General features: G+C 40.1%; 2 protein-coding genes and 1 non-coding gene across 6 annotated transcripts; 1 reads left to right on the top strand and 2 right to left on the bottom strand.

Annotated features, from left to right (window-relative positions):
* Positions 1-24,523: 24,523 nt before the first annotated feature.
* On the bottom strand, positions 24,524-45,148 carry ppl (periplakin). The gene is made up of 22 exons (XM_038308446.1): positions 44,925-45,148; positions 40,152-40,248; positions 39,093-39,247; positions 38,843-38,963; positions 36,961-37,086; positions 36,049-36,090; positions 35,800-35,961; positions 35,612-35,719; positions 34,301-34,396; positions 34,075-34,197; positions 33,842-33,988; positions 33,496-33,647; positions 33,289-33,398; positions 31,214-31,371; positions 30,933-31,111; positions 30,662-30,800; positions 30,131-30,324; positions 29,867-30,017; positions 29,697-29,780; positions 29,498-29,614; positions 27,668-27,760; positions 24,524-27,579 (listed from the first exon to the last, which is right to left on the bottom strand). Exons 1-22 carry the CDS (start codon positions 44,987-44,989, stop codon positions 24,907-24,909), a joined length of 5,292 nt encoding a protein of 1,763 aa, XP_038164374.1. The 5' UTR covers positions 44,990-45,148; the 3' UTR covers positions 24,524-24,906.
* Positions 45,149-94,199: 49,051 nt separating this feature from the next.
* Positions 94,200-250,452, top strand: si:dkeyp-72e1.9 (syntaxin-binding protein 4). Of its 4 annotated transcripts, none has more exons than XM_038308415.1 (21): positions 94,200-94,536; positions 156,050-156,123; positions 165,975-166,070; positions 175,536-175,605; positions 175,694-175,768; positions 183,235-183,314; positions 184,212-184,332; positions 186,337-186,478; positions 203,079-203,185; positions 205,412-205,553; positions 212,315-212,387; positions 221,538-221,626; positions 228,578-228,674; positions 233,516-233,643; positions 233,736-233,828; positions 235,090-235,155; positions 239,895-240,089; positions 243,692-243,808; positions 244,287-244,336; positions 245,242-245,369; positions 249,541-250,452. In XM_038308415.1, the coding sequence occupies exons 1-21, from the start codon at positions 94,472-94,474 to the stop codon at positions 249,579-249,581; spliced, it is 2,049 nt and encodes a 682-aa protein (XP_038164343.1). In that variant the 5' UTR covers positions 94,200-94,471; the 3' UTR covers positions 249,582-250,452. The 4 variants fall into 4 exon arrangements, with proteins under 4 accessions (XP_038164343.1, XP_038164342.1, XP_038164345.1 ...); XM_038308414.1 differs by lacking the exon at positions 94,200-94,536 and adding an exon at positions 95,429-95,586; XM_038308417.1 differs by lacking the exon at positions 94,200-94,536 and adding an exon at positions 129,057-129,237.
* Positions 153,326-153,397, bottom strand: trnae-uuc. The gene has a single exon. It is a non-coding gene; the product is annotated as a tRNA-Glu (tRNA).
* Positions 250,453-258,211: the final 7,759 nt, after the last annotated feature.

Genomic DNA, 258,211 nt, shown 5'->3' with positions numbered 1-258,211 from the left:
AAGACAAAAGTGCACAAAGTTGTACAATTATTATCTTTTCAAAATATTTGTTTCACTGTCAGTGTGATTGACCGACTTTGCCGCTAGATTTCGTGTCTTTTGGCCATACCTGGCTAGCGACTAAAAACATCATTTAGCGACTTTTTGGTTGTGAAGATAAGTGGTAAAAGCAGATCTGCCTGTAGGTCTTCCCACATTTTGCCATTTGGTACTTTGCACTCTTGTTGGTCACTCCAAGGCATTTGTCCCTGCCTTCAGCTAGTCACTTGGCTCTTTTGGAATATATTTCACTGTAATTGGCTCTCTCTCTCTTTCTCCTCAGTACAAATCAGTCTGTTCCCTTGCCATTTAGACATTTTCTTGATTCGATCATCACTGACCACTCTGCTCTCCTGCTGTCTATCAGACGAATCAGTTGATTCTCTGCTCTCAATTGTCTATGCTAGTAAGCTGTTATTCTCTGCTTTGGAGTGTTGATGCTGGGTTGCTAGTTTTCTAAATCACCTCACACACTTGAAGGAAGCAGCACCGATCATAAACACACAAACAAACTCACACACACACACACACACACACACATAGTTGGTTTATCTGTTGTGATAGGCAAAGAGCCAATGTGCAAAGAAAGAAGGGAAATATGGATCATAAACGTTTAAGTGGAGGAGCTAGAAAAAAAAATTAGCAAGAAAAGAAAAAAAGGAATCAGTTTTACTTGAGAGTGTTCCAAATATCTCCAGCTTCTTCGGTACAAAGACATCTGCTGAAAGCAATTCTATAAATGCTACTGCAAATTCAGCTAAGGTTAGCAATGCACCTGAGCTAGCATGTAGCTCCCAAGATCCTGAGACCACTACAAGTGTAGACACTGAACCAAATGCTTCTGATGCTTATGATTCAACCAATTCAGCAGTAGCCAGTTGCTCGGATGAATGTGAGGTCACTGCACCTCTGGACAGCATAGAAAATGAGCTGAATCTTTCTTCAACACCATCTACAGTGACAACTCTACCTAGTGATCCCGCTAAATGGGCTGAGACCCTCACTGAGTCAATGAAGGAAGTTCTTATTCAAAGAGGTGCAAAATCATTTCACAACCGTCACAGCCATTATCCAGCTTCTGTGAGGAACAGTGGGCTAGGAGGCAAAACCCGATGCCTAAACAATGAACATTTTACTTCACACTTGCCCAATGGACAACGAGTACAAAGAGAGTGGCTGATGTACTCTCCCTCTACTGGTAATGTTTACTGCTTTGCATGCAAACTGTTTTCCCCAAAAACGCATTCTTTTGTGACAGGCTATTGTGATTGGAAACACTCAGAAAGATTTGGTGAACATGAGCGAAGTGCTGAGCACATAACCTGCATGCAAGCAGTCTTGAACCGCGCCAAAGGTGCCACAGTTGATGCAGACCTGTTCAAACAGTTTCAGGCAGAGAGCAGCTATTGTAGGCAAGTGTTACAAAGAGTTGTTGCAGTCATTAAATTCCTTGCAGAAAGGGGCCTTGCATTTAGGGGTAAAAATGAATCGTTAGGGTCTCCTCTCAATGGGAACTACCTTGGTATTCTGGAGGTCCTGGCTGAATTTGATCCCTTTCTAAAGGATCACATCAGAAAGTTTGGGCAGATGGGTCGAGGTAATACCTCATATCTGTCCTCCACCATTTGTGAGGAATTCATTGAATTGATGGGTGCAAAAACCAAACAGGCTATAGCAGATGAACTGCAAGCAAGCAAATACTACTCTATCATTGTGGATTCAACCCCAGATTTATCTCATGTGGACCAATTGACATTCATATTCCGTTTTGTTAGCAAAGAGGGCAGTGTTGTTGAACGCTTTGTGGGTTTTGAGCCCATTACTAGCCATACAGGTGAAAGTTTGGCTAACTGTGTCATGTCTGTGTTGGAAAATCTGGGGTTAGAGCTGTCAAATTGCAGGGGGCAGGCTTATGATAATGCCAGCAACATGTCAGGGAGGTATAATGGGTTGCAGGCTCACTTAAAGAAAAGCAACCCATTAATACACTATATTCCATGTGCAGCTCACTCTTTGAATTTGGTGGGAGTCAACAGCATTGACAGATGTGGAAATGAAGTCTCTAAGTATTTTGACTTGATTCAGTCTATTTACAACTTCACAACTGCATCCACACACCGATGGGACAGGGTATTTGACAATTCCAACATAGATCTCACACTTAAAGCTTTATCCAACACGCGTTGGAGTTGCCGAGCAGAATCTACCAAAGCACTGTGGCAGAACTACAGTAAAATAAAAGCAGCACTACAGGTTATTTCCACTGATGACACAGAGAAACGAGACACACGAACTGAAGCTGACAGTCTAGTGCGGAAGCTGGATTCACTTGAGATGGCCTTCATGGCAGGCTTTTGGGACACTGTTCTGTCCAGATTTCAGGCCACAAGTCTGCAACTTCAAAAAGCAGACATGGACCTTGGTACAGCAGTTAGATTGCTGGAATCTCTGCGCACCTTTGTTCTCTCCCAAAGAGATCTATTTGATCATTTTGAGCAGAAAGCCTTAAACATGTTGGGTGGCACCCCATCTTACAGGGCTGAACAGAAAAGGAAACGTAAAAAGTTTGCTGATGAATCAGCATCAGATGATGTTGTGCTTGAGGGAAGGCAACTGTTTCAAATAGAGACATTTATTGCCTCTATTGATCAACTGAGTTCAAGCCTTAATCACCGTCTGGAGGCCTACAAACATCTGAACAATTTGTTCAATGTCCTTTTCTCTTTGGATACAGAGTCCAATGCTTCAGTCCTTCACAAGGCCAAGATTCTCATTGAATCATACCCATCTGACCTCAATGAAAGTCTTGGACAGGAGCTTATACAGTTCAAATCTTTTATACAGCTCAACAACACTGATGAGGAGAGGACCCCTTCAGGACTGCTCAAAACAATAATACATTTTGGACTACAGCCTACGTTTCCTAATACATACATTGCGCTACAGATTTTTCTCACTCTACCGGTCAGTAACTGTGAGGGAGAACGCTCATTCTCTCTTTTGTCAAGAGTAAAAAATGAGCTGCGCACAAGAATGACTCAGAAAAGATTAAATGTGTTATCTCTAATGGCAATTGAGAGTGAGCTGACAAGAGAGTTGGACTTCAATGATGTGGTGGATGATTTTGCAAAATTGAAAGCACGAAAGAAACCCCTTGCTTAAAGGTGCACTGTGTAAGATTTTTAGGTTATTTCCAGAATTCACCCATTCACTAATGTTAGGCTACCTGTTTTCATGAATACTTACCACCACCATAAAATTCTAAGTATCCATTATGACTTGGAGAATTGCACTTTCGCCATTTCTGGGAAGTGTCACCTGGATTGTGAAGATAGGATTGACTTTAGGCAGAAGCTTGGTGCTTTCTCTGGCAAACTGAACCTCAAGCTTCATTCTCTGCAGCTTTGCATTCTTGTGCAGACTTTCATCCACAAGGAACTTTTCAACTTCCCCACTATCGTGAAGGGGCCATCAAAAGATTTCAGTGTGTCCAGCATGTCTAGTCTCTTACTCTCCTTTCTTTGAGCCATCTCTTGTTTCTCATCTGCCCTACTCTCAAATTTTGCCTTCATGAATTTACTCCAGTTGAGTTCAACCTCCCTTTTTGCTTGTGCTGCTGCCTTGAAACCTCTGAAGCTCCTGGCACTTCTGTAAAATTATTGACCTATTGACTGCGTTCAGTGTGCCCAACTTCTTCAGTTTGTAGTCCACCTTGCCACATTGTCTCTCCATCCCAATGTTGTGCACAGGGGTGCCATCAATGTTACTAGCCTGTTCACTGACAGGGTCCATTGGGAAGGTCTCCTCATCCATCCTCTGCCTGGCCAGGACAGTCTTCAGATGGGGCAGCATGAGATCTGTCAGCTGCTTCACTTCATCCAAGTATTCGGCAGCCACGTCTGACACTGAGTTCAGGACATGTCCAGTGCCTGTCCAGCCACTATAGCATTCTTGGAAATGGGCTATCTTGACCTGCATGCAGCCCTTGTACCATGAACTGGCCTACACCTTTCTTTGTGGTGCTCTCCGATGCATGTTATCATTTTACCTTTCTCCTTCTCCTCAAGCTTAACCACAAATAGATACAGACTTTGAGCCTCAATTTGCTGCACAGCTGCTGTTATGCCAAAGTGTTTTCCTAAGATATTATTTTATTTTTAATGATAGAAGCGAGGAAAAGGGGGCAAAAATCATGTTCGATTTAGTTTTTTGGGTGGGGTGGGGGGTTTATTTCATGATAGCTACCAATTTCCAATACATAATATCTCTCAAATGACCCAATGCACCATCACTGAAGTGGGCATAATGATTTTCCAAAATGTTTATTTTTAGGCCATTTATCCCCTCCCCCTGTGTCTGTGTGAAACCTGTGCTTGTCAGTGTCTGTGTGGTATACCTAATAGTGTGTGTGCAGTATGTGCACTCTTCTGTACAGGACAGTGTGCATGTCTGTTCACAGTATACAGTACTTCTTGCGCGCGGGGGGTTGAGGGGCCAAGACCATGTCAGGCCCAGGGGGCCAAAATTTCTTAATCCGCCCCTGGGAGGACCTGTTCGAATTTACAGCCAAAACTCTTCCGGCCTCCTTATTTTCAAGGACTTCGAAGGATCCAGTCTACGTAGACCGTGTCCTTGGAGGATGCGTCCTAGGTTTTCGAACAGAGCCTCTGATTAAGAGCAGGGCTGCCTGCACTGACGCGGCTCAGGGATTACGTCACACGGAGCGTTGTGCGCAGTGAAATCAGGACATTTCCTTACTTTCTAAAAAAAACCCGGGACGCCCGGGACAGGACGTGAAATACGGATATGTCCCGGGAAATACGGACGTTTGGTCACCCTAGTTGAATGATTCTGATATGCAGTTGCCTAGGGCCGCATAAAACTATGTTTACATGTAATAAAAACATGAGTAATACAACTATTCCATATTTGTGCACATTATGTATTTGATTCGCAACGCCTCCACTTATCACCAAATCAAACATACTAAGAAAATGATACAAAGAACAATAGTTGCAAAAAAGACTTAGCACTGGTTATGTTGGGGCTTTAAAACTGATTTGTTTTGTTCCCTTCTAAAACAAAGTTTGTGAATTCAGTTAAATGTTTGTTAAAATATATCTGTAATTTGTGTGTTTTTAGCTTTTTTCCTGTATGGGAAGCTTTTCAAAATTTGAAACATTAGTGCAGTGGTTTATGTTAAAATAAACCTTTGGGTTAAGTTGTTGCAAGCAGGTCTTTCTTGTGTTTCTTGTGAATTTGGTCTTAAATTTTTATTTTAAGTGGCATTGACAAGTCTTAAGTCTTAAATTTAACTTGCCTTATGCTGTAGGAACCCTGTCTAAAAGCAGCGAACTCTGCTCTCCAGAGCAAGAAGATTGGTAACCCCGCCTCCTGCTCTCCTCTATCTTGTCTGCTGTCATGATTCATGCAGCTATTATTTCATCCAAATGAAAAATGGAGAACAGATAAGCAGATCATGGCTTGTCTACAGTGAAAAGAAGGACTGGGTTATTTACTTTGGCCTTTTTGGAAACACAGGAAGGAGCAATCAGCTAAGTGAGCTTAGTGCTTGGAAAAAATCTTTCATTCCTTTAGAGACAGCATGAAAAGTCAGCTGAGTACAAAACATAGAGAGGAAACCAAGAAGAAAAGGGACAAGAAGAGAGGGACACAACCTAGAGCAGATAATGTATGTCTATTCTATTAACATTTCTCTATCTGTAGAATGGGTCTGTTTTATGTGTTGCCTTCTCAATTCAGAGGGCCTCCTGCCTGTCTTTGCCTAGGGCCCCAAAATTCCTAAATTCGCCCCTGCTGACATGATAGAGTGATATGTAATAAAAATCCTTTTATTTTGTTACCTTTAGCAACAGGGAACTGGATGCAAGTATTTGCATAACATTTCTCTTCCAAGAGGAAAGAGAGATGGTGACCAGAGAGCGTGAGGAAAAAATAATCTTGCCAAAACACGATTATACGGATCGATGATTTGTCTTCTGGACAGCTCTTCTCTCCCACAGAGCACACAAGCCTTCCTGTAGGGATACAATAATATTTAAGCAAACCATAAACAATGGTATGTAAAACATTTTTGTCCTTGACAGATATTTATTTTAAGCAAAACAGAAAGGGACATGTTAACAAGCTCTCATGAAGTTACATGATGTTGATGTTGAGCCTTTAATAAGGAGGTTGACTTTGCTTAACAATACAGTTTATTCTTCCTCGACTGTGATTAAAAAAGTGTTGCCCAGTACTAGTATTTGTGTACTACTTGTATATTTTCTCACCATGACAAAGTGTTAAATTTGTTTTAAAAAACGGGGGGTTAGAAATGTGTTAAAACTTAACAACACAGTTTGGGGTAATGTTATTATCCAACGAATTCAAATTACAGGTTCACAAAAGCACAGGGTCTACAGACTGAGTTCATTAAAATTATTAATGATTTCACAAAAACAGATAATCTGTTTAAAAACCACAGGCTTCAGACACTTTTCTCTGTCTCTAAGGAAAAAAAGAGGAGTAGAGTTTAATTGGTCCACAAAACCAAAATATACAATGATACAAATATTGGGCAAATTAATAATCAAACCAAAAAGAAAAACTAGATTTGTGAATAAAATAAAAGCAAAAAAAAAAAAAAAGAATCGATCTGAATGAAAGCAACTAAGTCATATGCAAAAAAGAAACAATTAATCAAACACTAAATACAAACAGTGGGGGAAAAAACTGCAAATGCACATTCATGCACCCGGGTAGAGCACGAGAGGAGACAGACACAAGTTCATTTTGAACATGGTGGAACAATAAGAGTAGTATACAAATATATAATAACTGCAGTAATAATAAACTAAGCCTATACACTCTTTACACCCCCTAACAGCTTCATGTCATGTTCATTCATCTATCCACTTAAAAAGATAAGGGGAATTCTATTTGTGGAAAAGAATGAATAGAACATGTTTAAAATTCGACACTAATCTCATGATTGAGATATGTGGTTGCAACTTGTCCTGCATGTGACTTGAGATGCTGAGGTGTTTAGACTAAAAAATATGCAACCACCTTCTGCTTATTCCGTCAGGGTCATGGTGGGTCTGGCAGTCTATGGGCGAGAGGCGGGGTCCACCATGGACAGGTCGGCAGTTTATCGCAGGGCAGCACAGTGACACACGAAGACATACAACCATGCACACACACACAATCACACTTGAAGACAATTTAAAGATGCCAAATAACCTAACAGTCATGTTTTTGGACTGTGGGAGGTAGCTAGAGTACCCAGAGAGAACTTATGCAGAAAGACCCCATGTAAAATCCAACCTGGAACCTTCCAGCTGCAAGGCAGCAGTACCTCAAACCGTGCCACGATGCTGCCCTTAGAATAACTTATTTGGCATCATTTAATCTTTTTTACAGTTCTGTAGGCAAACTGCAGTCTTTCTAGTGTGCCACCAATTATTGTGATGATCTTTAGTATTTTTTTAAACCCCTTTGTCACTGGAGAGGAAAGTGGAAAGGTTCTAAAGTAGAGCTACTCAATTCAATTTATCAAGGGGTCGCAGTTACCAGAGATGGGAAGTAAAGAAGTACAAATACTTCGTTACTGTACTCAAGTAGATTTTTCTGATATTTTTACTTTACTTTACTACTTATTTTTATGGCGACTTTTTACTTCTACTTCTTACATTTTTACACAAATATCTGTACTTTCTACTCCTTACATTTTAAAAAATTGGCTCGTTACTTTAGTTTTGAATAATTTCCATAGAGTTACCGTTATTATTTTTCATGTCATCAATACCAAATTCAATCTAATTGCATGGGAATCTACGTTGAATTTGACGCACCAATACAAGATGAATCGACAGATTCGGCAGTATTCATTCGCGGCAAATCATTGCAGCTTGGTGGTGGTGGTGTTAGCATAGTAGCATGGACGACGAGATGATTGAAAATGAACACAACGGAGATCTAGTCCTATTGGCAGACATCCATTTAAAATGTAGGCAACAGCATGAAAAAAGTGGTTTCTACTTTTACTTTTATACTTTGAGTAAATTTACAAGCCTGTACTTTGTTACTTTTATACGAGTAAAGAAGTTTAATCAGTACTTAACACAAGTATCTGTACTTTTACTCAAGTACGGAAAGTGAGTACTTTTGCCATCTCTGGCAGTTACTGAAGGCCAACAGCGCAGGGGCCAGACATGTAGAAATTAAGGTTGTAATATAAGAAACATAAAAATAAAAATCAACTATACTAATTATCTGTTGCATTTTACATTTGTGTTCATTTCAGTTATTTGACATGAAGGAAACGACAGTAACAAAACTCAATTACTTTTCTAAATGTATTTATATTTTATTGTATTACGATATTAACGAAACAAAAAAATAAACGTTTTGCTTCCTGATTGAACAAAACAACTAGTTTGCCAAATCTTTAAAATATGATATATTCTCTTATCTTGTTTGGATGCTAATGTTTAATCTGTCAATTCTTTTAATGATAAAGGTGTTTAACATGAGCTCAATTTTAAGAGCATAATATTTCACAAATTAACTAAAGTAATCCAAGGGGCACTTCTAGCCCAAGTACAACCAGTTAAATAGCTCCCCCCTGATGTTACATGTTATTAACCCCGTGATGACCACTGTAGTAAATATGCAACAAACCCTTTGTATTGCATACACAGCCAAGATGGCATGGGTATTCCCCCAGTGCCAGTTATTACACATTCAGTGTGGACCTAGGAACCTTTGGCAAGCTCTTGTTTCTGTTAAAACTTATCCCTAATGGAGTATGGCTGGTTCTCAATGCCAGTTTCTCAATATGTGTACTTGTGCATTCTCATGTGCTCATGAAAAGTCATCAGCCTAAGCCCTAGAACTGTTCCAATTCACAAGAACAAAGTTTCAGGAAGTTGTTCTCGTCCCTTCCTCTTTACCCAGCATGCATCAGGGTAAACTTGTCCGTTCTTGAGATTGACAGCTGCCCCAGCATGCATTGCGGCAACAGCAGCTTTCAAGTTGGCGCTCACAGAGCTCAGTATTAAGTTAAAAGTTCTCTTTTCTGTTGCTGTTTTTCAATAAAAGTACGTTTTAAGATCATTTGAGGCGAGAACATTTTGCTTCAAAGCATCACTATATGGCCCATTTACTGATTTAGTGCATAATTTAAAAAGAAGTTCAGATGTTGAGAGGACCGCGGACACCAGCAGACCACCGAGGTTAACTGCAGCAAGGGATAATGATGTCCGTCTGCAGCAGCTCTCTCTCTGCATAGCTGTTTGTGAAGGACCGCTGGCTGTGATGGCGAGTTTTTTGTCTTATTTGGCAAAATCTTCATTTAATTTGTGTTTATTTGACTGTGTTAATTATTATTCCCCCCCTAAATTAAAAAAAGTAAGAATTTATAATTATCTAGACACTATTAATTACAGCAGGTCAAATGTAGCTCCAGACGAGCCGAGCGTGTGGTGACGTCAAGAGTACGCTTCTGTTCCAGCTGACCCACATTTATGCTGCGTGCTCCCGTTCTCCAGTCCACACTTTCCTGTGTTCTTGGCAAGGACAAGTTTTGAATCACCATGGAGAAACCATAAGTTTTTGGAAAAGCCCCAAAAAGCTCTAAAAACATGAGTCCACTTTTGTGCATCTAGACATAGCTCTGATTCGGTTGGGTTCAGTGGGACCTCCTTGTTCCCCCTCAGAAAACACAGATAATGGGCAGTTGGCAGCAACAGACCGGGCTTTGTGCTGTAGGTGAGTGAGGAGGATTAACAATCCTTCTAGGACTAAATTAAAACAGCTTTCTTTGGAGTAAAGACCTCTTGAGAGCATTCCTTATGTCTACCTTTGTGAACATTATTTTATCTGGATTTCATTTTAACTGAAAAAAGCTTTGCCTATAGCCAGTCTCTGATTGGCTGCCATGTCGAAAGCCAAACAGCCCAGGTGGTCCTAACCAACAACAGCAGGGCTCTAATAATTAGATACAACAACAAAGAGTGTCACGACACATATGATTATTATTTACACAATTTGGATAAAGCAATTAAAGCAACTATTTATTGTTTCATGGTTGATAAAGATTTTTAAAATGATTATTGTGATAAAATTGACAAGAAATCCTACAATGTTAGGAAAGCATAATAGACTCTTTTTTTTCGAATACATGTTTGAAATCCAAGGATTTATTTTAATATTCTATAGAATCTCTGAGTCATTTCAGCTGGAACTTCTTGGTTTTATTTGCTCAGAGATTTTTTTGGTTTTAAAGTGCTAGAAAAGTCTCAAAATGTTTCGTTGGAGTAAGAATGTTGATCTCTCTCAACTAAAACAAATGTGTGAAAAGAATACAACAAATATTCAAGAACTCTTGGGATTGAACGAACAACTTGAAAAGAGTTTCTCTGAAATGATCTCATACCCTGATGTGGAAAAACAAATGAAGGCTGAAACAACGTTAAGCAAAAAATATGAAAAAAGGATGAAGGAGCTTCAACTGGAAAAAGATACCCAGAAGGTTTTCATGGGGAAAATAAGTGCAGATACCGAAAAAGTAAAAGCTTTATCCTTGAAGAACGAAGAACTTCAGCATCAGTTGGAAAGTATGATAGAACAGATAATAGAACCAACAATACTGAAAAGTCAGTCCAAGCTTGCAAAAAGCAGGAGAAATGTTAAGAATAAACAAGAATTTGGAAGAACAGGTTAAAAAGTTGACAAAAGATCTTTCATATCAAACTAAAGTGGCTGATAGTTACAAAGAGGCTGAAGAGTTCGATGACAGAGTTGGAGAATACTCAAAAAGGTTTAGTACAAACGATTAAGGATTTTGGACCTCAGACCTCTAGGTTTGCCGCTTTCAAACGCATGCCAACAGAAAAAGATGGCAAGACTCCGACTCTAACTGCAAACAAGGTTAAACGGGACCGTGAGCTTGTCGCTTTGGAACAGGAAAAAGAGTCACTAGAGCACACCCTCAATAAGTCAGTGTGAAACCTCCTCTTCCTGGTAGATGAACTGACCAAAAAGGACGAAGAAATGGCAAATCTGGTGGAAATACATCAGCAAGAACTGCAAAAGCAGGCAGGAACTAAAGAAACTACAATTACCCAATTTGAGGTAATCCTCGCCTATTTTGCATACCCAAATCGAAATCATCCTAAGCACAGGCTCCCTCAGGGCTGCGTCCTGAGCCCCCTGCTGTTCACCCTGATGGCTGCGTCCCCAGGTTCACCACCAATCACGTCGTGAAGTTTGCAGACCACACCATGGTGGTGGGTCTCATCAGAGACGACAACGACCAGAACTACAGAGAGGAGGTGGAGCAGCTGGTGGACTGGTGCAAAGATAACAGCCTGATCCTGAACATGGAGAATATCAAGGAGATAATCTTGGACTTCAAGAAGAACCAGCCTAACCACGCTTCACTGGTCATCAATAGCTCAGCCGTAGAGGGTCGTTGTAATGATCCTAAATTCCTGGGGGTGCACATCACAGACACTCTCACCTGGAATGATACCCAGCTATATCTGTCTATAAATCCAGATGAAGCTAACCCATTACATAAATTACAGACATGTCTTAAAGACATAAAAACCTGGATGACTCTTAACTTTCTCCTTCTGAATGCAGACAAAACAGAAGTTATAGTCTTTGGACCAGAGTCTCTGAAAAAGAAGCTGATTAGTCAGTCACTTCATTTGGATGGGATTAAACTGATTTCAGATAATAAAGTAAAAAATCTTGGTGTTGTTTTTGATCAGGACCTGTCATTTAAATCCCATATCAAAGAGGTTTCTAGAATTTCCTTCTTTCATCTGAGGAATATTGCTAAAATGAGAAATCTCCTGTCCAGGGGTGTTGCTGAGAAACTAGTTCATGCATTTGTTACTTCAAGGCTGGACTATTGTAATTCTTTACTATCAGGAAGTCCACAAACTGTAGTTAAAAGCCTTCAGCTGATCCAAAATGCTGCAGCCAGAGTTCTGATGAAAATGAAAAAGAGAAATCATATCTCTCCTATCCTGGCTTCTCTTCATTGGCTTCCTGTTAAATCCAGAAGAGAAAAAAATTGTAAGCATACTGAACTGTAATGTGTTAAAGGTTCATAATGTATTTCCTGAGAAAATAAATGCCTTAAAATCCTTTCTATTTCGTCTTTGGCCAATCTGTACAGGATATGGGATCCTACGTTACTCACAGGAGCTAACATTTTAGGCTTTGGATTTAAACATAAATCTAGTTTTTTTTTTCAGTTTCGTGCTTTCTTTCTTGTTAACCGTATGGTATATAATGGGTAATCTAAAGAAAGAAACAACTAACACGCAGACAAACATGGTTTCAATCATATTTTGCTGGACTGCTCCGATCATGTCCGATGATGAGGTCACACATGCAGTTTAACAGAGACTATGTAAAAAGCATCAAAATTTTCTCAGAAACTCAAATGTTTTTAAAGCTGTGTATTGGCATTCTCTGGTGAGTTAAGGATAGAAATAAGTACATTTTAATGAATTATGGAAATGTGTACCTGGTTGCACCTGTGCAAATGAGCTGATTGTACGGATCGTGCTTCCAGGACGAATCAGGTAGTGACAATGCCCCCTTTAATGTGCAGGGGTACTAGAAAACAGATATAAGCCTAGATTTTAACAGGTAGCTGCATTATGTAAACTATTAAAGGGGAGGAGCCAAATACCTGGAATACATAGTGATATGTGCAGGATTGTACATAACACCCTCACTTTAACCAATGACAAAATTGTACATATTCTGTTTTGCCTAAAGCAAAATAAACGATGACAATAAACAGGTCACTGGTTGGACGCTGACAATTGTATCAGATATTTGTGTGAAATCATTATCTAAAGAGGATACAGCAGATTTTCCAGCCTGTAGACCACATGTTTTACACTACTTCATTCACTGATGTACAGTAAGAAGATATTTCTTGTCAGATTATAATTGTGTTTTATGTGTTTATGGGAGGAATTTAAAAGGTGAAGAAACTGCAATCCAATCCAATCTTAGGAGTAACTTTAAAATCATCAAAAACCAAACAACTTTTGTCCACACCAACATAACTCTGGCTGGAGTACTTAGCTTTTCTTTTTTCAGAATTGATGGAGTTGATATAAAATGTTTGATTTCCTGAGACTGACCTGAATTTTCAAGTACAGTCCATCATTTTTAAAAATAAATAATCATCACTCAGTCCCGCTACAGTACAACCACAATCCTGTCTTACCTTGAATACTGCTGTTCTTTCTTTTTCGGTTTTCACCCATAAGTTTCATCCAGATAACTGTAACCCATGTCCCCTCCAGTTCACGTCCAACCAGTCACATTTAACCTGTACTTAAAAAGCTCATCAAGTTCCCTATCAGATTCTGCATGGAATTCCTAATCATTGTCTATACATATCTGCCCATCTGTTACATCTCTTTTTCGTATATCTGTCCAATTTCTCCTCCACATTTACACTCCATCTTGGTCTCTTTGGTGAATCTACAATCTCTTATATTAGCAGCAGCCCCATTGTGCCCCCTGCCCATCCGGCCCCTCTGGCAGTGGCCCTCAGGACCTACTGTCCTCCTGTATGTTTTAGGTGTTTTCCTGTCTCCATGCTCCTGACTTAAATGAACTGGAGATTGTGGCCTTTGCAGCCATTGGTAGCTGCTGAGGAGGGAATGCAATCATTTTATTTAGGTGTGCTGGGGCAGAGACATATTTAAGACATGCAGGATGGGGGGTATAGGGTTTATTAGGGTCTAGCTAATCTGCCCCTTGCCTCTGGAATGTTCCTTCTACTAACATCAGAGAGACCGACACTGCGACTCATCCTGGCTGAAAAACCAAGCATTTTCACTCTGATTATTCAACCCTATTTTACCATCTAATTTTCTACTTATGTTTTTTGATTTTCAATATAAATGACTTAATTTAGGTAAGATAGCACTATATTCAATAAAAGTCACTTTTTAAGTTAAATGTATTATCACAATTATTATAACTATCAAATTTACTCTACCAGTTGTGTGAATACAACAGCTATGTTTCTTACAGAGGTTTGTTGATAGCTACACAAATTGTGTGGTATTTCAGTAGCCTGCCAGGGGTCTTAACTCTTTATGACTGTATTACCTATTTGGACTCTTTGGATTAATTACCAGTACACAACCAAAACATATATACTTCTGAACGGAACTGTATCTGTAATATGCAGAAATGTATTTGTGCTGACCTATCTGAGCCCTCTGGCATTTTTTTATACCAATATGGCATTCTGTGACACTATTATTCCGACCTTGTTCCAGAAATGCTGCTTTATTTGTAAGTTAATGTAGCTCTTGGTCATACTGAGACCTTTTCGTGTGCAGAACAGTTTACCCATGTAGATTAAAATGTGAATCTTTCCTTTTAACAAGTAAGCACGTAAGGATTGCTGCTCGGTAAATCACTATGTGAAAATAAAATGCTAAAAACGCAGCTGCAAATATGCATCAATGGTAGGAATTGCATTGATCTATATTACACATCAGTCTGAAAAAGAATCAGTCAACAGTACAAACGCAATATATGTATACACGCTCCCACAATTGCATCATGCATGTTAGTGTGCTGCTTTTTTGTAGTCATTTTCCCAGTCAGGTGTGAACTGTAACCATATAATCGTCTGTGAAGCCTGAATTAATGCATGCAACTACTCCTCCATCCTCTCTCTCTTGCTCTCTTTCTTTCAGGTGCTTCTTTTATATTCCGTGCTCCTCTCTCTGTTAGACAGGGATCTGAAAACTAATATTGAGAGCAGGAAGAAAAAACTCTTGAATGCTGACTTTGCTAAAATGCAAAATGAGACAGATAGGCAGATAGATAGTTGAAGTGTTCAACCCCCAACCAAGAAAGAAAATAAGCTTTAATTTAACTGCATTTGTTGAGTTAATCATATGATATCATATCAAATGACAATCCCACAAAGTAGTGTACCACAATATCCCTGAAAAAAACCCTTCTGTGCTCATATTCATTTTGTCACATGTTTGAATCATAATCTGACAGACAGAGCAATCATCTGCATCTAATTTATGACACAGCAACACTTACTTCCATGCTAAAAGTCCTGGTGCCTTAAAAAGTTACATTTCTATGACCTTTGGAAGAGATATTGGCCCACAGCATCACTTCACTCAACTATATTTAACAGTGGGAACAGCGATCTTTTACATTCTTTTTTTTTCAAAATGATGTAAAGTGTTCTCATAAGTGTTTGTTGACCCTAATACCCTATTACATATTGAGGTCTAGCAGAGACTATGTTCGAATGCAAAGTTTTTTATTGCCTCTTTGAAACAGCCATGAAAGCAATTTTAATTGTGAAAATGCTGGTTTTCATCCATTAACAAATTAGAAAAGCACTCTGAGAGCACAGAAAAATAGCATGAGGCACACCTCAGGTAAGAAGTTCTTTAAAATCCTTTCAGTTTATAAATAAGGCACAGTTTGTGCCTGCATCCTCTGCCGTTTGCTCTGCTCTCACCTTCTTCATTCTCTCTGCTTTCTTATCTGTTCAGCAAATAGAGACTACGAGCGAAGCATGGCTCACCTTTCCTGTGTTTTTGTCTTCAGTTACATACCATTTAACTTTTCTTAGTCTGGAGAGTGATGGCCTAGTGGTTAGAGCAGTGCCCTTGTGCTCTGAGAAGGTTGCAAGTACCTGGTTCGATCCCTGCAGCCTGCATTCTGGGTCTATGAGCAACACCCTTAACCCAGCACTGATCCCCGGGCGCAGCACAATGGTAGCCCACATCTCCCCAAGGAGATGGGTTAAATGCAATAAAGTTCCATTATGATGCTGAAGCTGTCAGTCACTGCTGCCCCCCTCTGGTTTTAGGGGGAACTACTTGTTCAGTCAAATAATGTTAAAGAATCCTTTAATTTAAGAGATTCCTATGTCTGGATTAGGATGCGGATATCATCAAAATGTAATAGATTATTCCTTGGACTGAGGTGCAACTTTGGTATTTTTTTTTATGAAAATCCGTTCATAATTTTTCAAGTTATCCTTACACAGTTAGATAGACAGACAGACAAACACACACACACACACACACACACAAGCTGGACTGAAAACATAACCTTATTGGTGGAGGTAATAAAAATGCTTAGAAAGCCCAGAATCACTTTGATCAGATAACAGATATAAAACTGCATTATGTATTTTTTTGACAGGAGCTTAATTTGTTCAGCAGTATAACTTGCATTTCATTATTCTCATAGCTGTGAAAGTACTGAGCTCATACTACTGGATCCACAACAACATGCAAAACCTTTTGCAATTACAAAATGCAAAACGATTTTCCTTACAGCTCATAGTTGAACATGCTGTATGATAAACAGACACCTGAAGGCATGGAATAGCTATAAGCCCCTTTTATCTAATTCTGTTATTTCTCTTTTGCTTAAATAATGTATAGGAAGGTAATAGGGTCATGGCCTAAAAGCACTTTTATACGTAGTGATTTGAAAGGTTACCATCATTGTCCATCTTCCAAAGCATACCCTCATTCATCACAAAGATGCTTTCTGTAGAAGCTGTTTGGTATTTGCACACTAGAGTAAACTGCTGTTTGCCTTAAAAAAATTTAGGTAAAGTGGTCTAAATTATATAAAAATAAAAAAAAGGAATTGCAATGTAGCTCACAAAAACCCAAATTCAGCAGACTAAACAGCTGTTTTGTTCTAAGAACACCACATATGATGTTAAAGGGGCTCAAACTTGCAGTAATATATTCAAACTCTCCATGTTTATCTTTCACATAATGAAAATGTGTGAGGACATTTTAACCCAAATTGCTAAATTCTTTCTTATATAGCACCCTATTGCTCAGTTCATTGTTAAGTGACAGATTGATTCACCTAAATTAATATGAATTAAAGACAGAATATGACCAACAACAATAAAGACAACTTTAAAGAACCTTGTGGAATATATGCTGACCTCTTAAACATTTTTTTGTCAATTTTCATGTTGTTCTGACTACAAACTTTATAATTTAGGTGACCAACCACCACACAATTAGCCTCGTGAGACCATCCTGATCTCGCAAGCTTTCAAGATTTCACTCGCTAATCAGTCTGGAGACTCTCCGTTAAAGAAAAATTGGAGCCGTTCACCAAACGAACGTCCAATCAGCGTTGGCTTTGAGGCGGGTTGAGGTGTGACGCAACGAGAAGCGCGACAGTTCAGTTTAAAGAACATGGCGGCTTCAGCCGATGAAACTAGCATTAGCGTGGCTATCGAGCAAGTTTTATCGGAATTGCACTGTATTTCTTTACTGAAAGAAGAGCAAAACACTGCTCTGGAGGCTTTTCTCAGAGGAAAAGATGTTTTTGCTCTTCTCCCGACTGGTTTCGACAAGAGTTTGATCTATCAATTGGCTCCTCTTCGTCGTCGCTCTGTTACGTCATATGCTTCGTTGATCTGATTGGTTTATTTGGCCCGTCTATCACCAACATAGGCCAATCAGCTAACCAGTATTTTCGCCCCTTCCCAAAATTACTTCAACGGAAGGTTTCCAGATGGATGGATATGCGGAGCAAATCCATCTGGCGGAGTCAGGTTACCACACAATAGGACACAATTGTGTGGCTAAAGAGAAAGAATACATATTAGTTTAACACACATCTCTGCAGCTTCTCTACTGTTACCCACTCTTTACTCCATCCAGACAGTGTCTTGCCCACGACCAAAATCTAATAAATTAGCAAAGATTCCCAAAGGAGTAAATCATGATAATCTAATTAAAATCAAAATAACTCCAATTGGGGAAAAAGTTAAAACGATTAAATGCGGTCTGTTTAACATAAGATCGCTTTCCTCTAAAAGTCTACTAGTTAATGACTTGATTTGTGATAATCACATTGACTTGTTTTGCCTTACAGAAACCTGGCTGCAGCAAGAGGATTATGTGAGAATAAATGAGGCAACTCCTTCAAGCTATTAAAATTTTCACATCCCCAGAAGTTCTGGGCGAGGAGGAGTAGCAACAATCTTCCAGTCTGACTTACTGATTACTCCCAAAACAATTAATACCTACAACTCTTTTGAACATTTAACCCTTAATTTCCCTGATCCAAATTTCAAGGCAAGAAAACCTCTTCTTTTTGTAACTTTGTATCGTCCACCAGGTCCTTACTCTGAATTTTTAGATGAGTTTTCAGAGTTCCTTTCTGATTTGGTATTAAATACTGACAGGGTCATCATAGTGGGAGATTTTAACATCCATGCTGACATTGAAGGCGATAGCTTAAGAGCAGCCTTTAATGCTATCTTAGACACTATTGGCTTTGTTCAAAATGTGAATAGTCCCACGCATTCTCATCTTCATACTTTGGATCTTGTGCTGACATACGGCATAGAATGTGAAGAAATAACAGTATTTCCTCACAACCCTGTCCTCTCTGACCACTTTCCAATAACCTTCAGGATTACTTTAACAGAGTTCTCCTCCCCCAAAAGAAGGTTCAATTTTAGTAGATCTTTATCAGATAGTGCAGTTATAAATTTTAAAGAATCTGCTTCACTTTCTCTCTCCTCTGTGTCACTGAGCAGTGCTGCAGAGTGCAAAAGCTTAGCTTATTCCCCTTCACAGGTTGATGATTTTGTTGATGGGGTTGCTAGTTCTCTGCGTATTGCCTTAGACAACGCAGCTCCTTTGAAAATGAAAACCGTTAAAAATAGAAAGCTTGCTCCTTGGTTTAATGCAGAGCTGCGTACTTTGAAGCAAAATGCTAGGAAACTGGAGAGAAAATATCGCTCCACAGGCCTGCGAGAGTCCTTCCTAGTCTGGAAAAATGGTTTACTGCTGTATAAGAGGACCCTTTGTAAAGCAAGAGCAGCATACTTCTCCTCATTAATAGAGGAGAATAAGAATAATCCTAGATTTCTTTTTAATACAGTTGCCAAACTCACCCAGAGCCATAGCTCTGTTGAACCGTCCATTCCACCTGCTCTTAGCAGCAATGATTTTATGGGATTCTTTATAAATAAGATTGATCTTATTAAAAATAAGATCATAAGCACTCCTCTATCCGCGATTGTACCTGAGGTAGTCATGGAATCTGAACCGGGTTTAGACTGCTTTGATCCAGTTGAACTCTCTGAATTAGCAAAATTATTGTCTTCATCTAAGCCTTCAACTTGTATGTTAGATCCAGTTCCAACCAGGTTATTTAAGGAGGTATTCCCTTTGATCTCCTCCTCCATTTTAGATGTGATTAATCTATCTCTGTTACAGGGATATGTACCTAAAGCTTTTAAGGTTGCTGTAATTAAACCTCTGCTTAAGAAACCGTCTCTTGACCCAGATGACTTGGTCAATTATAGACCTATATCCAATCTTCCTTTCTTATCCAAAATTCTTGAGAAAGTAGTTGCCAAACAAGTTTGCGATCACTTCCACCATAATGAACTTTTTGAAGAGTTTCAGTCTGGCTTTAGAGCTCATCATAGCACTGAAACAGCTCTGGTGAAAGTCACTAATGATATTCTCATGGCCTCAGATAATGGACTTGTATCTGTGCTCGTCCTGTTGGATCTTAGTGCTGCATTTGATACAGTTGACCATAATATTCTTTTAGAAAGACTTGAATATTTTGTTGGAATTAAAGGAGCAGCACTAGACTGGTTTAAATCTTATCTATCTGATCGAATTCAGTTTGTTCATGTTAATGATAGATCTTCAACACGCTCAAAGGTTACCTGTGGAGTACCACAGGGATCAGTGCTAGGACCAATTCTCTTTACTTTATACATGCTCCCAATTGGTAGAATTATTAGACAGCATGGGATTAATTTCCACTGTTACGCTGATGATACCCAGCTATATCTGTCTATAAATCCAGATGAAGCTAACCCATTACATAGATTACAGGCATGTCTTGAAGACATAAAAACCTGGATGACTCTTAACTTTCTGCTCCTGAATGCAGACAAAACAGAAGTTATAGTCTTTGGACCAGAGTCTCTGAAAAAGAAGCTGATTAGCCAGTCACTTCATTTGGATGGGATTAAACTGATTTCAGATAATAAAGTAAAAAATCTTGGTGTTATTTTTGATCAGGACCTGTCATTTAAATCCCATATCAAAGAGGTTTCTAGAATTTCCTTCTTTCATCTGAGGAACATTACAAAAATTAGAAATATCCTGTCCAGGGGTGATGCTGAGAAACTAGTCCATGCATTTGTTACTTCAAGGCTGGACTATTGTAATTCTTTACTATCAGGAAGTCCACAAACTGTAGTTAAAAGCCTTCAGCTGATCCAAAATGCTGCAGCCAGAGTTCTAATGAAAATTAAAAAGAGAGATCATATCTCGCCTATCCTGGCTTCTCTTCATTGGCTTCCTGTTAAATCAAGAATAGAATTTAAAATCCTCCTTCTCACATAAAAAGCCTTAAATGGCCAAGCTCCATCTTATATCACAGATCTGATTGTTCCTTATGTTCCTAACAGAGCACTTCGCTCTCAATCTGCAGGTTTACTAATGGTTCCTAGAATTTCTAAAAGTAGAATGGGAGGCAGATCTTTTAGTTATCAGGCTCCTCTCCTGTGGAACCAACTACCAGTTTTAGTCCGTGAGGCAGACACCCTGTCTACTTTTAAGGCTAGGCTTAAAACTTTCCTTTTTGATAAAGCTTATAGTGGCTCAGGTTATCCTGAGCTATCTCTATAGTTATGCTGCTATAGGCTTAGACTTTTGGAGGACATAGGGACCCCCATTTCATCATTCTGCTTCATTCTCTCTCTGTTCTCCTATTCTGCAGAATCTGTTAGTTCAATCTCTAACCTTCTGCTCTCTCTGCTTTTCCTCAGAGTAGCTTTGCCTCGTCTGTTCCTGTTTGGCTGTGACGTCATCCTGGAAAGAAACATCAGCTGTGCTGCTTCTATCAACACCCTTGTTTATAGATGTTGAAAATCGGCCTGTTTTCCAGTGTGGTCCTGTTTCTCTGATCTCGGATTCTCTTCCGTGACTGAGTGGATGTGCTCTCTTCGTCCTCTGGCATGGGAGCTGCCTTGGAGCTCGTCTGCCTGGCTGTGTGTTTCCTGGACGGGGCCGCCTTTTACAGCTGCTTTTTGTATCTCTGCTTCTGTCTCCTTGAACCCCAGTCGGCCTCGGCAGATGGCCGCTCACACTGAGCCTGGTTCTGCTGGAGGTTTCTTCCTGTTAAAAGGGAGTTTTTCCTCTCCACTGTCGCTACAAGCATGCTTAGTGTGAGGGATTGTATTTGAGTCAATGAGTCAATGCAATCAACTGGTTTTCCTTAGATAGAAAACTTTGTATCAATTTGACTGTATGATCTGGTTGAACTGTAAAGTGCCTTGAGATGACATGTGTTGTGAATTTGGCGCTATATAAATAAACTGAATTGAATTGAATATATTGATTGACAACAACAAAAAAAGAAAAGCAAGCAACATTTTTACTATTTATTTAAAAAAATTGCAGTCAGATTAAAAGTCAGCTCTATGTTAACTTTTTTTCAATATGCCTATAGTTGTTTTTATCTTATCTATTTTAACTGTTACTAGACCACTTTCCTTTAAAAAAAATAAAGTGATATAAACCATTTCATGGCAGATCAGGCTATATACTGTATTGCCACAATATAAACTTCTGCTTCAGTCTTTAGTGGCAGCACTCAGAAAGTTTTAAAAACTTTGCAGTTTGCTGTTACCTTTCATCAACTTCTCCGTTCTGGGAGAAACAGAACAGAGAAAGAGAAACATCCCCACAGCATGGCGCTACCACCATTATGTCTCACTTTGGAACAGCCACACAAGGGTTTGCAAAGTAAATCTTCAGTTTGGGTCGCATCTGACCAGAACACCTTGAGCATTGTTGCTCTTTCACCCGTATGGCTTAACCTTAGGCCTCTCTGCTGCTTCTGTGAATATTTATCCCATCACTTGGTCTATCAGTGCAGGTTTATAAGGTATATGAGAATTTGGGCAAAACTTTCTGTGTTTTTGGATGATGGATTAAACAGTGTTTGGTACCATTTTTTAAGCCCAGAATATTGTTTTATAATCCAATTCAGCAGTAAGTTTTCTTACAATGTTATCCTCCACAATTCTGCAGTTAGCTCACTAACTGCCTCTAACAAAAAGCGTCACAAAACCGCTGGATTTAAGGTACAATTAATCTAATCACAAAACGTATAGGGTCCTCTAAAATCAGGGATTTTCTATAAGTGTAAAACAGAATTTTCATATCTTTTATTTATGTATTTTCACTTTTTGGAGGTGGGGGGCATCATGTTCTTTCCAGTGTGCAATTCTGTACTGCTTTCATGTATCCACCAGTAAATACTCTACATAAAAATGTTTTGTAAGATGGGGGGAGTACATAGGAAGGCCTTACGTGAACATATCACCTGAATGATTGAAAATTAGGGGGACCACTTATTTAGATTATCCACCTGGAAATAAAAGATCATCCTCTGTACCTTTAAGAATGGCATCTTTCGAGTGAAGATGACGTCGCTGGGAACACCAGACTGTGTTTCACCTCCATCTACATTTCTCCTTTGATATCTGCAGCATTTTTTCCTGAGCCGTTTAGTGTAAAAACCGTTTCAGGGTGGTTTGTTCATATCTGTTCTGGGTTCTAATGATTGATGGGCCCACTCCACTCACTAAACCAGGCATCCCCAAACTCAGTCCTCAAGGCCCCCTGTCCTGCAGGTTTTAGAGGTTTCTCTGCTTTAGCACAGCTGATTATAATGATTGCAGTAGACCAAAAGCCTTTTAATCAGCTTTCAAATAAATTCAGCTGTGCTGGAGCAAGGAAACCTCTAAAACCTGCAGGACAGGGGGCCTTGAGGACCGAGTTTGGGAATGCCTGCCCTAAACAATTACCTTCTCCACATATTGACGCATCTTCCCTCTTTCTTCTTTGCCTTCTTTCGGCACATTTTCCCTCCGACTCCGGGTCCTCCACCCATTCCCAGAGTGTCGCTAATTTCTTGTTAAACTTTTCTCTAAATTACTCCATTCAGCACTTGCATCTTCAATATAGGACACTCTGTGTTCCACCTTGTTTAGTCATGCTTGCACGTATTTCTTAGCCTTGCCATCAGCATGTTAATTTTCAGTACAGCTTTGTTGTTATTTAACGTCTTTGAGAAATGACTTATATCTGGCTCCTTAGGATTATTTTACAGTATGACATATCACAGATATTCAGACCTTGAGAAATTAAGAGATGTACACTGCCTGGCCAAAAAAAAAGTTGCCACCTGGATTCAACTATGCAAATAGGTGCGAGCCTCCTATTGGATAATTACTGCATGGGCGATTATCTTTCAGCTGGCAACAATTTATTTAACCCCAACTAGTGCAATGGCTTGCTTCTCATTTTCTAAACAACCATGTGGAAAGACACATCCCATGGTCGTGGAAAAGATGTTAGTCTGTTTGAGAAGGGTCAAATCATTGGCATGCATCACGCAGAGAAAACATCTAAAGAGATGCAGAAACTACTAAAATTGGGTTAAGAACCGTCCAACGCATTATTAAAAACTGGAAGGATAGTGGAGCCCATCATCTTCAAGGAAGAAATGTGGCCGGAAAAAAATCCTGAATGATGGTGATCGGCGATCATTTAAACGTGTGGTGAGATCAAATGGAAAAAAAACAACAGTAGAACTCAGGGCTATGTTTAATACTGAAAGTAAGAGCATTTCCACACGCACAATGCGAAGGGAACTCAAGGGATTGGGACTGAACAGCTGGTGTAGCCGTAAGAAAACAACTAATCTGTGAGGCTAACCGGGAAAAAAGGCTTCAATTTACTAGGGAGCATAAAATTAGACTGTTGAGCAATGGAAGAAGGTCATGTGGTCTGATGAGTCCAGCTTTACCCTGTTCCAGAGTGATGGGCCAATCAGGGTAAGAAGAGAGGCAGGTGAAGTGATGCACCCACCATGCCTAGTGCCTACTGTACAAGCCTGTAGGGGCGGTGTTATGATCTGGGGTTGCTGCAGTTGCTCAGGTCTAGGTTCAGCAACAGTATGTGCTCAAAGAATGAGGTCAACTGACTACTTTTTTTGGTGGCGACTTTCTTTTTGGCCAGGCAGTGTATATTCCAAATATATGTGAATAAAAAGGTTGTTGGCTCCAGGGGCTTTCATAATGTGCTGCCTTCTTCCTCGATGGCCCTGCGTGATTCTCCCTGTGTTGTTATTTTCTTTTATCATTCTTGATGTAAAATGGATTTATAGGCCATGCACATTACCTAAAGATGCCATTTGTGGTGCTTGGTGCTATATGCATAAAAAGCTAAATAACCCAAACTTGAACAGCATTAATAATATCAATCACAGTTGCTCTATACAATAGATGCATTATGATATGATGTATATAATATAAATGTCAAAATAAATGTCAACAAATCCACAGCTGTCTGGTTATAATGATTTTATTAAGGCTTAATGAATACATAGCTTCATGAATAAACAGCATATAACCATAAGAAATCCCTCTGGATACATTTCAAACCCACCGCAAAGACCAAATCAGAGATAAACCATCAACCCTGGCTGAAATAAATAATCAGCCCTTCCCAAAACTTGCAAGTTGCTGTGATGGCACTTCCAAAAAACATAGATGTAGTGCAAGAAAACTGCATAGGCATAAGAAAATAAATACAGAATGTAGTTTGGAACTTTAAGTACAGAAGAAGCCCTGGTTGGTAAAGTTTTAATCTCAAGAGGAGATTAAGCACAGCATGTAGACCATTAAAGTAATGAGTACAGATTGTGTTTAGGGCAGTAATTTAGGAATGTTTACTGCTGCATTCTTGAAACCATTACACCAAACTCCTGAATGGATATTTCTTTATTTATGTACTGCTGATACTGGCGTTGTGTTATGTGCCCAGAATGCAGTGCGTCATCAATGGAGAACTTCTTTCCTGATTTTCTGTCATGAAGAACACACGATCCGCCACCCGGGCCTTTAACTGTAATCTCTTCCCAATCACACTCTTGACTCTGGAGGTTAACAAACATCTTCCAGTCGATCAACCCTAGACGGTATGCCTCTTCAGGTCGCATCTCTCTTCCTGTATCAGGGTCAATAACAACAATGGATCTCTGGAGGTGACTCTCCCTTTGCTCCCTTTTCATTCTCACTGCTGCTAGGTTCTTCTTCAGTTTTTCAATTTCTTCATCTTTCTGGGTTGTTATGCTTTTTAGATCTGCTAGCTCTCTTTGTAGCGAGTCAAGCCTCAACTCAAAGTTCCTGCCATCCTCTGTTGGTGCAGACTCGGTGATAAGTCGAGTCTCTTTGCAGGTGATATCAATCTCTGACCGAAGTTTACGAATCTCGTTCTGCAGCCTTTGGTTTTCTTGCTGGAGGCGGTGACTTTCATCACGGATGTAGTCCAGCTCTTTAGTAGACTTTGTGTTAGTAAATTCCATATCAGAGAGCTTGGAAGTGAGGATAGACAGCTCCTGGTCAAGATCACGCCTTCTCCTTTTCTCCTCTTCCAAAGTTCTCCTAAGGTTCTCAATCTCCAGCTCAGCTTCGGGGTCTCGCTCCACTTGGACTTTCTCGGTGCGGACAACTTTTTCCTTGACATCCATCTTCTCCAGGGTGAGTTGCTGCTGAATGAGGATATTCAATTCTTTCTCGAGCAGGGTGCGCTTGTGGCGCTCTTCATCAAGCTGCAGTTTAAGAATGGAATGCTCCTTCTCCTGCTGTGGATCCTGCTGCAGTACAACCTTCTGTTTGACTGTCACCTTTTCACGGTTCTCTTTGTCCCGGATCTCCAGCTCATTAAGTCTGACACGAAGTCTTTGGATCTCAAGCTCTGCTTCACGCCTTGCCCTGCGCTCACGCTCCAGTTCCTCCAGTTGCAGGTCCAGGTCAGCAATCTGTCTCTGCAGCTGAAACAGCTCTGATTTAAGGTTTTCCTTTTGCTTTTGCTCGCTGTTAATGCTTTGGAGGAAAGTGTCACATTCTGACTTAAGTACAGGATCTTCTTCCATCTTCACAACTTCTTGATGAACAATCTTCTCTCGTACCTGAGACAGATCAATCTTCTTCAGTCTAATCTTCTCTTCCTGAGCTGATCGTTCTCTCTCAAGATCAAGACGTTTCTTCTGCTCATCAGCCAACTTTCTTTTCAAAGTTTCAATCTCTTCTTTAGTCTTGGGATCTTCTTGATACTGCAACACTTCATTGACCACCTCTTTAGTCTGTATTTGTGGTTTAGTTGCCTTCCACCTTTCAATCTCATCCCGGAGTTGACGGATTTCCATTTCAGATTTCTCTGTCAGGTGAGTTTTATCGACTATTTCATTGCGAAGTCTCTCCAGCTCTCTTTCTGTCTGTGGATCTGTCTTGTATTTGATTACTTCCTTGATGATCTCTTTGACTTCCACTTGAGGCCCTCTGTTCTTTAGCATAGTAAGTTCATCTTGTAGGGATTTCAGTTGGAGCTCAGCATCTCTGTAGCGCCTCTGTTGTTCTACAACTTCAAGACGGAGGTTGGCCACCTCGTTTTCTGCCTTAGGGTCTGGGCGGACAATCTCACGCATCTTTTCCTGGACCACAACCTTAGACTTCTCTTCTTCCAGGCTCTGAATTTTTCTTTGAAGGTCTGTCTTCTCCCGCTGCGATGACCTCCGTTTTGCCTTCTCATCTTCATACTGTCTTCTGAGGTTTTCTACCTCTCTTTCAAAGACAACATCTTTTTCCACTTTTAGCACCTCCTTGATGGAAATCGTCTCCTCAGCAACTGCTTTCTCCTTTTCTAATCTTCTGAGCTTCTCTTGGAGGAACTGTAATTCATCCTCCAGCTGCTTTCTGTTTTCTATTTCTTTCTGTTTTCTGTCACGGAGGAGTCGGTACTCTGACTCAAGTTGGGGGTCATTCTGGACCTTGACTATTTCCTCCTCCGTGATCACTTCCTGTTCCTTGTTTTTCTCCTGTGCAAGTAGGGTAACCTGCTTTTTGATCTGAATCAGCTCATTGTCTTTCAACATCTTTTGCCTTCTTAACTCATCTAGCTCATCACGCAGGTTGCGAACCTCCTCCTCTTGACCGCGGTCTCTTTCAATACGCAACACCTCTTTGACTGTGTACTGCTGTGCTCCTTCTTTGACCTCCGTTTCCAAGCCACGTAGTTTTAGCTGGAGTACCTCTAGGTCATTCTCCAGCACATGGGTGGAACGGCGCTCCTCTGAGAGCTTCTGTTGGACCTTATGTACTTCCTCATCTAATTGGGGGTCTGGGACCTTTTTAATGAGCTCCTTCTTAACTATTGTATCTTGGGGCTTTTGTCCTTCCAGGAGGTAAATATCAGTTTGAATGGTCTCAATTTCTTTTTCTAGCTGTTCTCTCCTGTGGATCTCATCTTCCAGCTGCTTTTTGATACGCCATGGCTCCTCTCCTGGTGCGGCAGCATTTACCGACCGTACACTGGTAGACTGGATGAGAGGAATATCTGGTTGCTGCACAGAGAGATCGATATTCATTATTTCAGTTATTGTTTATTGTTGTTTAAGACGTACCATCAATATTATTGTACAATTGTTTCACCTGGCTCAGAAGGCTTTGTGCAAACTCGAGATTCTGCAGCCTTTGCTTGTTGACAGCATTAACCTCTGTGAACTTTGCTTCAATAGCAGCTTCCTACAAACAGAGACATACAAATTCAAACAAAGTACTCAAAGGATTTAAAGTAATACAAAACGTTTATTTTTTATTTATGACTAACTGTAAAACTGTTGCAACAGTACTGATTCAGTACTATCCCCTTAAGCCCGACCATACCGGCACCAGGCCGCTAGAGGCGGGGCTTCGTCCTTTTTTCAAGGTTATTTTAAAACATTTTCGTCTTTTTTTTCCTTTCTTAATCCTTCTAAATAAATGGGACTTTAACGTTTCTAAAATTTTGTTTTTTGATGGCTTTTTTTTTGTTTTGGTTTTACAGAACTTTTAACAAAGGATATGCCGTTTACCTGTCTATTAGAAATGTACTTTCTTAGAGAAATGTTTCCTCCGCCAAATCTGCTAAGGCTATTTTCACTGGAAACCAGAGACTCTAGCCTTTCCAACAAGTTTTTTTCCAAGGTCTCCAGACGACTACATTTCCACACATATCAGATAATATAAAAGACCCTATCACAACATCTTCACAAAACTGTTGCTTTCATAATATCTCTATGGTTATGCTGCTATAGGCTTAGACTTCTGGAGGACATAGGGACCCCTTTTTCATCATTCTGCTTCATTCTATCTCTATTCTCCCACTCTGCAGAATCTGTTAGTTCAATCTCTAACGTTCTGCTCTCTCTGCTTTTTCTCATAGTAGCTTCATCTGGTCTGTTCCTGTTTGGCTGTGACTCCATCCTGGAGAGAAATATCAGCTGTGCTGCTGCCATCAACACCTTTGTTTATAGATGTTGGAGATCAACCTGTTTGTCAGTGTAGTCCTGTTTCTCTGACTGTGACTAACTTGATGTGCTCTCTTAATCATCTGACATGGGAGCTGTGTGTTTCCTGGAAGGGGCCTTTTACAGTTGCCTTTTGTATCTCTGCTTCTGTCTCCTTGAACCCCCAGTCGGCCTCAGCAGATGGCTGCTCACACTAAGCCTGGTTCTGCTGGAGATTTCTTTCTGTTCAAAGGGAGGTTTTCCTCTCCACTGTCGCTAAAAGCATACTTAGTGTTAGGGATTGCCTTTGAGCCAACTAGTTGATGCAATCAACTGGGTTTTTTCTATATAAAAAACTTTAAATCAATTTGACTGGATGATCTGGTGAGCTGTAAAGTGCCTTGATGTAACATATGTTTTGAATTGGTGCTATTTAAATAAACTGAATTGAATTTCTGAAACATTCATTTGAGATGCTGATGCCTTTTGAGCAGGATGGTTGTTGTGTGAGTTTCTGACTGTCAACACGCCGACCATACAGAGACATCCATAGTGTTCCGTTAGGCTGCTCTGCTACTTTCACTCTGGTTCCTGAACTACTGCGTATGTCAGGTTTATTTGAAACAATATTTAGCTTGTTTTGACACATTCTCTCTATGGAACTGAAGTTCAGTGTTTATCTTAATAGACTTAGTTGCCTGTTGTTCATTGAAACATGTTTTGGATTATACAGACTACCTTTTTAACTCCAGGGCATCTAGTTTTCTGTCTTCCTAATGTTTTTGCGTGTTTTCTGTATAAGTAATATACCTAGTTGGTTTCTTGTGTTAAATTCCTTTATAATGGACATTCTTTGGTGCATTGGTTTAAATATAATTCAGAGAACATCTCATTATATTCCATAGAAGATGGTTTTGATTCCCATTTCAGTCTTAGTGAAATATCTCATTTACAGCTGTAATTCTGTAGGTAGTGTGGGTGTTTTCAACATCACCTCTGCCTTTACTGCCAGAGCAGGTGACTCCAGTCTGCTCCTCTTATAGGACTGAGGTACAAGTCCATCCTCAACATCAAGAATGGATTTAAACTTTTCAGTTTCAGTCTCATAGTCCTGTAGAGAGAAATCAGTTAGCCATAAGTTTAACATTTTCTTTGTCTTTACTGGTATTTATAACTGGTTAGAAATGTGTCACCTTCACGGCCTGCTGGTAGAGCTGGGCATTTTTGGAGACATTGTTCAAGTCCGATTCCTTTCTTGCTATGTCAGACAGAAGGTTCTTTGGAAAAGAAGTGCTGTTTAGTATCAGAATAACGTATTTCATAGAACTATGAAGGGTTGAAATCCGGCTGCAGCTGATCTTACCCTCTGGTTCTTCAGTTTGGCATCCAGTTGTTTCTGGTCATCCGTTTCCCGGGGCTCGTAATTGGGGACACGGGACAGCCAGGTATTCAGGTTGTCATAATCATTGCGGTAATTCTTATAAGCCATCTTGGCTCTCTGCAGGCTTTGAGACCTTTAGCATGTAGGAACATATTTCATTAGTTCAACTCTGCTAGCATAGGGGTGTTGGGTTTTATTGCTTTCAGGAACCTTTGATGCATGAATTGTTAAAAGCGTCCTCCTTACCTGGTGTCAATCTGCCTGCTGAGGTTGTTGTAGCGCTTGTTGATTTTCTGAACCTCAGCCTCTTGTATTTCAATGTCCGGACAATGCTCCTGGAAGTTCTTGGCCATGGTATCACAGCTGCTTTTGGCCAAGCGCAGGTTCTGCTCTGCCTCGGAGATCACTGGTCTCTGAGACTTCAGGTCTGATCCCACATCCTGCAGAATTAAAAAATAAAAGATTTACTAAATATGTAGTAATGTTTTTTTTTTTTTTTGCAGGTGGTGATAAGTGGTGCCGTCATTAGAGTTAATATAGTATAACATGGGAAATGAAAAGCTTCCAAATGCAAACCTTTTTTGAATCTCATTATCATTTTTTATTAATATTATAAACTATTTGCAGCAGGTGGTGTTATTTTGGAGCGTTGGGTAAGTTTTAGAGGGTCTGGGGGAAGTTTGATTTAATTTCATTTTATTTATAAACTGTTTTCACATATAAATCTTAAGGATACAAAGTGCCTGTATGAAAAAAATATTGTAAAAGTCATCTCACAGCAAGTTCTCGCTGCATTTTCTCCACTGAGACAACATCTGCCGGAGCGACCTCCTCTCTTGCCAGCTTGTTCTCATAGGTCGACAGTAAAGTCTTTGCATTCTGAATAGATGTCTCCAGCTGGTTGGAGTTCTTCAGCCTAAGAAATAAACAGCATTTATATTGTGTTCATTTTAATAAAGAGTTGTATTTGAAGACTAGGTGGAGATGAACTCATGAGCTTAGAAATGAAGGGAAAAAAACAGACAGAGGAACTCATCAGGCCACATACTTCTCCTGAGAGCACTGCAGAAGCTGATCTATCTTGGTGTACTTCTTATTGGCCTCATCCACTTTGCTGTTGAGCTGAGGAGCACTGGCACATTTTGGGTTTGAAGTCAAGAAGCTCTTTGCCTCTGCAACCTTTGATGTCTTCTCTGGTTCGATCCGACTGACGGCTGCAGCGATATCCTGTAGAGAAATCACAACAGTGCATTAGCTCTCTTTGGACCCTCTAAGAAACCTGAATCCAAGTGGGACACAAGAAGAAAGAATGGAGCGAAGGGTTATTACCCTCATTTCGTGCAGGCGGTCAGCACTGTCCTGCAGTGGTCTGTTCTGCTCCAGCGGTGGGCGAACTTGAGTATAAATAGCTTTTTCTTGTTTGTCCAGATCGCTGACAATCTTGTCCAGACCGGCCATTTGCTGGCGACACTGCTGTTCCTCCTTGTCTGCAGCCAGACAATCACATCACAAAGCATGACTTTTCTGAGAGCTTATCAGGCAGAAATAAAACCAAAGCATGATCTGTAACTTACACAACCTGGCCTATTATGTTTTCTTTGTTAAAGATGAAAGTTAAAGTTTTATCTCAAATACCGAAAGCCTGCTTTAAAAAAAGCCTAGTTAAAGCACCTGCAAAGTCATCACAGCCAAACAACGTCATTTAAGCCTCTGCGCAATCCATAATATCCACTGCGATCACTCGGGGAGATTGGTATCTACCTGGATAGTTTTGTGTAAAAAAAAGGATCTTACGATTTAGCCCCAAAAAACGACTAAATCAGCTGATCTTCACAGCATCACTCTTAGTTGATGAGGAGAGGCTTTAACAATGTTGGGGAAAGTTATTTCTACTTCTACATGTTGTGAGGTGTAAAGCCTGCGTGCTATCCTGTACACACCCACCTAGCTTTGGCCAGAGTATTATGTACATATTAGGTATTTTTGTTTCCTAAACTAGCTTCAATATATCAGTTTCATCTAACATAGGAGAAAAGCATAGTGTAAAGGTCTACTGATTAGATTCTAGTTTCCATTGCAATTGAATTGGTGCATAACCTATCTTGCATCCATAGAGAGGGCGATTGTGGGATTATTCAAAATGTTTCATAACCTTTTCCCATGTAACCATGCCAGTCATGTTTGGTATCACCTCTTAGGAAATCCAGAGATTCCACAGCTGAAGAGGTGCCTTGAAAGGTCAGAGGACATTTTCACTGCCAATGAGATCCTGAAAGAAGTGCCAGCTATGTACTACTGCACTACGCAGAGACCTTAACAAGATTGGCCACTTCTACTTTTTATATCATTATGATGCTTCCTTGGGGGGCTATTATTTTCCCTACGATACTCGAAAAGGTGCTAATGGGCGAGCTAAATAATGCTGCTATCGAGAGGGATACAATGCTAGCCATCCTTTATGTTAGCAGCAACAATCTTTGCTGTGCATAATTTTACTGTTCTTATAATTTAAATATGCAGTCACAAATAAAATTCTAGCTGTACATCAATAGTGAACCCTTTAAAAAGGAGATGTTCAAAATATTGCAGTTATATTTGCTAATTAAAGATGTTTTCCTTACTCTCCTGTACCGTTTTAAGACAGATATCTGCTTTTAGACATACAGGCTTGGAGCAAGGAGGCCATGTGATCAATACACCACTTGTACTGAGTAAAGAAGTGCTTCTTTCTGTATCTCTGCTTCTGTCTCTTTGAACCCCAGTCGGCCTCAGCAGATGGCCGCTCACACTGAGCCTGGTTCTTCTGGAGGTTTCTTCCTATTAAAAAGGGATTTTTTCCTCTCCACTGTCGCTACAAGCTTGCTTAGTGTGAGGGATTGCCTTCGAGTCAATGAGTCGATGCAATTAACTGGTTGTCCCTGATAGAAAACTTTGAATCAATCTGACTGGATGATCTGGTTGAACTGTAAAGTGCCTTGAGATGACATGTGTTGTGAATTGGCGCTATAGAAATAAACTGAATTGAATTGAATTAAAGAAAAGAAAATACTTAATTCCGAAGGCTAAAAGAAAAAAATTTATAGCTTCCAGAGGACTGGTGGGATTAAATGGGTTCCCTTCAGATTACCCCTTCGTGTTTCTTTCTTTACTTAAACAATCACAGAGATAAATTAGCGTACCTATTAAAAAGATAATTGTTTATTATTTAGTGGGTGGATCCATTAGTTATTGCATATCAATTTGAGGTTGAATTGTTTGCTTCTAAAAGTGAATTTATGAACTTGACATCCCTATATTGGTTACCAAACCAATATAGCTAAATAACTTATAACGTGCTACAGTTCACTGAGAAACTGATTTAGGTATTGACTCTGAACAGGAACATAAAGTTAGGATGACCGTACCTGTAGGTGCTCCTGCTCCACTCTCCGTCTTCAGCACATCATGACGTTTCTGTAAAGTCGCTTTGCTGGACGCCAACTTCTGCTTGAGAGCCTTTTGCTGACTAGCCAGGCTGCAGGTATAAAATAGCAAATGCAGTTAAAGCTACAGTGGAATAAAACAAGCCGTGTTGTCCGACGGCTGAGCATAAAAGTCAGATGAACACTTACTTGTCGGAAATGGCCACAGCCTCTGGGTCAGTGGGAGGGATCATGAAGCAAACCCCTGGGGCAGTGATTTTACGTCCAGCTGCATCCTTAACATCCCATCTAGCTCCGTTGTTCCGCAGCAGGGTGTACCTTTCACCTCGCAAGATTTGCCCCTGGAATATGGAAAGAGGTTAACTTTTCTGGACTACATCCGCCATGTTCAGAGCTGGCCTCAGCAGGAGTTCTGGTTAAATCCGTAACTAGATGACAGCTTTAAGGTGGGTTTTTAGAACCCACCGATCATGGGGAGAATTCATCAACCCTAAGACTGGAAGTGAAGTTAAAAAGGAATTTTTAATATACATACATCTTCGGAGTCAAACTCGCATAGAGCTTCGACGGGCAGCAACTTCTGGGGAGTTTCTCTCCTGTACTTCAGAGGCAAAACCTGCAGGCTCCGCTTCTGCAAAGCCTTGACCCGTTCATCAAAGTGATCCACAGCCTTAGATTGGTCCTGCTCAATAACAGGCAGATGAAAAATAACCATCTTATTATAGCAGAAATATTTGGTAATACAGGTTCTTTTGCAGTGATGCTCACATCAAGATCTGAGATCAGACTCTCCATCTGATAAACGTCTTTGAACTCCGGGTTGTACTTCTGGTTGACTTCTGTATCCAGCCGCTTCAGCAGATCTTGAGTGTCACGGGCATCCTTGTGGAACTGTACATGAACAAACGTCAACTCAGACATGATGATGTTTAATTTCATTGTGTTCTTTTCCTTTGGGAATCTTTAGAGTGTCAGTTCTGTTCTTCTCTCTGACCTTGTGATATTCAGCCATTTGCTTGAGATGGTTTTCCTCACATATGAGCAGGTTCAGGTACTCTTTCCAGTCGGCATGTACGGCGTCCATATGAGCCTGACAACATCAAATCAAGCAATTTAAGAAACCAAGCTTTCTGACGAAAGGGGTAAAAAAGATCAAATACAGCCTTTCCTTTTTTTCTTCAGTAGTTCTGGTTTATGATGGGGTTATAAAATAAGACTATACTAGTAAAATCTAAGTATATCCTAACAAGGTGTCATATCAACCTTTCCCCTAATATGCACAGGCACCAGATGTTGTTGCAGGATCAAACCACAATCAGATGGGCCTGCCACCTAACCGTGCTGGAAGGGTTTGAGTGTTCCAATGATCCTAGGATCTATGCTGTCCGGGGATTTCATGCCAATAAAATGGTCACCCAAAGTAGACCGGTCCTAAGTGAGGGGCCAGAGAAAGTGCAGCCTAAAGACCCCATCTGATGAAAAACATTCATAGAAACAGTGTTCCCTCGCCTGGACGTGGGTCACTGGGGCCTTGCTCTGGAGCAACGCCCCTGGAGATGGGAGAGGCTGGTGAGTGCCTGGTGGACGGGCTTATACACATGAGCCTGGCCAGGCACGGCCCGAAGAGGAAACATGAGTCTTGGGACTGGGTGTTGGGCTTCTAGATTGGCAGACCGGATGGTTGTCCCCCTATTCAAAAAGGGGGAAGAGGTGGTGTGCTCCAACGACACAGGAATCAAACTCCTAAGCTTATCCGATAAGATCTATTCAAGTGGATAGGAGGGATTCAGGTAGAGTATGATTTTTGTCCTGCACTGGACAAGCTCTACACCCTCAGCAAGATGCTAGAGTGTTCATGGGAGTGCATTTTGGACTTGGAGAAGTCATTCAAGGGTATCTCTCAGGGGGTCCTGTTGGGATTACTTAGAAAGCATGGGGTATCGGTCTGTTGGATTCCCATATGATCAGTGTCAGAGCTTGGTTCACAGTAAGTAAGTCAAAGTCATTTCGAATTTGAGTCGGACTCTGACAAGGTTGTCCTTTGGCGCAGATTCTGTTCATCACATTATGGACGGAATTTCTGGATCAATGCCTCTAAATCAATGGCCATCGTTTTGAGCCAGAAAAGGATAGAGCGTGTTCTCTAGGTTGGGGAAGATGTCCTGCCCCAGGTGAAGGAGTCCAAGTATCTTGGGGTCTTATTCAAAAATGGGGGAAGAATAGAGCAGGAAATTGATAGACAGATTGTCTTATTTCATTGTAGACATTAATATCAGATCAGTGCATAACTGTTTTTATTATCTACCTCGATAACATTCTTCCCGGGGTGTTGTGCATCAATCAGACTCTGTCCGTCATCATTCACTTTGGTGATGGTGGCCTCCTTGCTCTCCAGACATTTACTGATGAAGTTCTGTTGGGGGAGACAAACCGGATTCATGTACAGCTCTAATGGTTATAAATAGGGTGTGGCTCCATCCCCCCCCCAGGTACCTCATACTGCCTCTGTCGAGCTGGGTAATCCAGGTTGGTGTCACTCCAGTCGTAGTTGAACCGCTCCTCTGCTTGCTGGTCCATCCAGAAAAGTTCATTTGTGCACCGCTGCATGTAGTCCCGAAGGGTCAGAAGGTGGCGCTGACGAGCACTAGAGCTGGCCTTGTATAAAAAAGGGAAAATGCCTAAGTTGCTGAAAAACATGTCATTTTCTGTATAATTAAGGAATATTTTGAGTGGATTTATTACCAGCAGTTTGTTGTATTTCGTCTGGAGGTCACTGAGGTATTCCTGCATCAATAAGACAAGAATATTAGAATAAAAAGGTAAAAAAGGTACAACTTTACTGACCACACAATATATGATCAAAGATTTGTCACATTTGTTAATAAAAAGAACATTTATTTTCACTTAAATTAATGTTGGATGCTTTCTAAAAATCTATTCAACTTTATTCCTACAGTAGAGCTACTGAAGGCTCAATGTTGCTGTGATTTGCTCATCATGTGGAGAAATAAAAATAGTATAAATGTTAGTTAGAAGCTGTAATTTAAAGAACCTCTGAACATCATCTTAACACCAACAGACAACTGCTGCTTTTGATCAACACATTCTTTACTTTCTCATTGCTATAATGATTTTCCTTGTGTGGTTTAATTTTACGTACTGGTACAGTCCTGGTTGGGGTTTTCTTCTGGAAAGTTTAAACCCTGTTTGATTCTTTAGCAAAGTATATTTCATTTTTATTTAATTGCTTGAAAAGCATTATTTTTCTGCTTCATGCCTATTTTGTAGTGAATTTAAGGCTATAAATAGGCTATAACTTTTGGCTTACATCTACAGTAACTGATTTGCTAACTCAGATACTGCTCAGTGAAAGTAACTATAACTAGTTATTTATTAAAGTAACATACTCAACACTTTACAGCCCTCCCACCCCCCCCCAAAAAAAATAACTAATAACTAAATAAAAAAATAAAGAACATTAATTAATATAAGTGAAGCTTTTCTGTCGTGTGTGTGTTAGTGGTCCTATTTTATTTATTTTTTCCTTCTTGCTTTGATTCTGTTTTATTTTCCTATATTTTAATCATGTAAAGCACTTTGCATTGTCTTTGTACTTTTGTCATTACAAATAAATTTGCCTTGCCCCTGCCTTACCTTGTCTCCACCAGTAGAGATGTGAGGAGCCAGAGCTTCTACCTCACTGTGGAAGATGTTGTGTTCCTCCACCTCATTCTCCACAGTATTCAGGTCATTGCCATAGCCCTTGTTGTTCAGGTTGTCCTAGATAGAGAGACAGAAAGAAGACTCAGTAGGCTTAATATCCACCGGTCAGGTGGGAAGGTTGTTGGTTTAACTACAACTGAAATGCAGGTCCTCCATACCTTCCAGGAATAACCAATGCTTGTATAGTCGGTAACGCTTTTCTTTATAATACTTCAATAACCATGTAATAATATGGTAATAGATTAGCAAGTTACACTAAATTACTAGGTAACAACAATAACTTTTCTTGGTTATTACCCCAAAATTAAGGCATATAATTTCAAAGTAATTACAAGAGAGCAAATATTGTTATTGCATATTACTACGTAACAATGGAGAATTTTTTGTGGGTAATTAGCATCAGGTTAACGCACCACAGTTTTTAATATTGCCCACTACCTACCAGCGGATTACAAAGTGAATTGTAACTTATGATCAGGTAAGTACTGTGGTTCAAAATTCAGATAGACAAGGTAAAGTCCGACTTCTTAAACTGATATTACCAAGTAATTCATTTTCAGTTCACCTACAGCAATAAATGAATGTGTTAATTATCCAGTAAAATGCAGTTAATTACTTGGCATATAACAGAAAACCAAACCTAGAAGGCAGCAAGCCAATCCTCTTAAGTAAACTCTTATTTATATGTAACTTGAGATGAAATTTAGTAAAGTGCTGGTTAAATTTGATGAAATGTACTCATACGGCGGCAGGGAGAGAGGGATGGATGGAGGGATTAAACTGGCCAAAGTTATATTAAACCAAAACTCCAAAACCTAATGCTGCGTTAACACTGGACGCAGCAGGCGCGGCAGAAGCAGCGAGTTTACATGCAAAGTCAATGGTTGACGCGCGTCAAGGTGCAGCAAAAGGTCCCGCGGTGCGTTTTGAGCAGCAGGCGCAGCGCGTCTGAGCAGCTGAAGCAGCGCGTCGGGCGCGTTTAAGCATCTGACGTGCGTGGCGCGCCGCAAACGCGCTGCTGCTCGAGATGGAAAAATTTTACTTTTGCTGCTCGACGCGCCGCGTCAACCAATCAGAGGAGCTGATCTGGGAGCTGGCTGGGAGAGAGACACAGCGCTGATGATACAGAGCGCTGTGATCACTCCTCTGAAACAGTTTATTGACGCATAAATTAACTTAAAATGCAGAAATCTGCCGGCAGAATATGTTTGCTTTTATTATCCTGGTGCCTGCAGATCGGATTATTTAGATGAAAAACACCTACCAGCTACCACGGTGAACCGCAAGGAGGCGACCCGGCCAGAGGCTGCTGTGGAATGGGATCCTACTGTCGGCGCACCGCTGGTATGTGGGGGTCTGAGTGGCTCCGACAGAAATAACATTGAGGGGCAGGATTGTAATCTGGATGAACTAACTGCACTGATGAAGTTTTCAGGTGTATTTTCCCACTTAAAAACATATTAAAACTACTTTATTCCCACTGATAACAGCAAATATAGCTGCAAGGCAAATAAAGGATATTGTAGCTCTGCACAACGCGCGTCAGAGCCAGAGCAGCAAAGCTGCTTCAGCCGCGCGTCAGAACTAAACTGGTACAAGCAGCAAAAATGAAGCAGCAGATGCGATTTTGCTGCTCTTGCTGCATCCGGTGTGAACGTAGCATAAGAAATGTTAAGGGAACTAACACTAGTAGTGAGGATAAACCTTTTGCTGCATCTTTTCTGCGCCACTGTGTTTGTATCTGTTTGCTGCTTTATACTGAGAGTGAATCCTAAAGGTGTGAACAATTTATTCTCCCTTATCAATGTCTTACCATTTTCTCTTCCATGATGTTGCCCCAGTTAACGCTGGGCATCCCTTCCGTGCGGCTCAGGTGGTAGATTCGGTCGTGGTCCTCTTTCAGCTTATTCACTCTCTCTCGCAGCTGAATCATACTGAACACACAATAAACAGGTAACATAGGAAAATGAAAAGTCTGGCACAGAAAAGGCCGTAATGCCCTGCAACACTAGGAGGAGTGTTTTGCTTCAGGAGGATGGTCAATTTTAGTAAGAAGGACTCACTCTTGCTCTATCATCTCAGCCTGAGGATGCTGGAGGCGCTTGGCGTTGCGGGCATATCCATCCAGGTCATCAAGCAGCTTCAGAGAATCGAGGATTCTCCCGTTGGTGTCACCCTGGTACAGCGTCTGCTTCCCTTCATTGATCTTACTCACATCCTGTGAAAAAAGTGTTTAATATGGCTATGAGCTTCTACTCACCCTGTGTGGGTGTTCTTGTACCTCTCTTCTTGCATACAAGAATTTCCTGAGTGCATTGTTACAAAGAGTGTACAAAGAGTTGCTCAGGGGACCACAGGGCTTTCATAGAGATGTTACACCTCCATAAAATGCTAGTCATGCTGAATAGTTCTGGGCCTTTAGTGCCCACTCTGATTGTATGTCTGATTGTCTGGAAATATGAATTCACTATGGCTGCTAACTTTCTGCACAATCCTACTCCTTCCAACATCTACTGCCTCTGAGCTTAAACTGTGTTTTCACATCCCTCTATTTTCTGCTGTAATATCTGTCCACATTGTCTAGAGGTAGGCATAAATGCTTGCTAATTCTAGCAAGAACTCTTTATTATCTAGAGAGACATATCAGACCTAATCATACCTGTCTTTCAGATCAGAACGATTGTGTAAGGCCACTACGATCTCTGTGTAAGGATGGGACTTCCCATGCTAATGGCTTGGATTGGTTAGCAAACATTGCCCCCCTGGGGTACTTGTATGTTACTATCACAAGCTGTTGAGGACTGCTCAGGAACATCGTTGGTTCTAATTATAGTCCCGGCCTGTATAAAAGTCCGGCCAGTATTTACCTCCGCCGACAGCAAGACCGGCCATTGTTAGAGTCCCAATGGAATACAGGCCAATATTAGAGGATTTACGGTACTTCAGTTACGTTTCTTTTTCAGTTTTTACACTCAGCTTAGGAATTCAATCATAATAATAACAACCCCTAGAACTTTGGCTCCTGTCATGCGAATGCATGAAATACATGGATGATTTAAACAAATAAATAAAGTGAGCAATGTATTTACCTTAAATTTAGATATAAATTCATAAAACTTTACCTTGTTGAGATTCTGCTCAATATCATAGATGTTTTTCTCCACTTTATCAGCATCTTTCTGTAGCCTGTCAATGATTCCAGCCAGTTCTGTAGAGGTACTGGTGGGAAAACAGAGAAATAAATTCAGCACAAGTTAGTTAATGATAGTAAACATTTGGATGCCTTGGTACAATTTTTAGACAAAAATTTGGCCTTATTCTTTTTCTGAGAATAAGAATGAATAGGAATAGGAATGAAATAGTTTCTTTCAGACACAGGTTTCTCTGGTAACGATACACCAAGATGATCAAGCCAACTGAACCAGAAATAAGCTACGCTGCTTGATAGGTCCTCATGGTGAGTAAATGGCTCTAATTCCCCACCCGTTTCACTACTGGCCAATGTTTTGTTATTTTTAAACATATTGGCATCGATCCAAAGGGAAAATTGGGCTATTATTATTATGTATGGATGGATGGATGGATGGATGGATGGATGGATGGATGGATGGATGGATGGATGGATGGATGGATGGATGGATGGATGGATGGATGGATGGATGGATGGATGGATGGATGGATGGATGGATGGATGGATGGAAGGATGGATGATGGATGGGTGGATGGGTGGATGGATGGATGGATGGATGGATAGATGGATGGGTTTGATTGATGGATGATGGATGGATGGATGGATTGATGGATGATGGATGGATGGATGGATGGATAGATGGATGGGTTTGATTGATGGATGATGGATGGATGGATGGATTGATGGATGATGGATGGATGGATGATGGATGGATTGATGGATGGATGGATGATGGATGGAAGGATGGATGGATGGATGCATGGATGGATGGAAGGATGGATGGATGATGGATGGATGGGTTTGATTGATGGATGATGGATGATGGATTGATGGATGGATGGATGGATGGATGGATGGATGGATGGATGGATGGATAGATGGATGGGTTTGATTGATGGATGATGGATGGATGGATGATGGATGGATGGATTGATGGATGATGGATGGATGGATGGGTTTGATTGATGGATGATGGATGGATGGATTGATGGGTGATGGATGGATGGATGGATGGATGGATGATGGATGGATGGATGGATGGATGCATGGATGGATGGATGGATGGATGCATGGATGGATGGATGGAAGGATGGATGGATGGATGGAAGGATGGATGGATGGGTTTGATTGATGGATGGATGGATTAATGGATGATGATGGATGGATGGATGATGGATGGATAGATTGATGGATGATGGATGGATGGATGGATGGATGGATGGATGGATGGATGGATGGATGGAAGGATGGATGGATGGATGGATGGATGGATGGATGGATGATGGATGCATGGATGGATGGAAGGATGGATGGATGAATGGATGGATGATGGATGGATGGATAGAGGATGGATGGATGGATGGATGGATGGATGGATGGATGGATGGATGGATGGATGGATGATGGATGGATGGATGGATGATGGATGGATGGATGGATGGATGATGGATGGATGGATGGATGGATGGAAGGATGGATGGATGAATGGATGGATGATGGATGGATGGATAGAGGATGGATGGATGGATGGATGGATGGATGGATGGATGATGGATGGATGGATGGATGATGGATGGATGGATGGATGGATGGAAGGATGGATGGATGAATGGATGGATGATGGATGGATGGATAGAGGATGGATGGATGGATGGATGGATGGATGGATGGATGATGGATGGATGGATGGATGATGGATGGATGGATGGATGGATGATGGATGGATGGATGGATGGATGGATGGATGGATGGATGGATGGATGATGGATGGATGGATGGGTTTGATTGATGGATGGATTCAGGCAGTTACACTGTTTGTCCACCAGGGCGCTGTCTCACATTTATTTTGACTGCTCTGGTCTTCTGTTTTCATCCAGTGTTTGATTTAGACAATAATTGTTGCTTGTTGTCCTTTTGAAACAGCAGTAAAGAACCTCCTCACACAGTCTGGCACTCAGTGAACACTGACAATGTTAGTTTGTTCTAAACGTTATTTGATTAGTGTTATAATATCTGCTGACCGCAGTATGTACAGAAGTAATCTCCTTTAATAACCGCAGAGCGAGACACAGATGCAGGTCCTGTGGGGTTTGTGACACTCAGCCCAGTTTAAATACAGCAGATATGCTAAGGCAGGTTTGCTGTCATTTCTGCCTGTGCTGCTGATGCTCTCTCCTCAGGGGGAGCTTTAGTGCAAGCAGTGCTCAACATGTCTAATCTGTAAATTCTGCAGACTAGATTTATATAAATATCTTCTTCTTTCTGGGATAAGCTCGGAACAGCTTTGGCTCCATTTTGAATTTTCCTTTTAATTCAGCTTCTACTTTCTTTATGTAGCATTTGCATCATATCATTGTATTGAGATGGAGCAAATGAAATATCTAACTGATTAAACAAACATGCAACAACAGGTTTGGGCTGTGAGATGAACCTGAAAGTGCCTGTGATAGTTTCAGAGAGAGCCCACCAGCTCCTCATTCACCAACATCTAATGAATCTTTTGCAAACAGGTTACATAACACCTGCAGGATCAACAGTGCACAGCGGGGCTTCACAGTTGGTGGCTGAAACTATAAGAGCAAGTTTGAACTGGCGTCCAATGCAGTTCAGCAGAAGCACTTGGCAGAGCTCATGTTCAGACCAGTCAGAATTAAAATCCCCAAGGGGGGAATTAAAGACTCATTAAAACACGGCTACATAACAAGTGTTTTCTGATCTACAGACACCATCAAACAGCACAACACTTTCAAAGACCCCATAAATCCTTACTGATCGGATCCTTATCCATAACTCTGTGTTTAAATGAGCTAAAGAAAGTCATTCAACTGTAAAATGCACACACAGCAGCTGCCATTGCTTTGTTCTGGCATGATATGAATATTTCTACAGAACTGCTGTTGGAGAAGCAGATCTTAATAGCAGAGATTATTTGTTTGGAACATGTGGTAATGAGCCCACCCTGGTCAGAAACAGGCCACACCTGCTCTAACTAAAACTCTTCTCTGTCTCTCTCACTATTTAACTTCAAGCAGGATTTATTCACAGCTTGGTCACCTATGGCGTGCTTTAAATCGACTCCACCATCTATGCAGGTTTTCTGGCTATGATGTGCTGCTCTTACCGCCACATCGCCAGCATTAGACAGGAAAAGACCAGTTATGAGTGTAAACAGCAGAAAGTTTCAGATTAGAACCAGAACACTCCAGGATTGAGTCATAGAGGGTGTGCCGCACTGATGCTGTCACTTAGCATCCCAGGCCAGCAGGAAGAATGCTGCGCCTCAGAGGCCAGCTCTGAAACTGACAAGTTTAGAGACTAAAACTGAAGAAGCTGAATAGGGAATTTAATTCTTTGCATTGCTTTTTGTTTCTTTTAATTTTTTTTTACTTGGTAACTTTTCTGAATCGCTTGCAGATTGTTTTGCTGTTGCACCATCATCTTACATTAAGTAGTTTTCCAAACTGCATAATCATAAAAAAAATTTATTTTACTGGTAATGAACATGAACAAGTGAGAAAAAAAACAACTAGGGTGGAGCTGCATTATAATCATTCCTTCACTGACTGCGGGGGGGTTCTCATTTGGCTGCCACAGTAGAAACAATGGTGGCCAACCAAAAGCAAGATAAAAATCCTTAATTTCTGGAGAGGTTCAAAGAAATCAGAAATCTCATCTGAGCATGCCATGGGGGCCAGCAAGAAACTCCAGAACTTACTGACAGCTTATTACACGTACACTTCAAAAATATATTTTTGATTTTGTGTTCTTTTTTTTATCTACCAGACACACTTTAATAAATGTTTCTTTAAATATTTCAGCTTCCTGTTTTAGGTTTGTATTGACCAAATCAGTGACTTCTCTGCACAATTTAATCGTCAAATTCAGAAAATAATGTGAAGTGACTGCCCTCAGTATCGCAAGAATAAATCTCTCCTGGTTCAACAGTTGCAATCCATGCCCACAATGCAATAAATCAAGTTTAGTAAACTTTAAAGTCTAAGAAGCCATAGAAGCAGGTGTGGTTTGAAAATGACCTCCAGATGATTCCTCTGCTCTGGGCTCCTCTCAAACTAAAGCTCTGCGTAATGTTTAAGTTTCACTGAGATATCAAGCAGCAGAGGAGATGGGCTCTGGGCTACAGGTTTAACTGAGTTATGGGAGGGGCAGCAAGAATTTCTTATCCGACAATCTTTCTAGGCAGGACAGCTGAATACTGATCAAACCTGTTGGTACAACTTTATGACCCAGCTTATCAGCCACACCCGCGCTGGAGTTACAGGGCAAAATGGGGGTTAAATGTCTCCAAGTTCTTTGTAAACACAAAATAATTGCGACCAGATGTGGTTTAAAAACACCTCACCTGCTCAGCTGCACAGGTGAGCAGATCTATAGATCTACTGGACCAGCCTGACAGCAGTCAGTGCCTGAGCGGGTGCGCCTGGTTCAGGAAACCCAGCCCAACCAGTCGATACCACTGAATAACTGCGTCATTCTTTCAGTTTTACTCCGCTTCTATGTTATCATTCTAGTGAGAGCTTACCCGAGTAAAATGAAGAACACAACACTTAGAAAAGGCGACGAGTTAAAGGATCAGACGCTCAGACCAAGGTCAACCCATTTTCCACTATCAGGTTTTCCTGTAAAACACCCGGCTGCTGCTGAAACACACAGGAAACATTTCCCTGCTCCAAATTCAAGCTTTTACCTGGACTTTGGCTGCACCGTGGGCGCGGGGGTTATAGAAGCGGTCTTCTTGCTCTTCTTAAACATGATGACAGGTCACCTGTCCGCGCGTTCCTCTGAGAAGTAGGACAGGTAGAGCTCAGCTGGCTGTGAGTCCGCTGCTGCTTTATCTGTAGGAGAGAAAAATGTCCTCAGAGTGTAAGGCTGGCCCCTCCCGCTGTCAATGCGCACACAGTTAATGAACTCATCACCTTTAGCAGTCAGTTTTACTCCACCTGCCTGCCACCAAGGGAGGCTCCGCCCCCTTTTTCCGTCAGCCTCCAATGCTGCACCAACAAATAGAGGAATGCAGTGGTGGAGCTAGACTTTTACTGGTTGGAGGACGGAGGGGTGGGGGGCGAGGGGAGAGGGGGGTGTGAACTTAAAAAAAAAAAAAAGAAATATATATATATATATATATATATATATATATATATATATGAAAACCTAATTTTTTTTTACATTGGGCCCTTGATTTTACGTTATTCCATGATGTTCTACTCACCCATATGAGTTTTGTGTCATTTGGAGCCGTTCTGAAGATATTCCGTTAGGTTATATCCCAGTAACGTCTTCCTGTGGGCAACGACTTGAAGGCACAAACTAAATTGTTCATAATTTATTCTTTATGGTACGCCAGCATTCATAACACGTAGGCAAATCACTGTCCCCTAGACATCCGCGGTTATATTTTTCATATTTTTATCTTTTTAAAACGAAGCGGCGCATGTATGACATCATCCGCGAGCGCTGGCTACCATTCATTCATCCTGTCCGCTGAACTGCTGCTAGTTTTCCTCACATGCCTGGAAGATGTCTAGTGCTGCTACCACAGATGATCTCGCTCTCCAAATGGAATTGAATGATTCAGATTAGCTAGAATGAACAGAAGGAGTAGAGCGTAGCCGCCTGTGGCCCAGGCTGCCTGTCACAACTCCAGTCCGGCGCTGGGGGACAGTGATTGGCCTACATGTTCTGAATGCTGGCGTACCATAAAGAACAAATTATGAACAGTTTAGTTTGTGTCTTCAAGTCGTTGCCCATAGTAAGACATTACTTGGATATAACCTAACTGAATATCTTCAGTACAGCTCCAAATGACACAAAACTCATATGGGTGGGTAGAACATGATGTAATAACGTAAAATCAAGGGTCCAATGTAAAAAAAAAACGGCATTCCCCTTTAATTTACTGGAACTAATAAATGCTGAAGAGTTGGAGAATATATATAGTATGACGGATAATAATGGAAACTCGTCTCTATGTTCTCCAGCAGACTAAGCCTATAGCAGCTTAAATGTAGAGGATGTACTGCTGTCATCAGCCAGTATCTCATATGCTCAGCATATAGGTGTACCAAACAACATGAAAAAATGATGGCATCTCATTTTATTGCTTTCCTAAAGACCCAGAAAGGCAGGAGGAATGGGAGGCTGCTGGAAGGAGACAGAGCTGGCAACCAGGAGAATGTGTGGCGAACACTTCTTATAATGGTTAGATGTTATGCTTAAATTATTGCAGTAGAGATTTTATTCCTTTAGACCGGAGATCTTCAACAGCGGGTCCGTGACCTCCAGGGGGTCCACGAAGGTACTGCATGGGGGTCAGAAATGTTTTCATTGATTAGTCTTTTTTTTATATTTTCCCCTCCATTTTTTCCCCACTAATTGAAATGTCTTTAAATCCACATTAACATGAATTCAACACACTTTAGTAAACAGATAAATGGAGGAAGAAGATGTCTTTCAGTCATCGACTCACACATTCAGAAACACACAGGAGCTCTTTCAAGCTGGGCACCGTTTCATTCACAACACCTGTCCCATCAACCAGGAATCAAAATCAGAAATACTTTAATAATCCCAGGGCGAAATTACTTTTATTACATTACTTCATATGTAATAGATTGACTATAGGACCAGTTTGATAGAACACAATTTCATACAATATATATAATTAAGGGATCACCGCTCCATCTCCCCATCAGTTTGGGGGTCCTTGGCCTGGAAAACTTTGAAGATCCCTGCTTTAGACAAATGTGGAAATTGCCTCAAAATTTCATCTTTTAACAGGAATGCAGGGTTTCCTCCAATGTGTTTTAAGCCTTTGGGTAGCCAGCTTTACTCGCCACCCAACCAGGATAGACAACATCTTGTATTTTAAATGCGGCAGTATTTAAGAACTACATAAATCGGAGAGTAGTTTCCACCTCCGGAAGAAAACCTCCAAGTCTGAGAAGCTAACACAGAAGCTGTTATTAAAACCCTTACACATAGTTATGTCCACCAAACTGCCCTCCTTCCAGCAGCATGACACAGCGCATAGAGACAGTTGACCTATAGTGACCACACCAGGGTAAATTCTCAGCCTGCATTAACAGTTATGCATAACTGTATGTTGATCTACCTCATACAGTCCCAGTCAATTAGAACCAGTTCAAGCGGTGTAATGACTCTCTTTTATTGAACACTCTGATAAAACCTGCCTTCTAATAGTGAGAGTTTCACCATATGCACCCACACTTATCCACATTAGTGCATTGGTGGAACTGATGGGTACCAGCAGAAATCATGATGATATTTCTTGTGACATAAACACATGAAGAGCAGCGGGTTGGAACTATGTGTTGCTGTGTGTTTGTCAGCAGCAGGTAAGTGCTGTTGCTGGGGGTGTGCCAACCAAGACTGCACAGGCTCAACCAGTATGACTTGAAACAGGGTGTATTTACATTTTACTGAAAGATGTCACTGAAAGACGTGTACATATCACAGTGATACAACTGTGGTACAACTGGGTGGTACAATTCTAGATACAGGTGAAAATATTTTAGAAATATGGAAGAAATTGTGAGTCTTTTGGATTTTGTATGCAACTTTCACAATTGTCATGATTGGCTGGCCTAATTGCTCATTTCATTCACCTGTCTAGCACATAACTGCTCATTTGATCCACCTGCTCCTGCTTCCATTTAAACTTCTTGGTCCCAGCCATCTGTGCCAGATTACTTTTGATCCTTTGCAGTTTTAGAGCGTTACTTAAGTGTTCTGTTTGCCTAATCCTGAACTGTTTCTGTATTCTGACTTTTGACCTACCTGCCCCTGTCTGCTCTGAATGCTGACCTGTCTTCGGACTCCTGTTGGATTATTCTGTGAAATGAACTGACTACTGTCAGTTCTGTAGCCTTCTAGGCTTCTGCGTCTCGAACTCTATGTCAGCGTCCTATGCGTCTTGTCATCCTACCCACTGGAACCACTCTCGTTGTCTGGGCACAGACTGAAATGTCTAACTCAAGCGTTCATAATCATCCTCCGTCAGATTATCGTGGTCACTAACCTGTGTTTCTCTCCAGCAGAGATTCCTGCCTTAGACAACCTAGCCGCTGCTACTGCAGAACTACAGATCTGTGTTTTAAATAAAAGTTTTTGAGTAATCCCACTGTCTATCTTGCCTTGAATACTGGGTCGTGTGTTCTGAGTCATAATATAAATAATTTTTCCATTTGAATATTCTCGTCATTTTTAAGAGTTTAAAAGTTTAAGAGTGTTTATCTTTTTGAGGGAACCTTGAGCTGAAACTGAATTCCTTCTCCGTGCTAATGGTCTCCACACTGATTAACTGTGTCTTCAACAATAACTTTTGGATTCTATCTTCATGACAAACATAAGGCTCCCCAAATTTCATCTCATTCCATGTTACCTGCCCCGCCCACTTGTACTTATGGTTCAAGAAGAGTAATATAGACATAACCGCAGGACTCAAATAATTCCAGCTGGCGTTTGTACTATCAACTACAAGTAACATCTCTCCTTCATATGTCAAGACTGGAGGAGGGAGAAGCCGTTCTAAGCAAAACAATACAAATCAGATCAAATCTATCTAGATAGCACTTTTAAGAACAGCTGCAAGTTGGACAAAGTGCTGCAATTACACACAAAAAATATTACTCCATGGTTTTAGAGCTCCAATTCCATTCCCAAATATTTGTTATATGCATTGTGAAGATGACTTTTTAATCCTCACAGAGATGGGAAATGTGGAGTCAACAAGTCATCTCCATGTCATGTGTTTAATCTACCCAGCCAATTAACCAGGTCAGTCCAATCTGCACAGGTTAATTCACGGTGAATATTGGACTCACCTGCTTCAGTGGCTGGGTAGAGCAAATACGTGACATGAAGATGACTTGTTGACTCCACATTTCCCATGTCTGCGTTCTCAACTAGAAAAACTACTTGGGAAAACGTTAATTCTGACACACAACAGGCAGATATAGCTTATAATATTATGGTTATTCACACATCATCAATATGAATAATTCTAACAAACAAAATACAAACAAATGTTTTAAGAAGAGTTGTGTTTATTTATTTGAGGGAATGTGTACCTCGAATGATCCTCCTACTTCACACCCACCCATACGAGGTAAACCAATATTTAGGTAAAACCAATGTCTTCATTTGTAAACAATTAATTAGTAAACTGTCTAGAATATGGATCAAAAAGGATTTATTAGAATTTCTACCCATCGAGAAAAAAATTATTAAAAAGACAATGAAAAGATATGATTTACATCAAAACAACATCTACATTTGGTTAAAAACTAAAAGGTGAATAGCTGTAACTTTCAGCTTGTCGATTAAAAGATGTTACAGGCTGATTTCAAGTGGGACAAAGTCAAATCGAGCAAACAGCCCAATTTTCAACAACTATTTCTTGTAAATCCAGACTATGGCGGACCGACCAGATTTAGCCTAAAAACCACTTCTAAATGAAGTCTGGTGTTTGGGGGGGGGGGGGGGGGGGGGGGGGGGGGGGGTAAGCCTATGCTAAAAAAGCAGATGGATGGGATTTTGTCATGATAGACCCCAGAAGGAGAGACAAACATGTCCATAAAATCAATCAGTTTTAAGCAGTTGGGATCAAATTGGATTCTAAAAAAATTCCTTGGTACTGCGATTCAGTTCCTGTCATAAGAAGACATGCTGGAACATGCCGGATTGTCATTCTGCCAATGACACAAACCATTGCATAGCCGGCTTCCTCTGCACAATAGAAATCACTTACATATCCTCACTAATCTATAAAGAGACTTTGCCTCCCAGTTTGCCTTCTTAATTCTTATGTCAACCTTAACAACTGACCTGGGCGTTTCCTTTTCAAACATACTGTTTTAGTAAATTAATTCATTCTTTTATGTTTAAATATTTTCATTGCAACAGCTCATGTATTTTTGCAGTAAAACATGGCATGTCTGATCATCACACAACAACAGTACCAGTATTTTTCTTTTTAAATTGAAATAACAAAATAGCTCTGGCTCTTGTCATGTTTACTTCTTTCCTGGTTCAGAATCATTGGAAAGTTCCCACAGAGAAGGCCGTATTTATTCAGCAGTTAATGTTTCCACCCCACAGCAGAGATCCTGCAGTGCCTTTCAGCTGCTGGCTCCTCAATGAGGGAAATAAAGGCAGGTATCAGCTGGAAGTAGTCTGTCATTGAGGATTCCAGGAACATTCCAAGAGCATTGAAAACACCTTTTTTTCTTCTTATACCCATGAACCTCATAGTTTGGGAATTTTAGGAGAAAAAATCAAGCCTCTAAGTTTACTGAAGATTAGTCAACTGTAAAGAAGATCAAATTATTCATGGCTTTAAATGTTTTAACCCTTTTAAAGGTTTTCTTTAAAGGCTGTCCTGTGTTTAGCTCCATGCATCTTTCTATTCACTCTGTCCAGATTTTCTGTCTTTGCTGGAGAAAAAGAATTCCATCGACATTTAGAGTGGTTTGTATAATTTCTAAAAGTAGAATGGGAGTCAGATCTTTTAGTTATCAGGCTCCTCTCCTGTGGAACCAAATACCAGTTTTAGTCCGTGAGGCAGACACCCTGTCTACTTTTAAGGCTAGGCTTAAAACTTTCCTTTTCGATAACGCTTCTAGTTAGAGTGGCTCAGGTTATCCTGAGCTATCTCTATAGTTATGCTGCTATAGGCTTAGACTGCTGGAGGACATAGGGACTCCCATTTCATCATTCTGCTTCATTCTATCTCTATTCTCCCATTGTGCAGTATTTGTTAATTCAGTCTCTAACGTTATGCTCTCTATGCTTTCTGTCATCATAATAACTTCAACTGCATCTTCTCAACAATAACATATGTACTGTCCTCACACACACATCCATGGATCCAACACCACTTACACATACTTCTCATCCACAGCTGTATATGATCTGTAAATTTTTTTATCTGCTATTATCTGTCATTAATTATCCTGTACTATAACCAACTAATATGTATATACTCCATATCCTAACTTTCCTTTATAATCTGTAAATAACTTCCATGTTTATTAATCTAAAAGCCTCATACAATTACCCTCTTTTTTATATACCATTTATAGTCCATGCATACATAGTCTCTGTGCACATGTAAATAAATATTTATATCCTATATAGCACTTCTGGATAGATGCAAACTACATTTTGTTGCTTTGTTCTTGTGACAATGTGTTTAAGTTGAATACTATTCTATTCTATCTGGCCTGTTCCTGTTTGGCTGTGACTCCATCCTGGAGAGAAATATCAGCTGTGCTGCTGCCATCAACACCTTTGTTTATAGATGTTAGAGCTTGGCCTGTTTTTCAGTGTAGTCCTGTTTCTCTGACTGTGACTAACTGTATATGCCATCTTTGATCCTCTGGCATGGGAGCTGCTTGGCGACCGTCTGCCTGGCTCTCTGTTTCCCGGATGGGGCTGCCTGTGGAGTTGATTGACAGCTATCTTTTGTATCTTTTTCTTTATGTCTGTTTCCCTCTCCTTGAACCGCAGTCGGCCTCAGCAGATGGCCGCTCACACTGAGCCTGGATGTGCTGGAGGTTTCTTCCTGTTAAAATGGAGTTTTCCTCCCTACTGTCGCTATAAGCATGCTTGGTGTAAGGGATTGCTTTCGAGTCAATGAGACAATGCAATCAGCTGGTTTCCCTTAAATAGTAAACAGTGTTGTTTTTGTTAACGATGATGATGACAAAGTCATTTCGTTGATGCTCCTTTTTTGTCATGATGATAACGAAAACTGACAAGCTAAACACGGACCTTTGATCATAGAAACATGGCAACTCATGGGTGTGAGATTTCATTGATAAGACGGGACAAAGTTAACAATTTAGCGGGTGGTCTGTCAGACGTTGAAAATGCATAATTAATAATTGAGAATAATTGAACTTTTGTTTAATTTTGACTTTTTTATAAATTAGGGCATCAATCAATTCATAAAAGATTTTATTTGAATTCTATAAATCAAAGTTTTTTGCCCAACAGCAATGATGAACTGCACGGCAGCATTCTATACCCAGCTATTGTAGTATCTAGATAAGAGCTGTCAGTCTGGTAAAGAGTCTGGTTGTTTTGTGAAATTGTAAGGGTTAGCTGCTTTTTGAAGTGCAACATAAAACTATTACATATCGTAATGACTAAAATGTGGCTAAAACTAATTATAGTTTTTGTCCTTAAGACGAAAACTAACTCTAAATCTAATATGGTTGTCAAAGAACACTGATAGTAAGCCTTTGAACCAATCTGACTGTATGATCTAGTTGAACTGTCTCTGTAAAGGGCCTTGAGAAGACATGAGTTGGTGTAAATAAAGTAAATTGAAATGAACTGAATTGAATATATCACAGACAGCTCTTTGCATGTTGGCCAAAAAACTTTAATCTCATCCAACAAACCATAGCATGTTCCTCCACATATTTGCTGCATTTCCTACATGATTTTAGGAAGCTTCCAACAGAGCTTGTTGTGGTCCTTTCAGGACTGGACTAAGATCAAAAATATTGTCCTGGTTTCTTTAGCCATGACAGCCCACTGTGATCAGTTATATGACATCCGGAGACACAGAATATCAGATGTTATTTGCTGATTGTGTTGCTTAAAAAAATTAAATAGAGTCTCATAAATATTAATTTCGTAAAAGAAAACCTGCTTGGTAAAAAGGTTACTTAACCATTGAGTAAAACTGAGCATAAGATCTGATTTGTTAATTAAAAAGATTTCATAATCAAGTATAATAAAATATTAATTTACATTCAAATCAAAACCGGAAGTTGGCCTAATTATCTGCTTTTCATTCAACTTTAAAAACGTCAAGTAGCCAATAGTAAACCTGTAGTAAATCTGGGTGCAAAGTTCACTTGAAAAATTTCCTTTGTTGTTAATAAATGGCCCCATAAGTTAGAAACTTTCCTAGACTGATTGAAAGCAACATTATTGCTGTTCTTTTTCCTACTTCATATTTTTTTCAGACCAAAATCACCTGAAATCGTTTCCTTTATTTCATTTGTTATTGCAAAGTGGCATAAAAACAGCTAAAAATGCTGTTTCATTCATCGAAAAAAATAGAGCATTTAAATGACCTGCAGGTAGAACACCTTCTAAGGCAGAACTTAAAGAAAATAGAGGTGATTGATCTGTTTGTTCCCCTGTGAAAGGTATTATCTACCCCTGCCTTTATCATCTGACACTGTGCTACACATGTAATGTTGATAATGTGTCTGTCCACCCTCCCACTCTCATCAGCGTTACATTCTTCCTCTCATCTACTGATAGGAGAGCTAGACTCCATGTATGTGTCAGATCAATGAAGGGAACAGTTCACTCCATTCAAAAATTAACAACATATCTAACCCTTCTTGCTAAAAACTGTGAAGGTTAAAACACCACAGGGACGTCTGTTTGTAGATGAATGGAAATAAGAAAATTCTGTTATGTGCAGTTTAAAAGAATCAAAGTCTCATCTGTTAAACAGTTTTAGTTGTTGTGGGTTGCTAAAGGAACGTTAGGTGCTGAAATAGGATGTGAGTTATTGCAAATAAATGAAACTTGTGAAAAGGCAAGTTGTACTCTGATCCAGGCTCTCCACAATGGCTGGAATGTCTTTCTCAGCGGCTAAACTGGTTCGACAGGATTCTGACTGTAAACACAGGCACGAATGAGAGGCTGATCATACTGTCTGGGAAGACAGAAGTACAGTAAGAGATAGAAGAGAGGGTCACTGCAAACTGTCCAATGTGTACACATTACAGAGAACTGAGGGTTTTAAAACTAACTTTAGACCCCGATCACACATAGTGCCTTTCAGATATATTTTCCATATATTTTATTTTCCAATTTCCAATTCAAGCCTTTCTAAAAGAATATTTTAAGTGACCGTACCAAGTACAGACACACATCCATTATCCAGGGGTTGAAAATATCATTAGTGACTTTCACCGGTGCTGCTTGATTGCTAGGAGAAGCTTTAAAACCTGATTAAAACTTTGTTCCTTATGTTCCTAACAGAGCACTTCGCTCTCAATCTGCAGGTTTACTAGTGGTTCCTACAATTTCTAAAAGTAGAATGGGAGGCAGATCTTTTAGTTATCAGGCTCCTCTCCTGTGGAACCAACTACCAGTTTTAGTCCGTGAGGCAGACCCCCTGTCTACTTTTAAGGCTAGGCTTAAAACTTTCCTTTTTGATAAAGCTTCTAGTTAGAGTGGCTCAGGTTATCCTGAGCTATCTCTATAGTTATGCTGCTATAGGCTTAGACTGCTGGAAGACATAAGGACCCCATTTCATCATTCTGCTTCATTCTATCTCTATCCCTCCCACTCTGCAGAATCTGTTAGTTCAATCTCTAATGTTCTGCTCTCTCTGCTTTTTCTCATAGTAGTTTCGCCTCATCTATTCTTGTTTGGCTGTTGATCCATTCTGGAGAGAAATATCAGCTGCCAATCAGCCTCAGCAGATGGCCGCTCACACTGAGCCTGGTTCTACTGGAGGTTTCTTCCTGTTAAAAGGGAGTTTTTCCTCTCCACTGTCGCTACAAGCATGCTTAGTGTGAGGGATTGCCTTTGAGGCAAAGAGTCAATACAACCGACTGGTTTTCCTTAGATAGAACATTTTAAATCAATTTGACTGTATGATCTGGTGAACTGTAAAGTGCCTTGAGATGACGTGTTGTAAATTGGCGCTATACTGTAGAAATACAATTGAATTAAAATTAAATTAATTTATTGATTATTTTCCTGAGTACTGAGATTTAAACCACATTGGTGCTGTTTCCTTAATTCCTACAACATGTTCAAGCCTTTCTAAAAGAATATTGTAAGTGACCTTATCAAGTACAGACACAAGTCCATTATCTTTGGGGTTGAAAATATCTTTAGTGACTTTCACCGGTGCTGCTTGATTGCCAGGATAAACTTTAAAACCTCATTAAAGCATAAAATAAAGTATTGCTTTCCGTAAAAGTAGGTCCAGCATACAGTTTTTTTTCTTTTCCTGAATCCCTTTACGGAGAAAGCTCCAATATTTCTGATATTTTGTTCTCTTTAACAACACTAAACAAAGTGGATGCAGTTCAAAGTTTCACAAACAGAAAAAATATCTCAGAACACAGATATGTTCTTGCTCCAGATATAGTGGACTAGCCTACATGTAGTCGTTATCTTCCGCTTATCAATGACTCAGTCATGGGGGCAACAGTTTCTGCAGAGACTCCCAGACCTACCTATTCCAAACACCTCCACCAGCTCATTTAGGGAAGCCCGTAGTGTTCCAGGGCCAACCGAGAGACATAGTCCCTCCAGCCATTCCTGCACTGTCCCCTGAGTCTCCTTACAGTGGGACGTGTCTGGAGAACCTTCTCAAGGGAGGGGTCCATGGGGCATCCAAAACAGATGTCTAAGCAACCTCAGCGGACTTCTGATGTGAAGGAGAAGCAGCTTTACTTCAAGCCTCTGCCATATTGCTGAGATATTTTCCATATTCCAAAGGAGCGTGTTGCCATCCTGAGGAGAAAGCTAAATTCAGCTGTTTGTGCTGAGTTGATGTTAATACAGCGTAAAAGTCATGACCAAAGGCTTTTCCAAAATTATTCCTATGTGTAAAATCAGCACTTTACTTTAAACAAGTTACCTTTTATGAATATTATAATAATAAACATTTGGCACAGTTTTGGCATATTTAGCTAAACTGTGCAAAATCCCAGCTCTAGGTATGATAACCCACTAAAACATCATGGATCAAAATAGCTTTAACTGATTCTTTCTGATTGAACCTATTTTCATAATTACAGTGTGAGGTGTCCCCTAAGTTTTCAAGTTTCGGGTTTTATGCTGTTTTATTTGTTTGTTTATTTATAAACTTTGGGTTTTTGCAGCTGTTTTAAATTTGGTGTTGTTTTTGCCACATACAGCACTTTTCCCTTGCAAAGGTTTTTGTGCGTTTGTTAGAGATCATTTGTGTGTTTAAAGCAAGTTTTGTGTTTGCAGGGCATCTGTGTATTTGCAGCACATTTGCACTATGACTTTATACTTTGACAAATTTTATTGTCATTTGTACACACAGAGTATATACAAAACTAAATTTTATTCAGTAGAGCTATCAAGACATTTCCATTATTGAAGTGCAGCAGTGATAAAATGTAAACATGATGATTAAATGTAAACATAAGACCGGTATATGATTTACAGTTTTTCCAAGAATCACCGTTCTTTTCCCCCTCATTTTATTCAACATTCAGCAGTGCTACTTTGTACTCCCTGTGGTTGTGGCATTTCTTTTTTTGAATTGTTTTTTGTTTGTGTCTCTTGTGTGTATGTGTGTTAATTGAACTTTTGTTTTTGCTGGTCTAATTTCTGTATTTGTTGCACGTTTTTGGTTTGCTGCACATCTTCACCCTTTGGTTACTTTAAACATTGTTGTCTCGCAGCAACCAGGTTTCTGTGAGACTAAATAAATCCATCTGATTATCAAGAATCGGGAGATTTTATTAAATAAATCAAATTCAATAGTTTTAGCTATCTGTTCACACAAAATTCAAAATTTGTTGCTTTTAGGTCACTATGCAATCTAATCATGGCCAGAATGTATTTAAGCAAATTGTTCTGAATCTAATAAAGTGTATAGCAAACCCATAAACTGAAGCAATGCTAATTTTAGTTTCCTTGGATTGACATAACATGGGCATGAACAGCAATTGTATTTAACTTAATGCTTATCTAACAGTTGCCTTTTTTGGCCCCTAACAAACATCTGACTAATATAACAATCATGTCTGTTACTGAACAAAAAGAAAACTGTTTCTATGATGTTCACAAAAAAAAACCATAAAACTTGAGCGGTCCAATGTGTTCCTGGGAGGAGGGGAACTTGAGCTTCTAGAAGAGTTCAAGTACCTCTGGGTCACACTGAACACTTTCATTTAAAAAACACATCAAAATCACTGCAAACACAATAAAATTTAATATACGTAACTTTAAGCAAATCAGATCATCGATGACAATCAGTTCTGCTAAAATGTTCCTTCACTCGATGATATTTTCACACATATGGCCGGATCTATCAAAGGTTTGCGTGTATAAAAACGTGAGCTATTTCACTGGGCACGCTAAAAAATGTACAAACTGATCTATCAACAGCGTGCTAAAAGGATTTGGTCTTTAAAACGTGCTAAATAGCGCCTCTTATCCTTTTAGTACTTTTTCTGCAATGAATATGCAATATGGAGCGTTTCCACGCAAAAGTGCGTCTTGTGGGAGGAGAACATGTAAATATATTAATTTAGCACTCGCAAAGTGATTTATTAAACCTGAAAGCAATTTTGCTAACGGTATCTGACTCTATATTTAACACGTTTCAAAAGAAGGTGCAAATGGTCTGTATGCGTAATTGCGCACACATGGCTGCGGTTATTGTCGCAAGAAGGAGACATTGAAATGAAGCAAGGAGACGCAGAGAACGCATTTTTCCACTCTGTGTGAATATTTTTGGAATGAACGAGGAAACGATCATCAAAACATATCGTTTATCCAGCATTGCCATTTTGGAGCTGTTGGGGGAACTCCGAATGGATTTGGAGCCAGCCACAAGGAGGACCCACGCAATACCAGATATCACAAAACTCCTTCCAACATTGGATCTCCCAATCTAGTTTTTCAGAAGTGCTGTCCGACGTTCTAAATGCCATGTCGCCCTGACGCCCTAACGGAGAAACCAGACCTCCCCCCTGCGCCTGTGGAGCAACATGCCAATGCTGCGGGGATGCGTACGCGCAGTAATCTCATCCACAGTCACTTCTTGTGAGCCATTTGGTATGTGCATTTTTCTACAGGCCAATACAAAACACCTGTTTTTTGTTTTTTTTTTACTGCAGTGAAGTAGAAATTCAGCCACATACCACCTTAGGGAATAAAGGTTGCCAAAGTTTTTTCTTTATATATATATATATATATATATATATATATATATATATATATATATATATAGAAAGATAGATAGATAGATAGATAGATAGATAGATAGATAGATAGATAGATAGATAGATAGATAGATAGATAGATAGATAGATAGATAGATAGATAGATAGATAGATAGATAGATAGTGTTTTGCAATCAAGATCACTCTTTTTAAATCACCCGCAAACCATGGTTCAGCCCCTCGCGCAAAATTCCAGTTTGCGAGCGCAAATTACTGCACGCAAAATTGGATCTTGATAAATCCGGCCCATAGACTACTGCATCACAACCCACTCACTCACTGGAGACAATTTTAAAACCAATAGAAAAATGATTCAAATTTTTTTTTTAAATCTTTGATCAAAAGCCCCTGTCATTCCATCAGAGTAATATTTTGGAAAAATATAATATGCTCAATCTAGAATCTAGAATCTGTTATTCATTTTAAAAATAGTTGTTTAATTTACAAGGTTCTGAATGGATTAGCCCCACCACCACTTCCTACCTACATTAGACCTGGCAGACGTATTTGCACCAGAGCCTCCTCCAGAGGAGACCTAGAGATCCACCACAGAAGAACAACCTTTGGACAAACCGTTCATCAGTCAGAGGGGGTCACTTCTGGAACAGCCTCCCAACAAACATCAGGGAATGTCCCACTTATTGCACATTTAAAAAGCACCTTAAACAGTTTCTTAAAAGTTCCCTGTCATGCACTCACTAATTTTAATGTTGTAATGTCGTCGTCTGAACGTGTGTCTATGTGTTTTGACTGATATTGCATTATGTGATCTTGTGTTGTTTTGTCTTCCTGCCTCAAGACGACAGACGTAAATTAGCAACTATGCTATAATCTGGCTCATTTAAAATCTGTACAGAAGTATAAGATTGTTCATTAATGTGCTCTGTCCTGATTAAATAAATAAATAAATAAAATAAATATAAAAAACCATTTACAGCAATGGAGAAAAATTACCAAAGTCATCTTCCCAGTGGGTGTTTTGCTGAGCTGAGACAATATATTGAAACTGTTGTGAATGATTATCACTTGGCTGGGATCTAGGACTAGGCTTCCTACATTTCAGAGCCCATGTCTCTATTCCTTAAGTGCATAACATTTATCACTTGTTTCATGATTACTATTGAAAGAAGAGTAGTCAGTACATTTCCGACACTCCCAAAAGCATGGAGGTACCTAGCCTGACGTAGTCCGACTCAATTCTTGGCAGAATATGAGTCTGATACTGCTCCATAGAGCTGTGATTATGGGGCGTGTTTCGAACGAACCAGGAAAAAAAAAAATGCCTCTGCACTCAATTGGATAGACCTACAACCAATAAGAGCAACGGAGTGCGTGACATATGTTAAGCGAGGCATAGTTGTTGTCCACAAAAATCAAAGCGTTCAGTTGCACGCCTAGAATAAGAAGATGAGCCTTGATCGCGTTTCTCTGTTCCTCTTTTAAAATTAATTTGCTGTCGATATCTTCTAGAACAGACCTAATAGCAGAATCTACTCACCTCAACTCTCCAGCGGCAGCCATTATTGTTGTCACCCAAGCGCGCATTGGTCACGTGGTTGATTATGTTACTGTTGATCATCTGTCCATCACCGTATAAAGCCCGCCCTGACAATTTGATTGGATCGCCTGACAGTGGGCTTTAATACTCGCGCTACTATGGAGCAGAGCCAGACCGAACTTCCCCGACCTCAAACTTTGTGGGCGGGACTAAGTTCGGAATGGCACCCAGGCTAGGAGGTACCAGCTTCATGCTTTGGGTATCTTTCTTTTTTGTTTTAATACTAACAAAAGAGGTGCTCACAATTTACAGAAAGAGGTTGGTATGAAATCCTAAAATAAAACATTTCAAAGTTGAAATTGTGTTTGTGAATATTCTAGCAAAATGTTGTCTTTAAACATACAGATCTGGCTACAATAGACTCACATCAACAAATGTTGTTAGGTGTTCCAAATTTCTGAATCACTGATGACTCTAACCTGCTGCTTTGCTCTAACCTGGGTGAGGACAGATAGTTTCTTTACATGCATATTTCTCATTTTTTTACAGTGATAGGGACTGTGAAAACAAACATAGAAAAAACAACTATATTAAAAGGGTAAGGCTAACCTGTACTCATCTCCCACCAACAACTGTATAAGACAGCGGTAGGGGGACTCATTTAGACTTATTTTTGTTCTGTACTATACATGTTATTTTTTCCAATCTTAACTCCAATACAAAAAAATGATACAACAAAATGGGACTGTTTTCTTTAAGATCTCTACTCACCTACAGGTTGAGACCTTTCAGAACATTCAGTCTAATGCAGATTGTTCTCTTCATTTTGCAAAGTGTTAGTTGTAGTTGAAATACTGTGATAGTAATAAACTAGGAATTCCACCCCCTGACACCGTCTCCCCAGTTGCAGATATATTTCAAATGTAAGATGAGTAAAATATGTAAATAAAATTTTGAGTAAAAGTTTAGATATTGTAAATTAATTGAATAATAAAATAATAAATTAACTACTTAGCACCAATGTAGCACAAAGGTTTGCCATCACGCCAATTAGAAGAAGAACTTAAGCTCATTCAATTCATTTCCATTCTATTCAATTTAATTTAATTCACTTAATGAATTTATTCCTATAGCACCAATTTACGTAAAATATGTCATCTCAAACCACTGAAAAGATTCTACCAGATCATCCAGTCAGACTGGTCCAAACTTTTCTAAGGAAAACCAGCTCATTGCATCGACTTTTGACTCAACAGCAATCCCTCACACTAAGCATGCTTGTAGCGACAGTGGAGAGGAAAACTCCTTTTTAACAGGAAGAAACCTCCAGCAGAACCAGGCTCAGTGTGAGCGGCCATCTGCTGAGGCCAACTGGGGTTCAAGGAGACAGAAGCAGAGATAGAAAAACAACAAAGAAGCACTTTTTGTTTTGTTTTAGAAAAGGTAACATTAAACTTGATCAGGCTCTGTCTGGAAAAGAAACAGTTAAAGTCAGTTTTATGACAAAGGAATGAAAGCGAGCACATCCAGTTATACCTCTTTCCCACTGGCCAAAAACCCGATAATAATCGACTTTTAACAGCTCAACGACTTGGCAAGTGACCCGTGGTAAAGTACGTGACACCGCTGAAGGTAACGTACTGACATCAACACACTGGGCATGTCGCATCTGATAACAAGCCGAAACAGCTATGTTTACATTTGATAACATGGAGCAGCGCTGGTAAGACGGATTTGAACAAATAAAGGGATTGGGGGGGGGGGGGGGGGGGGGGGAAGATATTTTCATAGAATAATTAAGATAGCAGGAGAAATGTTAACTGGAGGAAGGAGCAGAATGGATGAATTGAAGATGAATTGAAGGCTAAAGGATGGATAAAAAGGACTCTATTCTACTCTTTAAAATACAAAAGCATATCCCAGGGGAATGTAACCACAGTGGGGAGGATGAAACAACTGAATATGGTATAAACACCTCTAAACAAAGTGTCGATGGCAGCAGCACAGCTGATATTTCTCCCCAGGATGGAGTCACAGCCAAACAGGAACAGACCAGATGAAGCTACTAACAGATTCTGCCTATAGCAGCATAACTATAGAGATAGCTCAGGATAACCTGAGCCCCTCTAACTATAAGCTTTATCAAAAAGGAAAGTTTTAAGCCTAGCCTTAAAAGTAGACAGGGTGTCTGCCTCACGGACTAAAACTGGTAGTTGGTTCCACAGGAGAGGAGCCTGATAACTAAAAGATCTGCCTCCCATTCTACTTTTAGAAATTCTAGGAACCACTAGTAAACCTGCAGATTGAGAGCGAAGTGCTCTGTTAGGAACATAAGGAACAATCAGATCTCTGATATAAGATGGAGCTTGGCCATTTAAGGCTTTATAAATTAAATTCTATTCTGGATTTAACAGGAAGCCAATGAAGAGAAGCCAGGATAGGAGAGATATGATCTCTCTTTTTCATTTTCATCAGAACTCTGGCTGCAGCATTTTGGATCAGCTGAAGGCTTTTAACTACAGTTTGTGGACTTCCTGATAGTAAAGAATTACAATAGTCCAGCCTTGAAGTAACAAATGCATGGACTAGTTTCTCAGCATCAGCCCTGGACAGGAGATTTCGCATTTTTGCAATATTTTACATATTAAAGAGGGAAATTCGAGAAACACCAAGAGTTTTTACTTTGTTATCTGAGATCAATTTAATCCCATCCAAATGAAGTTACTTACTAATCTGCTTCTTTTTGAAAGACTCTGGTCCAAATACTATAGCTTCTGCTTTGTCTGCATTCAGGAGCAGAAAGTCATCCAGGTTTTATATCTTCAAGACGTCCATATACTATATGTAATGGGTATTGTTCATCTGGATTTATAGACAGTTAGACGATCAACTTCAGCTTTTTACTCAAATAAAATGGTAAAAGTATTATTTTAAAACAATTTAATGTATAAAAGTAGAAGTAATGATAAAACAATGATAAGGGCAGATAGTTAAAACATACTGGTTAGTGCATTATCCTATTAAAGAAACATTTTATGGATGATAACTTCCTTAGAGTTAATTTTCTTAGTTTTATAACTAATTTCAACAGTGTCAAATTTAACTTTGCATCAGCTTGAAAAAACGATTTATTTTGGTATGTGGTGAACAACAAGTTGGGGCAGCCATGAGTCCATCCACAAAGAAATTAATTGTCTCGGTAAAACAAATTATTTTGATGAATTTTAATTTTTTAAATACCAACAGGAAAGTAAGCTTAAATGAAACAAAACTAAGGAGTCTATTTTTAAAATGTAAGGAGTAGAAAGTGAAGATAATCGCAAAAAATGTAGAAGTAAAACGTTTTCTAAAAATAATTACTCCTGTAAAGTATAGATAGCCACAATTTCTACCTGAGGAAAGAAAGTATTTGTACTTTGTTACTTGACAGCTCTGCACTGTAAGAGGTAAAAACATTTTCAAAGTAGCTTTAAAAGATCAGTTTAGATAACTGGGTGTGAGGTTTCCCAGTTACTACAGCTGGCTGGACGTCTAAATGTGCAGGAAATTACTTGCTTTTAAAAAGCAACGTGTATCCATGGCTACGGACAGATGTTTATATTTGCTGGTGTGTAAAGGCGAGTGTTGGGTGGTAGACATTTCTGGCCTTGCTCAGGCCCATGTTCTGCATTCCATCTAAAGGTGTGACTCTGACAGGTGTGTCTGGCTGCCACCCGAGTTTTTCTACCTGCAGAAGACACATCTGATGCTGGAATGACAGGTTTGTCACACTTTGAGCTTTTCACACATTGTTTTACAGGGTGGTGCCATCAATAAACAAAGGAGTGACTGAGCTGGAGTTTTGTGTTTTAAAGTTTCATGACGGGTTCTGAAAGCTTATTTTTTCTTTAAAAAAATCAAATGTAACTCTAGTTTCATTCGATTTTTTTGGACTCTGGCACCCCTTCTGGACTGTTCCCCCTGCTGCCCTCTGGAAAGAGACTTGGAAGCATCCGATGCAGGTCCAGCAGATTACATGTCATGATGGGTTCTCTAATGGAGACCCAATTATGCAGAACACCACTTGACGGACACAAGGATGAAAGTTTAACAAGTTTATTAAGCACAACACACAGAATGTACTGACGACTGGTTCGGGCCTGGGTTCTGGTTTCACCGGAGTCTGCGTGAGAGACAGAGCAGTTATGGACTGTTGACAGGATTTGATTTCCAAGTGAGTTCTGATTGTACCTTGAGGGTTCTTGAGGTTCTCTTTGGGAGAGTCACTGTTGGTTCTGGAGAAGAGTTTATCAGCAGAGTCCGTTAGCTGCTTCAGCGTCTCACGTCTAGCTTGAACAGACCTTGGCTTTGGTTTCCCAGCTCTGGTCCTGAGCTGCTTGGGGGTTCTCAGAGAATCTTCAGGGTTTGGCTCAGAGGGTCGGCTCGGCAGGTTAGCTCTTCCAGAGCTTTCACAGAGAAGAAACGGGTTTCCTGGAAACACAGGGAGAGAGGTTAGAATCCGACCTGGATTCAAAGTCATGGAGATGACCAACTGGAACAACACTGCGGCGTTGAGGCAAGGTCTGAAGACAGCTTATATAGTGGATCCTCTGATGATCTAGATGAGCTGCAGCTGTGCAGGAGGCTCCCTCAGAGGATCCACGGCGGACTCTGCTGGAGAAAGATGGGATTTTCTCCAGCTCCCAACAGTACCCCCCCCTCAACGACCGCCCCTTGGCGGTGCGGAAGAGGTAGATGGGCAGGAACGCTCGTACTCCTCGATAAGTCTAGGGTCGAGGATGTACGAGCCTGGGACCCACTGACGATCCTCCGGTCCGTAGCCCTCCCAGTCGACGAGGTACTGCCATCCGCGACCTCGTCGACGGGAGTCTACAATGCGGCGCACTGTGAAGGCCGGATGGCCATCGACCTCCAGGGCGGGTGGTGGGGAGTCGGACGGTGGGCACAGAGGGCTCGAAGAAACAGGCTTGATCTGGGAGACGTGGAATGTAGGGTGGATTCGGAGGGACTGAGGTAATTGGAGACGAACAGCTGAGGGGTTGATGACTCGTGAGATCTTGAAGGGTCCAATGAATCTCGGGGAGAGTTTTCGAGACATCCCCTTGAGGGGGATGTCTCGAGTGGAGAGCCACACTTCCTGGCCTTCAGAATACTCGGGGGCGGGATGTCTCTTGGCGTCGGCGAAACGTTTAACTGACTCGGATGACTGGTTGAGTGTGGCGATGGTCTCCCTCCAAATCCTCTGACAGCGACGGATGTGTTGGTTGACGGACAGCACCGATATCTCTCTCTCATCTGCAGGGAAAAGAGGTGGTTGGTATCCGAGACTGACCTGGAATGGGGACTGTCCAGTGGATGCAGAACGGAGAGAGTTGTGGGCGTATTCTATCCACGGGAGGTATTGACTCCAATCCACGGGGTTATTGGAGGTGAGACAGCGGAGGGTGGATTCCAGCTGCTGGTTCATTCGTTCTGTCTGGCCGTTTGATTGAGGGTGGTAACCTGAAGTGAGAGATGGTTTGCAACCGAGAGCAGAACAGAAAGCCTTCCATACCTGTGAGATGAATTGTGGACCTCTGTCCGAGAGGATTTCCTGGGGAATGCCATGACGCCGGAAAACATGTTTAATAAGTAGCTGGGCTGTCTGGAAGGCCGTGGGAAGTTTCCTGAGGGGTACTAGATGGCAGGACTTCGAGAAACGATCAACAATGGTTAGTATGGTGGACATACCTCGGGAGACAGGGAGACCGGTGACAAAATCAATGGCTATGTGGGACCAAGGACGCAAGGGGACAGGAAGTCATTGAAGCAGGCCTGAAGGTGGTTGGTGTGAGGCTTTGTTGCGGGCACATGTAGGGCAAGCCAACACATACTCCTTTACGTCTTTGTGGAGTGTGGGCCACCAGAAGCGCCTGGAGATCAGAGCAACTGTCCTACTCACTCCTGGATGAGCGGTGAATTTGGCGGCATGCATCCACTGGATCAGACGGGACCTGACAGAAGATGGGACATATGTACGATTAGGCGGACCGGTACCTGGATCTGGTTCTGAGGCTAGGGCAGAGTTGATTAGGTCCGTTATCTCCCAATTGACCACTCCAATGGTACATGAAGCTGGAAGGACAGGTTCAGGTGTCTCTGGATGATCGACGGAGTAGAGACGAGAGAGAAAATCGGGCTTCACGTTCTTGGATCCGGGTCTGTAGGAAATGATAAGGTTGAAACGTGAGAAGAAGATTGACCACCTGGATTGGCGAGGATTTGCCTGCTTTGTTGACTGGATGTAAGCCAGGTTCTTGTGGTCTGTCCACACAAGAACCGGATGCTCAGCTCCCTCCAGCCAATGTCTCCATTCTTCCAACGCCAACTTAATAGCCAGGAGCTCTCGGTCACCCACGTCATAGTTCTGTTCAGCGTAAGAGAGTCTACGAGAGAAGAAAGCACATGGGTGTATTTTCTGATCAGAGTCGAGCCTCTGGGAGAGAACCGCTCCAACCCCAGAATCTGAAGCATCCACCTCTAGGATGAACTGTTTTGTTGGGTCAGGTTGAATTAGAACGGGAGCTCTGGAAAACAAGGATTTGAGTTTCTCAAAAGCAGCTTGAGCCTCGGGAGTCCACTGGAAAGTTCGTTTAATGGAAGTCAGAGAGGTTAATGGAAGGGCGGTTTGACTGTAGTTTCTTATGAATCGACGATAGAAGTTAGCGAACCCTAAAAACCTCTGTAGCTGTTTTCGGTTTTCAGGAACTGGCCAGTCTAAAACTGCTTTGATCTTGTCTTCTGAAGGTTTTACCTGGCCGCCCTCGAGCACAAACCCCAAAAAGGTGACTGAAGGTCGATGGAATTCGCACTTCTCGGCTTTCACGAACAGCTTATTTTCCAGTAGTCTCTCTCTCATCAGCTCCCAACATTACAGAACAGTTTCTAACCCACTGCCATTAGACTGCTAAATGATATGTACAATGGATTATAAAAAAAAAAACCCCAAAACAAACAAAAAAACTGAATGTTGGAACTGTAACTTTACAGTCATAATTTTACATAACTTTTTTATCACAATGTTTTTATCACTGCTATTTACCTTTATCAAAGCTGCACTTTAAAAAATGAAATAGTCTAGAGAGCTGTACTTAACCAAATTTCTTTTTGTCTACACTTGTGAGTACAAAATGACAAAATAAAATCTGTCTTAAGTTTAGGTCTTCTGTCCTGGTTAGGGTGAAACTGCAGCTGCCAAAAAAGAACTCAGAATTCACAAACTTCATCATGTTTTATTAGATTTAAGCACAGATGGACAAAGATTAGAGCAGAAGTAAAATGAAAATGGCCATTATTGATGTGTTGTTTTTTTTAAAGTTTTAATCTACCTCTAAATTAGTATAAACGGAGTTTAGAGATGGTTCCTGTGAAAGTAGCATCAGACTCTTAGCTGTATTTAATGAACTAAACTGGTATCTCTGGCTATCTGTTTAAAATGGTTCTCCTGTTGGAAGGTGACCCCCCAGCCCAACCCTTTTTTTCTTAAGCTTCTAACAGGTTTTTATGAAGGACTGCCCTGAATCTAGCTCTATCCATCTTCACACTGACTCTAACCAACTTCTATCTTACTGCTGAAGTAAAGCGACCATTGGTCTAATACATCCACTGATATGCATCTTAGAAGATATCTAGCTATCTCTATAGTTATGCTGCCATAGGCTCAGACTAGTGGAGGACATAGGGACCCCTTTTTCATTATTCTGCTTCTTTCTATCTCTATTCTCCCACTCTGCAGAATCTGTTACTTCAATCTCTAACGTTCTGCTATCTATGCTTTTTCTTGTAGTAGCTTCACTTCATCTGTTCCTGTTTGGCTGTGACTCCACCCTGGAGAGAAATATCAGCTGTGAGGCTGCCATCAACACCTTTGTTCATAGAAGTTGGAGATCGGCCTGTTTTTCAGTGTATAGTCCTCTCTCTTCAGGGCTCGTCTGCCTGGTTGTGTGTTTCCTGGATGTGGTCAACTTTTACAGTTGCTTTTTGTATCTATGCTTCTTTTTCTATGTCTGCTTCTGTCTTCTTGAACCCCAGTCGGCCTCAGCAGATGGCCGCTCACACTGAGCCTGGTTCTGCTGGAGGTTTCTTCCTGTTAAAAGGGAGTTTTTCCTCTCCACTGTCACTTCAAGCGTGCTTGGTGTGAGGGATTGCCTTTAAGTCAAAGAGTCGATGCAATCAACTGGTTTTCCTTGGATTGAAAACTGAATCAATCTGACTGGATGATCTGGTTTAACTGTAAAGCGCCTTGAGATGACGTGTTTTGAATGGGATAGAAATAAACTGAATTTAATAGAACTGAGTAGATATCTGTAGAGCAGGGCTTCCAGAGTGATGTGTAGTGTTAATTCTCTGATAGACATTTCCATGTCAACAGATTTTCCCAGCCAGGCTATAAATCTGCAACTCTGTCAACCTCCAGGTTGTTATAATTGTTGAATATCTTAACTAAGACTAAATCCTACATGTAAGAAAATAAAAAATATGACATTGTCTGATCAAAATGACTTTATCTTGGACTTTCTTACGTGTATTTATAAAGAGTACCAGTTTAGATGAGGTAGAGCTCCCTCAGCCACTTTTTCCTCTAGAGTTATGTCCGGGTGGAGGGCGTATGCAGATACAACCTTTAAACAGTGGGAGTGGCCCGCCATTCAGGTTTTAAACACTTTAGTATTATGAGATATGCATTTGGCATTTTCACACTGACACACACACATCCGTGCAGACATTCCTGAGAGAAAATTCTGAAAAACTACGCCCTGCCTTTTGCTGCTCAGCATTTTTGAAATTCTATGCAAGTAACCAGGTAACCCCACCTTGAATCTTTCCAAACCAGAGTAACCCATGAAGGAATGTTACTCCCATGGAGGTCAGGGGGGAAAAATGTACTTATGTACTTATTAACTTATCTGTGTGAATCTAAACTCTGCTAGAGGAAGAGTCTGCATATCAAGTTGCAGCTGAGGAACCAACTAACTAGAAAAAAATGATCAGATCTGCATTCAAGTCAAACTCCACCCTTAGAAATATTCCTCTGAACACCACAACAAGCCCTTGAAAAAAAAGAGCCATTGTACGAACTTTGCCTTTGGTATCTTATCTAGAAACGGTCAAACTCTTTTTCTATATGATACAAATTACGGTTTTATTTGTAATGATGATGTTGCTGAAATTAAAGTTTTTTTTTTGTATATTTCAAGCTTTTCTTAAGAATCTAGGAGGTGTCTTGCTGCTACCACCTTTTTTTTTAAAGTGATAATATTTATATGTGTAAAGGTTAATCTGGATGAAAATGTTGTTGAATTCTATATATGATCAAATCAACCTGTTCTGCTTTCCTTGTTGGATGGATTTCTGCATGCAGCTGTGGACACTGGTAGTTGTCATGGTTTTTGTTCTGTTTAAGTTTTATCTTTGAGCTTTCATAGATTTTTTTTTTCTTTCCATTTTGTGGTTCTAGTTATAATTGATTGTATTTGAGTTCTTTGGTATTTCTTGTGCCCTGCGATGGACTGGCGACCTGTCCAGGGTGGACAGGTCCCCAGGACTTGACAGGACTTGTTTGCCCTCTTGTGTCAGTCTCTTTTCCCTCTCGCCCTTCTAGACTCCTCTGTTCACACCTGCTCCCAGTCTGCTGATTGGCCTGGTCTTTGTTTCTCTCTCCCATATATGCTCCAACTGATCAGTCACTGTGGCTGGTTTGTTATCATTTCTTTGCACTCTTGTTGTGAGTGTTCCCAGTTTTCAGTATTTTTGGATTTTGTCGATTGTCTTTTTGTTATTAAAGAAGAAAACAACTTCAGCTTCAGTCTCTGCATTTGGGTGTTCTTCAACCCTCCACCCAACCTGACAGTAGTGTCTTATTTATGATGCCATATGGGGTTTAATTTCCCCTTATGTCTTTTTCGTTATTGTTAGGAAATTTAAATAGGTTAATTTCTGCGTTCAAATGAATCTATTTTATTGACGTTGTTACTGATTATGGCATAAAATCCTTCCTGAATGACTGAAATTTAGTTCAGGGGTACCTGTTGTCTGTGTATTGAAGGCCATTCTAAATTAGCTTATTAAGAAGCTTTTAGTTTGTAAATATTTTGACAAATTTTATTTTATTTTTGTGCTGCATGTCTCTCCCCCTCTCTCATACCCTTTTTCCTGTCTGCCTACTGTCAAATAAATGAGCCACTAGTGCCGGGAAAAAAAAAAATCTCTGTGCTGCTGCTGTTCTTGCTTATTATTCTAAGTTATATTTACCCTGCTAAAAATAAAGGTTGTATAGATTCATATCGATAAAGACAATATATCTCACTTTCTATTCAGACGTGCTATTACTAGCGGTTCAATTGTAACCGAGGAGCACGTTCTCATCCAAAGCAATTAACTTTGTTGTACATTTTGTCAGTTCAAACTAAAAGCTTCTTGTGAACCTCTTTAAATTTCATTACAGAATAATAATAATATGTGAACCATGTTGGTATGACATAAGAAAATAAAATCCTGACACTATACACAGAAGTCTAGGTCTGCAACAGGAAACAATAAGAAGATTGAGAATCACAATTCTTTTTTTGTACAGGACCTGGTAACCTATTAAATGGTGACATTATACGTCAGCTTCTAATTAATTCAGTAGCCTTTAGGTTAAAACTGTTTTACAAACAAAACAAATGTTCTTTTTATTATATCCACAGTGAGAAGTTAATACTTGGATGCTGTATCTTTACTTTGCAGGGATGTTATCAGAAGAATTGTGGTAAAGGTTCCCTCTACAGTTAGGCATTGAAGACGAAAAATGTTCTTGCAACAGCACACACATATAAAGTCTGCTCTACTGCTGTAAGACTTGAATCCCATCAGTGTGTAGTTGGTGTAAGAGTTTGCATGTGTGCAACAGCAAAGCTCCCAAACTCCAGCAAAGCCCCTCTTGACAGGAAACTGCTGCTCTGTCTGTCGGGACAGCTAAGCTCTGCAGAGCTGTCTCCGGTCCCATTGATGGGCAAACACACATTCAGCAGTGAAGGAATTATAAAGCTGATCTTTGTCAACATTTTACGTCAACTTGATCAATCCCTCTTGCAAAGTGTGCAGGCAAGGCTCTCATGTAAAGAGAGAGGCAGTGACCAAACCTTAACGGCTTTATCTGAGCAGATGGACACTGACTCTCTTTGCTGTGATGCAGTTGTGTTGGATTTACTGCAAAGTGACAGGCACAATCCGTTCCAGTCAAGCTCAAAATTTGAAGCGGCTCCAAGGCCCATTGCTTGACTAAAGCCTGAAGTTTTAAAATGTAAAATGAAACGAGAATACAAGAAAACAACAATATGATATTTGTGATATTTAATTTCTCTTCCTTACAGTAGCAGCCATTCAAAATGGCCCTTCCCAGTCAAGCGCCGGCCGAATGTCAGCCCACTTCAGGGGCGGAGCTAGATGGGGGGCCAGGGGGGGCCATGGCCACCCTTACCCAATCACCCCACACCTGTGGCCACCCCTACCATATGTATTAGAAATTACTTGACAACAAAAACACTGTGGTTAATTACGCACATCAACATAACAACATTAGAGATGGTTAGTACAGAATTTATGCTCTTTCAGAACTAGATTTTGTGTTATATGCCATAAATAGAAAATGATGTGACTCTGCAAGTCATCTAAGAGTCTTCAGTGAAATCACAAACACTGTAAATAATTTTCTTTAATAAAAAACGATGAAATTATCAATTGATGTAGATATTAGTACTTGTAAATATCAATTTTATGTAGAATGATATTGATAAAAGTAGGTAAGTAATGACAATGGAAAAGGTGTTCGGTCCAGAACTCAAACCTGAAAGAATTTTATCCAATATACCGTTTATCTAGACGGATGTTTAAATTTATGCATCTGTTTGTTCGCAAAAAGGCTATAGTTTGTCTTTATTTAGAAATATGGACGTTGTGCTTGTTCCTGTTGGAATAGCTTAGATTGATCCAGAGGTTCTGTTGCATATCCACTTTTGGCCCCCCCTTAGTATACATTGGTTATTGCCTGGCCACCCTTATAAAAATATTCTGGCTACGCCTCTGGCCCACTTCCCTCCAACTCCCAGCGAAATCCCCTCCAACTTCCACCCACTGCATTGACCCCCCTCTTGCATATTTGTTTTACTCTGACTCCAGCCTGTCACTGAATTACAGGGTCAGACCAGGAGATGACGCTTCTCTTTAGATCTTAATGTCTACTATTGTAAGTTAGTGTGTTGTGCAACCACAATTAAAGCGGCAATCTTTTGGATACGACTCTGTTCGCTCTGGCCCGATACTGATGGTTGTTGTCCTATAACCGAAGGCCCTAAGATGTCAGCCCTGTTTGAAACTTAACTGGAACTTTTTTCCTGACCTGGCTGCTGGGTTCGTTGGTTTTGATGATGCTATTTGTTCTCTAATGTTCTCTAAAAACTTCTGAGGACTGAAAAAGAACAGCAGCAGCAGCAATACTTCGATTCGATCCCAGCTGCTTGCTTTGTAATATATTAAGGGTTGTTACAGTAAAGGGGGAAGATAAGACACATACTTTTTAGATTTTAATTCTTGATATATTTTCTCTCCCCTTCAGGATTATTTGTTTCTGTTTGTGGGCTTTGTAAAGATTCACTTCATGAATTTCTTTTCAATAAAATGAATTATCTTGAAAATATTGAAAATGTTTTAAGGGCTTGAACTGCTGCAATTTAAAACCAGGCTTTGATTATTAAAAAAAAATCCTGTGCCTCTTTCACATGTTTTGTTTTTTGTTTTTTTTTGTGTTCAATTCCCAGCACTGAAAAATACCCCAGACTGCTCCCTGGGTTAAATGCTGAGATTAATTTCTCCAGTGTGAGATCAATAAGGTTAAATAAAATAAAATATTTTCAATACATTCAAACAAATCCCATAGATTATTAGAGATTGGCATGAGCCCCAAAAGGACCCTGATAAGTGGGAGAAAATTGATGAATGGATAGATATACAAATGAAGATGTTTCTTTGAAACAACAAAAAAATATTTTCCAAGTTTAACTTCTTAACTTTTTTACCCCTGTATTTAACAAGTGTAAGATTAGAAGGGCTGTTTCTGAAGCTGTCCACAGGAGGGTGCCATGGTATCACCGACTGCTATATTAAGGTGCACTTCAACAGGACTGAAGTTCATGGATTTACAAGCATATATCAATCATATTGTAATATGCTTATAAATGCATAAATAGATTTATTGAATAATGCCAATAAGATCATGTACGAATATATTGGCCAACCATGTCTAACCCGGAAGCCAAAATATTAGTTTGTTGTTTGTCCTGTTGTCTTTCTCTAGTGTTAACTGGTCACTCATTTAAAATCTATTTTGCCTGAAGTTTTCTAAAATATTTTACACCATTATAAAACTTTCTTTTCCAGTTAGTCATCTAGATGTTACAAAAAGAGAAGAAAAGTTGGTCTTCATTTTTGCTGTTATTAGCAGTGAAAGTGCCATGGATTCAAATTAAAATAAAAGTGCTGTCTAACTAAGAGTTTTTAGAGAGATTGAAAGATGGATCATTGCTCCTCCATGTTGAAAGGAGCCAGCTGAGGAGGCTCGGGCATCTGTTCCTGATGCCTCCTGATCGTCTCCCTCAGGAGGTGCTCCAGGCATATCCTATTGGGAGGAGGCCTTGTGGAAGGCCCAGGACACGCTGGAGGGACTATGTCTCTGTGCTGGCCTGGTGTCGCCTCAGGGTCCCCCCAGAGCAGCTGGAGGAAGTGTGTTTGGATCGGGAAGGACTGCTGCCTCCGTGACGCGGCCCATATAAAGCGGAAGAGAATGGATAAAAGGGGCTGTCGCTCCTCCTCCCTTGGTTGGGGTCAGATTTCCTGGGCACATTTGCTCCTGGAATCCCTTTGGGCATCTGGGGTTTTTGGTTCCCTGGTGCCTGCCTTGGTGCTCTGGAGGGGCGTGTCTTCGGCTCTTGACAACCACTATTAAGCATTTTTCCTTTGGATAAACTTTACATTCAGAAGTGCACTTTCACAAACAATTACAGGTGCTTGGCTCCAAGTACTTAGAGATTCACTTCCATACAGAAAGCCGATATTCTTATCTTCAGTTACCATACATGTCAGATTAAATAATACTACTTATACTTTGGTGAAAGTATCAAGGTGTTACTTTACTGTATCTCTTATACTATATCCATTGGTTGTGCTGTTCTTTTTACATCTCTTTGCAGGTGATGAAGCAGACTGAAGATGTTTTATCAAGATCTCCCTTTAATCTTTTATTTTTTTCTTTTCCTGTTCTACTTACACTGCAGGGCCCATAAAATCTGTAATACTCCCTGCATGAATTATAATAAAGCAAGCAGAACACTATGGTGATAGCCCTGCTCCACTTGTGAAACCAAAATCTGTTGGGCTCTTTTTGGCATCAAGATAATTATTCTTATCGCCACATCGCCACACAGGACACTGTTAAAGAAAAAAATAAATAAAAGGGCTGTCTATGCCTCTAACCCCGCTTAAGATAAGTGTAATGGATGGATGGATGGATGGATGGATGGATGGATGGATGAAAGAGTTTAAACTGATATAAATGCGGGTAAAAATTCATGTTAATGCAACCAAAATACTTTTGACTGTTGGAGAGAGACTGATGGGATCCAGAGAGTAAAAAGGAATTATGTCACATTTTTTGTTAAGAGAATTAAAATAGTCTCTTAAGAATATATTTGTTACAATTTCAGAAGAGGCCAGAACCCAACACACAGAAAAACACAAGATTGAGTAAAAACATTTATTTGAAAATAACAAAACAATGGTTCTGACAGAGGTACAGACATCCACAATCCAGTTTGAAATATTTTTCCCAGTCCAGGGTCATCTACAAATGATCACTCAGGCAGAGGATTTTCAAAAACCCAATGGGCTTAATCAGTGTCAGAGTTTTCCAAGGTTCAGCATCAATCAGAAAGAATACAACTAACTCAATGGTAAGGTCAGGACTTTGGCAGTGGTCAAAGACAGGTTGGGTAATACTTGGCTCATGAAGCAGGGCTTGAAAGCTGTGAAAGGCAGACGATCTCAGAGCAGGGGAAGAGCAGGAGCTTAAGTAGAGAGCCGCCCGGGTGGGAACAATCAGTGGTGATCAGGAGAGGTAGAGTGAACACAAACAGGGCAGGACTAAAATCATGACTTTATTAGCTATTCACAGTACAGAAACATCCATCCATCATCCATTTATCATCCATCCATCATCCATCCATGGAAGGTGGTACATCCTAGACTTGCTGCCATTTTGTCACAGAGTACAGAAACAAGTCATCAGTATTTCAAAATAACTGCCAACTTGCCATGGTTTGGCAAGCAGAAGAATTCTCCAAAGACTCAAATCTCGATATAATACCACAATCTATGAAACACAATTATTAAAATGTGTTTGATAACTGAGTTGATTCCACCAGATGAAAAGGAGTCGCTGTAAAAGAAAGATGACATTCTAAGTCATACATTTGTATGTTATAATTCATGTGGTTTTAATAACCTCACTTTACATATGTACACACATGGACAAAATTGTTGGTTCCACTCATTTAATAATAGAAAAACTGGCAAGGGTCCCAAAAATAACTTGAATCTGACAAAAGTAATAAATAAAGTTTCTATGAAAATGAACAAATGAAATTCAAACAGGCCTGGATAAAAATTATGGTATCCTTAAGTTTATATTATGTTGTCCAACATTTAGAGGCAATAACTTTAATATAACAATTCCTGTAGCTGTCAGTAAGAGTTTTGCTCCTCTCAGCAGGTATTCTGCTCCACTCTTCAAACTGCTCCACGTCTCTTAGGCTTGAAGGCTGTCTTTTCCAGAAGGCCTGTTTTCTTCCAAAGATGCTCAGAAGGATTTAGGTTGGCGGAAGTACGGCTGAAAGGGTGTTGGTGGTATTCGCCATACTCATTCATTCTCTGGGAATCTGGTGAACCTAGGAACGCCAACAGCTTTGGTTGGCTTGCTAACGTGGAAAAAAAAAATCTGCCATGATGAAACCATGGTTTCCATGGTGAAACCAATGATCAGCAGACTCAATGGCTGTGCTCAAACATCGGCCCTAACTTCTAAAGCCCTCAATCACTATATAGAGCAGGGACTATATAGAGGGCTTTATAGTGATCATCGTTAACTTACCGTTCTGACAAATCATCACTACTTATCACTCTTGTCACATAATTCCACTTCCCCACATGGTGCCTGAACCATCTTTGTTCTTTCTTGCCACCACAACAAATCCAATCCCATGATACTTTGTAAGGATAACTCTTGCTAAGCATTCTGGGATATATCTGTTAGAGGTGGGCGGATCGATCCCAGGATCGATACTATCGATACCAACGCTGGTATTTATATTGAACAATATTCGTTTAACAAGATCGATACTTTTTATCCTCTCTCGCGCGCGCTGACTGCTGCGGAGTCACCAGTTTCCCCATATGTGTAACAGCACTTTGCTCCCCCTCCCCTCTCCTACAGTCACATGGCTCAGCGGCGCCAGCCAATCAGCGCGCAGGCTTAGCTTGGCCTGCCCACTCAGCACTACGTCACACAGACAACCGCGCTGCCGGTTGCTGGGTGAGTGCTCACTCAGACTTGGATGGAGAGAGAGACCAAAGACCCGCCTCCAGCCTCAGACAGACATCTTTGACCCAAGTGTTTCAGTCCTCCAGAGAATATCCAGGTAGATAACAGTGGTCATCGTCTGCAGCACTTCATTATACATCATATATTACTCAGAAAGTGTAGTTAAGACCTTGAAAAAACCCAGTACATTTATCCCATTAAAAATTGTTAGCTAAAATAAGCTAACATTAGATAATCTCTTATTTATTCCACGATTGAGAACTTTATAGAAAAAAAGCAACAGGCAAGTGCAGCTTAAATGTAAAAAGTATCGGTATCGATATCGGCGATACTGACCCAGTATTTACTTGGTATCGGATCGATTAAAAAATCCCGGTATCGCCCACCTCTAATATCTGTTAATATAGTGACCACTGATGATCATTACTTTTCAAGGTGCATTGTGGGAAATTTGTGGGGAGTCTACTATTTTTTCATCGACTAGACATTGAGAGACTCATCTTAAATGGCCTAATATAGTGATTAGGGCGGACGTTTGGACACAGCCCAAGACGTAGGAGGCTTCAACGCCAACTAGGCAAATTCAACTGCGGTTGAAAATGCTTTTGCTGGCTAGACAAATATTAAACAAAAGCAGACATATCTGGTGAAATTTTCACAAGCTTTGCATTTGCTGTAAATTCACCCTTAGAATTGCATCCATTTTATGACTTCAATACAGGTCCCGAATTTTGCTGTCTTTGGAGAAAGGAAAAATAAAATTTTTTTTGCAGTTTTCACTACTCTCCTCACTTTCTTCCAGTCTGAGGAGTTGCAGCCTCCACACCACACAGTGAGACAGCTGGTCAGAACGCTCTCTATTGGGCTTCTATAGAAGGTTGTGAGGATGGGTGGGGGCAGGTGGGCTCTACTCATCCTCAGGAGGAAGTACAAGCGCTTCTGGGCCCTTTTGACCAGTGAGGTGGTGTTTACAGTCCAGATGAGGGTGTCTGTGATGTGCACCCTCAGGAATTTGGTGCAATTGACCACCTCTACAGCTGAGCTGTTGATGAGCAGTGGAGCGTGGTTAGGCCGGTTCTTCCTGAAGTCGACGATGATCTCCTTGGTCTTCTCCACATTCAGGATCAGGTGTTTATCACAACACCAGAAAACCAGCTGCTCCACCTCCTCTCTGTAGTCCAGGTCGTTGTCGTCTCCTATGAGGCCCACCACCGTGGTGTCATCTGCAAACTTCACAATCTGATTGGTGGTGAACATGACGCAGTCATGTGTCTGTGCTTAGGCTGATGGCATAAGAGGTGTTCTGTCTGTCCCTGACTGACTGAGGTCTGTTTGTGAGGAAGTCTAGCAGCCAATTGCAGATGTGTGTATTGAAGCCCAGCTGTTCCAGTTTGCCTATCAGATCCCGTGGGATGATGGTGTTGAAAGCTGAAATGAAGTCCAGGAACAGCATCAGCAGCCACCTATTAGGCTTAGGTGAAGAGCAGAGTAGAAGGCTCTGAATGCTTCTTTAATGTTAGAGTAGGCTAAATCCAGATTGTTCTGTCCCCGAGTTGCAAAGTCCACATGTTGGTAAAAATAAGGGAGTACAGTCTTCACGTTAGCCTAGCTAAGATCCCCAGCAATGATGAAAATGTCCTCTGTGTGTACAGATTGAAGCTCAGAAATAGCCTAATATAGAATCTTCATGGCCTCTTTGATGTATTAGTGCAGGGGGGCACATAAACAGCAGTGATGCTAACCACAGTGAACACTGTGGGGTGATACTGTAGAATGGTCTGCAGTTAACAGTCAGAAACTCAATGTCGGGAGAACAGAGGTTGGCAGCATTTTTACACCAGTTGTTGTTTATCTAAACACAGAGCCTCCTCTAGTCTTGAGTTTGCTGTTTCTATTGGTATGGTATAATGTTAGCCCCTGCAGGCTAACAGCTTTGTCCGGTATCGATGAATGAAGCCAAGACTCAGTCAGGTTGATGGCACAGCAGTTACTAATCCTTCTTTGCTTCGCCATTAGCCGCCTCTGCATGAGCCTCTCCATGAGCCCGCTGCTCTGTTCTCATCTGTCCAAAGCACTCCTGAGCTTTTTAAATGGTCAGGCTGTTTTTCTGAGTCCAGAAACAATACTTTGTGACCGTAGCTCTAAACAGGCACTGACGGTCGTAGAAGCGGGATCTATGCCTGGTTTGTAGCGCTCTATGCATTATATTTTGTGGAATTGACGAGGACCTGCAGGTATGCATGAACAAATGTACATAAAGGTCATGTATTGTAAGTTTCATCATGTAATCAATTCGTGTTAGAAGGGAAATTAATTCATTTTTGTTTAGGATTGTTTTTTTTAAATAATCTTTTACAGGTTAGGTAGTCATTAAATAGTAACTTTGACCTAGCTTAATGCTTATTTGCTGTGTATTTTTAAGGCTGTAAAACTAAATATCACTGCATGAAAAAAGAGATTTTCGTCCCCGTAAACCCCCGTAAACTCCCGCAGATCTGCCTGATTTTCATCAGTTTCCGACAATTTGCAACCCGTGCTTGTCTGCGTTTGTCGTGCCACAAATTGTCGGAAACGGACTCTGACGTATGTGGAGAGCGATCAGCTGTACTAATGGCCCTAATTAGCATATGAATGCAGCAAACCCGCGCGGCTGGCCAGGTCTGGCTTGAATAACCTACTCAGTATTGGCTGAAACCACTATTCTCAAACAAATGAAATCGCTCGTGATTGGCAGCAAAACCACACGTGGCCACGCCAGGCTTTAATTTTCTTACTGAGTATTGGACGGAACCACTTCTTTTTAAACAAGTAAAGTCGCTCGTGATTGGTTGGCATATATATATATATTTACATACAAATTTACATATATATATTTATTCATATATATATATATATATATATATATATATATATATATATATATATATATATATATATATATATATATATATATATATATATATATATATATATATATATATATATATATATATATATATATATATATATATATATATATATATATATATATATATTTATTCATTCATATATTTATTCATTCATATATTTATTCATTCATATGGTGTGTATTTATGTTATCCTACACTACTACACAATTATTATGCTACCATCAAGGACATGAATGAATTTATACAGGAAATGAACATTTGCCAGGAAGCTGTTTATGCAAAGAAAGAGCTTTATTGAAACACACACAACTATATACAACGCGTATCCAAACACATGCGTTTCTAAAAATTAAAACTCCGTGAACGGTCCGTTTGCTTCCTCGGGGTTGGAGGTAACTGGCAGCATTCCCTCCGAGGCAGGTCCGATGTGCAGACGCCTACTGTGTGCGGCCCTGTACTTCGGCATCGTTTCTAACCGGGACTGCAGCTTAACACAGAGTTCAGTGAGATCCGGCCTACGAAATGGCGGCGACCGTACAATCCATCCACAGACACCGCCGACGACGGTGGACTTCCAGAGTTCCACTTCCTCATCTGCTAGCACACTCTGCCTCGCTTTCAGCAGCTGAAAAAAAAAACAATGAATCAGCGCACTGCGTATGGACACAACACATCTATTAATGCACCTGAAAAATAATCACCAAATAAAGTCTTACCCTCTTTCTTCTGGCCCGACTCCGAGCAGATTGCCTCCGCACGCAGCGTGTTGGCTGGCTGCGTATATCTGAGGCTCCTGCGTACCGTCTGAAAATACGTCTTACAGGCAGCTGGAAAACAATTAAATGAGAGTGGTATAAATAAAAAATCAAACGCAAGTCACAGTAACAAGGAAGGAGAAAACATTAAAACAAGTCACTTACACACAATGTCGTCTTTATCAACATCATGCAAATCTGGACTTGCTGATATGGCTCCGAGCAAATAGGAGGTCACCGCCTCATTGTGAGGCGACAGTAGTCTGTAAAAAGAAAATGTACAGCTATGATCATCGGTATCCATCCGTATCCATTGCCTTTTACCGCAGAATGAAAGCATATTCTTTAAATCTTACCCTTGCTCCGGTTCATAGCGCCTGCAATTAGTCTCCGAGTTGTGAAGACGGCGTACTGCTTCCTGTGAATCACAAAAAATACACTTTAATAAAGCTTGTTCTTGCAGGGCTACTATTAGCGGTAGCTTAGGCTAGGCTGCTATTAGCCGTAGCTAAGCCTAGGCTGCTTTTAGCCTAGCAGGCAGTAATTGAACATATATTTACCGCTAGCATCTCTTCTTTGAGTTCGTCTTGTCGATGCAGAGTCGCCATCGCGTCCAAGAGGAGTTTTACCCCGAAATCCAGACGCTCCAGACCGCCTGCACAAAGCAAAGCATACATCCTCCACTGTGGCTGCACACCGCACCGCTGAAGTTTCTTGGAGATCGTAAAGAGCATGCGCGAGATGAACCAGGGTTTCCGCGGATCAATAAAAATAATTAAAAAATCATTCATTTTTTTAAAATCAAGGCCTTAATTGGCACTACAATTATTTAAATATGTTTATCAAAATGCTAGGAAACTGGAGAGAAAATATCGCTCCACAGGCCTGCGAGAGTCCTTCCTAGTCTGGAAAAATGGTTTACTGCTGTATAAGAGGACCCTTTGTAAAGCAAGAGCAGCATACTTCTCCTCATTAATAGAGGAGAATAAGAATAATCCAAGATTTCTTTTTAATACAGTTGCCAAACTCACCCAGAGCCATAGCTCTGTTGAACCGTCCATTCCACCTGCTCTTAGCAGCAATGATTTTATGGGATTCTTTATAAATAAGATTGATCTTATTAAAAATAAGATCATAAGCACTCCTCTATCCGCGATTGTACCTGAGGTAGTCATGGAATCTGAACCGGGTTTAGACTGCTTTGATCCAGTTGAACTCTCTGAATTAGCAAAATTATTGTCTTCATCTAAGCCTTCAACTTGTATGTTAGATCCAGTTCCAACCAGGTTATTTAAGGAGGTATTCCCTTTGATCTCCTCCTCCATTTTAGATGTGATTAATCTATCTCTGTTACAGGGATATGTACCTAAAGCTTTTAAGATTGCTGTAATTAAACCTCTGCTTAAGAAACCGTCTCTTGACCCAGATGACTTGGTCAATTATAGACCTATATCCAATCTTCCTTTCTTATCCAAAATTCTTGAGAAAGTAGTTGCCAAACAAGTTTGCGATCACTTCCACCATAATGAACTTTTTGAAGAGTTTCAGTCTGGCTTTAGAGCTCATCATAGCACTGAAACAGCTCTGGTGAAAGTCACTAATGATATTCTCATGGCCTCAGATAATGGACTTGTATCTGTGCTCGTCCTGTTGGATCTTAGTGCTGCATTTGATACAGTTGACCATAATATTCTTTTAGAAAGACTTGAATATTTTGTTGGAAATAAAGGAACAGCACTAGACTGGTTTAAATCTTATCTATCTGATCGAATTCAGTTTGTTCATGTTAATGATAGATCTTCAACACGCTCAAAGGTTACCTGTGGAGTACCACAGGGATCAGTGCTAGGACCAATTCTCTTTACTTTATACATGCTCCCAATTGGTAGAATTATTAGACAGCATGGGATTAATTTCCACTGTTATGCTGATGATACCCAGCTATATCTGTCTATAAATCCAGATGAAGCTAACCCATTACATAGATTACAGGCATGTCTTGAAGACATAAAAACCTGGATGACTCTTAACTTTCTGCTTCTGAATGCAGACAAAACAGAAGTTATAGTCTTTGGACCAGAGTCTCTGAAAAAGAAACTGATTAGCCAGTCACTTCATTTGGATGGGATTAAACTGATTTCAGATAATAAAGTAAAAAATCTTGGTGTTATTTTTGATCAGGACCTGTCATTTAAATCCCATATCAAAGAGGTTTCTAGAATTTCCTTCTTTCATCTGAGGAACATTGCAAAAATTAGAAATATCCTGTCCAGGGGTGATGCTGAGAAACTAGTCCATGCATTTGTTACTTCAAGGCTGGACTATTGTAATTCTTTACTATCAGGAAGTCCACAAACTGTAGTTAAAAGCCTTCAGCTGATCCAAAATGCTGCAGCCAGAGTTCTAATGAAAATGAAAAAGAGAGATCATATCTCTCCTATCCTGGCTACTCTTCATTGGCTTCCTGTTAAATCAAGAATAGAATTTAAAATCCTCCTTCTCACATATAAAGCCTTAAATGGCCAAGCTCCATCTTATATCAGAGATCTGATTGTTCCTTATGTTCCTAACAGAGCACTTCGCTCTCAATCTGCAGGTTTACTAGTGGTTCCTGGAATTTCTAAAAGTAGAATGGGAGGCAGATCTTTTAGTTATCAGGCTCCTCTCCTGTGGAACCAACTACCAGTTTTAGTCCGTGAGGCAGACACCCTGTCTACCTTTAAGGCTAGGCTTAAAACTTTCCTTTTTGATAAAGCTTATAGTTAGGGTGGCTCAGGTTATCCTGAGCTATCTCTATAGTTATGCTGCTATAGGCTTAGACTTTTGGAGGACATAGGGACCCCCATTTCATCATTCTGCTTCATTCTCTCTCTGTTCTCCTATTCTGCAGAATCTGTTAGTTCAATCTCTAACCTTCTGCTCTCTCTGCTTTTCCTCAGAGTAGCTTTGCCTCGTCTGTTCCTGTTTGGCTGTGACGTCATCCTGGAAAAAAACATCAGCTGTGCTGCTTCTATCAACACCCTTGTTAATAGATGTTGGAGATCGGCCTGTTTTCCAGTGTGGTCCTGTTTCTCTGACCGTGACTGAGTGGATGTGCTCTCTTCGTCCTCTGGCATGGGAGCTGCCTTGGAGCTCGTCTGCCTGGCTGTGTGTTTCCTGGACGGGGCCGCCTTTTACAGCTGCTTTTTGTATCTCTGCTTCTGTCTCCTTGAACCCCAGTCGGCCTCGGCAGATGGCCGCTCACACTGAGCCTGGTTCTGCTGGAGGTTTCTTCCTGTTAAAAGGGAGTTTTTCCTCTCCACTGTCGCTACAAGCATGCTTAGTGTGGGGGATTGTATTTGAGTCAATGAGTCAATGCAATCAACTGGTTTTCCTTAGATAGAAAACTTTGTATCAATTTGACTGTATGATCTGGTTGAACTGTAAAGTGCCTTGAGATGACATGTGTTGTGAATTTGGCGCTATATAAATAAACTGAATTGAATTGAATTTATCGAAGTATTTATAATTCTTTCATAAAAAATGCTTATAAAAACAATTTCGTCAGATATATTATATCGCTCCAGGCGGAGAAAAAGCTAGAGGATATATACGTATATATGTGTGTGTGTTTACATACATACAGGAGTCATGGAACTGTGCTTACAGCTCCTTCATATTTCATGTACACTAATAACTTGTGTACATGGTTCTTGTTGATGGCATTAAAATCATTTCAAATAGCATTAAATTAGAGTCACTCATTCCTGTATGAACCCTGTGAGCGCTTAATTTAATATGACATATTAAAAAAATCCCACCATCATCCAGCATATGTTCAGTTTCTGCCCAAATATATATTTATATTTTTGTAGATTTTTGTAACGGGGATAAGGATAATTCAAAACTGCTTTTTTTGAATGAACTTGTTCTCTTCTCCCAAACATCTCTTTTCATTCCTGTAATAAGAAGTTTCTTTTGAATGGATTTGATTAAAGTTTAAGTCCCTCGGTATAAAATAAATATTTTGATGGAGATGAGAAATCTGCTTCCTCGTTGGTGAATAACCAATAGTTTGGATCCAATCATTTAAATAAACGGTGTTAGTTTTTTTTTTTTATATATATATAAGAATTGTGCTATAATTTCTAGTCACCGATCTGTTGCTGCTATATTTTAATTTGACGAACCGGAATTTGTCGATGTTCTTTTTCCTGTTTGGTGCGATTGCAATTGCGGATCTTGACCTGGCCGGACCTTATGACCACAGTGTACCAATCTTCTGATGGCTACTTCCAACAGGATAATGCGCCATGTTATAAAGTGAATCATCTCAGACTCATTTCTTGAAACTTTTCCACTTAAGTTATTGTGAATTGAGCATATTGACAGACAACATTTTATTTTTTATCTTAAATGCAATTTTTTTTTTTTTTATAATTACTGCTCTAAATGTATTGCTCTGTCAGCTAAAGATCTGTTTTGGTCTCTATACTTTAATTAAATAAATCAATTCAAGCTAAAATGTAAGAGGCTATACTGAGCCTGATCTCTTTGTATCAGAGATTTCTTACCTTTTAGAAAAATGTCACTTGGAGTAAAAAACCCCCTGCAACCCTGATTTGCATTTGTATAGCTCACAGCATGTTCATTTACATGTTAAAGCCTCCCCTAGAATTCCATGGGGGGGAGGCATGGGGGGAACACTGCCTAACAAAGTCCACGTCAATTTCTGACAATTTACGGGAGTTTTCGGCGAAGCCTGCAAATTGTCGTAAACTGCCGCTAACCTGAAGTTCCACGACAATCTACAGTGCCGCATATTGACGAAAATCCCACTTTTCATGCAGTGTATGTTTCTTTCTTTCTTGTAACTCAAAAAGTAAGGACCGGGTAGACAACAAAGTTACAAAAAGAGCTTGAGGGTTCTGTGCAGTATCTTGGCTAGTCCTAGAACTTCACTTTTCTGGACCGAGATGTCTACTGTATTTCTATGGACCTGCTGTAAAGACCCCTTAGGTTTGGAGGTCACTGTCCTGAGTGCCCCAATGACCACGGGTTCCACTGATGCCTTGATCTTCCATGTTTTCTCCAGCTCTTTTCTGAGCCCCTGGTATTTCTGTTGTTTCTCATGTTCCTTTTTCTTGATGTTGCAGTCACTTGCTATTGCTATGGTCTTGCTCTGCTTTTTGTCCACAGCCACAATGTCTGGTTGGTTCGCCATTACCATTCAGTCCATCTGTACCTGGAAGTCCCACAGGATCTTGGTTTGTTCATTCTCTACCATCTTTGGAGGTGTTTCCCACTTTGACCTTGGGGTTTACAGCCCATACTCTGCACAGATGTTCCTGTGAACCATTCCAGCCTCTTGGTTATGGCGCTCCATGTAAGCTTTCCTGACCAGCATCTTACACCCTGCAGTTATTTGCTGGATTTTGTCAAGGGCCTCTTTGCACAGTCTTCATGTGGAGTCTTGTCTGGTGTGGTAAATCTGGGCCTCTATTGCTCTGGTGTTCAGGGCCTGCTCCCATGCAGCCATGATGTGTGCCTCTGTGCTGTCTTTCAGTCCGGCTTTCTCAAGCTATTGGTAGATTACCTGATATCCGCCACTTTGTTTATGTTTTGGTCATACATCGCGCATAGGGGCTTATGCACCCATGACAGAACCTCCAGCACCTCATCTTTTGTTTCCCGTTGTCTGAGACATTCACTGAGCACCTCGTCTGTTGGAGCCTTGTCATTGGTGTACTTATAGATCTTGGATGTTTCATCCTGGATTGTGGCTCTCACGTTCACTGGTCTTCTGCCTCCTTCCTTACAGCTAGCATAGTCTCAAGGTGCTGGATTTGGAGTGGTACCATCCGTGCATGATTATGTGTTTTCATGTCTTAAAATCTGTGGCCTGTATCTCATCCTTTGGCCAGCCTATTATTTCTGCAGGGTATCTGATTACTAGTAGAACGTAGCTATTTTTTGCCTGAGACCTATTCTTGCCATTGAGCTGGCTTCTTAGGACCTGCCTAACTTGTTGGAAGTATTTTGCCATAGCCGCTTTCCTTGTCAACTCTTCGAATAGTTGCAATTTGCTTGTGAGATTTTGAAGTACTTGTAACTGTCCTAAATGTCTACTATTGTTCCTTTTGGGAGTGAGACCCCCTCTGTGTGGGTTACCTTCCCTCTCTTAGTCACCATCCAACCACACTTCTCTAAACTGAATGACATCCCATTGTCTCTGCGGCAGATCCGGGTGGTATGGTGGTAAGGCATGTAGGAATCTGTTAGCTCAATCTCTAACGCTATGATCTCTGCTTTTTTTCATAGTAGTTTTGCCTCGTTCTGTTCCTGTTTGGCTGTGACACCACGCTGGAGAGAAATATCAGCTGTGCTGCTGCCATCAACACCCTTGTTTATAGATGTTGGAGATCGGCCTGTTTTTCAGTGTAGTCCTGTTTTTCTGACTGTGACTGGCTGGATTCCCTTTCTTCATCCTCTGACATGGGAGCTGGCTCGGAGCTCATCTGCCTAGCTGTGTTTCCTGGACGGGGCCGCCTTTTATAGCTGCTTTTTGTATCTCTGCTTCTGTCTCCTTGAACCCCAGTCAGCCTCGGCAGATGGTCACTCCCACTGAGCCTGGTTCTGCTGGAGGTTTCTTCCTGTTAAAAGGGAGTTTTCCTCTCCACTGTTGCTACAAGCATGCTTAGTGTGAGGGATTGCATTCGAGTCAATGAGTTGATGCAATCAACTGGTTTTCCTTAGATTGAAAACTTTGAATCAATTTGACTGGATGATCTGATTGAACTGTAAAATGCCTTGAGATTACATGTGTTGTGAATTGGGACTATATAAATAAACTAAATTGAATAGAATTGAATTGTATGGATCAGTGACTCCATGTCTCTCTCATTCTTAACGTACAGCTCGATGTCATCCATGTGGAGGAGTTGAGGAGGTGACCGATGGTGGCCCTGTTCCTACGTCTGTATCCTTAGCCAGTCTTGTTAATTATTTGGCTTAGGGGGTTCAGACCTATGCAGAACAGCAGTGGGGATAGTGCATCTCCTTGTTATATGCCACATTCGATGGAGACTTGTGCAGATGTCTTCTCATTGCCCTTAAGGGTGGTTTTCCACAGCCTCACTGAGTTTGCAATGAAGGCTCTTAGAGTCCTTTTGATGTTGTATACCTCCAAGCATTCGATAATCCAATATGTGGCATATAAGTCACAGGCTTTCTTTCTAATCAATCCAGGCAGTGTTCAGGTTAGTGTTTCGGGTTCTGCAGAGATGTTTAGCATCTCTGGTATTTTTACCTATTACCTTCTGAGCCTTGCAATTGTATTGATACAATTGCACGCTTATCTTGATTGAAAATGAACATGAGCTTCAATGTGATGGTGATTGGATTCTGTACAGGGAGGTTGCTGAGGTCCTCTGTCTGAACCACCAACCACTGTGCATCACTGTTGTGTGCTGTCTACTTCTCCCATACTCCTTTCCAGTACTGTTTAGTTTCCAGCATTGGTGGTGCTATTCTACTATTGCTCCCCTGCCACTGAGTGTACACTTTGGCTGGTTGAGTTGCGAACAGCCGGTTTACCTGTCTGGCTTCATTGTCTCTTGTGTACCTCTTTAGGCAGCTGGCCAAGGCTTGGAGTCTTTGTTTGGCAGCTTCCAGTGCTCTTGGCTTTTTCATGGCACCTTTTAGGGCCTCCGTCGTTTGACTCACTTCTCTCCATGTTGCCTTGATATTAGCCTCCAGCCTTCATTTCCATGGTGGGTATTTCATGACATGGTTGTTCTTGGAGCCAAGCATCTCTAGGATCATTGCTGTTGTGCAGTATTTCAGGTCAGTCGCTGCCTTGTTCAGCATGGTTGTGCTTATTGGGCCATTGTACCTAATCTCTAGTAGGGTCGTTGGTTTAATTCCCATCTGACCTGGAGGCCTGGTTCCCCCTTGCCAGTACAATGGTTTTGTACCTTGCCAACCGCAAGTTGTGAGAGCAGTTGCCATTTATGGATCTTGGAACATTAAGTTACTAGTTGTTTTCCCGTGATTTTGGACTGTGGGTTTCAAGTGATGCATGTAGCCCCTCAGACTAGGGTTGCTGGAATAGTAGGATTCTAACAGTAGGATTCTACCAATTTAATTCACTTCAATTCAAAAAATTAACAGAGCCCTGATTTGTGTCTTTATTATTCAATCAAAAAAGAAGTTGCTTCAAACAAACAAAAGAATTAATAAAAAAGTAACTTCAATGAAAAGATGGTCGTTTTCAATCATAGAAAATGGTTTTTGAATGCAAATAAAATATTTGAAACTCCAAAAATTGCATTTGAACACTTTTTTTTACTGTTGAATATGTGCTCTTTGGTTAAGCCAGCATGGAGAAAGACAGCTAGGTCTGATTTAAAGCACTTTTTAGAAAAGGCAAATATGAATGAACAATCTGGGATTCACATGGAAAATAATAGAATATAGTCACATTTTTCTAGATGTTTGTTCTGAATTGTTGCTCATAAGTAAACACAGTCTCAGAAAATAGTTATATATTACGAAAATATAATGCTGACCAAGAGATTCTCCATTATTAAACTGGTACATTAGTTCTTTAGGTTTGTGAAATAATATTGGACCATGCAAAATACAGATTTACCTTCACAAAGCCTCAGAAGGAAGATTTATGTACAAAAAGTAAAGCTGTTCATGAAATCATGTTTTGTTTTTTGTTGTTGTTGGCATTAATATAAATATACTGGTGTGATAACTTAGTATACGTTTGACTGGTTTTTCAGCCGCCAAACCCCCCCCCCCCCCCCCCCCCCCCCCCCCACCCCACCCCCCCACCCCCACCCCCCCACCCGGCTGACTACTGTTCTACTGTACTACCCACCCGACTACTGTTAACTGTTAAAGAAATGAACATCCAGCTCTCCCGTCTTTCTGGCCATGATATACACACCATCATAGGATCATCACCATCAAACCATCATAGGATAAACACAGACATGTATGTATGTAGTTTTTTTTTTCCTTTTACAGATGCACATGTCAAGTTTTCAGTTTTTTAAGTATTCGATGAATTAGAACTACTGCGATACAATCGCAGTAGTTCTAATCCACACATGGTGCACGAATTACTCTACTGCCTGCACGCTCTCATTCACATTAAAAAAACACCACCTCGCAAAGTCTAAAATCTGGGATAATTTATCCGACTCGCGAGCATCCGTGAACCACGATCTATATCAGGGAGACTTGGGATGTCTGAGTATATGATCACACATCACACCCTTACACTCTGTGTTACCCATAATTCCAAGTCGTAGTGTGAAAAATAAAAAACTCAAATACATTGTTCTTTTAAGATCTTTATTGCGGTTTGAAACATATGAGTTTATTTTTTACCAACCGTCTAATAAACTTTACACAGTTATTAGCAAAAATGAAAAGTACCACTGTCTGCTTTGCTATTGGTGTCGTGTTTAAACGGCTCACCATCATGTTGAAATCTGGCATGTGTTGCGGTATAAATACGGTCCGGTGTGATTGGTCACTTCAGTATCAGGTGGGCTTAAGAGAAATTTTTTCACACCATCACATCTGCAAAGAGAAATCCTAGTCTACAGTTGCATAAGGGACCCACAAGGTGTCAGTAATGGGGCCCCTAAGAGGTTGTGGGCCTGGAAGCAAATGCTGTCTCTGCTTACTGATATTTACACCATTGCTCCAACGTAAAGTTGGCCTAATGATTTGTTTTAAAAGAGTATACTTTCATGTAAAATGCCACTCTCTTCGACAACTTGTATGACAGATACTTGGTTTATTTAGAGGTCCAGTGCATTATTTATAATTCTTAAGGTGTTGCTTTGTATTTTATGTAACCAGAACATGTATTTTTAGAATAATTTATTTATTTGAGCATATATTAGTTTAATTTTCTTGATATAAAAAATGCACATGCTGTCAGGCACCATGCTGTTACTTACCGTTGGAAATCCCTTAATCACCTCTTGGCCACCCCAGTAAAAATGTTGCAGAACCATCAATGACAGGATGTAATCAACTGGCTTTACTTGACAGTAACTTTTAACCAATCTGACTGTATTGTCTCTGTAAAGTGCCTTGAGATAGATCATGCTGCTATAGGCTTAGACTGCTGGAGGATATAGGGACCCCTTTTTCATCATTCTGCTTCATTCTATCTCTTTTCTCCCATTCTGCAGCATTTGTTAGTTCAATCTCTAACACTATGCTAACACTATGATTCCATCCTGGAGAGAAATATAAGCTGTGCCAATCAACACCTTTGTTTATAGATGTTGGATATTGGAAATCGGCCTGTTTTTCAGTGTAGTCCTGTTTCTATGACTGTGACTGGCTGGATGTGCTCTCTTCATCCTCTGACATGGGAGCTGGCCCGGAGCTCGTCTGCCTGGCTGTATGTTTCCTGGACGTAGACGCCTGTGGAGCTGTTTTACAGTTTCCTTTTTTATCTCTGCTTCTTTTTCTGTCTCTGCTTCTGTCTTTTTGAATCCCAGTCGGCTTCTGCAGATGGTCGCTCACACTGAGCCTGGTTCTGCTGGAGGTTTCTATCGTTTAAAAAGGAGTTTGTTCTCTCCACTGTCGCTACAAGCTGTTAGGGTTTGGTTGAGGTTTGAGGACCCAAAGGCAGAGAGGCAGAGGTGAGTTTTTGTAGATTTAATGAGATGTTCACAAACAACTGAGGCAGAAATCCAAAAATCCAACATGAAAAATGTCAAACAACCAAAACCATGGAGAGATTAAGGGAAAACAATCATGAGGAGCCAGGGTAAGATGAAGTAAGATGAGGAACCAGCACTGAGGAACTGCACAAGGAGAGTATTTATGGGAGACTGAACAAAGAGGAGTAATGAGCTGATTGGGAGCAGGTGTGAACAGAGCAGACTGCAAAGGAGATAGGGAAAAGGAGACCAACACAAGAGGGCAACAGAGGGCAACAAATAAAAACCTCAAAACTGAAATATAACCAGAAAAAAACAACAAAATAGGAATCAAACCAATAAAACTAGAAAACATGGAGCAAAGTAAAACTGAATACTCAAAAGAAAACATAACAGAACCAACACTGTGACACAAGCTTGCTTAGCGTGAGGGATTGCCTTGAGTCAATGAGTCGATGCAATCAACTGGTTTTCCTAAGATAGAAAACTTTGAATAAATTTCACTGGAGGATCAGGTTGAATTGAAAAGTGCCTTGAGATGACGTGTTGTGAATTAGCACTATATAAATAAATTGAATTGAAATAGTTGCACTATATGAATAAACTGCATTCAATTAAATACACAATAAGAACATGAAATATGACTGTATGGCAGGGGTTTCCAACCCTGGTCCTGCATGTTTTATATGCATCCCTGCTTCAACACATCTGAATTAAATGGTTAGATGATTAGTTGTACCGTGGAGAACATGACTCAGATAATTCATTCATTTCTTTTAGGTGTGTTGATCAGGGACTTATCTAAATATTGCAGGATGCTGACTATCAGATCACACTTTTCCTATCTAGATAAAGGAGCATGGTTTATGGTTGTAGGCTCACCTGTTAAAGCTACAGTGTGTAATTTTCAGCGACATCTAACGTCCAGACTGCAGACCGCAGCAACATGAACATCTCCCGCCCACCGCTTCTCCCCCCCAACAGTACGGCGAGCGTTACGGGACATAATGTCTTCCACGACGTCCACATCACCTACCTTCTCAAGTGATGAGGTTTGTTTACATAGATAATTTTACAGATAGTATTTCATTAGTCTGTGTAGGGTATAAATTTCATGTAGACTTAAGATAATAAATATACCCGTTATTTTTTCTACATCATTGTGACGTTTTGGTGAGCTGCTTTGCATGGTGATATAAACAGACGAAGTAATTGTAGTCTTTAGTTTAACAGCGAGATTGTGTTCGCTGGAAGAATATATATTCCAGTGGCGGCTGGTGAAAAATATTTTTGGTGGGGCTGATATAGCCTAGTGTATGTCTCCAACTAATCCAGAATATGAATTCAAATAAACAATTGGACAATACATACAATTTAACAGTAATGATTTAATTTACTATATAATAACAGTAACAGTGATGATTTTGGTCACTGTGACGGGGTTCTTTGGCCTCCAAGAATCCAGGCTCAGTCGGGTTACCGGTGTTGGTGATTTATTGAGCTCAAAAACTCAAAACAGGGTGCAAAAGAAACTAAACATATACAAGATACTCTGGGCCTCAGCCTCCCTCCAGTTACCAGCAATGTAACAAAGAAACAGAAAACAAAAATTGCCGCTTTTCTTCCCACAGCCCTCATTAAATAGTTTAAGCCCCTCACCTCAGGCTCTCTTATTTCTGATTTCTTCTCATTAATCAGTTTTGTCCATATATTACCTCCACAAACAATTGATGTACAAAAACAAATAATTTTTACAACTTAATTCTTTTACACAGATTCATTGACTTATTCAATTACACCAAACTGGGTTTGAACCCAGCAATGACGCCGCCAGACTGAAGATGACAAGTCCCCGTAGCATAAACACGTACACACCCACACCCCCACATACCCACACACACGGCTAACCCCACTGAAATATTAAGTGTGCACCCTCAATACATCAGCAGGTAACCAGGAACAGCTTGTGTGTTTTAAGTTCATGGAGCTACTGGTCTCAGCGCGAGTGTATTGGTTCTCACAAACACAGTATAACAGGAATGTGTGTGTGGCGCGCAAAGTTAGAGAGGTTGTTTTAAGCGACGAGGTGGATTCGTCACAGTCACAATAATCATGACATGAAATGTTCATATCCTATAACAGGGATGTTCTTCTGGCAAACGGGTAGATAAATAAGGATCTCATTGAATTTGGTGGAAGCTGCATCTCGTTCGTTACATTCGCCATATTCTCTCTAATTGTCTGCACCTGCGCATTGGGGGCAGAAGCCTGTTAAAGCGCAGTATTTTCAGCGCCCCAAGACCATAAAGTTCTGAGACGCTGATTGGCCATTAAATTCACCTAGCAATAGTACATGATTGACAGATTCTCTGCAAATGTGGGGCTGTCTGATCAGCGCCCCCAGAACAGAGACGGTAGGAGTCTGTCAGTGGAAATCCACAAATTAATGACAGTAGATAGGGAAATGTAGTTTATATAATTTGTTTTGCTTATAGGTACACAGTCTAGAGAGTAAAACTGACATTTATGAGTTAATTTCTAAAAATATATTTTACGTTTCTCTCTTCTTATCAGGGAGGGCGGTGCCCCAGCGCCCCCTATGGACCGGCCGCCACTGATATATTCCCTGATTACAGAGTCCAAGTCTTGTTTGTAGCACGGGGGTTACAAGGCGAGGAAGAGGGAGAGGAAGAGGACGAGGAAGAGGGCAGAGAGGCCGGGGTGGGCGTGCAGCCAGGGCCAGGTGAGGGAGAGGTGCCAGCGGGGTGACTAGAGCAGAGGAGGAAAGGCTTGAAGATCTCCAAAGGAGCCGGAGAGAAGTAACCGAGGTATATATCCAAAAAATTATTTTACAGAAAATTACTGAATCAATACCTGTGAAACGTCAGGGACGTTGCTGAATAAGTATACTGGAGAGTAACAGCATCGTCACGCAGCATGTTATTGTAATGGTCGATCTCTCAATCGCTAGTTTGTTGGCTCTGCGCTGCCGTAGCGCAAAGATGTCTGCCTCCATGGCTGCGAGACCCGCTCCTATGTAATTAAAAATAACGAATTCTAAGGCAACGCAAATATTAAGGTTAAGAGGCTGAGCTCGTAGATGATGATAAATAACATAGTTATGTATAATATATTACATTTCTGACTGTATATCCCTGTAATTATTACACACTGTAGCTTTAATAAAGTTGGAATAGTTTCCATTTCAGCTGAAACATGTCTGTTTATTGGCATGCTTTATTTAATTAATGTATTATATTCTATATGTTCAATGTACAGAGCAATACTTTATTTGTTTTGGTCGTTCAAGAGAAGAGACTCACAGAGAAGACAGCATTTGGTCTCTTTTTGTAGTCTGTTTCCCAGTGTGACAGCAGCATGGGGCGCGTGTCTCCAAGGAGCGAGTCAGGCTCAGCTTGCTGTGCGCACATTGCTGAGAGCTGTCAGAGCTGTCGGGTTGCGGTCAGTCAGCAGCGAGAAGCCCCATGTGTGGCCCCTGTCCCCGTTACCGAGCAGAGCAGTGTCCGTCGCATTGATTTGGAGGGGAATGAGTGCTGACACATCCTGTCCGCGCAAACAGGCACGCGGCTGCTACTCCGCCTCACAGCGCGGGGCCAGCTGAGGAGCGCGCGGACTGATGCGTCTCTGGGGCAAGAGCGCATGACTTTCGCTCCGAGACCTGCTCGGCAGCAGCAGCCACAGCAACTGGACCACAGCTGGATATGTCGCTGCTGAAACAGCGGGGGAGAGAGCTCGAGCGCTTCGATGGACTGTCGCTCATTTACTGGTAGGTTCACTGAAGGATGGAAAGCTTTATTGGGAGTTCCCAGTTGGGGGGTTACTTCTGTTGGGGATGTACAACAGCAAGCCTGGGTGCAGTATTATTATTCTGCTGTCACCTAGAGGATGGTGAACAGGCAGGCATTTAAAACTGAATAAATAAAAAGAAAGAAAATCACAAATACCTATAATCCAATAAACATTTTGACTGTGATAGTAGTTTAAAATAAATCTCTACTGAATTCAAACAGTATTCAAGACCTTCAATCAATTATTATACTCAAAAAAGTATACCTAAGCAGTTAAATGCATCTATTTGGAAAACAGAACTAGATTTTTTTCAGTATTTGACCTGCCACCTCTCCTTTCTGGCTGACTGATTAATGCATCTCTAATTTAAAGTAAATATTATCAGGAAAAGTAATTGGACTGAGGTTACCACTAATAAACATTAGGCTCAAAGTTTTTCATTTCAGTTACATTGGAAAAAACTTGGAATTTAATTTAATTTCATTATTTACAAGACTGAAATACTGTAGGGGACATTTGGATATGTTAACAGAGGGCTGGAAGCCAAGCTGAAGCTTGCTGCATCTCAAGGCCACATCACAATTCATACAATCATTAGAAAGATCCCCAAATAACGTCAGTTAAATTGAGTCAAACTTGATTGATGGTGGAGGTAGGGCAGATTGGAGAGTTCAATTTGTGCTTGTGTTTTGTCCCTTGGGGAGGAGACTGTCAGCTAAATGTAGGTGCTGAGTGGACAGTTGAAGCTAGGTCGGCCAGGAGTGCTTAAAGGCAAGCTGGAGGGACGGAAAACCATTGCTGGGTGACCCCTTCTCTGTAGAACTCCCGTCTGCTTTCAGCATTATCTCTGCTCGCTAACAGAACCCTACAATAAAGCCACCCTAATGATTCTCTCCTCCAAGAAGTTACCCGAGCTTTGGGACTACTTTCTAATTTATGTCACGGGAGCCCTTGAGTTTAATCCTGATTGCAAAGACATAGACCTGGGTCTGTTTCCTCTACGGATGAATCCAACCATAAAGCCAAGGTAGGCGCCATCAAAAGAAAAGTCATGTTTAAAGACAGAGGAGTGAATTTCTGGCATGGCTGAAGTTTATTCAGTCAAGCAAGAAAATCAAACTGGCATTAAGAGGTTTAAAGCGTGGTGTGATATCAACAATAATGTCATGAAGAAGAGTTGTGTGCATTACGTTCTTTAATACATTGTTTTCCGAATTAAAAAGTGACTATGTTTGTGAGGCTGGGCATGCAAGAGACTATTTAAGCGCTTACAGGGATGGTTTGGTGACGTTATTCATTCTATGCTGTTAAATTACTATCTGTCTGTATCTATAATATTCATCCAGAGGTGATTTCTATTCCATTTTGTTTTATCCTCTCAGCCATGAAGACCTATAGGTTTTTGGCAAAGAGGTGTTTGTAAGTGTGAGTCTGATCTCAGGTTTCTTGCTGGCAATATAAGTTTAGGTAGGACTTTAGCTCCAATTAAGATAAACAATTAGGGCTGCAGCTAACGATTATTTTGCAAATCGATTAATCTTGTGTTCATTTTTGATTAATCGATTAATAATCGGATAGACAAAGGTTCCTTAAGGAAGATTTTTTACAAAATTAAACAAGGTGAAACTAAAACTTTTCCACTTGATGAGCTCTTGATAAAGCATACGGACAGACAAAAAAGATTTTTTTATCTTAAATGCAAAATACTATATATATATATATATATATATATATATATATATATATATATATATATATATATATATATATATATTTTTTTTTTTTTTTTTTTTTTACAGTTTTGATATAATCATGAAGTAGGTTGCTTTGTCAGCTAAAGGCATGTTTTGTAGTGTACACCAGTTAACTATTAACTAATTAAAAAATGAGTGGACGTTTATAATCGATTAATCATGATTAATCCGACTGTTTCAGCCCTACAAACAATAAAACTGAATCATACATAGTTTACATATCATCCGTCTCATAAACTGTGATGAACATACAGGTTACTATATTTGGTTTAAATTAATTACAACTAGGTTTTATGTGTTCTTATTAAGGAACACCCAGACACATCCCCCCCAACACACAGAAACTTCTCTCACTATCGTTGTGGGGCCTTTCCTTTAACTTCCGTTAAATTCTACATCCTAACCGTGACCCCCACTCTAACCCTAAGTTCAGAGGAACCAAATTAAATATACAAGATACTTAATAACTTACCTAAGCTGAGTAGGGTGGGCGACAGTGGCGTCGGATGAAGGAGTTTGCCCTACAACCGGAGGGTTGTCGATTCAAGCCCTAGAGTCAGTGCTGTTGTGTCCTTGGGCAAGACACCTCATCTTCATTACCTTCTGGTGGTGGTCGGAGGACTGCCAGTGTACGGCAGTGTACGGCAGTCTTGCTTCTGTCAGTGAGCCCCAGTGCAGCTGTGGCTACAATGGCTACCGTCAGTGTGTGAGTGTGTGTGTGAATGACTGATTGTAGTGTAAAGAGCTTTGATCAAGTCCTGTGACTTGAAAAAATGCTATATAGGTACAGGCCATTTTACCATTTAGATTGTTTATTCCTAACCATAATGTCAGTGCACTTCTTAACACACTTAATCAGCCTTAATATGGCCTATATCAATAACTTAATCCAACGTAGGAGATTTCCCTACTATCGAAGCCCTGAGATGACTCAAAGATCTTACTTATTTAAATGCATTTAAACTTCATCTATACTTGCCACCAGGTGTGCTTCTCCCTGCACCTGAAAAGATCCATTGATACACCTCCATTTAAGCAGTAAACAGTTTTCCCCTTTGATATTTCGGTTACAACAAACAATGGAAGGCTGTATTGACATTTATTAGTTTGAATGAATATGTATTTCAATCTTTAACAACATTTTTCCAATCTAAAGTGGAAATTTCAGATTTCTTGAATATATTTCCTTACAGTAGAAATCATGTCAGTTTTCCCTTTAGGATTTTACTTTTAGATATCAAAAATGACATTCCATTTCTACTTTTCATATAATCAGTAGTGGATATATGTAAAGATATTTCTACTGATAGAAATATATTGTTGATGAATAGACATTGGGATTTCTAGAATTATTTATTTTCGATGTCTAAAGCAAGTCAGTATGACTAGTATTAACTGGATTATCGGGATCGGAATTTAGATTTCATCCTCGCCACAAATCATGAATGCTTTGTTTAGATTGGAAGAAAGTCATTTAAGAAGTCAATTCGGTTTATTTATATAGCGCCAATTCACAACACATGTATAAACAAAGGTGTTGATGGCAGCAGCACAGCTGATATTTCTCTCCAGGATGGAGTCACAGCCAAACAGGAACAGACCAGATGAAGCTACTATGAGAAAAAGCAGAGAGAGCAGAACGTTAGAGATTGAACTAACAGATTCTGCAGAGTGGGAGAATAGAGATAGAATGAAGCAGAATGATGAAAAAGGGGTCCCTATGTCCTCCAGCAGTCTAAGCCTATAGCAGCATAACTATAGAGATAGCTCAGGATAACCTGAGCCACTCTAACTAGAAGCTTTATCAAAAAGGAAAGTTTTAAGTCTAGCCTTAAAAGTAGACAGGGTGTCTGCCTCACGGACTAAAACTGGTAGTTGGTTCCACAGGAGAGGAGCCTGATAATTAAAAGATCTTCCTCCCATTCTACTTTTAGAAATTCTAGGAACCACTAGTAAACCTGCAGATTGAGAGCGAAGTGCTCTGTTAGGAACATAAGGAACAATCAGATCTCTGATATCAGATGGAGCTTGGCCATTTAAGGCTTTATATGTGAGAAGGAGGATTTTAAATTCTATTCTGGATTTAACAGGAAGCCAATGAAGAGAAGCCAGGATAGGCGAGATATGATCTCTCTTTTTCATTTTCATCAGAACTCTGGCTGCAGCATTTTGGATCAGCTAAAAACTTTTAACCACAATTTGTGGACTTCCTGATAGTAAAGAATTACTCTCAGGAAATAAAAGCCCAATACACATAAATGGGGGAAGGGTTGCCATTTGTACTACTAAGGATTATGTTCCTTTACTACTAAGGAAGTTTATTTTAGATAGAAAGAAAATTTATGCTGGAAAGGGTAATTTTGACCTGGAAGATATGTGTTTCACATATAAGAAAACATAAAGTCAAATTGATAAATGTCAAAATGGCCAATTGAAATGTGTAAAAAATTCTACGAATCTGAATCTTAAAGGTATACAGGTGCTGGTCATAAAATTAGAATATCATGAAAAAGTAGATTGATTTCAGTAATTCCATTTAAAAAGTGAAACTTGTATATTATATTAATACATTACATACAAACTCATATATTTCAGATGTTTATTTTGTTTAATTTTGATGATTACAAATGACAACAAATGAAAATCTCAAATTCATCATATCAGAAAATTAGAATATTACTGAAGACCAATAAAAACAAAGGATTTATAGAAATGTTGGCCAACTGAAAAGTATGAACATGAAAAGTATGAGCATGTACAGCACTCAGTATTTAGTTGGGCCTCCTTTGGCCTGTATTACTGCAGCAATGCGGCGTGGCATGGAGTCGATCAGTCTGTGGCACTGCTCAGGTGTTATGATAGCCCAGGTTGCTCTAATAGTGGCTTTTAGCTCTTCTGAATTGTTGGGTCTGGTGTATTGCATCTTCTTCTTCACAATACCCCATAGATTTTCTATGGGGTTAAGGTCAGGAGAGTTTGCTGGCCAATTAAGAACAGGGATACCATGGTCCTTCAACCAGGTACTGGTAGCTTTGGCACTGTGTGCAGGTGCCAAGTCGTGTTGGAAAATGAAATCTGCATCTCCAAAAAGTTGGTCAGCTGCAGGAAGCATGAAGTGCTCTAAAACTTCCTGGTATGTGGCTGCGTTGACCCTGGACCTCAGAAAACACAATGGACCAACACCAGCAGATGACATGGCACCCCAAACCATCACTGACTGTGGAAACTTTACACTGGACTTCAAGCAACGTGGATGAAGTGCCTCTCTTCTTTTCCTCCAGACTCTGGGACCTTGATTTCCAAAGGAAATGCAAAATTTACTTTCATCAGAGAACATGACTTTGGACCACTCACCAGCAGTCCAGTCCTGTTTCTCTTTAGACGCTTCTGACGCTGTCTGTGGTTCAAGAGTGGCTTGACACAAGGAATGCGACAGCAGAAACCCATGTCTTTCATACGTCTGTGTGTGGTGGTTCTTGAAGCACTCACTCCAGCTGCAGTCCACTCTTTGTGAATCTCCCCCACATTTTTGAAGGGGTTTTGTTTCACAATCCTCTCCAGGGTGCGGTTATCTCTCTTGCTTGTACACTTTTTTCGACCACATCTTTTCCTTCCCTTCGCCTCTCTATTAATGTGCTTGGACACTGAGCTCTGTGAACAGCCAGCCTCTTTAGCGATGACCTTTTGTGTCTTGCCCTCCTTGTGCAAGGTGTCGATGGTCGTCTTTTGGACAACTGTCAAGTCAGCAGTCTTCCCCATGATTGTGTAGCCTATAGAACTAGACTGAAAGACCATTTAAAGGCTTTTGCAGGTGGTTTGAGTTAATTAGCTGATTAGAGTGTGGCACCAGGGGCCATCAATTTTGAACCTTTTCACAATATTCTAATTTTCTGATATGATGAATTTGAGATTTTCATTTGTTGTCATTTGTAATCATCAAAATTAAACAAAATAAACATCTGAAATATATGAGTTTGTATGTAATGTATGAATATAATATACAAGTTTCACTTTTTAAATGGAATTATTGAAATCAATCTACTTTTTCATGATATTCTAATTTTATGACCAGCACCTGTAGTGCTTGGAAAAATCTTTGATTCATTTTGAGACAGCATGAAAAGCCAGCTGAGTACAAAACATAGAGAGGAAAACAGAAGAGAGGGACAAAACTTAGAACAAATGTATGTCTATAACTTTTATCTATCTGTAGAATGGGTCTGTTTTATGTGTTGTCTTCTCAGTTCAGAGGGCCCCCTGCCTGTCTTTGCCTAGGGCCCCAAATTTCCTAAATCCGCCCCTGATCAGAGCTACAATCACTGCAAACAAGGCAGTTCAATGATTGAAAATATCGTACAGTGTATCCCTGGATTAAGGAGAGTAGTGGGTCAAGCCAGGCACCCGACTGCCTTAAATTATCCTTAGGGGGTCCTGATAGCTGCTTGGTTTTTCCTTGAGGTGAACCAACAGAAGTCTCTCGCATCTTTGTGATTTGAGATATCTTGTCAACAGGTCTAGTCACTGAGGACTGTTGGTTGAGTCTTCTTTGGTACTTAAACAAGGCAGGAGGTCTTCCACATCACTGGAACTGTCTCCAGGGTCAGAATAAGGGTGAAGAGTTGCTGTAGACCTTCAGAACTCTGGGGCTGACACCATCAGGCCCTGACTTATTACGATTCAGTCTCTCTAGTTGCTTCTTCACTTGACTTCAAGAGACAGATTGGTAAAAGATGAAAGGAGGAGCACCATCTTCTGATCTGGCTAACAACAAACACATAGAAGCAGGAGAGTCAATGGGAGAGGAGGGCAGGAGGTCATATCTGAAACAGATTTAAGAGCTTCCTTATTTGACTGCTCTTGATGTGGAGAAGAAACTGCTCTAATGTACCAATAAATAATTACGTTTAATGTGTAAAATAAAGTTGATTATTCAGTCTGTACTTATGTATTTCATGGAGTCTGCACAGCCGAGCAATCATGGAATTATTTTCATGGTCAACTTCACCATTTGAACCCAGTGGGCCGGATAAGGCAGCTTCCATAGAAACGTCTAAGGCTACATTCACACTTCAGGACTTAATGCTCAATTCCGACTTTTTGTGTGTGTGTGAAATCCGATTCTTTTGTGTTGTCGTTCACATTTTCAAATATATGCGACTAATGTGTAATCCCCTGTTTGAACTGCATTCATACAACTTAATGAATAGGGACCTTTGTTGAGGATTAATGACGTACAGGTCAGATGAATGCAACCTGGCCATTGAAAAGATCAGATGTGCATCAGATTCTTTTTAACTGAACAAGATGAGAACTGGTTTTTGTTTTTCTTCATATCTATGTCAATATCTTTGCTGGAAAAGGCAGAAGTAACTTCAAAATCATGTTGCTATTTATCTACCAAAAATGGGGTGAGCAAGTCCAGCCTCTATATCCCCACTTTGGTTTCTAAAAAGTTAATTAGAGAGCATTTAATCGATGTTAGTCAGTGCTGATGTTGAATCTGTATGTGGTATTTCCCATCACGCTGGACCACAGAAAGCTTTTTCATAATTTTATTAAAGATATTTTAGACTTAACTTGGGATATGGTGGTGATCACACTGGCTATCTCCAGCAGTCTATGAGCGAGAGGTGGAGTACAACCTGTACAAGTCGCCAGTCTGTTGCAGGGCAACACAGAGGCACACAAAGACACAGGTCTGATGCCTACACAGAAGCAAAAGCTTACCACATGTCATGTTCTTTTTAAGGGATCTGACCCACATGCAGGAAACCACTCAGAGAACCAGAGTAAAAGTTCAACAGGTTTATTGAAAACACACAATGCGTTGGATCCAGGGTTACTCAGAGAGCTGGTGAACCGGAACTGGAAGTGAGAAGGGAAGCTCAGAGTTTAGTTCAGGTTCCGTGGGAAACTTGAACGACGACTTGCAAAAACATAGATTGAAACGGGACTCAGGTTTCCCAAAAGGTGTTCTCCCCAGCATCCAGTCGGTGTGCGTTATTCCAGAACTTGGTTGACTCGTTGGAGGGCGGACAGCTTTTACTTTGGTTAGGTTGGTTCCTTGAGGAGAAATGGAGCGGACTGCCTCTGAGATTTCCAGGAGAACTTGAACGGTACGTGTGGAGATTTATCCCTTGCTCAGTGTGAAGCTCAAACAATCCTTTCAGGGGGAGAAGGCCCAAACATCCAGTTTGCATGCCCTGCTCAATGTGAAGCTCAAACGATCCTTCCAGGGGGAGAAGGCCAAACATCCTGTTTGCAGGATGACTTCCCGTCGAGAGGCAAAGACAAAAACCAAGGTTAGAACTCAGAGAGACAAAGACTCAGCTAAACTCAGCTTGGCTAGAGTACCCAAAACTGGCAAACACTCTGGCGTCAAGGTAGTGGCAGTCCACTGCTTAAGAGTCCTCAGATAATGAGCCAACCAGCCGCAGGTGTGTGGAAGGGCCAACGAGAACAGGGCGCAACCTGGTGGTGGAGGGGGAAAACACAAACAAAAACACAACCCACACAGAACTGGATTCCTAACACCACAGCACATAAAATTATGCACATCAGGATAGGATTGTAACAGGCGTCTTCCCTACAGCTCTGCCTTTCTTTTAAGTAGTTATTTTTTTATGTAAACTGTCAACTAACCCAATTCTTCTCAACTAGTTTTATAATGTTTGGGCCCTTCAGGGGTCTCTTATTGAAGCAAAGGAGAGACTGGAGTAATTAAGTAAAATCAGCAATAAAGAGACGTAAGCCTTCAATAAAAAGGTTTTTATGTTCTTGGGAGAAACATCTCCTGCATTGATGGGCAAACATTATTTTTTTAATCTGATGGCTCCTTGCATTCATACCAACTAAGCCCCTTTGAAGCTGTTTTTCAACCTTGCTCGAAGAAAAAATATAATCACTGAAATTCTTACAATAAAATATACCAGATCTGGCTTAATGTTTGAATTTAGTTTTAGAGAAAATAAAAACAAATCTTTACGTTTTTTCAAATTAAGGGAATTATTATTTTAGCAAAAAAAAATTGTTTTCTTGCTGAACCCTGTACACAAATGAATACTTATTGATAGTAAAAAAATAAAAGAATATCATGTATTCTGAGGAATTTATTTTTATTTACTGAAAGGTAATCATAAAAGTACACAAGTTTGGTTTGTTTTTCAGTTCTGTCCTTGACTTGATCTTGACAGTGAATCTGACCCTAAACTGTGACAGTGGTGGCAGGTGGGAGTTGATGCATGTTGGCAGATTATTTATGTGACTCCTGTCCTCACTTATTCAGGCCTTTGGTGGCAGCAAGCATCAATTTATTCCTGCTGTGACAGAGAACAACAGCATGCTCTAATTAAGTCACCTGGGCTTAGCATCTTTAACCTCTACAGCAGGATTCCACTATTTGTGTTTTAACAATAAATCATCATCTTCATTATTTTCATTCTGTTCAGATTATCAGTTAATTTTGTTCTCCAAATAAATAATTGAAAAACAAATTTATTGAATATGAAAACAAATGCTTTACCCCTGGAAATAAGCCCAAAACAAAATAATAAAAACAAACAAATGAAAAAGATGAGTTAAGTGGACATTTATTTGTAAACTGAACCACGACCCATTTGAAAATCCTGTATTATTCAGTTTTGATGTTGGCGCTTATGGCTGACTTGATTACATTCACCAGTGTAGTTCCGCCCAGTTTTCATGCACTGCTCATCTTATCCACCTGCTTCTGCTTCTATTTAAAAACCTTGGTCCCAGCCATCAGTGCCAGATTATTCTTGAGCCTTTGGTGTTTAGAGTTCTCTTGCATTTCTATAGTGTTCTAATTGCCTGATCCTCAGCTGTTTCTGTATATAGACCTGTCTGCCCCAGTCTGATCTGTTTTCCTGGCCTGTCTTTGGATTCCTGTTGGATTCTTCTGTGGACTGAACCTGGATCTGCCTCTTTACTTCGCCCTGTGGATTTTCCTGCCTTTCTTCGTCTGCCCAGATCCGATCTCCTGTCAGCTCTGCAGCCTTCTAGGCTTCTGGGTCTGTAACTCTCTGACAGCGTCAGCCAACCAGCTGGAATCATCCTTGTTCTCTGGGCATAGACTGAACTGTCAAACCAGGTTAGTGACTTACACCCTAGCCGCTGCAGCTGCCGCCACTGCAGATCCAACTCGTCATTGTTTGAATAAACGCTTCTTAAGTATTCCACTGTCTGTCATGACTGAATTCTGGGTCCTACTTTCTGAGCCATTACACTACAGGAACATTTAATGAAATGTGCCTTCCAATATGACAATGACACCAAATATTTTGTTATGTAACATAACTCTTTTTCGTACTAACCAAAAGAAGGACACTTAGACTTAGACAAACTTTATTGTCATTTTGTACTCACAGGGTGTATACAAAACGGAATTTCGTTCAGTACAGCTCTCAAGACATTTCCATTTCTTAAAGTGCAGCATTGATACAATTTAAACATCGTGATAAAATGTAAACATGAGACTGAGATGTGATGTACAGTTTTTCCAACATTGAGCTTTTTTATTTATTATTATTTTTATTTTATTTTTTCGTTTTAATTAACATTCAGCAGCCTAATAGCATTGAGGAAGAAGCTGTTTTGGAATCTGCTGGTCCTGCATTGAATGCTGCAAAGTCTCTTCCCAGAGGGCAGCAGTGAGAACAGCCCATGGTGGGGGTGTGAGGGGTCATTGATGATGTTTAGGCATGGTATACGCAGCGCTGGGATGAAATATGTTTGTAGGGATGAACCTTTCTGCAGTTTTCACTACTCTCCTCACCTTCTTCCAGTCTGGGGTGCTGCAGCCTCCACACCACACAGTGAGACAGCTGGTCAGAACGCTCTCTGTGGTGCTTCTGTAGAAGGTGGTAAGGATGGGTGGGGACATGTGAGCTCTCCTCATCCCCCTACATGCGCTTTTGTGCCAGTAAGGTGGTGTTTAGAGTCCAGGTGAGGTTGTCTGTGATGTGTACCCCCAATAATTTGGTGTTGCTTACCACCTCTACTGCTGAGCTGTGGATGAGCAATGGAACATGGATTGGCCAGTTCTTCCTGAAGTCGACGATGATCTCCTTATTCTTCTTCACATGCAGGATCAGGTTGTTATCCCTGCCCCAGTCCACCAGCTGCTCCATCTGCTCTCTGTAGCCCTGCTCGTTGTTGTCTCTGATGAGGCCCACCACTGTAGTGTCATCTGTGAACTTCCCGATGTGATTGGTGGTGAACCTGGGAATGCAGTTGTGTGTCATCCGGGTGAACAACCGGGGGATCAGGATGCAGTCCTGAGGGGAGCCTGTGCTTAGGATGATGGCATCAGAGGTTTTTCTTGCGACCCGGAAAGGAGGTCTGTTGGTGAGGAAGTCTAGCAGCCAATAGCAGAGGGGTGTATTTAAGCCCAGCTGTTCCAGTTTTTCTATCAGATGTTGTGGGATGATGGTGTTGAAAGCTGAACTGAAGTCCAGCAACAGCATCCACACGTGGGTGTTCTTCTCCTCCAGGTGTGCCAGGCTCAGGTAAAAAGCAAAGGAGATGGCTTCCTCAGTGGAGCGGTTCCATCTTGGCTTAACTACAACAAATCCATAAAATCCATTTTATGATATCGTCCATACCATTCCACTTCTGGCAATTAGTGTCCTCTTTAGGAGGGCTGAACAAATTTCAAGACCTCGCCAAACTTTAACAAACATTTGATACAGTTAATCATAATATTCTTTAAAAAAGACTTGAGTATTTTGTAAGAATTAAAGGAACAGCACTAGACTGTTTTAAATCTTATCTATCTGATCGATTTCAGTTTGTTCACGTTAATGACAAATCTTCCTAATTCTCCAGGGTTAACTGTGGAGCACCACAGGGATCAGTTCTAGGACCAATATTTTCATCAGAAAATATTGATAATGTGTTATTATCCATGTTGTTTGGGGTTTTCTTCCACCATGACTGCCTCAAATAAAGATTTGGTGCTGCACGCACAGTTAAAGGGCTCCACAACGCTTTCTGCCAGAGTGGTGGTGCAGAGGTAGCCCATTTTCCCATCAATGTTTTATGTAACCATTTTTTTTTTTTAATCGATACTAAGAAGTGAAAGATCGATATTATATTGGGCAGCCGAATATCACGATATATCGCCAAAACGATTATTTCCCACACCCCTACTCACCAATGGCACAAGGGAACAAGAATAATCTGGCCCTGATAACTGGATGTAAGCACCTTATATAGAGGCAGGAGCAGGTGGATCAGATAAGCAGTTACTACAAACTAGGCAGAGTTAAACAGGTGAATTGAATGAATAATTAACCACTCATCAGCTCCAATATCATTAGACAGACAGACAAACAGACAGACAGACAGACAGACAGACAGACAGACAGACAGACAGACAGACAGACAGACAGACAGACAGACAGACAGACAGACAGACAGACAGATAGATAGATAGATAGATAGATTCTTAACTGATTTCTGGGACATCTTTGCCATTAAATACTAAATTAATGTGCTGTTTCCTGTTTAGATGTTTATTTGCCTTTAATTTCAATATGAGTTCTACCTTACGTTAGTTTGTGTGTGTGTCTAAACTCATAATCTTCTTTTTTCTTTGTCTTTAGGTAAATTATCTTTGCTTAAGTACTTTATTTCATTAATAAGTTTGCAGATACTTGAAGAGCCAGTCAAGTGGGACCCATTCTTTATTGTCAGAAAAAGTCGTTAAGCAGTAACAGAATTCCGGTGAATTTTTCGCTGATGATGATCGATTTGTAGTGACGGACATCAATCACTTTGATTATCTCTTTACAAAGGATGTAGATGCTGAGGCAGATTGCTGACTGGTTTTCCTCTAGGGAATTATTCATGTTGCTGATGTTTTATTTGTTTTCCTCCCTACCATTGATGTCGTCCTAAAAATCTGACTGCACTGCTATTTTAATAAGTCAGAGGTGTCCAACTGTTATCTGTCTCCCCATTTCTAATCAGCAGGTGTACATGTGTTGCTTAGTTGTGTTTCAGGTGCTAGAATGTAATGCAAAGTGTTTTAAGCTGCTAATGAAAAAAAAAGGGCTTGTAAGAGTAGGCAGCAACAACTCATAAAAAATAATCATCCATAATCTTATCTGTGAGTAAATTTTATTTCATTTATCAAGCACATTTTTGGCCTTTATCTTTAAAAGTGACTTGTTAAAGAGATCCGTTTAGATCACACTGTGGTGTTTTGCAGTTTCACCCAGCAAGTCATGGCTTTGTGTAACTGAATAAAAGGTATTGTGGAGGATTTTGGCGAGTCCCGCCGTCTCCATTTAAAAAAATAAAAGCACATGCACAACCCTGTACCCGTTCCCCAGAGGAAATGTCTATTAAATGCTTCCACGAGCCTGTTTCTGTACGCTTTGTTTAAAAGCTGCTGTTCTCATAGCTCATACAAGCTTACTGTGCCCAAACTCCCACTCCAACCTAAATCCCTCAATTAATATAAAGAGCAGGGAATAAATGTAACTTATCATTAAGACAGATGATCACTGCTTTTTGCTACCCGTTGGTCAAATAAATCCTCCTCCACTGTGAGGTGCCCGCGCCATCTTTATTATTACTCGCTGCTGTATGATAGCGACAGCCTATGGCGACAGCGGGCCACTGTGACAGCATATCCCATAACGCTTTGAGAGGAGACCTCTCCGCAAACCCAAAAACTAGAACACAAGCCAGGCCGTCTTACAAGGCTACATTAATAGAAGACCAAATGAAACTTTTGGGGAATTCCCAGGGACACTTTAACTGGGGACATGGGGTATAAATGGCGACTGTCCCTGGAAAGCAGTCATCTGGTCACACTTACAGTAGTAGTAGTAAAACAAAGCAGAGTAGATTTCTCCTAAATGTTTGATTAATTGGGTAGTGATTAAAAAGGCCATCTATAAAAGGTTTTTAGAAAAAGTTAGACGTACATTGATGTGAGAGGAACTAGTGTTACCTTGTCCAGTGTCCAGCTGAAATTCATGATTATGCTTGTTTTGGCTTGGACAGCCAAGTTAAGAGTTAAGTTTTAGACTTTTAAATAGTCTCTCAATTGCAATTGATTGTTTCAGGAGGCAAGGGGAGCAATTCAATTCGGTTTATTTATTTAGAACCAATCCACAACACATGTCATCCCAAGTCACTTTACAGAAATAATTAAACCAGATGAAGTTTTCTATCTAAGGAAAACCAGCTGGGACATGGCCCCTGCTGCTCTCTGCTAGAGCAGCAATTTCACAGACTAACATTTTAGATTCTGTCAGGTTGGATGGAGAACATCATGCAGATATGAATCTGCTTTGATCTAAACCCTTCCATGCAACTTTATGTTTAGAGTCAATGTCTTACTGAAAGCAATAGCATGAAGTCGTTTAAACTCTTACAGTAGCAGCCATTCAAAATTGCCTGTCAAACACCATCCGAATGGCAGCCAACTTCCAGCCAGTGGCCTTCTCCTGGGCATGCATTTTTTTTATCTGACTTCACCCTTTCACTGATTTATAGGGTCTGACCAGGAGATGACACTTCTCTTTAGATCTTGATGTGCACAAATCATGACAGAAACAATATTTTAGTACAAAGATTGAAGTTTAAAAAGGAATTTTAGAGGACAAGCCGAGGACTCATCAAGGAAAGTGGAGGAATTTTGAATGGCTACTACTTCAACCAGGGTCCCTGTTCCTGCTGACAGGAGCAGGAAGCAGCATCCTTCTAAAATGTTAGAAGACACACAGCTCTTGATGAGGTAAAATGATTTGAAATAAAATGATGTCACTGAGGCCTTTATTTAGTTGCTCTTGGGATCCCTTTGAACGTCTGGGGCTTTGGGTCCCCTCGCGCTCACCTCGGTGCTCTGGAGGGGCACGTCTTTGGCTCTTCACAACCACGATTGAGCATAGCTGATCTTAGATTTTCAAAGCTTTATAGATTTTTGTAGCCGCTGCTGGCTGAGTAGGTTTTTTACTGTGATGCGTCTCCAAGAAGGCCATGATGCGTTCCATGTGTATTTTGCATTTTTATTTTAAAACGTAGGACAAACTTTGGTTGGATCAAACAAAAATATTGTTTATAGTCAGAACTGAGAAATTATGTGAAATGATGTTCAAAATAATGACCTAAATGAAGCTGATTAAAAATGACGGTCAACAGAAAAGTTTGTAATAAACACTTCACCAAATCACCTGTGGAACACACCCACATCAGGTAGATAACGCAAAATCACAGCTCCAACTAATCAAATGAGGTGCAAAAAAATCTGAACACCTGTGGAACCATAACAAATAAACAAAGTAAATATTCACTTTGGCTCCTACAATTGTTTAAAACCTAACCCTGGTTTCCTACATGCTTGGCTGCAGGAACTGAGACTAATTTACACACAGCTTGACTCTGTTCACTGATCTTTCTGCTTCTGATGTTGTAATGTTTTTATCATTTAGGAGTGTTTGAAAAAAGGATGGTAAGGTAAAAAGCACACCAGAGACAACCTTGGACACAACCGTGTCTTTCAAATGGAGCATTTTCTTAAGTATACAGTATCACCAAATTACTTTAAAAAAAAGCTTAACCCGTCAACACACCAAACACAATTTGGTAGTCAATCTGACAGCTGGTTTTCTTGCTTGCTCAGTTGAACCACCATGAGTTTTGTTAGGACCATCATAGAGTTGGATGTCAGGGCAACAGTTCTTTGGTACCAGAGAAGGCAGGAGTAAAGTATTATCAAATTCCAAAAAAGTTAAAAAGCAATCCACTGGACTTTTTTTCCAAATTTGAAGGACGTATCGCTTTCCATCAATTCACAATTTCAGAATTAGCGTTGAGTTTGAAGCTTCATGTAGTAGCCCAAATTATTTCCAAATGATCTCTATGTAGATGGCGGCTCTTGGGCGAAGTGAAGCAAAACTGAGAGAGGCATAGGTCAACTTATTCGATCTGTGGCTCTGCTCCTCTGTTACTCCACAGTTTGTTTCTAAAGGTAGCCTCAGCCAGCTGTAGCCTTTCCCCGCTGGCACTGTTCCCCAGTAGGATTCACTCTCTTACTGAGCTGGCAGCAGCAAGTAGCCTTCTGTGATATGCTGATTCCCCGCAGAGCTTCTCTAATCTCCTGCTGTGGTTCTTTCTTTCCAGAGGATGATAAGGCAGGTAGCCTGGTAATTTTTATTTTTTTTTTACTCCAGGAATTCTCACTATGATTTCCTGCTTCTCCTGTCTGAGCTCTACAATGCCATCTCACCTAACCCTCTGCTGTCAGCGTGATTTGTCTCTAAATCCAGGGCCCCAAACTGGTTCATGGATAAGCGGAAGTACTGCTGAAGGTGACCATCAGTTTAGTTTGTGCCTTCAACTCGTTGCCCAAAGGAAGAAATTACTTGGATAAAACAAAACCGAATATCTTCAGAACGGCTCCAAATGACACAAAACTAATATGGGTGAGTAAAACATGATGTAATAACATAAAATCAAGGGGCCAATGTAAAAAAAACCTGTGTGCCCCTTTAACAGGAATAAAACTCCAGCAGGACCAGACTCAGTATGAGTGGCCATCTGCCAGAAACACACAGCCAGCCAGACAAGCTCCGAGCCAGCTCCCATGTTAGAGGATGAAACAGAGCATTTCCAGTTAGTCACAGTCAGAGAAACAGAACTACACTTAAAGTAGGACGAGCTTGAATATCCATGAACAAAGGTGTTGATGGCAGCAGCACAGCTGATATTTCTCTCCAGGATGGAGTCACAGCCAAACAGGAACAGACCAGATGAAGCTACTATGAGAAAAAGCAGAGAGAGCAGAACGTTAGAGGTTGAGCTAATAGATTCTGCAGAGTGGGAGAACAGAGATAGAATGAAGCAGAATGATGAAAAAGGGTCCCTACGTCCTCCAGCAGTCTAAGCCTATAGCAGCATAACTATAGAGATAGTTCAGGATAACCTGAGCCACTCTAAGTAGAAGCTTTATCAAAAAGGAAAGTTTTAAGCCTAGCCTTAAAAGTAGACAGGGTGTCTGCCTGACGGACTAAAACTGGTAGCTGGTTCCACAGGAGAGGAGCCTGATAACTAAAAGATCTGCCTCCCATTCTACTTTAGAAATTCTAGGAACCACTAGTAAACCTGCAGATTGAGAGCGAAGTGCTCTGTTAGGAACATAAGGAACAATCAGATCTCTGATATCAGATGGAGCTTGGCCATTTAAGGCTTTATATGTGAGAAGGAGGATTTTAAATTCTATTCTGGATTTAACAGGAAGCCAATGAAGAGAAGCCAGGATAGGAAAGATATGATCTCTCTTTTTCATTTTCATCAGAACTCTGGCTGCAGCATTTTGGATCAGCTGAAGGCTTTTAACTACAGTTTGTGGACTTCCTGATAGTAAAGAATTACAATAGTCCAGCCTTGAAGTAACAAATGCATGGACTAGTTTCTATTTCTATTTTCTTGCATTGTTCGGGAGTTCAAAGAAGGAAATTATAGAAAATTCTTGGTTATGGGATTTAAATTACAGGTCCTGATCAAAAATAACACCAAGTTGTTTTATAAAAAAAGATCAAGATCAATTTAATGCCTTCAAGATGAAGACCCAGTGACTACTTAACTTCTTATTCAGAAACTCTGGTCCAAATATGATAATCCTTCTTTTGTCTGCATTCACAGGCAGAAGGTTATCATTTTTTTGTGCCTTTAAAGCATGCCTGTTGGGATTTTTGGACAGACATAGCTGAAAATGAATCCCATGCTGCCTGATCACTTTACTGATGAGAATATGTATAGTAAAGAGAGTTGGCCCTATCACTGATACTCCAGCTTTGTCTCAGTAAAACACGATACTGAATGAATGATATTTTGGCTCGGTCCTTGCACGAGATTGGATTTTTACTAACTTGTTTTCTAAAGACCTAACATTGCCCACAATGGAAGACTAGGTTTGAATTTCATCCTTTCATCTTGCTTCTGCTCTGAATCTTTGGCCTCATCCTTTATATCTTAACCAGGACTTGCCAGAGTAGTTGAACTATTATTTCAACTTTTGAAATATTAATGAGATGCTCCTTAAAACTAATTGCTAATGTTACTGTGGTTAAGCATCATCACAAATATCCAAAAACCATAAAGCCAGGCATAAACTTTGTGATATATTCAATCCTTGTACTCAGCTGCAGCTCAAACTGTACGATGAAATCGCAGGGGTTAAGAGTTCACAGCTTACAACGTATGTTCTTGTACCATATGGCCGAACGTTCTGATGCGATCTAACTGCTCACATTGCACATCCAAAACCAGACGGCGGGCTCCACACCAAGAGATAGCGCTGGTCTCACTTGTTTGCACATGCACAGTGCTCGAGGTTCTGGTAAATCAGCTCGTAAATGCTCGTAGCTCTGCTTTAACAGCAGGATTTGCCCATGAACATCTCCGGAGGGCCAACTGAATTTCAAACATTTTTGATTTTCTCACGACCTTACTGTTCCTGATCGGGACGTTGTCGTGAGAGGCTGATCGCCTTTTGTTACCACCTGTATACTACTAAATTCCTTTACTGACGAGTCAGACAGGGCTTTTGGATTCTCAAAAGTTTATTAGAAAAAGAACTGCAGTGAACAGTGTCAGCGTCTAAGGCAGGAACCTCTGCAGGTTAGTGACCACATCAATCTGGCACAGCATAATAATGAAAATGTGAGTCACAAACCTGATCATATAGTTCAGTGGGAGGCGGGCATCACCCAAAGAGTCCCAGATGCCGAAGTATGAGGACAGGCAGAAGATCAAATCCAGCAGACAAAATAAGGCAGGATAATCTAGAGCAGGCTTGGACTGGACTTTTTTCAGGCCAGGATCAGTCGTGTAACCAGGCCACCCTGGTTACTCGACTGAGGGACATTATTAATTTGTTAGGCAGTAAAATAAAATAGGGCTGGGATGTGTTTTGCTTTGTGAAGACCAAACTGAAAAATCAAACAAGCCTTTATCAAACAAAAAATACGTTTTTGTTTGATATTTGAATCCACCTTCAGCTTTGACACACATCCAACCAAGCAGAGGAACAGCCTGGATGTAGAGATCAGCTGTTTTACACAGTGAGCTATGTCTTGAAAAAGAGTCCCAGTGATGCAAAGAAAATTGTGTAAATCAATCTTTCCCATGGGCAACAACGTGACATGTGGAACAAAAACATAGGTTCCTACTTACTTTTAATTTGCTTTTTAACCAATGTACATAAACAACATAAATTAACTCAAAGTTATTTATTTATGATTGAACGTTTCATTTTAATACTACTATGTATTAACTCTCGTTTTTAAATAAATATAAAAATATTTAAATGAGTTGACTCTGATGGCAGCTACACATGTCAAGATGGGGTTATTTAAATTGGAGTAATTGCAGACATGCAGTCAGGAATAGTAAAGGAAAATCGAAAAAGGATTTATTAAAAATACAAAACGAAACAGTTCGACCTGAGCAGCAGTAGAAAAAAGTATTGACTTAGACGGACTTGGCACGAGAAAAATTTGTAAACCATTAAATTAAACTAAATTAAGGTAATTACATAATTGTGACAGTGAGCGGTAACCATAATGCTGCATGAAAAAAGATAAAAGCCAAGTGAAATCTAACAAAAATTGAGCAGTAAATATACAGAGAAACAATTGTTACTTGGAAACTAAAGAAGAATCTAAAAAAGAACATTCTGAACAAGAGTGAGCGAAAATATGAACTAGTTCCAAATGGCAAAAATAACAAAATAATTTAGTAATAGAATTATAAGAAAATAACAAACATAAGGAAAATGCTTAAAAGTATGAAGCAAAACCAAAATATAACCCAACATCTCAGGATTGCGATACAGAAATAAAGATCGTTTCTAAATATCTGAGTTTTTTTTTTTAAGATTTGGCCATGATGTTTTGTTAACATTATTTATGGTGCAAAGAGTAACGTTGAATTTTGAAATGTCAGGTTTTAGTTATGTTTTGAGAATTACATTTTGATACCCAATATTTCACAAAAAATATTAATGGAAGACTCATTTGCACTTAAGGAATAATTCAAATCCTTAACATAAAAGGGAGAAACTTATTTGACGGGTAAGGTATCCTTTAGAACAGTAGCAAAACATAAAATACAATCGGATGTAAGCAGTCACATTGCAAATACATGTCAATAACCTGCATCGCTTTTAAGCTGAATCAGCTTTCTGTATTTTGATTCAGATTTTAAAGCAACCTGCAAATACGTTTTGAGGAACTACTAAGCCTCTCTAGGTATTAGATACAAAATGTGATTTAATCCTGCAGCTAATCAAAATGCAATCTGAAAAACTCACACAAAAAGAAAAGACAATAAAGAGAAATTTATTGATTCAATTACTTTTATCTTTGGCGCGCAGACATCGTCAGGAAACATAGCGCTTAGTTTTGATAGATGTACATGAACAGGAGTAAAGAACAGGGCTGTTTACCTCCAGGCCTGAAACTGGTGGTGGAGTGGAGATACATGAAGTTGGTCAGTCTGTAGACTGCTGGTTAGTGAGACGGTCTGCTGAGCTTTATGGGGAGATCCAGAGGATTGCTTGGGCTGATACTAGAGCTTCACTCAGGGACCTGGAAGATGGAGGTCCAGTTGGATAACACAGGTGGAGAGAACCTGTCCATGATGAGCAAGCATGAAGGGACAGTGGAGAGAAAAAACTCCCAGTTGGGAAGAAACCTTTGGCAGAACCAGGCTCAACATGGCGGTCTTCTGCCGGACCGGTTAAGATGAGACGCAGTAAGAGTCCAGGAGGAATGAAACTCTGATGAAGCTTTAGCTATGATCAGGGGCGGATTAAGAAATTTTGGCCCCCTGGGCCTGACATGGTCTTGGCCCCTCAACCCCCCGCGTGCAAGAAATACTGTATACTGTGAACAGACATGCACACTGTCCTGTACAGAAGAGTGCACATACTGCACGAACACTATTAGGTATACCACACAGACACTGACAAGCACAGGTTTCACACAGACACAGGGGGAGGGGATAAATGGCCTAAAAATAAACATTTTGGAAAATGATTATGCCCACTTCAGTGATGGTGCATTGGGTCATTTGAGAGATATTATGTATTGGAAGTTGGTAGCTATCATGAAATAAACCCCCCACCCCACCCAAAAAACTAAATCGGACATGATTTTTGCCCCCTTTTCCTCCCTTCTATCATTAAAAATAAAATAATATCTTAGGAAAACACTTTGGCATAACGGCAGCTGTGCAGCAAATTGAGGCTCAAAGTCTGTATCTATTTGTGGTTAAGCTTGAGGAGAAGGAGAAAGGTAAAATGATAACATGCATCGGAGAGCACCACAAAGAAAGGTGTAGGCCAGTTCATGGTACAAGGGCTGCATGCAGGTCAAGATAGCCCATTTCCAAGAATGCTATAGTGGCTGGACAGGCCCTGGACGTCCTGAACTCAGTGTCAGACGTGGCTGCCGAATACTTGGATGAAGTGAAGCAGCTGACAGATCTCATGCTGCCCCATCTGAAGACTGTCCTGGCCAGGCAGAGGATGGATGAGGAGACCTTCCCAATGGACCCTGTCAGTGAACAGGCTAGTAACATTGATGGCACCCCTGTGCACAACATTGGGATGGAGAGACAATGTGGCAAGGTGGACTACAAACTGAAGAAGTTGGGCACACTGAACGCAGTCAATAGGTCAATAATTTTACAGAAGTGCCAGGAGCTTCAGAGGTTTCAAGGCAGCAGCACAAGCAAAAAGGGAGGTTGAACTCAACTGGAGTAAATTCATGAAGGCAAAATTCGAGAGTAGGACAGATGAGAAACAAGAGATGGCTCAAAGAAAGGAGAGTAAGAGACTAGACATGCTGGACACACTGAAATCTTTTGATGGCCCCTTCACGATAGTGGGGAAGTTGAAAAGTTCCTTGTGGATGAAAGTCTGCACAAGAATGCAAAGCTGCAGAGAATGAAGCTTGAGGTTCAGTTTGCCAGAGAAAGCACCAAGCTTCTGCCTAAAGTCAATCCTATCTTCACAATCCAGGTGACACTTCCCAGAAATGGCGAAAGTGCAATTCTCCAAGTCATAATGGATACTTAGAATTTTATGGTGGTGGTAAGTATTCATGAAAACAGGTAGCCTAACATTAGTGAATGGGTGAATTCTGGAAATAACCTAAAAATCTTACACAGTGCACCTTTAAGCAAGGGGTTTCTTTCGTGCTTTCAATTTTGCAAAATCATCCACCACATCATTGAAGTCCAACTCTCTTGTCAGCTCACTCTCAATTGCCATTAAAGATAACGCATTTAATCTTTTCTGAGTCATTCTTGTGCGCAGCTCATTTTTTACTCTTGACAAAAGAGAGAATGAGCGTTCTCCCTCACAGTTACTGACCGGTAGAGTGAGAAAAATCTGTAGCGCAATGTATGTATTAGGAAACGTAGGCTGTAGTCCAAAATGTATTATTGTTTTGAGCAGTCCTGAAAGGGTCCTCTCATCAGTGTTGTTGAGCTGTATAAAATATTTTAACTGTATAAGCTCCTGTCCAAGACTTTTATTGAGGTCAGATGGGTACGATTCAGTGAGAATCTTGGCCTTGTGAAGGACTGAAGCATTGGACTCTGTATCCAAAGAGAAAAGGACACTGAACAAATTGTTCAGATGTTTGTAGGCCTCTAGACGGTGATTAAGGCTTGAACTCAGTTGATCAATAGAGGCAATAAATGTCTCTATTTGAAACAGTTGCCTTCCCTCAAGCACGATTCATCAGCAAACTTTTTACGTTTCCTCGTCCGTTCAGCCCTGTAAGATGGGGTGCCACCCAACATGTTTAAGGCTTTCTGCTCAAAATGATCAAATAGATCTCTTTGGGAGAGAACAAAGGTGCGCAGAGATTCCAGCAATCTAACTGCTGTACCAAGGTCCATGTCTGCTTTTTGAAGTTGCAGACTTGTGGCCTGAAATCTGGACAGAACAGTGTCCCAAAAGCCTGCCATGAAGGCCATCTCAAGTGAATCCAGCTTCCGCACTAGACTGTCAGCTTCAGTTCGTGTGTCTCGTTTCTCTGTGTCATCAGTGGAAATAACCTGTAGTGCTGCTTTTATTTTACTGTAGTTCTGCCACAGTGCTTTGGTAGATTCTGCACGGCAACTCCAACGCGTGTTGGATAAAGCTTTAAGTGTGAGATCTATGTTGGAATTGCCAAATACCCTGTCCCATCGGTGTGTGGATGCAGTTGTGAAGTTGTAAATAGACTGAATCAAGTCAAAATACTTAGAGACTTCATTTCCACATCTGTCAATGCTGTTGACTCCCACCAAATTCAAAGAGTGAGCTGCACATGGAATATAGTGTATTAATGGGTTGCTTTTCTTTAAGTGAGCCTGTAACCCATTATACCTCCCTGACATGTTGCTGGCATTATCATAAGCCTGCCCCCTGCAATTTGACAGCTCTAACCCTAGATTTTCCAACACAGACATGACACAGTTAGCCAAACTTTCACCTGTATGGCTAGTAATGGGCTCAAAACCCACAAAGCGTTCAACAACACTGCCCTCTTTGCTAACAAAACGGAATATGAATGTCAATTGGTCCACATGAGATAAATCTGGGGTTGAATCCACAATGATAGAGTAGTATTTGCTTGCTTGCAGTTCATCTGCTATAGCCTGTTTGGTTTTTGCACCCATCAATTCAATGAATTCCTCACAAATGGTGGAGGACAGATATGAGGTATTACCTCGACCCATCTGCCCAAACTTTCTGATGTGATCCTTTAGAAAGGGATCAAATTCAGCCAGGACCTCCAGAATACCAAGGTAGTTCCCATTGAGAGGAGACCCTAACGATTCATTTTTACCCCTAAATGCAAGGCCCCTTTCTGCAAGGAATTTAATGACTGCAACAACTCTTTGTAACACCTGCCTCCAATAGCTGCTCTCTGCCTGAAACTGTTTGAACAGGTCTGCATCAACTGTGGCACCTTTGGCGCGGTTCAAGACTGCTTGCATGCAGGTTATGTGCTCAGCACTTCGCTCATGTTCACCAAATCTTTCTGAGTGTTTCCAATCACAATAGCCTGTCACAAAAGAATGCGTTTTTGGGGAAAACAGTTTGCATGCAAAGCAGTAAACATTACCAGTAGAGGGAGAGTACATCAGCCACTCTCTTTGTACTCGTTGTCCATTGGGCAAGTGTGAAGTAAAATGTTCATTGTTTAGGCATCGGGTTTTGCCTCCTAGCCCACTGTTCCTCACAGAAGCTGGATAATGGCTGTGACGGTTGTGAAATGATTTTGCACCTCTTTGAATAAGAACTTCCTTCATTGACTCAGTGAGGGTCTCAGCCCATTTAGCGGGATCACTAGGTAGAGTTGTCACTGTAGATGGTGTTGAAGAAAGATTCAGCTCATTTTCTATGCTGTCCAGAGGTGCAGTGACCTCACATTCATCCGAGCAACTGGCTACTGCTGAATTGGTTGAATCATAAGCATCAGAAGCATTTGGTTCAGTGTCTACACTTGTAGTGGTCTCAGGATCTTGGGAGCTACATGCTAGCTCAGGTGCATTGCTAACCTTAGCTGAATTTGCAGTAGCATTTATAGAATTGCTTTCAGCAGATGTCTTTGTACTGAAGAAGCTGGAGATATTTGGAACACTCTCAAGTAAAACTGATTCCTTTTTTTTCTTTTCTTGCTGAATTTTTTTTCTAGCTCCTCCACTTAAACGTTTATGATCCATATTTCCCTTCTTTCTTTGCACATTGGCTCTTTGCCTATCACAACAGATAAACCAACTATATGTGTGTGTGTGTGTGTGTGTGTGTGTGTGTGTGTGTGTGTGTGTGTGTGTGTGTGTGTGTGTGTGTGTGAGTTTGTTTGTGTGTTTATGATCGGTGCTGCTTCCTTCAAGTGTGTGAGGTGATTTAGAAAACTAGCAACCCAGCATCAACACTCCAAAGCAGAGAATAACAGCTTACTAGCATAGACAATTGAGAGCAGAGAATCAACTGATTCGTCTGATAGACAGCAGGAGAGCAGAGTGGTCAGTGATGATCGAATCAAGAAAATGTCTAAATGGCAAGGGAACAGACTGATTTGTACTGAGGAGAAAGAGAGAGAGAGCCAATTACAGTGAAATATATTCCAAAAGAGCCAAGTGACTAGCTGAAGGCAGGGACAAATGCCTTGGAGTGAACAACAAGAGTGCAAAGTACCAAATGGCAAAATGTGGGAAGACCAACAGGCAGATCTGCTTTTACCACTTATCTTCACAACCAAAAAGTCGCTAAATGATGTTTTTAGTCGCTAGCCAGGTATGGCCAAAAGACACGAAATCTAGCGGCAAACTCGGTCAATCACACTGACAGTGAAACAAATATTTTGAAAAGATAATAATTGTACAACTTTGTGCACTTTTGTCTTCTATCTAAATATTTTCACAAAGGACACCAAAATGTTGCTATCTGCAGGCAGCTTGCTAGCTATGATGGCAGCAACAATGTCTGCCAGACAGGAGAGAGTGGTCAGTGACGATCGAATCGAGAAAATTACAAAATGGGTCAAAGACCAAAAAGTTATTAACTGACAGCAGTGACAAATGTCAGACTGTAAACTTTTTCGAAAGAAAAGGACAAAATGGGAAGATGCTGATAGTAACAGCAAAATTGTCATGCTCCAGGCCTGGGTTCAGGGATGGGTTGTCTCTCTCTCTCTCTTCTCTGCAGGGTGGACTGGCAGGTGCTCCTCATCACTGCTGATTTCAGCCCTTCTTAAGGAGCAGAGACCAGGAGGAGGGCGTCAGTTCTTTCTCGCTTCCAGCGTGAACCTGAAATCCAAGCCAGAGAAATCACAAGCCAGGGAGCTGGACTCCTCTGATCGCCTGCCTGTCCACCCTCAAAAACCATCTGCACAAGAGAGACTGAGGGAACCGCTGGATTGCACCGGACCACAGACTTCACCCCCCCTGGCTCCGGGCAAGCCTCCCACTCTGTGAGTTTTGAGCTCTCCACATTCTTACTGCCACAGGCTGTTTCTGACCACCTCCTTCGCCCTCCAAGCAGGCCAGAAGATACCAAACCAGTCATCACCTGTCTACCAGCACTTTACAATAAACCAGTTAAAACTAACTGTCTGTCTCCGTGGTTGCTCTGATCCTGAGTCGTTCTTTTCTATCATGACAGAAAGAACTGACCAGCCTGACTCAGGGGCGCAACTTCGGAGCGCAGTTTCCCACCAGGGGTTATTGCTAGGACAGCATGAGGCTCTATTACAATCTATGAGCCAACAGCAGGCACAACTTTGTCAAGCCATGAGTTTACTGACTCACGAGATTCAGGACCTAAGAGGACAATTAAGCATGAATCAACCTACCTCTCCTTCTCCCCCAGCTGTCCAACCTCCCGCTGATATCGCGCCGCCTTCGACCTCTGGTGTCGGGGTGTCCGCGCCTTCTCCAGAACCTTTCTTTGGTGAGCTAAGTAAGTCCAGGGGTTTCTTATTGCAGTGCTCCTTAGTCTTCTGTCGTTCCCCCCAGTCTTTTCCAGATGACGCTGGGAGGATTTCCTATGTTGTCGGTCTCCTCAGAGATAGAGCCTTGAGTTGGGCGGAGTCATTTATTGATGAAACGAGCATCCTCAGTCTTAGTTATGCTGACTTCCTCGCTCGGTTCAAAAGAACATTCTCCTCCTCGTTAAGCGAGGAGGAGGCTGCTAAGAGACTGTGGTCTCTGAAACAGGGAGGCCGCTCGGTAGCCGACTTTGCGGTCGAGTTCCGGACCCTGGCTTCTCAGACAGGTTGGAACACCCTAGCTCTTAAAGCGGCGTTTCTTAATGGACTCACCGAAAAATTAAAAGATGAATTAGCCACCCGAGACAAACCATCAGACCTAGAGGAACTGATCGGTCTAGCCATTCGGGTGGACGATCGGCTCCGTGAAAGAGCCCGTGAGAGACGGGGACAGGACCCTCTTCCAGCGCGACGCCTCGCCCCTCCCTCCTCGGTCACGCCTCCTAGTTACCGTTCGGCTCTCCCAGAGAGCCAACCGTTGGACGAACCCATGCAACTAGGCAGGGCTCACCTGTCCCCGGAAGAAAGAGACAGGCATATGAGGGCTAAACAGTGCCTCTACTGTGGCACCTCTGGGCATTTTCGTTTTGACTGTCCCGTCCGCCCAAAAGATCCAGCCCGCCAGTAGTCCAGGGGATACTGGAGCTTTGTCAATCAATCAAGAATATTTGCATTATGTTCTGTGATCAAAATTCAGAAACAACCTTTAATAATTGATAAAGAATATGTGAGTGAGGTTGTGTGATCCATCCAATTTGAGAATTAGCTTTGATAATAATGATTAAGAGCCTCTGGCCCTCTGTGGATCATGGCCGCGGGGCCAATTTTGCCTGGCCCCTTGGGGCCTCTGTGGGTCGTGGCCGCGGGGCCAAGTTGGCCTGGCCCCTTGGGGCCTCTGACCCTCTATGGATCGGGGCCAAGTTGGCCTGACCCCTCGGGGCCTCTGGCCCTCTATGGATCATGGCCGCGGGGCCAAGTTGGCCTGACCCCTTAGGACCTCAGGCCCTCTGTGGGTCACGGCCGCGGGGCCAAGTTGACCTTGCCCCTTGGGGCCTCTGACCGTCTGTGGCTTGCGGCCGCGGGGCCAAGTTGGCCTGGCCCTTTGGGGCCTCTGGCCTTCTGTGGGTCGTGGCCGCGGGGCCAAGTTGGCCTGGCCTCTTGGGGCCTCTGGCCCCTTGGGGCCTCTGGCCTTCTGTGGCTTGCGGCTGCGGGGCCAAGTTGGCCTGGCCCTTTGGGGCCTCTGGCCTTCTGTGGGTTGTGGCCGCGGGGCCAAGTTGGCCTGGCCCCTTGGGGCCTCTGACCGTCTATGGATTGTGGCCGCGGGGTCAAGTTGACCTGGCCCCCTGGGGCCTCTGACCCTCTATGGATCGTGGCCGCGCGCCAAGTTGGCCTGGCACCTTGGGGCCTCTGACCGTCTATGGATCGTGGCCGCGGGGCCAAGTTGGCCTGGCCCCTTGGGGCCTCTGACCGTCTATGGATCATGGCCGCGGGGCCATGTTGGCCTGACCCCTTGGGGCCTCTTACCCTCTATGGATCATGGCCGCGGGGCCAAGTTGGCCTGACCCCTTAGGACCTCAGGCCCTCTGTGGGTCGTGGCCGCGGGGCCAAGTTGACCTGGCCCCTTGGGGCCTCTTACCCTCTATGGATCATGGCCCCTTGGGGCCTCTTACCCTCTATGGATCGTGGCCGCGGGGCCAAGTTGGCCTGGCCCCTTGGGGCCTAAGATTATTATTTTTACAAAAGTAGTTTTGCTTGGGTCGCGGCCGCGGGGCCAAGTTGGCCTGGCCCCTTGGGGCCTCTGGCCCCCTGGGCCTGGGCCCGGTAGGCCCGGTCATTAATCCACCTATGGCTATGATGGTGGAGGAGGAGCTGGAGGGAGGTTTGAAACGGGGTCATCTGAATGAAGTTGCACAGCACATCCGCTGCCCGCGCACAGGAGCAGACAGGTGCGTATCGGAGGCCTTTTAGATGAACTCTGGATGCCGATTGGCTTTCGTAGAGGTGTGGTTCAAAGCTGATTGGCTTTGTTGCACGTAGATGAAGGAAAGCAATGAGTTTCTTCTGTTGAACCTCCACCTAGGCTCCATAAATACAAGTGTTCGCAATCAAATGGTCGATGAGTGTCTGTTAATGTGGATTAACCAAAACACTGAAAAACAAGCAAATAGTGGAACTTAAGTTCCAGAGGTGATGAGTCATATTACATTAAATGAAGAAACAAAAACATACTAAAGATTTTCTCAAAAATTGACAATAAAACTCAGATGATCATTATACTGAACACCATATTTTTTAGCTCAGGTTTAGGTTCCCACATCTCTAACCAACTACACTAGAAATTTAAGATTTCCCAAAGTACTAAATGCAACTGTGCTAAGTATACACAAGATGGCAGTATACACTGCATTAACCCACCATTCCTAGATGCAGCTCTGCTTCAAGTTTATTTTATTACAACATCTGCTCATTAAAACACCATTATAGTTTTATTCTTCTTTTAAACCTAGGAACATTCATTGTGCATTTGTCTTATGACTCGTGATATCCTGACTGGTGAAGGAGCACTATGGTTAAGATAATAGATAAGAAAACAATAACAGAAATTTTACTGCAGTGTGGAAAAAGGTGGTGATGATTGGATGTTGCAGTTATGGTAGGCGGGTGGAAGTGGAGGAGTACAGGTCTCTATAGATAGAAGAGCCAATCAGACATGTTATGTTATCCAGATGTGTTGGTCACTGAAATTTTTCATAATTATTTAAATAAAATTGAATAAAGAAAACATGTATAACATGATAAATAAAAATGACTGAAGTTTACTGTAAAAATACAAACAATTGCAGGTTACTAATGAATTAATTCACATTTAGCATATTGAAGAAATTGGTTGATGGAAATGTAAGTGATTCAGCTTACAAGAATAATAAAATTGTTTGTCTTGCAATGGAATTAACAATAAGGATGGTAAAAGAGATTGGCCACACCCCTTACAATGTAATCACCTGACTCAGTTTCACCGCTAAAGTCCACTTTTTGGTTCTTTTCTATTTAATTAAAGTCTTAGTCTGGCTCACATCTGTGCACCGAAAGGCTGTTATTGGAGTCTGGGCATGACGCATGGTTAAGTAAGAGCGGGACCTTCTCCAAGTTTTTGTAATCCCAACTACTGGGCAACTAGAAGAAACTCTGGCTTTACATCATTAGTTCTTCATTCTTTTTTATATTTACTCATCAGCCAAAAAAAAAACACTTAATATTAAATGGAGCAGTTTTTAACTTTCAAACAGCCCTGATACGCTAAAAGAATAGACGTTTTTAAAGATCTAGACCAGTGGCAGCTGGTGATTTATGAAAAACAAGAGGCTCAGTGGTGGAAATTAAATCCAAACATAAGGTATTATATTTGCAAATGTTAAAACAAATGAAAATATATTACTACAATGGGTAAAAATAGATGTTGTGAATTGCTCTGAAAATGTGAACTCCAGACACCACAGCAGGAGTTCAGAACAAGCCGACTGTTCTGACTGAAAGGTTAATAGGAAAACTTTTATAAAAGGTTTCCAGAAAAAGCTAGATGTACAGTGATGTGAAAGGGACTGATGTGACCTCGTCCAGTGTCCAGTAGAAATTCATGATTATGTCTGGCTCCTGTCAGGCTAATATTTTAGAGTTTTCCCCAAATATGCATCGAGCAGCCAACTTCACAGCCTGCCCCTGGTGCACCCCTGCTCCATGGACCAAGTAAATAGGCTTAAACTGTGCTGCTGCCATCAACATCTTTGTTTCTAGATGTTGGAGCTTGGCCTGTTTCTCAGTGTAGTCCTGTGGAGCTGGTTGACAGTTGCCTTTTGTATCTATGCTTCTTTTTCTATGTCTGCTTCTGTCTCCTTGAACCCCAGTCGGCCTCAGCAGATGGCTGCTTACACTGAGCCTGGTTCTGCTGGAGGTTTCTTCCTGTTCAAAGGAAGTTTTCTTGTCCACTGTCGCTACAAGCATGCTTAGTGTGATGGATTGCCTTCGAGTCAATTACTCTATGGATTCAGCTGTTTTTTCTTAGATAGAAAACGTTTAACCAATCTGACTATATGATCTGGTTGAATTTCTCTGTAAAGTGTCTTGCGATGACATGTCTTGTGAATTGGCGCTATATAAATAGACTGAACTGAATTGAATTAAACTCACTGGAAGAGATCGGATGTTAGTGTGCTACCCATTCAGGCCCTACTTTCTCGCTGGTTGATTAACCCCTAGGACCCGACGGACCCACCGGTGGGTCCAGCTGCCACGTGACCTCGTAATTTTAACAAACCCCCAGTATTGATGTAAAAAACACATTTGGCACAGTTTGGTGACATTTTTGGATAAATGTGCCAAAATGGCCTCTCTGCCTAAGAAATATCTCACTAATACCATTCTAAAATAAATATGATTCATCTGATTGAGTCCAAATTTGGTATATTTTTACACAACATTTAGATTTAAAAGTCTGTACTACTTTTTTGTGCTATGAAATAAACATTGCAAAACACTACTAAAATATTATTTAAAGAAAATTTTGGCGAGGTTCAAAAAATGCAAAATATTTTGTATTTTGTCCCTAATATTTCAGGCAGGGTCAAAGCTACAATGGTGCTGACACCAGAAAATCATTCTATGACATCTTACCTTTACAGAGGTACCAAAAGTTTCTTCTTAAATCTAATAGCTGTGAGGCTATAAGTGATTTACTTTTGTGTGTTTTTGTCAGGCAGAAATTTATTTATACCCCGTGAGGGTGTAAGAGGTTAAATGCATGGAACCTCAAGCTGCAATGGAAATTCTGCATAGAGACTGATAGGCAGCGCCCTGCTGCTTCACAGCGGAGGGAAGATTGCGCCTGGGAACAAGCTCAACAGCTGATCGTAGTGCACATTTAATTCAGTTTAATGAATACTTTTGTGAAGTTTAACAATGTATATTTAACCAATAATTTTATGAAATTTACAATTAGCCCTCCTAGCATTCAATGAAGAACCGCAACTGATCTAGAGGTCTCCTTTGGCTTCCATAACCTTAATTATTAGCAGGTCCCTTCTCTGTTACCTCCTCCACTTACTTTTTAATGGGCACCAGCAATCTTAGCACTGTCCCTTAAAAAAAAGATTAACTTTTTTTATTGACCTAAGATTAGCACCAAGTAATTATTTTAGAATAGAAAAACAAGGCACACCTCCCCTTTGTCCAATTTCAATGCATTTTCTATTAGAAATTTCTACTCTTTAAAATAAATGTCCGTTGTTTCCAATAGCTTTTAGATCATGTGAATCAATTCATAAGGGCTGCAACTGATCATTATATTGAAAATGGGTTAATCTGTTATTGTTTTACTAATCAATCAATAAGCGGATAGCTGAAGGCTTCGTAAAGAAGATTTTTTACTATATTAAAACAAGTGAAATTAAAACTTTTTCACTTGATGAGTTCTGGATAGAACAGACTGACAAACAAAACTGTTTTGATTTTTTTATCTTAATCTGCAAAATGTTTTTTTTATTTTTTTATTTATGATTTATTTATGGAATTTTGGGTATTACAGATACATATTACACCTTATCCATGAAGTGAAATTAATACAAAGATTAATTGTGTGAAACAAGGTACTAACAATTAAACAGTTTACCCACAACTCTCACCCTCCGACCCCTACCCTCCCTTACAGAACAGCCTATGAAATGGGGTATAATGGGTTTTGATACAGGAAATCTCGATAGTGAAAATGTTATATAGGCCATGCATGCCTTCACATACCAGTACATAGGCAGACAGCACCCAACTGCAAGCCAAGCATGCTCATTGTTCACAAGGTGAAAATTAAATATCACAAAAACAATTCCCATTAAGTGATAATAATAATTATATATATATAAAATAAAAAAAATAAATAAATAAGTGGAAAAAAGAAAAAGGGAAAAAAATAAATAAATAAAATAAAATATATATATATATATATATATATATATATATATATATATATATATATATATATATATATATATATATATATATATATATATATATATATATATATATATATATATATATATATACAGAGGTGGAAATAGTACAAAAAATTGTAATTGAGTAAAAGTATCTTTACTTTGCCTAAATTCTACTCAGAGTAAAAGTAAAATTACCCATCTCAAAATTTACTCGAGTAAAAGTACAAAATTACTTCATTTAAAATGTAATTTGAGTAAAAGTTACTTAGTTACTTTGAGTTATTTAATGCAAAAAAGGATGAGTCATGAATCGAATTGAGCACAAGGTGTTTTAATCGAGGTCAAGGCGTGTTTCAGTGGACATCCACACCTGCTAAAGATCAGCTGGGCTAAAGAACATACTTCCTCACAGCACAAGGACAGTCACAACCTGAACCATAAAGTGCAAAACAATTTTCAATCCTACTGTCCAACAGACAACACCATGATAACTAACTTACCGCCACATTTTTTCGTAAATTGGATGTTGATGTTTTAAAAGCCGAAAGCTCCGTTTTGCTGGGCAGGCACATGTTGCACTGCATTATCACATTGTTCCCTTTTGTGCATTTGAAAACAAATAATCCGTCCAAATATGGCCAAGGGTTTTTCTGGCTTTCGTCTCCAGAATATGTTTCCTCTTCAGGCCTTTCCTCATCCATACTCCTAAGTTGTGATTAGCAACTGCCATCTTCCGAAGCGCAGCACTGGATTATGAGACAATACAAAGGGTAAATGCAAGGCAGGACCACATTTAATTTTTTCACCATCATTATTTTTATTTTTTTTTTTTTTTTTTTTTTACTCGGTAACGTGAGGGGGTTTAAATGTAGCAAAGTAAAACTACTTAGGTTAAAATTTACTCGAGTAAAAGTAAAAATTAAATATTTCAAAAACTACTCAGAAAATTACAAATTACTCATAAAAAGTACTCAATTACAGTAACTTGAGTAAATGTAATTCATTACTTTCTGTATATATATATACTGTATATATATAAAAAAAAAAAATTTCGTTTTTGACATAATGCTTTAAGTGGTCAGCTAAAGGCGTTCTGTAAGAGAAACAAGTGTCATTAGGGCTTATTCTCATCCTGGTTAAGCTAATAGCATCAGATGCAACGACCCTTTAATCTGACGAGGACGACAAACCAGCAGTTTTAGACAAAATGCGGGATTTTAAGAAAAGGGAAAGTAAATTCTTAAAATAATGCATGAGACACGTAGACAGCTCTATAAAAGGTTTATTTATATTGTTTTATCAAAAAAATATAATTTAGGAGTTAGTAGTTTAAGCTAAAGTAATGTTAATGTTTGGTAGTAAATGGGAAGAGTAAGGAGGACTGCTTACAAAAAGTCTTTTAGTCCATTTTGAGTCAGGTGGTTGAAACTTGGATGCAGTTTGGGTGTTTTTACTGAATAAAGGTAATGACTAAAGTTAAATGGATGAGTTAAGTACATAGCTGGGGACCTGCAAAGATTGGTAATAATGTTTTAGTTACTAATAGAAGCAAATACCTGAGTGTTATCATCCATGAAGATAACAGTTCTCTGGGGACAGCTCCATGTCTTAAACCTGTTAAGTAATGTCTAGGAGACATTTTAACTACTGCATGTACCAGAAGCTTAGGAAGGATTAAATTAATACCTTATTAAAAATCTGCAACTCTAATGAAGTGGAGTAACTCCAGCTCTCCCAATATCCTAAATAAAACTGTGCTTTAGTCCCTTAGTTTGTTTTCTTCGCTTTAAACAATCGATCTTCAATTTTGAGTGATAAATATCACACTTTTTGTCCTCAATTTTAAAAAACCTCCACATTGGGGTTTCAGCTTTCTGTCTAATGGTTGTTCAACAATAATAGAAGCGGATTTCAAAGCATGCATTAAGTAGATTTTGCAGATCGTGTGCAGGGTGGGGGCGAGAGTAGGGGAGTTGACAGCTGTATGTTTTTGAGACCAAGGCGCATTACAGAACTACATCTGGCTCTGATAACAAAAATGATTTTAAAAACATCATTTAAATAGAGAAGAAAATATGTTTCCATTCCTGTTCTGTTTAAAGCATTAAGTGAACCTCTTATAGGCCTATATTTAGCCTATCTGCGAGTCTTATGGATTTAGGTGTATTATCCTTTTGCCATAAGCTCATCTTCTCTTCATCAGTTGGCAGTCTCCATATCTGCTAGGCGGCTGTGGTGCAGCCTTACATGCTGCACAGGAAAAATGGTAACAGTAAGGATCTGGTGACCAGGCTTTCTCGCAAAACAGCAGCGTCATGTTCCAAAGGTTGAAAGTGCCTCTCGGCTTCGCCAGGTATGCTTTAAATGTTTTATCTGCATTTAGATAAAATGTATCTACAGTTAGATCTTCAGCATTATTCAACTTAATATTTGGTTTCATGCTTGGTGCAGAACATGGGGCTAGGTGTGCACTTGAAACGTTAGTGAGATGTCCCACCCCAGCAGTGGGGGTTAATATTGACACTTGCTCTTAGACATTTTAGAAGGTGAGCAAATGTATTTCCAATTAGACAAAATATTTTTTAGGAGTATATGTACTGTAGACCTGAGTGAAGTGCTTTAATGCTGTCTGGTTTATCTACCTCATGGTTAAGCTCAACCAGACATTTGAGCTTGGATGTATAATTAAAAACTAAAGCCAAAAAAGAGAAAGTTGGCGGTAAATTCAAACCGTTGATGTCATGATAACTGACCTGAATGCTGAACTGATTGCTGATTTCACTTACATGCCCTGTTCCTGTTCTTGGCTCAGTGGAGGGAGTGAGTTTTAAAGTACCATAGTTTTCCTGTTATCACGCCTTGTTCTGCCTCTCAACTACTGAGCTGACCGGTTCCCATCTGAACGTTCTGCCTGAACTCTCTCGGACTCTTGGAACCCTGAACCTGCCTAAACTCTCTGTGGATTCCTGGAACCCTGTCTGTCCCTGTTCTGATCGGAACCCCTTACTGGGCTACAGACTCCTGGATCTTAGAACCTTCCAGTTCTTAACCGTGTCTCTGACCTGGCTCGGACTCCTGCCTGTTCACTGGCTCTGCTGTATCTGGTTTTACTTTGGGCTGGATCCGCTGCACCTCGTTGGCAGTCCATCGGCTGGATCCTGCCTCGCTCTGATAGCATGAACTGAACTGTTAAAACAGGTAACTGACCCACCTGGATAATCATCTTCCATCAGATTATCATGGTCACTTACCTGTGTTTCTCCCTAAGCAGAGTTGCCAGTGATGGGTGGTGCCCCGCCTCCCCCCTCAGTAGATCGACATCTCTGTGTTCTGTTGTGATTTAAATAAACACTGTCTGTCCTGCCTTGAATATTGGGCCCTAAGTTCTGAGCTTATTACAGTTAAGGCTAATTCTTGTTTGTTGAATTGGCTCTAGTTGTATATTGTCTCATCCTCTACAGTTTTAAAAACGTCAAATGAATAATTATGAATGTTGTCTGTAAATCTCTGCATGATGCCGTAGTGATAAATATTGGTTGCCTATATCTCATTCTGTGATTGGTTGGGTTATACACCCTACCAATATGGGATAATATAGGCTATGCAGTATAGGCCATGGTACAAATAATTCATAATGAAGAAATACAATTGGCTCTATGCACAACTCCACTACTTCCTGAACTTAAGGCAGCTCTTGTGTCCTGTGTTTTTCTACTGGATGAACTGAATATTCCAGGTGTGCTTGACCTCAGTAACCAGTCAGACACACCTGGATTAATCAGTTTTATCCAGTAATGAAAGACAGGAAACAAAAGAGCTGCCTTAATTGCACGAAATAGTGGAGTTGTGCATAGAGCCCAATCCAGCCAGTTGTACAATATCCTAGAAATTTTTACATTCATTTCTTTGTGTTTTTATCTTATGATTGATGTTTTGCGGAACTGTTATTTCAGGAGCCTGAGCAGTTGCTTGTAATTATTGTATATGATTATAATGAGCAAAAAGTATTAGAGAGAATCCCTTTGAAATAACAGAACAGTAATGAAATAAAATGTTAGCTTTAGTTTAATCAGGCAGCAATCAAATCTATATTTTTTCACTGAGTGGAAAATTAGAACACTTTCACTATATCAATAGTAGATACGTTTAAAATTTTTAAATGTAGATCACAGATGTCATCTACGTATGAGTTTAAAGACATCTAAGCCTGTCCTTTTATGATTTTTCTTTAACAAGTATCCAGATCCTGCCTGGGTTATGGTCCAACTTAGCTCCTTCCAGCAGACTAAGATAATTTGATTCATCACACGGAACAAAGACCACAATTTCTTTTTTAAGTTTATCAAGAATGCGCCTGATTTAAAAACTGTTGCATTTTAGCATATTTTTTATTGTTAAGCTGAAGAGTTTTTGAAGATATTTGAAAAATGACCAATTTTAGTTGGACATTGATTAATCTTTTTATTTTGCTGGCGTTGTTAACTATCATATGATTATTAAATGATTATTATAAATGAATATTATATGATTTAATGCTATTTAAATTTGGTTTTACTGCTCATTTCGGTGCTGGGGTCAGTCCTAATGCACACTGTAAAAAAGTATCTAAGGCTTCCTAGAGCACCAAGTTAAATGTATACACCTACCTTACATAATCTGTTCAATAGTAAAAATGCAGCTCAAAGGAGTAAATGAGGAAGCCAGAATACTTATTTTATTTACAATGTATTTCTTTGTTTTACTTTCTAAAACATTAGTTTCAAGAGCATAACAGTTTAAGAGATTAACTAGAATATATGAGTAGGGCTGGGCGATATAGAAAAAAAGCTTATCGATTAAAAAAAAATGCATATTGATCGATATCGATAACTATTAAAAAGATTTGAAACCATATTTTATGTGCAACCCGCCTGTACATTTTATGATATTGCTAAATGATTTAATTTTAATAAAAAACACAAACACAGACTTCCAATTAAATATTTATTTAACCAAATTTTTTAACCATGACAGAATTGTTTAAAAAAAAATTTACTTAAGAGACCGGAGTTATGTTATTAACTACTGACAAAGAATAAACTAAAGTGACCAGAAAAGTGACCAAAATAAATATAACAAATAAATAAATGCCCCCCCACCCTCGCATTCTTCTAAGCTGAGTTTCCTGCTTTAACCTGAGTTATTACTTTGAAGTTTCTGGCCCCTCAGCATTTTTACTCTCAATTGTTAAAACTACGTGGGAAACTGCCCAGAAACTGAAAATATATATATATTTTCCCCAAATTCCCGGAGATTCCTCGGAGGAGATACAGAGCTGCCCCGGGGCCTACACAGCTCGTACTCCTGCGGGTGTGAGCGGCTGAGATAATAAAAAAAAGTTGGTTGTGTTATCAGACTTGGTTTTCACTGGTTCCCGACACATTTTACAGATGACTGTGGTTTGTTTTTTGTCCGACTTGCCATGACTGAAATACTGCCAGACTGCCGAACTACAAAAACCCTTCTTTGGAACAATTTCCTCCGCCTCTCCTTGCTGCGACATCTTCATGTGCTCTGTGTTGTGGTTTGAGAGGGCGGCGCTTGGTGACGGCGTGCCTGGGTCCGCGATTGTGATTGGTTGGGAGGAAGTAGTGACTAGCATAAACCTACATGCTAAGCTACAATGAGAAGGAAGGAAAACTGCGTTTCTTTATCGAACTTTTATCGACCCTCTTTTTTTCTATTGCGCCACACGTCTATCGATCGATATATATCGTTATTGAATTATCGCCCAGCCCTATATATGAGGCTCTTTAAAGTTACCATCAATGTTATCACTCTTAGATGTAGTTGAAAGATGTCAAACCTCCTGATCAGTTTGTCCAGTCTGTTGTTGTCAGCGACCCTCAGCCCACTGCCCCAGCATGTGACAGAAAGAAGAGCGTGCTAGCAACAACAGACTCATAAAACATCCTCAGCATCGTCCCACAGATGTTAAAGGACTTCAGCCTCCTCAGGAAAAAAATTCGGCTTTGGCCTTTTTTTGTAGAACGCCTCGGTGTTTCTAGTCCAGTCCAACTTATTGTTAAAGCACACTGCCAGGTACTTATACTCCTCCACAGTGTCAACAGGAACCCCCTGGATGGAAACAGGGGTCACAGGTGTTTTTGTCCTCCTCAGTTCCACTATTAGCTCCTTAGTCTTTGTCACGTTGAGCTGCAGATGGTTCAGCTCACTCCAAATGACAAAGTTGCCCACAAGAGAACTTATTGTTACTACCACTACCACTTTGCCAGAGGGAGGAAGTTGGCTGTGCAAACACCAGATGCCTCCAAGCCCCTGGCTGCAATAGAAACCGCTGTCAAAGCAAGCTATAACCAAAACTTTGGAGGGCAGGCAGTCCTGCATACATCCTAATGCTACGTTCAGAACGCACGCAGCAGAAGTAGCTGAAACCTCCCTGCTGCTTCATTTTTGAGGCTTCTACAAGTTTAGTTCTGACATGCGGCTGAAACCTCTTTGCTGCTCAACTGCACGGTCGAAAAGAGGGTCTGATGCGTGTAGGACGGAGCTATAATTTCTTTGCCTGTATCAATGGCAGCCAAATTTGCTGTGATCAGTGGTAAAAAGTCATTTTAATATGTTTTGAAAATTTTTAGGGTAGCAGCTGTTCTAAACGTTGCAGTTCCTATTTCTCCTGAGTGGTGCAGGACTTTACACAAGTGAATAACGTGAATGTGATTGGTCGATTATCAAGGGAGCGGGATTGTTATGGCAGAATGTTCGAAGAATTGGAGTTGTTAATCTTGAAGGAGAGGATTTGTTGCCACTCACGTTTCCAGAGAAGAAGAGACACATAGACTCCAGTCTGTGTGTTGGTCTTCCAGGGTTTGTTTGATTCGGTGGAGGGCGGAACAGGGTTTACCCAAAACTCGGACGGACTGATATGATGCAGCCGCTGGTTGCAACTCAGTTTTCCTGTGGTACTTGAACGGGTCGTGGTGAAGATGACTTCCTTACTCAGAGATTGATCTCAGCGTGCTCAAAGGTGGCTGGATCCAAACCTCCTGTTTGGAATCCGTCGCTCAGTGTAAGACTCAGTTGATCCAACTTGGGAGAAGGCGGTCCGAAAAGGTCCAGTTTGCAGGAAGGCGAACCACAGCCAGTCGCCTCCTGGTGGTGGAAGGGAGAAACACAAAAGACAAAACAAACAGACGAACACAAAAACTGGGATCCTGACAAATGGCCAACAATTCATGCTTCAACTATACACCTGTAACGGTCACCCCTACTCTGCGAAGATCCTTATTTCAACCGTTGCATATATTAGCTGCGACATATGAATCAAGATGCTATGACCAAAAAAATTTTATTGATAGCTAACCCTTGATATATGATTGGTCGAATTTAGGTGTACAAACTGACTGGCCTGCATAAGATAACGAAAAAAACACAGATTTTAAGAAAGGATTTTTTTTTTATTGAAATTTTCTAAATATTGGGACAATATTGTCTGATGACGACATGTTTAAGCCAGAATGATTTGACATTTAAATATGATTTCCCTTGGACTTTAAGTGAAAAAGTCCAGCTGAAAACTGTGCAGTCAGCTCATCCAGATTAGCATCCTGCCTTCAAATATTATTTCTCTATAGAGCCGCTCAGACCCCCGTACACCAGCAGTGCGCTGTCACTGGGAATCCTGTTCAACAGCAGCCTCTGGCCCAGTTGCCTCATGGCGGTTTTCCGCTACTGTTCCCCGTTCTACGTACTTAATCCGAACTGCAGGCACCAGAATAATGAAATCAACCATATTTTGCCAGCAGGTTTTGACATTTACCGGTAAGTTAATTTAGGGGTCAATAAACTCTTTTAGAGGATAGATCATAGCAATCTGCATCAGCAGTGCTATGTCTGTCTCCCTGCCAGCTCCCAGATCAGCTTCTCTCCTTTGTTTATGCAGCATGTCAAGCAGCAAAAGTTCAATTTTTCCAGCTACAGCAGCTGCTGCTTCTGAAATGCGTCCTGTGACTTTGCATGTGAACTAGGCTTGCAGTGCTAATCAGGCTCTTGCACCACTTATACAGAGAACGGATGGCCACTAGTAAAGGGCCTCAGACTTTGTACTCTGGAGCATCATCCCCCACTGGGCAGCATGCCTTCTCTATGCTTATAAAGCACTCATAGAGTAGTTGGGGTTACATTCGTTATTTTGATGCCATCACGAAGTCCAATTCTTCCTAAAGGTATTTTGGGAGGATTCATTTATTAAACTATCCATTCATTGTCAGGTAGGGAGGATGATTGTATAATAATCTCTAAATATGTTAATTTCTTTAAGATGTTTACTTGATTCAAATGCTTTGACAGAACTTGGCTAATATTGCTATTAGCAAATGGCTTTGCTAGTTTGCTACAAAATTTTTGAAAATTCTGAATTTAGAATAGTACTCCTTTCTCTCATATTTCTCATGGTTTTATGTAATGATTTAACACACATGCAGAGACTATTTGGAGACAGATTAATCCTTAACGGTTTATTGAACAACCACAGTAAATTGTGGTTGTCATTCTGGGGAAACTGAAAGAGAAACAGGAGAAGACTGGGATGCCAAGATAGAAGCAGGGAAAAAATGGATTTGATGCTCTGAAAGTTTAGTGGAAGGACGATTTTCAGTAGTTGAAGTTAACTTGTGAGTCCAGGGTAGGCTCAGAGGCTTCCAGTAGCAAAGCCAGCCGGTCGAGGGTCAGACAGGGTTCACAGACCAGCAGGGATGCAAGAGGTGATTATATCACCGGCTGTGGGAGCGTTTCAATGCTCCAGCAAAGAGAGCTAAGAGTTCTGTCCAGTTCTAAAGTAAAAAAGGAGAGATCCTGGGAACAGAGTTTCACAAGATTAATTTGGGCAACTTGATAACTCAGAGGTTTATAGCACACAGAGGATTCTCAGGGGGGCTGCTGGGGGAACCATGTTGGTAGTACAACCAGGCATCTAAAGAGTGGCGATCCTCTCATATTATCCCCAGTGTGATGAGCCTGATGAGGTGCAGATGCACTCAATTAGCAGCTCTGATCTCAGAAGAATACCTTCAATGGCTCCCTCTGGTGGAGGGAAAGAGAACCCCAAACCCTGCTCCCTGACAGTATTGCATTTTAATAATATTTCAAACGTTCTATTTTTCAATTAAATTTGATTCAGTTAATTTATATAGCGCCAATTCACAAAAAATGTCATTTCAATGCCATATCTTTAGAGAAACAGAGACAATTCAACCAGATCATACAGTCAGATTCAAAGTTCAACATCGACTAATTGACTCTTCAGCAATCCCTCATACCAAGCATGCTTGTATTAACAGTGGAGAGAGAAAACTCCTCTGCAGCCGGAAGAAATGTGTTGCAGAACCAGGCTCAGTGTGAGCAGTCATCTGCTGTGGCAGAGAGAAGCAGATACAAAAGGAAACTGTCAACCAGCTCCACAGGCGGCCAGGCAGACAAGCTCCAAGTCAGTTCCCATGTCAGAGGATGAAGAGAACACATACAGTTATTCACAGTTAGAGAGACAGGACTACACTGAAAAACAGGCCAAGCTCCAACATCTAGAAACAAAGGTGTTGATGGCAGCAGCACAGCTGATATTTCTCTCCAGGATGGAGTCACAGCCAAACAGGAACAGACCAGATGAAGCTACTATGAGAAAAAGCAGAGAGAGCAGAACGTTAGAGATTGAACTAACAGATTCTGCAGAGTGGGAGAATAGAGATAGAATGAAGCAGAATGATGAAAAGGGGGTCTCTATGTCCTCCAGCAGTCTAAGCCTATAGCAGCATAACTATAGAGATAGCTCAGGATAACCTGAGCCACTCTAACTATAAGCTTTATCAAAAAGGAAAGTTTTAAGCCTAGCCTTAAAAGTAGACAGGGTGTCTGCCTCACGGACTAAAACTGGTAGTTGGTTCCACAGGAGAGGAGCCTGATAACTAAAAGATCTGCCTCCCATTCTACTTTTAGAAATTCTAGGAACCACTAGTAAACCTGCAGATTGAGAGCGAAGTGCTCTGTTAGGAACATAAGGAACAATCAGATCTCTGATGTAAGATCGAGCTTTTAAGGCTTTATATGCAAGATGGAGGATTTTAAATTCTATTCTGGATTATCAGAATAGATTTTTTGTTGAAATACATCAGTTTAATCCCGTCCAAATGAAGTGGCTGACTAATCAGCTACTTTTTCAGACTCTGGTCAAAAGTAGTAGAAAGTTAAGAGTAATCCAGGTTTTTATGTCAAGAAATGCCAATACTGTATGTAATGGATTAGCTTCATCTGGATTTAATCAGAATCAGACATACTTTAATAAACATGTAACAAAAAATAATAATTTTTTTGTTACATGTTCCAGATATATATATATATATATATATATATTTATATATATGCATATGTATAACTATAAATCCAAATATAGTGATAGAGATTTAAAGTATAGTGAGTTAAAGACAGATATATAGCTGAGTATCATCAGCATAACAGTGGAAATTAGTCATATGCTGTCTAATAATTTTGGGAACATATATATGATAAAGAGAATAGCACTTGTTCCTTGTGTACTCCACAGGTAACCCTGGAGCCCCAGGAAGATTTATCATTGACATGATCTAACAGGATCTGCACTGCAGCTTAGAAACACGAATAATAAATTATTCAACGATCCAAAGCACATATTTTTAAGAACATTCCTTATTTTATCTTTTTTCAGACTATTTTTTATTTATTTCATCTTCATTGAAAAAAATGCTGTTTTTGCTGCATGTCCAAGCACAGACAAGCTTAAGCTGTCATGATGGGTTCACTAATAGCGACCCAAGTATGCAGAACACCACTGACGGACACTGGGATAAAAGTTCAACAAGTTTATTTTAGCACAAGCACACAGAATGTACTGGTTCTGGCTCGGGCCTGGATACTGGTTCACCGGAGTCTGCGTGAGAGACAGTTCAGTTAGCGTTGCAAGCTGGAGCTTGAGTTCTTGAAGATAACTGATTGTACCTTGAGGGTTCTTGAGGTTAGCTTTGGGAGAGTCACTGTTGGATCTGGAGAGGTGGTCATCAGCAGAGTCCGCTTGCTGCTTCAGCGTCTCACGTCTTATAATGAACAGACTTTGGCTTAGGGTTTTCCAGCTCTTAGTCCTGAGCTGCATGGAAGTTCTCTATGATTCTTCAGGTTTGGCTCTGAGGGTCGGCTCGGCAGGTTAGCTCCTCCTGAGCTTCACAGAGGAGACACTGGTTTCCTGGAAGACAGAAACAACGGTTAGAATCCAGGCTGGATTCAAAGTCACAAAGTTACACTGAGGATCTAGGCTTAGGCGCTGACCAACTGGATCAACACTGCGGCGTTGAGGCAAGGTCTGAAGACAGCTTAAGTAGTGGATCCTCTGATGATCTTGATGGGCTGCAGCTGTGCAGGAGGCTCCCTCAGAAGGATCCACGGCGGACTCTGCTGGAGAAAGGTGGAACTTCTCCAGCTCCCAACAGTACCCCCCCCTCAACGACCGCCCCTTGGCGGTCCGGAAGAGGTCGAAGGGCAGGAACGCTCGTACTCCTCGATAAGGGCAGGATCGAGGATGTACGAGCCCGGAACCCACTGGCGATCCTTTGGTCCGTAGCCCTCCCAGTCGACGAGGTACTGCCATCCGCGACCTCGTCGACGGGAGTCCACGATGCGACGAACAGTGAAGGCTGGATGACCATCGACCTCCAGGGCGGGTGGTGGGGAGTCGGAAGGTGGGCACACAGAGGGCTCGAGGTGACAGGTTTGATTTGGGACACGTGGAAGGTAGGGTGGATTCGGAGGGACTGAGGTAGTTGGAGACGGACGGCTGAAGGATTAATGACTCGGGTGATCTTGTAGGGACCTATAAATCTTGGGGAGAGCTTTCGAGACATCCCCTTGAGGGGAATGTCTCGAGTGGACAGCCATACCTCCTGGCCCTCAGTGTACTCGGGGGCGGGACGTCTCCTGGAGTTGGCGAAGCGCTTGTTGGTCTCTGAAGATCGGTTGAGGGTGGTGATGGTTTCTCTCCAGAGTTTCTGACAGCGGCGGATGTGTTGGTTTACAGACTGGACAAAAATCTCTCTCTCGTCTGCGGGGAAAAGTGGAGGTTGATAACCGAGACTAACCTGGAAGGGAGATTGACCAGTGGAAGCAGATCTGAGGGAGTTGTGCGCGTATTCGATCCAAGGGAGAGATTGGCTCCAGTCCACGGGATTGTTTGAGGTGACGCAACGAAGGGTTGATTCCAGCTGCTGGTTCATCCTCTCTGTTTGTCCGTTTGATTGAGGATGGTAACCAGAGGTCAGAGAGGGTTTACAGCCGAGAGCTGAACAGAATGCCTTCCAAACCTGGGAAATGAACTGAGGACCCCGGTCCGAGAGGATCTCTTGGGGAATGCCGTGTAAACGGAAGACGTGCTTGATGAGGAGCTGGGCTGTCTGGAAGGCCGTGGGGAGTTTCCTTAGGGGAATGAGATGGCAGGCCTTCGAAAAACGGTCTACAATGGTGAAAATGGTGGACATACCTCGAGAAACGGGGAGACTGGTGACAAAGTCAATGGCGATATGGGACCAAGGACGCGAGGGAACAGGAAGCGGCTGAAGCAGGCCAGAAGGAGGTTGGTGTGAGGCTTTATTACGGGCACATGTGGAGCAAGCCAACACATACTCCTTGACGTCTCTATGGAGGGTGGGCCACCAGAAGCGTCTTGAGATTAGAGCTATTGTTCTGCTGACTCCTGGGTGAGCAGAGAACTTGGCGGCATGCATCCATTGGATGAGACGGGACCTGACGGAAGATGGTACATAGGTTCGGTTAGTGGGACCGTTACCTGGATCGGGTTCAGTGGCCAGGGCGGAGTTGATAAGGTCAGAGATTTCCCAGTTAACCACTCCCACTGTGCAGGAAGCCGGAAGGACAGGTTCAGGCGTCTCGGGATGATCGACGGAGTAAAGACGAGAGAGAGAATCGGGTTTGACATTCTTGGATCCGGGTCTGTAGGAGATGATGAGATTAAACCGTGAGAAGAAAATGGACCACCTGGATTGGCGAGGATTGGCTTGCTTGGTTGACTGGATGTAAGCCAGGTTCTTGTGGTCGGTCCATACAAGAACCGGATGCTCAGCTCCCTCCAGCCAATGTCTCCATTCCTCCAACGCTAGTTTGATGGCCAACAGCTCTCGGTCTCCCACATCGTAATTCTGCTCAGCGGAAGAAAGTCTACGGGAGAAGAATGCACAAGGGTGGATCTTTTGATCCGTGTCTAGTCTCTGGGATAGGACTGCTCCAACTCCAGAATCTGAAGCATCCACCTCGAGAATAAACTGTTTGGCTGGGTCAGGTTGCATTAGCACTGGTGCTCTGGAAAATAAAGATTTTAATTTATCAAACGCAGCCTGAGCCTCAGGAGTCCACTGAAAGGTGCGTTTGACAGAGGTCAGAGAAGTTAAAGGAAGGGCGGTCTGGCTATAGTTTCTGATGAACCGACGATAAAAGTTTGCAAAACCTAGAAATCTCTGTAGCTGTTTGCGGTTCTCTGGAACTGGCCAGTCTAAAACTGCCTTTATCTTGTCCTCAGATGGTTTTACCTGGCCGCCCTCGAGCACAAACCCCAAAAAGGTGACTGAAGGCTGGTGAAATTCGCACTTCTCAGCCTTTACGAACAGCTTGTTCTCCAGCAGTCTCTGTAAAACAAGGCGGACATGTTTCTTATGTTCATTGAGGTTCTTGGAGTAAATGAGTATGTCGTCAATGTAAACGAAAACAAATACATTTAGAAAGTCTCTGAGAACATCATTCACGAGGGCCTGGAAGCAGGCTGGAGCATTAGTTAGACCAAAAGGCATTACCAAGTACTCAAATTGGCCCAATGGAGTCTTGAAGGCTGTTTTCCATTCATCTCCTTCTCGGATCCTAAGGAGATGATAAGCGTTCCTTAAATCCAGTTTCAAGAAAACTGTGGCTCCCTGTACGGGTTCGAATGCAGAGGCGAGGAGGGGAAGTGGGTATTTGTTCTTTATTGTGATTTGGTTCAAACCTCGGTAATCAATACATGGTCTCAGGGAGCCATCTTTCTTTCCAACGAAGAAGAACCCGGCGCCCAAAGGAGAGGAAGATGGGCGGATTATTCCTGCAGCTAATGATTCGTTAATGTATTTTTCCATGGTCTCTCTTTCAGGCTTGCAGATATTATACAACCTGCTGCTAGGTAGTGGTGCACCAGGTAAAAGTTCAATGGCGCAGTCATATGGTCTGTGTGGAGGTAGGGACGTCGCACTGACCTTACTGAAGACAGGGGCTAGGTCATGGTACTCGGAAGGAACTGAAGAAAGGTCAGGAGAGTCCATCTCCCCCCCACCTCTAGGAGACCCCACCAAGGGGGCAGCTGAACGAAGACATGTTTCATGGCATGAGATGGACCACGATTCCAGGTGACGCTCTGTCCAATTAATGTGAGGATTATGCTTCTCCAACCATTCAAAACCAAGCACCAGAGGGGAACATGCAGAGGGAAAAACAAAGAATGTTATTGTCTCTCGGTGGTTACCTGACAGAAGTAGCTCGAGGGGCTGAGTTTGATGGGTAACTTGATGGAGTCTCTTTCCGTCAATAGCAGAAACACTAAGAGGCTGAGTCAGAGGAATGGTTTCTATTTGGAGTTGTTGGACGAGGTTAGAATCGATTAAGTTCCGTTCACAGCCTGAGTCGATGAATGCAGAAAAAGAGAGGCTTTGGTTAGCACAAAACAACGTGGCAGGAAGTAACAGTCGAGGAGATTTCTTAGTGTTAATTTGGCCCACCAGACTCCTCAGATCCTCTGGCGGGCCCAGGCTTTTGATTTAGCCGGGCAGGAAGCGATGAAGTGTCCACTCTCACCACAGTAAATGCATAATTTGCTTAGAAAACGTCTTTGTCTCTCCTCTGGGGTGAGCCTCGTGTGTCCCACCTGCATGGGTTCGACATCTCTTTCGCCCGAATGAGAGGCCTGAATGGGCAACGGTAGAGACTGGGACTTAGGTCTCTGAATGGGCAGCTGCTCAGTAGAGGATGAACAAACAGTCACGCTATGTGAGGCAGAAGAAAGTGTCCCCTGCTTTTTTTAACTGTTTCTGGCACGAATTTTATTGTCCAATCTAATGGTGAGACGAATTAGATCTTCGAGGGTAGCTGGTTCGTCGAGGGTTGCAAGCTCATCTTTAATGTGCTCATTTAAAGCCATGAAATAGGCTCCCTTCAGAGCGCTTTGGTTCCATCCGGAAGCTGCCGCTTTAACCCGGAAGTTGATGGAGAATTCAGCCACAGAAGAATTTCCCTGTTTTAGATTGAAAAGAGCACGAGAATCAATGGTTTGGTCTGTTTCTTGGTTGAATACCTGAGTAAATTCAGAGATGAAGTCAGAGTAATAGCAGTTTAAGCTATCGTCGGTGGCAAATCTTGCCTGAGTCCACTCCAAGGCTCTTCCTGTTAACTGAGAGAGGATGAAGGTTATTTTCTTGTAATCCGTGGAAAAGCTGCCAGGGGAGTTCTGAAAAATCAAACGACACTGAAATAAAAATCCTTTGCAATCTTTCATGTTACCAGAAAATCTTTCTGGAAGACTTGGACGGAACTCTGATGACGTCACTGCTGGTGACCTCGGAGGTGGAACTGGACCCGGAAATGGTCGTGGTGCTGGTGCAGCATTAGCGCTGTTCATGTAATTAGCATAGCTTTGGATAGCTTGATTTTGTCTTTCATTGTGGGAGTTTAACTCACATAGCGCCCGGCCGTGCCCATGGATCTGGGCCGCCTGTTCCTCCAATCGACGGATGAAGTGATCTGCTGGGTCTTGAGTTTGGCCGCAGTGTTCTGTCATGATGGGTTCACTAATGGCGACCCAAGTATGCAGAACACCACTGACGGACACAGGGATTAAAGTTCAACAAGTTTATTTAAGCACAAGCACACAGAATGTACTGGTTCTGGTTCGGGCCTGGACACTGGTTCACAGGAGTCTGCGTGAGAGACAGTTCAGTAAGCTTTGCAAGCTGGAGCTTGATTTCCTGAAGATTACTGATTGTACCTTGAGGGTTCTTAAGGTTAGCTTTGGGAGAGTCACTGTTGGATCTGGAGAGGAGTTCATCAGCAGAGTCCGCTTGCTGCTTCAGCGTCTCACGTCTTATAATGAACAGACCTTGGCTTTGGGTTTTCCAGCTCGTAGTCCTGAGCTGCATGGAGGTTCTCTATGATTCTTCAGGTTTGGCTCAGAGGGTTGGCTCGGTAGGTTAGCTCTTCCTGAGCTTCACAGAGGAGTCACTGGTTTCCTGGAAGACAGAGACAACGGTTAGAATCCAGGCTTGATTCAAAGTCACAAAGTTACACTCAGGATCTAGGCTTAGGCGCTGACCAACTGGATCAACACTGCGGCGTTGAGGCAAGGTCTGAAGACAACTTAAGTAGTGGATCCTCTGATGATCTTGATGGCTGCAGCTGTGCAGGAGGCTCCCTCAGAAGGATCCACGGCGGACTCTGCTGGAGAAAGGTGGAACTTCTCCAGCTCCCAACATAAGCTCCTGCTATTAGATGACAAGGTTCACTGTGAAACCAAGGTCACCCGTTTGTGCAGTTTAAATGCACTGTTGTCAACTCCCTGTAGTGAAATCACACTGCGGTCAGTGTGAATACACTCTGAGAGGTGCATGTTGAAGATGGAGGAAAATGCTCTGTCTAAAAGCTTCAAAATAGCTAAATGATTTTTGTTGTGCAATTATTGTATCAAGTAGGGTACATCATTAGCATATTTGTCTAAAAATAGCCTAAACTTTGTATTTTAGATACTTAAAGTGTGGTTGAACAAGTCTGGAGGGTTTAATGGAGATGTCCATGAATTAGGAACTGGAATTAGAAGATTAAATCCTACAGGATCCCGGAACAGCCGGTGACCATCTCTACTGTTCATTTACTGCCAGGCCAGATGTTTTGCTGTAGTCACTACATGATTTATTTTGAATTATTGGTTCAATTTTTCTTTTATCATATTTTTATTGTTGTTAAAACAGATGTACAATGCCATTCAAATCGTATTGTTTTGCAGTTGTTACAATTATTTTGTAAGTATAACAAGAACCACACAGAATTTCAACATTTTTATATTTTTATAAATCCCATCCAACCCCAAAAACCCCTGTGCTGGCGATACTGGTTCAATTTTACGGAAGAGGATTAGGGCCACTGAAAAAAAAAAAAGTAAACAGATTTTTTTATTTTATTTCAGTTTAACATGGGGAAAAAGTCAGAATTCTGAGATTAAAGTCAGAATTCTGACTTTTTTCTCAGAATTCTGACTTTAATCTCAGAATTCTGACTTTAATCTCAGAATTCTTACTTTTTTCTCAGACATTCTGCCAACAAAAAAAGTCAGAATTCTGAGAAAAAAAGTCAGAATTCTGAGATTAAAGTCAGAATTCTGACTTTTTTCCCATACTAAACTGAAAAAAAAATTTAAAAAACAGGTAACTTTTTTTTTTTTTTTTTTTTTAGATTTAAATGTTTCCAGATTTTTTTTAATGGCAACTCAGTATGGAACTGGTAGGATTATTGTAACATTTTTGTCTTTAAAATATTTAATACAGAATTTGGAGCTTATTTGATGGTAAATAGTTTAAAAGAAACACAAAAATGATCATTTTTTTAGAGTGGGACATGTGAGAGATAATCCGCCTGCACAATCACTTCAAGCCTTCAAGCTCGCTTTTTGTTGGAATATTTGGGTGACTTTAGTTATGTAAGAGATTAAACGTGTGGGAGAAGGTGGAGATGTTTTGAGCGGGCAGTCAGTGTGAGTGGAATTAGAGTGTGGCTGCGCGCTGACAGGGAGCATCATGTGGCTGGAGGCTGACGGCTGAGGAAGCTGCTGCAGACCCGCCGCGTGTCTCTGGATCCATCGGGCTCCATGTAATGATGCCAACCTTCTCGGTCATGTATAAAGGCGCTGTGATCATTAGCAGGTAAGATCCGAGATCTCAGGGGCGGAGCTGTTAGAAACCTGCAGCTTTTAACGCTGAGCTTTCTGTGGGAGGAGGCATTAGGAACGCGCAGGTAGTTGGAGGCTGTTGCTTTGATTGAAGTTGTGAGAAGATGGAAGCAGGTTAGGCAAATAAAAAAGTCAGTCTGTAAAAGTCCGGCATGTTTTTTTTTTATTAACTAAAGACGAACCGTAATATCTGAGCGGTTGTAGAGAGGCACCAATAGATCCACATGGAGGCGCCTGGTTCTTGTCTTCCAGTCATTATTCTGGTGACCTGAAGATGCCTGATTTTTTCCACGTACATTAGCAGCCTTGGTAAACTGTGCGCGTCATACTGGCGCGTTTTGATCAATGGAAGTCGCTCATATTCAGGAGCGGATTTAGGAAATTTGGGGCCCTAGGCAAAGACAGGCAGGGGCCCCTCTGAATGGAGAAGACAACACATAGAACAGCCCCATTCTCCAGATAGAGAAATGTTAATAGAATAGACATCCATTATCTGTTCTAGGTTGTGTCCCTCTCTTCTTGTCCCTTTTCTTCTTGTTTTCCTCTCTATGTTTTGTACTCAGATGACTTTTCATGCTGTCTCTAAAGGAATGAAAGATTTTTTCCCAGCACTAAGCACACTTAGCTGATTGCTCCTTCCTGTGTTTCCAAAAAGGCCAAAGTAAATAACCCAGTCCTTCTTTTCACTGTAGACAAGCCATGATCTGCTTATCTGTTCTCCATTTTTCATTTGGATGAAATAATAGCTGCATGAATCATGACAGCAGACAAGATAGAGGAGAGCAGGAGGCGGGGTTGCCAATCTACTCGCTCTGGAGAGCAGAGTTCGCTGCTTTTAGATGTTGTCTCCAAAGTCTCCAGTAGCACAAAAAAAATGCTAGATTTTAGACTAGGCGCTTTTTAGAAATCAAAGTGCTAGAGGGGTATGAAAAGTCGCTAAATATAGCGAAAAAAGCCACAAATTGTCACCACTGCTCTTTGCATCGTTTGTTTTCAGATGGTTTGCTGCTGTCTGTTTAGACCTTTCTGAACATGTGCAGCAAATGGACTGATCCAATATGGTGGATACTGAAGGGGGGGTTGAGACACACTTAATATTATAAGCTTTCTGATGGATGATAAAAGGATTTTTATCAAAAACATTATCAATGTGCACAATGTGCTCTAGGCAGCTGCCTAGTATTGCCTAAAGGTAACCCCCCCCCCCCGCTAATTGTCAATCATTCTGGTGATATGTTTGTATGAGACCGTCCTACATGTTTGTCCACAGTTAGCTATCTTTTTTTTCTGTGCATACGCACTCTCAGGTATATATCTATGGTGAGCTATGGTTTCAGACAGTCATTGAAGCTCACCTTTCTTCTTTAAAACGGCAGAGGGTCGTAAGAGAAAAAGTATCCACGAAGTGTATGAAAAGAAAAGAAAGGCCTCAGAAGAGGCAAACATATCCCAGAATGCTTTGCGCCAAGAGCTCTCTTCGCAAAGCATTATGGGATTCAATTGAGTTTATTTATATAGCACCAATTCACAACACGTCATCTCAAGGCACTTTACAATTCAACACGTTACAGTTCCAGAACTTTACATTTGGATACAATAAGCTTGTATGAGCTTTGAGAACAGCAACTTTTAAACAGAGCGTGTAGAGTAGAAATGGGCTCCCTCTCGCATGTGCTTTTATTTATTTATTTTTTTTTAAGTAGAGAGGTCAGGTCTTTTCAAAAATTCATGAGAATCCTCCACTATACCTTTATTACTTATATATACTTATGGATCCAGAAGTTGCATTGGATCATGACTTAAAATGCTGCCAGTCACGTTTACACAGCTTTTCTAGAAATTTTAGCCAAATCCATCCCAAACTTTTTTATTTATTTTGAACAAAGACAAACAGATAAACCAATGCTGATAAAAATATAACCTTTTTTGTAAAGACAACAATAAAAAAACAGAGGAGTTAGTCATCCTGTCTGATGTGCAAAGGCAGCTCAGGCTTAAGTTCTCCATCTATTTATTTATTGAATATTTTACTTCTTTTTAAAGCAACACTGTAACTTTTGACCCAAGTATTAACCTAATGTGAGATTTAAATGATTTTTTTAGGTCAGCATACAGCAACTGGCACTCTGTATGAGCTGCTGGTCAGAAAAACTCGGCTGCGTAACTGGAGAGGGTATCATTGGTCGTTGAATGGGTCATGTGACCTACAGTCATTTACTTCAGTCCGAGATCGCCTTAAACATGTTAGAATGTGCTGTTAGGCTTTAAACAGCTGAAACACCTCAGGTTTCCCCCCAGAAAACTAGCTACACTTAATGGTGTGTGTCCCTAAGGCAGCCATGTTCTAAAAGTGGAAAGACAATTTTAAAAGGAGTGTTAATTAGATGTTAGTGTAAGAAAATATTGACAATACTTGATCAGCTAATTTTGAGCTTCCTCATCACTATGGTCACTTAATAAAAAAGTGAGACCACTGTTTCCTCCTCTGCTGCTCCTGGCTTTGGAAGAAGAAAGAGTCAATCCGTTTCTTATTGTACATTCCAATTAAATGCGTTTTGGGCATCAAAGCTTTTGATTTACATGCAAAGTCTATGGAGGTCCAGTGGTGCGTCAGGAGTGGTGCCTTTGAGGGTTCTGGGTTCCCAGTGTTCTGGCATCTAAGACGTCCGGGCATCTGAGCGTCCGAGCAACTGAGTGTTTTTTATTCTGCAGTACGCCAAAGCGTCAACCAATCAGAATCCTGATGCAGTACGTTTTTGGGGGAGACAGACAATACCTGGAAGCTGTCACCTTTGCTGCAGAGTTATCTGTATATGAAAACTAAATAAATATCAAGGGAGTTCAACTCCAGAGGTTTAAAAACAAGCCAGAAAAAAAATTATTTTTTCAGCAAGCTCTGATCATCATTGCTGCACTAAAACATGTTTTTCTGAACTATGGCTAAACCGTTTATAAATACCCAAATTAACTAAAAGAAGAAAAGTATTGCTTGTATATTGTGGTACTTGCAGTTTTTACCACAATTCTAAAAGCCCCCAGGCCCCAATAACAGACCTGAACTGATGGTCAAGGAGTGTGCAGGTCAGCTGGTTGGTGTCCTCACAGACATTTTTAACACTGCGCTAGTCTAATCCATAGTGCCAGCATGCTTTAAGTCTGCCTCCATCATTCTGCTCACTGAATGATTACCAGCCTGTTGCATTAACTCCTATCATGATGAAGTGCTTCAAATTGCTGGTTAAAGAACACATCGTCTCCAGTCTCCCCCCAACATTTGACCCTTTACAGTTTCTCTCCACTCCACTGAGGACGCCATCTCCTCTGCTCTTCACCTGAGCCTGGGACACCTGGAGTAGAAGAACACTCACGTGCGGATGCTGTTCCTTGACTTCAGCATCTGAAAGGAAAACTGGAACATCTACGCTTCAATATACCCCTCTGCTATTGGCTGCTAGACTTCCTCACCAACAGACCTCAGTCAGTCCGGGTCGGACGGAACACCTCTGATGTCATCACTCTAAGCACAGGCTCCCCTCAGGGCTGCGTCCTGACCCCCCCTGCTGTTCACCCTGATGACACATGACTGTGTCCCCAGGTTCACCACCAATCACATCGTGAAGTTTGCAGACAACACCACGGTGATGGGCCTCATCAGAGACGACAATGACCTGGACTACAGAGAGGAAGTAGAGCAGCTGGTGCAAAGATAACAGCCTGATCCTGAACGTGGAGAAGACCAAGGAGATCATTTTCAACTTCAGGAAGAACCGGCCTAACCATGTTCCACTGCTCATCAACAGCTCAGCTGTAGAGGTGGTCAGCAGCACCAAAATACTGGGGGTGCACATCACAGACACCCTCACCTGGACTGTAAATACCTCCTCACCAGAGATGGGAAGTAACGAAGTACAAATACTTCGTTACTGTACTCAAGTAGATTTTTCTGATATTTTTACTTTACTTTACTACTTATTTTTATGGCGACTTTTTACTTCTACTCCTTACATTTTTACACAAATATCTGTACTTTCTACTCCTTACATTTTAAAAAATTGGCTCGTTACTTTAGTTTTGAATCATTTCAATGGAGTTACCGTTATTATTTTTCACGTCATCAATACCAAATTCAATCTAATTGGATGGGAATCTACGTTGCATTTGACGCACCACTACAAGATAAATCGACAGATTTGGCGGTATTCATTGGCGGCAAATCATTACAGCTTGGTGGCGGTGGCGTTAGCATAGTAGCATGGACGACGAGATGATTGAAAATGAACACAACGGAGATCTAGTCCTATTGGCAGACATCCATTTAAAATCTAGGCAACGGCATGAAAAAAATGGTTTCTACTTTTACTTTTATACTTTAAGTAAATTTACAAGCCTGTACTTTGTTACCTTTACTTGAGTAAAGAAGTTTAATCAGTACTTCCACTTTTACCAGAGTATTTTTTAACACAAGTATCTGTACTTTTACTCAAGTACGGAAAGTGAGTACTTTTGCCATCCTCACTGGTCAAAAGGGTACAAAAGCGCTTTTTTAATGTATTGATTGATAGCAGTGTAGAATTCATTTACACAGCCGAATAAACAGCTCAGTTTAAATAATTGCATTTTAAAGCTAAATTCAGTGATAAAAGTAGTTTGTACTCCAATATCTCATTTAGTGCTGTTTTATTTTCTTCAGTTTGTTTAACTGTTGAAAAGGTCGGGACCAGATTAGATTGTTAACCTTTTTTATCTTTAATTTTTAGGCGTTGTTGTTTAGTTGTTTAAATTGACACTTGCGTATAACATTTATTATCATTTTATCATTTTTATAATGTAAACGGAGGAAGAAAAAGTATTTTCTCTGAATGCGCCAACAACATTACCAGCACATACCGAGGATTAACTCAGTTAAAATAATTGGTATCGGCACTGGCCTTAAAAGACATGTTGGTTGATCTCTAATCATGATATTAATGATAAAGAGTGTGACTCTTGTTTTATGTTTCTTTCCCTTTTCCATCACTCTGTGAACTTCAAAGTTTTGGGTAATGTCATTTGTGTCCAGAGTTAACTGAAGTGAAACTTTGTTCAGGTGGCTAAAATGACAGCAGCATAAATAACACTAGTTTATTACACTTGGGTATATTAGCCTCCGCACTCCAAATGGTCTTTAGTATATTAATTTAGCACAAATGGTGATATATTGTGCTCTGACTTGTGCTTTTAAACAAGCCAAAATCAAATTCTTTGTATTCGTGTGTTCTCATGTGTAAAGGCTTTTAGGTATGGAGGACTCTGAACAGTTTCCAATCATTTGTGATGTTAAACATGTAAATGGGCGGGGAACTGTTGAACTCACATTACGTAATGAAATCCTCCTCATCTTGTAACTGGTTGGAAAAAGACAAATCCATTTTTTTTAAACCCGGCCAAAACAGAAAGTTTAAGGAAGATTTAGGAGAAAATCTTTCCCCATTACTTGTGTTTACAAATCTGATGCCAAACCATCCCGATTAAACGGGGTAAAGATAATCTTTCCGGAGAGAACAAGATGGACCAGATAAAGATACAGAATCTCATTTAGAGTTAAAGATGGCTTCTTTCAGGTCAAGATTGCTTTATTCATCCTCACAAGGGAATCAGTTTGTCCAAGGGCACCCAGAGTATCTTAAAAATAGAAACAGAGTAAGATTAAAAAAAAAAAAAATACAAAAAGTAAAATAGAGACACAAATTATGAGTAGTAAATAGTAGTAATAAATCCAAACATCGCCTTATTTGTGTTACTGGTGCAGTTTGGCTTTCTTGTATTCATTAAGATGTATAATTATGCTTAATCACTAATTGGGTTGCAAACTTTATCAATAAATCAAGACTGTAATAAAGCAAATTTGGAAAATTGTTGAACAATAACTACAAAAGATCATCACATCCTCAGTTTATGCTTCAAAATCATTCTGTGAAAATAATAAATAAGAATTTTGTGATCACATAATTCACAATAATTTGTTCTTGCATTCAATTGTGTTTTTGTTTAAAGCCAATAACATCCATTACCTACTAATATCCAAGAGTTTGTTTACACAGAGGGAAGGGATTTATGATCAGAGAGGCTGTAACTTTAAGATCCAAGCAGGGAGAAGCACTTGGAGAACTGTTTGCATGTCGGGCCTCATGCAAGAACCGTTGGTAAAAACAAATTTGTTCTCAAGTTGTTTGTATGAGTGATTTTTGATCAAATGTTTCATTCACCATTTTTCCCTTTTTCTAATCTTCTCTCTGGTACGATCAAATCTTACCAATGCTCCAGACTAGACCTAGAAGTCTAACGCAGTCAGTCAGCTATTATAAAAAAATGTTTTTAAGTGACACTACAAATATCCAGGGAACACCAATTAAATTTCTTATTTTGTCAAAAAAAAGAACAGTGACCATATGTGGGATCAAGCTACCATTTAAATAACATCTACTGTAAAACATAAAATGAGTAGAAAGTTCAGCAAAGCTCCTCTAACGGAAACACAGCATTCATTTCGCTCCATCACAGCTCCTTAGTTTTTTTATCACATAAATTGCAAAATATTTGGGTTTAAAATGCAAAATTTTTGGGTATGCCTGAAATTATCAAATTTCATTGTAAACATTTTTATACTTGTGTTGTTTAAAAGATATGGAGAGTAGGATAAAGGGATGAAAGACGTGGTCTGGAGACGTACAGTACAGCTCTGCATGTGTATTAAAAGATTTTGCAGAATGTTGTTGTTTTGGTTGATGGTTAGGTTCAGTTTATTTCTATAGCGCCAATTCACAACACATGTCATGTCAAGGCACTTTACAGTTCACCAGATCATCCAGTCAATTAGATTAAAAATTTTCTATCTAAGGAAAACCAGTCGATTGCATTCACTCGAAGGCAATCCCTCACACTAAGCATGCTTGTAGCGACAGTGGAGAGGAAAAACTCCCTTTTAACAGGAAGAAACCTCCAGCAGAACCAGGCTCAGTGTGAGCGGCCATCTGAGGCCGACTGGGGTTCAAGGACACAGAAGCAGAGACACAGATAGAAGCAGAGCAAAAGGCAAGTGTAAACCAGCACCACAGGCGGCCCAGGAAACACACAGCCAGACGAGCACCTGGACAGCTCCCATGTCAGAGGATGAAGAGAGCACGTCCAGCCAGTCACAGTCAGAGAAACAGGACTATACCAAAAAAAAACAGGCCAATCTTTAACATCTAAATGGTGAACTCATATTAATTATTTACATCATATGTTGCGCCTCTTGCCTCTATCAGTAGTGACCATTGTTTTTTTTACAATCAAATGACTTTTCTTTTTATATTGTTTTTACTTTCGTAAGAGTGCAACCAAAACTTTTACAGCTGCTTGGGCTTTTACTGGTCCTTCGAACATCGATCAATCTTCAGTCAAGCAGAGTTTTCCTGGTTCATCTTCGATGCCATTTCTATGGACAAAATTCCGGATAAGCATGGGAAGTCATAGCCCTCCTACTTCTGTTTTATTTTATTATTATTATTTTTTTTAGTTTTTACGGCACTGGTGGCTCGTTTTTCAGAGCAAAGGACCACAGGTCGGATTCAAACCCGGGTCAGCCTACTTCTTTGCTGCAATGAAATTATTGGGGTGGTAATTATGCAGAATTACATTTCTATGGAACAAGCAGTTACTTACACACAGGTGGACTGCATGATGTTTACGAGGATCATTTAGAATCATTCACTGTAAGCAAGAACATTTATTGAGTTCACATTAGGAGAAACAGTTGGAGAAATTTAGGACAAGAATACAAGGCTCTTTGTCAGTGTTAGGGCATAGAAAGGGCTGAAAAGGGTGAAAATCAATGGAAGTGAATTGGAGTCAACACATGGTGCTCGCTACAAATATAAAGACAAGAAGGTGTGGGTGTGTGTGGGTGTGTGTGTGTGTGTGTGTGTGTGTGTGTGTGTGTGTGTGTGTGTGTGTGTGTGTGTGTGTGTGTGTGTGTGTGGTATTGAACAACACAACGCCTTAGAGATAAAACGGGGCAAGATCTTGAAAAAGAAGGTAGTAAGTTGGGCCTGGAAGATGTGATTGAGTGATGTGCACAGGTTGTAACCTCATTTACCAGGAAGAGTTTATCGAGACAGATGGTCAACACGAAAAGTCTGACCGAATCAACACATGTGTTGCATTATATTTCTTTTTACAGAAATACACTTTTAGCTCACGAAAATCAACTTTGAACACGATTAGAGATATGCAGTCAACTAAGTGGGGAGGTTGCATAATACCAAATGCAGTTTAAGATTCAATAACCTGCTTTCCCACTTATTAGTGCTGAAACACCAGTCATGTCAGTGTAGAGCACTGAAGCTCTACATCCAGCCACTAGTAGGTGACCCAATACAATTTCCCTGACCGGGAATCAAACCCGGGCCGCAGCGGTGAAAGCGCTGAGTCCTGACCACTAGACAATCAGGGATATGTTTCTAGCTTTTGAGCAGGGTTTTCACACGATGTATTTTAATCAACGATGTGATGTGAAGCTTGGAAATATGCTCCTCAAGTTAGACGTGTTTCTGTCGTCATCACACTGAAATAGAGACAGTTTAACCGCATGTATTGAGGTAAAGTAAGAGATGATTGTGTCCTAAAACCTTTACTTTCACTAAATTCATAAAAAGTCATAGTCATGGTTGGGACAAAATGGATTTTTCTTGAACACAGTTGTCCGGCTTTGGATTCCAAGCCAAGATTTTTTTTTTTCCTTTGGCATACACTGGATGACAGGTCAGTAATGCCATGGCCTACAAAAGTTGTATCAGCAAAACACCACTTAGTTGTGTCAATTTAATTGACTTTTGACCCAAAAACAGCTCTGTAGAAGTGACATAGTAAAGACCTAGCAGCTACCGTATCTCAAGAAAAGACAACTTTATCCAAATTTCAGATCCCAAATGCATTGGTAAACAAGTATCAGAATGGAAAAGATAGGAATTGAAAAGATCTCCTGTTACACTGAGGGTTGACACGTCGTAGTACCAAAGCTGTCACATTAAAAAACACAACACCTTAGACATAAAACGGGGCAAGATCTTGAAAAGAAGGTAGTAAGTTGGGCCTGGAAGATGTGATTGAGTGATGTGCACAGGTTGTAACCTCATTTACAAGGAAGATTTTACCGAGACAGATGGTCAACACGAAAAGTCTGACCGAATCAACACATGGGTTGCATTATATTTCTTTTTACAGAAATACACTTTTAGCTCACGAAAATCAACTTCGAACACAATATGCAGTCAACTAAGTGGGGAGGTTGCATAATACCAAATGCAGTTTAAGAATCAATAACCTGCTTTCCCACTTATTAGTGCTGAAACACCAGTCATGTTAGTGTAGAACACTGAAGCTCTACATCCAGCCACCAGTAGGTGACCCAATATAATTTCCCTGACCGGGAATCGAACCCAGGCCGCAGCGGTTAAAGCGCTGAATCCTGACCACTAGACAATAAGGGACAAGTTTCTAACATTTTAGTAGAGTTTTCACACGATGTCTTTTAATCAACGATGTTGTTGTGAAGCTTGGAAATATGCTCCTCAAGTTAGACGTGTTTCTGTCGTCATCACACTGAAATAGAGACAGTTTAACCGCATGTGTTGAGGTAAAGTAAGAGATGATTGTGTTCTAAAACCTTTCCTTTCACTAAATTCATAAAAAGTCATTGTCATGGTTGGGATAAAATGGATTTTCCTAAAACGCAGTTGTCCTTAGATGTGTGTGTGCTTTGTGAACTGAATGAAATAAATGGCCAAATATCAGACCTTTGGCAAACTGAATGGCATGCTGAGGGGGTGATTTAGTCATTTCAATTAGAACTAGGGCTGGAGGAACCCAGTCTAAAGGGAGAATGAAAAAAGAATATTAATATCAATACATTATGCACAACAATGAATATAAATTAAATATATAGAGACTAAATGAAAGATTCTGGTGGTTCGAGAACTGAATCATTTCCAGACATCAGATCATTCCCTAAGTTGCAGAAGAATTTTGGCCGAACAGTTGACTTTTTCTTCCCCAGATATTAATACATTGTTGTTAGTTTGGTCGATGCTACTGTATGTTCTGGGTTTGTATAATCCTGTAATGAGGTTGTGTTTTTCTCTTTTGTTTTTTGCTCAAAGCCTTGATCCGATACCCACAGCTCAAATAAAAGCTCTATCCCATAAAACTCTTCACCGTTGTCCATAATGTTCTTCTTAACGGTCCAGCATCCCCTTCAAAAGATTAATAAACAACAACAGAGTGTCTTCAGTCAGACGCTTCTGTAGATCCTATGCTAGACAGACTGCTACAGAAGGTCCTTCCTGCCTACAGCATCAATCGACAGCAAATGGTTGAAAGAAAATCAACCTATGAATTACTGCAATACTTCCTCTACCTTTGGGATTAAAAAAGCATTTTTAATTGACTTGAAAAATCAGATATTGATAACCATAGAAACCTTTTTCTGGTAATATCCCTACTTTACTCTCAAATCATCACTGCTTTATCTGGCAACATTGTGACGTTGATCTCATCTTTTAAAAAGTCTAAGCATTGCTCGATCCATGCGCTTTTTGCTTCTCACTAAATTAAGCTTAGAAAGTAATTAAATCTTTTTTACATCAGTTTTACATCTCTATTTTCATCTCTGCCTCTCTTCAAATGACAAGAGAGAGAGAGATGGTTTTATATTTTATTTATTTTAAATTTGTGTGCATTAGAAAAGTTTGTCTTTGTTTTATTTACTGATTGATATGTTATTGTTCTAAGTTTTTTTTGTGTTGTCTTTTTCTAGAGTATTGAAAAGTATTGAAATACATCCTGGTAATGATAGCGAAATGTATTGTTCTAACCCCAATAAGGAATATACTGGACTCTGCTAAACCGTAATGATTGCATCGTAACAAGATCTGTGTTTAATCCCTCTACATACCTTAATATATACCATACAAGTTTGCTTTATTTTCTAAAGAAGTCTTAAGTCTTCTGAAGAAAAAACAAAATCTGTGTTTATGTTTGTTTCATTTTATTGACCTGTTATCTGTTTTGTTTCCTTTTTGTCCTTCATGTCTTATGCCTTCAACAGGACTCTAATGGGTCCATATGGAGTTGACAGAGCTGTTCATTCCATGGAGTTTACAGACTGTGAAAATGGCCTGGGTAAGTTCTTTTTTTTTCTACGTGACAAGTACCTTTCTCCACTGTATGATCAATAAAGTCTATCTTATCTTATCTTATCTTATCTTGCAACAACCATGAACATGTTGCCATAGACCTATATCTGTACCATCAGCTGCTGTGGCTCTTTTGCCTCAAAGTTCTCAAAATAAACCCGAAGCATCACTCAGTGTTTCTCTTTCCCTGTGTGGGATTTATGGCAGACTGGAGATCCTGCCTCACAGTGACAGCCTGTTCTGGCTTCAGATAGTAAAAATAAACATCCTTATAGGGAAATGTTGGTGTTATGGGAGCAGTTATCTCCAAAAAATAAATGTCTCTATTACGATTGTATACACTATAATTAATTCTGGTTAAAGTGGTCTTAGTGCATTTCTTTTCTGTCACGTCAGTGTTTTAGTGATGCTGCCTCCAAATAAATCCTAAAATAAACAAATCCTTCTTTTAAAGAGATTTTCTTTGCAGGGTACCTCTGCTATCATTGGCATATTTTTCTGCTTGGGGAAGTGGGTCATGTGGCAAAGCCCTAACCCACTTAACTTGAATGGGTTAAGAATGCAGGAGCTCTTGTTTTTATCCTTACTTCACTTCCTTGTGTGTGTGTGTGTGTGTGTGTGTGTGTGTGTGTGTGTGTGTGTGTGTGTGTGTGTGTGTGTGTGTGTGTGTGTGTGTGTGTGTGTGTGTGTGTGTGTGTGTGTGTGTGTGTGTGTGTGTGTGTGTGTGCCTTCTTAACAACAACAAATCATACACGTGAAAGCCATCAGGGTCCAGATGAACAATGAGAAATGTAAGTCATGATAGGAAAAGTTTACGGTAGAGATTTGCAGAAATCAGATGAGTTCTTCATTGGGTGTGTCAGTCAGAAATAAACTGAATAATTTTCATAACAAAAAAAACACTACAAAATAAATCGTGTTCTCACTAGTATCTATCTGTCTGTCTGTCTGTCTGTCTGTTTGTCTGTCTGTCTGTCTATCTATCCATCTATCTATCTATCTATCTATCTATCTATCTGTCTCTCTTTTGTGCAGTGCTTATTTTATTTGTAAATAAAAATTATCAAGCATTTTTTGCGGCGACAATACTTGTCGGCGTGGCAAAACTTCAAACTGACTTATCACTATAAGAAAAAAACAAAACAGCCCCAGGCCATGCTTTTAGTGCGGATTATGAAATTTGTTGCACTTGTATAACCCAACAGGACACACAGAAAAGTCTCTTGGAGCCATGGTCCAAATCCCACAGGAATTTGGCCATTTTAATCAAAGATGCCATTTTCTCTTATTGACTAATGTCGTATCTCAGGAATGTACTCAAACAGCTTTTGAGTTACATACTTCAAATTCACTTTGCATGGACTTAAGGCATAGGGGATTGAAAGCTATCAAAATAAATGTTTACATCACAGCATGTGGGCGTGGCCAAGCATCGTAATCTGACCTCCAGACTTGCAACATCATGGTTTATAACCTCAATTAGAAAGGTCAGAGGAGTACATATATTTTGTGTGTTATCTTGGCATTTACCACAAACAGATTTGAAGATATCAGTTTAGCCCCATCCCCTGAGATCAGGTAGTCCCATGTTTCACTGTTGCATGCCCTTGATTTTCTCTGTGTTCTATGCGTAATAGGAAACGCTAGAACTGCTGTCAGGAATGTCGGATTAAAGCCACATTGGCGTTGGCCTGCAGACGGCCGTGCACGGGTCCCGCAGTAGGTCACGATAGGCCACGTGTCGTTGAGCTGTGAGGGCTGCCCAACAACGCTTGAGACTTTAAACGTTAAATTAAGTTGGTGATGGCAAAAGACCAGCAGAGACCTTCCTCCAGGATGTGTCACAGCTAAACAGAGTGACGGGCAAAGATGAAGCTACTATGATGAGAAAAACAAGTGAAAATATAAGTTAGCAGTTGAACTAACATGTATTGTAGAATTGAAGATTAGAAGTAGAAGGAAACAGAATGATGAAAAGTGGTCCCTATGTGTTCCAGCAGGCTAAATCTATAGCAGCATACTGTAAATCCTCTAATATTGGCCTGTATTCCATTAGCAGCCGAGTCTCTAATAATGGCCTGTCTGGCTGTCGGCGGAGGTAAATACTGGCCGGACTCTTATACAGTCGGGGCTATAACTAGAACTAACGATGTTCCTGGGCAGTCCTCCACAGCTTGTGATAGCAACATATAAGTACGACAGGGGGGCAATGTTTGCTAACGAAGCCAAGCCATTAGCATGGGAAGTCCCGTCCTTAGTTAGAGCAGACATTGTCACAGACAGGAGGTCAGCTTGTTTTGTTTTGTTTTTATGACCTAAATTGCGGGAAACAACTTAGCTTCTATTAGCTCATTTAAAGTAAGCTAGGCTACATGCTGGCAATGAATGAGTTAAAACTATTTAACAGTTCTGTCGAACTATATTTACCATTGATTGAATCAAATCAAATCTCAACATTCAATTCATTTTTTGAGCATTAGCCAGACAATAACATCACATTTGGCAGTTCTTTCCAATTATAATCTTAACGTCTTAAATTGCTTAATTAAAATGCATTTTTCAAACCTTTGATTCTCTACTACAGGTTACATTTGTTGTGCCAGAGAATTACCATCTCTATCACAGGAGTGTGCATCACCCTAAACTTATGCTCATTAATGAAAAAACGGATGGAAATATGAACAAAAAGGGAAATTTTAAACATCTAGATTTTTTCATATTTCTTATACATGGATGACTTGTTATGTGGACAGATAAATTGGAATTTAATAAGATTTTACTTGTATGGAGACACGTTCCAGTCGTGCTTCAGTCAGTGCGCGTTGAATAAATTCTCTTCTCAGTGGATGCGGATTCCCCATTTTAGATCATTTCTGACACTTTATTTGTTAAACTTAGAACCTGGAATTTGCCGAAGATGCCCTCCAATCCTTATTTTGACATTTATTGTCCCATACTTATGAAATTCATACCACAACCACAGAGAGCAGATATGATTATATGGAGAAACTTGCATAATAGTAAATACATTATTTCTCAAACTAAGCAGGGGAGGGAGATCTAGGCAAATTAGAACCTGGAACCTACCGAAGATTCCCTCCCCTCTTTATTTTCTTATTCCTTCAAATCGTGTTATCTTTGCCACTTGGCTGTAGTGTTGTTCAAAACAGCTTCAGCTGCTCCGCTGGTTGCACTACTGAGGTCGAAAATCGCATGTGCCCTCTGCAATTTGGTCAGGCTACTCATGAGCACACAGCCTGACAAATGTTGAAAGGGAAATATTATCGCCATTACTGTTGATATATAATAGAAATGTACACATTCAGTGATAAAATGTCACATGGTTATTTAAGATGGGGGATGATTAAGATTTTATTAAGAAGGGGGATGCCATCCCCCCTTCATCCCCCCTGAACTCCAATACTGGATATAGCTTATGATAGCACGAACCACTCTGTCATGATTTAACTAAAGATCTGACCCAAATGCAGAAGACCAACCAGAGAGACCAGGGAAAAGTTTAACATGTTTATTTAAAATGATTAGATGAGTCCAGTGCTGCTCTGAACACTGTCGAACCGGAACTAGAAAGTGAGTGGAAGACACTGCGATTAGTTCAGGCTCAGTGGGAAATTATATTCTTTGACTTGAAGAGGAGGAATAGGTTGCAGACTCACGTTTCCAGAAAAAGGCGTCTCTTAATGAATCCAGTCAGTGTGGGATGTTCCAGTGATAGTCTTGTTCGATGGCAGACAGGGTTTACCCAGATTTCGGTCGTTCCTTGGTGAACAGAGAAGCTGATTGCCATTTAGATTTCCTGCAGTACTTGAACGAGTTATTGTGGAGATGAATCCCCTGCTCAGAGAGAATCCCCAAACGATCCTTGGGGGAAAAGGTTGATTCAAACCACAAACTTGAATCCTCAGTTCAGTTTGGTTTTCAGAAGATCCTTCCAGGGGAGAGAAGGTCCGAAACATCCAGTTTGCAGGATGACTTCCTGCCGAGAGGCAAAGACAAAAACAGCAAGACTAAAACTCAGGTAAACAAAAACTCAGGTTAGACTCTGCTAAACTAAGCATGGCTAGAGTACCCAAAACTGGCAAACACTCAGGCCTCGAGGTAGTGGCAGTCAGCAGCTTAAGAACACTCCACAGGTAATGAGGCAACGAGCTGCAGGTGTGCAGGGAGGCCCAATGAGGACGGGGCACCACCTGGTGGAGGAGGAAAGGAAACACAAAAACAGACCACACAAACTGGATTCCTGACACACTCTAACTATATGATTCATCAAAAACAACGTTTTTAAGCTTAGTCACAAAATTAGACAGGGTGTTTGCCTCAAGTACTAAAACTAAATATCTACCTAAAGGATGGGCCTCCCATTCTACAGATTGAGAGTAAAGAACTTTGTTAGTGGGATTAGGAACAAACAATCAGCTTAGCAGTATATAAAGCTTTTTAAGTAAATAGTACTGGAAAACATTTAAGAAGGCAATAGCTACAGCATTACATCAAGAAAACCTAAATCAATGCTGTTGAAACAGACAAAAAACCTGCTCTAGAAAACAATTGCTCAGATTTAAAAATTGAAAAAACTTCTGTATTGTCCTTGGCTAACAGACATTTCCTTCATCCCCTTTTAGCATGAAACACTAATTTGAAAAACAAGCCGAGAGGACGGCCATTCCTCCATAGTAGCTGCTTATGTAGTAGAATAATGTTTTTTCTTATCTTATGATAGAGGGTTGGAAATCAGTATGGGAGAGAAGCTGTTTTCCTCAGAGGTAGAGTCAAAAGGAGAGAGGACAGTGTCATGGAAATGATTTATCCCTTTTTTCCAACAGGCAGTAATTAACTGGTGCCCCTTCGCTCCAGACCCAATTAGTGTTGCCACTCTGTTTCTGCTTTGACATAATAAAAGCAGCCTCAAGTTGCAGAATCTCTGAGTCTAACATTAAACGACTAACAGATGTAGTGGAAGTAGAGTGATGGGAAAGACCTCAGGTTAAAGGCTGTTCTTATCAGAATTAATTGTGCTATAATAGCAGTAGTTCATACTCCCACTTTTTTATTTTAATTTTATTGTCCCTAACTCGGTCCTTTCTGCTTTTTCAATGCTTTATTTAAAGCTTTCTTTAACGAGGTTTTGTCTGTCATAGCATTTCATTTCACTCAACCACCAGGCCCTAAAACAGCAATTGTTGAACAACTATTGAAAAGGAAGTTTGAACAATCTGCTACTAAAGAACCACATTCCTATATCAACTATCATTAAGATTGTGGTGTTTTTAACAGTTATACAACTTCCCAGCTTCTTTGGAGGCTTCCGATCAGACTTCTATGCTGATTGGATGCCTGATTGGAACTGGGTCAAGGTGTTCAATTACAGTTTTCTAAATTTAAAAAAAGAACCACATTGCTGCTATTATTAGACCTTAGCAAACATTGTTGATCACTCATCAGACCACCTGGAAAACTAAGTCAACCTTCTGGTACAGCACAGGACTGGTGTGAATCCTACTTGAAGTACAGGGAATTCTGTCATTAGGTCAATTAAAACACAGAGCACATAAATCACTCGTGGGATTCCCTAGAGTTCCTCCCCGGGGTTAGGGTCAGATATTTATGTAGCTAACATCTAAATATTCAAAATATACATGTTCCCCCCCTGGTCAGATTATAACAAACAACAGCATAAGTCAACAAAACTTCTTGTCAGACCTCCTCTTAAATAATTTGTTCCTTTTAATCATGGTTAAAACCTTTTTGTTTAGACTTGCTTTTAATTTAGTTTTTTATTTTTGTATTTTAATTAACTGAGACATCATTAGTTCAAACTTGTTGTCTGTGTGCTTTCTTCTGTTATTGTCTGTTCATGCATAGAACTTTGAAATTTGCTAAACAAATAAACTTACCTCCCTTTTCTTTCTTAGACCTATTTGCATGTTAAAGGAATAGTACACCCAAAACATGATTAGCCTTCATTTTCTACTCACCCCCATGCTGAACAACACTCTGGAGTACTTTTTTGATATCTCAAATGCATCTGGAGATCTGGGAGGCTTCTTGCTGTCTGCTGACATTCAAATAATGGAGGTCTATGGTGCCCGAGGCAGAAAGGTCCATAAAAGTCCACATAAAACGTGTCAATATTCCTCCATACTGCTCGTCCAATGTTTTCCAAGTGTCCTGAGTGGGTAGCATCCAGAATTTACTCGAAACGAAGTCATTTAGAATGTTTATAGAGCATAAACAGTAGTGTATAGGATTTCCTGAAAGCGCGCGCCTGCGAGTTCACGACGCTACGGAAACCACGGCAGACCAAACCAGATGAAAGTGCGCATTCAACTCGGCAAAGAACTCATGCTCTTCCTCAACACTGAAGTCCTCAGACATTTTTCTTTCGTTGTTTCTTTCTTTGCACAGGTAAACAGCACATTTCTTCTACTACACTTGCATTATCGGCAGAGCAGACGCTGAATGCGCACTTTCATCTGGTTTGGTCTGCCGTGGTTTCCGTAGCGTCGTGAACTCGCAGGCGCGCGCTTTCAGGAAATCCTATACACTACTGTTTATGCTCTAAAAACATTCTAAATGACTTTGTTTCGAGTAAATTCTGGATGCTACCCACTCAGGACACTTGGAATACATTGGACGAGCAGTATGGAGGAATATTGACACGTTTTTTGTGGACTTTTATGGACCTTTCTGCCTCACGCGCCATAGACCTCCATTATTTGAATGTCAGCAGACAGCAAGAAGGCTCCCAGATCTCCAGATGCATTTGAGATATCAAAAAAGTACTCCAGAGTGTTGTTCAGCATGGGGGTGAGTAGAAAATGAAGGCTAATCATGTTTTGGGTGTACTATTCCTTTAAGCTATGAAACAGAACCTGCCTGACTTAAACATCATGAAATGATGTCATAATAAGTTTTATTTGATTTGCTAATAGATTTTTTGTTGTTGTTGTTGAAATTGAGACGTGTAACGTTTAGGATCAGTGTGTTATTACTATCATGTAAACTGATGGGAAAAAAAATCAATTGTGGCTCCAAGAGTTGGCCCAAAAAATTTCAGCAGCACATTCTGGCGATTGATTAGATTGATGTCAGAATAACATGTATTCACCTTAAAAATTCTGTCATAGGTTAATCAGTTGAATTGCTAATACTGATAATGAAAAGTAGTTATTGCTAAATTGCTTACAGTAGTAGCCATTCAAAATTTCCCCACTTTCTTTGATGAGCCCTTGGCTGGTTCCCTACAATTCCTTTTTAAACATCTAAAATATTCTTTCTGTCATCATTCATGGACTAAGATTAAGATCTAAAGGAAATCTTTATCTCCTGGTCAGACCCTGTAATTCAGTGAAAGGGCGGAGTCAGAGAAAAAAAAAATGCACGCCCACGAGAAGGCCAGTTATTATAAAGTATGTCAATACCAGTCGCACACCAGCTCTTGGTGCAAAGCCTTGGGTTCACTTGGATTTTCTGGGATTCGGGCGGTGAGGGAGCTGCTCTCTTTATCTCCTGGGGAAACTGAGGGGATGGGTTCACCTGCTCTCCTGTCAGGAACAATTCATGGGTGAATGGCTAATCTGTAGGCATACAAAGATAAAAAATAAAATAAAAAAAAATACCATTATGCTCTTGAAAGAGCTGCAGATATCCTCAGCTCAAGTAGGAGATTCTGTTGATGAACCAAGTATTAGTCATGCAACTCAAAAGCCTTTTTTTATGAAAGAGTGAGCAGAAGGAAGGGTATGATTTTAAGTAAGCTGTTTAAAAGGAATAGTAGTAGGTGCTTTGGATCAAAAGTTGATATATTTATGTTGCACACAAAGTGTGGAAAAAATGACACCAAACATCAGGCTGAACAGACCATCATAAAATAGTGTTATGGTTTTAGGGATTAATTCACTGGAAAATGGATTGTGTAAAACCTAAAAAAATGTCAGATAATGCAAAAGGTTAAAAGTTTACCTTCTGGCCTCATTAAGCCAAAAGACATACAATACAGCCAGGGCTTCAAATGAATGAACTATATCAAAAGATATTCTAAATGTTTCAGATTTTTCAATTGTTTTGCTTTTCTGAATCACTTGGAGCTCTAAGCTGCTGCTGGGTCCCTAAGTGACCTCTGTTGGAACAGAATATATCTTTACATAGGTGTTTTCATTTTTTTATGATGATGTGGTCTGCAGAAAAACAAACAGGGAGGATAAAAACAGACTGATACTGCATGGTGACAGATAGAGTTTGTCCATTTCATCTCCTCCTGAGTTTTATTTGCAACCATGCTGCAAATATACTCCAGCGTTATTTTGTTCTCACCTGAGTGCAAACACTTCTTAATGCATGCAACAGGAAAGGGATGTCCTCTGGTGATGGAAGGCTAATAATAAGCGGAGAGCCGATTTCTGTGACCTTCCCTTGTTCTTCTGTCAGCAGCTTACTAGAAAACTGTCACAACTGCTGACCAGTGACCTTCCACTTCTTCGCTGGGCTAATATTATTCCATAGCCCATCTGTACACGGACACTCATTGTTTTATTCATTATTCATTTATGCAATCTAATTAGCATTGTTTACATTTGGAGACATGAATTATTTTTCTGTGAAGGTTAGGGCTGAACAATTAATTGGATTAATTGTGAATAATCGATAATTGAAATGATCATTAAGTAATTTAGTAATCAATTAATCATTCCCTGAAACATAGTGAGTCTAAAACCTGCCTTTAGCTGACAGAGCGACCCACTTAGAGCAGTAATTATACCAAGATTGTAAAAAATATATAAACATTTAACATCAAAATTAAATTTTCAGTTCAGTTTATTTCTTTTGCTCCAATTCACAACACGTCATCTCAAGGCACTTTACAGTTCACCAGATCATACAGTCAAATTGATTCAAAGTTTTCTATCTAAGGAAAACCAGGGGATTGCATCGACTCATTGACTCGAAGGCAATCCCTCACATCAAGCATGCTTGTAGCGACAGTGGAGAGGAAAAAGTCCCTTTTAACAGGAAGGAACCTCCAGCAGAACCAGGCTCAGTGTGAGCGGCCATCTGCTGAGGCCCACTGGGGTTCAATGAGACAGAAGCAGACATAGAAAAGGCTGCTGTAAAAATGGGCTGCTCTAGGAAACACAGAGGCAGACAGACGAGCTCCAATGTCAAGGATGAAGAGAGCACATCCAGCCAGTCATATTTAGAGAAACAGGACTAAAGTGAAAAACAGGCTGATCTCCAGCATCTAGAAACAAAGGTGTTGATGGCAGCAGCACAGCTGATATTTCTCTCCAGGATGGAGTCACAGCCAAACAGGAACAGACCAGATGAAGCTACTATGAGAAAAAGCAGAGAGAGAAGAACGTTAGAGATTGAACTAACAGATTCTGCAGAGTGGGAGAATAGAGATGGAATGATAAATTAAAACCTATTGTCTGTCAAAATACTCTATCAGAAACTCCTCAAGTGGAAGACTTTTAGTTTCACCTGGTTTAATTTTATAAGTGATCTTCTTTAAAAAACCTTTTGTTATCCAATTATTAATCAATCAATTAATCTAAAAAAAAATAAACAACAGATTAATCGATTTGCAAAATCGATGCTGCCCTAGTGAAGATAATATTAAACATTAGATAGTTTGGTCAAATAACAGACCTTTACTGTATGAAAAAAAAGAAAGATAAATACCCTCAATATTTTTAGTTATATAACTTAGAAGCTATTCACCTAACGTTCATTTGAGGTGCATTATGCTGTGTCTGGATCTTCTAGCATAAGCTGGAGAGATTTACTCAGAAGAGATTTTTCTGTTTCTTTCACCAGGAATTAAAGTGATAGGTGGAGTGAAAGAGCTAACTGGAGAGGAGTTTGGAGTCTATGTCAAGCGGATTTTACCTGGGGGCCTTGCTGCAGCTGATGGTAAGTTGGGTCACAGCAGTGTTATGCTTTCTAACCCCTAAGGGGACTCTTTATAATGCCTGACAGAAAATGTAAATACTTTTTTAGAATATAAGGTTAAGGAGAGGACACTTTATGGAGAAAAGTTTGTGATAGATAGATAGATAGATAAGATAGATAGATAGATAGATAGATAGATAGATAGATAGATAGATAGATAGATAGATAGATAGATAGATAGACAGACAGACAGACAGACAGACAGACAGACAGACAGACAGACAGACAGACAGACAGACAGACAGACAGACAGACAGACAGACAGACAGACTTTTTTCTTTATTTATTTTGAACTCATGGTCCAATAAATATATGAGATAAAAATAAAACAATACAGGTAGAAAAGTACAAGTACAAGTTCCAATTAGATAGGAGATTTAAGGAGACAGCAATACCAGTGTCTCCACAGCTTAGACTGGTATTGGATTTCACTATGTTTGGTAAATAAATAAATGGGTGAAATAAATAATAAATGAGTAAAATATTTTTCTATTTTTCATTTGTCCATTTTTTCATTTATCCCTTTATTTATTTACCCATTTTCATTAATCTATTTTTTAATTTAACCATTTTTCAGTTTTTTTTTACTCATTTTATTTTTATTTCACCCATTTATTTATTTATTTAATTTTGGCTGAAATGGCTCTCCATACACTCCCACTAGTCCATCTTGAACATTTCAAAATTATCATTATTGGCCACCTGCAGCCTTTGCAGGCTGGATTTTTAAAAAAAAAAAATTTTTTAATTTTTTTTTTATTTTTTATTTTTTTTTATGGCTGGATTTTTTTATATGTAGACCACAGATGAGCCAGGTACAGAGAGGTACAATAAGCATTAAAAAGTTCCACTTTTACCACTTCAGTACATGCACCACATTTACGAACAAGGGTGTTAGTAATCAGTAAGTCAGACTGGAAGATTGTTGCTACTCCTCCTCCTCCTCACCCAGAACTTCTGGGTATGTGAAAATTTAAATAGCTTGAAGAAGTTGCCTCATTTATGCTCACATAATCCTCTTGCTGCAGCCAGGTTTCTGTAAGGCAAGATAAGTCAATGTGATTATTACAATGTCATTAACTAAAAGACTTTTAATGGAAAGAGATCTTATGTTGAACAGACCAAATTTGATCCTTTTAACTTTTTCCACAATTGTAGTTATTTTAATTTTAATTAGATTATCATGATTTACTCCTTTAGGAATATTTGCTACTTTATTAGATTTTGGTCGTGGGCAAGACACTGTCTGGATGGAGTAAAGAGTGGATAACAGTAGAGAAGCTGCAGAGACGTGACACTGCTTCCTGGTCTGCACCCTGGGTGGTCAGGGTTTTGGATGACTAATACATTTATATATATAATTTATATATATAAAAAAAATAAAACATCCATCTCATTATCTCCAGATGCATCTCATCCCATAACTGTATCAACTACTGAATAACTTTGTTCCTGACAGCCTAAAAGCACTTTACTGAGACATCACTTTTATTACAGTGGTCCTACTATATATATATATATATATATATATATATATATATATATATATATATATATATATATATATATATATATATATATATATATATATATATATACAAAAACATCCATGTCATTACCTCCATATTATACTGATGGATTGATTGATTAAATTATTAATGACACTTAAATAACTCTTTTAAAAAGCCAGTTGCTGCTAACAGGTATTGATTTTTTTCCATATCAACTCTCTGCTTAAAGTCCTAATAGTCTAGTGAATTTAAATGAAATATTAAACATCACTTGATTCCTGTAAATATTCATATTTCTAATTTGAAAAGCTTAAATATTTCACCATTTATGTCATTCAAAGTGTTGAGCCTTAAGTTGAAATGTATCGGCATTTATTCAAAGAATTATTTGATTTTTCTCCAAATTTCTCCCTTTTGATATCCATCTTCTAAAAAAAGAAATAAACAAGAATAACGCAAATGTAGAGTCAGTGGTCAGAGTCGTGTGGCTGAATTCCTCTGGAGTGATGGAACAAGTATTTTGGGAGATTCTCTTGTGAGTGCAACATGAATAAAACACAACACAGCATTGTCATGACCTACTTTCTCTGCAATAAATGATAGATATAGGGCACAGAAATGCAAGTAAACCTGTAATACTATATCAAACCTTTATGGCAAAAATTTGGAAAATATTTTCAATAACCTAAAGGCTCCATCAAACTAAACGAAATATTTATCCCCCGAAACAATCCAGATATAAAAAAATCCTGACTTGTATAAATGGCATGTTACATGTAGGAATTGCCAATAGGTTTAAATTTACTTTTAAGCTAAAAAATGTATTCAATGTTATGGTTCATGCAATACATAGAGTTTTGTAATGATCAGAGAATAGAAATCATTAAAGTACAATTCCAGACCCAAATTTGTTTTATTTTATGTTTGATTTTTTTTCTCTTTTTTTTTAAGTTAACATTCAACCTGTGTTTAGATCAGGAGAAAATGCTTCAATTTTCTGTAATGTTCCTGTAATGCTGCAGACAAAAGATAATCTGCTTTTTTAGGCTCTAGAGGTCTTTTTATTTTATTTTTTTACTAAGCAGACAGGAAATGGGATTAGAGCAGGAGGACATGTGGCAAAGGTCAACAGGCTGGGAGTCAAACCTGCAGCAGCCTGTCCAGGGCCAAAGCCTCTGTGCTTGGGCCTCATGTTTTCCTGCAACAACTGATAAACTGTTTAAATTACATCCCATCATTTAATCACCATTTAATAAAGTGCTTTATAACTTGGGAAGTGAAATAGTTTATAAAGCTCATCATGTGAGTAATCCTTATGTCTAAAATAGTTTACATCAGAAGTAGATACGTAGGGACTAGTTACATATACTGGAGCAACATTTTAGAAAGTACTTTTAGAAGTAGCAACAGTAAAATTCTTCTTACTCTTACTAAGTTCTGCCCACTGTGAGTAACTATAGCTAGATTTTACACTAAATAGTGAGTTGTGATTTTAAGTTCAATGCCCATCCAGGTAGGATGTCATATTAATTTTGTGAATTTATATTCTATTCTATTCCCAGCCAGCTGGGAATTTATATTTCTGATACTTTAAGAGGGTAATTTCCCTCCCTGGTAGGGGTGGTAACTGTCTTATTTAATCAGATATTATTTCGGCTGTTATATATTGTTTATGAACACACGTCCTTCTAACTGTGTGTTAGAACAATAAATGAAAGAGTGATTCGAGCACTAATCATGGTCAAACAGTTAATACTGCACATACATGGAATAAATTCACCTTCTGTTCAAAATATAAGAGTTTGTTAACAAAAATCATTCAGCTCCAAGTCAAACATATTTCAGTTTAAAACTCTTAACTAAGATTAGTGAAACTCAACTAAACTACCTAAACTAAAAGAGGAAGGGAAACATGGTTGAAAAGCATATTACAGTTTAAGATGGATTTTATGTTTGAAAACCAAAGTTTATCTGGAAGAATTTGGGATATGATCAAATGAGCTTAACACTAATTTAAAGAAATTGGAATGTTTTCAGACCAATTCAAAATGCAAATCCATGAGGTGAATAAAACATTATTTGGCCAAATAATGTTTTATTAAATGATTTGCTCAATCAAGAACCAATATCCTTTAGTCAAATGATTCTTTACCCTCTTTGAAATAGCTAGCAGCGAATAGACATCAGGATTCCTCTCATCCAGTCTGGCTCTAAAAGCTTTGAAACTTAAGGGAAATGTGTCACAAAAGGTCTGTTTTGCAGCAGTTTGGTTCTGAAAGGTCCATGATGACTTATCTTTGAGGACTCTGGTGATCCGGGTCTTCTGGGGCCCAGATCTCCATCCTTCCAGAGATGGACTACAGCTTCATGGGCAAGCGAGAGGAGACAAATAGAGAGAATCCTGTGTGTTCTGTGATTTTGTCTGTCCTCACACAGAGGGGGGTGGTTGGTCACACCTCTGTGGGCTGCCATGTGACCTGCCTGTGGAGGCCTTGGCTGAAAAGTGGGGGCCACAGAGGTCGCCAAAGTTATTCACCAAAAGTGCGAGTTCTCCTCTGGTCATTATGTCAAGATGAAATATAGACACTGGATTCCAATATCCAAAAACCATGATCATGGCGTATGGAACAACAAGTGGAAGTGTTTTACTCTGCCCTAACATGATTATATTCTCACTTTAAGGATTGTTTTTATGAGTTTAAAGTGACAAAAAGTATTTCTCCAGCATGAGATTTTTTTTTAATCTATTTTGTGTTGTCTTAATGTGTTTTAGTCAGTAAAATACTAGAGCATGTTATCCCCTTTTGAGACTCTGATTTTTTAGTTTTCAGTTATTCTGTTTTGTTGATCTATGGTTTATTTTCCATCATAAACAAGCAGTATTTACTTACTCTCTGTTCGCGCCTTGTGCTTGTTTCCTCTCCCCTTGGCTTTTTTCATGTTAGTTCCACTCACACCTGCTCCATATTCAGCTCATTAGCCCATCCTTTGTTCTGTTCCCCTTATATACACCACCTCTGCAGTCACTCAGTGCTGGGTCCTTGTTGTTTTGCTGATTCCTCATCTCTGGTTCCCCTGGTGTATTTCTGGTTTTTGGTTGTTTGTATTTTTTTTTTTTTTTTGCCTCAGTTGTCTTATTAAATCTTCAAGACTCACCTCAACCTCCTGATTTTTGCATTTGGGTCCTCAAAAACCTTCACCCTACCATGATAGAATGTGCACATAAAGCCTGACTTCATGATTTTTAAACATCAAAATCAGAAAAGCTGGATTGTTAGCTATACATACACTATATTGCCAAAAGTATTTGCTCACCCATCCAAATTATTGGAATCAGGTGTTCCAATCACTTCCATGGCCACAGGTGTATAAATTCAAGCACCTAGGCATGCAGACTGTTTTTACAAACATTTGTGAAAGAATGGGTCGCTCTCAGGAGCTCAGTGAATTCCAGCGTGGAACTGTGATAGGATGCCACCTGTGCAACAAATCCAGTCGTGAAATTTCCTCGCTCCTAAATATTCCACAGTCAACTGTCAGCTGTATTATAAGAAAATGGAAGTGTTTGGGAACGACAGCAACTCAGCCACGAAGTGGTAGGCCACGTAAACTGACGGAGCGGGGTCAGCGGATGCTGAAGCGCATAGTGCGAAGAGGTCGCCAACTTTCTGCAGAGTCAATCACTATAGACCTCCAAACTTCATGTGGCCTTCAGATTAGCTCAAGAACAGTGCGCAGAGAGCTTCATGGAATGGGTTTCCATGGTCGAGCAGCTGCATCCAAGCCATACATCACCAAGTGCAATGCAAAGCGTCGGATGCGGTGGTGTAAAGCACGCCGCCACTGGACTCTAGAGCAGTGGAGACGCGTTCTCTGGAGTGACGAATCGCGCTTCTCCATCTGGCAATCTGATGGACGGGTCTGGGTTTGGCGGTTGCCAGGAGAACGGTACTTGTCTGACTGCATTGTGCCAAGTGTAAAGTTTGGTGGAGGGGGGATTATGGTGTGGGGTTGTTTTTCAGGAGCTGGGCTTGGCCCCTTAGTTCCAGTGAAAGGAACTCTGAATGCTTCAGCATACCAAGACATTTTGGACAATTCCATGCTCCCAACTTTGTGGGAACAGTTTGGAGCTGGCCCCTTCCTCTTCCAACATGACTGTGCACCAGTGCACAAAGCAAGGTCCATAAAGACATGGATGACAGAGTCTGGTGTGGATGAACTTGACTGGCCTGCACAGAGTCCTGACCTCAACCCGATAGAACACCTTTGGGATGAATTAGAGCGGAGACTGAGAGCCAGGCCTTCTCGTCCAACATCAGTGTGCGACCTCACAAATGCGCTTCTGGAAGAATGGTCAAAAATTCCCATAAACACACTCCTAAACCTTGTGGACAGCCTTCCCAGAAGAGTTGAAGCTGTTCTAGCTGCAAAGGGTGGACCGACGTCATATTGAACCCTATGGATTAGGAACGGGATGTCACTTAAGCTCATATGTGAGTCAAGGCAGGTGAGCAAATACTTTTGGCAATATAGTGTATAAGGCCTTAGTGCTCAACCCCAAGACAGCTAAGAGGATGTTATTATTCATTTTCATTCACCAATTATCTCCAATTATAAATTCACCAATAAAGAATAGGTGAATATACACATGACCAACCCTGCTTTAAACACAAGTTCATAAAAATAGGAATATTTTTTGGTTTAAAGGCAGATATTTATCCCTCTATTGTCTATGTGTTGGTTGTCCTACATCCTGGACAGGTTGCTGCTTGTTTATTCTTTCAGTTTGCTTACATATTTGTATCTACAACCTATAGCTGAATGTATTTGAGCAGAGTTATAACCAGCTAAGATAGCTTTGCAGTCTACACATGCCAGGAATGGTGAATAACAGAGAGGATTAGGACTCGCATGTAATATAATCCTCAGCTCTATAGTGGTTTGTAGAATGTGGTTCCTGCTGATGATTTTCTCTGTTGACAAATACATCAGAAAGGACTTACTGCAGGGACTTCATGTTAGATCAATGAATATATAGCCTTAAACTATAAGTAACATTGTAACTAGGACTGCAACTAACAGTTATTTTGCAATTCGATTAATCAGACGATTATTTTTTTGATTAATTGGATAGCCAAAGGTTCCTTAAAGAAGATATTTTATTAAATTAAACCAGGTGAAACACAAACTTCCCCACATGTGGAGTTCTTGATAGAGCCTATGGACAAATAATTTTTTTTCAATCTTAAATACAAAATGTTTATATATTTTTTAGAATCTTGGTATCTTTCTGCTTGGAGTGGCAAGACTTTATCTCATCTTTAAATCACACATTTGTTCTCCAAACCATCATTTCCCTTCTTATAAAAAAGACAATCCACTTTTTTTTTCAAGGGGGAAAACATTTCAAACCAATCCTGAAACTTTTGCTTATGGTCTTTATAATTCAGTTTCCGTTTATTACATTTGCAGAATATGTACATGTGAAATACAGGTAACTGAAAACAAGATTAAAACTCTAAATCGGAAGAAAATGACTCTTCTTATAAGTGAATGTATCTGTTAATGCAGCAGGAGACTCGAGGACTGAATATTTCAAAAGTAATGGTACGTTCACACTGAACAATAATATGACTGGAGCAAGTGATTTCTATCTTACCTCGATGAAAAGTGTCTCTTGTGGCAAAGTGATATGAAACACAGGTTGTCTATCAATACAACTGCCATGATTAGAGAGAATTATTTGAAAGGAAAGGTAATTGGAAGGGGAAGGAAAGGAGTTGAAAAATCTGAACTTTACTATCCTTTTGCACTGCATTAAAAGAATTTTGGACAAACTAATAATATTTGAATTGTACTAAATGATAATGTTCTGATGATAAAACCCAAGACAAATATCTAAAGTAGAACAGAGTTTATGATTCAACAATAAGAAAAAGAGACAGAATTCCACAACCAGGACCCCTGCTCACCCAGAGAGCAGAAAGACCCACCTAAACTCACCAAAATTAGGTTGATCTCTAAGACTTTTGGCAAACAAATTATGTAGACTAATATGACAAAAGGGGAAGTTTTATTAAAGTGTACGTCATGATATATCAGCCATTAAGCTGCGTTCACACCTAAAGCGTTTTGAGCATCAAAACGGCTTAAGTGCCTAAATTTGGACGCTTGGTCAGTCGCTAAATTAAACGCTGGTAGAGCTGATTTGACGCTTCGACGCTCTGGTTGTTTACCTGCTCTGTTCTGTAGCTTTAGGCTAGAGAGCAGCTTGGCTTTATTTAATTTGAGTTAGAAAAAATAGTTTTGTCACATTTTTAAGTGAGAAAGTTCACCTCCAAACATTATCTGTGCAGTCAGTTCATCAGGATTATGTTCCTACTAAAATATGCAGTTCTTGTTGGGAGCGGCTGGAAATCCCTGCTGAAAACTCTCTGCTGCAGCCAGGCTGTGGGGGATTTCATGCTGCGGTTTAATGGCTGGAAGTGAATAGAAAGAGTTTTTACAATACGGCAGGTTTTAACATTTTTCGTAAATTTGGGTATTTATAAACTGTTTCTCCATAGTTTATATTAAAAAATAAGTTTTACTACAGCAATAATGATCAGAACTCACTATCTTTTCCTTCTACATAACAATCCATTCTTCCAGCTTTTTTTTTTTTTTACACTTTTGGAGTTTAACTCCTGGATATTTATTTATTTTGATGACAGCTTGCAGATAGTGTCTGTCTTCCCTAAAAAAAACCTCCTGGATCAGCTTTTCTGATTGGTTGATGCTCCGGCGTGTGACAACTAGAGTTAATTTTTTTTAACTCCAGTTTCGAATGCTCCGATGCCAGAACGTGCGGGTGTGCAGTTCCCTCGCTGCCTGAATCCCAGATGTGCCGCTCTCGATGCCGTCCCCCTTTAGACTTTCCTTGTAAATCAGATGCTTTAATGCTCAGAACGCTCCTGGTCTGAATGCACCACACAACTACCACAGCATTTAGGAAGGAGATCTTCATTTTCACAGTAAAACATGGGGGCGGAGGGTTAATGTGAGGATAATGAAGTCCAGCCATCAGTACCTACAGAAGAACAATGAGCTCAAAGCTCAAAAGCAATACCACTTCTGAAGAGTGAACTAACCCCTTGAACCCTACAGACCCACCGGTGGGTCCAGCTGCTACATGACCTCGTAATTTTACCAAACCCCCAGTATTGATGTAAAAAACATATTTAGCACAGTTTGGTGACATTTATGGATAAATGTGCCAAAATGGCCTCTCCGCCTAAGAAATTTCTCACTAATACCATTCTAAAATAAATATGATTCATCTGATTGAGTCCACATTTTGTATATTTTTACACAACATTTAGATTTGAAAGTCTGTACTACTTTTTTGTGCTATAAATAATATTTTGGTAGTGTTTTGCAATGTTTATTTCAAAGAAAATTTTGGCGAGGTTCAAAAAATGCAAAATATTTTGTATTTTGTCCCTAATATTTCAGGCAGGGTCAAAGCTACTATGGTGCTGACACCAGAAAACCATTCTATGACATCTTACCTTTACAGACGTACCAAAAGTTTCTTCTTAAATCTAATAGCTTTGAGGCTATAAGTTATTTACTTTTGTGTGTATTTGTCAGGCAGAAATTTATTTATACCCCCTTAGGGTGTAAGAGGCTAAAAAACTCTTTTCTGAAGACATGAGATCTAAAGAAAAAAAAGGTTACCAAATATTACTTTCAAGACAATCTTTGCAGATGAAAACTGACAGAAACACTGATATTGTGATAATTCCAGTCAGATGTGTTGCAGCAATTTTTCCAACCACATAAAGTGACAGGACTTAACATTTTGTACTTGTTTCTATACAGCTGAATACTTGCTTGATCACACAGTTTTATAATCTCTTGTTTCTATCTACAGGAAACCTGTTGCCAGGAGACCAGATCCTGGAAGTAAATGGGGACAGTCTAGTTGGAGTCACCAGTGAAAGGTGACTTTTACAAAGTTCTTGCTCTGGCTCTAGACTCCTGATAATTTACGGTGATGTTATAAGTGTTTTGTATCTGTCTGTCTCACAGAGCTGTGGATATCTTGAGAGCAGCCTCTGCCACAAATCACATGCGCCTTCTTATAGCCAGAGACGAAGAAGCAAAGTAAGCAGAACATCCATAATGTGTCACTCTTTAATTTTCCATAAGATATACTCAACTGTAAATGTGGTCCTTTATATTAATTGAATGTAAATACAGCTCACATTTTGTCTACTATTTGTAGACAAAGATGCTGATCTAGTTCCTGAACTGAACCTTTTGCAGAATGTATTCAGTTCATTGTCTCTGTCCAGACTTCCATCGGTCTGATCATCCTTCTGCTTCTAGCCCGTGATCTTCATCCCTGACCTCACATCTCTGATATTGTTCTGCTGGAGCTTGTTTTCCAGCCTCTTCCTGTATCCCTCCTTGCCTTCTCTAATCTTGACCTTAAGTTGCTTCTTTATACTCCTCGTTAACTTCCTGTCTCCCTTCGTAAAGTTTTTTTTTTCCTGCATGTTGTATCTGATAAAGTGGCTCATACTCTGAACAGAGAAAAACAAGATTATGATCTTAATTTCTATGAAGAGGCTATACTTTAGAGATGTATGAGTCTTTGACGTTTGCCTAAAACAAAAATCCAAAATTAGTTTTTCTCTGTTGCAGCCGCAGCAAACTGTTGGAAGTTTGGGAGTGTAGTAGAGAATGAGCTGTGACTAAAATCAACGTTATTGCCACAAAATGCATTTGGCTTTTGTGTCTGAAGCTTAGCAACAACTGATTATCTCACATGCAGTGTTGGCAACAGCAGAAGGTGGAATGTAAATATAACACTAATAAACTCTCTGGGCAAATAATATGAGCGAAAACCAACTGCCTACAGTTAAATATCTGGGCTTCAGTGATGAACTGTTACAGTAACACATCCTGCATGATACCATCTGTTGTTCACAAGCACACCTTTGAATTTCTAAGTCTTCTTTAAATCTTGGTCTGCTCATAAAGCAACACTGGAGTCTGAGATAGGATCCTGCCGCCATGTTTCAGTAAAACACATAGTGCTGCATTGCCGATAATCTGGCTTGGTCTCTATTAGGACTTGGAGAAAATAAAAAATAAAATCTGGAAAAGCATCCATCTCTAGGATTTAAAATGGTCGTATTTCAGATACCCCATCCTATTATATTAAGATTTTTCAAGTGTTTCGGCTATTAGCATATTTAGATAAACTGACTGGAGCATAAAGTCTTCTACATTCTTTATAGTAAACATTATTTATACCTATAAGTCATTAATATATGTTGTATTCTATAGGTACCACATACTTTCATTTTGAATATGAAGTAGATTAAAAGTCGTAGAGAAATCCCAGCTGTTGAAATAAGTATTGAACATGTCACCATTTTCTCAGTAAGTATATTTTTCTAAGGTGTTGATATGACATTTTCACCAGAAGTGGGTAATCCATGCAATTTACACATACAAAGAAATCAAACCATAGATGTCCACAAATGAAGTTATGTTTAATAATGGCAAAGGGCACAGGGAAAAAGTATTGAACACATGAAGCAAGGGGGCGAAGAAGGCATAGAAAGGTGAATGTACTGTAAAGCACTTTGGTCAAGTCCTCTTACATGAAAAACAACCTGCTATTTTGCAAGTTGTCCCACTTAGAAATCATGGAGGGGTCTGAAATTGTCATCGTAGGTGCAATTCTACTGTGAGAGACACAATCTAAAAAAAAATCCAGAAATCAGAATGTATGATTTTTTTAAAATATTTATTTGTATGATGTAGCCGAAATTAAGTATTTGAACACCTGTCTATCAGCCAGAATTTCTGACCCTCAAAGACCTGTTTGCCTGACTTCAAAATGCCCACCTCTTCTCCATTCATTATCCTGACTTAGATGTAGCTTTTGAAGGTAGTAAGTTGCATAAAGACACCTTTCCACCCCATACAATTATTAGGAATCTAACTACTAACATGGCTAAGACCAAAGAGCTGTCCAAATGCACTATAGGCAAAATTGTACATCTCCAAATGGCTGGAGAGGGCTTCGGGGAAATTGACAAGCAGCATGGGGGGGAAAGGTCCACTGTTGGAGCAATCATTAGAAAATAGAAGATGCTAAAGATGACTGTCAGTCTCCCTCGGACTGGGGCTCCATGCAAGATCTCACCCTGTGGGGTCTCAATGATTCTAAGAAAGGGGAGAAATCAGCCCAGAACTACTTGGGAGGAGCTGGTCAATGACCAAAATAGAGCTGGAACAATCGTTTCCAAGGTTACTGTTGGTAATAAACCAAAACTTCAAGGTTTGAAATCATGCATGGCATGAAAGGTTCACCTGCTTAAACCAGGACATGTCAAGGCGCATTTTAAGTTTGTCAATGACCATTTGGATGATCCAGGGGAGCCATGGGAGAAAGTCACCTGGTCAGATGAGACCAAAATAGATCTCTTTTGGTAATAATCCCATTAAGGAATAAGAATGATGAGTACCATCCCAAGAACACCATCCCTACTGTGAAGCATGGTGGTGGTAGCGTCATGTTTGGGGATGTTTTTCTGCACACAGGACAGGCTGATAGCACTGTATTAGAGAGGAAAACTGGTGCCATATATTGGGAGATGTTTGGGAACAACCTCCTTCTCTCAGTTTGAGCATTGGGTCGAGGCTGGGTCTTCCAACACTGACCCGAAGCTCACAGCCAGGATAACCAAGGAGTGGCTCTGTAAGAACCATATCAAGGTTCTGGCATGGCCTAGCCCGTCTCCAGACCTAAACCCAAAAGAGAATCTTCAAAGGGAGCTCAAACTCCTTGTTTCTCAGTGACAGCTCAGAAACCTGACTGACCTAGAGAAGATCTGTGTGGAGGAGTGGGCCAAAATCCCTCCTGCAGTGTGTGCAAACCTGGTGAAAAACGACAGGATATGTTCGACCTCTGGAATTGCAAACAAAGGCTACTGTACCAAATATTAACATTGATTCTCAGGTGTTTAAATACTTATTTGCAGCTTTATCAAACAAACAAATAGTTTAAACATTTTCTCTCGCATTGGACATGCACCCAAGATGACAATTTCAGACCCCTCCATGATTTCTAAGTGGGAGATATTGTAAATTAGAAGGATGTTAAAATACCATTAAGTGCTTAAAAGTCAACAAAGTTCACTGCTCAGGCTCTTTTTATTGGCAATATTTTTTCATAGGTAGATAATCAGTATTTCCCTTCACAACCTCTAAATTGATTATCAAACACGTCTATACAGGTTTTTTAAGGCTGATGCCAATATTGATTATTCTTAAACTAGTCTAAATGATCTCTGATATCTGCTTAACGACTTAACTTAACTTATATTAACTTATATGGCTTTTTTCCTTGATCCACAGGATATATATCAGAAAATTCTTAATATTTCAAAAGTTACACACAAAAAAAACAATGAAACAAAACTTTTATGAAAGCAGCTGCAATGCAAGTGACATCAAGGTATTGCTGCATGTTTTGGCCGATGCGGTTAGAAGAAAAAAAAAAGCTAATATTGGCCAAAAATTTTAGCTGGCTAATGTATTGATCTATCGCTAGACAAAGCCTTAACTCTAGTCTGTCCCATTACCTGAGGGCTGTGTCTGAATGATACAATGTTCGATAAAAGGGGCAGCCCTCTCTGTGCTGTGAGCCTGGGGTGACCAAAAGATAAACACGTAGAGTCAGAATAAGAATACAGCACATGTGGCACCTGAACCACAGTTATAATTCAATCCTAGCATTAGTGAGTGAGGAGGATGGTAGTATTAGTGCAGAACCGGCTTTCTAATCTGCCTGCAACCAGTTTGGGTAAAAAAAACAAGGTCAGCACCAGCTGTCAGCATCACAGCTTCCTTCCTTCAAATCCACCGCATGCAAAATGAGTTTAAATTCTGTCTTAAAAAATGCTGATGAAGGTTCTCAGTCATCCAGGTCATAGTCAATGACCTGGATGACATCTTAAAAAATGTCTTGGCGATTCGTATTTTCCAAAAAATATTTTTGCACAAATGAACATCTCAGCCCTGATTTCTGCTGCCAACATTTAATAAATGGAGATGGGTGGGATTTACACTTTGAGTTGTTAAACAGAATACAGATTACTGTTAAAGACAGTAGAGAATAAGGAGGATAAAGAGTGAAAATAAAGTGCGAACGAAGGGATCTAAATGGTAACATTTCCTAAGAATTCCCTTAAAGCATAGCATTGCAGAGCTTTACTCTCCTGCTTTGTCTTACATGCAGAAGAGTAACGGGGGAAGGGCTTAACCTAGGGCAGGGCTCCTGATGAGCCTTGTGTTAATCTGCACTCGGTGCTTTAACTACCCTGCCATGTGGAGCGTAGAGGCAGGAGAAAACATGAGCAGACTGCAGTCAGGAAAATGGGGATTATGTCTACCTTTCTGGCTGTACCTCCATGTTTTTTTTTTTGTTTTTTTATTTTACAACTGCATCATTGTAAATAAAAAATGGCATTGTATGGTACTAGACCTATGGAAAATTATTCTTGTCCTGGAGGTTAGAAGAAAAAACAAAAGGATCAGATTCTGTGAGGAAGATCAGGACAATCAGCTTAAAGGAGGGAAGCACAAATAGATGTCTGGCTGAAATAACACTAGGTTTTGTGTAGTGAGAAGATGCAAGTTTAGATAATATTAGATATCACCATACTAAATATATGAGAAAACAGAAGATGGGGGCTAGATGTGCATCAAAATCTGCATCTTTTCCAGGTAGTTTTTCCTATCTAGCATTTTTAACCCCTCGTGCACAGAAACAGTAGTCTTGGTTAATGATGCACAGATCCAAAATCTTTCATTTCCAATTCTTTGAATTTGGATTCAACATCTAAGGATCCTGATACATTTCAGATACCAGCTTCCAAAAGCAAGTTTTCTGTTTATGAATGTGTACATCAATGTACCAATAAGGTATCTTGAGGTTAGCTTAAGTTTAAAAAGGAAGTTATAAAAACAGGTAATCATGTTAAAAAGGGTGATTCCATCCTATAAAAAAGAAATGCAACAGGAAGAGTTCAAACTGACCATAATAACATACATACATCCATCCATCCATCCATCCATCCATCCATCCATCCTTTTTTCTTCTGCTTTATCTGGGCGGGTTCACGGAGGCTGCAATCTAAGCAGAGATGACCAGACTTCCCGATCCACACATACCTCCTCTAGCTGTTCTGGGGGGACCCCGAGGCAACACCTGACCGGCTCAGAGACATAGTCCTGGGCCTTCCACGTGGCCTCCTCCCTATAGGACATACCTGGAACACCTCCCAAGGGAGGCGACCAGGAGGCATCCGAAAAAGATGACATGGGGGAGCAACGACTCTACTCCGAGCTCCTCCCGGGTAACTCTGAGCTCCTCACCCATTCTGGAAGGGTGCACCCAGCCAACCTGCAACGGAAACTCATTTCGGCTGCTTGTATTCGCCATCTTGTCATTTCGGTCATTACCCAGATCTCATGACCATAGGTCCCTCTTTACTATGACAGTCCGATACAGCGACCGCATCATTGCTGATGGCGCACCGAGCTGTCTATCGATCTCACACTCCACCCGTCCCTCACTCGCGAGACCCCGAGATACTTGAACTTCTCCGTTTGAGACAAGGACTCTTCACCGACCTGAAGAGGGTAGTCCACCTTTCTCCATTGGAGAACCATCCTCATCCCGGCCGCTTCACACTCCTCTGCAAACCACGCCAGTGCACACTGAAGGTCTTGGTTTGATGAGGCCAAGAGGACAGCATCATTTGCAAACAGCAGAGATAATATCCTGATGAGGTTCCCAAACTGGACCCCCTCCAGTTCCGGGCTGCACCTAGAAATTCTGTCCATAAATGTAATGAACAGAACCAGTAACAAAGAGCAGCCCTGGTGGAGACCAACATGCACCGGAAACAGGTCTGACTTACTGCCGGCAAAGCAAATCAACCTCCTGCTGCGGTCATACATAGAACGGACAGCCCTTAACAGAGGGCCACGGACTCCATACTGCCGGAGTACCCCCCACAGGGCCCCACAAAGGGACATGGTCAAACGCCTTCTCCAGATCCACCCGATGGGGGGTATATAGCTCATCCAGTGTACCGCGACTATAATAATTATAATAATACATTTTATCTCAAGCGCCTTTCAAAAACACTCAAGTCCACTGTAAAGGTAAAAACAATAAGAAATTAAAGCAACATTGTCATAATTAAAAGAAAATACGCAAACCACACAACGGAAAGTAACAAAAGATGATTGTTAAATAGCAATCTTGAACAGGTGGGTTTTGATTTTAACAAGCAAAGACTCAGTATTGCAGATCTAAGGGGGGAGGGATTTCCAGAGGATGACACACAGAGAAAAAGCTCGGCTCCCCACGGTGCTAAGACGGGTGGAAGGAACAACGAAGTGAGTAGTAGAGAAAGATCTAAGGATGCCAGGGGGAGTTGAAATTTTAAGCAAATCAGAGAGATAGGGAGAAGATTAGCTTAATTCTTTTTTTAAATCGACTGAATATATTGGCCTTTGTGGAACAGGTGAATTTTCATCAATACCTGATGTAGAATTCTCTTCAATATCTGGACCGATTCAGATACAATCAGATTGGTGCATCTTGCCTCTGATATAAAGTTCTTCCCTCTTGTGTGGTCACATGGTTTAAATACTTCCTCTGTTACCTGATCAACATGCAGCTGTAAACGTTATCTACAGAGCACCAAAAACTCTCATAACAGAGTTGTACATCAGGTTTTCTCTATTAGAAAAAAAAAAAAACAAGTCTAGACAAGCATCAAGGTGGCACTTCATGAGAAAGGCAGTATTTTAATAGCTGGTGTTCTCACAGAAACACATATGCTATGAAAACGGCAGGATATTAAGTAAAGTCTATTTAATAGAGTGCCATAGAGCAGGGTTGGAACTTTCTTCTGGATTGCATTTTTTTTCCAGGATTTTCCCGGTCGGGAGAAACTGATTCTGGAAGAAACTTGGAAGGTCCAGTTTACTTGGAAGTTTTGTTTCTTTTGGTGAATATTTTGCTTTAAGCAAGCCCAAATCAAGTAATAAACTTGAGGTGGGGTTCAATATCTATAAACCGGGGTGGTTTGGGGGCATGAATAGCTGAAGAAATGAAAGAAAAAAAGCCAGCTGGTGTAATCTGAATATACACGTGACCAATAGTTATTCATTCATCTATATTTGTATTACATGCACTGAATAAATTATATGAATTCTTAAAATGTTTCACTGTTTGTATTATGATAAAGATTTCTATTTATGTAGCCTGGTGGATATAGTGAGTTGATTTTTCATTGCAACTATCCCAGTTCTACAAAATATGATCTATTATCCAGACTTTCTTCCAGTTTCTTCCATTTGTCTGGAAGAAACACAACCCTGCTGCCTAGATGTGTCTTTTGTCCAACAAAGAAAACATGATGAGACACCTTTGTTCTTAAAGATATACGCTTGATGTTTCTTTAACCAACTTATCCTCTTCTCCCTACAGCGTTTTTGACAGTACTTTGTCCTTTTACCTTTTTTTTAAGGAGAGAATTTGCTGAGCTTCTAGAGAAATATGGCTCCAATGGCAGCACAGGATCAACTCGCAACTCCCCCATTCAGCAAGGTAGGCTTATCCCTAAAAGAAATTAGACAGCATCACCAGAATCCAAATAATAGAAGTTCAGCCCATTATTTTAACTCAGAGGAACTTTTACCACTTTCTGCTTTATGCTTTGGAAATGATTAAGCCCAAAGGCGTGCTGCGCTCAGTTAACCTTAAAATGGCTTTGGACAAATGGACAACTGGAAATATCTGCTTTGAAAGAAGCAGTCAGCCGGTAAAGATTTCCTAAATAGGGCTTCAGTGCTTTAGCTTTGACCCGGGGCAGCCATGTTAAACATGTCGGGTTATGGTGACTATTTCTGAGTGATTCTGGGCTGATGCCAGAATCCATGCATGAAGCTCTAGAAGATCTATATAACTTTAGCTTATTGGTCAAATAAAAGAAGCTATTGAGCTGTGGCACAAAGAGTTGGTCTAATTGGAACTTATGAACTAGTTCCTATTGGATTATAGGAACTTTAGGTAGATATAAAAAAGAAGATGTTACTATTTAAGATCTGCTCTGAAAGTCCTGCATGTTAAACATCCACACAAGTTTGTCTTTGATTAAGAGGACAGTAAAGAAGCAGATGTCTAACCAATGTAGTATAAAATGAAACTCTGGAGGAGGTTTACATTAGTAAGCATGTGGGGTGTTATTCTCTACTTAGTGTCACTCAAGCCAAACCAATCCAGAACAAGGAGCCACATATCAATGGAAATGCTCTGCACTGATCTGTAGCTGTGAGAAACTGATAAGAGCTTATATTTAAGTCACTTATATTTAAGTCATTTACATGCTCATTTTCATGTACATCTAATTAATATGCTACTCTCCTTTCAACCTCTCACTGAAGTTCCTTACTTCTATTTCTGTGTATAAAAAAAAGCATGTTTGTTTTTTTTTCCATTTCTAAGGAGGTCGCCTCTTGGAAAGCACCTCATCTGGTTCGTCGTCCCGCTCTCAAAGTCCACTGCTACTCAGCCCTGCAGGCTCCCAGAACATGTACAATGGTGGGGCCATGATGCGCTCCCTAAGGTAAAATTCATTGACTTTTCTTCATTTCTTGACCAACAATGTTTCTAACATTACAGTCGCAAGACTATCTGATGGGAAAGCTGCTTTTAGAAGGGATCCAGAGATGTAACAATCAATTTGTTTTAGTTTTTTTGTGTGTGCAGTCAGAACAAAACTTTACTGCAACAAACTTCTCCCCAATCAACTAGAAACTCAAAAAGTTAGAGTATTGTTCCAATGAGTAGAATTATTATACAAATATGTCAATGACAATATTAAGAGGTTCTTGGTTTCTTATATACCCAATATACAGAAGTGGTTAAGCCCCCTTTGGTCACCTTGGAGCAGTCTTTGGTTTAAATGCTACATTTCAGAGAATTTTTTAAAACGTACCTTCTTGCTTGGTATTAACTAAGCATAATGGCATGAATATCACATGTTTCTTACATTAAATGGGGCAGATGGACCCAGTTTTTAGGCAAGACAGACAGTGGGAAGTTTCAAAATGTTTAATGACAAAGATAAACAGAACACGGGCTGCTGTGGATCTGCGGACATGCAGCGGCTGCTGGGGGAGGTAGGGCAACACCCATCGCTGGCACTCTGGTTGTGGGAGAAACACAGGTAAGTGACGACGATAATCTGACAGAAGATGATTATCCCTGTGAGTCACTTACCTGGTTTAACAGTTCAGTCCATCCTCTCGGGCGAGGCAGGATCCAGCCGATGGACTGCCAATGTGAAGCGGCGCAGAGCCGTCCAGAGTGTTCCCAATGCTGCAACCCCAGTAAGCAGGCAGGAGACAAATCCAGGTCAGGGGAACAGTTCCTAACAGGACAGTTCTGAGATCCAGGAATCCATAGCCCAACTAGAGGTTCCGATCCTCACAGATCCTGTGTTTTTCACACTGAGCTGTCGGAGCTCATCAGCAGTTTAGGTGTCTTGATGAAACTAAAGTTAAAGTAATTAAGTCAGTGTGACTATAATTTTTGTTCCCAATTCATCAAGTTTAAATTAAATTATAAGGGAGTTGCTCAGAGGAGCTCCACTTAGATACAGGTTTATAATATGATTTTATTTTGTATTTATTTCGATTCCTCACTAATATGCTGGTAAAGATTCTCAGTCATCCAGGTCATGGTCATTCCAAAAAAAGTTTAAAAACAATCCACTGGACTTTGTTTCCAAGTTTGAAGACATTTCGCTTCCCATCCAGGAAGCTTTTAATTCAAAATATCAGAATTAGCGTTGAGTTGAAGCTTTATAAGTAGCCCAAAAACTTGTTCTGCCTTAGAAAACATGAAAATTGGACCAGAAGAAGGAGTCCGCCCCTTAGGAATTGCGAGTCGTTTCTTACTACCTTCCAAGTAACATATTTATTATGTATTTTTATTTAAGATGGAAAGCCTTTAAAAATTGATTGAAAATGCCTAAGAATTAAATTCCTAAGTTAAAGGATTAAGTAAAATAGTTTTAATTTTATAATTAGTTATTGATAGTTGTAAATTGGGAAACACTGACCTAGAGCATAAATTAAGACTATAACAGCTTCTGACAGTATGTAAAGCACTCAGCTTTTATCATTTAAACAATGTTTTATTTTTTTTATCTGTTAAAATATCCATATGGGCCTCACAAGCAGGCTGCTTTCCCTGTCTTCACTCTCATTCTGTTTGTAATGTACCGTCTTCTTCTACCTCTTTAGCCCACTGCTTTGATGTGCAGCTGCAGTGAACTTACTATCCTTCAATCATCCTATATTCTAGAAAATGGAATGCTGTTTCTTCTCTTGTTTTTGCTTGTCATGTTTAGGACTGCCCTCGTGTGTGTTTTTTGTTAAAACTGCAACTATCCGTGTCAATTATAAATGTTTGAACGTGTCTAATGACTTGCCCACATAGTGCACAGACCAGCGAGGCCGCCCAACAGGCTAGCATATCTCGGCCTTTATAAAGTATCTCTGAAATGAAGGAAAAATACTTCCTCACTTCCTGTTTAAGTGTTGAAATGCATCTGTGTTCACAGTCACCCTGGTGAAGGAGTGATTCAACTCATCTCTGTTGCACGATCCAGTAGTCTGGGCATCACCATTGGGGGAGGCTCCAACAGGCCAGACGGTCCCGCTGTGTTCATCCAGGAGGTGCTCTCTGGAGGAGACTGTCACAGGGTAAGACATTAGAGTAACTGCCGCAAAGACACACAAAAGGTAAAGCTTCAGAACTCCAGACAAATGCATGAAAAAAGGAAAATCTAGAAAAACTGAAAGAGACATTTTCTAACAGAGAAACCCAAATGTTGTATAGATTCGTTACAGACAAAAAGGTAAAGCTAAGCATAGCTGATAAGGATAGATTGGATGGATTAATGAGAGTTGAGATGCCCACCACCCCCACCCTTAAGATGATTCCTCGGTAGAGAATGCGCCAGAGTGGAGCTGAGTTAGCAGACCTTACCCTGCCCTGGTGCGCTCTGCCCAATGTCTAATCCAGAGACCAAAGCAAGAGACCCCCATAGGGAGAGCGAGGCAGGTGAGGCAGAGTTGGCAGAAGACACCCTGCTCTGGAGCAAAAAGAGTGTCTGTAAGTGGAATTGAACCTTTATCACCTGTCTCTGTTGTACCTTCCTGCTCAGGAATAGCAGGAGGTTGGGGAGCTGATATGCTGCTGTGCATGTTGATGGCAAATAACAATATTTAACTGCAGACATTTGATAATGTATGTGCACAGCATTTTCCTCTACTAGAATGTTTACACTACTGTCAGGAGAATATTTAGAGGGCGTAACATATTATCAATTAAAGTTGAATACTGAACTGAACTTACATCAATGCAGGGGTGGATTTAGGAAATTTGGGGCCCTAGGCAAAGACATGCGGGAGGCCCTCTGAATGGAGAAGAAAACACATAAAACAGACCCATCATACAGATACAGAAATTTTGTCCCTCTTCTTTTGTCCTGTTTGTTGTTTTCCTCTCTATGATTTGTTCTCAAAAGGAATGAAAGATTTTTTCCAAGCACTAAGCTCACTTAGCTGATTGCTCCTTCCTGTGTTTCCAAAAAGGCCAAAGTAAATAACCCAGTCCTTCTTTTCACTGTAGACAAGCCATGATCTGCTTATCTGTTCTCCATTTTTCATTTGGATGAAATAATAGCTGCATGAATCATGACAGCAGACAAGGTAGAGGAGAGCAGGAGGCGGGGTTACCAATCTACTTGCTCTGGAGAGCAGAGTTCGCTGCTTTTTTATGGAATTTTATCAAAAGCATAATGTGCACAAATAAGGAATAGTTGTATTAACCATACATTTAAATGGAGTTTTATGGGGACCCCAGGAACTTGGGCCCCTAGACAACTGCCTAGTATTGCCTAATGGAAAATCCCCCTCCTTCTCATCATCAAAGTTGGGATGAGGCAGAATGTCCTTTGGATTTACTGGTTTGAAGATAATGTTCGAAATGAGAGATAGGAGGGAAACATAAGTCAGTTCAGAAATACTTTCATTTCACATGTATTATATTTAAATGTTCTTGTTTCATTGCATATATCATCTATAAATCCCAATACAAATATAAGTTGTAATTTATAATTATTATTTTTATCATTATTGTTGTTGTTGTAGTACCTCATACTAATATAAGACTGACTGCCTGAGTAGAGTTGCTTTCTTCAGGTGGAGACCAAAGAGAGAAGCACATCTACCTGCTGGCCAACTTCCTAGTACTGTGTGTCTTGTCTAGCATTTTTCATTCAATATAATTCTGTTTATTTAATATAGCGCCAATTCACGTGGCACTTCAAGGCACTTTACAGTTTACCAGATCATCGAGTCAAAGTTTTCTATCTAAGGAAAACCACTTGATTGCATCAACTTATTGACTCTTTAGCAATCCCTCACACTAAGCATGCTTGTAGTGATAGTGGAGAGGGAAAACTCTCTTTTAACAGGAAGAAATCTCCAAAATGTATAAACAAAGGTGTTGATGGCAGCAGCACAGCTGGTATTTCTCTCCAGGATGGAGTCACAACCAAACAGGAACAGGCGAGGCAAAGCTACTGTTAGAAAAAGGAAAGGCATCATAACGTTAGAGATTGAACAGATTCTGCAGAGTATAAACTGTATATGTTCTCCAAACATTCATGAATTATTTGAAATAAATGAACAGTTAAATTAAAAGCTTGAAGGCTAGTGTGGGGCTCTCCAGGACATGTTTTATCCCTTTGCTCGCTAGCCTCACCCTCTCTGTTTATGTGGAATTATCTGTAGTGAACCCGAGGAAAACAATATGGGAGTGTACTGATGTTTCAAAAATTAACTTTATTCTTGCACAGCCGTTTATTTCTGCACACGAATCCTTCGTGAAACACTGTAAAACTATGGATAGAAACAAAAGGGGAAAAAAATCAGCTCTTACAAATAGTTTTTTCCATGAAATAGTCCAAAAGATGCCAAAGTCTGAATTAAGGGTAGCTTAAACATTAGCTTACAAAATAAACAATAATTTACATAATCAAAACACACATAACTCCACATAGAACATGTCCTTGTAACATACCTTTACCCCACTTTTAGCCAGGTGCCTAATAAATGTATGGGTAAATCTTTAAAGCTTTCAAGTATTTTTTTTCTATCCTTTACAGACACGTGTATCTGCTCCGTGTAAAGTACACCTTTTTTTTTTTAGATAAAACCATCTTACAATAAAAGTGGAAACAACAAAATAAAACAGTCACTAAAATGTCACTAAAACACCTTTTTTTAAGAGTTCCTTCCATTACTAATTAGGGGTGTAAATAATAATCGTTTTGTATCGATGCATCGATCCAAAAGCCGACGATCCGATGCATCGACACGTCCGCAAGATAATCGATTCATGTTTTTTTTTCCTCCGGTCTATTTTTATCCATTTGCTCCTGGGCGTAATTCTCCCTCCCATGGTGCGGTGCCGCTAAACCTATTTTTCCCTCCTACCGCGCTTCCTGGTTATACTCTTACAGCAGTTTGTTGCAGCAAGCTTCACACAGACATTTTTAAATTATGCTCAGTATTGAAGCGTGGTCTGGGCTACACGCTGTAGGTCTAGATACGGCCGAGGCGGTGAGGAAGTGGGGGCGAGTTTAGTCCGACGACGAAGGGACATGAGGGCCAAAAGAGCGGAGATTCAGCTGGAAAAAGGGTCCCAGCGTTCTCGTGCACCTCGCTCTTCTAGCGAGTCAAACTTCACGAGTTGTTTTCCGCAATTTCGGTCATAAAAACAAAACTAGCCGGCCTCCTGTCTGCTGCACTGTTTGCGGTCAGCTACAATCTGGGAGAGGAGCAGCGGAGCGTCTCTCAAGGGGGCGGTGACGTCGACACTCTGAAGCCTTCTTCTTCTTCTTTTTTTTTATGGCGGTTGGCAAACAACTTATAGGTGCATTACCGCCACCTTCCAGAATGTAGTATGGACCAGACAAACTATTATATTCTCCCTAAAATACCCGTTCTTCTTAGAAAATTAAAAATACTACCAAAAAACCTTTGAAACAATTCCCTTATATGTAGTTTATTTTTATTCCTGTCTAACTCTCTAAGCAACATCTCTCTTTCCTGAGTATATTTATTACATTCTAAAAAAATATGTTGGACAGTTTCTCTGGAGCCGAGGTATTGCATTGAACTCATTACACTGATATTGCGCAGTATTTTTGTAGTATTTTTTGATGCAACTTTTCTACTTCTGTTATTTGCTGTTGTTTCTAAAGAAAATGCATAATGATATTACAGCTTTCATTGATTTATTTCAAACTTGAAACTTTGTTTAGCCTGTAAGGTGTAAAAAAAAAAAAAAAAAAAAAAAAAAAAAAAAAACCATTAGTCGATTAATCGAATCGAATCGTGGTGTATTCTTGAGTATCGAAAATAATCGAATCGTTGGCTCAGGAAATCGATACTGAATCGAATCGCATGATGGATGTGATTTACACCCCTATTACTAATGTAAGTCATCAGCTGCCTGTGAAGGAGTTCCTCATGGGAGATACTTAGTCTGGTGTGGTTTTCCTGTAGACGGGATCCCACAGTAGATCTGTTAATGACAGTCCTTTTCTGCTGTTATAGTGTATATTTTTGCTTGTGGAAGCTGATACCATTGGCAGTGAATTCTAGCTGCATCCCTTGAGGATTGACATTGCAGCAACTGGTAAAGCCTGTATGACTAAGATTAATGCACTGCAGCTATGAGGGGCCACTTGTTGGAAGGATGATTCTTTTTCTACTATTGCAGAGTAAAGAGACACTCCTGGGGGGTATAGGAGAAAGATGGAGTGCATTTGCAGACTGTTGAGTCATGCTCAGGTCAAAGGGTGCTTCTTCTGACACTTGGGGTTTCTCCATAAAATGGATGTTTAGCTTTAGGAAGACAGCTCCGCATACTTAATGGCTAGAATTGTAATTGCCTTCCATCACACACCCAGCCTGAGATCAGAGTGCCTTTTTTTACAATCAATAAAGTGCGGACATTGATGAAACAACTCAAGGCTAAATAAAATCATTGACCACAACCTGAGCCAAAAACATAGCAGTAAGTGTAAAGCTTCCCAAGATCACAAAGTAGAAGAAGATGATTGACTGTTAACGTGATCAGTTTCAGCACAAAAGCTCACGCTCCTCCTGGATGAGCATGAGGCAACGGTAGACATTGACTGTGTCCGAATGTCCACCCTAAGCACTATACAGGGCCCTATGAAGCTCTGTGTAGAGCGCTATATAGTGTTTACACCATTTCAGATGAGTGGCGAACATCTAGTGGATGAAAAAGTAGTGGACTCGAAATCTCCTACAGTGCATCTTGAACAGTAGTGTCTACATTTATCTCAGGAAGTAGATTTCCAAATAAAACACATCCGATCTTAACCCATGATCATTTTGTCAACATTAGTTCTCCCGTATGCCACGACGTAATGCATTGATCTGAAAATCAACCTCAGACGCAACGCACGCAGTGGCGAGGGTTTGATCCGTCAGATGGAGTTAAATCACAAAGAATTCAATGTTGAATCGGGGCGGCAGCTAAATGCTAGGCGATGGGTAGCAGCCAAAACGTTGCAATTTCACATAATCCTGACGAGATCCGAAAAATCGTAGCAAAAACTAGCAAGCGGGTGATTATGTATGTTCACTAAGTAAATATTATGTAAATAAACCCTACACTTCTCGCTATAAATGTAATCAAAACCCATTTAAATGCAGAAACTGATTGAAATTATTGATTTTCCCACTAAAAATAGAGAAATCTCGGCCATGTTTATACCAAAAAGTTCCAGTTTCACATTATCTTGAAAAATCTTTGCAAGAAACGAACAAGCAAGTGAATATGTACATTCCCTGAGTAAATATTCTGACAACAAACTATACATTTCTCACTAGAAATGTAATCAAAACTCATTTTAATGCAAAAACAAACTCAAGTTATTAATCTTTACACAAAAAAATGAGCGAATGTTGGCCATATATATATATTTTTTTTCTTCTCCCAGCTGGAATCTTGAAAGTCACGTTACTAGGACGTAAAACAATAGAAAGCGTATAGGCAGAAGAAATGTAACAGTACCACAAAAAAATGGCCATTAATGTACCTCCACTACGTTTTGCAGTGTGGACCAACGTAGTGGAGGTACATTTTCCCATGAGACTGGGTTGTCTATATGGTGATTGAGGGATTTAGGGGTTAGGGCGAACATTGGGAAACAGCCATTCTCTTGAATTTTGTTGCTTTTGTAAAGCAGGGGTTCCCTAAATGTGGTGCGCAAACCCCAGGGGTGCAGGAGCTGCCACTAGGGGGTAAACAAAACTAAAAATGCAATGGCAGTCAAATAACTACACAATTTTTTTTTTTTCCTCGAACAATAGAGACATTTAAATAAACATTTCTTTTATAAACATTTAATCCAAATCATACTTTTAATACACAATTTTTTTCTGAGGAAAAATGTATTTAATTCAAAGAAATCTTTTACCCTTCATTTTAAGATGCATTAAAGAGGAAACTATCCTTGAACCATTCTCGTACTCTGTGGCATCTGCATTAACCAAACAGTGCTGCCCATGGTGCTATGACTCTGATCCTGCTACAGCGATGCGTACAATATGCACACATTGCTCTATATGTTATTGTTCATGCCTCTCTCCCAAAGTTCTCTCTCTCTCTCAACATTGAACACAGCTCTAAACTTCTTAGGGTTTCAATTTTGCAGTGTAAATTATCAGTAAGATTTAGATTTAGGAGGTAAATTATATAAACAAGTTGAGAAAACACATAGATTTTATTTTCGAGTTTTTATGGTACTAGTGGCTCGTTTTTCTGACAGGAAAGGGGGCATGAGAGAGGGGAAGAGACATGCGGCAAAGAACCACGGGTTGGGTTTGAACTCAGGTCAGCTGCGTTGAGGACTAAGGTCTCTGTACATGGGTCTTACACGCTAACCATTGGGCCACCTGCACGCCCGAACACAGATTTTTAGAGTTTCTTATGTGAATTTACCTTCAAAAACATTTTTGATTTTCTGTGGAGGTTTGACTGATCTAGTGTCTCTTTTTGAACATTAGATCACCTTGAAATCCACAGGATCCTGTTGTAATGTAACTTTATTACAAATGAATTCCAATTTAGTTCTAGTTTGATTTCCATCACACAGGTTATGATGACGGGATTGTGTTATTTTAACTTAATTTTATGGATTTAGTTTTTTGAAGGTGTGGGTTATTGTGGGTGCATCAGCCAGGTTGGAACACAGAAGGGTGTGCAGAGTTGGGGAACCGGTGCTCTACAGCAATCCCTCACACCAAGCATGCATGGCGCAACAGTGGAGAGGAAAACTAAATTTTAACAAGAAGAAACCTCTAGCAGAACCAGGCTCAGTGTAAGCGGCCATCTGCTGCGGCCAAGTGGAGTTCAAGGAGACAGAAACAAACAAAAAGGAATATACAGACACTGATATGTAAATACTTTCTATTTTAGAAAGGCAATGGTAAACTAGCTCTATATGTGGCTCTGTCAAGGGAAGAAACAATTAAGCAGATTAGCTCTGAGTTGGTTTTAATGCTAAAAGGGATGAACACATACAGTTAGTCATAGTAAAAGCTGAGCCCCTAGCTATGTTTGGAAAAGAAACAAGACTTAGCACTAAAAAACCGGCCCAACTCTAACATCTATAAACAAAGGTATTGATGGTAGTACAGCTGATATGTCTCTCCAGGATGGTGTAACAGCCAATCAGGAACAGACCAGATGAAGCTACTAAAATGAGAAAAAGGAGATGGAGCATAAAGTTAGAAGCATAATGATGAAAGGGTCCCTATGTCCTCCAGCAGCCTAAGCCTATACTAGCATATAATTTAGAAACAACCAGACCTCTGACATATGAAGTCTGGTTATTTAAGAATTTATAAGTGAAAAGGAGGGTTTTAAATTTTATTCTAGATTTTCTAGGAACCCATTGAAAAGAAGCTAGGATAAGAGTATTATGATCTCTCTTTTTAATTTTTATATGTTCTCTCGCTGAGGCTTTATACTTAAAAAAGAGGATTTTAAATTTAAACTATTTTTCAAAACTAGATAGGATTCCCATTGTCATACAGAGACCAATTTTCTTTCCAGTTTCCTAGGATTTAGCTTCAAAGTATGCTGATCTTCAATAAACCAGGGCACCGGCTTTCTATTTTTAAAGTTTTACTTTTTCAAATGGGCTGCATCGTCTAAGCCAGTATACAGAGAACTAGCAACCCCATCAACAGAATTTTAAGGATTCTTTAAAGTGTATAACTGCATTATCTGATAATGATCTGCTAAAGAGTCACCTTCTTTAGGGGAGGAGAAAATAATCCTGATTGTTATTGAAAAGTGGTCAGAGAGGACAGGGTTGTGAGGAAATACTGTTATTTCTTTACATTCAATGCATATGTCTGCACAAGGTCTAACATATGAAGGTTTAGAATGTGTGGGACTATTCACATTTTGGACAAAGCCAATAGCATCAAAAATAGCTGAAGGCTGCACTTCAGCTATCCCCCACTATGATGACCCTGTCAGTATTCAACACCAAATCAGATGGAAACTCTGAAAACTCATCTAAAAATTCAGAGTAAGGACCTGGTGGACGATACAGAGTTACAAAAAGAAGAGCTTTTGTTGCTATGCAAATTGGATGTGGGAAACTAAGGGTTAAATATTAAAAGGTTGTAATTATTAACTGACTTTGGAGTTATCACTTAGTCAGATGAAATTGATCAAATAATTTTATGTCACGAGTCAGTACCTGCTAACTGAAGGCTATTTACAGTCATGAACAAAGCTTCATAAGCCAGAGGGAATTAAGCTCTCAGATAATTCATACCTAGGTCTCTGTCTTTAATGAACTCATTATAATTGCAGATCCTTCTAAATTAGAATTAGAAAAAGCCCTGTGATGCAAATTACAGTGCTTCGTAAACATCAGACCCTTAGAATGTGTCCTCACAATGTGTTCTGTAGTGTTGCGAAAATACTGAAATAAATATGAATTCTGGAAAAGAAGCTGTATTATGACAGCAAAGCTTTTCCAGCCTGTAGTGCTTTAGGTCTCTGTTGTTAATAGATTAAAGAAAGGTTGGGGTTGAAAAGAAAGAGATGAGAAGGAACATGGACGGGACATTGTATATAGTAACTCTTATTAAAACTTTTAATTTATTGCATTTCTTATATTGAATCAAACTCAAACTTGAATATATTCCATTAAACTTCTGAACATACTGAATGAAAGCGTGACCTGAAAGCACCTAAAACATCATACATACATGCAGGGAAAGAAAGAAGGCACAGAGACAATTAATTTAGTTTACTCGCGAGGAGAGTAGGAAGAGACTGCGGAGTTTACAAATCTCCACCTCACTCTGCAGTCCCAGCTGTTGAAGCTGTTCACCAAAGTTCAGCAGGTTGAGTGCTGCTCGTAAAACAACCACAACCTCCCCAAAAGCAAATCTACAAATCACAGTATACTTCAGAAAAGATGGCTATGAACACATGCACATAGCACACAGCTTTATGCATGATAACACTACACAGACACATTTATATACAATTATTCTAACAATAATGTAGTTTGAAAACAGATGACTGAAAACTTCAATGCCAATAAAATCATGGCAATAAATAAAAGCATTGTTGCATAACATATAAACAGCCCTCTTTCCCCCCAGATTAGGTGATCTGATATGGTCTTTTAGGGTGTATCTATCAAGTCTCTCATTTTGGCCGGGAAACTATCGTTTTTTCACCCTGTCCCGCCTTCCTCCCGTACAGAAACCTCCCGTAAATTTCATCTGATATGGTCATATGTGTGGCACAAAAAAAAGGTGTCACATACATCACATATATTATATTGAAGTTTGTATTATTTGTATACAACAGCGTTTGTGCATGTGTAAGTTATAGATGTTACAGATTGTGCTAAAGAGTGACTCACATAAAAGGAAGCTATCAGGAGCTCAAAATAGGAAATGAAAGAGGGAGAAGGAGAAAATGTCTCAATGAAAGGCAACTTTCATCGTTACTATGTAAACAAAGGAAAATGAATGAAAAAAATGGATAGAAATTATTATCAATAAAATGATGCAATGATACTTTACTCATACAAGCTTACTTTCCAAAAGAAGATTTGCACTATGTCAGACTCACCACCGGTAAGTGAAGATGTGGATGAGCACGTAGGACGGCCTTAGATAAACATATCACCAGAATGATTAACAATTAGGGGGACCACTTATTTTGATGACCCACCCAGATAAAGAACATCCTTCCCTGTACCTTTAATTTATTATTAACAAACAAACACCTTGTATTCCATAACTAAACCTCTAGTTGTATTTAGAGCTACAATAACAAGGAAGTTTTCCAAATTCATCAACATATTAAAACATATAAAGTAACTATATTGTTACTATGGCTAGTAATTACTTACTTTCAATCAGCAGTAGTGTTGCGCCGATGCCATTTTCTGGCCCCGATACCTTGCTGTGCAGTATTGGCCGATACATACCGATACCATCTCTTTGAAATTTATGTGTGTGTGTATATAAATGAAGAACTGCATACTACTTGGATGTAAAATAATTGCCATCATGGCTTTGTCAAGCTGCTGCCTACCTTTGTGAGGCTGGAAAAAGACGAATACAGAGTGAATCCAGTAGAAATTTTTATTGCCTACCTGGAATGGGTGACAATAGTTGAATAAACTTTTGGTTCTCAAAATGGTATTGGTTCCCTATTTGTTGGTACTCGCCGATACCACCATTTTGCTGGATTGCCCCCCGATACTGGTATCGGTATCGGTGCAACACTACTGGGCAGTAACTGAATTACTGACTAATGTCCCAACACTGCTGGTAACTACTGATAATGGCCATCTAATGGGCTGATATAATACGACGTGGCTGTTGCTGACATTGGTTGAGGAATAAAGTCCATTGATATCATGGCTTATGGCATTACAGGGCGAAGGGTACTGCTGATTATCTGTTTTGCAGGCTTTTGAAGTAACACAGCTTATTAGTACTGGTTCTGCAGTGTCCCAGTGGAAGAGCACCAGCAGTTTATCCTCCAGATTCCTCTGGTGGAGTCTCTGCAGGGCCTTTTTGACTTGCATTGATGTGTTGACTCTCTTCACAAGAAGAAATATACTTCATGTAGATGCCATCAGAAATACCAAAATCTGTCCACTTTTAGTTTCTAAAACTATACCTTTAAGCACACTTTTAGATAATTCATAATAAACTTAAGTCTGTTAGTATATGAAGACATACTATAATGCAGTGTTTCTTAACCCTGGTCCTCAGGGCCAACTATCCTGCATGTTTTAGGTGTTTTGCTGCCTCCACACACCTGAACTTAAAAAAAAGCATTTAATAGCTGCTGAGGAGTAAAATAATTATTTGAATAAGTTGTGCTTTAACTTAGAAACATCCAAACCATAAAGGACAGTGGGCCCTGAGGATAAGAGTTAAAAGGTCCTGGCCTAATGTATACTAAAAGTAAATTCTTAGGTTCTGGTGGTTTTAAAGGTCCCACTACTTAAGGATGTGACGTCAGAGGGATGGGCTGCTCAAAAAAAGCTGCATCCCGATCCCTGACATGGAAATTATAATTCTGATCCGTAACACTGAACACCAAAGAGGTCACAGAATAAAAAATATGGCATTGTTTTTTACAGGGGTAGTTTATTTTTGTTACACAAAGTTTATTCATTAGATAGCCTAGTTTGAGCCAATGTTGTTTGACTGACCAGCTGGTTGGTTACATGTGTTTTATACATATTTTAAATATTTTAAAGATATATAAAATGTAATCCAACCCAGAATTTGGGCTATCAGTCCATTCTGTTACAGATTTGTAGGTCAGAATCTGAACAGTTTTGGAACCTATCTTTAAAAACTTTATAGTTGTTCAGTAAAGTTGGAATATTTACTTTTCACAGCACATCAAAAGAGCTGGTCCCTTCTGTTCTCCTCTTCTCCACACAGTGATCATACCTGCCATTTGTAACCAGTGCTGTTACATATTGTGGGGATTTCAATGGGAGTGTCCGCATCACTTTTGCTGTGTTATCATTGCACATGCAATCTTAGTAGATCAGCGGTTACAAGCCATCTAACTTCACACAATTTGCAGCACAAATGTCTTTTATGGAAAATGTTTTCCCCAAGAGACCTACATGACCCTTTTTGTGGACTTTCTACTGCTCAGTGGCGAAGGTCAAATGTCTGCATCTCTTCTTGTTCTGACTCCACCTTCAAAATGTGCATGTTCACCTCTTTATCTTTCAATCCCGTTATTGTTTTTTGGAAATTGCTTTTTAAGCAGAAGGCACCTTAGAGTAAGGACAGTGTCTACGGTCCTGTAATAGCTAAAACCTATTCTAATCCCAAACAGCCTTAGGATTTGCACATATCACCCACTTTCTGCTGCCTTTGCTGCTTCTCTAGTGTTAATCCCATCCTCTTCGCTTTTTGTCCACCCACTCTGTCAAATGTGAGCAACATGGCAAGAAAGAAGGAGGAGAATGAAAGGGAGGAGAGAGAGGGAGTACAGGAATCTGTGCTTGTGTATGTATGTAACGAGGAGGCGGTTTCTTTGCATATATTATATGAGTTTATCCCTTTTATTTGAGATACATGAATTGTCAGATGACTAGAGGGGTTTGGGGGGAGCACCTTAGGGTGGGGGGTTGATTCCTGAGACCACTCTGTTTAAAATCTTTCGTTTTAGTCTCTAAGCATAGAAAATTCCTGAGAAACCATGTTTTGACTCCTTGGTATCAAACATTCTTAGGATGTGAACATTCACACCAAAGCTGCATAGATTAGGGGTCAATTCGGACCAATTCAAGTTTAGCTAAGCAGCCAGGTATAGTTTTCACTACAGCCTCCAGGGGACCATTTGTTTACATGTTAACTTTAAACAGAGGAAGGACAGAACTGAAAAGAAAATTTCAAGTCTAAAGTTAAAGAATATCAGAGCAGTTGTTATTTCATTGCCAATAAGAGAGCAGGCTCAAAGAAAAGATAACGTTCAAAGCCGAGGAGTTGAAGGTAATAATGATTAGAGATTGTTTAGAAAAATTATTATTTTTTTAATTAATTAACTAATATTTATAGCACATTACACATTTAGCTGATCTTTAAGTGAATGAAACCAAAAAAAAAATGGAAGTAACTAACCAGCTGCAAATGTGTAAAACATGTCTGTGTTATATTTGCTTTTTGTTGTTTCATCGATGTTTATTGTTTTGTTTTGGTTAAAATGTATTAAGCTTGTCCACCGTCTGGCTGCATTCAGTTGTGGACACCGACTTTTTCTTTATTGATATTGTTCTAATGTTGTTTACAACCGACTCTCAGAAATACTAAAAAAGATGCAAAATCTGTAGCTACAGTTGAGTTTCAGTTTTGGAAAATGTCTTTGCTGTGGAAACCTTTAACTTGAATATCTTCCACCATACATGTTTTGCAACGTTTGGTAATTAGAATAGGATCTACATAATGATGAAGTCAAACACACAAATGAGTTTTGCATGCACTGCCTGTTAAACTGCAAAAGCAAATCTCTTTGCTCCTTTTGTGAAGATCTGCTTTGGCTGTATAAACAGGTTTGGACACGTTTAAAGACTCGTCAACCTTTTGAACATCAGGTCTTCTTATTAGTTTTCTTTCTAGAATTTGTCACTTGTAATTATCAAGGCACCATCTTGCAGACTCCATCGTTGCTGCAGTCACTATTAAAACACGATCACTTACTGACTGCCAGAAAACGTTCAGTTTCACCATCGCTAAAAAACCTCAAAACCATCTCTGTTCTGATCTTCATCTTTGTCTCCGATGCTAACTTTACAGCCATAACATTCATTAGTCTGTAGCTTCTCATCACTGATCACCTTTGCTTTTAAAACTATGATCCTCTTTTGACTGTAACTGTCTTGGGGTTTCGGCTTGTCTCACTTCTTAAAAAGCTTTTTGTATTGTCTTTACAGAAAGGATTACCACATTACTCCTTTAAATCAGTAAATCTAAGCTTCATAGTGCAGGGGAGATTTAGATTCCATTCACAGCATTTTCTTCCTCTGACCTACAAATGTAAAATCTCTCAGCTCCAGATGTACAGACACAAACAAGTAAAACCTGAACAGAACACTCATCCATTTAGTCCCTCCAACTCACGGAGTGCTTTTTTTTCTGGAGCATGCTGTACAAGAACAGCTACTAGAAACTTTCCTTTGTCTCATCTCCCTGCCTTTGGAAGCAGGTTGCCCCTTTCCTCTAAATGTCAACTCTTAATCGCTTGTGTCATCTGATGTAAGCTAATATCTCATGGGATGTGACTTTCCATGTGATGAGTCAGCAGAGGGATTATGCAGCAACGCACTTATATGAACTGTAGACACAAGAGAGCTGGTTTTGCATGATCAACTGTGAGAGATGTCAGCCTGAATGAAATGTATAGCATGATCTCCTCTCTCAAGTAAAGCAAACATGGACAAAATCTTTTGTCTGATTATTTTGAAGGTGCTGTGTTTCCTAATCACCTGATCAAAATGTAAACATTAAAAAAACTGCCCTGGTCCTTTTACATATTCCCTAAATATTTACAGGCATCTCAGTGGAAGAAGTCGCATAAAAAAAATTTATTGACTGATTGTAGAAACTCACAACCAAAACCATCTGGATGTTATGAAGCAAAATGGAAAACAAATCTTGAGCGCCTAACATCAAATGGGCATGGCATGGACATATCCATTTTCTGAAGGAAGGACAGTGTTTGATTTTTGTCTGCAGATGTTTGTACAAAACATGTCTTTGTTATCCAGGCCAAAACTGCAACATATGCAAAACCTATGTTTTTTTTTTTTTTTTTATAAAACACACCAATGCCTCTTTACCACTAGCCTGGTGAGACCATCCTGATCTCGCGAGCTTTCAAGATTTCGCTCACTAGTCAGTCTGGAGACTCTCCCTTGAAGAAAATTTGGAGCCGTTCATCAAACGAACGTCCAATCAGCGTTGGCTTTGAGGCGGGTTGAGGTGTGACGCAACGAGAAGCGCGACAGTTCAGTCTAAAGAACATGGCGGCTTCAGCCGATGAAACTAGCGTTAGCGTGGCTATCGAGCAAGTTTTATCGGAATTACAGAGTATTTCTTCACTGAAAGAAGAGCAAAACACTGCTCTGGAGGCTTTTCTCAGAGGAAAAGATGTTTTTGCTCTTCTCCCGACTGGTTTTGGCAAGAGTAGCCTGGCTGTTAGTACGTCATATGCTTCGTTGATCTGATTGGTCTATTTGGCCCGTCTATCAGCAACATAGGCCAATCAGCTAACCAGTATTTTCGCCCCTTCCCAAAATTACTTCAACGGAAGGTTTCCAGATGGATATGCGGAGCAAATCCATCTGGCGGAGTCAGGTTACTTTACCACTTGTGTCACACTGGAGTCCTTCCCCTAACCATCAGCACCGTTTTACTCTTTTAGAAAAAGAGAAAGAAATATTTGTAGATAGGAATATTTTTCCATCAGGTATCAGATGTTTAGAGCACAGGTAAGTTCAGATTCCTGGACTTAAAACCTTCTGTTGGAATTGGACTGTTGTGCAACAAAAAGCTCAAACACTGAACCAGTTGGGATGCAAACAAAAGATCCTCTTTTTATGATTATTAAGAACATTTTCATTTTCCAACTAAAATGACTGACAGATGCTGCATTTCTCCTTCTGCTAAAGTTAGGGTATCTGGGATTTAAATTGAACTAGTTTGAAACAGACAATTTTTTTGACCCAACTCAGCCTGTTTCTTGTCAGCATGTTTTTGGTCATTATAACAAACAAATACAGTGAAGCTAAATTAAAAGCAATAGATCTAAGCTAATCTCTACTTTAAAGATCCTTCTTCTCTGAATAAATAGCGACATAACTGAAAACACTGAAAGGAGAAAAATACTACCTACATCAGAGGTTTCATATATTTTCCTTGCTGTGTGTCCAGAGCCGGCACTGCCAACAAATGTTTAGAAATCCGCTTTAACAGAATGAGCCCCTGTACGGAAGAGGATTAGGGCCACTGGAAAAAAAAAAGTTAACTGATTTAAAAAAAAATTTTTTTTAGTTCAACATAGGAAGAAAGTCAGAATTCTAACTTTTTTATTGTCAGAATTCAGTCAGAATTCTGTGAAAAAAATCAGAATTCTGAGAAAAAGTCAGAATTCTGAGAAAAAAGTCAGAATTCTGAGATTAAAGTCAGAATTCTGAGAAAAAGTCAGAATTCTGAGAAAAAAGTCAGAATTCTGAGATTAAAGTCAGAATTCTGAGAAAAAGTCAGAATTCTCAGAAAAAAAGTCAGAATTCTGAGAAAAAAGTCAGAATTCTGAGATTAAAGTCAGAATTCTGAGAAAAAGTCAGAATTATCAAAAAAAAAGTCAGAATTCTGAGAAAAAAGTCAGAATTTTGAGAAAAAAGTCAGAATTCTGAGATCAAAGTCAAAAGTCTGAGAAAAAAGACAGAATTCTGAGAAAAAAGTCAGAATTCTGAGATCAAAGTCAAAAGTCTGAGAAAAAAGACAGAATTCTGAGAAAAAAGTCAGAATTCTGAGATCAAAGTCAAAAGTCTGAGAAAAAAGACAGAATTCTGAGAAAAAAGTCAGAATTCTGAGATCAAAGTCAAAAGTCTGAGAAAAAAGTCAGAATTCTGAGATTAAAGTCAGAATTCTCAGAAAAAAAGTTAGAATTCTGAGAAAAAGTCAGAATTCTGAGATTAAAGTCAGAATTCTCAGAAAAAAAGTTAGAATTCTGAGAAAAAGTCAGAATTCTGAGAAAAAAGTCTGAATTCTGAGAAAAAGTCAGAATTCTGAGAAAAAAGTCAGAATTTTGAGAAAAAAGTCAGAATTCTGAGATCAAAGTCAAAAGTCTGAGAAAAAAGTCAGAATTCTGAGATTAAAGTCAGAATTCTCAGAAAAAAGTCAGAATTCTGAGAAAAAGTCAATTCTCAGAAAAAAGTCAGAATTCTGAGATCAAAGTCAGAATTCTGAGATCAAAGTCGAAAGTCTGAGAATAAAGTCAGAATTCTGAGAAAAAAGTCAGAATTCTGACTTTTTCCCATGTTAAACTGAAATAAAATTTAAAAATCTTTTTTTTTTTTTTTTTTCCAGTGGCCCTAATCCTCTTCCGTAGCCCCTGTGATCATTCTCCCCATGAGGGATATAAAGAGCTTGTCTCTGTGTGCAGGATGGTCGTCTGAGGCCAGGAGATCAGCTCATCGCCATCAACAAGGAGTCTTTGATTGGTGTGACTTATGAAGAGGCGAAAGGCATGCTGAGCAAAGTTAAGCACAGGTAAGTTAGAAAATAGCATTCATGTGTAACTTAAAGCAGGGCGGTTGAGATTATTATTTTTTAGTTTAATTAAAGACACGTTAGAGTGATCTCACTGACAAATATATAACGAGACCTAAGAGTAGAGAAGGCTTCTGATTTGATGTCCCACAGTGGAAAATTCAGGTGTTTTAGAAGCAAGTAATAGAAAAGATGATAGATCCAAATATTCTCATCAAGGTGCATTGATGTGTAAATTCAAACATTACGATTTTATCTTCAATAATTTTAGTGGTGTCAAAAGTGCACACATTTGTTACTTAAGTAGAAGTATAGATACTGCAGTTTAAAAACAAGTATCAACTTGACCTTTTTACTCAAGTAAAAGTAAAAAGGTATGTGCTCCTTTCAGACATTTCAACATCTTTTTCTGAATCCCACATTGTAGCATGGCATAGACAATTCACGTTAGCAGTTTGAAGAACACCTGCTTGCTTCTGATGATTTCCTTTAGCTAACCAATGAGTGTTTGTGTTCTATGACTCATCCAATCACACTAGTTTTCACTAGATGTGGATGGAGCCAATGATCTGCATTGGATGGAGCACATGACGGGAAATAAATATTTATAAACATTAAACCGTAGCCAACGAGTAAAATTTTTTTTAAAAATGTAAGGAATAGAAAATACAGATACTTGTGTGAAAATGCAATGAGTAGAAGTCAGAAGTAGGAAGAAAAATAAGTAATGGAGTAAAGTATAGATTCCTAAAAAGTGTACTTAAACACAGTAACGAAGTATTTGTAGTTACTAGACACCTCTGCTTAATTTGCACATTATTAAAAAAGGGGACCGAAGGGTGTGTTCCAACCACAGAGGAATCACACTCTTAACCCTGGTAAGGTCTATTTCGGAGTCCTGGAAAGGAGGGTCTGTCAGATAGTTGAATCTGGGATTCAGGAGGAGCAGTGGGGTTTTAGTCCTGGCCGTGGAACACTGGATCAGCTCTACACCTTCAGCAGGATTCTGAAGGGTGCATGGGAGTTTGCCCAACCATTCTACATGTGTATTGTAGAATGTACGCATCCGACCGTGTCCCTTGGGGGGGGGGGTCCTGTAGGGGGTACTCTGGGAGTATGGAGTACCTTTTAATAAAGTCTGTTAGGTCTCTGTACGGTGTCAGAGTCTGGTCCCGTTGCCGGCAGTAAGTCAGACTCGTTTCAGGTGAGGGTTGGACTCCGCCAAGGTTGCATTTTGTCACCAATTCTGTTCATAACTTTTCTGGACAGAATTCTTAGGCGCAGGTGTTGAGGGGATCTGTTTCGGTGGCCTTAGGATCATGTCTCTCTTATTCGCAGATGATGTGCTTCTGTTGGCTTCATCAGGGCGTGATCTACAGCTCTCACTGGAGCGGTTCACAGCCGAGTAAGAAGCGGCCGGGATGAGGATCAGTGCCTCCAAATCAGAGACCATGGTCTTGAGCCAGAAAAGGGTAGATTGCTTTCTCCGGGTTTGGGAGGATGTACTGCCCCTAGTGAAGGAGTTTAAGTATCGTGTGGTCTTGTTCACAAATGAGGGGAAGATGGAGCGGAATATCGATAGGCGGATTGGTGCGGCGTCTGCTGTGAAGCGTGCGCTGCACCGGTCTGTTGTGGTGAAGAGAGAGCTGAGCCAAAAAGCGAAACTCTCGATTTACCGGTTGATCTACATTCATACTCTCATCTATGGTCATGAGCTTTGGGTCATGACCAAAAGAACGAGATACCGGATACAAGCGGCGGAAATGAGTTTTCTCTTTAGTGTCTGGGCTCTCCCTTAGAAATAGGGTGAGGAGCTCAGTCATCAGGGGAGGACTCAGAGTAGAACCGCTGCTCCTCTAAGTCAAGAATAGCCAGTTAAAGCAGCTCGGGCATCTATTTAGGATGCCTCCTGGACGTCTGCCTGAGGTGTTCCGGTCACGTCCCACCGGGAAGAGGCCCAGGGGGAGACCCAGGACACGCTCCAGAGACTATATTTCTTCAGCAGGCCTGGGAGTGCCTTGGGATTCCCCCGGAGGAGCTGGTCCAAGTGGCTGGGGAGAGGGAGGGAGGGAGGGAGGGATGGATGGATGGATGGATGGATGGATGGATGGATGGATGGATGGATGGATGGATGGATGGATGGATGGATGGATGGATGGATGGATGGATGGATGGATGGAATTGGCACATTTCATTTATTGTTGCGTCTTTTCTAATTATTTTCAGTCAAGATAACACGGTGGACATCGCCTTCATCCCAGGAAAAGGGCTTTTTCCAAGCAGCACATCGCTCCACAACGGAGTACAGCGAGCCGCAGCCAACAGCTACAACTCTGGACGCCTAAAAGTTCACATCCGATCACCTGAGGTCAGGTTTATTACATTTCATAGTTCTGTCTGGGTTTTACTACAGCTAAGTCTTTTTTTTACTTTTGCAAGAACAAGGCTTCTCTAAAAGCAGAAATATTTTCAGCTTCTGCCGTTTTTCTTAACACTTTCTAGGATACAGCAACAGGTATTCTGGGACCATATTTGCCAAGGAGTTACTGCACTCAGTATTTGTGGTCAGTTTCACAAAGCAGGTTTACTGAAAACTGAGGTTTTTTAACCCTGATATCAGGGAAACTTAGTTTTCCATTTCGCCAAGGGAGTTTACTCAACATCTGTTTATGTAGCCGTAGTAACATTCTCACCAGAGCTAACTTGATCGGGAGCAGCTGTTTTTCAGTGTCTGTCTCTGCTCTCCAGGAAACCAATCACATTGATTTATTTAATGATTAAGTCAGGGAATTTTTATTCGTTGTTTTGTGCATAAAAAATAAAAATAATTGGATGAAAGAACATTGATGGAGAGAAATATCAGCTGTGCTGCTTCCATCAACACCTTTATTTATAGATGTTGGAGGTCGACCTGTTTTTCAGTGTAGTCCTGTTTCTATGACTGGGACTGGCTGGATGTGCTCTCTTCATCCTCTGACATGGGAGCTGGCTGGGAGCTCGTCTGCCTGTCTGTGTTTCCTGGACAGGGCCGCTTTTTACAGTTGCCTTTTGTATCTCTGCTTCTGTCTCCTTGAACCCCAGTCGGCCTCAGCAGATGGCCACTCACACTGAGCCTGGTTCTGCTGGAGGTTTCTTCCTGTTCAAAGGGAGTCTTCCTTTTCACTGTCGCTACAAGCATGCTTAGTGTGAGGGATTGCCTTTGGGTCAATGAGTCAACTGGTTTTCCTTAGATAGAAAACTTTGAATCTAATTGAATGGATAATCTGGTGAACTGTAAAGTGCCTTGAGATGAGGTGTTGTGAACTGGCGCTATATATATAAACTGAATTGAATTGATGTGTCATAACAGCTTCATAGTTTATAGTATTTACTGTGTGATGGAAGAAGTATTTTATTCTGCATTGAAATCTCCAGTTCCAGCTGTATGAAATAGACCCTTCCTCCTGCATGTTGTCATGGTGACTTGTTGAGTTGGGGCTCCATTGATGATGGTTTTTCATAGTTGTCACTGTACAACTATGAGGGGAAATCGAGTGTACAGTATAAAGATGCATGAGATGATCGATAAGATTCTAAGATGCATCCTGACATATTCCCCATTTATTCCTCCATTAATAAACGTGGATGTTTCAAGTCTATTTAAACTTAATTGTCATTTTCGAAGTGAATGCTATGAAAACCAGAGATCTAAAAATATTTAGTTGCTCATTAAGAACTCCAGTTCAGTTGAAACTGTCCTACTAATAGTGTCATACCTCACTAGATATGATCTTTCAGAAGGTTTTGTTGTGTTTTTATCCTTTGCTAATATTTATATAGGGGTCAGAGGGGCTAGCAACTGGATGGAGGTAAAGAGAGTCGTTGATGTCACTCATCTTGTTTTGGTCTGCAGACACTCTTCATTAGCCTGTCTGTAGACCATACAACCTGTCAGTAATGGTGAAGTTTCACTAATTGCCCAATTAGGTAAATAATAAAGCTGCCTATCCACTGAAATTAGCGGGTTAACATTGCCACTTGGCAAAAATCCTGACCGGCAGCTGTGTAGTCTTTGTCTGCGCACTGCTGCGTATCTTGTGATGTCATCATGCTGGTTTGGCGTAAATGATGTCATCAGTGCAATAGAAATCAGAATAATAAAAAATAGAGAGCAACATGGAAGGCAGGCAGGGCAGGGCTCTTTTGTCCATCTGAATCTCTCTTACCTACGCAGCCCCTCTGATGACATGGTCAAAAAAATAATTTAATTGTGGCCACGAAGTAGTATTTCATGGCCACGCAATAAGTATAACGTGCACACGAAATACTACTTCGTTGCCACGCAATAAGTTTATTGTGCGCACGAAATACTTATTAATAATATTAATATCATTCCTGGACAACTGGGTAAGCAAATTGAGCGCGCCTTCTCTAAGGTCTAAGGCACGCTTGATTTGCTTACCCAGTCGGTCTTCGCCACTCACGTGACATTTTTTGCTAAGACGCCATTTTAGGTGGAAAAGGCGTAGTGTAAACAACCGCAGCATAGCTAAACGAAGGACTAAATGCCCGTTTACATAGCAGCCTCTCCAAGATAAGTCATTACAGTTAACATAAGCCTGAAAACAGGGGCGGATTTATTGATATTATTAATAAGTATTTCGTGCGCACGTTAAACTTATTGCATGGCCACGAAGTAGTATTTCGTTCGCACGTTATACTTATTGCGTGGCCACAATTAAAAATTTTTTTTGACCATGTCATCAGAGGGGCTCCCTACTTACCAGTGCTGCTCCATGCTTATCAAATGCAATCAGAGTTAGCTTGTTAGAGACTTGATTGGCACAAAGTTGTGACATGTTCAAGGGTATCAGTGGCGAGTGGATGAGCTGTTTGAAGGCAATTTTTACCCATGTCACATGCCGAGTAGTTTACCAGGTTGAAGAAGGTCAATGGACCGTTCCCACTGCCACTGACACTCGATTGCTTGCCTTTTTGAGCAGGTTTTTTGGTCAGTGCTGAAAGGGATCTAAGAATACTTTTGACACCTCTAGTTTTAGCCACTTTTAGTAGCTGTTGGCCAGATTAACGGTTAAAGAAGGTTTAGCCCCATATTAATATCTTTTGGATAGTTTAATGTTAACAGATGGAGTAACATGGTTTCCATTTAGCTATTTTGTCATAGTGTTGGTTAATTGTTATACATATAGTTGATCTTGGCTTGGGAGTCTGCTGGGTAAACAGGAAAGTGAGGCCACTGAGGGGGAGACAGATGCGAACAAGGAAAACAAATGAGGAATAATCTGGAAATATGAGGGAGTTTTCTTTTTGAAACGCCAGGGGTTTGTGACTGAGTGGAGTCCTGGGGTTATGTTTGTTATAGCAGGTATTGAATGATAGATGAGGCAGCGGAGGGCAGATAGGTAGCACATGAGGACTGGAATGATTATGGCTGTTGGTCATGGAGATGTTGTTTTAAGTACTAGTGATTGGTGTGAAGAAAAGCATGAGCATGGAGAAGGAAGTCAGGTTGGGTTCTAGGGTCCCTTAAAAAAAGAAGCAAAAGTAATCAGCAGGGAGCATCTTTAAAGGGACCAATTATCAAAGTTAAAAAAGAGACCAGGTTAAACTCTCTGTGTTAACAACTGGCAGCCAGCTCCTGATATGTTTCAAGAACACACCAATCCTAGACAGTCCAGAGAGTAGCCCTCCACCAAGCTCCAGTGGAGAACCCACAGAACTCAAGTGCAAACGTACACAAACCCCAGTATCCTGACAATAACACCTTTATGTTTGTCAAAATGGGAATAATTGATTTGTTGAGACCAAGTAAAGATGTAAAAATACTGGTGCAGAAATCTGGTATTGTTTTGGTTGTTGATGGTTGTTAACCAGCTGCAGTCCATTTAGCCTTCTAAGGATCTGTCCCTATGACTGCTCTATAGTATGTAGTCATGGTATGATTGTCACTTTGCATTACAGAGTCATCTAAGTTAAAAAGGTTCCAGCAGTGCAAAAGTCAATGAAATCAGATAGGGTCCTATTCAACACAAGGCAATTTTTTTGTAAAGCACAGTTCAGTACATGGACAATTCAAAGTGCTTTACATGAATTTGATAATAAAATGTCAACTTTGACTTCAAAGAACTCAGGCTTTCAGCTCTTTTCTAGTCTTCTGTTCCAGATCAATGGAGCATAGGAACTAAATGCTGCTTCTCCATGTTTGGTTCTAGTTCTGGGTGGGGAGAGTGGACTGCAACTAGAAGACCTGAGTGGTCTGGGAGGTAGATGCACTGACAACAGATCTGTTATGGATTGAGGTGGTGATCTATTCAGTGATTTCTAGACTAACAGAAGGATTTTAAAGTCTATTCTCTGAGCTACAGAGAGCCAGTGGAAGGACTTCAGAACCGGCAAAACCTGTGAAGACACTGTAGCAGTAATCAATTCTTTTACAGATAAATGCACGATTGAGTTTTTCTAAATTCACCAGTGCATTTCCAGCTTGTTCAGTTATAAAGCAGCAAACATAACGCATAAAAGTGAACAACTTTTAATGATGAATCAGCGCTTAATTCTTTAAACCAAGACTGTTCAATATATGTTAAGGTGACGTTAGGTTGAACTTATAACATTTTAACGCCTCAAAATCATCCTAAGATTTTCCAGATTCATAAGATATATATTTTATATTCTACCTTTTTGCTCCTGAAAGTAAATCATTCACAGAGGGGGGAAACAGCAGCTCTCTCTCCAGTCTATTTCTTTATACCAAGCTATTGTTCCTCATCTTCCCCTCATGATCTAACACATTCTACTTCTAATCTGCTCTGTGCTTGGCACTGGACTTCTTTGAGCCTATTGTTTGCCTTGTTTGCACGCACAGCAATGCAGCCACTCAAATCTGTCCCCTTCCAAAAGCCCCACAAAGGCCACTGGCATAGCTGGGTAGTGGGGTACATGTGATAGAATGTACTTCCCATTCGTGGGCCTTAGTGTCATACAAAGTGGAAGGTATGGAATTAAGCCTTATAAACAGAGATCTTTTCTTGTCAGGCTTTTGATGACACGTTAGCATTGCCTCCAAAAATGGAAGATTCCATGTCCTTCCATGTAGATGTCAACAATATTTACCTGTACCTTCCTTAGAAGATGATCTAAGTAAGGTATATGTAGATATGATCTTCTCACTAGTTTTCAGTGGGGTTTGGGCCTGTGAAGTGCAGAAAAAGCAGGTGCAGTCCATTTAGCATCCTTGTTTTCAAATATATATGCAGAACATATGCTAAACATCAGAACCTGTAAAATACTGGAGATTTACACCTGCAATCCAATTTATCAATTCTGAAATGAATGTGGGTGCAGTTTTTGCATCTATATTTAGCATGCTTAAAAGTCACGAACAAATGTTTTACCATTTTGGCGACAAGGAGGCAAATGTGAACATGTTAACATGTTTGTTAGGTTTATTCAATGATGATTATACAATTAATGTGTGCTTATGAAACATTGTAGAAAGGAGATGCTTCACTCTGCCTTGTGATTCAGTCAAGAGCATCCTGTCTTATGACCTGATCAACTGTCCTGTCAGAGCAATACCCTCTTTTGTAACCATTTGTTATGTTCTGTTAATAAATAAGGCATTGCAAGGAGGGGGGTCGGAGAGAGAGAGTAGTGAGTTGGGTGCGGCCCTCTTCCCCTTCTGCAGAAGCTGTTTGAAAATCCCTATCTGTGTGAACTCAGTCTCTCTTTTACGAATCTAAATTTTTTAACCTAACAATGTTCACATATGAAAATTTTTGACTGTCAATAAAAAAGAGAGGTATCATCAATCTAGCAACGCCATTTGAAGCTGCAGGATTATATCATTTTAATCCTACATTATGTTTAAATGCACTGGAGGGATGCTTCTATATGCTATAAGCTGGCGCAGGATATAGTTGTCTGCTTCATGTTCCAACCTGGACAGGACAGAATAATGTTGATAGTATTAATGCAATTAAACAACGAAAATTAAACATCCTAACTGAATTCAAATATTGTAATGTTAATAAGAGTAAACATTAACAGGAAACCCTCACCCAACCCGTAGGGGAAGAAGCAGCTGGGTTCTCCACAGCTGCACTTTGTTTGCAGATGAAGCTTTGTGTAGTTTGATTTTTCCAGACTGAAAGACAAAAAGTGATTCTCTTTTAACATGACTGATATTTCATCATTTAACTCTATCTTTTATCATTTTCATGCACTTTAAAATGCATATAGAAAGAGTGTTTTATGATTAAAATGTGTTTTTATATTTGTTTGTTTTTTTCTGTGGGTTTATTTTATTAACATCACCTCAAACTTTGAATTTCATCTCTTTTATCTCACAGCACCCTCAATTAAACAGTCTGGACTGTGAAACCTGCACCAGTTATCCATTGCACACAAAATCTTAGTGTATTACCTACAACACCACCTTTAATTGCATGTGCAATGTTGTTTTTTTTACAAACAATCCAGTGCAACTTATTTTAATTCCTGGGCAATTGGTTGTTTACCTATTTTAATTGGACTAATTTTCTTATATAATGAACAAGTTATAAATGAAAATTCACAGAGGTTGCTTATAAAGGGCATAACTCAAGGATTAAAGAGAAAAAGCCTCAAATAAAAATAAAATAATCATCCTTTTTTTAAATAAAAGTGGCATGATATGATATGATATGGCTTGTGTGCAAAACTAAGACTAATTTGCACTTTGATGTTTTCTGATTTCTAATTAGAGGATCTGAGTTCTGGTTTTATTTCATAATGTCACCAGTTTTATTATAAACAGTTTTTGTGAAATAAATAGATAAACCAACAAGTAGGTGACAAATTTAAATAACATTAGACGCATTACATTTGCCTAAGTCTTATCGGGAAACGTTCTGAAAATGGTAATTTGAAGACCCAACTTTTCAGATATCCTTAAACTGATACAACAATGAGCTTTATTCTTTTTCTTGATTGTTCAGTCAGTACAAAACAGTTTAAGAGTCGGCTTTATTAATCTCAGGGTGTCCTAAAAGTCAAAGATATTACCCTGAAAGGTTACTAAAATCTTTTCTCTGTTCTGCGTGAGCTCTGCTTTTATTTCAGTCGTTTTCTTTGGTTCTCTTGGTGCAGATCTGTGCAGAGGAGCCAGCTCCAGTGTCTTCACCCTCTCCAGACATCTGTCCTCCAGATATTCATATTTCAGGTACAACTAAACTAAACCGTCCCTAAAAGCAGGTAACCGTCTCCCCATAAGCCTCTTATCTACCAATACCACAGCTGAAGATACTATTTCAAAGGCATCCATTGGGTCTGCATCATGCATTCTGTTTTTTTTGTGTTTTTTTTACCTTATTTTTGCTTACCTCATTATCTATATGGCTAAGAATAAAAGTCCATGTCAAGAAACAAAAATAACAAGGATAAAAAAAAAACATACTAATTTCTCCTGTTTTTATTTGAGCATTAAAGGTATTGTGGAGGATTTTTTTAAAAGACCCGCCCTCTGCACTTAAAAAACTAAATGCTCGTGCAAGAGCATGCACAAGCCAATTTCTCTTTGTGCATAATCCCCTGTTTAAATGATGCTGTTCTCATAGCTCATACACGTTCACTGTGTCTACATACGGCGGGGACTATATAGTGGACTTTATAGTGAACTCAGTTAGCTGACCGTTGGGACAGATGCCTGCGCCATCTTTGTTATCAGTCGCTGCTGTCAGGTAGTGACAGCCTATGGCGACAGCGGGCTGCTGTGACAGCAAATGCCATGATGCTTTGCGAGGAGAGCTCTCTGCGCAAAGCATTCTGGGATATATATGCCTCTTCTGAGGCCTGTCTTTTCTTCTCATACACTTCGTAGACACTTTTTCTCTTATGATCCTCGGCCATTTTTAAAGAACCACAGTGAGAAAGGTGAGCTTCAATGACTGTCTGAAACCGTAGCTCAACACAGAGCTAAGCCTGAGAGTGCGCATGCGCAGAAAGAAATTAGCTAACTGTGGACGGCCTCATGTAAAAATATCGCCAGAATAATTTACAATTAGGAGGACCTCTTATTTGATCCACCCTGAAATAAAAGACCGTCCTCTATACCAGCGGTCCCTTACCTTTTTTGCGCCACGGACCGGTTATATGTCAGACAATATTTTCACGGACCGGCCTTTAAAGTGTGGGGGGTAAATACGAGCTAATAAAATGATACGACTGGCATAAAATCAAATACAAACAACATAAAAATAAAACTCACAATTTTGTTGAATTAGTGGGAGCCCTGAGCTTCACCGAAACAAACCAGTCCCATCTAGGCGTAATGGGAGACAATGACACACGAATTGTGCTCCTGATGTCCAGTCTTCCCAGTCTGGCTCTGTTTTGGTCGCTGTAACCGTAGAAAATCCTGCTTCACAAAGATAGGATGTTATAGATAGGATGCGTCTTGACCTGAATTAACAACCTGTGTCAAGAGGCACAGATGCACCGACTGATGTAATTGGGAGATAATACCCCAATGTCTTATATTTTTCAAAATAAAACATCACTCAGACTCTGATCGTCGATAAATTATAAATATATATTTTTTTCTGTGCGGCCCGGTACCAAATGCCCGGTGATTGGGGACCGCAGCTCTATACCATAAAGCCACAGTTTATTTTAAGTCTCCTCTGATAATTATTTTTTCTTTGCGGTCAAATGTATCTTTTACTACTCCTAAAAAGGTTTGCATTCACCACGACCTAGTCTCCATTTCAAAACTTGCATTTTATTTTAAGAACTTAAGGATTTTGTGTTATCATTATTTTTCCATGATCATTTTCACACATTATTCTCACCTTCATCCTTCTTGCATAATATAGATTTAAAAAAAGCTGTGTCACCCATTACCTTTCAGACTGTATTAATCACCTGCCGAATCACAGACAATATTTCCTGGGATTTGTTTTTTAAGCTCCAGCCAGCAGACTCTTATTAGATAAACTGTCTGGTCTGAGGATGAAAATCTGGGAGCATTTGCTCCCATGCAGAGATTTGGGATTAGATAGAATGGAGAGCTTTGGGATTTAATTGAAACTACAACACAGAAGGGAACCTAAAAGTCCTCAGCAAGGTGGCAGTAATGAAATGTACAATGAAATAGTAAATAGAACTTTGAGGTTTTAAGATAAAAACTTTAAATATGTAAAATATTACATGTAAAATATTGCATTACTTAGTAAAGAGGTAAGGTAATTAGATGCATTGTTATGATATACTTGCATCTGATTGAGGAGAAAATAGCCATTAATGGCCATAAGATTGCATTTTTATGTAACCGAACAAAACAAATGTAGCGGATCAGAACTGAAAGGAGAAATTCCAGAGAAGGATTTCTATTCACCTGCTTGTGCACTAATCAGATTATCATTCAAATGAGTGGGATTTATGGTATCATATACACGTGTGTGTGTGTGTGTGTGTGTGTGTGTGTGTGTGTGTGTGTGTGTGTGTGTGTGTGTGTGTGTGTGTGTGTGTGTGTGTGTGTGTGTGTGTGTGTGTGTGTGTATATATATATATATATATATATATTGACCCCTTGCTGATTTTGCAGGATTGCCCACTTACAAAGAATGCAACGATCTATAATTTTAATCATATGTACATTCTAACAGTGAGAGACAGAATCCCAAAGAAAATTCCAGAAAATCCCATCATATGAATTTATTAAAATTGATAACCATCTGATGAGGAAAAACAAGTATTTGACCCCCTGGACAAACAGAATGTTAATATTTTGTAGAAAAGCCATTATTGGCCAGCACAGATGGCATCTGTCTTTCACTCATATATATATAATAGAATTTTACACATTCAGTAATAAATGTCACGGGGGATGGTCACTTAAGAAAGGATGATTTTTAAGATTTTTTTAAGAAGTCGGATGCCATCCCCCCTCAACTTGAGTACTGATCCTAAGAAGATGTAAGATAAACAGAGTTTTTTTCAGTAACACCGCTGACAGAAAGTCTGAGACTCATATTCTGGTGCCACATAAGGGTTCCTGTAATTTATCTGTTTAAATAAGAAAATCTTGAACTGTTTGGGCATTAAGAGGCATTAAGAGGATGCACTAACTTGAGCTAGAAACAGGACCAGAACACACATGCTAACATTATTTAGCTTCATTTTATTCAAGACACATCAAAAAATGTAGCTCTCACTCTCTGACACTGAAAATGATAGCTAAAAATGCTTTTCTAAATAAAAAGTAAAAGTGAAAGCATTGAAAAAAGTATTTATCTAATTACTTTGGATCAATTGGCAAAGGTGAACCTTTAAGAGAGATGCATTTTCAGCCCAAGTAACCCTGGAAGATCTCTCAAATGATAAGAAACATAAGGGATGTCGGGACATGCATGTTTTTTTATTTTTCCTAAATTCTGTTTTTATTAATAATAATAATAATAATAATAATAATAATAATAATAATAATACATTTTATTTAAAAAGGCGCCTTTCTGGACACTCAAGGTCACCGTACAAAAACATAAAAAGTGTCAGTAAAAATAATAATTAAAAGGACATTTAAAAACATTTAAAAAATACAGAGGCTGTGACAGTGAAATTGATATTTTTAAAGAGAATAAGCAATCTTGAACAGATGGGTTTTGAGTTGCATTTTAAAATGCCATACAAAGGCCATTAGCTAAGGGTATCAGGAATCCCGGAATCAGGTCTAAATACACAATATGCTGCCATGCAGTAAGCCTTTTACTGATGCAAGAGACACAAATGTTTTTGGGATAGGAACTATGAAAGTTAATAAGTGTAAATTTCCTTCCAAACTAGAACTAATCAAAAGTTATTCCTCAGACCAGAGGCTTTGAAATGAAGAGTGGCCCCTGGCTGGGAGCCATCCGACAGCTTGTTCCAATCCTATTGACTGGGATTACCTCAGCCAAGGTTATATCCTAGATGCAGCGTCCACTTAACTCCCTTTCAGCCTCTTATTGGCCGCTCCGGTTGCTAGCTTAGACAGATGTCAGCAGCATGTGTTCAGGTGATCACACATGGATGCTGAAGGATTTTCCTGATGCTATATGCATATTGTTCTATGCACTGTAACCAATGTTATGGTTGTAATAATAATGATGCCAATAGTATGATATAGATAATATTTCAAGGCAAAACATGGCATATAGGGCTAAAGATTTTTATTCCTGTTAAAAAAGATTTTGTTCTCTCAACTCTCAAAACATTCATACCTAGTATGAGTGATTGCTTTAAAGGTAAATAAAAGATGCCCAGCATATTCTTCAGGAGTAAAAGCTGCAGGTTTGTTACCTGATGAAATCATCTGGATAAACCATTCTAAATAATAAACTGGTTACAAACATTAGTTTCTAAAGAACTTGTAAATAAACTGACTTGCTAAAAATCTGTTTTATATCATAGCTGCTCAAAGACAAAATTTTAAGGTCCACAATAAGTCAAATCTCTGTTTATAAGTAATTAAGCCATAAGTGGAGTCTGTCAAGTCAGGTTCAATATAGTTATATTCCGAATAACTCAACATTCTTAGGAAATAAACAAATACATACTCTTACATTTTAACTAAAGCAACCAGCGCCTTCAATGCAGTGTCTGAGAAACAAAGATATCAAGATGATTACATCCACACCAATCTGAGTCAGCACCCTATTACTTTTCATTACGTCCTTTATATAACAGGATAAGGGCTGAAACAATGAATCTGTTTTATAGTGATTGATCCATTATTCAAATAATCATCAACTAATTAATAATAATTCAATTCAGTTTATTTCTATAGTGCCAATTCACATCATGTCATCTCAAGGCACTTTATAGTTCACCAGATCATCCAGTCAAATTGGTTCAAAGTTTCTATCTAAGGAAAACCAGCTGATTGTATCGACTCATTGACTCGAAGGTAATCTGTCACACTAAGCATGCTTGTAGCGACAGTGGAGAGGAAAAACTCCCCTTTAACAGGAAGAAACCTCCAGCAGAACCAGGCTCAGTGTGAGTGGCCATCTGCTGAGGCCGACTGGGGTTCAAGGAGACAGAAGCAGAGATACAAAAGGCAACTGTCAACCAGCTCCACAGGCGCCCCCGTCCACGAACACACAGCCAGGCAGACGAGCTCCGAGCCAGCTCCCATGTCAGAGGATGAAAGAGAGCACATCCAGCCAGTCACAGTCAGAGAAACAGGACTACACTGGAAAACAGGCCGATCTCAAACATCTATAAACAAAGCTGTGTGAACATCAACACACTTCAGTACAACTTAATTAAACCCTATATGTTGAATAACAAAACACTACAATCTAACAAAATCTGCCCAGAGTTGTTTTCCATAAACAACTGTGACCCAGCCACCACAGCGATGTCAGATCCACTAAGTGTCATGTGACACATCACATACCGGTACTAACATGTCTGCAGATGGATTCATAACCATGTAGACTACTCCCTCTTTTTACATTTAGAAGACAAACTAGGATCAGTGCACACTCAGATATGCTAAGCTAATTTTACATAACTGAAATAATGATATTTATTATGGTTGATTTTGAATTCTTACCTTTAATGTTTATTAGATTTTTGGCTGGAACATTGAAAACCTGAACGCTGAACTTTTACTCAGGTGAAGTAAAATACAATCCATTGTGATTTATGATCAGCCCATGGTTGAATGAAATCTCCCCAATAACTGTCGGGGAGGATGGAATGTTGCTGACCTCCATCTATTCCCTGTTAGTCCAGTTCACACATCCATCAAACTTGACAGGATCGGCAGGCCCATGCGATTTCTGGACTTGTCTTTAAGCACAGCAACTTGTGAAAAAGCTCTTTCAACTGGTGCATTTAATATAGATAGAATGAAGAGTTTAATTGCACCAATTGCTAAATCCTGAAAAAAGCGGTTTCCTCCAGCAACTTTAAAAGATTCCTCTTCATACCAGAACGCATCGATTGTGAGTGCGAAGTTTATCACTCCAGATCCACCTGCTGCTAAAACTAGCATAATTTGTGGCGCCACTTAAGTAGTTCTCTATGGTAAACACCCCGGCAGATGACATTAGCCAGTCAGTGATGGAGAAAGGTCACGGATGCTTTGCTATGAACCAGTAATGATGAATGATTGGGGGACGTGTTTTTTAAAGGAAAAGTCCTTTCAGCAAAGAATAATCATTGGATTATTATCTATACCTAAAACCAATCATTTGGTGGTGATTTAATCAATTTGACAATAATTTGTAAAAAAATGAAAAAACTGAATGAAAATGAAAGATTTTCATGGCAATCCCGAGTCTTGGAGCGGCCATTTTTACCCAAATATAGTAACCCCTCCCTCCTGCCATCTTCCGGCAGTGACGTCACGGTGCGGTAAGCCTAGCGCCATTCTCCCCGCTTTACAAGCTAAATCAATGGGAACTACTAGACACATCTGCAATCAACAACAATTATTGAAGATTTCCAGAGGACTTCACCATTGAAATTCACCAGAGCTATAGTGAAACTGACAATGCCCACATACATGGCAGCTGGATGCTGGAATACATCGGGTAAAAGTGAAAAAAAAGAGTTATTTCACCTTTCTGATTCCTGATCCTCCACGGACGGGTTGGTCGTTGGATCGCCAACTTGAAGAGGGAGGATTTGCAATCGAACTTCTGGCCAGAGAAAAAACGCGTAATATGTAGCCAACATTTGGAAGAAGAATGTTTTCAAGATGACTTGGATAATAGCGCGTTGTGACAAACACCAGATACAGCACTGGGACTTGATCAACAGCCGATACCGCAGCATGACGTCACAAACCAGTAGGTGGCAGTAGTGTTCTTTGACAAACATGGATGCCTCCAGTAAAGCACATTCCCATGAAAATTACTCTGAATTAAAGCACTGATCATTTATTGAAAAATATTAAATAATTTCATATTTAAAGTAATTTCAGAAGTTTGAACTGAGTGATCGCATGAAAATTGTTTTTATTTTTATTACTGATGAACGCTAAATTCATTAAATCACAGCAAAAGTATTAGTTTTAATTATAGATAATGAGCCAGTGATTATTCTTGCTGACTGGACTTGTCCTTTAAACCTAAGCATTACAAATATATATCTCACCCCAACCCTGAACTAAACCCAATTCACGGCTGAGCCCTAAACCTAACCCCTTGCAAAATATCTTCTGAGGACCAGGAAAATATCATCACTTTATGGTAAAATAAGAAAATGGTTCTCACTCAGATGGCCAAACAGGAACACAGCCACACATAGCATCTACTATCTTTCTATGCAGCTGTATAAATCTGGGACAAAGTCATCAAATTAAATTTAGGCATTGGCCCTTTTCCCTTCCTACTCATGTTGTTGTCCTCACTCTCATCTGTATAATCATCCACTCTTCTTCCTCTCTTTTAAATTGTCTGCTTTCCATCACCCCCCTTCCCCCACACATAAATCCTTATCACCACAGCTACTTCCACTCGCATCCAATAAGAATCAGTCCATCCTCTCTGGTTTTGTAGATAATCCCCTGATATTTTCCTCTTGCAAAGTTTTTCATGTCCTCAGATACACTTTTCTTTATTTTGTTTTAAAGTAAATAGCTTACATGTTATTGGTACAGATTTTCTCTTTATAGAGATAATTTAATATTCTCCCAGTAACTGCTTTATTAACTGAGGTCAGGTTTATATACAGGTGCTGGTCATAAAATTAGAATATCATGAAAAAGTAGATTGATTTCAGTAATTCCATTTAAAAAGTGAAACTTGTATATTATATTCATACATTACATACAAACTCATATATTTCAGATGTTTATTTTGTTTAATTTTGATGATTACAAATGACAACAAATGAAAATCTCAAATTCATCATATCAGAAAATTAGAATATTACTGAAGACCAATAAAAACAAAGGATTTATAGAAATGTTGGCCAACTGAAAAGTATGAACATGAAAAGTATGAGCATGTACAGCACTCAGTATTTAGTTGGGCCTCCTTTGGCCTGTATTACTGCAGCAATGCGGCGTGGCATGGAGTCGATCAGTCTGTGGCACTGCTCAGGTGTTATGATAGCCCAGGTTGCTCTAATAGTGGCTTTTAGCTCTTCTGAATTGTTGGGTCTGGTGTATTGCATCTTCTTCTTCACAATACCCCATAGATTTTCTATGGGGTTAAGGTCAGGAGAGTTTGCTGGCCAATTAAGAACAGGGATACCATGGTCCTTCAACCAGGTACTGGTAGCTTTGGCACTGTGTGCAGGTGCCAAGTCCTGTTGGAAAATGAAATCTGCATCTCCAAAAAGTTGGTCAGCTGCAGGAAGCATGAAGTGCTCTAAAACTTCCTGGTATGTGGCTGCGTTGACCCTGGACCTCAGAAAACACAATGGACCAACACCAGCAGATGACATGGCACCCCAAACCATCACTGACTGTGGAAACTTTACACTGGACTTCAAGCAACGTGGATGAAGTGCCTCTCTTCTTTTCCTCCAGACTCTGGGACCTTGATTTCCAAAGGAAATGCAAAATTTACTTTCATCAGAGAACATGACTTTGGACCACTCACCAGCAGTCCAGTCCTGTTTCTCTTTAGCCCAGGCAAGACGCTTCTGACGCTGTCTGTGGTTCAAGAGTGGCTTGACACAAGGAATGCGACAGCAGAAACCCATGTCTTTCATACGTCTGTGTGTGGTGGTTCTTGAAGCACTCACTCCAGCTGCAGTCCACTCTTTGTGAATCTCCCCCACATTTTTGAATGGGTTTTGTTTCACAATCCTCTCCAGGGTGCGGTTATCTCTCTTGCTTGTACACTTTTTTCGACCACATCTTTTCCTTCCCTTCGCCTCTCTATTAATGTGCTTGGACACTGAGCTCTGTGAACAGCCAGCCTCTTTAGCGATGACCTTTTGTGTCTTGCCCTCCTTGTGCAAGGTGTCGATGGTCGTCTTTTGGACAACTGTCAAGTCAGCAGTCTTCCCCATGATTGTGTAGCCTATAGAACTAGACTGAAAGACCATTTAAAGGCTTTTGCAGGTGGTTTGAGTTAATTAGCTGATTAGAGTGTGGCACCAGGGGCCATCAATTTTGAACCTTTTCACAATATTCTAATTTTCTGATATGATGAATTTGAGATTTTCATTTGTTGTCATTTGTAATCATCAAAATTAAACAAAATAAACATCTGAAATATATGAGTTTGTATCTAATGTATGAATATAATATACAAGTTTCACTTTTTAAATGGAATTACTGAAATCAATCTACTTTTTCATGATATTCTAATTTTATGACCAGCACCTGTAAATGTTTAACTGGTCTTCCTCTTTCTTTATTCAGGTTCTACCAGCCAAAGGTCTCCAACAGGGACAAAACCAAGGATAACACTTGACCCACACATACGCCTGAAGTCTGATAAGTTAGACTTGGTGAGTGTTATCAACTCAAATCATACGTGAGCCAGATGGATCCTTCCAAACACATTCAACACATTTTATCACTTTACAGCCATGATCCTTCATGCATTTCGTTGTAGGTTTCTGTTATTCAGCAACATAATATAGTAAATTAATGTAAAGTGAATGGAAAATGATCAAACTGTACGTCTGTCCATCCATCACTTGTCAATGTCCACTTACTCATATATATATATTTATATATATGGTGTTAATTAAATAGAAAAGCCACGTATTGCATGTTGAAACATATAAAAGACATTACTACAATGGGTGAAATGACTGTTGCCACAAGCACAGCACAAGATCTGACTGAACTATCACATTTTCCTCTCTACTCGTGAAGAAATCCTCCTCTCTGTCTTGCCACTGTCAGTCAAAAATTATTAAGTTCGTAGGGAAGCCATATTTGAATGTCAAATAATTCTGGCTTAAACATGTATATAAATGTACTCTTTATCAGACCATATTGTCCCAAAATGTATGAATTTTGTATTTTTAACATAACTCCTGTCTTAAAATCTGTGGTTTTTTCCTTATCTTCTGCAGGCCAGTTAGTTCTATGTCAGCCTGAACACCTAAATTCACCCAATCATATATCAACGGTCATCTGTCAATCAATTTTTTTTCGGTTATATCATCTTGATTCATATGTCGCAGCTGATATACGCAACGGTTGTAATAAGAAATGAGAATAATTTCCTTTCCCATTGAGTTGCGTCCCAGTGTTCACGGGGATGGACGTCTGTGTCTTCGGCAGGCGTAGAGCTAACAGAACTGGCAGCGTTGCGAGGCAAGGGCTCAAACATGTACGGCTGGAAGCCTTCTACACCAAACCAAGCTTCTGCCGCCCTGGCGTCCTCTTCCACAACATCTTCTTCCCCGCTTTCCTCCTCTAGATAAAAAATGGATGACGGAGGAGACTCATCCACGACCTCTGACACTAAACTCTCCTCCTCTTGCATGTTTCCGCTGTCCATAGCGTTCCTTGACAGCGTCGTTTCTAAGTCACCAATTTAGTGCCACTTGGTCCCAATGGAATTTCCCATTGGGAACCTGCTAGCACTAAGTTGCTAAGTGGCTTGCAAGATGCTTCCAACAAACCGAGCACAACCAAACTTGCTCTGGAACCTTCCGCCACAACAATCCCGCCCCCTTGATAATCGACCAATCACATTCACTTTATTCACTCGTGTAAAGTTGGCACCACTCGGGAGAAATCGGAACTGCAACGATTGGAACAGCCGCTTCACCTACGACTTTAAGTATGTTTGACTAATCGATTTGATCGTAATCGATCAACCCCCCCCCCCCCCCCCCCCCCCCACCACCCCCGCCCCCACCCCACCACCCCCCTCCGGCTCCATAGACCCCTAAGAAGTTGGGCCTCACTGGAAGTGACGTATTTTGGCAGGGCAGAATATACTGCTGATGAATGTGCACCATACTGACATAATCAGGTGCATTTTAGTGCATATTTAATGCAGTTTAATGAGTACAATCATGAAGTTTGACTTTGCATATTTTACCAATAAATAGGTTTAGCCTCCCTAGTATTCAAAGAGAAACCACCACTGAATGGATGATGACTGGATTAGATGGCTGGATTTAATATATTTATTGCCCACCTCAGTAGGGGTGGTAAATGTTATTTAATCAGATATTAGGTCATATATTTAGTTATATATTGCTTGTGCTTTTATATATCTACTAACTGAGGGGCACAGTAATATTTCAGTATTTACCTGAGGTTTATTAGACTAACAGAAAATGTACAATATGCATTAAAACAAAACTTGACAGGTGCAAAATATTTGGGTACCCTAATCAGTTTATTAAATTCAATACCATTAACTACTTTTCACTGACTTACTGAAACACAAATTTAGTACAGTAACTTCATTAAGATTTTAACTTCATAGCCAGGCGTACCCAATCATGAGAAAATGTATTTAAAGGAATAGTACACCCCAAACATGATTAGCCTTCATTTTCTACTCACCCCCATGCTGAACAACACTCTGGAGTACTTTTTTGATATCTCAAATGCATCTGGAGATCTGGGAGGCTTCTTGCTGTCTGCTGACATTCAAATAATGGAGGTCTATGGTGCCCGAGACAGAAAGGTCCATAAAAGTCCACAAAAAACGTGTCAATATTCCTCCATACTGCTCTTCCAATGTATTCCAAGTGTCCTGAGTGGGTAGCGTCCATAATTTACTCGAAACGAAGTCATTTAGAATGTTTTTAGAGCATAAACAGTAGTGTATAGGATTTCCTAAAAGCGCGTTCACGAGTCTACGGAAACCGGCAGACCAAACCAGATGAAAGTGCGCATTCAGCGTCTGCTCTGCCGATAATGCAAGCGTAGAAGAAGAAATGTGCTGTTTACCTGTGCAAAGAAAGAAACAACGAAAGAAAAATGTCTGAGGACTTCAGTGTTGAGGAAGAGCATGAGTTCTTTGCCGAGCTGAATGCGCACTTTCGTCTGGTTTGGTCTGCCTCGGGCACTATAGACCTCCATTATTTGAATGTCAGCAGACAGCAAGAAGCCTCCCAGATCTCCAGATGCATTTGAGATATCAAAAAAGTACTCCAGAGTGTTGTTCAGCATGGGGGTGAGTAGAAAATGAAGGCTAATCATGTTTTGGGTGTACTAGTCCTTTAAGGTTGCAAGTTATAAGTTATTCTCCTGTTTGAATCTCTTCTGAAGATTCATCATGGGCGCCTCAAAATAACTCTCAAATGATCTGAAAACAAATATTGTTCAACATAGTCGTTCAGGGGAAGGATACAAAAAGTTTTCTCAGAGATTTAAACTGTCATTTTCCACTGTGAGGAACATAGTAAGGAAGTGGAAGATCACAGGGACAGTTCTTGTTAAATCCAGAAGTGGCAGGCCAAGAAAAATATCAGAGAGGCAGAGAAGAAGAATGGTGAGAATGATCAAGGACAACCCACAGACCACCTCCAACCCGCAGACCACCTCCAACCCACAGACCACCTCCAACCCACAGAACACCTCCAACCCACAGACCACCTCCAAAGACGTGCAGCATCATCTTGCTGCAGATGGTGTCACTCTGCATCGTTCAACAATTCAGCGGCCTTTGCACCAGGAGAAGCTGTATGGGAGAGTGATGCGACAGGCTTTTTTACATTTTTTATTTGCTTTTTTGGTCATAAAAAAAGACTTTATGCATGGCGGCAAAAAAATACAGCATTCCAAGAGAAACACTTGGTACCCACTGTAAAATTTGGTAGAGGTTCCATCGTGCTTTGGGGCTGCATTTCCAATGCTGACACTGGGAATCTTGTTAAAGTTGAGGGTTGCATGGATTCTACTCAATATCAGCAGATTCTTGAGAATAATGTTCAAGAATCAGTTATGAGGTTGAATTTATGCCGGGGATGGATATTTCAGCAAGACAATAATCCAAAACGCAGCTTCAAATCTACTCAGGCATTGATGCAGAGTAATAATTACAATGTTCTGGAATGGTGATCCCAGTCCCCAGATATGAATATCATTGAACATCTGTGGGATGATTTAAAGCAGGCTGTCCATGATCGGCGACCATCAGACTTATTGTTTAACTGGAATTGTTTTGGAAAGAAGAATGGTCAAAAATGCCTTCATCCAGGAACTCATTCAAAGCTACAGGAAGCGACTAGAGGCTGTTGTTTTTGCAAAAGGAGGTTCTACTAAATATTAATGTCTCTTTTTTTGCTGAGGTACCCTGTCAAATTTTTTGTTTTAATGTTTACTGCACATTTTCTGTTAGTCCAATAAACCTCAATTCAACACTGAAATGTTACTGTGTCTATCAGTTATTAGATATATCAAACTTAAATAGATTTTGCAAACATCCAAACATTTAGAAATGAAAATAAAGACTTATAGGGGTGCCCACATTTTTTAATATGACTGTACAGCTGAGATAAGTCTCATTGTGATTTTGGTGGCAGTGAAAGTTGAGAAATTATGGAAATGCTTTAGAGGTGTCCTTTATCCTTCGTCTCTGCTTTTTACCGAGAAAGAAGGTCTAATTGTGAAAGGCCTTTGAATTGCCTTGGTTCAACAGCCCTGGCATAGATGCAGCTAGTGAAGTGGGACAAGCATTTAATGTTTTTTGGGGGTTTTCTTCTGAGGCATGAGGTAAAAGCTTTGCTGAAAAATGCAGACTGGCAGTTTTAGATACAGAGCAAAACTAATCTTACAAAATCTGCATCATGTGATAATATTTTATATGAATTTTTAAAAGAAAATTTGTGATTCACCCTAAATGCAGATCACATATCTTCCACTTCAAAAAGAAGCTACATTTATGCGATCATTTGATTAACATTCAGTTAATGAAGAAGAATATAGATAAGCAGCCTTTTCTGGGCAAACCATGACATAAAAGTCTAAGAATTATCTCAGTTATAGCCTTTTCTTACAGTTTTAGCACTTCTGTGTCTCGCCCAACCCTGAGCTGCCTTTATCTTATAATTGACATTTTGTGCACAGACTCACTATCTCTCATTGCTTACTGTGTTATATTTTTACCGTTCATTTATAAATTCTTTTTACAGATCAGCATGTTCTCTCTACTGCACCCACCCCCGCCTGCCCGCCCTCCAGCTACACAACCCTCTGCTTCTCTGCTACTGTCTGCCCTCTTTTCACTTTACTACCAATATTTAGCTTTAATTTTCATTTGTGCAGATGTTACCGCTGTAGATTGACCCTAATCTTCCAATTCATTAGTTTGATTAAAAACAGAAGGGACAGATTAAATACCTAATTTGTAAGAATTTGCTTTGATACTGTGGATCCTTTGCAAAAACAATTTACAACAACATACAAAACAGCTGCAAAAACATTATAGTAGGTAATGAAATGTCTGATATGATGTTTCTTTAATGGTTCATGTGGAATTGCCTGTTTCTACTGTTGATGCATGAAAGCAAAGTGGTTTTTGTAGACTAGATAGATATAGATGATAGATAGATAGATAGATAGATAGATAGATAGATAGATAGATAGATAGATAGATAGATAGATAGATAGATAGATAGATAGATAGATAGATAGATAGATAGATAGATAGATAGATAGATAGATAGATAGATAGATAGATAGATAGATAGATAGATAGATAGATAGATAGATAGATAGATAGATAGATAGATAGATAGATAGATAGATAGATAGATAGATAGATAGATAGAAATTTTCCTTTTCCGTGATATTCTGATTGAAGTATCTGTGACCTAAAACTGCAACACCATGCAGAGGTGTTGCTTGACTGTGAGGCATTGCTCAGGTTCTTTTAATACAGCAGACCCACATAAAGTTCTCTTGTTTTCTCAAAGCTCTTTTCAACTTATTAGCTGCCTTTGCAGATCAGTCAAATTTGTAGAATTATTCCCTTCATTTAAAGAAACGGGAAGTTATGGGCATTCTCTACTAATGTGAGGGCAATTAGAAACAAATAAGAGGAAAAGATTTAATGAAGCTTTTGTATCAAGGCCATGTCTTTGTGACCAGAATAACTTTGGACCTTTGCAGAAAATGTACAAAATCCATATTCACTATTCTTGAAATCTAGCTGCAACTTTTCATTAGTTGTCTGCTGTTGTGCTGATTTCTTCTTGAAATATTCCCTTTGATAAGCAAATATATATATATATTTATATATACATAGAAAAATGGCGCAATATGGAATTAGAGGCATAGTGTTATCATGGATTAAAAGCTATATGGATCACAGAAAGCAATTTGTGCAATTAAATGAAATCAGATCAGACTTACTGGAAATAAAGGGTGGGGTACCGCAAGGCTCGGTGCTGGGACCAATTTTGTTTTTAATGTATGCGAATGACTTGAACAACATCTTAAACATGAAAATTGTATCATTTGCAGTAGATAATCTTAAACAGACACTTGCGCTAGCTACACAAGAATTAATTAAATTGGAAAGATGGTGTGATATAAATAAACTATCGTTAAATTTGAAAAACACTAAGTTCATGATATTTGGAAACATTAAAAAAGTAGTGAAATAAAGTTAAGTATTGATGATGTAGAATTAGAATTAGCTGATTAAATAAAACTTTTAGGTGTCATTTTAGTTAATAATATTAGTTGGAAGGGACATATAAAGCACGTCCGGTCAAAGCTGGCCAGATGTTTGGCTGTTATAAATAAAGCCCGGCACCTTCTAACCAAACAAGCTTTACACACATTATACTGCTCATTGTTTCAGCCCTATCTAACCTATTGATTGCTGAAGTGTGGGGTCACACTAACAAAACAAACATTCAACCATTGATTATTAAGCAAAAGAAGCAATACGAGTAACGAATAACAAGCATTCTAGAGATCACACTCACTGTTTATTCCTTGATTCAAGAATGATCAAATTTGTAGATTTGATCAATTTCAGAACTGCTCAAATTCTTTACAAAGCAAGAAATAACTTACTTCCTGTGCACATACAACAATTGTTTTCTGATAGAGATGGAAAATATAATCTAAGAGGAAAATTAAATTTTAAAACTAAGAATGTTCGAACAACAGAAAGAAGCTTTAATTTATCAATTAGCAGAATAAAGCTCTGGAACAGCTTGCCTGAAAACATTAAACAATGTAAAAGCATCCAGCAATTCAAAAAAGAATATAAGAAAAGTATTTTTGATGAATACAAAAAAGAGTAATATATAAAAAGTTGGTGTACTGTTTGTCTTACTGTAAATAATTGTACTTTACCGCCATGACACATGTAACTGAGGGGTAGGGCCTAATAAGCTTATGCTTCATCCTACTCCTTTTTGAAACATGATGCATGTTTGTGAAGCATTCAATGTAAACATTGCAAAATCATATCATGTGAAATGAATATATATAAAATGTTGTTCCTTTTCTCTCTGTATCAGGCATTGACATTTCTTGGACTGGATGTTAGTGAGGAGAAGAGGAAGATGCTGAGGCATAGCCTGACTCCTGATCCACAAGGCACTGTGGCGTATGGAGGTGAGCCACATGTATGCTCAAATTTACACCATGAAACAAGCCATGCATGCATCCAGGTGTGTCAACGGCAGGGCAGAGATACGTGTGAACATGCTGTCAAATCATAGGCTGGTTGCGATTTCTATTGAGTTGCCTTTCAGTGTCACATTGCGTGGGCCTGATCTGTCTCTCTGAGTCAAAGTGGGCAATCAAAGAGAAGTAGTCACAATAAATGCTACTTTATTTCTTGACTTTACCTGTTATTCTTTAAAAAAAACAATATAGGGTGTATGGATTTAAAAAGAAGAGTCCCTATATGTTTTTACTGGTGCACATATGAGCTTAGCTGCCATGTTTATTTTTATGGGATTTCTCTACGTATCCCATCTTCCCTATACAGTACAGGCTGATTTAGTCACAGGTTTCTGTATTGAGTACCCATCCATGGAAGTCTGTATATGTTTTAAACTCTCTATTACCTGATAAAAAATGTCAACAGCGTTTTTAAGATACAGGAAGCCTCATTCTTCAATTCCTTATTTGTTTTCCTCTCAATGAGGATCTGATTCAGTGAGAAGAAATTTATTGAAATAAACAAAAACTTTAAAACTGCTGTTATCTTAATGTTGTGTGCTTTAGCGATGCATCCATCAGATCAAATCATTGGCAGATTTCCAATCAAGCTTTAAGCTACTAATACTGATCTTGGTTTATTATTAAGGATCATATTCTCAGTAAATTTAAGAACAGCATCTGAACGTTTTCATTAGTTATTTATATTAGGATGATGCAACAGTTGGAAAGAAGTAACTAAAAACATGTTTTACTGTTAATTTAAAACGAAGACAACATTTTGGGCCTGCATGGTGGTGCAGTTTGTAGCAGTATTGTCATCTAGCAAGAAGAATTGCTATTTCAGGGTTTTTCTTAATTTACTTTTTATGTTCTCCCCATGCTTTGTCAGGTAAGTGTTGTGCAATTTTACCAGCAGATTATGAAAATATTAAATGAGTCTTTTACCAAAGGTTGGACTCCTGGACTGGCTATAAGAGTCCAGTTATCTTTCAGTAATTTAGTAATCCAGGCTATGGCTATCAGCAGAATTATTAATCACCAACTGTAGCTTCCCAGCTAATTGATGGTCTGACTCTTTAACTGATGGTTCATATTCCTTTATTTTAGAACGGTCATTGAAGGCACCATCTGAACTCACAGTAAGAGCTATTAGATAGAAAGAAAGAAATAAAACTTCCTTTTCTTTTAGCCCAATGAACAACCGTTTAAACTTAGCAGATTGTAAATAAATACACAAACACATTCTGACCTATTAATAAGACAAACGAGTTAGATTTGTTTCCAAGTTTGAAGATGTTTTAATTCCCATCCAGGAAGCTTTTTTCAATTCAAAATGTCAGAAATAGCATTCTCCAAACTCATGCATTATTCCGAGGGCAGCTTTCACAACCTAAATATTAGGGAATGGATGATTTATGAAAACCGTCCGAACCGTTCGGTTCAACTGTCTCGGTTTCGGTTCGCATGTGTTTCGTTCGGTTCATGCGCTGCTCCTTTTTCTCATAGGCGAAGCGTTTACACTCCAGAGCAGAAGGTGGCGGTACTGTGACCAAAGCCAACCACCAGTAGTAAACAAGAAGAAGAAGAAGCGACGCATCGTAGCCGGATGTAGCAGGGAAAAAAATCAGTTGTTGTGGAGAATTGTGTGGGTATGGCGAGTGGGAAAGAACAGGAGTTGGAAGACGCGCCAGCAGCACTTTATAGGTCTGCTGTATGGGACTGCTTTGCATTTAGAGTGACCTACGATGACAGCGGAAAGAAAGTTGTGGATAAAAGTGCAACAGTGTGTAAGCATTGTGCAACACGTTTTGTTTATGTTAACAGCAACATGACCAACATGTCATGCTAACCCCGAAATCCCTCATACTCCGTCAGAACTCCGCCCCGCTGCGCTCCAGACCGGCTGCTCAAAGCAAAGTCTACAGCCCCCGCTGTGTCTTCGTCTGCTCCCCTCAGAGTTCCTTGGAGATCGTAGAGAGCATGCGCCAGATGATTAAATTCAAAGCAGCAAAACATACGGAAATGATCCAGGGTTTCCGCGGATCATTTAAAATAATTACAATCCATTATTTTTTGGGGGATTTTTTCATTAATTTCATAAATTTTTATGGGATTTCGGTGTAACAATCAACATATACCGAACCGAACCGAAAACCGTGACCACGAAACCGTGAATCGAACCGAACCGTGGATTTTTTGAACCGTTCCACCCCTACTAAATATTATGTTTGATTACATTAAAGGTAATTTAAACCATTCAAAGAATTTTCTCTGTTTCTTTGAATTTTACCCAAACAAGGGTGGATATGACTCTGAGTGATAAAGTCATTCACCGTATAAATGATCAGATGACCATGCGTTAAAACACTGCTACCTTAATTAGCTAATAATCCCTTTAACAGTATTATTGTATCTAATAGCTACAAAAACATCCCACACTACTGAAAATAAGCACAAGATAGTGAAAAGTCAATAAAAGGGGGAGAAAAGGAGTTTAAGAATCCATTTAGATTCAGGAATTAGTCTAAGTTTTAAGGCTTGGTGTACTAATGCATTTAGGAGAGTCCCTTAAATAGCAGCAGATAAATGTAAATAACTGAGACAGAGATCTTAAATGTAAACAGTGAAGCTTCATTTGGTTTAACAGTGATTAATGAACAATGACTCACTGAGCAAAATGCCTAGATAGCACCAGGAAATCAGGCTACGAGGCGTAGTCGAGCTAACAACAAGGGTCATAAAACTTAAAAAATGGCCGCCTCCATGTACAGGTGCTAAAGTTAGGTAGCCTGGTGCTAACAATGCAAGCCAATCCAACTGTAGCAATGCAGATCCTTCAGACAAAAAAATAAATCTACAACCAGAAACAAAATCACTCAGTGGTGATCGTTAAGTCAGGCGCAGTCAACATTAGCATCAGTTCAGAACTCTTACTCAGAAACATCAGTAGATTTAAAAAGCTTCTTTCAGATAAAACACATCATATTTAAAATGATCTATTCTACATCTCCCCCCCCAAGCAGAATACTCATTAAGCATTAGATGAAAAGAGGGGAAAAGGACCTTTAATGCTCAGGGGAAAAGATGGGGACCATGTCTGGTTTGATTCGGTTTAAGCTGGTCGTACACTGAGCGATGATTTCAATCGTTGCACGCAGCTATAACTCAAACTGTATGACGAAACCTCAGGGTTTAAAAGTTTACAGCTCACGATGTGTGTTCTCACACTGTGCGACCCGACGCTCTGATACAATCTACCTGCTTACACTGCATGTCTAAAAAAACACGTCAGACTCAGTGCCGAGAGATGGCACTAATCGGACTGTCAATCTGGAAGAAGAGGAACTCCCTTGTTTGCACATGCGCAGTGATCGAGGCTCTTTAAATCAGCTCATAGCTCTGCTTGAACAGCAGGATTTCTCCACTAACACCTTACGACGGCACACTGGGAGGTTGTGAGAGAAGATTGCCCCTCGTTCCCCCCCTATACTACACAACGCAGGACACATGTTCAGGCTGAAAGTCGGCCCAATTTAAAAAATTCTCGCACGACTGGAGAATCGACCCGAAAAGGGCAAAAAAAACGTATAGTGTATGACTACAGTGTTGCCTCTAGGAACAAAGTCCGCTCTCAGAGAGACTTGAATTATTCTGATGCTAAGCAACAGAGGCGGAGCTGCAGGGCTTCATAGCAGCAGCTCAGACAGGCAGCAGCACAGCTACAAAACAGCAGGACAGTTTGGTGCTTCCAAGCTGCACCTCGGCAAAACAACAGCAGGTCATGGCTGTCCCGTCTGTGAAAGGTGGACCAGCTGAACAACCGAATAGTTCTTATCATCTGCTTCAGCAGGCGGGTTTAAACTTGGTTTGACCTGCAGGAAGAAAGAAATTACATTCGATTCTCTCTGAGTCACAGACAGCATGCAATCTGGTATCGCAGCGAGTGCAGACTCTTCTCCGCCACGAGATGGCTACATGATGCGGCTTCAGCCAAAGACTGGTGGGCCTTGCCTATCAGACAGGGCAAAGTGGAAGGGTAGTCAGCTCCTTAAATAATCCCTGCTGCAGGGAGGTGACGTCAGGGTAGAGTCACTCTCGCTTCTTACACAACAAATCTTCAAAAACAGATTTAATTGACCAACACAGCTGAGTAAAGGCCTAATGTTTTACTCCAGTGCAAAACAAATTATATTGAAAAAACAAAAACAGAAATATAATCATAATCATTATGATTTGCATCTCAGGGCAGAACAACAACAAGCTTGGACTGAAGTAAAACGGACTGATTACCTCTTTAGCTGCCCTTAAGTTTGGTAAAGGCCTGCTAACGAGCCATTCATTAGATTCAGCTGCTGCAATGCCGTGCTAACTGCTCCCTAAGGCATGGGTTAAATAGAGAGCGATTTTTTATTTTATAACGTACGACCGCTGGGACAAATAAAGGTGGTTAATATTATTCCCAGCCAAAAGTTCAGTGTTGCCAAGTGTTTGTAAGAAAACAGCTATTGGTTATCCTAAATGTCATTGAACGCTACATAAATAGCAGCTCTGCAGCTTCTTAAGGTTCTGAGCAACACTAAATATTTCTGTTTTCCATCCTTTAAGTAGGGTCCACTTAAAGGCATAAATATTAGAATAATTAAACGTTTTTTAGTGAAGCATGAATATGAACCCATTTCCAAACGTATAATCCATACGTGCAAAACAAGGAATAAATGTATAATAAAGGGTCTTCTAGTTGGATTACCTCCACAGCCTTTTGAGTTATATTATATTTCTGCTCTCAGACTTTGTGGAAGCTTCCCGGAATATCTTCCAGGAGGACCTAGAGGAGTTGGGATTAGGATCAGATCCCTTCACCTTCTCCTATCATGAAGCAGCCAGTTTGATGGACACATCAGCATTTCATTCTCCTGTAAGTTTCCATAAAAAGAGATGCATGGATTAACATGCTCACAAAAAAAACAGTCTCATGGTGCGTGGACATGACTGTGTTTGTTTCTGCAGACTTATGAGTCAGAGTGCAGCTACAGCAGTGAGGAGATGGAGCAGTTTCAGACTGAGGTGAAGCAACTGCAGACTCAGATAAAGCAGCTTAAGGTGAATTTGCTTTAACCTCAAAACCACCAACCGTCTGATGTTTGATTTAAGTATGTTTGAAAATTTGTTTCTGAAATCATTTTTTTCTCTCACCAGCTTAAAGGTGCTTAGATGCAATAAACAGTTAAAGGACTCACACCCGTCAAACTTTTGTAATTCTTTGTAAAACTATGAGTAGAAACTTTATGTAACAGACCAATGTTTAGTGATCTCTTACTTGAAGGTAAAACTCTGTTTTACTATCAAAAATAAATATTAAAATATTCTTTCCTTAATTGGATAAGATGAAATTGATGCAAACAATACTAGTAAAATATTTCATCTGTGTGCCATTGGTGCATATTTGTAGTTGTTCTGTTTCTTGCTGTAGTGATTTATTAGCAAATAAAGATCATCACAAAGACCAAAGAACCAAGCAGTCAGGGTGAAAGTATCATCTTCTAGAGCTTTGTTTAATCATTTATCAAAACCTGGAGAGAGGATGGACTAACCAAGACATGCCCTTCCAGACAAACTAATAGGCTAAATCAGGAGAGAGTTAATAATAGAAACAATAGAAAAGGGATACAAGTTATTGAATAATTAATTCATTTTAAGTCGATCTAGTCAATAACAATTAATTGAAAACAGTCTTTTTTATTTTTTATTTTGTTTAACTAACCCGGTCCAGACTCTGGATCAGTTTATGTTTCCACTGATCTAGTTATTCACTGGATTGCTGATAGTCTATATATATATATATATATATATATATATATATATATATATATATATATATATATATATATATATATATGGGAGTAGGGAGTACCAGCTTGGCGGACGATGGCTTCACTATTTTCGGGCAATCAGCAATCTAGTGGATAAATAGGGATCAGTGGCTCCAGCATGCCTCCCTCTGCTCTGAAAGTAGCTTTCTTGCAAATACTAGCTTAAGAATAAACAGTGGCACCCTCTAGTGGACAATGATCACACTACAATACAGTGGTTAAAATCTTATCTAGATTTAGATTTTTTCCAGTGTAAGTGTTTGTACACAAGCACTGGATATAAAATCAGACTGAATTTCACTGGTTTGTCTTGAATAAATAACTTTCTTTCTTTTACCTCCCAGTTTATAATAAAGCTCTACTGCAGTGGGTCCCAGCCTGCCCTTTCAGGCCTACCCTTAACTGTTTTAGCCTAAATGAATGGAGGGAAACTTCTGTTTCAGATGGAAAAGAAGAACATTGGTGTACTGATTTGCTTCTTTTCTCGACAGGTAATCCTAAAAGACATGGAACAAAGCAAAAAAGGTCTAGAGGAGGAGCTGCAGAAGACCTCAGAGGTGAGACAGCAGATAAGAAACTTCATATACTTCCAAACCTATCAGTCCGTCTAGTTTCCCCAGAAATAAATATTGAAAAACCCTTAGAGTTAAAAGATACAACATCTAACACATTAACACTATCTGAAGCAAAAGAGAAAGGGATGGGTCTACTCAGTAATAGAGAAAAAAAGGGAAAGTGAGCATCCTTCCTGCCTGCAAAGGCTTCTGGGATCATGGAGAGTAAAGTATTCCCATCCCCCAACGCTGTAATAACCAACCAAGTCAACATGTTAATCCTTCTGTTCATATTAAGAAGGCAAAGAGCATTCATCAACTCAACTTTACTTATAAAGCCCTTTAAAACAACCACAGCTGACAAAGTGCTATACATATCAGTTAAAATTGTATATAAAAACCATAAAAGTTTAAAAGATTTAAAAATATGCAATAAAATGTATTAATTAAAACAAATAAAACCAAATAAAAAACAATATACCTAACCATAATAGTAAAAACATAGTTTCATGATGTGTTAAAAGCCAAAAAAAAAAGGTTTTAAGACAGGTTTTTGAAAACAGACAGACTGTGATGCGGGGGGGGGCAACTGAAAAAACTCCATATCCTCTGAGATTCCAGGAGCAGCAGGTCAAAAGTACTGCACTAACACCTGACCTATTTGTTGTTGTATAAAGAGAGAATTGAAATGAAGTCTTTGAAGCTAATCAGAATAGAGAAAGTGTAATTCTTTTTTATAACATACTGAGATTGGGACGAGGTAATCAAACTAGAATTATTAGTGAATTATAGTTCACATCGTTTTTGCAACCTGAATATGGATGTAATTATTGATACTTTGATTACTAAGCCTGGAGGCCAGGGTGTAGGTGACAGAGTACAAGTAAGACAGTGTTTTAGCCGGGCATACACTGTGCAATATTTCCAATCGTTTTATGTAGCTAAAGCTCACACTGTACGACCAAACCCTGTGGTTTTGAAACCAGAAAAAGAAAAGGCAATGACATATTTTGACATAGACATGGCTGAGCAAACGTGGCTACTAAAGTCTGTTAATTTCACAGAAAGAACTCCATTTCACTCATTGCACCCCTGCTATGCTTCTGTGTTTTCGTCTGAGAGGAAGAATAGGAATCCTTTTTTGCCCACTGAGCGATTTGCCCACAACCACCTTCCGACGGCCGACTGAATTTCAAACATGTTTAATTTTCTCCCAACCTTACAATTTCCTGATCGGGAGGTGGTTGTGAGATGCTGGTCTGTGACAGGTTAAAATTATTAAAATATTTTAAAAGTCGTCCATACAGGAATTAAAACCTACAGGTTTAAAAGATTGTTATTTCAGTTATAAACGAGAGTTAAAAATAATTCATATTTCATAATGACAATTTTGTTATGATTGTTTAAAAGTAGTGGTAATACAGTACTAAGAGTATTAATACTATGTACACTATTTACAATTTCTTAAGAGTTCGATGGTTTGTAGATCGATTGCTTCTGTCCAGCAGAGACCTGTGTTTTGCGCTTGCACAGAAAAGTTTTGGTGTTCTTTTGAATAAAGTGAAAGTGAGTAAAGACGTCCGCAGCATCTCCATTATTCATTTTAACCCAAAAGCAACCACGTACCTCTCCCAAGTTATCGGAGCAGAGGGTGCAACAGGTCAACCCTTGTTACCCCCTGTACACAACATACCGCACCATCAGGCTGAAAGTCGGCCCGATTGAAAAATTCTCGCACGGCTGCAGAATCGGCCCAAAAAGGGCAAAAAAACTCGTACAGTGGATGCCCAGCTTTAGGAAATATTGGGTGCAGAGCAACTCTGACCCATTATTGGTGCTCATCCTCCTCTGAACTTGACCAACCCATGTTACATACATGCTCCACAGCCTCCTCTGAACCATGAAGTCTGTTTTACAAACAAACCTCTCAGGGTTTAAGCAAGGACAGATTCTTATTGGCCAATAAAGCCAATAAGAATCTTTTATGGCTGGAGATGTTCTCTGGCATCTTATTGGCTGAGAAAAGGTTCCCACAGTCACAATGCACTTGAAGTGGAGACATAAGAAGAGCGGTGTCCTGCTACACTTTTATTAGTTTCTCCATCGTAAGGGCCTAGTAGGAAGAAAACAGGAAATTCTGGTCCATTTTTTGTGATTTCAATAAGCTAAGCCCATAGTGTCCTTCTTGTTTTGTTTTTTTGTTTTCCAAATTAAAGGGTCAAAAATCCAGCGGAATATACAAGTGAAGAATTATTCCTGATTCTGGCCACAGTGGAGCCAAAGTCTGATTCTTTGAAGGAAAATGCCTAATGGGTTTCCCAGAGGTTTGCTGGTCATGCATCGAAGGAATTGTCCATTTATTTTTCCTATTGGATTTATATTCCTAATTCTTGCCTTTATTTGCTGTTAGAATCTTGGAGGTTATTGACTGTTTTTTCTTGGTGGATTTGTGTTCCTGTTTCCATGTGGATCATTGATTTCTGTATTAGATTTTTTATTTTGAATTATGCTTCATTTTGCTTTGCTGATCCCATACTTATCAATATAATCTGTTCTGACTCTTGAAGGAGGCTGTCCTGCTGCTCCTGCAACTCCCTGCTGTCCCTGCTTTGCTGTGTCGTGTCTTGTCTTTTCTGAGCTTTCTCTTCATATCACCCGAATTCAAACAATGGATCTGGTCAGATGGTCTCACAATGCAATTGATCAAAATTCCTGAACTGGAAGACAGGGAAAGGGGACTTTGGGGGATACACCTTGGAGTCCTGGAATGCTTGGTGTTGTTTACAATCTTGTCAGTGGAGGATGTGGAAGACGCATGGATTTTTGGATTTATGATACTCGGGTTTCCCACTCAGGCACTCACCCATACACACACAACTGATGCCCAAATGTCAGATTGACTTTCATTTGGCTTCAGTCTGCAACATTTTCCTTCTGCTAAAATGTTTGTCTCGTGTCACATGAGGTGTTTTTTCAAACTGTATCCTGTTAAGGATAAAGTTTGCAATATGTTTTTTTTTCCTCTCCCTCCCCAATGTGGCTCCTATCTTTCCAGAGAGATAAGGGCAGCGTAATAATGGTGGTGCCCTTGGCAGCTGTAAGAATGCGCCAGCGGCAATTATCGGAAAGTGTGGACATTCAATTTTTGAGTGATCTTCTTTGATAAGTCCTCTGACGGTTTGAAAAATATGTGTGTGAGGTACTATATTGAATAACTGAGGTCTTCACAGGCTGCCTGTAGCCATACCTATTAAAACAACACCCTTGGGACTTATTAGTCACTAAAACCAAATGAGCTAAATTACCATTGCTGATGAAGGTTCTCAGTCATCCAGGTCATAGTCATTCCGTAAAAATTCAAAAAATATCCACTGGACTTGGTTTTCAAGATTTGAAGACGTTTCGCCACCTCTCCAAGAAGCTTTCTCAATTCAAATGTCTGGATCCGCAGTGAGTTAAATCACTGCGGTCAAATGTCTGGATCACTGCGGATCCAGACATTTGAATTGAGAAAGCTTCTTGGAGAGGTGGCGAAACGTCTTCAAATCTTGAAAACCAAGTCCAGTGGATATTTTTTGAATTTTTACGGAATAAATTACCATTGTTTGTGCTGGGGCTGCCGTAACCAAGGCTATAGGTGGGTAACAGAGGGTTTGTGGCTGCTAACCAGGGTCACACCCTTTTCGGCCACCCAGGTAGATTTCACAGAGGCTCTAAAACAGGGTAATAATCAGTCAGTCTATGAACCTGTGTTGGTTTCTGAGCTGATGTCATGATTTTACTAAAGTTCAGAACCAAATGCAGAAGACCAAACAGGGAGACCAGGGAAAAGGTTTAACAGGTTTATTAGGAAATTGTGAGGAATCCAGTGTTGCTTTGAACACTGCTCAACCGGAACTGAAAAGTGAGGGGAAGACACAGCGGTTAGTTCAGGCTCAGTGGGAAATTTGATTCATGAACTTGAAGAGGAGGATTTGGTAGCTGACTCACGTTTCCTGAGAAGTTGTTGACTCTTTGACTCCAGTCTGTGTGCTGTTGTTCCAGTGTTTGTCTCTGTCGATGGAGGGCGGAACAGGGTTTACCCAGAATGCGGCTGCTTGTAGGTGAACGGAGAAAGCTGACTGCCACTCAGATTTCCTGCGGTACTTGAACGGGTCGTAGTGGAGATGAATCCCTTGCTCAGTGTGAAGCTCAAACAATCTCTTGGGAGAAAGGTTGATTCAAACCTCCAGTTTAAATCCTTAGCTCAGTTTGAAGCTCAGATGATTCTTCCAGGGAGAGAAGGTCAAAAAAAATTTGTTTGCTGGATGACTTCCTGCCGAGAGGCAAAGACAAAAAACAATGTTAAAACTCAGGTTGAGAAAAACTCAGTTTGACTCAGCAAAACTCGGCTTGGCTAGAGTACCCAAAACTGGCAAAAACTCTGGCCTCGATGTAGTGGCAGTCAGCAGCTTAAGAACACTCCGTTAACAAGGTAACCATCAGCAGGTGTGTGAGGAGGCGGACCAGAACCAGGCACCTCCTGGTGGAGGAAGGGAGACAAACACAGAAACACAAACACAAAGACAGGAGTCCTGACAGCTGAGACTCATAAGGAAGGGGTGAGGCTCAGCTCTGAAAAACAACGCGTCTTACAGCAAATATTAATTATGTTGCTAGGTAAATTTTTAGCTAGCTACCTCTGATATGTTCGAACAACACTTAAAAATCCTAACTGCAGCTCCTTGTTTTGAACTTTACAGAAAGCCTGTTTGACTGTGGAGGAGAACACCCGTCTGAAGAGTCGTCTGCAGGCAGCTGAGGCTGGGGCGGTGCAGCGACAGGCCACCACCGCTGAGCAGGACTATGAGGAAGTTATCCAACTGCTGGAGGCTGAGATCAGAGACCTGAAGAACCAGCTAGCCTCCAAGAGGCAAGCCTCTGGAGGAGAGGTGAAAGTAAGTCTAAGGCTGAATCCCAAACCGCCCCTTAACTATCAAAATCAAGTCAGACTCATAACTGTGGAGGGCAACCGGATTGTACGTAGGGGATATAAACGTGAAAGGGACGGCCTCTTCCCTCCAATGGAAAGGCAAAGCAGTTGTTCCTATGGCAACAGAGTGAAGCTGTATGTGCGTGGCTGGAGCTCTGTGGTGCAGGTTGACATAACAGCAAACATTCGCCATTTCCTTCAAAATAAATCTAACCATGCAAATCAAACTATTACAAAGAGGAACTTCCGTTTAGAGATTAATTACATCTTTTGACTTTGTCCTAACATGTGATTTTCTGTCAGTGCTACGAAGATGCAGAAACAGCGGAACTTACATTTGAATACACATGCTTCCTCCGCCACTAGTTCACCGTTACACTCGCTGCCAAATTCCAGGAAGCCTGCAATGATGCAGACTCACTATTTAAGAGCTGGACGGTCCAATGGGCCTGCCCACTACAGGATTTGGGTTGGCACTTGTGCAGAACCTTCCGCAGTAACCCGCAAACGAGGGTTAGTGCTTAGGGTTTAGCCTAAAGATTACATTTTTCGGACTCCCACTAAAGCAGCCATTCAAAATGGTCCTTCTCAGTGAAAAGCCAGCCGAATGGCAGCAAAATCCTCATGGGCGTGCATATTTTTTACTCTGGCTCCACCCTTTCACTGAATTACAGGGTCTGACTAGGAGATAACTCTTCTCTTTAGATCTTAATTTCCACAAATCATGACAGAAAGAATATTTTAGATGTATAGAAATGAATTGTAGGGGACTAGCCAAGGGCCAGTCAAGGAAAGTGGGGAAATTTTCAATGGCTACTACTGTACTTTCAGTCCTTCATGTTAGGAGGGATAATGAAACATGCTATTGACTTCAAGCCTTTGGTTTATAAATGCACTAGTAAATCAGAGGTCTTTTAATCATCAATTCATTTAATTAAGGTTTATGGATGTAAGAGAACACCTAAAACACGCTGGACAATGGCCCCAGAGGACCAGGGTTGAAGACCTCTGCTCTACAAGATTTCCTCACAAGTGTGCTCCTTTCCTAGCATAAACTCTCTAATTCAGCATTAGGTGTTTTTTTCCACAGCTTTTCATGGAAAACCTTTTTGTTTGAACTTTCAAATTCATCCTTTTTCCCAAATGGCCAAGTCTTCTTTCAAAGCATGTGCATACTAATGGCTGTTTTTATGCATCCATGATGAACACATCATCTGTATACACAGTGGCTCCTAGATTTCCCTGGTGATCCATTACACTAAATGAAAACAACATAATTTTTAAATTAGAGATTGATTGGTGAGCCTAGATTTATTTGTTTTACTTTAGCACTCCTCAGTGGTTGATCGGAACACTTGAAGATGCACCCAAGAGCATTTGGTGAGAGGAAGGGTCAGCGATATAAACTAACAAGGATGACAAAGACAAAGGAAGAAGATATATAACCTCCAGGATGACACTGCTGATTTCCTAACCTTGGGGGAAAGCATCTGGCCGATGATGCCACAGCAGATAGGGGTAATCCCATGCAGACAATTCTTTTTAGATCGGAGTTGCAAGGCCACCTCACAAGGCTAACAGATCCGATCCAATAATTCAGTGCATGGTCAGGGAAAAGCTATGGATCAGAGTCATATAGGCAAATCAAAAAAGATGCGTCCTGATGATTAAATCCAGAGTACCTTACCAGGAAGCAAAGGCAAGAGCGAATCAAGGAAAGTCAAAATGAGAGTTATGAGACTGAACTTCCAACGTTCTGTTTGTTGAGGAGTCAATGAAGCCGGAAGTCGTATAACCTCTTATACTGTATCTCAATTCATTTGCTAGACTAGCTCTACGAAAACTGATGATTTTGTCATTTTCTTCATGGTTCCTCTTCTTCTGGCCTCTCTGGTTTGGTTGGCCAAGTCTAGCTTATTTTGTTGTCATTTGGGTTTCACCCAGTGATTTTTTTCTTTTCTTTTTTTACAGCAGCACATATACACATTTCTAGAAAGTAATTTTATAGAGAAACAATTTATAGTTTATATTTGATCTTTTTTTCAATTGGAAAAGATTGTTTTCTTTTTTGGGTGTGGGGTTGCACACCTACGCTGCATTGTGCTTCTTCATTGATCACTTTTCATCCTTCCTGACACTTATCTGCATGAACGTCACTGATTTTCTAAAGGAGGGTTAATTTACTTGCCTTAATTGGACCTCAGCTCTTCCATAAAACAGCTCCAATCATGCTGTTATTGTTCTCCAGACACTCTCCATGGGCCTGCAGATTTTAGTCAGTCGGCTATAGCTGGGTGGGGAGGGTCCATTCTACTTCTTTTTTATATTTAGAACAATCCAATTACTGTGGATATAGTAATAAGAATGGAAAAATGGGCGAGATTTCAAGAGCCTGAATAATTTTGATACTTTTCTTGAAATTAAGACACATTAATCAAAGCTTATCATTTAAATTATATTTTTGTACTTAGTCCATTGAGACTCATTGAGTCAATGAGTCGCTTCAATAACTTGTTTTCCTCAAGGTAGAAAATTATTGAATCAATTTGACTTGGATGACTTGGTGAACTGTAAAGTGCCTTGAGATTATGTGTTGTGAATCGTGTTGTGCTAAATAAATAAACTGAATTGAAAATTTCTAGTTAATGTAGATATTTTTCGCCAAAGTACATTAAGAAATGTTTCAGTGTAATAAGAACAGAGCTCGCTCTCTTTTCCTAGGCTATAACAGTCCATTCTTCTGGCTTTTTTTAAACCTGTGGAATTTAACCCTTTTATTATTTATTTATTAATTAAGGACACAGTCAGGGCTTGACCAACAACCCTCCAGTTGCAGGGCAAGCTGCAAAAGTTAAAATTTTGTTTAACGCACCTTGAGAGATAGTGACAACAACGGTGATCAGTCCATCCATCACTCTCATCCCAAGCAGTGTCTATCTCCAGCTGTCTACGGACGAGAGGCGGGGTCCACCCTGGACAGGTCGCCAGTCCATGTCATCTCAAGGCACTTTACAGTTCAAACAGATCATACAGTCAAATTGATCTAAGGAAAACCAGTTGATTGCATCGACTCATTGACTCAAATACAATCCCTCACACTAAGCATGCTTGTAGCAACAGTGGAGAGGAAAAACTCCCTTTTAACAGGAAGAAACCTCCAGCAGAACCAGGCTCAGTGTGAGCGGCCATCTGCTGAGGCCCACTGGGGTTCAAGGAGACAGAAGCAGAGACACAAAAAGCAGCTGTAAAAGGCGGCGCCGTCCAGGAAACACACAGCCAGGCAGACGAGCTCCGAGCCAGCTCCCATGCCAGAGGACGAAGAGAGCACATCCAGCCAGTCATGGTCAGAGAAACAGGACTACACTGGAAAACAGCCCGATCTCCAGCATCTATAAACAAGGGTGTTGATGGAAGCAGCACAGCTGATGTTTCTCTCCAGGATGGCGTCACAGTCTAACAAACAAAGTTGTCTGATATTTGATAAGGGCAGAAAGATAATTTGCTTTAACGATGTTCAAGGACTCTGATTAACATTGCCAAATGATACCAAGTGTTTGTGTTTTTCAGGAGGAAGTGGTGGAGCTCAGCAAGAAGCTTACCAATGTTGACTCCCAGCTGAGGAAGTCAGAGAGGAGCAGAAAACATCTGGAGATCTCCAACAATAAGCTCCTAGGCTTTGCTCAGGTATGACTGCTGTCAAACAAAGCGTCTCTTCCTTTTGTTAAAAAATAAATGCTCATTTAATCAATGCTGCTGTGCAACATTTAACATAACATCAGCCATAAGTTATAATATGCAGACCTTTTGTTTATCAAATTATTGTTGTGAGCTTGTCCTGGTAAGAGAAGACCAACTTAGACCTGATGCTTTGCTGTATTCAATGTAGCTTTTAATTCAGCTGATTACAAGGTAAGCAGATCCAGAACCAGCCTGCCCCCTAGTGTACATCACTGGTACGGGAAGCCGCTGTAACATGAAAACCAGAATACAGAACAATGACTGCAAAACAGCCAACTTTTAAATCAGAGCATGCATTTGATTTAACCAGTAGGAGAAGTTGACTTTATTGAAGATTAATGCAGGACCACCTTTAACTTTGTCTGTTCTGGTCCTGTTACTGCTACGCTTCCTTATTTATGAATTTGGTTTACTCTTTCAACAGAATGTCCACAAGGTGCTGACGACACCCAGTCTTTTTGGAGGGGAGGGCGGGTAAGAATATTCAGATCACCATCTAGCCTTTGAGAAATGCTCCGGTGTTCTGTCAGATGAGCATACCTGGTCAGACCTGCAAACCCAGAGTCAATAGCCCTTCATTCCCTTTTAGTTTTGTATGAAAAATAGACTTAAACTATTTAATTACTTGCTTTTTGGTGTTATTTTGAAGTGTATGGCGATCTGACCTTAAATAGTTTTTTTTCTACATGACTAAAGGTATACATTAACCTGACTCCGCCAGAAGGATATGCTGGATTTGCTCCGCATATCCATCTGGAAACCTTCCGTTGAAGTAATTTTGGGAAGGGGCGAAAATACTGGTTAGCTGATTGGCCTATGTTGGTGATAGACGGGCCAAATAAACCAATCAGATCAACGAAGCATATGACGTACTAACAGAGCGACGACGAAAACACAACCACATGCCAGGCACAAGCCAATTGATAGATCAAACTCTTGCTGAAACCAGTCGGGAGAAGAGCAAAAACATCTTTTCCTCTGAGAAAAGCCTCCAGAGCAGTGTTTTGCTCTTCTTTCAGTGAAGAAATACTCTGTAATTCCGATAAAACTTGCTCGATAGCCACGCTAACGCTAGTTTCATCGGCTGAAGCCGCCATGTTCTTTAGACTGAACTGTCGCGCTTCTCGTTGCGTCACACCTCAACCCGCCTCAAAGCCAACGCTGATTGGACGTTCGTTTGGTGAACGGCTCCAAATTTTTTTTTACGGAAAGTAGCCAGACTGATCTTGAAGTCTAAAGTCGTACAAAACTGAAGAGATAATTGCAAATCTGATGTCTTGTGCATGCGTATTGACTATGGGCTGCTGGTCTGACGAAGTATGTTCATCTGACAGAACACCGGCTCCAATCTTCTGTATCATGTGTTCTTTCTGCTTCAGGAGCAACAGGTTATCTACAATCACAGATGGATCTGACACCCCGTCAGCTCTTCCTGATCCTGCCTTCCAGCTGGCTGTAGAGGCGAAGGAGCTGGTGGAGGGGGTGTGCTCTGTCACTGCAGATAAAGGTAAAGAGTTATCTGAACTAAAACACAGTACTGTTCAACCTATAAGGAAGTCCAACAATTATTTTTCCATAAAGCTGTTTAGGATCACAGATCCCCATGTCAATATTCAAAATATAATCCTAAAATACACAAGTATAAGAACAGCTGAGTTCACCGAGGGCTACAAAGCAGAGATGGTGTCTCAGTGGGGAACTCAGAGTCTGGCGGCAATGCATTAGGCTGGTAGTTTGAAGACTTGGGAGACCACCACCCTGAGCACGGATGTAAAAGCTTTTCACCTCCACTGCAAAAAGTGTCCAGCTAACCAAGTATTACAGTCTTAGATTTCTCATGCTGCATTCACACCAGAAGCATTTTAAGCATCAAAAACACTCAAACGCAGGAATTTAGACGCTGGTCAAGTTGCTTTGAAACTTCAAGGCTCTGGATGCTCGACTCTCTGCTTGTTTATCTGCGCTGTTCTGTAGCTTCAAGCTAGAGAGCAGCTTGGCTTTATTTACTTTGAGTCGGAAAAATAGTTTTGACACATTTTTAAGCGAGAAAGTCCACCTCCAACTATCCTCTGTTCATCAGTTCATCGGGATTATGATGCTATAAAAGTATGGAGTTCTTGTTAGGAGCGCCAGACCTCCAGCATACCGCCGGGAGGCAGCGCTGGAAATCCCCGCTGAAAGCTATCTGCAGCGGCCAGCCTGTGGGGGATTTCCCGCTGCCGTTTGTTGAGGCTGGAAGTGAATAGAACGAGTTTTTAAGGTTTGTGGTAAAAACTTGAAGTAACAGAAAATACAATCAAGTGTTTTTCGTTGGCAGGTTTTAACAGTTTTAGTTAATCTGGGTTTTATAAACTGTTTCTCAATAGTAAAAAAAAAATGAAGTAATAATGATCAGAGCTGCTCTCTGTTCCTTCTATATAACGATTCATTCTTCCGACTTTTTTTTTACCTTTGGAGTTTAACTCCCTTGATATTTATTTATTATTTATATGCAGACAGCTCTGCAGAAGCAATGACAGCTTGCAGGTAGTGTTTGTCTCCGCCCAGAAACTCCTGTTTCAGCTTTTCTGATTGGTTGACGCTCTGGCGTCCAGCATTTTCTGACCTCCAGTGTGAAACGCTCAGAAGCCAGAATGTTTGGACGCCCTGCTGGACCTTTAGTCAACGTTCTCCATAGACTTTGCATGTAAATCAGCAGTTTTGATGCCCAGAACACGCCCGGTCTGAACGCAGCAGAAGATTTCTTGTTTTGATATCATGATTTATAGAAGTTACCATGTGCAATTGTCTTACTGCACTGGAAGATAATTGTACTAATTTAAGTTTTAATGGAGCTTAGGCGGAAGTTCAGTTGAACAAACTCATTCTTCACCCTTACAGCCTCATATACAGGTGCTGGTCATAAAATTAGAATATCATGAAAAAGTTGATTGATTTCAGTAATTCCATTTAAAAAGTGAAACTTGTATATTATATTCATACATTACATACAAACTCATATATTTCAGATGTTTATTTTGTTTAATTTTGATGATTACAAATGACAACAAATGAAAATCTCAAATTCATCATATCAGAAAATTAGAATATTACTGAAGACCAATAAAAACAAAGGATTTATAGAAATGTTGGCCAACTGAAAAGTATGAACATGAAAAGTATGAGCATGTACAGCACTCAGTATTTAGTTGGGCCTCCTTTGGCCTGTATTACTGCAGCAATGCGGCATGGCATGGAGTCGATCAGTCTGTGGCACTGCTCAGGTGTTATGATAGCCCAGGTTGCTCTAATAGTGGCTTTTAGCTCTTCTGAATTGTTGGGTCTGGTGTATTGCATCTTCTTCTTCACAATACCCCATAGATTTTCTATGGGGTTAAGGTCAGGAGAGTTTGCTGGCCAATTAAGAACAGGGATACCATGGTCCTTCAACCAGGTACTGGTAGCTTTGGCACTGTGTGCAGGTGCCAAGTCCTGTTGGAAAATGAAATCTGCATCTCCAAAAAGTTGGTCAGCTGCAGGAAGCATGAAGTGCTCTAAAACTTCCTGGTATGTGGCTGCGTTGACCCTGGACCTCAGAAAACACAATGGACCAACACCAGCAGATGACATGGCACCCCAAACCATCACTGACTGTGGAAACTTTACACTGGACTTCAAGCAACGTGGATGAAGCGCCTCTCTTCTTTTCCTCCAGACTCTGGGACCTTGATTTCCAAAGGAAATGCAAAATTTACTTTCATCAGAAAACATGACTTTGGACCACTCACCAGCAGTCCAGTCCTGTTTCTCTTTAGCCCAGGCAAGACGCTTCTGACGCTGTCTGTGGTTCAAGAGTGGCTTGACACAAGGAATGCGACAGCAGAAACCCATGTCTTTCATACGTCTGTGTGTGGTGGTTCTTGAAGCACTCACTCCAGCTGCAGTCCACTCTTTGTGAATCTCCCCCACATTTTTGAATGGGTTTTGTTTCACAATCCTCTCCAGGGTGCGGTTATCTCTCTTGCTTGTACACTTTTTTCGACCACATCTTTTCCTTCCCTTCGCCTCTCTATTAATGTGCTTGGACACTGAGCTCTGTGAACAGCCAGCCTCTTTAGCGATGACCTTTTGTGTCTTGCCCTCCTTGTGCAAGGTGTCGATGGTCGTCTTTTGGACAACTGTCAAGTCAGCAGTCTTCCCCATGATTGTGTAGCCTATAGAACTAGACTGAAAGACCATTTAAAGGCTTTTGCAGGTGGTTTGAGTTAATTAGCTGATTAGAGTGTGGCACCAGGGGCCATCAATTTTGAACCTTTTCACAATATTCTAATTTTCTGATATGATGAATTTGAGATTTTCATTTGTTGTCATTTGTAATCATCAAAATTAAACAAAATAAACATCTGAAATATATGAGTTTGTATGTAATGTATGAATATAATATACAAGTTTCACTTTTTAAATGAAATTACTGAAATCAATCAACTTTTTCATGATATTCTAATTTTATGACCAGCACCTGTACAGGCCAATCAGCTTTGAACCTCACCTCCACTAAATCCAATCAGCATAGAGTTCATCTCCAAATCCACATCTCAGTCTGCTACCAAAGTGCAGGCAGTGGTTTCGCTATGTCAGACTTTGACTCAGACGACCCTGATTCAACCCACCTCCATCCCCTTCTCCACCATCGTAGCTAAAGCTTCATCAGAGTGTCATTCCTCCCAGACACTTACTTCGTTGCCTGTCTCATCTAAACTGGTCAGGCAGAAGACCACTATGTTGAGCCTAACTCTGTCTTTGGAGTTTATCGCCTCTGGAAAAATTTCAAAGGGGAGTTTTTCCTCTCCACTGTCACTTCATGCTTGTCCTTCATGGACAGTTTCATGCAACCTTTGTTATCAAAGCTGGGACTCCATCTTCAGGTCTCCTAGTCAAGCACTAGTATCAGCGCAAGCAGTCCTCTGGATCTCTCCATACAGCAGTCATGGACTGACCTACTTCATCCATCTCCACTCCTACACCAGTTTCAGGCCTGGGGGGGTAATCCGTTTTCTGTACTCCTGTTCATGCATGCCAAAGCGAAATTCAGCGCTAATGTTTCCTGCCGAGGTCTGAGTGCCAAAGAGTAAAGTAATAGTGTCTATAAAATACTTCTAATTTTCTTTTCTTTCTCTGAGTTTTTCAGATTGAAAAAGAAGAATGTGCTCTTGCTTATTATATAGATCTCAAAACTAGATTGTAGACTTTTTGGGATGATCTAAGATTCAAAGACTTGGTAACATGGACACGTTTCTCAGCGCAAGTGGAGTGGGTTGGTTCTGGTCCTCCTGCCTCTAAAGTTTTGCTGCGAGACACCTAAAGTATTTATTTTTAGTCTTATCTTCTTTTAAAAAAGGAAAAGTCTGATCATGAAAAATTAAAGTTTAACTGCAAACCCCTCTTTTTTTAAATAGAAAAACCGAGATCAGCCGTGATGTCATCAATGTATATAGATCCATCAATTCAAATTTCAGATACTTGTTTTGCATATACATCATGTCTGATTATCTTATTTTTTTTTTTATTATTTTAATGGCAGTGACACTTTGAGTTAACAAGCTGAACATGCAATAAAATTGTATTTATTGTCTGAACATCAAGCAGGTATATTTATTTTAGATATTGCCATAAAGTTCTGGTCTGTGCTTTGCCTGCAGCATCTGATGCCGCTTCGGATGTCAATTTGCATCATGTATGAGCTTCAGAGGGACAGAAGAAGATCCTGCTCCATCACCAAAGAGGCCCACTGAGACCAAACCAACGGCGCTCTTCACCAGTCAACATGTCCACAGGATATGGCGCCACTTTAGCAAACAGTACTGCTTCAGCCAGTGCAGACCACCCAGTAAACAGAGACCGATGGCTTCTCTGAGCAGACCCCCGCTTGCATATCAATTAGAGACTGCGGCTGAAGTTTTCCCCAGCACCTGAGCAGCAAACAATACTGTTCCTAATGCAGCAGCTGATGTTAAAGGCACTGCATGACCGAGTGCATGACACACATGTGCTGCTGCATAATTTGGTAATACTTCTCTGATGTGTTTTGTAAAGATAACAGGAAGATTGACTTCCTGAGCTGCATGTGAAGGAGAGCTTCTTCTCTTCCTGCTTGGGTGGGACAATCCAGAGCTAAACAGTCCTCTGTCTCATCATCTTCATCATCATTTCTCTGCCATATGCTTCATCCCTCTCCCTGGTTTGTTAGCTCTGCCACAAACATAAGAACTGTTGATAAAAGTGTAGAGCCTTCATGTTACCTCTTCTTGTGCCCATTTTCATTAAGAAAAGGTTGGAGGTTTCTGAGAGTCAGGACCTGAGTGATCAGTGTCATCTGCAGCTTCGTATCTCTGCTGTGGTTCATCTTCATGTGCCGCCATAGCTCCAGCCGTGTGCTCTTGTGTTACATATTGTCAGTGAACAGAAACCAGTTATAGACTACATGTGAAATGTTTTATTTCTGCCAACAGCTACAAACCCATTTATGAAGTGTTTTTGAACTGAACTGTATCTTCAGTGTGGCCTCATATTCTTTGTTATGTTTTATATTAAAGGAATCATTGATGAATTGACCTGTTGTCTGTAGGCTGTTTCCATGACAACAAGACACATGAAACACATGAGTCAGTGAGCTTCTGCCTTTTTCCAATATATGCTTCGTCTTTTGTTGATTTATTTTATTTTTATTTTGGTTTTTTTTGTACAGAATCTTTTCTCCCTTGGATTGGTTACTAATTAACAGCCATATAAAAGATTAACTTAATAGTGTCATGATTTTATTCAGAGATCTGACCCACATGCAGAAAACCACACAAAGAGACCAGGGGAAGGTTTAACAGGTTAATTGAGAACTGGTAGAGATGGGTCCAGTGCTGCTCAGAACACTGGCGAACCGGGACTGAAAAGGGAAGGGGAAGTTCCTGTGGTTAGTTCAGGCTCAGTGGGAAATTTGAGCTTCGATTTGCAAAAAGGGTATAAAGGCAACGGGACTCGAGTTTCCAGAAAAGGTGTCTTTCTCTGAATCCAGTCGGTGTGGGTTGTTCCAGTAATTGACTTGCTAGTTGGAGGGCGGACAGGGTTTACCCACGTATGAGGTGTTTCTTAGAGGAACAGAGGAGCTGACTGCCACTTAGATTTCCAATGGTACTTGAACGGTTTCTTGTGGAGATGAATCCCCTGCTCAGAGAGAAGCCCAAACAATCCTTCCAGGGGGAGAAGGTCCAAAGCATCCAGTGAGCAGGATGACTTCCTGCCGAGAGGCAAAGACAAAAAACAAGGTTAAAGGAATAGTACACCCAAAACATGATTAGCCTTCATTTTCTACTCATCCCCATGCTGAACAACACTCTGCAGTACTTTTTTGATATCTCAAATGAATCTGGAGATCTGGGAGGCTTCTTGCTGTCTGCTGACATTCAAATAATGGAGGTCTATGGCGCCCGAGACAGAAAGGTCCATAAAAGTCCACAAAAAACGTGTCAATATTCCTCCATACTGCTCGTCCAATGTATTCCAAGTGTCCTGAGTGGGTAGCGTCCATAATTTACTCGAAACAAAGTCATTTAGAATGTTTTTAGAGCATAAACAGTAGTGTATAGGATTTCCTAAAAGTGCGCGCCTTCGAGTTCATAAGTCTACGGAAACCGCGGCAGACCAAACCAGATGAAAGTGCGCATTTAGCGTCTGCTCTGCCGATAATGCAAGCGTAGAAGAAGAAATGTGCTGTTTACCTGTGCAAAGAAAGAAACAACGAAAGAAAAATGTCTGAGGACTCAGTGTTGAGGAAGAGCATGAGTTCTTTGCCGAGCTGAATGCGCACTTTCATCTGGTTTGGTCTGCCACGGTTTCCGTAGAGTCGTGAACTCGCAGGCGCGCCCTTTTAGGAAATCCTTTGGTAGGGACACTATTGGTCTGGTGTCATTGGTGCTATGCAATATGCATGCCCTTTTTTATGCTCGATGTGAGCATCCGTACTGATAAGAGGAATTCATTGTTAAAAGAGAAAAGCAACATTTTGCTCCATTAATAAAAATGTTATAAGCTCTACACTCATTAGATGCTGTTTATCAATGTTTGAATTATCACCGGCTCTGATGAATGTGGAATTAGGACTGTTTTCAACTTTGAAAACGGTTTCATTTGAACGATTAAGAGAGAAGGTAAATACAGTATTTTCTTTTGAAGATACAGAATTGTGCAGAGTTAAACCCCACTCTAATATTTGTACCTACTATTCTCTCTCTGTATCAAGCAAAATAATACATTCATTAAAATATTAACTTCACTATAAAAGTTGAACATCTGGGCTGTAGTTACTCTGTCTAGCCAATTACATGTATTTCATCTGGGGCTGAAAAAAATGAATCATATTAATAGATTATTTCAATAATCGTCAACTTTAGTGAGTGATTCATCATTAACTGAAGTATAGAGACTTTAAAACATACAGTAATATAAATGTAAAATGTGCCTTTCCCCACAGAGCAACCCACTTAGATCAGTTATTATATCAAAATTGTAAAAATAAAAACAAAAAAAAATGAAAACAGTAATATCAACTTAATATCGGTAAAAAGGAAACCCTCACATTTTCTTTTTTAGTTGGCTGTGGCTAAGAATCAGAAATGTTGATGGTTTACAGCCTTTATTTGCCCATTTTTCCAAGTCTTCAGAACTCCTGGCTGACTCAGAATATTTCGTTTTATAAAAGAAAAAAGAGGTTTTGGTTTTTTAGTGTACATGATATTCATTTTTTTTATTGGGACTAGTTTTGTAGCCTAATATTAATTGTAGTAACCGCTGCATTCTAGTGTGAATAAATTTTCAATGTTGTGCTCCAAGCACACGCGGACTAGAAAACAGCCAATCAGAGAGAGAGAAGGCGGAACTTAAGGCAGAACAACCAATGAGAGTTGAGTTAAACAGCACGCACAGTTCCATGCGCTGCTACATGAAAGGGACAGGAGAGACCAGGCAGAGGAGCTGCGAGAGGAAAAGAAGCCACTGCTGCAACAACTACTGCTGGAAATTATAAACATGTTGCTCAGATCCAATTATTGGTCAGGACAATTAGGTCGGTTCAAAATTTTGGTAGGGACATGTCCCTATGGTCCCTATGCAAACCTACGCCCATGAGGTGTACTATTCCTTTAAGGCTCAGGTTGACAAAAACTCAGTTTGACTCAGCAAAACTCCGCTTGGCTAGAGTACCAAAAACTGGCAAACACTCTGGCATCGAGGTAGTGACAGTCAGGTCCAACGAGCTGCAGGTGTGCAGGGAGGCCCAATGAGAGCGGGGCACCACCTGGTGGAGGAGGAAAGGAAACACAAAAAGTAACCCACAAAAACTGGATTCCTGACAAATAGTACAAGTCTTTTGATTATTATTATTATGCAAAATAAACTCATTAGAGCTTTTAAATTTGTTATAATTCTATTATTTTATCAAGATTCTACACATCTGAGTGGTCCTCATAAATTCTGATGTTTAAGCAGCAGCCCCTCCCTTTACTGGAACAAGCAAGTGGTTAAGGCATGTAAACATAGAGCTGTTATTACCTTCTCTGACCATGCGATGCCTGCCCAGGTGAAAACATCCCACTTTTTCTACTCAGCAGTAACTTTAGCATATACAGGTACTGGTCATAAAATTAGAATATCATGAAAAAGTAGATTGATTTCAGTAATTCCATTTAAAAAGTGAAACTTGTATATTATATTCATACATTACATACAAACTCATATATTTCAGATGTTTATTTTGTTTAATTTTGATGATTACAAATGACAACAAATGAAAATCTCAAATTCATCATATCAGAAAATTAGAATATCGTGAAAAGGTTCAAAATTGATGGCCCCTGGTGCCACACTCTAATCCGCTAATTAACTCAAACCACCTGCAAAAGCCTTTAAATGGTCTTTCAGTCTAGTTCTATAGGCTACACAATCATGGGGAAGACTGCTGACTTGACAGTTGTCCAAAAGACGACCATCGACACCTTGCACAAGGAGGGCAAGACACAAAAGGTCATCGCTAAAGAGGCTGGCTGTTCACAGAGCTCAGTGTCCAAGCACATTAATAGAGAGGCGAAGGGAAGGAAAAGATGTGGTCGAAAAAAGTGTACAAGCAAGAGAGATAACCGCACCCTGGAGAGGATTGTGAAACAAAACCCATTCAAAAATGTGGGGGAGATTCACAAAGAGTGGACTGCAGCTGGAGTGAGTGCTTCAAGAACCACCACACACAGACGTATGAAAGACATGGGTTTCTGCTGTCGCATTCCTTGTGTCAAGCCACTCTTGAACCACAGACAGCGTCAGAAGCGTCTTGCCTGGGCTAAAGAGAAACAGGACTGGACTGCTGGTGAGTGGTCCAAAGTCATGTTCTCTGATGAAAGTAAATTTTGCATTTCCTTTGGAAATCAAGGTCCCAGAGTCTGGAGGAAAAGAAGAGAGGCACTTCATCCACGTTGCTTGAAGTCCAGTGTAAAGTTTCCACAGTCAGTGATGGTTTGGGGTGCCATGTCATCTGCTGGTGTTGGTCCATTGTGTTTTCTGAGGTCCAGGGTCAACGCAGCCACATACCAGGAAGTTTTAGAGCACTTCATGCTTCCTGCAGCTGACCAACTTTTTGGAGATGCAGATTTCATTTTCCAACAGGACTTGGCACCTGCACACAGTGCCAAAGCTACCAGTACCTGGTTGAAGGACCATGGTATCCCTGTTCTTAATTGGCCAGCAAACTCTCCTGACCTTAACCCCATAGAAAATCTATGGGGTATTGTGAAGAAGAAGATGCAATACACCAGACCCAACAATTCAGAAGAGCTAAAAGCCACTATTAGAGCAACCTGGGCTATCATAACACCTGAGCAGTGCCACAGACTGATCGACTCCATGCCACGCCGCATTGCTGCAGTAATACAGGCCAAAGGAGGCCCAACTAAATACTGAGTGCTGTACATGCTCATACTTTTCATGTTCATACTTTTCAGTTGGCCAACATTTCTATAAATCCTTTGTTTTTATTGGTCTTCAGTAATATTCTAATTTTCTGATATAATGAATTTGAGATTTTCATTTGTTGTCATTTGTAATCATCAAAATTAAACAAAATAAACATCTGAAATATATGAGTTTGTATGTAATGTATGAATATAATATACAAGTTTCACTTTTTAAATGGAATTACTGAAATCAATCTACTTTTTCATGATATTCTAATTTTATGACCAGCACCTGTAGTCCTAAGAACAGCTAAGATACTGCGCAGAACCCTCAAACTCCCAGGCCTCTGGTAGAGGACCCCAGCTTGAGGATGATACATACCACCCCACGAGGGGTGAGAAAACAGTTTTTGGTTTTTTTATAGTATCTTGCCTGTGTCAAGAAGTTCAGGCTGAGTTTTTTTTTTTTTTTTTTTTTTGCTGTAATCCCGGTATATATGTTGACATTTATTGATTGTCTAAAAATCTATCTGAAAATATCAAACATATTTCAAATTTAAACAAAGATGTGAAATAACACAATATAGCAAACAATGACTTCAATCATTATCGGTCATCAAATCAGAGACAGTTTACTGTCAGAGGCTGACTGTTGTGATTTAAAATGTCCAGCAGGTGTCAGTATTCAGTGACACAATATCAATACAGTTTGCCAGTGCTTCATGACGCCTCCTGAAGCCATCACGACTGTAAAGTTTAGGCTGTTCCCCTCTGCTCCAATACTTTGTGATTTAAGGGAAAACAATGACAGTTGATTAGTTTTGGATTAATGAGGCATCTTGAAGCGTTTGGACTCATTGCCAAAACAGATGGGAAACAAAAAGAACAGAAACACATTAAAGATGCTCTCCGAAACTGTGGATATCCAAACTGGGCTTTTATCAAATCAGCAAGGAAATCCAAAAGACACGGAACAGAAGACAGCGATGGGAAAATTAAACGCAAAAACATCACAATCCCTTATGTTGCTGGAGTGTCTGAAAAGCTCAAGAGGATTTTCTCCAAACACAAGATCCCAGTACATTTCAAGCCAAACCAAACCCTTAAACAGAGGCTAGTGCATCCTAAAGATAAAACCCCCAGACCGAATATGAGCGGAGTGGTGTATGCTGTTCAGTGCAGCGAGGAATGCTCTGATCTTTATATTGGCGAAACAAAACAACCTCTCCACAGACGCATGGCGCAACACAGAAGAGCGGCCGCCTCTGGACAAGACTATGCAGTACACCTACATCTTGTAGACAAAGGACATTCTTTTGAGGACCAGAATGTCCATATTCTGGATAAAGAAAATAGTTGGTTTGAGAGGGGCCAAGGTGAAGGAAGCCATCTATGTTAAGAGAGAAAAACAAACTTTAAACAGAGGTGGTGGACTCAGATTCCACCTTCCAAAAACATACAATTCCATCATAGACATGATCCCTTCCAGATATCATCAAACCCCCCACCCCATCACAGAGGAACGAGGGACCTACCCGCTCCAGCCGGTGAACAAAACCTCCTTAACAACCAACCCTTAACAATCATAGACAGGTTTCAGGTATTACAGGAGACAATCCCACCCTTAATGGCAATCCCCCCTTTAACGACCGACCCCTAGAATCACAGACAGGGTTCAGATATTACAGGCTAATGATGGAACTAAACGACCCATTCATCGGTTACCATTGCATGTTTCCAAGCAATACAAGGCTTTGTCTATATAAGACTCAAACTCACTGCGGATCCAGACATTTGAATTGAGAAAGCTTCCTGGAGAGGTGGCGAAACGTCTTCAAATCTTGAAAACCAAGTCCAGTGGATATTTTTTGAATTTTTACGGAATGACTATGACCTGGATGACTGAGAACCTTCATCAGCATTGCCAAACTGTATTGATCCTGCGTTGATACTGTCTCACAGAATACTGACACCTGCTGGACATTTAAAGACACTACAGGCAACTTATTTGACAGACTGAACTGAATTGATTTGATGACCTAGTGCAATGATATCATTTAAGTTATTGTAGGTTATATTGTATCATTTCATATCTATGTTTAAATTGAAAATATCTTTGATATTTTTAGATGCAGCCAATAAGTAAAGTAAACATATGTCATTATGTAAACATTTAGGGGGAAATGTGAATGATGATGCTTGTGGACTTGAAATTATTTTTAAAACAATAATTACACTAAAAACAGCAAATGAACTAAGAGTCGATTTAAAATTATGATAATACTGTAATAATATAATAATAATATAATAATAATGATAAACGGCAACAGATGAGACATTTTTTTAGCAGATGCATCATGGTGACAGATCATGTTGATTAAGGTGCGCTTGAATAAAGATGCATCCAAAACAGGATCATTCAGACACGACACTGGCCGAGGTTCCAGATGTTGATTTTAAGCTGCTATATCTATTCCAAAACCAGTTTTAATGTGAGTTTAGGATAATCAACCCATTTTAATCAGTTTCCTCTGATAGAATATAGACCAGGAAATATTAATTAGTTGGTTTCTGCTTAAAGGAGTCTACAATGCAACCCTGAGGGACCAAGTGTGGTAAAGATCTAAATATATAGTTTAAAGAAGAGAAAATTACCTTTGGACCAAGTTTTGTTCAAATTAAGCAAAGCTGTTTCTACATTTAGTTCCTACTATCATCCTTTAGTTGACTGCTTTTTTTATTGTTTTATTTTAACATTCATCTTTAATTATCCTCCCATTTTTGTTTATTGTTATTTGTATGGCTTAGTGATGTCATGGCCTGTCTGCTTTGCTGCTTAACTCCCAGATTGTCGATAAGATCCATAAAATCAGAAGAACTGCAGGTGGAACATCTCTGTGTCCTTTTGTAGAGCTAAGTTGTTCCGACGCTGCCAGGCAACCACAACAATTGTTCTGTTAACATGTGCTGTCAGGTAAGACCCCCCACTCCCTGAAAACAATAATAACCACTGATCTGCCAAAGTGCTGTACCTTAGTAATATTAGACATGTTGATCATGTTGACTTCAGTTTGTTTTATTTATAGAGAAACAATTTACAACCACTTATTTCAAGAACATTTACAAAAAAAGACCAACAGATCCTGTTCACATTAATCCAATCAAATCTTTATATGGCAATAAATAACAGGTGAAGATGACAGGAAGGAACCTTCAATTGAACCAGACCCAGTACCCCCCCCCCCCCCCCCCCCGCATTTATATAATAGAATAAATATATATATAAATATAAAATAAAAATTATTATTTATAAATATAAAATAAAAAAAACAAGTCCCAGCAAATGTCATCTCAAGGCAGTTTAAATGAAAAAATTAATACA

The sequence above is a fragment of the Cyprinodon tularosa genome, unplaced genomic scaffold (assembly GCF_016077235.1).
Source record: "Cyprinodon tularosa strain WSP-4 unplaced genomic scaffold, ASM1607723v1 ctg637, whole genome shotgun sequence".
NCBI classification, from domain to species: Eukaryota; Metazoa; Chordata; class Actinopteri; order Cyprinodontiformes; family Cyprinodontidae; genus Cyprinodon; species Cyprinodon tularosa.
Note: the sequence above shows the minus strand (reverse complement) of the source record. Positions and strands in the feature narration are given on the sequence as shown.

Bases quoted from the DNA above. Each gene is read 5' to 3' on its own strand.
- ppl (XM_038308446.1), bottom strand. From the start codon at position 44,989: ATGTTTAAGAAGAGCAAGAAGACCGCTTCTATAACCCCCGCGCCCACG. The intron at 33,648-33,841 runs GTATGTATATTA...TCCATATTCCAG, and splicing joins GCGAGTTTGACTCCGAAGAT to GGGCAAATCTTGCGAGGTGA. The intron at 31,372-33,288 runs GTACGGTCATCC...GTCTGGCTGCAG, and splicing joins TGGAGCAGGAGCACCTACAG to ACAAGGAGGAACAGCAGTGT.
- si:dkeyp-72e1.9 (XM_038308414.1), top strand. From the start codon at position 95,444: ATGATTCTCTCCTCCAAGAAGTTACCCGAGCTTTGGGACTACTTTCTA. The intron at 166,071-175,535 runs GTAAGTTGGGTC...TTCTATCTACAG, and splicing joins GGGCCTTGCTGCAGCTGATG to GAAACCTGTTGCCAGGAGAC. The intron at 235,156-239,894 runs GTGAGACAGCAG...TGAACTTTACAG, and splicing joins AGCTGCAGAAGACCTCAGAG to AAAGCCTGTTTGACTGTGGA.